Source organism: Canis lupus, chromosome 7 (assembly GCF_003254725.2).
Source record: "Canis lupus dingo isolate Sandy chromosome 7, ASM325472v2, whole genome shotgun sequence".
Classification (NCBI taxonomy): Eukaryota; Metazoa; Chordata; class Mammalia; order Carnivora; family Canidae; genus Canis; species Canis lupus.
In genome coordinates this window covers 13,188,020-13,460,295 of record NC_064249.1, presented here as the reverse complement: position 1 = coordinate 13,460,295, position 272,276 = coordinate 13,188,020, and the positions used below count along the sequence as shown (strand labels likewise).

At 41.8% G+C, this 272,276-nt stretch overlaps 3 protein-coding genes across 9 annotated transcripts; all 3 read right to left on the bottom strand.

Annotated features, from left to right (window-relative positions):
* Window positions 1–30,883: 30,883 nt before the first annotated feature.
* On the bottom strand, window positions 30,884–66,404 carry QSOX1 (quiescin sulfhydryl oxidase 1). The gene is made up of 12 exons (XM_025429949.3): window positions 66,042–66,404; window positions 58,789–58,889; window positions 50,884–50,929; window positions 50,287–50,389; window positions 48,012–48,102; window positions 46,074–46,219; window positions 44,158–44,292; window positions 42,009–42,138; window positions 39,518–39,640; window positions 38,561–38,708; window positions 34,647–34,826; window positions 30,884–32,800 (listed from the first exon to the last, which is right to left on the bottom strand). Exons 1-12 carry the CDS (start codon window positions 66,298–66,300, stop codon window positions 32,040–32,042), a joined length of 2,223 nt encoding a protein of 740 aa, XP_025285734.1. The 5' UTR covers window positions 66,301–66,404; the 3' UTR covers window positions 30,884–32,039.
* Window positions 66,405–108,206: 41,802 nt separating this feature from the next.
* On the bottom strand, window positions 108,207–262,025 carry CEP350 (centrosomal protein 350). Of its 6 annotated transcripts, none has more exons than XM_025429941.3 (39): window positions 261,657–262,025; window positions 232,768–232,853; window positions 231,727–231,773; window positions 229,727–229,841; window positions 228,541–228,700; window positions 224,708–225,321; window positions 219,505–219,618; window positions 216,022–216,135; window positions 212,108–212,254; window positions 209,563–210,221; window positions 208,546–208,667; window positions 203,158–204,215; window positions 201,139–201,277; window positions 199,469–199,641; window positions 192,405–192,591; window positions 189,868–190,088; window positions 189,338–189,501; window positions 185,489–185,599; window positions 184,880–185,020; window positions 183,025–183,161; window positions 182,120–182,242; window positions 178,517–178,686; window positions 172,981–173,177; window positions 172,166–172,350; window positions 171,617–171,704; window positions 162,469–162,615; window positions 159,853–160,010; window positions 152,431–152,553; window positions 151,119–151,318; window positions 146,462–146,673; window positions 143,671–143,815; window positions 138,732–138,892; window positions 136,145–136,281; window positions 133,761–133,843; window positions 130,174–132,164; window positions 128,944–129,351; window positions 128,702–128,848; window positions 125,431–125,553; window positions 108,207–112,100 (listed from the first exon to the last, which is right to left on the bottom strand). In XM_025429941.3, the coding sequence occupies exons 2-39, from the start codon at window positions 232,838–232,840 to the stop codon at window positions 111,936–111,938; spliced, it is 9,459 nt and encodes a 3,152-aa protein (XP_025285726.1). In that variant the 5' UTR covers window positions 232,841–232,853; window positions 261,657–262,025; the 3' UTR covers window positions 108,207–111,935. The 6 variants fall into 6 exon arrangements, with proteins under 6 accessions (XP_025285726.1, XP_048968066.1, XP_025285728.1 ...); XM_049112109.1 differs by having other exon boundaries at window positions 203,158–204,212; XM_025429943.3 differs by having other exon boundaries at window positions 219,505–219,603.
* On the bottom strand, window positions 236,929–239,494 carry LOC112648436 (SREBP regulating gene protein). Of its 2 annotated transcripts, XM_025429946.2 has the most exons (2): window positions 239,170–239,494; window positions 238,659–239,012 (listed from the first exon to the last, which is right to left on the bottom strand). In XM_025429946.2, the coding sequence occupies exons 1-2, from the start codon at window positions 239,341–239,343 to the stop codon at window positions 238,659–238,661; spliced, it is 528 nt and encodes a 175-aa protein (XP_025285731.1). In that variant the 5' UTR covers window positions 239,344–239,494. The 2 variants fall into 2 exon arrangements, with proteins under 2 accessions (XP_025285730.1, XP_025285731.1); XM_025429945.3 differs by having other exon boundaries at window positions 236,929–239,451.
* Window positions 262,026–272,276: the final 10,251 nt, after the last annotated feature.

The following is a 272,276-nucleotide window of genomic DNA, read 5'->3' as shown; positions in this document are numbered from 1 at the left end:
GCCGCCGCCCCAAAGGGGCAGGAACGGGACCCGGCTTGGCCAGTCCCCGCTCGCTCGGGGCCGCTCAGGAAAGCAAGCCGAGACCTGGACCGCGCAAGGTGCACAGAGTCTGGAAGGGGCCGGGGCGCCCGAACGGCGAAGGAGGCGCGCCGTGGACGCAGAGGTCGTCCGTGCCTCGCCCCCTGCGCAGGCACGACCTCGGGGTGCGGGTCGCGGTGTGCAAAAGGCCGGCTCTCCCCCAGATGCGCCGTCCTGTCCGCACCTGCTTCCACCCGCAAGCGCTCAACACCCAGGGCGCGCGTCGAGCCGCGACACGGCACCCGCAGGTGCGCAGCAAACGCCCGCTCCCCGGGCCGCGGGACCCCCAGGTGCCTGCCCGCGGGGCGGCGGAGCTGCGCCCTGGTGGCGTCAGGGTCACGCAGGTCGCGCTCTTGCACCCAAGGACGCCGCTCCCGCCCAGCCCCGCCGGGCCCTGGGTCTCCACGAGCCCGCACCGCGCGCGGCCCAGCGAGAAGACATCACGAGTTAGGTCCTGCTTCCTCTTCTCGGTCCCGACTTTCCATCTTCCCCGGATACTGGGGACCGCTTAGGGCAGACCTCCCTGCTCCCGCGCCCCGCCTGCCCGCTCCGGGTCCGGGTTAAATCCTTAATTCCGCTCCCTGAGCGCCCCGCGGCCGCGCCGCATCAAGGAGGGCTCCCCTCCGCTCCCCTCTTTGATCCAGACAGTGGAACCGGGGAGGCCGGAGCCCGCCAGCCCCTCGGGCGCCCTCGGCCACCGTCTGCACCGCGAGGTGCTGCCTTTGTCACCAGGGTTTCTCCCAGTGTCCCCCCCGGGTAGGGCGAAGCTCGGTCCGAGGCTGGGGTGACATCCTCCAGGTGGGGAAATCTGAATCCCCATTCCAGGAGGCCCAAGTCTGCCGGCCCGGGGACAGCCACCAGTGTGACCTTTAAAAGTTGGCTCCCATCGTGCCTGACAATATTTTTGTGACGCGGGGAAGGAGATTTGTGGTGCCCGGGGCTGCTTTCTGTATCGGTATCTGAATCAATCAATATCTCTCTGTCTCTCTCTCTCCGTATATAAAATATATGGAGGTATATATCATATAATAAATTGTTTCTTGTTTTTCTTTTCAGCACCACCAGAAAAGGCAGGAGTGGAAAGAAGCTCAAATTGCTGCTCCAAAGTTTGAGAGAACTCCTGGCCATTTCACCCCAGAAATAGTCTGCTGCAAGAAGGATGATAGCATCAGGAGTGAGGACGCCCGGGCCGCTGGTGCTGGAAGATTTACCCCACGCACCAGCAGGCACCCCAAAAGAGAAGAAAGGGTAGTGGGCTGTCCTAGAGAAGTTCTTCACACAGATCTTACCACAAACAAAATCAAACACCCTTTACCCACAGCTTCAGAGTTCGCAAGAGCTGCAAGAAGTAGATATTTTAGGAGACAAGGGTGGGATGCAAAATGCCCCGTACATGCTCCCCATTTAGCACTCCCTGCCTGGACCCAGTGGTTGCTCTTTTCTCCCACCTGGGTTGGCTAGCTCTCCAGCTAGCTATGGGAAAGGGGGGCAATCCCTTCCCTTGGTGCCCCAGAAAACTATCGGGGAGATAGGCCAAAACCTACGGCAAGGGGCGGATAAAACGTCCATCCCCCTGTGTGTCCCTCACTGTTCGGATTGTCTTGGCGTGCAAGAGGGGCCAGCAGGGCCGAGATGCATGGGGAAACCAATGAGTTCAGGGAGGAAACAAGTTTGGAGGAGGATTGGGAGGTGATTGTAGAATTCAACGCTGCCCCTAGGTTGGTCAGGAGCTGTGGGAATTTGGACCTGGAGTTTCTACAGCCCAGAGGGAGGTGGTGAGGAAGACTGAGCAGAAGCAGGTTGCGCGCAGAATGAGAGAGAGAGAGAGAGAGAGAGAGACCTGCAACCCGAATCATGGTCAAGTAGCTAGGACCCGCTAGCTTGGAACAAGATCCCTTTCTGAACCTATCTACCTACCCAGAAAAAAAACAAAGCAAAACAAAACCAAAAAAAACCACCCAAGGCCCTGGGCTCATGCTGGACGTGACCTTGAGGGTGCAGCCTCCTATAAACTGCGCTCCCACCACCCAGAGCAAGGAGCCAGGGGTTTTGAGTTCCTTAGAAAACATTGACCAGGTTGGCTGCCCACCAACCTGTAGGAGATTTAAGGGGGTGGGGCTCTGCCTCTCTACCCCAGGTTGCTCTCCCAACCACTCCCAGACTCCTCCCGCCTGCCCGATTTTTCCCAAGCTTCTTGTCCCAGGCCGATGCCCCTCAAACAGATGAAAATCTTCAAGCTTATCTGGAGAAGTCTGAGCAGACCATGGGCCCCATCGGGCTTCCCTGGAGCTGTCCAAGCGGGGAGGGTTTCTTGGGCCCTGTAACCCCTGCACGGGGAAGCAGGAGGAGGGCCACCATGCTGACAAGCCCACCCAGGAGCGAGCAGTGGCAGGAGGTGGGGTTGTCAGAGAGCAAGGAATAAGCCCGTCAAGGGAGAATTTATTACACCACTTGGTAACGCTTTCCTTAAGGGAGGGGACCTCACCTACCCCCAAAAGATATTCTGACTGCCCCTGAAACAAACTGGATTCAAACTCCTGAAATGCCCCTGTGAGGCCAGGGCCCCATAGAGACCCAGGTTGGAGGATCTGTGTATCTATGCCCCGAAGTGCTCCATCTGTGGTGGCTAAGGGTAAAGAAACTGGACATGTGTATGCATGCGTCGGGTGGGAAGTGGGCAACCCAAACCTTTCAGTTGTGGGGTTGGAAGAACCCTTGAGGGAGAGCCTTTCTGTTGTCTCCTCACTCCCAAAGTTTAAACACCCACAGGCCTGAGATTACTCTTCTTCCCCAGGCCCAAGGGCATGTCCCCACCCCGACCCCCACCCCCACAGCAAGTTATTAGGCCAGTGGGCCCGGTATCCCAGAGAAGAGGACGGTACTGTGTATGTGTATGGGGGCACCACACCCACCTATGCCCAGTTCTCTGCACAAACAGCTTGATGGTCAGCAGCCACATCTGCTGGAAGGGAATAAGTATGCTCCATGTGCATCCCAAAATAAAAATTTAAAAGCTGGAGCCCAAAGTCTTCAGGGATTGGGCCCCTCAATTTTGGTCACTGCCTCCTTCAACCCAGGCCACCAACTCAGGGCAAAACAAAAGGAAGGGCAGACCAGCCCCTCCTGGTTCAGCATTGCCTCTGCTGGGTGACCCTAGGATGAGAGTCCCATTCTCTACTTCATTGAGTTTTCCACAGTTGGAACCCAGACTCAAGCCCTGGTGAACTGTAGCTCTGAAGGCAAATTCGAGGCATTTTAGGAAACCGAGTTCCTGATGCCGAAATCAAAGTCATCCCTGAGTAAGGGAAACAAAAAGTGAGACAATCCAAGAGGGTGTGCTGAGCATCCTAAGAAAGGCTGTGACAGCAGAGCCTGCCGCCCTTCTTTGCAGTCCTGATAGGCCACCTACGGACCACAACTATTAAAGCACAGACCGACTGGGTAACAAGGAAGCGAGTCACACACACTCGCCTTCCACCCACTCACACACTCGCCTCCTCAGTCATCCCAAGGACTTGGAGCTCCTTTTGCCAGGGTTTGTGTTTCTGTTTATCGCAGGGGCTGAGAACGCACTCCCTCCTTGCCCGTGGCGGGTGGGGGTGGGGTGGGGGCAGTCAGGGCAGCAGCGAACCCCCAAAGCCTTCTACAGACACACCTAGGTCAGCAGCAAACTTCCCAAGCGCGCTGCAGACGTGGAACTCTTTGCCAACAGCCGATAGGAAAAGGCACAGAGGGTAACTGCAGGATATAGTCAAAGGACAACCTAAATAGACGTAGGTGAAGCTAACTTCCTCTACTTCCTTCTCAAAAACTTCTCAGGGAGGCCTGGGACCTACCTGCCCTTTGAGGTATGGCCCAAGCGGAATCCCTGCCGCGGAGAGCCCGGGCGCAGGAGGGCGCAGGAGGGCGCAGGAGGGCGCAGCCGCGCGCCCTCCTAGTTCGTAGGTAGACACCATTATTTTATTTACTTACGATAAACCTCGAGGATGTAGCCACCGCTCCACCAAAGAAATCGCGGGCGGAGGCACAGCCCTCGGCCCGCCGAGCGAGGGAAGCTTTCCCTCTCGCGGGTGCGCAGGGGTGTTCCGCAGCGCCCCGAGCCTGCAGGGCAGGACTCCCTGGGCGCCCGCCGCGCGCGCGCGATGCCCCGGGACCTGCTCCGGCCTCTGCACAGATTCTCCATCGGGGACTCAGGTTGGGAGTGCGGGACAGAGACAGATTCCCTCCGGGGAAAATGCCTGAGCGCGCACACCCAAACACACACGGAGACCCGGGGTGAACACGCCCCGAGCTCCCGCAGTCTTGCTCATTTCGGGCGCGGGAAAGAAAGTGGGTGGGCGAGCAAAGCGCCCTGGGACCCTAGCCTCTCCCCTGCCGAGTCCAAGCCACCCGGAGCTTAGGTCCTCGCTCGCGCGAAGGCTGTGCCCCGAGTTCACAACTTGGTCCCGGCGCTTCTCCCTCCGCTGCATTCCTCGGCCAGCGGGAGCCCGGCGAGCGGAGCCAGGCAGTCCCCGGCGGCGCAGGCTGCGGGCGCCGCGGGCAGCAGCGGCTGAGGACGCACCGGGCGCGCACGCCCAGCGCGCGGGGACAGAGCGTGTGGCCTGGGCTTCCCAGCCGCCAGCCCCGGGGGCGGGGGACGCGCTCTCCAACTTCCCGCCGGCTGGGGTGAAGTTGCACTAGCCGTACTTCGAGCTCCGACTGTGACCCCAGGAGGGAGGATGATTTACAGGGACACCCCCCCACCCAGCCCTCGGGCCTGGCCTGCAGTTCGTTCCCAGGGTGTCCCCAAACAGCACTCTCCCCACGCTCCTAGAGAAGCCGTGGGCTGGAGATGCGGGGTTCGGTACCCTCGGCTGGCCTGGAGCACGATCGGGGAGGCTTTCACTTTCGGCCCTAAAAGCCAAGAGCCAGGCCTTTTAAAGGTACCCTGGCCAGTGCCCCTGCCCTGTGACCGCCTCTGCGCCGGGGCCGGCGGCCCCTCGCCCCGCCCGGCCCCTTCGGTCCAGGCTGCACGCAGCGTCCGACCCGCCCCGGACCGGCCAAGGCTGCTGGCTGCCTCGTTATCAAATTAAATCAGCGAGAAAAGGGGGGTGTCTTACGTTGCATCGGCACACCAAGCATCTCCGGGAGCCCCTTGACAGCCCCCTCCGCGGGGACAGCTGCGCTCTGCATCATCTCGGAGCGAGAGCCAGGGAGTCGCAGTCTACGGAGATCTCTCGCTCTGTCGCTTAAGCTGGATTCAGAAATTTGAAAATAATAAAAAACCCAACCAGGCCGCCGAAGTCACGGTGGGAGCCGGGCCCTCCGCCTCTCCGGGAGGATTCCACAGGCTGGCTGCCCCCTCCCCCCGCCGGTCCTCAGCCTGTCTCAGATCCCTTTGATCTCGCTCTCCCGGGTAGGTGCACATCCCGGGGAGAGGAGACGCTGTTGCTGCAGCTCTGGCTTTTTCCCCTCCTCCCTCCCCCGCCCGCGCTCTCCCCCTCCCCCTCCCCTCCCCCTCCCCCTCCACCCTTCGCGCGCCGGCCGCCCGGAGGCCGCGGTCACCCAGGCGTTTTGATTCATTCACACTGCAGGGACGGCCGTGACGTCGCTTTCCGCAGGGAGGCCCGCCCTCCAGCCAATCCCCGGACCCGGCAGCTGGCCGCCGACCCCAGCCCGAGTGGGGGTCCCCGCGCCCCAAGTGTGGAGGGCCGCGCGGGGGGCGGGGCCGCAAGAGCGGGGCGGGGCCTCGCGGGCCTCCCCCCCCCCCCCCCCCCCCCGCCCTGCGCCCAGCGGGCCCGGCTCGCGCCCCGGGTATAAATGCGGCGGGCTCGGCCGCGGCGGCAGGTGCTCCTGGACGGCGGAGCCCGGGGCCGCGGCCTTCCCGCGGGTCCTGCCCGCGGCTCGCGTCCCGCAAGGGATGGAGAAGGGCGTGGCCGGCCCCCCGCAGGCCCGGGCCGCACGCAGAGCTCGGTCTCGGGTCTGCCTCCGCCCGGGACTCCATCCTCCATCCTCCATCCTCCATCCTCCATCCTCCATCCTCCATCCTCCATCCTCCTCCTCCTCCTCCTCCCCGGCCGGTGCCCTTCCCGCCGGCGCTCCTCTGCCCCGCGTCCGGCTGAGGCCAGGCCCGCCCGCACGGGGCCGGGAAGCCGAGTCCCGCAGCGGCCGCGCGGGCGGGGAAGTCGGCCCCTCCCTTCCCCGGCCCCGTCGGGTCCCCGCGCTGCCCGCGCCGGCGCGGCCGGGTCCTGCCCTCCGCCCCCGGAGGCCGCTCGGCCTCGCCTGCTGCAGCCGCGGGCGCCCTGAGCAGCTCCCGCCCGGTGCGCGGACGCCGGGGTCCCCAGCGGGAGGGGCCCGCGTTGCCTGCGGTGTTTGCAGGGCACCCAGGCACGCGTCGGTTGTCCACGCCAAGTTCCTGGCGGCAAGAAGACCGAAGGCCCCCTCTGGGGCCGGTCGCCGCCCGGGTCCTCCGGGCCTTCGCGGGACCGCGCGCCGCCCCTCGGCTGCAGGCGCGCGAACCCACCTCCCTGCCCCGGGGGACGCGGAGGCTCTACGGATGCCCCCCTCGCGACGCCCCCATCCTGAATTCGTTCCAGAGACGCTGACATGTGTGCCCTTGCAGCCTGCTCAAGTCCAGCTCGGGTGGGAAATGGGACGGCGTGCCCTCTCCAACCCGACGGAGCGTCCCCTGCCTTTCCTCGTGGCGCTGTCCCCAAACCAGGGACGGCGAGGGACCGCCAGGAAGGTGGGGCAGGAGGGCGTGGCCGTCCGCGCTTGGAATTTGTCTTCGGTGAAGCCACCGTGACTTGTGCGCGTCCCGGTACTGGGTTGGCATCATCTCTTGCCCTGTTGAACTGCAAGGTGATTCCAATATGCAAGAAAAAAAGCAAAAATCCCGGTGACATTTTCAAAATTGACCAATTTTTTCTTTTTTTTTTCTACAAAAGTGTAACTAGAAAACAAACACGAGAAAATGCCACCCTCGTAAGCAATCAATCGATGACACGAAAAACAAATATCAGAGTACATACTTCTGTTTTGTGTGTTAAACGGCCTCTCCTCGAGGGCCGGGGAAATCCTAGAATGTGGGGCTGGTGAAGGTCTTTGAAACTGGTAGTCTCACAGTACTGCTGGTGTGCTAAGAAACTCTTCAATCCGTTAGGAAAGCAACTTGGCGATATGTATCAAACCCCATAACTTTTTCATGCCCCTTAGCTCATAGAATTCCACTTTGAGTGTCTCTTCCACAGAAATGATCTAAAATGTGAAAAAAAGATGTCATACATGAAGATGCTTATTACAGCATTATGGTTTGGAGAAAACAACCCTCTGCTATCCAACAAAAGAAAAGTGGTTCAGTAGAATAGATTAAATTTGCTTGGTAATATGTTATGCAATTATTGAAACTAATCATGAAATCTAGCAACATGGGAATGCTTGTGAAATACAGAAAAATTTAAAAAGCATGATACAATATTATATAAGTTTTCCAAAATGTTAGTCAAAGATAAAAACGGTAATAATACCCATTGTTGGCTAGGGTGTGGGGAAGCCAGAAAACAATTTTTCTGGGGGGGATCAGTGAGGGACAATGTCTTCCGAGGGCACTTTGGCAATATATTTTATAGCCTAAAGATTTGATGGATTTGATTCAATCCGTATAGAAATTTAGCCACAGAAAATAATCAAGAATATTTATAAAGATGTAGGTACAAGGATGTTTATAATATTTTAAAAAGATAATAAGCTACATATCCAGTAATAGGGGATTTTTAAATAAATTAGAGTAAATAAAGTAGAATGTTATATTCTCGTTAGAAAATACAATAGAAAAACATTAATAAAGTAGTCACTTATTAGACAAAAAGTGAATAGGAAGAAGTATCAACTGTAGGACTTTTAAAAAACAGCATAGACAGAAAATATATGGTAAAATATAAAAGTGGTTATCTGTACAGTAGGTATATTTATTTTCTTAGTTTTCCTTTTTTAAGTTTCCTAATTTATTTCATAAAGCAGAAAAAAACTAATAAAATCTCTTTCAAAAGCATTGAGAAAATTGAACACCAATAAAAAATAAATTTATTATTAAAAAACAAAAGCATTGAGAAAACACAGAAAAATATATCAAAATGCTATTCAAAAATCTACTGGGAGAAAATTATATTACGGAGAATGTAGCACAGAATTTCCTTCCTTTTTTCTCTTTTCCAGATTTTCTGTAAATTGGTTACTTTTTTTCAGTAATATTAGTAAGATATAAAATATTTATATTGAGTGAAATGTAGAGCACATGTGGTAGTGACTTTTATAATTAAAAATTGTATTTTTAAAATGCTTTCTGCAGCTCCTGCTCCCCTGGTATGAACCTGCCCAGGTCCTGCCCTCTTTTCATTCACTCTCCTGTCACTGGGTGAGGGGCAGCATTCCTGTGGTGGGGACACTCCAGCACCCAGCGCTGATTCAGCAGCTGTTATTCTCACCTTTATCCAATGGCAGAAGAGCCTGGGAGGTCCACTTGGTTCTCAGTTCTTTAACTTGTGGGCGGCAGCTCCCCAGCACCCCAGTGCATCCCCACTCACACACACACTGCAGCTCAGCCAATAAATGCCCTTTCCACATTCTGAGACTTTTCTAGAAGTATGACCTGGGTTCCATTCTCAACATCTTCCATTAACAGCATTCATTTCCTTTCTGGAGCCTCCCACTTCCCCATCTGTAAATGATGAAACCCCAGTGAAAACCTCTCCTTACGTGGATATTCTAGTGCCCACTGCCGCTGATAGCAACAATGACAACAATACGATAGCACACAGTAGGAATGATAGCCACCCACGTTACTGACAGTTTGAAACCGTGCCAGGCACCCAGGTAAGTGCTTCTACCTACCTGACTCATCTTTTCCTCATAACCAGTCAATAAACAGTATTGTCATACCTATTTGGAGGATGGAAGAGCTGAGGCTAAGAGGGGCTAAGCTAGTCCCTACCCCCAGAGAAGGGGAGAATGGCTGAATGCCACAGGAAGACTCTCTGGTGGATACCCAAACCTCTGAGCCCACTCCGCAGGGGTCTTCTCTGTGAAGGCCACCCAGGGCTGGAGGTGACCCACCAGGAGCGACAGTCCTTAGGTGACCCACCAGGAGCGACAGTCCTTAGCCTCAGACCTGTGGCTTTCAGCTACAATTCAGTCAGAGGGTGGACACCAGAGGCTGGGTCAGTGGTGATGTGGCTTCTGTCAGGGCAGTGAGTGAATAAGAGTATTTGGTGCTTTCTGAACATCTACACGTTACACTTCTTTTCTTTTTTTTTATTTTTTTATTTTACACATTACATTTCTGGGAACCAAACTCAACAAGTCAGTGGATCCAGTTCTGAGGGAAGAATCTCTAGAAATCCAATTTAGGAAAAATGATTATAGCTTGCATTTGTCTAGCACTTTACAATGTATAAAGTTCCTCTACATATTTTATCTCATTTGATCTTCATAATCATGCTGGGCTTGGGTATGATTATCAGGAAACGGAGAGGTTAAGTGGTTTGCCTAAGGTCACACTGCTAATAAGTTGCAGAGCCAACTGGAGATTAAATCCAGCCTCTGACTCCTGCTCGGGTGCTCTTTCCACCCTGCACTGCAGACTCATGTGTCTTCTGACCCTTACATTTTAGGAGCTTCACAGAGTGGGTGGGTTGACCCTCAGGTGCCAGGAATTCGGAACCCCAGCCTCTTTCTTTGCTCCTCACTCCTGCTCCCCATCACCCCATCTCCAGTCACCTCCTCCTTGTCCTCGGGCCTCTCAAACCCTCTTTCATCATTTGCATTTTGAAACTGTTTCCTTAATTATTCCCCTGCTGTTGGAAACCTGCTCTCCCCCTTCTCTGTGGCATCCTTTGATTTATCTCTGTCTGGATAACAGCTCCCCGATTCTCCTTGGGGAATCCAATTTTCATTCATTTTTCTGCTGAGCTAGATTGATATAGACCCTCTGCCCTGGTCCATATTACTCATCCCCACGGAGAAAACCAGAGAGACCAACCCTCAGCCCGGCCCCTGGGGAGCCACTGTCTTGTTCAGGGAGCCACAAGGAGTTCTCCAATAAAAGGACAGGGGCCTTTGCTCTTCCCCATCTGTCCACCCAGTCCTTCCAGTCATTTGTCAAGGGCCCCTTTCGTGAGCCCACCACTTTGTCATTTGTCTCCTTCTCTTCCCAGAACCTTCCAGGGATCTGCCCCCACCTCCAGGATGCTGATCAGAAGGCAGTAGCTGCTCAACCTAACCCTGCCCTGTGTCCTTGACACAGGAAATGAGGGGACATGGAAAAGAGATGGTTCTTTACTTGAGTATCTAACTCTCGAGATAAGATTCTGAGTCAGTAAGTGCCTGAGAAACAGAATAAGATGAAGGCATCGGGATCCTCAGAGGAAGAAGGAGGGTGACAGTAGCTAACACTTACATCACCAGCACTACTCTAAATGTTCCATAAATTTTAACTTATTTAATCCTCATGAACCCTTGAGGCAGGTATTATTATCTCCCTTTTACAGATGAGAAAACTGAGGCACTGAGAAGTCAAGTGATATGCCCAAGGTTGCACAGCAGTAGTCAGGGGAGTCAGATTATGATCACAGGTAGTCTGGATCTAAGTTCGCCAGGACCACCAGCATCATCATAGAACTCTCATTTGAAAGTCTATGGGCATACCCAGAGCCCATGGGTCCACACAGAGCCCATTACCTGGGCAAAGCCAAGTCCTCTGAGATCCATCTGTGTAGCCATCACATCCCATGGCCTGTGTGCATGAGAAGTTGGGGAATGAATCAGGGAATTTGTTCTCATTCTAATTTCAGGGTTTATTCTCTTTATTTCCCGCCAAAAATCTGGAGTATCTTAGATCATTTCTTAATTCATGCACTGACTGGGCATCTATGGTATGCCAGCTCCTTGCTAGACCCTGCAAGACAATGACCTGGAGTGCCAAGTGCAGAGGGTCCATAGCTTGCTTTGCTCCAGAAATCCCAGCATTCTTGTGAGATGGTGTCATCAAAGTTCCTTGGGAGCAATGCCTTCCTGATACTGGGAGGGAGCTGGAGAATGGGTGAGAAACCTTTGGGTTCTGGTCTCAGAGTGTCTGCATTCAAATTCCAACTTGGATATAGCCTAAGTGGGACAACTTTGGCAGCATCCTTCTCATTGACTAATTGGGGTAATAATAGCACTCTCCTCACAGGTGGTCACAGAAAGCACCTAGGAAGCTTTTCCCTAGAAAGGTTGCCTGGCATCATTATTGTACCCCTTTTGTAGTATTTTGTCTGGTTTTCTTTCTTTTATATATTTATGAGAGAAAACAGGGGACAAGAAACTTCACTGAGTGTTTTCTTTTTTAAAATTATTTATTCATGAGGACACACAGAGAGAGGCAGAGACATAGGCAGAGGGAGAAGCAGGCTCCTCTCAAGGAGCCTGATGTGGGACTCGATCCCAGGACCCCGGGATCATAGCCTGAGCCAAAGGCAGAGCCTGAGCCACCCAGGTGCCCCTTCTGGAGTGTTTTCAAGCAAAGACTAGCACTTTGGAGCTCTCCTTTCCTATAAATATTAGTTGGGGAAGAGGAAGACCAATGGTGGGGGGGGGTGTCATTCTTTGGGAGTGAAGGAGACCTGCTCCTACAGTCACAACCTGATGTCCAGATGCCAAATGGCACCTCGGGTGAAATTTTGGCCATCTTATGAAAATCTTCCTGACATCTAGGGCAAGTGATTTTTAACCTTGCCAACTTCACTTGCCTCATTTGCAAAATGGGGGTAAAACCTGCCTACACTGTAAGGTCTAGTTGGATCACAGAGAATGTGTATAAACCCAGGAGCCCAGTGCTCAACCTACAGAAGGCACTCACATGTCCCCATGGTGGTTCAAACGGTGACCCGCAGTATTAACCAGGTGACTCTGCTCCTTCTGCCTGCTTCTGCATGGCACACTGAGATCTTCTTTTCAGAAGCTACTCTGCCCATAATATCCAGATTTATTTAAAGAACCTGGACTCTGGACGCCAAACAACAGAGAACCTTTCTCCCAGTTTTCTCTTCAACCTCCAGGGCTCAGAGGCATCCTGAATCCAACAATGACCTTAGTAACTAACCAGCATCTTCATGGTGCTTTACAGTTTGTGTAGGTCCGCCACATACCTTTTGTCACCCATGCCTCCTAAGATAGGTAGGGCCCCTCATATTAGGACGACGTTCCAGATGAGGACGCTGAGGTATAGGGAGGGAGAGCTGTCTGCATTGCTGGATGAGGGCTCAGACTCACACGGTCCACTTCTCAGCTTCTGAAGAGGAGGCTGTAAGGGGCGGGGCGGGGGGATGGGGGATGTCCAGCTTGGCTCCATTTGAAAATAACTGCAGGTGTCAAGGCTAATCTATAAAACAACCCTGTCATCATCTTGGCGAAAGACTTTTATTGGAGGAGCTTAACTCAGCGGTTTCCTCTCAGGAGCTGACTTACAACCAAAAAATGTAGAAGTGTTAGATGTGGGCAGAGGAGAAAGGAGATGGGCCCAGGAGGTTCGTGGGGAGAAGTGGTGAGGCAGGGTCAGATTCCCGACCCTGGAGCCAGGTGGACTACACTGTCGATGCCTGCTGGAGGGTTGCCCACTCTCAGCCTCCATCTGCTGATTTGTATAATGGGAGAGTAATAGTACCTGCCTGAGAGTATTGTCACAGAGGGCTGTAGCCATTTAGCACAGGACCTGGCACGTAGAGAGTCCCCACTGATGTCAGCTCTCACTAGTATGAAAGGACAAGGAGCTTGACACCTTTTGCATCTCTCACTCTTGGCCTCCTGCCCTGCTCGTAGCCCTGGCTTACCAGGAAGGGGCTTGCCCTTGGTCAAACAAACCTTTCTGATTAAAAACAGGTCCCCAGAGAAGGGTCCGGGATACTATAACTGTGGCCACTTTTGATGGTCAAGGAAGAAATACTGAGAGCTTTGTGGGACAAAGGATTTCTCCAAGACCTCACCCAAGGAAGGTTTTCTGTAGAAAACATAGATCCTGGATGGACTCTACATCTGAGTTTTATGGCTATGAGAAGTTAAACTCTCTGAGCTTCTGTTTTCCTGTGTGAATTGGGGATGATAATACTCAGATCGTTCTTCTGAGAAGGGGTTGTTGGGGGATTGTATGAGATCCAAAATGAAAGGCTCCTGAGGCAAATGCTGCGTGCTCATTCTATTCCCCAGCTCTTGCACACAGAGGTCCTCAGATTTACTATGCACATAAATCACTGGGGCGTTTTGTTTAAATACAGATTCTGATTCAGCAGGTCTGGGGACCTGAGATTCTGCATTTCTAACAAGTTGTCAGGCCATGCTGCTGCTGCTGGCCCGTGGGCCTCACTGTGTGGGAATGCTCTAGGACTCTGCTGTCCATGGCAGTGGCCGCTAGTCACACAGGGCTACTGAGTACTGAAATGTGGCTGGTCAGAAATGAGATGTGCGAAAAAGGCAAATTACAGATTGGATTTCGAAGACTTAATACAAAGAAGAGAATGTAAATATCTCATTAAGATCTTTAAAACTTTTATTACATGTCAAAATGATAATATTTTGGATATATTGAATTAAAATAAATCTATTATTAATTTCCCTTCCTTCTTTTTTTTTTTTTAGCGTGGCCACCAGAAACTTTAAACGTAACAGTGCCTGGCATGGTATTTCTATTGGACAGTGCTATTCTGGGGTGTTTAGACTTGGGTGTGCTGCACACACACACACACACACACACACACACACACACACAGCAGTCCCTTTTCCTCCTAGGACCTAGCACAGTTTCTGGCACCAAGTAAGGGACTAATAAGCATTTGCTGGGTGAATGTGCAGGAAGGATCCCCACAAATGTAGCCCCAGAAGAGGTGGGCCCCACACGCTGATGAAGGGACCTCAGCTGCACGAGAGAGGGGCTGAGCAGGTGGCTGTGCCTGAAGAATGACCATCTCCCCCTTGCAGTTGACCCCGACCTGCCACCCATCCATTCTCCATCATCCTTAGCCCTACCTTCTGCTCTTTTTAAGGCACTGATGGCAAAGAAAAAAGGAATTCTAGTGCTCCCTCCCCAGAGCTTGCCAGATAAAGAGGATAGTCATGGGATTGCCTGGAGTCCAGGAACCAACCATTCTATGCCACACAGGCTTCCTGCCCTCCCCGAGAGCCACCCCAGCTAACCTGTTCCCCTCCCCCAGGTTCTCTTCATGGTCCTTGCCCCATCCCTGCTTGGGGGGTGGGTGGGGGTGGGAAAGCCCAGGACCACAGGGACACAGGCAAGACATGAACTTGCACAGACTTCCCTGAGCCCCTGTCACAGCCTGAGATGCTCTCAGAGAAAGAGATGGAAAGCAGCTTCTGAAGCTGCTCCCCACCTCCACCCTGGAATTAGCAAGGAGGAAGAAAGGACAACTCAGAGTCCAGCTTCCCACATCTTCTACACTCTCAGTGACCAGCGTCAGGTTTCAGGACACTGCAGGCTGAGAGCTGGGAGTGTGGGGTGTCTGGAGGGAAAACCAGCCCCAGGAAAGGCTCTAGCGAGTCAAGAGTGACCTTGGGGTCCTCAGGAGCTGAGCTCTGCCCCCACTACAGGACTCTGAGCTCATTTCTGCCCCCTTTCACGGTGCCCTGAGTGTGTGTACACGAGGCCCATACCATCCCGCTTCCAAATCTCCCATACCCTCCTCCTACTTCCCCTCCAAACCTCTGCCACTGAGCAGGACAAAGAGAATTCTCGAAGCATATGAACTTACCAGAGGTCAGGGGAAGAATCTGCCTTCATGGTGAGGGTTTGGAGGCGGGGAGTGGCTGTTGTCGCTGAAGGTGGGCAGCTCTAGAGGGGAGTCAGAGTCTGGGAGGGGAGCCGCAGCCCCATCTGGGGAAGGGGCTCGGTGGTGGGGCGGGGGCTGTTCCAAAGGAGGAGGCCAAATGGATGGATTTGGACAGAGCCCGGAGGAGGCCCCTCTCGTCTTTTCTCTGAGAGAAGGTGCTCTGCTCCCCCCTGGAAGCTGGGGAAATAAGGGTCTGTCTGGGGGAGGGTAGCAGAGGGGCTGGAGACCGCCTCAGAGAAAATTAAATTGCACTTGAGGGCAAATTCTATTAGGGAATAGAGCCTGTCTCTCAACAGCCTGCGTCCATTTAGGTGATTAGCTCAGCCCTGCACCTCCACCCCAGAGCCTGGTGAGCTCTGTCCCTCCGCTGGAGGAGCCAGGCTTGTGGCCTCTGGGGACCCAGCTGCCCCTGTTCCCCGCTCCCGCCCCCCAGCCAACCCTGGGAGGACCCTTCTCTCACCACTCACAGCCCCCCAAGCTCTTTGAAAGTGGCCAGGATGGCATGAGCACCCCAGTGTCCGCCTAGAACATTCCTGGGTGGTTGGGGTGTCCTGGAGCATACACGGGAACCAAGGGCAGGTGACACCAGAGAGAGAAAGGAGACAGGACTTCCCCTGCTGAAGGAGGACCATTGGGCATAGGGATGGTCAGCTGACTGGAAAGCAGGAAGGATCTGGGTACAAGGAGAAGAGAGAAGAGAGGTGTCTGGGTGAGGGAACGGGCAAAAATAAAAATGGGCAAGAGGCAGAATTCGAATCAGCAGAATTTGAAAGTAGCTACAGAGAAAGATAAGTGACCGACATCTGGAGAATGTCAAACGTAACGATCAGTGAACAGAATATAATGGTAAGTGGTATCATGAATTCATCTGCAAAATGGGCATAATAGTAATAAATTGTACCTTATAGGGCTGTTGTGCCATTTAAATACATATTCTAAGGGTTCCGGAAATGTTGGGGCTTAGTATTAGCTGGTTCCGTGTTCATTCATGCTGGATCCAAGCTTTGGAGGCAGCCGAGCTTCCAAATCCTCACCATGAAGGCAGGATCCAAGCTAGATCCGAGGTGCTGGGCTGGCCCACTTGCCACCCCCTATCTCCTAGCTGCAGTGGCACCGCAGGTCCCTGATTTACAGGCCAGTCTCAGCTGGCTGGACCCTCCCCCAGACCCTCTGGCCATCTGCCCATGGACATTGTCTCTCCTCTCCACATTGACCAGTGAAAGAGTTTGCTTGATTTCTCTCAGTTTCAATAAAATAATTTCATTTGCTTAATAAAACTTTATTAAGCACCTGAAATGTTTCCTGAAGACAACAGTGCCCGGTTTTTCAGAACAAGGAGAAACATACGTGCATACAACATAAAATGAGCTCTGAAACCACATAAAATGAGCTCTGAAACCACATACGGGGGCATAAAGTATTGTGTTTGACCTGTGGCATGAGTTGTTCTAGCAAATGTGACCCTCCTTCCAGGATCTTCTATGGCCCACCCAAGTGCCCTACCCACAGAATTCCAGCCCCAGGTGAGCTTAACCTTTAAACCAAGGGTTAAACAGTGTGTTTATATTGCTGGGGTTGTTGTACTGGACCACATAGCAAGGGATTTATGTTCTGAGGGGTAGGGAGTGTTCGGAAAGCGAAGGCCCTGAGGGAGGGAAAAAAAAAAAGTGTGTGGTGTGCTGGCGACAGGGATGTTCCCAGTGTTGAGGATGCAGGTTCATCATATTGTCTGTTGTGGCCTGAAGAGGGAAGCCCAGGCACCTTCTGCAATGCCCTCCAGCCTGCCAGTGGGACTGCTTCTGCCCAGAGATGGGCTCCAGTGAGCCTCTATCCAAAGTCTGCCCCGCCAAGGTTCTTGGTGTGTCCTGGGAACTAGCTGGTGTTGCAGATAGCCTGGAGGCTGCTTGTCTATCTCCCAGGGTCCGGGCTTCCTGGACTCAGACACCCCAATAGCATTGACAAGGCCACTGATCCCTAAGAACACCCTAACAAGGGACAACTTGCCCCTTAGGATTCCAGCAGTCTTCATGACAAGAATATCCCTGATAACACATTCCTGCCCTTGACTGGACTTGGGTACCCTCACCTGGGTCCAGGCACACAGGACCCTCTTGGGCAGCTCTGAGAACGCATTCAAGGTTCTCATTGGCTTCACCCTCCAAAGGGGATCTTATTGCAAGAGGCTTCAGCGCTGCGGCCCTGAGCACGTTGTTTAACCACAGGAAAATGGAATAACACCCACCTCTCAGGATGACACATGAAAAAATGATGCTCAGTGCCGGGCTCTTGAGATGTGCTCTTTCGATGGGAACAAATGTTGTTATGAAGTTCTTTGCCCCTTTCTTTACACCTCTCTGCTGACAGTAAAGAAACAGTCTTATTTACCATTATGCTTCCAGATCCAAGTACAGGGCCTAGCATATTACAGTTTCTTCCTAAATATTTGTTCTGTGAATGGATGAGGGAGAGAGGGAGGGAGTTTATAAGTCATCCATGGCTACAGCGCAACAGCGGGAGAAGCCTGAGCACATCCTCCCCCGGGCAATGGTGAGGCTCAGAGCAGCTGCTCCCCAGTACTGAGCACCGTTGGTGGCCCTGTCAGGCCTGGTTAGGCTGTCAGACCTGTTATTGGTGCAGTCGCTGGCTGGATACTCACAGTTGCGGCTGTCAGGGCCCCGCGTACCTCTTACCCCTAATGGGCCCTGGCTTTTTATGGACTTCCTGCTCTCCCTCAGCACTCTGTAGACTTTATTACATGGGCCTGGGCTCTGTGATGAGCTAAAGAAGGGAGAAAGGCCTGGGATGGTGATCCGGACACGGAGGCACAGGAAAAGCCACACCAGCCTGGTGTTTCAGCCACAGCTGCTGCAGTGAGGCTGGGGTTCCCTGTGTGAACCCTCAGATGGCTTCCCCAGGTCCAGATGCAAGCTGCTCTTCTCTTCTTTTCTAAATGCTGGTTCTTCCCCAAGCTCACCTCCAGCATTGAGTCCCACACACCTCCAGCATCACAGAACCAGTCTTGAGCCTGGAAACTTCCGAGAGGACTTCCTAGCCCAGTCCCCGCCCCTGCAGAACCACGACTGTGCACCCGTGCAGGACAGGCATGTGGCCTCTGTGTGAACACAGCAGGGGTCTGAGGCTCTCTCTTTTCAAGGCAGCCAGGGCCATTTCCAGGTGGTTCTGCATGGGACTGTTACTATTCCCACAAAGTCCGCCTTTGAATAAGTTTGGTTGAAAGTGTGATTTTGCTGTGTGTGTTTGTGTGTGTGACGTATGCTTTATATATAGTAGCACTTGCATTATTGCAAGGACTTTCAAAAGGGCTTTAGCATCTGGAGTTACTTGCTTTTTAAGATTGATTTTATTTATTTATTTATTTATTTATTTGTTTATTTATTTTTTTAGATTTTATTTATTTATTCATGAGAGACACACAGAGAGAGGCAGAGACATAGGCAAAGAGAGATACAGGCTCCATGCAGGGAGCCTGATGTGGGACTTGATCCTGGGACTCCAGGATCATGCCCTGGGTGGAAGGCAGGCACTCAACCACTGAGCCACCCAGGCGTCCCTGATCTTGGCTTTTTCAAAGGGGCCCACTGATGTCTTGCTGGCTTTCAGATCTGTGACCCTTTCCTGAAAACACAGAAGTGAACTGCTCAAAGATTTAGTTACAATTCAGGTGACCATACTTTTCGAGAACATCCACACCACGCCATACACTCATACACAGAGTCGACCTTTGGTGTTCATAGGAGTCAGAAAAGACCATGCAGCAGTGGGTCCCGCAGGTGACCCCTAATGAACCACATCTCCAGTATTTGTAACCTTGTGGAGTCCCCTCCCCTTGAATCTGGGCTGGGTCTGTGGCTTACTTTAACCCACAGAATGCAGCAGAGGGGACACTGTGTCACTTCCGGCATGAAGCTTTGAGAGGGCATGGCATTGGGCAGAGGGGCTGGTCCCTTGTAAGATGTTTAACTACAGGGCTGGACAGATGCCATGCCAACAAGCTCACCAGAAATGGTCTACCAATGTACAAATCTTACGGTGTTTCTGAGAACCCAAATTAAAAGAAAACATACACAAAACCCACTTTTTAGTATCTTTCCTCTCCCTGGGTGGCTGGATGCATCTGGGGCACAGAAAGCCCAGTCAGCCTGGGGCAGAGGAGGAGCGGGGTCCTAGCAAATTCAGGAAGTGTTTTACATCCTGGTGGGAGAGGAGGGTATGTTTTCACTCACCAGCCACTAATTGAGGAGCCAGGGTGACGGAGACACAGGGATGGAGAGGATGTAGCCCCTTTCTCCCCGAGTTCTCAGAATTCACAGTCTGATGGGGGAGGCCGGGTGGTCAGCACACACCTTCAGCAATGGGAGGGGAGCAGCAAGAGAGGAAAAGGATGGCGCTTACCATGGCCTGCACAGGAGAGGAAGAGCTTGACTGCAGGGTGTGGCTCAAGGAGAGTCAGGAAAGGCTTCTCAGTGGAGGTGACCTCTGAACCCAGGCAGGCACTTGCTGAGGAAGATTTTCGGGTGGGGAGAAGAGCACACACAAAGGCCTGCAGATTGAGAGAGCTTGAGACTCGAGGACGTACAAGTCCTAGGGTCCAGCCTGGGTGGGTTCCCCTGGGGGTGGCCAGAGAGGCAGCTAGACAATGGCACCAGGCTTTTACATGTTATGGGCTGAGAAGAACTTGAACCTCAGGCCTGGACTTCTCACACCGGGGACATCTTGCTAAAAAAAAATCCCTGAGGAGGAGCCTGGGTGGCTCAGTTGGTTAAGTGTCTCTTGGTTCTGGCTCAGGTTGTGATCTCAGGGTCGTGAGATTGAGCCCCGCATCTGGCTTGGTGCTCAGTGCAGAGTCTACTTGTCTTTCTCTGTTCCTCCCCTTGCTCTCTCGCTCTCTCTCTCTTATAAATAAATAAATAATATCTTTTAAAAACGGGGGCATCTGGGTAGCTCAGTTGGTTTAGTGTCTGCCTTCAGCTTAGGTCATGATCCCAGGGTCCTGCTCAGCGAGGAGCCTGCTTCTCCCTCTCCCTCTGCCTGATGCTCCCTTTGCTGTGTTCTCTCTCAAATAAATAAAGAAAATCCCTGGGTATCCCTGCCTTTGACCCAGGGTGTGATCCTGGAGACCCAGGATCGAGTCCCACGTTGGGCTCCCTGCATGGAGCCTGCTTCTCCCCCTGCCTGTGTCTCTGCCTCTCTCTCTCTCTCTCTCTGTCTCTCATGAATAAATAAATAAAATCTTTAAAAAAGAAAGAAAGAAAGAAAATCTTTTTTAAAAATTAAAATAAATACCTGAGGCTATGCCCTCTGAAACACCCTCCCAGCCCCTGTTACCTGCAGAGTCCAATCCAGACTTCCAGGCCGTTCTTTCAGTCCCCTGCTTAGGCCACATCCCGCCCACACATCCTTAGTGCTTTCCGCCCCTCTTTACTTCCCCTGCCCCCCCAGTCTACTTTCCTGGTGAAACCCTGCTCTTCTTGCCTGCCTCCCTCCCCCAAAGCCTCCTGAAGAGGAGGTGAGTCCTAGGGGCCCCACAGCACCCCAGCCATTCTGTGGGGCATCCACCAGGCTGACGTGTAAGGGATCCCTTTACAGGTCGGTGTCCCTTTCTGGACTCCACGGTCCTTAAGGGCAAGGCACCTTAATAAATATTTGTTATGAAAGTTACTGCCCACTCAACGCTTTCCTCTATGAAAAGGACACAATGTCCCTTTCTTCTCTTTCTTCTTCTCCTTCTCCTCCTTCTCCTCCTTCTCCTCCTTCTCCTTCTCCTTCTAGACTTATTTATTTGAGAGAGAGAACAAGTGGAGCGAGGGGCAGAGGGACAAGTATGCTCCCCGCTGAGCCCCTGCTCATGTCAGCGGACATGAGGCTCGATCCCAGGACCCTGAGATGATGACCTGAGCCCAAGGCCATGCTTCACTGACTGAGCCACGCAGGCATCCCAGGAGCAGCACTTCCACACGAGATCATTAGCTCTGTTGTCTGAAGCGTCCGTGACTGTGGCCCCCTGTTGCAAGTCCCCCGACCCCCAAACATATGTACAACATTACTTCTGTCTTGCCAGTCACAGACATAGGACAGCGGTGACAGGAAGCGTGTGGCTCCGGTCACAGGCTGGACCCAGAAAGGAGTTCTCCCACGGAGAAGCAGAATTAGCTGGGCCTGTCTCCCCCAGGCCCAGAGGTGACAGCTTCCTTTAGGCGGGTAATCCACCATGAAGGCTGCATTTCACACTTGCCATTCCCAAGCAGGCCTGCGGGGAATTGCTCCTGCCGAGTGAAAATTGGAACTCGTCAGGGTAATTTGTCCCTTTTACCACACATATTTCAGGGCTGGTGCTCATGATCGGACCTCTGACTGGCCATGAATCAAACTGGTCTCCGGGAGCCCCTCACCCGCAGCTGGCAGAGGGCGTGGGCAGCCGCCCAGCACACCCGTCATCCTCCTGCAGTGCCGGGACTGATCCACCTCCCGCCCCGCACCCCCACCCCGGTGGGGAGACCTGCGCCCCCAACTCAGTGCCCGCACCCCCACCTCAGTCCCTCACCCCCACCTCAGTCCCTCACCCCCACCTCAGTCCCCACACCCCCACCTCAGTCCCTGCACCCCCACCTCAGTCCCCTCACCCCCCACCTCAGGCCCCACACCCCCAACCTCAGTCCCCACACCCCCCACCTCAGTCCCTGCACCCCCACCTCAGTCCCCTCACCCCCCACCTCAGTCCCCTCATCCCCCACCTCAGGCCCCACACCCCCAACCTCAGTCCCTGCACCCCCACCTCAGTCCCTCACCCCCACCTCAGTCCCCACACCCCCACCTCAGTCCCTGCACCCCCACCTCAGTCCCCTCACCCCCCACCTCAGGCCCCACACCCCCAACCTCAGTCCCCACACCCCCCACCTCAGTCCCTGCACCCCCACCTCAGTCCCTCACCCCTCACCTCAGTCCCTCACCCCCACCTCAGTCCCCACACCCCCACCTCAGTCCCCACACCCCCACCTCAGTCCCTGCACCCCCACCTCAGTCCCCTCACCCCCCACCTCAGGCCCCACACCCCCAACCTCAGTCCCCACACCCCCCACCTCAGTCCCTGCACCCCCACCTCAGTCCCTCACCCCTCACCTCAGTCCCTCACCCCCACCTCAGTCCCCACACCCCCCACCTCAGTCCCTGCACCCCCACCTCAGTCCCTCACCCCCCACCTCAGTCCCCGCACCCCCAGCCCAGCGGGTTCCCGCCATAACCTCTGCTCACTCCCGGGTGGGCCTGTGCGGCCTCCCTGGAACAGAAACTTCTCAGTTAGGAGCTAAGAAATCTGCGCTTCACCTCGCGGTTTGTGCTTTTTGGTCCTTAAGCGGCGCTCTTCCAGGCCACGTGGCAACCGTCCGCTCCCGAACCTTCTCTTACTAGCTTAGGAACTTTTCATCGTTCACGGGGAGGTTCTAAATCCGTCTGGGCTCAGCCTCGGCGCAAGGCGGGGCCGCCGTGCCCTGCAGGCCGCGAGCCAGCCTCCGAGCCGGCCTCCCCGCACCCTGGACGGACCGACTTACAAAGGTCCCCTCCTCGTGTGGCACATGTCCATGTGGTCGTGGGTCTTCCTTTGAGCCTTTTATTGGGGTTCCTATGGTTAGCATCACACTTACAAAAAGTCCTCACAGGGCAAGTCCCCTTCTTTACTCTCTTTCCTCCCCCCAAGCTGACTTAGTGATCGCCGGGCCTCCAATTCCCTATATTCACTTTGGAATCAGGTTGCTGAGTCTCCCCCCAACCCCAAAATCCATCTGGACTTTGATCGGTGTTACACCGAACTTCAGGTTAATTTGAAGAGAACTTTTCTCTCTACATTGTTGGTCTGCCCGTCCTCGGCACCGAACGTCACTTCAGTGACACCTTTCCGTCCTCAGCAAGAGCGCCCCGTGTTTCTCCATTGCATTATCGCGGGTGGGATCCTGTTCATGCGCTTCTCTGCAGATTGGAGTCTGTCTCTTCCTGCCACCTCGTCACAAAATGGAACCAGAGACCCTCTTTTACTCCTCCCTGTGTCCCGAGTGCCTAGATGCTCTGACCCCACTTTGCTGCTGAGGAAAACCCCAGAGGTCAGGAAAAGGTGAACCTGCTGCGGCGGCTCAGTGGCCCGGCTGCTGCCGGCCGGGGTTCCGGGGAGGACAAGTGAGGAGAGGCCTCCTCCTCCTGAAACTCCTGCGGCTGCCAAGGCAGGGACCTGGCTTGGAGAGAAAGGCTGGGTCAGCCGGGGGGAGCCCGGGGAGCCGGCGAGCCCAGGGAAGCAGGTGAGGGGTGCCAGACGCTCCAAGTGGAGCTCAAGGCGGCAGGTGCGTCCGAGGCAGGACACTGCGGGTGTGGGCAGTCTGTGTCTGTGACGCCCGGGGGTCCTCGGGATGTAGCATTAAGTGACACACCGGGCGGGGGCGGGGGGGCGGTGCCCCATGGCGTGTGTAGTGTGTGTCTCTCCCTGTTATCTGCAGAGAATGGGTCTGAAAGGACACACGAGAAGCCGGTGGCACTGTGGGCTTCCTGGGAGGGGACCTGCATGCTGGCGGACAGGGCAGGGACAGAGACCTGGCACTCTAGGTCCGCTCCCCTCCTTCTCCTCTTCTTCTTCCTCCTCCTCCTCCTTCTTCCTTTTTAAAGATTTTATTTATTTATTCATGAGAGACACAGAGAGAGAGAGGCAGAGACAGGCAGAGGGAGAAGCAGGCTCCATCGGGAGCCCGATGTGGGACTCCATCCTTGGTCTCCAGGATCATGCCCTAGGCTGTAGGCGGCGCTAAACTGCTGAGCCACCGGGGCTGCCCGCCCCCCCCCCATTTTTTAAAAAGATTTTATTTATTTATTCATGAGAGACACACAGAGAGAGGCAGAGACACAGGCAGAGGGAGAAGCAGGCTCCCCATGGGGAGCCCAACGCAGGACTCGATCCCAGGACCTTGGGATCATGACCTGAGCCCAAGGCAGACTCTCAACCACTGAGCTACCCAGGTTCCAGAACAATGTAATTGGAACATTACAAAAATGTTCCAGTTTTGACACATGCCTTCAGTATCCATATGTATATATGCATCTTCTTTTTCAAAAATGAGATCATACTATATAGAACTGCTCTTGTAGCTTCATGTTTTCACTTAACAAGTGTGGAGGTATTTTCAGCTTTAAAAGTACACATCCAGGGATTGTTGGGTGGCTCAGTGGTTGAGCACCTGCCTTGGGCTCAGAGTGTGATCCTGGGGTTCTGGGATCGAGCCCCTCATTGGGCTCCCCACGGGGAGCCTGCTTCTCCCTCTGCCTGTGTCTCTGCCTCTTTCTCTCTGTCTCTCATGAATAAATAAATAAAATATTTTTTTAAAAAATAAATAAAGGTACACATCCAGATTTTTTCTAGGGATTGAGTTGTATTCCATTGTAATGATGTACCATAACTTAATCACCTCCTATTTTGGACTTTAGATCAAACTTATTTTGATATTATAAATATTCATCATGGAGCAGATCTTAGTGAATATCCTCAATTACTTTCTTAGGACAAATTCCAGAAATAGAATTGCTGGATCAGAAGTTATATATTCTCTTAAGGCTTTTATTTTTTTTTAAGATTTATTTATTATTTATTTATTTATTTATTTATTTATTTATTTATTTATTTATTTATGATAGAGAGAGAGAGAGAGAGGCAGAGACACAGGAGGAGGGAGAAGCAGGCTCCATGCCGGGAGCCCGACGTGGGACTTGATCCCGGGACTCCAGGGTTGCGCCCTGGGCCAAAGGCAGGCGCTAAACCGCTGAGCCACCCAGGGATCCCCTCTCTTAAGGCTTTTAAAACATATTGCCAGTTATGTTATACTACAAATGACACATTTTCCAAAGGTTGTATCTGTTTTTCCTCCTACAAGCAGTGCATGAGGATGCTCCGAGGCAGACTATGCATTTTTAAGGTGGCCTCAACAATCTCTCTGATCTCACATGGTTTTCCAGAAACTGACCTGCCAAAAGGTGGAGTCCAGGACTCCTCCCCTTGAACCGGGGCAGCCCTTTGTATCTGCATCCTGGGGGAGACTTTATGTCTGTTTGTCTGTCTCAATCAATGGAGTTTAGCAACAATAACAGTATGTGTCTTCTGAGGCTCTTACTTGGAAATGCCATACACTTCCGCCTTGTTCTCTTTGGATACTTGCTCCTGGAGCAGAGCCCGCAGGCTATGAGGAGGTCCAGGCAGCCCCAGGAGAGGCCCATGAAGAGAAGACCCGAAGCCCTCTGCCCACAGCCTAGCTGAGCTTCCAGGTGACAGCCAGCATCAGCTCGCCAGACGAACTGCATCCAAGTGTACTGCGCAGAGCAGAGATGAACCATTTTCTGCTAAACTGCTCAAATTGCACATTTGTTGTTGGGTTTTGGCTTTTTTTTTTTTTTTTTTTTTTTAGAGTTTGGTGTGGGTCTTTTTTTTAATATTTTATTTTTCTTAAGTAATTTCTATACTCAAAGTGGGGCTTGAACTTAACAACTCCAAGATTGAGTCACATGTTCCACCAACTGAGTCAGCCAGGTGCCCCCAAAATGCAGATTTGTGAGCAAAATCAAGGACTGGTTTTTTTTTTTTTTAAAGATTTTATTTATTCATAAGAGACACACAGAGAGAGGCAGAGACACGGGCAGAGGGAGAAGCAGGCTCCATGCAGGGAGCCTGATGTGGGACTCGATCCAGGGACTCCAGGATCACGCACTGAGCCGAAGGCAAACGCTTAACCACTGAGCCACCCAGGTGTCCCAAGGACTGTTGTTGTTTGGAAATGCTAAGCTTTGGTGTGGTTTGGTACACAGCAATAGATAACTGATACACCTCATTTTTCCCTCCCTCGAGCTAACACCAGACATTATCTTTTTTTTTTCTTCATTTTCTGCCAATAGGAGAGACAAAAGTGGCACCTCTCCTTTGGTCTTCCTACTTCAGCCCATTATTTTCAACATGGCTTTAATAAATTTCCCTATTTACAATAGAACTTTAAAAATCTTTAATCCTTGTTATCTTCCCTGTTATTCTTTCTTTTCAAAAGAAATGTTATTTATTGCAAAAATTCGAAAAGGTATTTATGTCAGAGCCAGGACTAGGGTGAGGCTATGGAGATACCCAGGACCCCAAGTTGAAGGGGCGCTTGTTCTCAGGGCCCAAACCTGAGGATAAGTGTCTCCTTAAATTTTGTAGCATCCCAGCCCTGATTCCAGGCCACTCTAATCTCGCTTTCTAAATATAACCACTGGTCAGGGTTTGGTATGGATTCTTCCAGACTTTGTAGACAAACATTAACGTTTATATATCTCTATATAACTACATACATTTTAATTTTTTAAAGATTTTATTTTTTAATTATTATTTTTTAAAAGACCTATTTATTTTAGAGAGAGAGAGAGAGCGCGCATGGGTGGTGTGTGTGGAGAGAGAATCTTAAGCAGGCTCCAAGCCCAGACAGGAGCCTGACGTGGGGCCCAGTCCCACAACCCTGAGATCATGACCGGAGCCGAAACCAAGAGTTGGACGCTTAACCGACTGAGCCACTCAGGTGCACAAGATTTAAGTAATCTCTACACCCACCATGGGGTTTATAACCCCCAAATTAAGAGTCGCATGCTCTTCTGAGTGAGCCAGCCAGGTGCCCCACTACATACATTTTAAAATAATATAGTAATAAATAATAGTATTTATGTTTACAAAAATGCATCCTTCTCGGGCATCTTTTTATGCAAACTGATCTCTTCTTACGATTGCATATTTCATAATAGTCATATGCCTTTATCATATTTAAGGTACATATTTTCCCAGTTTTTTAACATGTAGCTTGATTTCATTTTTAGATTTTTTTTTAAGATTTCATTTACTCATGAGAGACACAGGGAGAGAGGCAGAGACATAGGCAGAGGGAGAAGCAGGTTTCCTGTGGGGAGGCTGATGTGGGACTCGATCCCAGGACCCTGGGATCACACCCTGAGCCAAAGGCAGACGCTCAACCACTGAGCCACCCAGGTTCCCCATCTTAAACATATTTTTAAAAAATTGGTGTTGTCAAAAAAAAAATTGGTGTTGTCAAGTAGATCAAATGCTCACCTCAGTTACATTTTCAATTGTTTTTATGCTTACAGGAATAGTATTCAACTATATTTCCCTATGCCTTATTCTCTTTACATCACTGCGTATGGCTTGAAGGTGGGATCCTAGCTGAGTTTTCCTCAAATAATCAATATCCTCAACATCATTTGCCCAAAGGCCCCTCCCTCTTTCCAGGCAGAACTACGTGAACAGCCGATGGTTGAGGACCTGCTGAGGACGGTGCAGAGCAGATCAAGCTAGACAAGGTTCTCTGCGGTGGCAGTGGCTTACAGCTGACGCTGGTGAGAGGCAGGTCATGCTCTCCTGGTGGCGGAGAAAGTGGTTTCACAGGCGGCCCGGAGGCCCATTTTCCTCTGGAAGAGCCTGGCAGCCCCAGGGAAAGGCCTTTTGCTTCTCAGTATAGAGATGGGCAAGTCTTGCCAACGAGATACCTGGAAACTTGCCAACTCAGTCAAATGGATCTCACCCTAAAATCTAAGCAGATGCTCCTTGGGTCTTCCTTGACTCCCCCAAGGTCAGCACCCCTGTGGAGCTCCCCCTTAACTTCATCCCCTCATGTTAACGGAGGGATTCCCCCCATCCCCACCCCCAGCCTTTGCCTTGTGACTTCTAGATCCTTTCCCTCCTGCCTGGGACCCAAGCCCGGCACACACATTCCCCAGGCAGAGGTAAAGCCTAGAGAGAAGGGGCCAGGGAGGGAGAGCAGAGAGACTGGGCCACCAATCTCGTGTACTCCAGCCACGCTCCTGCAGACACTCACTGGGGGTGCTGTCTTCCAGAGCAGAGACGGAGGCTTTGAGAGGGGATCTGCATGCAGTGAACAGAGTCGCTCCAGGAACTGGGATCCTGAGGGCATGAGGCAGGCCACTCATTGTTGAGGAGGTGGCACTGCCAGGGCCCGTCAGGAGGGCTAAGACCCAGGGCAGGAGAGAGACGAATGAGAAGAGCAGTTGTTTTTCCTCCTGGGTGTGAAGGACCCCCTCCACACACTGCCACACAGAGGTGGCAGAGGAAGAGAGGAGGCAAGTGGGAGGCACAGGCTGGACTAGGTTGGAAAAGCCAGAAGCCAGGGCCCCGCACTGCTGTGGGGGCTGCAGAGGCAGGCCTGAGGAGGAGGCAAGCCAGGCACAGGGGATCAGGGTTTTGGTGACTATGTGAAGGGGGGAAATCCTATCAACCTGCCTAAGAAACAGCCTTTGCCTTCCTAGGAGGTGGGGCCTAAAATGAGGCAAAGGGGAAGAAGAGGGACGCTAGGGTGGGGTCCTTAGGCTGGCCCTGGAGCTGGCTCAGGAAGGCAATCTGGGGGAGACTCAGGCAGTGCTGGGGCAGAGGACACCTGTGGGGTGCTAGTATGAGCGCTCCCTTCTCATGGTCATCCTGGGCTTCCAAGAGGGCACAAATCACAGAGGCTGTGATTTCCTTTGGCCAGAAGTCCTTACTGGAAGGCTCTGAAGGGACATGCCCCCTCGCTGAGCTGACAAGAAAGCACTGTAGAGAGGTAAAGGCACCTTAGAGACCATGAAGCTTCATCTGAGGCCTTTATCTTAGAGGTGAGGAGGCTGGCACCCAAGACATGAATGGTTTACCCGTCACATGCAGCTGGTTAGTGGCCAAGCCATAGGAATGAAAGAGATCTCCTCCTCCTTCAACTGCTGGTAACCAAGGGTCAAGGTTGTGTGGGTCCCCTAGAGCCCAGTTCTTACCCCCACACCCAGGGAATGATGTGAAGTGCCTGCCCCCCACCCCTACCCCATGCCAAGGCTGCCCAGGAGGAACCAGGCTTGGATGGCTTCTCATCCTTCAGCTCTCAGGGAAGCCTCCCCCAATCCTCCTGCTGGTCCCTCCTTAAGAGCATTGAGCACATTTTTCTCTCCTGTCTCTTCCCTTTAGAGTGAAGCACCACAACAGTGAGAACCCTATCTTCTGTGTATCCCCAGCTTTAGTTTAGGGCAACACTGAAAACTACCCTTAAAGTTCTTTTTAAAAATTTATTTTGCGAGTGAGCGAGCGAGCAAGCGTGTACGAGTAAGGAGGAGGAGCACAGGGGGAGGGAGAGAGAGAATCTCAAGCTGACTCCCCACTGAGCACAGAGCCCGTGGTGAGGCTGGATCTTAAGACCCTGAGACCATGACCTGAGCCGAAATTAAGATGAAATCAAGAGTCAGATGCACCACTGACTGAGCCACCCAGATGCCCCTTAAATTTTTTTTAATAAAAAAAAATTCTATATTTTTTATTGAGAATTTCCTGTATTCATTATTTTTCTTTGTTGGACTTGGCATGTGCTTTCCCCTTGGTCTGTGATGCATTTTTCCTCATTTTCCTTGCTAACACCCACTCATTTTTCAAAAGCCAGCTCAGCTGCCTCCATTTCTAAGAAATCATTTCTGAATGCTCAGTAGGTCGCATTCCAGGCAGAGGGGAATTTCTCTGTGCAGCCCCAGATCAAGGAGCCTTCGGCTTGCAGGGCTTCCCTGAGGACCCTCTCCTGCGTGGGAGCTCTCCCAGGATGCAGAGAACCACCTAGAATGGCAAGCAGAGAAGCCCGTCCTAGAATGGCAAGTCACAGAAGCCCAGAAGCCTGTCCTCCCAGCCTGGCAGACGGGCTGGGGGAGGGGCCAGGCTGGTGGGCAAGCTCGTTTATCGATGGCATGCCGCAGAGCGTGCCCTGGGGAAATCAAGGTGAAAGGCAGCAGCCCCGCTGAGGAGGGGCCCACCCCTGTTGATCAATCAGAGTGGCTGGGACAGCCCAGGAAAGGCTGGGCTGTGAGGGAGAGGCCCACACCCACAGTCGAGGCCCCCCCAGAGCCTGCCTCACTAGAGCCAGAAGGGCTCACTGATGGAAATCCTCTGCCCATGACACTGTGTCAGGTACCAGGTACCAGAGGAGCAAGGCGAGTGGTCTCGGCCCGGTGTACACTGGCCCTAGGACCTCTTTCTCCTTCTTGCTGGCCTGTCAGCCTCCCAGCCAGACCCCAGTGGGGCAGAGGGGAGAGGGGCAGAGCCAGCCTAGGAGAATAGAGGGGGCAGATGGATGAGTGGAGCCCCGCGGGACACAGACAGGGAACCTGAAGGCAGACAAGAGGCCTGCAGAGAGGCTCCAGGCTGGAATCCATCCAGCTAAAGAGGTAACACAGGGCTGACACAAGCAGGGATGGGGGAGGGGGGGTTGGCCCCTGCCGTGTCCCCCATCCCAGCTGCCCTAGCAGAGTGAGGGTGCTTGGCATCCCACCTGCTCCCCCCTGCCCACCAGTGCCAAGGCCATCTGAGTGAAGATGTCAGAAAGAAAACCCCAAATCCGATTGAGGCCCCTGCTCCCCCTTAATGAGGTTCATTATCAGCCGCTCTGATCCTTGTAAAACCCAGCAGGCCGGATTAGGGGCAGGCTCTCTAATCTGGTAGGCTCCTCCTTGCTGAATAGCCAGTGCAGGCCTGCTCTCACAAACAAACCCTCTCCTTCCTTGAGAGAGAGCCGGAGGTGCAGGAGGGTGGCTGTAGAGCCCTGGGCAGGTGCAGAGGAAGGTTCCTGGAGCAGAACTGGAAGCACCGACGCAGGCACTCCAGAGAGCCTGGGGGGACAGAAGGAGGTGGCCTTAGACCTCCACCAAGGCCTCTCAGCCTCCTGGTGCATGTGGAGGCGGTAGGGGCTCAGAGGGCCCCAACCAGGAGAAAGGGGCTGTGCCAGGCCACCTTGTCCCCTGCGGGGCAAGAGCTACGTGAGCCGACGGAAATCATGGTTGGCTGGATCCCCACTGAGGCTGGATTCTGTGCCTGCTGCCCAGACCTGGGTACTAGGTCTCAAACAGTAAGTTCAAGAACACGCCAGGGCTTGCCTTAACAAAAATAATTTATTCCACAACCCCCCACCTCAAGCAGTGGGGTAGAGTGGGAATCAAGCATGTGTACATATAGTCACCCTCCCCTCTGACCCTTTTAACCTCTACACGATGGGAGGTGGACCCTCAAGAGAAATGATACTCCCCTCTCACTCCAGCACCCTCCACATTCAAAGATTAGCATCTGTTTTGGAGGCCAAGATCAAAAGACAAAAGACCCCACTCCAAGAGGGGTAGAGTCCACTGGGGAGGAGCCAAAGCACATCTGAAGCAACCATCTTTTTCCTGTGGCTTCGCTGTACCCTCACTGCTCAGCCCAGAGCCAAGGCACTAAAGACACCAGTACCCTTCCCTAAATCCCATACTAGCTCTTTTCCAGTCCCACTGAGCCAGCTGCTCACCACCCAGCCCTGTGGCCATCACTCATCCAAGTCCACACCACTTCCAGCGGCAGAGGTCTGGGGAAGGATCCAGAGGCTCTCCTCCCTCCAACCCTGACTCAAGCCTCACCTGGGAGACCAGCAGGACTTTCAGAAGCTTCCAGACACCTCCCCCCGCCACTGCCATCCACACACACAAAACAAACCCCATCCTGGAGATATGAGGGGCTGGAGGATAAACAGGCCACAGAGGGCCAGAGGCAATCCTTCTTTCTCTGGCACGAAGGCCTCTTTATATTCAGAAGAGAGGGGGATGGACAGAGCCTTGGAATATAGCAAAGAGTTCTGCTCTAGCCCACTAGCCCTGGGACCCCTCCTTTGGATGGGGAAACTGGGGAGCTGTGGCCTTGCTTGCCCCAGTTTAGGGCCAAGACCAAGGGGAGACATGGAAGTCTCAGCGAGAACAGGCAGGACTTTGAATAAGATGAAAAAGAGGAATCTGGTGTTGAGGGGCCAGGGACTGAGCCTCCCAACCCCTCTACCGAAGGCTGCCCTCCCGGGTGCTGTCAGCTGAACGCAAACCCTATGCATGCTTTTATGTCTATGGGACATTCCTTCCCAGAAGGCCCAAGGAGTTCACTGGAGCAACTAGTTTCCCTGGATTTCCCTGGACAAGGAACAAGGGGAAAAAGGGGGGAGAGGGGCAGGGGGCTGGAAGAGCACCATGAGTGACAGCTCCCTTTCCTGCCCCGCTCCTAGGCTGAATGGCTCAGGCTGCGGGGTGGCCAGGATGGCCCTTCAGTGCCCTCATCCTGGCCCGGAAGTAGGTGTAGATGGCCAGAAGGCCCATGAAAGACAGGGAGTAGAGTCCCACACAGAGGCTGATGTCCAGGTGGGAGAAGTTCCCTTCCAGCACCTGCAGCCACTGGTCCCGGCCCCCCATGGGCCCAGCCTCCGGCTCCCCCTCGGGAATGCTGGCCAGCTGCTTTGAGCTGCGACCCACTCGCCTCAGCTCTGAAGGGTTTCTGGGGAGGTTCTTCTCAGCCAGGAACTCAGCCAGCAATACTGTTCCTGTGTCTCGCTTGGTCAAGTGTTGCTGCCCTTTTGGCTGCTCCAGCTTATCCATCTGAAGCTCTGCTCTGTGCTCACGAGATCCCCGGTCTGGCTCAGCCGGGGTCACACTGAGACCGAGGAGCATATCCTGGGGGTAAGTGGCACTGAGTCTCTCTGTGGGAACCTCAGGAACAGTGGTTCCGGGGGACTTGGTCCCTGGGCCTACCGCGATCCCAGCCTTCTTGGGGCCCAGAGTAACATTCCCGGCTGCCATCCTCAGGGCACCCATCTGGGGGCCCGGTACAGCCGAAGGCATGTCCAGGACGACATTGCTTGGGGAGAAGTGGGTCTTGAGGAATCTGAGGGTGTTGTCCAGGTCCCACACAGGCGAACCCCAGAGATCGTTGTGGCAGGCAGAACAGAGTCCACGGGGCGGCCACTGCACCTTAGGGAAGTGAGGGTCCTCGCTGGCGGCACCTGGGCAGGGAAGCACACACAGGCTGCTGTCACCACTGCGCCCACCTCAAAGCCCAGAACTCCTTCCTCACTCAGAATGCTAGCTTCCTCGTCTGCAAAAAGGGTTCACCGCTGCCCTTGGAAGTGATGGGCGTGACAGAAGCCAGGGACGAAACTAGCACAGGGTAGTGCTGGTGCGGCTCTGGTCAGGGCCGACTCCTACCCACAGCCCCCCACAGCCCCCAGGGATGGAGAACAGCCCCCTGCTGCCACTTCCTCATCAGCTCTGCTCCTGGGCTGCACCCCACCCCCTCCCAGGCATGGGAAAGGGTTGAAAGACGTCCCATCTTGCAGACTTTGGTTGGCCTGCTGGTCATTTTCTTCTTCACAGTTTTCTGAAATTCCCCAAGTTTTATACAGTGAAGATACATTACTTTTGTAATTTAAAGGGAAAATGTGTTTTAAAACAAGAGTTCGTGGTGGGTGGTCATTCCACAGGTGTCCTCCTTTCTGTCCCAGCAGCCCCTGGGGATAGGTAGGAGTCAGTGGGGTTTCCTTCCCAGGTGGGCTCTGGTGGCTGTGTGTAGGGGTGCCCAGGGGCCTGGATGGGGAAAGGGCACTCGGGAGACTCAGGAAGTTACCCCAATGGCTGAGCCCCCAAGGGCCGCCACTGGCTGCTCCTGGCCCGGGTCGCCCTGGGGACACCCATCAGCCCAGATCGCTTGGAGGCGGCACCTCTCCTAAAGGGTTTAATAGGGGGAAGAGAAAGGTGCGGGTCGGAATGAAGCAGGGGCAAGTGATGTAAAAGTTGGAATAGTTATTTTGGGGAGAGGACATCAGATAGTTCCAAAGATGCCTTGAGAAGCAGTAGAGACCTGCCTTGTAAAGTGAGCACTCAGTTTATACCTGCCTCGAACTGTTCCTAGTTTGAGCCACAAGGACTCTGCCACAGAGGTCAGGGTACTGCCCTCCTTTGGGCCCCTCCAGGAGAAGCCTTGACTGGCCCTCCTGCTGGGTCCCGAGGGAAGCAGGGAGCCTGCCCGGGTCAAGGGGCTGGAGGGTCAAATGGAGCATGTGGCGGCAGGGGCGGGGTGGCAGCGGGGAGGGAAGGGGTGAGAGGAGAGCCTGGCGCGTGCCTTCTCTCCCGAGTCCACCAGGAGGCCCCAGGAGACAGAGCTAGCACAGCAGCCTGCACCACCACCTGCTCCACTCGCTCCTTTAACCCCCCAGCCCTGGGGAGGGGGGCGGTGACCGTGGGCCTCAAGCTTTCCCCCTCCTCACAGATAAGCCCAGGCCCCCGGCAGACCGCAGATGGCTCCCTCCCGACCCGCCAGCTTCTGGTCACCCTGGAGTTTAATGCTTCTGCCTGTTGGGCTCGTCCCACTCCTGTGCGCTGGGAGCAGAAAACACTGTAAGTGGGGAAGACAATCGGTCCACGCGGTCTTTCTCTTCCAGCACATTTCACTGCCAGAGCCCTCCTAGTGGGTGGAACAGCCCGGCTCTCCTCGCTAACGGTCTGAGTCAGGAAGGAGCTGCCAGTCAGAAAGCAGAACAGGGGAGGCCGGACAGGGACCCCAGGCATTCTGAGGAAGGGGCCCTGGTGCAGGGGACAGAGTGAGCAGAGGCATCAGAAGACCACGGTCCTAGAGCGTCTAAGCCTCAGCTTCCTCACTCGGAAAACAGGTCTAAGGACACTGACCTACCTCAGCACAGCAGGCAGAGCATGCGGAAGGGCCCTGCGCGCCGTGAAGCACCATGGAACATGGGGTGTCCCCTGGGGGACGCTGAGTGTCCCTCTCCTACCTCTGGTCCAGGTCCCCCAAACTCCCCCACCTCCCTCTTCCTCTGGGGGTGACTCCTTCCTTACCCGCCAGGCGAGCATTGACCTTGTTGTGGCTAGACCAGAGCCAGAGCACGGCGCTGTTCAGACTATCCACCCGGTTCATGGAGGCCGCCGCCATCTGCTCGAAGTGGTTGGCGCAGTCTCGGCAGCCGAAGAAGAAGCGCACGTAGCTCCGGATGGCCTGGAGGACTTCCTGGGCCTCGGCTACAGGGAGGGGAGATGCTGTTCTGGTCACGGGGTCCTCGGGGGCGGCCTGCGCCCACCAGCCCCTACTCTGTTCCTGACACGGCTCACCTTCTGATGAGGGGCCCGGGGTCTCCTTGCATACCTGTCCGCCCTATAGGGGTCACTCTAGAGCTGACCCCATCTCTTCCCAAACTCCAAATCCCAGTTCCCTTTCTCTGTCACTCACCCAGGTCCCTGTCACTTACTGACAGTTGGGATAAAGTCCAAACTCATCAGCAGGACACGTAGGCTTTTTGAGACCTGTCTGGAGAGTCAGGCAGGGGCCAGCTACCTACCAGCTGTGCCCTGCACCCCTCCTGTGCCCAATCTGCTCTAGGCTTCCTGTTCCCTCAGGCACTGCCTCAGGGGTCCCTCCGATCTGCCTCTCCACATCCCCTGCTTTGTCTCCATCTCCCCCTGCCCCCCACTCCCTTCCACAGGGCCCCCTGGATTGGCATCAGCACACACCTCTGAATACTCCACTTACCTTCCTCCCCTGACACTGGGCTCCCCGATACACGCCCCTGTGAAACCCTCTGGTCTTCCACACTCCTCACACGTCAGGCCTGGGGGTGGCGGAAGGACCCTCCCTGCTGGTGGCTGCTTCCCAAACTCTCTGTCCTGTTCCAAGACCTCAGCCCCTCCAAACCAAACTCTGGGTCCCACACCTGCACCCACTGGGACTTCAGCCCCTGCTCTGTGTCCTGCTCATGACTACTCCGCACATCATCACTCCTGGCACCCTGAGCACCCATGAAAGCCATGCCCCACCTCTGTCCTCCTGAGCCCCCTCTGGGCAGCCTTCTCTGGCCTCCGGCCCAGCCACCCACTGCCACCTGCCCACTGCCACCGCTGGCCATGCAGCTGGGCTCCGCTTTCTCTCCTGCCCTGTGCTCTGGACCTCACCCCTTCTGGCCGTCTCAGGATTTCACACCTGGAAATATATTCCTTTGTTATCACATCATCAATTTCTGCCTTAACACGAGATCATTCTGATCGGTAAAGACAATTGCAATAAAGACATCCCTTCTCTGACCCCAGTTACTGCCCCGTTATCTCCAATTTCTCGCCTCTTATTCTCTCTTCTGCCCAATCTACCCCGGCCTTTCTGCCGTCTGCTCCACCACAACAGCTCTTGCCAGAGAGCTCCTTGTCTGGCAGCGCCTCTGGCAGCACAGCCACCCCACTCGGCTCACTGCACCCTCCTCCTTCCAACACTGTACTTGGAGATGCAGTGGCGGCTCCTTCTCAGTCTCCTTTGCTGGCTCCGGTTCCTCGGCAGAGGCCCAGAGGCTGCACGCCCCAGAGCAGAGGCCTCAGTGTTGTCTCTGCCTGCCCTGTCCTGAGGCTTCAGCTATCGCCCACATGCTAATGCCCACAAGATTTGTATCTCTACCCTGGACCTCCCCCCAGAACCCTAGACTCACCTGTCTACATCTCCATTCAGACAGCTGATGGGCCCAGACTGCAAAGTCCCTCACCGTCTCTAACCTCCCACCCCTGAGCCTTCCCATCTCTCAGCTCATAGAACCATCGTCCGCCTGATCCTCAGGCCCAACGACGCTGGGGTCCACCCTCCACCCTGGGTCATGGCTCCTGCATGTATTCTTCATCCAGCCTGCTACGGGCTCCTATCAGCACTACCTTCAAAATATTCCCAAGCCTGACCACTTCTTCCACGTGCTGCCTACCGCTCTGGTCTGGGCGACCACCACCACCTCTCCTGGATTAGTTCCACCATTTCCTGGGGCAGCCCACCCTCCACCCAGCAGTCTCCCTAAAGATCGATCGCTGGTGACACTCCCCTATGAAACTCTCCAGGAGTGTCTCATAACGCTGAATCAGAAATCCAAACCCCTCCCCAACTGAGACCACCAGACCTGCACCCTCTCCGCCGCCTCCCCTACCCCAGGTTCTGCCACCGGCCTTCTTCTGGTGCTGCAAACGTGCCAGACTTATTTTGGGCACCTGCTAGTCCTTGGCCTGCGTTATGGGCTGTACTGCATCCACTCATATTCACATGTCGAAGTCCTAACCCCCAGCATTTCAGAATGTGACTGTATTTGGACAAAGTGTCTAAAAACATAATTAAGGTAAAATGAGATCATGAGAGCAGGCTCTAAGCTATATGACTGGTGTCCTTATAAGAGGAGGAAATGTGGATATGGCACACACCCAGTGAAGACCACATGAAGACACAGGGAGAAGACGGCCACCTGCAAGCCAAGGAGAGGTCTCAGCAGACACCAACCCTACTGACACACCATGGTCTCGGACTTCCAGCCTCAGGAACTGGGAGAAAATGAGTTTCTGTTGTGCAAGTCCCCTAGTGTGTAGCACTTTCTGGCAGCCCTGGCATAACCAGTGCAGCCTGGAGGCCTCTCTTCCCAGATGTCCCACAGTGCTTCCCTCTCTCCAGTCAGGGGTGAGTACTGGGCCACGTCTTTAGGGAAGCCTCCCCTGGCCACCCTGTCTGAACACAGCAGCCCTCCCCCACCCCTCTTCCACACCACGTAGTCTATCTTCTTCAGAGCATTCAGCACCACACCCGAGATGATCGATCTGTATGGTTACTGTCTCCTGCCCCTGGAATACTGTCCCTCTGAGGAGGGACTTCACATCTCACGCACCACTGTACCCCCTCCTGGAGCAGGGCCTGACCCTTTGACGATGCTTAACCCAGTAAACGCTGGGTGGCTGGCTGCACCCTGGCAGCTCCTCTAATTCCTTCCCTCTGTCGGGGCACTCCTCCCTCCTAGCTCAGCTCCTGTTCACCCATCCATTCTCAGCTTTCCTCCTCTTGTCCCTCCTAGCAGCATGGAGCACTTCCTCCCTCTCACCGCATGCCTTCTCTGCCAGTTCTCGGCCTTGGCACACTGCAGAACAGCTCTCTGCTCACCTGCCCGACTGAGAGCACGGACTCTTTCTTTTCCACATTTACATCCTCCAGGCTGAACCAGTGCCTGAGAGAACCCTCAGTAAATGTGGACTGGATTGGAGGCCTGCCCTCTGGTTGTGAGGCAGAATGGATGATGGCAGGCCACCACGCAGTTTAAGGAGGGAGCAAGGCAGGAGGGAGGTTTCCCCAGCTTCCCTTAAAAAATGATTTTTCAGGCTTGGTTAAGTGTCCGACTCTTGATTTCAGCTCAGGTCACAATCTCAGGGTGATGAGATTGAGCCTCGTGTCGGGTTCTGTGTTGGGCATGGAGTCTGCTTAAGATTCTCTCTCTCCCTCTCTGCCCCTCCCTCCCAAGCTTGTGCACTGCCACTCTCTAAAAAAAAAAGAAAAGAAAAAGAAAATGACTTTTCCATGGGAAACAATAGAATTGTTCAAAGTGCACACTATCAGCCACATGGATTGAAATAGACATAATTTCCTTTATAGGAGTATAAAAAATTGAACCACAAATTTTTCACAAAGTTCTATAAACAAAGCAAGCTCGTGGCTCCAGGAGAGCCAGAAAGACACTCAGGTGTCCCTAAGCCTGCAAGGGGTACCACCCTGAGACAGGGGGCAGGACTGGGGGGCTTCTTCAGGTCCTCCCCATTCTGGTTCTATGCTGAGTGCATGAGGCCAACTGCAAATGCAGAATTTGCTATATCTGGGCAGGCAGTGGGGAGCCTATGGAGGGCAAGGCAGGGTGGGGCTGGGGCACGGGGGCTGGGGCACAGGGCTGGGGGTAGCGGGGGACACGGGCAGGCCTCGGACTCACCTGTTTCTTGTGAGTGGTCTAAATTGTGCCGAGCTGCTTGCACCGTCAGGAAATGAAAGAGGATCCACAAGGAACAGGGAAAGCCCCGGAAATGTGGCTCACTCCCCTGGCAGCCAACCCAGTGCACCTTCTTGGCAATCATAGTGCCCTAAGGAACACGTACTTGCATGAGTGCATATATGGAAAAGAAGAAGAATGGGATGGGTGGTGAGGAAAGAAGCTTTCAGGAGATTTGAAGGTCAGCATATAGCCCTGAGACAAATGAGGTCCCTCTCTCTATCACCTGGAAGATGGCATCTCTCTTTCACTGGCTACACCCATCAAAGGAGCAGCAGATCTGAAAAGCTGTGACACGAACCAAGTCGCATCCTGATTCTAGCCTCAACCTCTCCATCTGTAAAATGAGGGGTTTGGCCTCTGAGGTCCCTTCAAGCTTTGGCATCTTACACATCTGTAAGGTTGTGTGCCTCTGCCAGCTGCAGTGGGCCACTTTGGCAAAGAGTGGCACACACAGGAGCCCAGAAAGGGGTCCCTGGAGAGGGCCAGAAGAGCTATATGAGGAGCTCGATGTGCCTGCAGGCTACGGGGAGAAGCTGCTACAAACTCGCTCACAACTGGAATTTCACACTCGGGTCTTAAATCCCAGCCCAACCACCCACTGGCTCTATGATCTTAGACAAGTTACTTAACCTCTCTTAACCTCAGCTTCCCCATGTGCTAAATGGGGATCAGAGCTACTCCCACCACCGCTGGGAAGGCTACACAAGATGGGCATGCAGACAGCTCCGTGAGTAGTTTATTGATGTAAGGAACTGACCGAGAGAGAGATCGAGAGAGATCGAGGACTCTTTCCTGAATACAAGGGGGTGAAGGAGCACAGAGGCTGCAGGACGAACCCCTCCCACCCCCACAGTTACTGAGGATTCGGAGAAGGTGTTCAGTTTCCGCCAGACTCACCTCCTTCCTGTTGTCCAGGGCAGCTTTAAAGAAACTGTAGGGAATTTTCTTTCTCTGTTGCCTCTTGAGCCAGTCATTTACAGAATGCAGGAAGTTCTGGACTAAGGGCTGGCCCGGGAAGTGCTGTGGGAGGCATAAGGGAAAGCTGGGGAGGGAAAAGCAAGTCCCCATGTGCTCGGCGGCAGTCCCGGAGAGGGTAGGGGACTAAACAGAAGTGGGCGGAGGCAGTTCCCTGAAACTCTCCAAAACCACCAGGAAAACATTCTGCCTCAGACACAAATGCAGGTTCCTACTACCTTTGCTCTGGGGCACCTGGCAACATGAAGGATGGCGTGGGGAGAGGCCCGAGGCTCTGGGTGAGGCTGGACCCTTTGGGCCTCCCTCTCTCAAGGCTGACTCTTGATCCCACACTGCCCCTGGGAAGAAGGCTGAGCACCCGCGTGGCTTCACAAGGCTGCTGGGAACTTGGGCCACACAGTCCTCTCTGCGTGTTATCTTCTGAAGACCAGCTGACTTGCCAACTGACTGACTGCTGGGCGAGGCTGGTGAACAGCCTTCCATCTGTATTCCATGGACTGCTGGTGGGAACAAGACGGCCCGGGGGCTTATAGCCAAGTCCAGACCTTGATGGTAACTCCCAAGAGTCTCCAAGGAACATGAAAAGCTACTCTGACAATAAGTCAACTGAAATCTGATTAGTATCAGCACTTTAAAACCGCAAGGACCCCAGGGAGGAGGACAGATATGTGTGCAGGCGTGTGTGTGCACACACACGCCCAGGGCGGCAGGGGCGGGGGGTCGGGGGGGGGGCCGGCAGGAGAAGAGAGGGATGCCAGGGAAGCAGGGCAGATAAAACCACCAGGCACAGGTCAAGAGGACCAAGACACCAAGAAACTTGCTGGAGGAAAAAGAGCAAAGAATGATCACTGAATAGAAATGCCTGCCAATGGATCCAGGCCTCTGCGAAAGCCATTACATATTCCCCTCAAAGCTCCAGGGCTGGACATAGGCCCCGAGGGAGAAGCAGCCGGAAGAATCTTGTCTTTAACACGCTCCCTCTTGGTCAGCGCACTCAGGCCTCCAGGCCCTCAACATGAATTTACAGCTTCAAGTCAGCGTTTCTCACTGACCTTCGCCGTCATCCTGACTTGGACCCTTCCTCCTTCTCAGGCCCTGGTGTCAGGAGGAAGGATGAATTAAGGGCTCTGGACTTAGAGGGAGCCACCCTCTGCCAGGAGCAGGAAACGCTGGTGACCGCGCGCCACCCAGTGGCCAGGCCCGCCAGCTGCTTTTGAGAGAGAGCAGGGACCCGCGGGAGGGACCAGGGGCTCCAGCCTCAGATGATAACAGCATCACTCAGGCACAAAGATTGAGCCCACTGGGCAGGGAGGCCAGGGCTGGGGGTGAGGTGGGGAATAGGGAGCAGGCTGGCTGGCAGCTCCTGAGTGGGAGGCCCAGATCAGCACCAGAGGTACCCCAGCTGCCGGTGGACCTGCCCCACAGAGGATGGCTCAGACCTGGCACCCAGGGGCTGAGGGTGGCTGAGTCAGCAGGCAGGCTCGGAAGGGGACCAGAGCCCGCATCTGACTCAGCAGTCCTCAGCAGCCCAGAGCCTTGGGCTTTAAGTAGGGCAGCACTGGCAGTGGCTCTGGAGCCAGACAGAAGGATGCAGGGAGGGAGGAGTCAGGTGCAGAGAGGAAAGGGGCCTGCGTCTCACCTTCAAAGATGAGGAAGTAGCGTGGCAAAGAAAGGGGCACCTCAGCTCAGATCCTCGCAGCACCTCCTCCCTGGGAGGCGTAAAGCAAGTCACCTCAACAACCTGGGCCTCTTAAAGGGGGTAACGCCTGCCACTGTGCAGCAAAGGTAAGAGGATTAAACGCCTGACACATGGCAGGTCCTCAACAGGCAAGAGCTACACACTTCATAGAGTAGCCAAGTTGGCAGGAAACTACAAAGGAATAAGGAAGGCATGGCTAGGGCCAAGGACCTAGTCAGACCATGATCAGGGACTGGGAGGGAAGAGAGGAGGTTCGGAAAGGCTTCTTTCCCTTACTTTAGCCTCCATGGGTCCTGCTTCCTAGTGACTATGGCAGGAAGTGGGAGGCCACACTGCAGGTTCAGGTTGTGGTGGAGGCCTCAGGCAGAGCCACAGGTTCACATTGTGGTAGAGGCCTCAGGCAGAGCCACAGTCACTGAACCAGCCAGGCCATCCCCAGGGCATCTGGCCCTGCCCAGCCCAGCCACCTGCACAGGGAGGGGCTGGGAAAGGGTGTCCCTGGCAGTGTGAGCCTGGTGCAAGGTATGACTGAGACTGCAGGGCAGCAGCCCACAGGGGCCCTGGAGAGCCGTGGGTCCGGATGTCCAGCCAGATCATGATCTCCTGAGGGAGAGGCCGGGCTGACCCCTCTGGCCTGGCACAGGGCCTGCTGCAGGGAGGCATACTGATCCGATGTGGAGCTGTGTGGACGAAGAAGACTGGGGCCTTGCTCACCTGGGCCAGCACGGCCATGAACTTTTTCAGGGCCACGAGGCGCTGCCCCTCCAGAACAGAGAACTTGCCTACTTCCACCCGCAGGATGTAGTGCAGTGCAGATTCCAAGTCAGCCATGTAGATCTTGGAGCTGAGGAGGACCCAGAAGGATGCAGAGAGAGAAAGGGGTGTTAACCACAGGGCAGGGGCTGAGGAGGAGCACCCAGAGCAAAGGGGAGAGAAGAGGAGGACCACTGCTGATAGTCGCAGAGTCCTGTAGGCTGGCACTAGGCTCTGCCTCTACCTAGCTCTGTGACCTTGAGTACGTTACTCAACTTCTCTGAGCCTCAATTCCTCATGTATGATAGTAAGTAAATAATAAATTGCTCATGGGCAGGTTGATAAAAAGAATAAATAGAAACCGAAATGTAAACCTGTCAGCAACCCCCAGCACAAACTCCACAGGCTCAGGGCCAGTCCCTCCCATGAATCCTTAAAAGTGCTTAATCAGGCTGCTAGTGGAAGGTTGAGTTTCGTTCCCCGTTCTGAACCAAGACCCCTAAGGACAGACAGACAGGTGCGCCCGAGTAACACGCCTCTGGAAAACCTGGGCCTGCTCTGAAAGACCAGGGCTTTGGCTGCCCACCAAGGGCATGGTGGCAGATGAGGGGAAGTGGGATGTGTTTTTATGTGGGGGCTGATGTCCTTGCAGCTGCCAGACCCTGGGTAGCAGGTAAGGCTCCACATCAAACCTCTCTGGCTGATCCCAGCCCCAGAGGAAAGGCTGCAGGCTCCACGCTTGCTGCTCCACCCTGTGCCCATCATGCTCACTTGGGGTCTGGGCTTGGTGTTCTGAAGCCAAGGGCTTGTCATGTGTTGGCTGCTTCTCTATCCCTGCCTCTTGAGGCCTGGATTCTGGCCTGTTCTGCGAGCCAGCTCTGGGAGGCAACTCAATTTACCTCTCTGGGCCTCAGTCAACTCCCCTGTGAAATGAACTGATGACTCCTGTCACATTTACCTCCTCACGTTGTAGGAAGCCAACAAGGTCTGGAGTGGAGGGAGCACTGTGACCACCTGGGCTTCCCCCTCATGGCAAAGGCCTCTCTCTGTGCCCCACCGTGGCGTCCTGGGTCTCAGTCCCTCTCCGTTCATGTGGTCTGCCTCAAGAGGTGGCCCCGTGACTAATGGAGATAATGTATGGAAGGTGCCTAGCACAGAGTTTGGCACATAAGGCCAGTAAGTGTCAGCTGTTATAATTTGAATGATTTTAATTATCCTAATGTGAATGACCACCAATGACCACCTCTCTGTCTCTCTTTCCTTCTCACCTGATTGACTAAAAAAAATCTCTCCGTTGGTGCTTTCTGCCCTTAAAGTCCTACCTGCTGGCATGCAAAATCCTCTGGAAATCAGATGGTTTTCCCCCAATTCACTTGTAGAGTCTCCTCATGGAGGCCACCCTCCTGATGCAGCTCTGAGCTCCCTGGGCAGCCATTTCTACTTGGTATACTGTCAGGTGCCAGTGCAAGAGGTTTATAGACCCATCTCCTGCCCCACAAGTAGGAATTCTACTGCCAAGCAGAGCCAAGGAGTCTTAGAGAGAAAAGCAGCTTCCTCATAGTTACATCTGTGCACAAAGATACAGTCTACCTCAAAAGGTAGTGAGCTCCCCAGCATCAGAGGCATTCAAATGAGGTCAGTACCTTCCTAGAAGGGATTGTAAACTCTTTGTGGGAAGGGACTACATATCTGTATTATGGTGCCTAGTGTGTAGCAGGTACTCAAAATATTTGCTCAAGAGAGTTGCTTGGAGGTGGAGGGAAGCTGGTTTGAAGGCCACAGATTATCCCTCTAAGCTGACTCTCTACTTATTCTTGAATAGCATTAAGTTTAAGGACTGTGGGCATTGGAAAGTATTTATTCTATCATGAAGGAGACCAGTAAATGCTGTTTGGCTGCTGGTTGACTATGCCGCTCCCACACAACTATGACTCTTCTGTGTATGGTCAGCAGCCAGGGGAGCCCAAAAGCCAAGGCCAGCCCTCAGGGGGTCTGGGGTTGGAAAGGCATGTGCTAAGCTCAAGACAGGGAACAGAGTGTGGTGTGAAGGCAGGGGGTCTGTGATCAGAGGCAAGGCTGGGGGTAGGGAAGAAAGTGGCCATGGCCTTACCGATCCACGACTTTCCACACGGTGGGAGCTATCGTGTGAACAGTGGTTGGCACAACCTTGGTTGGGACAGCCTCCCGGATGAGCTTGGAGAACTTCTTCAGGTAAGTGGTGTAAAAGGGCCTGGATTCCTGAAGCCTGGGAGAGAAGAAACCACAGAGGAGAGGCAGTGAGTATGGAGAAACAAATCCCAGGATGGACTCACGTCAGGAGGAGGCAGGTGGCTCACTTGACAGAAGTGTTTATTTTATTTTTGTTTTTGTTGTTTTAAGATTTATCTATTTTAGAGAGAGAGCACATGAGCGCAAGCACAAGCAGGAGAGGCAGAGGGAGAGAGAATCTTAAGCAGACTCTGTGCTGAGTGTGGAGCCTGACACGGAGCTTGATCTCATGTGTCTGAGATCATGACCTGAACCAAAATCAAGAGTCAGAGGCTTCATCCACTGCGCCATTCAGCGCCCCTTGATGGGAATGTTTATTAAGAAATGTTTGATTCTGATTCGGTCTTATCCTCAGTGGGGTCAAATCAAGGCACCCTTGCCTCACTTTAGCCTTTCTACCCCCCCACTCTCGCTGTGGAAAGCCTCTCTGACACAGTCTGATGTCAGAGTCCCATCTGGAAAAGCAGCCGGACTGAGAATTCTTCGGCCTGCCCTGGAGAGGCTGTGGGATAGAGCTGCTTCTGCCCATGGACAGGATGGCCGGGTCTCACAACCTTCGCCAGGGACAGAAGGAAGCTGCTGGCTCTTGAGCTTGCTCTGAGGTACCACAGGCGACATGACTCCCCATGGGAAGTCAAGGGAGTCGAACACCTGATTTTTAAAAAACAGGTGGTAACAACAGCAACAGGAAATTCTGAAATCCCTGTGGGATCTTTCTGCTTTCTCTCTCCGGATAGTCCTCAGGGGCGGGTGCCACCTCCTGGTCACAGCCGCCTGGAGGGAGGCTATGAGGACCAACAGCAGTGTGACGGGACACCCCGGGGGAGCTGGCATCGGGGAGCACTGCTTTCCACTCCACTGTCCTGGCCCGACGTTTATCGATGAGCAGATGGCTCAGAAGCAGCATCGTCACAAACAATTTTCCCCTCCACCAGCTCCAAGTGAAGAAACAATGCCTCCTCTCCCCACCAGGCCTGGCACTTTCTGTTCCTCCTTGTTCCCCCTGCAGCCGTCAGGCTTCCTTCCCCCAGCAGAATCCTCCGACAAAGCTGGCCCAGGGCTCCTTGGTGCTTGGGGCTGGCAAGGGCACGTGGCCGCCCTGCCCGGCCTCAGGCCAGGAGGGCACTAATGGCCCTGCAGAGCAGCTCATTGGACACCTCAGGCAAGTCTTGATCTCCCTGGCCCTCGAGCTCCTGCCTGCAGGCGCCAGGCTACATCAATCATCTGCCCAGAGAGGGCACCACGGCACCATCTGGCGCCATTTACCGGGCCATTCAGCAGCAGGAGCCTGACAGAGGGACTGCGGCGGGCCTGATTGTTTTCCCTTGGCATTTTGGAACTGGCTATTGTCTAGCTCCTAATGAACTTTTCTGCAATTAGAAAACCAAAGGGAGGGAGGTTCAGGCAAAACTGAGCGCCTGCCAGGCCTGCAGCCTGCCAAGCAGTCTGTGAACGGAGGAGAATGGGGAGTAGGGCCAGCGCTGAGGTGGCCATGGTGCAGAAGCAGTGGTGGTGGGGGCAGCAGGACTCCTACAGCAGGAGTCCTGAGCTGGGGCCCAGGGGCTGTGTTCCCTGCACTGCCCACCCCCAAAGGCCGGCAGCTGCTTCTCCTGCACAGGGGCTCCTCAGAAGAACTGCAGGAGAAAGAACCTGTCAGCCCCTGCAAGAGGCCAGCAGTCATCTCTAGGTGGGCAGACAGGATGGGCCGCAGCAGGGGATGCGGAGAGGAGGGAGGGGTCAGAGAGGCGCTGCACTCACACGTGGACCCGGGAGGTAGAGCCATTCCGAAACAGCAAGTAGCAAGATGGGAAGTCGGTGACCCCAAACTTGCTCACCACATCACCCTCCGTGTTCAGGACCCTGCGCACTGCTATGCCTTGGTGCTGGGACAAGTCCAGAGCCACCTGCAGAGACAGACAGACTTGTTGGAGGTGGGGCAGGGAGGGGCAGCCCCTGGGCAGAGGGAGCTGTGGGCAGGCACCTGGGTGGCAGCTGTGCTCCACAGACTCTAAGCCTTTCAGAGAGTGGACCAGTGTGCTGAGTCTCATGCCACCAGCCACATCTTCCCCCCAGGGGACAAGAGTCACACACTGCCCAGGACAAGGGGCCTTGGAACTGTGCACACCACACTGTGCTGTTCATATACCGCTTCATTTAATCTCCAAAATAATGCTATGAAACAGGAACTCTTATTAGGAGACCAAGCCAGCAGGCACAATATACTATGGCTGCCTGGGTTTGTATTTTGGCCCCATGGGCCTAAACCTCCCTGAGACTCAGTTTCCTCACTTACAAAATTGGAATCATAACAAACATACCAACCTCAGAGGGCTGTTAAGAGGTCTGAAGGGGTTAATTTTATAAAACGTGTAACAGTGACTAAATGTTCATTAAAAAACTAAAATGCCTATTGCAAATGAAAACACTGAGGCTGAGGAGTGAAAGCAATTGTTCAGGTGACACAGTCAGCAAGCACTGGAATTGGGCAGTAAATCCCAATTCAGCCTGACTCCAGAGCCTGGGCTCTTGGCCACATCCCCTCCTGCTTCTCAAACTCACCACCCCTGAGCGCCTTTGCATGGACACAAGGTCCTTGCCTCTGGCTTCTCAGAGGACTAGGGGGACAGTGGGAAGAGGATCTGATTCCAGTGAACATGTATTACTCATTCCTCATGACAGGAATGACCCCAGGCCTGGACTGGGACCCCAGAGGGGTCAGGCAATCCTTCAGCAAAGCTCTGTGCCCCTCCCCATCTCCTTCTTCTGTTTCCCCTCTTGGGGCTCAGAGGCTTGGAGACTGCCCAGAACTCTCTGGGCTGTGCTTGATGAGCCCCAGGACGAAAGCCCCTCAGAGCCAACAGTGGTGTTTAATTTCCTCTCCACTCTCATGCCTCTTCTGTGTCACTACATTGCCTTGCAACCTCACCCATACCCTGGCCCATCTGTGCTCAGCACCTGGGAAAAGCCCACAAAGGATCTAGAGAAGTCTGCAAGCCAGCAGCAGAATGGAGAGCTCTCCGCATGAGGCCAGGGAAATGGATCTTTAAAAAGCACCTACTCTGTGCCAGCTACTACCAATCCAGGCCTTTTACCTAAACAGCCCCACTTGTGCCAGCAATCCTCCAAGGAGGTGATTATCACTGCTTTACAGACAGAGCAGTGGGGATTGGGGAAGCTGGGTAACTTGATCACAGGCATCATCACAGAGCGGATATTCACTGCTTCACAGGTTGGGACCTCACTTGGTTTTGAGGCTCTGCACGAGCTCTGCTGGCCCTCCCTGTGCCCCAGCTTTCCACTCCAATTCTGCAGGGGTAGGGCAGTGTGGAAACAGCCTGGGCTTGCAGGGCTCACAGACCTGGTTCAAAGCCCTGCTCCACCAATTCACTGGCCGTGGGATCTTCAACGTGTCACCTGATTATCAGCCTTAATTGTGGGGATTAACGACCACGTGTGCCAGCACTGTAGTCTGGTGCTCCATGAACGCAGGTGTTACATGGGTGTTTTCAAAGAGGGAGAAAGGACCAGCTCCCACACTTCCCATGTCCCCCAGCAGGGGTCAGGCCAGTGCTGGGCCAAGAAGCACACATGGCCCAGGCCCTACAGTCTGCCTGGACAGCGCTGTCCCTGTACTCATTGGGCTCTCTCCCTCCCGATGGCCACCCCCGAGGTGCCAGGACCCTGTGGGCAGCTCACCTCTCTACCCAGATAGGAGCCTTCCTTTTCAAAGATCAGGGCCAGGTACTCGTCGTCGTTTCTTGCAAAGAATCCATCAATCTCTTCCAGCCTGCAAGAGACCAGGCCGGCAGTGACCCTCCACAGCCGGTGGGGATAAAGCAGAACTGCAGGGGACGCCAGGAGTGGCTGGCAGCCATGCAGGGACAGCCACACAAATCCCTCCTGTGTCCACACGAGGCTCCGTGGAAGTCTCCCACTGCCAGCCCTCCGGGGGGCAGGGAGGCGCAAGGGATGCTGCCTCCACCACCTCAGCTGGTTTTCCATTTGGCCCACCTTGCTGATTTGCTTGTTCACGGTAAGAATCTCGAGTGAGTATGAGCCATCTGGGGGAGGTGGGGTGGGGGCAAGGGCGACTGAGGACGGGGGAGGGGTGCTTTGAGATCAGAGGTCTCTATGTTCTGGGTAAGGTAGTAGCAAGTCACTACTAACTGGGAAGTTTGCTTTTTTCTCTCCCGGAACTGGCATTAAAAGGGAATTAAAGAATCAAAGCCCTGTGTGGAGACCTCAGAAGCTGTCTAACCCAACCTCCTTATCTTGAGATGTAGAAACTGAGGCCCAGAACAAAGGTGGAAATTGATAAGAAGGCAAGTCTTATTATTGCCTCAAATCAGAAAATGAAGCTATAAGCTGTTCTGGGACCTCAAAATTTTGACAGAAAGTAATTGCACAAGAATGGCTTGTTTCCTTATTCCAATTAAAACCAGAACATCGTCAACACATGCTTAAGAGACCAGCCGGTAAGAAGGCACTGGGAGACTGCAACTTCTTTTTATCCCCAACCTGATGGACTATTTCCCTCCCCTGGATCCCATGATGTGGTGTGATCACGTCCAGAGAGAACACAGAGCACAGGGCCAATGCTGGAGCCCAGCCCAGTCTAGTGGCAGTCCAAAAGGATATACCAGAGGCGGGGGCCAGAGTGTACCCCGAGGGGGGGATGGAAAGAGGTGCTGTGGATGCCAACAGCTTCTCAGGCCACTTCACCAGACCTCCTCTCAGCTGGCAGATGAGCAAGGCTACATGGTGGCCTACGCCCCCCACCCCATGCATGCCCACTCAGTCTTCTGGAAGAGGCAGCTCACACTTCATCACACATCACTGCCTCCTCTGTAAAGCTCTTTAGTAGGGTCACCTTGAGGGAGGTTGACACCCTGGGGGATGTGTGTAAGAAAGACATGGACATGGTCATCGAGAAATGTTAAGTAAGGAGCAGGCTGGTGTGAATGTTTCCTGGCGAGAATGGATCTTGTTGTGTAGCCCCAAACCATACCCAGGTGAATGCTGGGCCCTGGGTTTCTGTGGGATCCTCCGGGAGGATGGACATTTGGAGAAGCTGATTAAAAAGTCCTCATGGGTTGGATTCAACCCCAACTGATGCTTAGAAGCACAGTCTCTCCACAGGGCTATGACTTTCGAGAGCATCAGTAAGTCAGTGTGGGAGGACCTGGAGCACCAGGGCCTGCCTTATGAGGCTTCCTCAGGCCCTGGAATCTTCACTGTGCTCTGAGGCTGAGCTCTGCCTGCTGGTACTTGGATTTGTTCCTTCTTGGCAGGAATACCTGAGGTGGACTCTAGCCTATCCTGATTTCTCATCTGGAAGGGCGAGACCCAGTGTTCTCAATGTATTCTTCGTGGGAGAGCCAAAGCGAGACAGCCTGTCCCTTTCTCCCCTAGAAGAGGCAATCCTGGAAGCTTGCCTGGCAGGCAGATACCAGCCACCAGCCACCGGGCCTGATGCTCTGCAGCACAACAGTCACATGTCCCCTCCCCCTAATCACAGCCACTGCTCAGAAAGATAACAACTTCCTTTTACAGACAGGGCTCCCTTCTCTGAGCCTCCCTCCTTCCTCCCCATGTCCACTCTCTCAGGGCCCCCTCTGGGTGAGATCATGTGAAGTCTGCTGTGCCCCCAAAATGTTCCTGAGGACAGGATGTGAAAAGCAGAGGCAGGTATGACCTGGAGAAACCCCCGCCTATCTCTTCCTTCCTACCTGGCAGGACAGGCCCTTGCACCTGTCAGCCCCATGAAGCCAGGGCTCCTCAGGGAGGACCTCCAGCAACAGGGAGTCTTCCACCAGCTGCTCCAGAGTGACTCTGGACTCGAGGCCACAGAGGTGTCTGCTCCAAAGACAAAGGCCTTCATCTTCCCTACGCAGTTGTCCCTACTACCCTCTTGCTGCCAGGCCTGTAATCCCGGGCCACACTGCACCAAGTCTGCTCCAGCCCAGAGTACCTGGCAGGCTCCAGTGGGGGACAGGCGGGGGGCCACGTGTCACTATGGGACTCCAAGGCATCGATGAGCCTCTTCCGCAGTGTCTCCACATCAGCACCAGCTACTGGATGAAGATGGACACGGGGGGGCGTGAACATGAGGAGGGAAGGAGAGTAATCCCACTGCCCTTGTCAGCTTCACTGAAACAAAGGGCCCAGGGCACAGGCTAGTTCTGAGAGATCAGAGCAGTGCGGTTGGGGTCTTCTGTGCCCCTAAGTTACACAAGGAGCCCCATCCCTCAGAGGGCAGGAAAGAGTCCCTTAGACCTGGGGGGATGGCCCTCAGGCCCTCGAAGGCTGTCTGGTCTGTTCCTCTAGATGCCAACCCCATGAAGCATTAGCCCGGGTACCTGGTGACCCTCCCCTCTTCCCAGGACTCCGAATGGACCAAAACAGAAGGCATCTTCCAGGCTGGCTGGGAAGGTCCCAGGAAAACAGACTCTGCTTTCACTTGGGAAACTCCTTACCCTATAGACCTTGCTGGGCTCTCCTCACCTCAGTGGAAATCAAAAGGAAAGAAAAAGAGGAAGATACTGGTAACTGGAACCAGGACACTCACCTGGCAGTGTTGTTCCTGAGCCATTCTTGGAAAAGGCCTTAAAGAACTGGAAGCAAACACACAGGTAAGAGTCAGTAACACACGGAGCTAAGACCACAATGCCGGTGCCAAAGACCATGTCTAAGACCCGGCTGCTTCCTCAAGGGGCTGACTGGGCAAATTAACTTTTATGTGCCTCAGTTTCCTCATGTGTAAAAGGAGAATAAGGAGGTATCTGCTCCTGGAGCTGAATGCTGATTCTGTCCCCATAGTCTCTGCATCCAATCCCCACCCCCGTGGCTCTGACACACCCAGATAAGTGCAGATGGCGCTTACACACTGTACTAGTGCTGGGCGGTCTCTTTCAAGCACCAGCACCTACCACACAGTGCCCAGAAGATATTCATTGCATGAATGAGTGGATGAGGCTGACCCAACTGATAAAACAAATTCGCCTCATATTTCCCCCAGAAAATGTCAGCTGCCCTCTGAGGCAATCTGTTCTTGGAGGCTGGTGTCTGTCCACTGAGAACCCCCAGCCTGGCACAGCAGAACCCCCGTAAAGGGAGGAGTCTCCAGGTCAAGTCCTGTCCAAGGGTGGGCCTGAGCCCCCAAAGGAACAAGTCTTGTTACAGACAGGTCAACTTAACTCACCACTTTGTCTTCTTTCCCCATGTACGTGACACTCCAGGCTCAGTCTGTCACCTCCTTGGGTAGGAGGACAGAGAAAACAAAGGACTACTTATCAGAATCTGGGCTTCTGCCTAAGTAGCAAGCCTGCTGCCAGAGTTCTGGCCTGGGCTCTCTTGAGCTCAGGAGGGAATAAAGTTTAGGTGTCCTGACAGACCGACAGCCATGTAATTGTCTGGCAGAGAGCCTGCTGGCCGGGAAGAGGCCTCCTCCTGAGATCCTCTGGGGCCACCTGTAGCTTCTTTGGACCTCTGCCTGCAACAGCATGGCCATCTGGCCTTATTCCAAGCTCGTGGTTGAGTGCAGGCCCCTGGGTCTACCGGACCTGGGTTCAAGACCTTGCTCTGCTACACTCCTGCTGTGTGACCTTGGACAATCCATTAAACCCTCTGTACCTTCTCATCTTTAAGATGAGGATGACACTATCCACCTTGAAGAATTGCTGTGTGGGTTCAAAGACAATACACTTAAAGTGCTTGTGTCTGGTGCATACAGCAAGGGATCAATAAATGTTAACTGCAGGATTATCATCATCCCCTTCCCTTGTTCCACCTTTTAAACACTAGGAAACACTGATCAGCTAGCATGTGTTTACTCCAGCCATTTGTAGGCAGAAAATTAAAATTGAGGGGCCACCTGCCTACCCCTTCCACAGAGATGGACAGAAGCCACCTATCTCTTCCCACCTGCAACCTTCTCCCATTCCCTCTGACCTTACCTGGCTCCTAACTCCTGCTAACTGCTTTATTCTCTCTCTTTTTTAGACCATCAATATAAACTTTTATTCTGGGTGGAAACCATCCACTGATCTCTGCCACATATATTTATAATAAGCTTCTTTGTGGTGACTGAACAGATTTTGTGTGAAATTATACGTTATCCTAACACTTGTAAAATGCTCACAAATTTCCTGAATTGTGATGAGATCAGGTAGAGAAAGCATGTGAAGGCTTTTATGGACTGACACTGCCACAGTTGTTATTTTCAGGTATGCAAAGCAGCACTTTTCTTCAGCCACCACCAGCTCCCCCATTACTGAAGGCAGCCTCCCCAGCCCCCAGCAAGACAGACCCAGGGGAATGCAAAGACAAAGCCCGTGGAGTGTAGAGCTACGGGAAGGCCTCCCATGTCCCTCCATGTACCCCTGGGCTGCCACACAGCCTTCCCTTCTGTCCTCAGAAGCCTTGCATCTACCTTCCAGAGCAATGACACCACTGGAGCTCTGGCTCCCACACTTCATGCTCTTAGGAACTTTTTCCTATCACTTAATCTTTCTCCTTTTCTGTCAGCAACTGCCCTATGCCTACAAATAGACTCCAATACTCCTAATCTAATTTCTTAAAAAAAAAAAAAAAAGTACAGGAAGTGACGGCAGATGGGAATAGAGAGAGGCCTTCCTTCCTCCTCCAGTTCATGTCCTGTTTCCCTGTGCTGCCAAATTTCCCAAAGTAGTGTCTGCTCTCCCCCTCCGACCACCCCTCTTCACAGCCATGAGCAGCTGGCCGTGTCTCATGGCATCCCCCCACCTCGCACCCCTCCAGCTCAGCTGACTCCCTCTGGCCAATCCAATGGCCTCCCCAGCCCCTCCCTGCTTTCTCTGCAGTGTCTGACATTAGCACTGCCAGCCAGGGGCTGTCATTTTTGCACCACATATTCCTGACACTCTTTCTTGGCCTTCATGTTGCCACCTCCCTCGGTTTGCCTGACACTGACCAGGCCTTCTTGGCCACCTCTACGGCCTTCCCCTCGCCCTTGTTCTAGCCTCTCCTCTGGCTCCTCTCTTGTGTCTGCTGCCCCCACGATCTCTTGCCCCCAGTCTCTCCTCCTGCCATGTATCAGCTCTTGACATTCTTCTGTTTAAAAAGCCCTGAGAGGCGTTGTTACAAATGGGGCAGGGGGTGGGTGGGGGTGGGGGGGTCAATTCATGCTTTTGAATGAAGGGGCAAGTGAATGAGTGAACAAACAAGCCTACTGTTGGTCTTCCTTGCCAATGTCATGTACTTGGTCTAAATGATTTGCGATCCGCAATCTGAACCCTCGTCTCAAGTCCTCACCTTTCCCAGACTTCTGTTTCCTCCTGGTGCCTGTCCCACCTCTACTCTCCAAGACCTGGTCACCCCTCCCCCAACCTGTTTCTCCATCCGTGCTCCGTGTCTCACCCCATGTCCTCCCCCTTGTTAACCAGGCCAGCATCTTCTCTTCCCTTGATCCCCACCAGCCAGTCAGTGGACAAGTTCTGTGAATTTGACCTTTGTGATTCTTCAACAGTGCTCTGGGCCAGCTGCCTTGTCCAGACCAGGGCTTACCACCGATTTCCTGGACTCATGCAACCACCCCTACTTGTCCCTTTGTGAGCTCAGAAATTTTAATCCGCTCAATCTTTTCATTCCCCAACTATGTTCCTCATTGTCACTTGGCTTAGTAGCACAGTTCTGGTCTGATCATGTCACTCCTCCTCAAATCTCTTTCATGACTCCCTATTACCAATGAAAAATATCTAAACTTACTACGTTCAAGGCCTTCCAGGATCTGACCCAAATTCTGAAATTTACCTTCCACTGCTCCTCTTCCCTACCCCTCAGCTTTGTTGGGCCTGAACCCTGAACTTTCTTGAGGACAGGACCACACTTTGGCATCTCTGTAAGCCCCACAGTGTCTAAGATATAGAAGTACTCAGAAGACATCTGTTCAATTGCACAGAGAATCTCTGCCCTTTGATCATCTTAGATTCTCATGTGAAAACCATATTAAAATCTAGTCAGGGCACATTTTTGTCCTCCTATTAAAATGCATCCTTCTTAAGTCAGCTGTTGAAGGCGTGTGCCCTCCCCGGGAATACCACCACAACTCCTTGGCAACAGGTAATTAAGATGTCAGCGGTGAGTTTCTTTTTTCCAGGAGTGGTCAGCACCCGGTCCCTTTCCTTCTATCACTTCACACAGGAGCTTCTGCTCTCCCCAACTTTGGTGCTCCTGGAAGACCTTCATGTCTCCCCAGGGGCAGGAGATGGGTCTCTACCAATCCAGTAAGAAGCAACACCAACATCAAGAAGCAACTGCCTTTCTAGGGGTCAAATGAGGCTGAATGGAAAGCATGCTTTCCAGGAGTGACCATTGATGACGCTGAATCCAAGCTTTTAAAACAAGTTTCAAGGAAAATGAGGCAGTCTCCAAACAGCTTATGGTGAGTCCAGGAGGATCCACAAACCGAACCATTGCTGTGCTGGAACTGATTGTGGCGGAGGCAAGAGGAGAGGAGGCAGCTACTGACAGCGGCAAGGGTGGGGTGGGGGGTGCATATCCTTCTTCCAGAGAGAGGCAGGAGTACCCTCCCTGACATCTCACCCTCTAGCAAGAGCCACATAAAGTAATAGTCTAGCCTCTGAACCTCCACACTCTCAGCCCTGAATTCAGGGACCTGCCCTTACTAGGCCCCACTGCCCTGCCTCAGCCCTGCACTGGAGCCTCTGTTCTAGTCAGACCAGTCTTCTCAACATGTCACACAGTTCTGCCCACACAGGGCCTCTGCTCTTAACTCCTCCTCTGCCTGCATTCCTCCTCTCCTAGGCAAACCCAGGTGTCCTTCAACACCAAGTGGAAGTCTTCTTCCGCCAAGTTTCTCTGATAGGTCAGGGAAAGGGTTCTGTAGCCCAGGTGAGCTCCGCTGGCACCCATGGCATACAGATCATTCACTGCCTGCCAGCCAGCTGCTAAGCCCCATGTGCCCCCCAACAATGGCGAGCACGGGCAGGCCCTAGCAAACACTCGCTCAACAGCTGCTCACAGACGGATTGCCTAAATGCAGTGCCCATGGAGGAGCTAGTGTGACTGAGGGACGATGTAGGACAATGGGAAGGAAGCCAAGTAACATGAACTGAACTCCAAGTAATACCACACAGTGTCCTGGCACTCGTGTTAGATCTCACTTCACGTTTGGCAACAGTCCTATTAGGTATAGATATTATCATGCCATATTTTACAAAGAAAACTAAGGCCTGTTGCTGAGGAACTGTCAAACAACTTTCTGAGTCACACACATTATGTACAGTAAGCACTGGAACCAGGATTTGAACCCACGTCAATTACCTCAGAATCTTGCCCAGGGGAGACTTGTGTCCTTGTCACTGCTGATGCTCTCTGTAATCCTGATCCCAGCTGGGCCGTTGGCTACAGGGGTCCTGATGGATCACCTCCCTGAGGGCACTCCTGTGGCCCATGGCAAAGCCTCTCTCTCCTTGGTCCACTGTCTAGGTTCCCAAGCTCCAGCCAGAACTGTTGCGGAGTAGTCTCTCCCTCCCCGACACCTTTGTTTTCTTCCAGCTGGGCTCCAGCTCCCTGATGGGCACCTGATACAGCCAGCTGGCCCTGCAGGGCCGGTGTTTGCTAAACAGGCTGAGCTAGTGGAAGCTGACTGCTTGCTAATGGTTGACAAGGAGCAGGAGGCAGAGAAAAGGGACAATGATACATGTAACTGGGGGTGGCCCAGACTCATGTGTGGGTCTGTCTCCATCATATCAGCAACACTCTCTCTTCCCCTGCTCACCATGTGTCCTGATCTTAGACTTCCCATAGCTTTACAGGTAGGAGTGAGGACAGGTCCAGCCCTGGGGGGGGGGGGGGGGTGGGCAGCAGACAGGGCAACAGGGTTATCACTGGCAGCCTACCAGCAGCCAGGCCAACCTCCAGGGTCTGCATGGCTCTCAGGGAATCCAGGTGTGATGCCTACAGGCACACCAGACTCTCTGGAGCTCTGCAATCTCCTTGAGCAGCATTTCCCAAACGTTCGAAGCAACTACAGCAAATTCAAGATTAGTTAAAAGAACAGTAATAATTGGGACGCCTGGGTGGCTCAGCGGTTGAGCACCTGCCTTCGGCTCAGGTCATGATCCCAGGATCTGGGATCGAGTCCCGCATCGGGCTCCCGGCGAGGAGCCTGTTTCTCCCTCTGTCTGTGTCTCTCATGAATAAATAAATAAATCTTAAAAAAAAAAAAAGAATAGTAGTAGTAGTAAGCTGTAACGATTTAGAGGTAACAGCTAGTATTTTAAAAAATAAATAAGTGGGAAAAGAAATAGTTTTTAAAAAATATATGAAACAGAAAATAGCAGCATGTACTGCAATGAGGAAGAATAAATATTGTTTGAGGACACTTTTGTTTTAGTGATCACATACAAACCAACTTCTGGATCTCACTGTAAAATGAATATATTGTACCACGAGTCATAGTAAAAATGTCTGAAAGCCAGTTGTGTTGGGCATTAGAGCAGAGACCCAGTGGGAGCTAGGACTACTTGCCCCCTGGGCTAGAGTCCTGAGGACAGCTCACTGAGGGCCTCTCCTTGCTGAAACTAAACTGCGGGGCCCAGCCCGTATGGAGGCTGGGGAAGGTCAAGACGACCAGCTCGGGGCCCTCCCAGCTCCCCTCCCACAGCCAGCTGGGCGGTGCAGGAGATGATTAATCACTTGAGGCATTCAGGCTGCGTGTGCTGCGTGACTTGGGTAGGCACTGGGAGCTTCGGGACCTCCGGACTGCCTGAGCCACCTCCCTCATAACCACCAAGCCCCGGCCACTCCCAGGAAGAAATACAAAGCCTCGGGTGCCAGGTCCCACTGAACCCACCGCCACCATCCCCATCCCCAGGATGTCCTGACCTTGACCTAGCACCAATGCCAATCCCGTTCCCAGGGGCTGAAACCCCATGGCCAGTCATCACTGGCTCTTCCAGGCACGCCAGTCTTCCCACAACTTCCCACACAGGGCTACTCACCCTGGCTCATAAAAGCAACAGAGATCCCTGTCCTCCTCTGGATAGTAATTTTAAATATTTTCAGTTACATGTTTCAGGACGTGGATAAAACCATGGCCCTGCCGGGGACGTCTTTTACTTGAAAGGAATGATTGATAAGCAATCCCACTACTGCCACCTTTAAATGATATAGCAGGAGCTGTTCCCTGGACCAGTCTGGTCTCAGCTAAACTTGGGGTCTGGGCCTGACCCACGTGGCAACAAGAATGTAGGAGGGAGCTCTCTGGGGCTGTGGGAATCTTGAACCCAGCAGGATTTCACTGGGTGTGAGGAACAGAAAGGTCACATGGAGTTCGAGCGGGGCATTCTTGCTGGAGTGTAGAGCCTTGCTTTCCAGAAAAATTCTCTTGGAGTAATTAGGCTGAGATATGGTGCTTTCCAGAAAAATTCTCTTGGAGTAATTAGGCTGAGATATGGCTTGTGGTTCTGCATGGAACCTGAGGCCCCTGAACTCAGATATCTTGTTCAGGGGACGGTGCTTGGCATTTTAGCTTTCAGAGGCCTTTCCTGATCATTCTTCGTGGTTACAGAGGAAATGCTTTTCTAGATGTCATTCTGGTAGAAGGAGGCTAATTGTACCTGGAGGTAAAGAGAGAGATTCTGATTCTTTAATTTGGAAGCAAGCTAATTGGATTACAGCTGGGTTTGAGCCCTGGGGAGGGCACTAAGTATAACTGCACGGTCCTGTTACTCTGGGCTTTCCAGGGCCTCCTACTTGAGAGTCTTGGAAGTTGTTCAGATGTTAATTAAGCTGTTGATGCCCCACAGTGGGCAGGGTGTCAGGCAAGGCCTCACTGGAGAGCTGGGGTGATGGAGCCTTCATGTGCTGGGTGTGATGACTCCTGCGACGGGGATCCCTGCTGCCCGAGGCATCGGCATTTGACCACAGGGTGAGGCTACCCTGACAGGTCACTTCTGAGCTACTTGGTCTCAAGGCACTTGCCTGATGAGGATGAAGCCTGCTGGTATTTTCTGGAAGATCATCAGGCCCCCCTGAATCTGATCCTGACCACGGGTGGCTCAGAGCCTGAAGTGGTTTTATAGGGTTAGAGACCTCTACGGCTGGGAGGTCAGGAGGGAGAGGAATTGGAAAGAGGCCCTTAGGAGCTGGGGTTCTCATGAGCCCAGGTGACAGCCACCTCACAGCTCAAATCAGCCCATCACAACTACCCTCCCCTGCCACAGCCCCTTCCCTTATAAAAGGCAGAACATGCCAGGCCAAATGAACCTCCCAATGCACACCCTCCTTCTGCCTCTACAACAGGTGTCTCATCAAACACAGGGGCAGTGCTCCAGGGGCTGTGATTTAAGCAGATCAAGCCCAGAAACATCAGAGGACCCCATGGAGCTCCGATGCCAGGGAAGCATGGGGCAACTGGCAGCACCACACCTGCCAGCCCCACACCTGCTCTCCTCTCCCTTTCACGTACCCTCACGGTTGGGAAGCCAGGGATGTTGAAGTCCCTGCAGACTGCGTTGTTGGTCTCATCAGCACAGTCCAGGGCAGCAAGGTTCAGTGCCGGCCTCCAGTCTGAAAGGAAAAGAAAAACAATTAGGTAAGTAAGAGGGGCTGGCACCTGTCTGCTCACCTCCCCCCAGGTAATACTCCACCCATACCAGTGCCCCCAAGGTTCTCATGAGAAAGGTCATCCATCCCCTTGCTCAGGAAGGTTCTCTGAGATAGCCTGGTCATTCTGTACTCAGTCCATGCTCAGGACATGGCCAAATAGCACAAGCAGTGCTGTCCTCTAATGGTATCTGTGCTCCTCCATTATTCCACAGTGGGGGAGGCCACAGGGGCTGGAGAGAGATGTGAGATGGGCTTGAACCCCTGGGGAGAAACCCTGACATGGCTTCTGTCCCTGCTGGGCTCCAGAAGAGTGATTAGCATGCCTCAGGATGTTTAGAACTCCCCAGTGGATGCTTGGTGAAGACCTCTGCAGCCAGAGGTCCTGGCAGTCAGCCCAGCTTGCATGGGTGGCGCACAGAGTGCTGAGGACTGGCTCCCCTGCTGGAGATGGAAGCAGGAAGCCCAGCGAAGAAGGCATAGGCACCTGGAATCTAGTAACTGCAGGGAAAGGAGCCCTGAGGCCAGAGTCTGGAAGGAGATGAAAAGCTCCCTGAGCTGCCTGGGCACTCCGCTCCTGCCATAGGCCCCAGGCCTCCCTCTGCTGAAACTCTGGCAGAAGAAATTAATGGCACCATTCTGGGCCATGGCCCAAGATCCGTGAAACAGAAAACAGACTTCCCTACTGCACAGGCCGCCGGGGCTCTGATTCTGGCTCAGGTGCCCCTCTGGTAGCTACGGAAGTTCCACTTTACAGCAAGGCCGCTTCAGCTGGAAGGCCAGCCTCCTGCATGTGAAGCCACACACACCATGAGGTGGTGATGGATAGGTGCCTGCCACGTGGCACAGAGCCCAACCGGGGTGAGGACACGGGGGTGACCAGCCCTGGGGACTGAGCACGAGCTTTGCCAGAAAGGGAGAAACTGAGTGGAAGCTTGTTGGTCAGCTGACGGGGCCCCGTGTGAGCAACAAGCCCAGGGCCCTGCTCGCAGCTCCTCCACAGTTATGAGCCTGTCCACCCCCAAGTGCCTCCTGCATCCTCACTGCCTGGCTTCCCTGCTGTGCAGCACACAATAGGTGCTCAGTGACCACTGACTGCGTCACATGGGCCAGGCCCTGGCTCTCAGCAGCCCCAGTGCCGGTACAGCGACTCTCAGCTCTGCCTTAGCCTGGCAGGCCCAAGCCGGGGGTGAAGGTAATGCCCACGACCAGAGCTGCCCAGGTACAGGGTTTGCCCTGGAACACAGACAAGAGCACCTCAGGCCGCCCTTCTGTGCCCTCCTCCCTGCCCAGGGGAGGCCCAGGGGAGAGAGGGAAGCACAGGTCACCCCCTTCCGCCATTTGACACACTCCAGGCTTTGCTCCTTCTATTACACATCTCGGGCTCTGGTCACTTTGTGTGGTGAGACCCACAGAGGAGACTTGGCTACTCTCAAAAGATTAAATCAATGAGACACAAGCATGGAACAGAGCAATTTCTTTTCCATCCACCAGTGAGGGCTGCTGGCAAGGAGTCTCACAAAGCCACGTGGACTCTCCTCTCCAAGAGTGCAGGAGGCCATCCCTTGGGCTGGAGTCAGTGCCTACTGCCCTTGGCACATAAAGGCTGAAGGGACAGGTAGGGGACAGAAGAGACAGTTGGTGCTCAATGGGGACACCCTAGATGACCTCTCTCCGCTGCTGGCCCTGGAGGGGGACACCATTCCCCCTACTTTACAAAAAGCAACTGAAGCCGCCAAGTTGTTCGAGGGCTACCAGACTCAAACCTACTTCTCTTCCCCCTCTGCCTCACCAGGGGCAGAATTACCCCCTCTATTTTTGCTCTTTGCTCTGATCACCACCTTCCCCATGAAAGAGAGAATGGTAAAAACCATGCTGTTCTCAAACACCATACGATTCTCGAACTCAAGCACCTAGTCACTGCCACAGGCTTGGCTCTTAGATGATGAAATCATGCGTACAGAGAGTTTACAAAGAGTCTGTTGCCCTTAACTTATCTCCTTCAACCTACAACTACCCTCGGAAGAAAGACAGGAATTATTATCTCCAGAACTTTTCCCCACTGTAAAAGAAGGATCCGAGAACCATGCCCAAGGTACACATGAATTAATGGTAAATCTGGGATCTGAACCTAGAATTTGAGTCTCTCCTCTAGTCTTTTTTTTTTTTTTTTTTCTCTCCTCTAGTCTTAAGGGGGCCCAAGACAGAAGACAGAGCTGCTCTGCTGGCTGTCCAACCAGGAAAGCCAGAGACGGTGGGGTGGAGGGGGCCCTTCGTAGACCAGGAGGAAAGGTGGTGGCCAGCCCCTTGCTCCTGGGCAGGTCTTTGACTTCTTTATACCTTATATTTATACCTTGATTCCATGTCCCTCCATGAAATGGAACCACTGCCTCTTCTTACCTGTTCCAGCCCCAGGGGGAGGAGGAGGAGGAGGCTGAGGCCAGTCAGGTGCTAAGAGTCTTGGCTAAGCAATGTTTCTCAGGAGTATCACTGTCAATACCTTAACGAGCCATAATGACATATAAAGATCTGGTTTGATTCTAATCACCACGGGCCTGACCATTCATCATTCTAGTAACCGTAGGAGGAATAAAGAGGACCCTTATCTGGGTGCCCACTGGTAATGCAAAGCTGCATTTAGGTAAAGTGCACTGCTGTCAAAGAAGAGGACTGGGTGAGGGAGGCTTTTTAAGTGTCAGGTGACTTAAAACACCACAATGTGCAGGTGTAACACTTAACATTAGCAGTATCAGTCCAGCCCGACTCTTGGGGAGAACGTCTCCTGGTGCAATTACTGCCCTGGCAAAGTGATTTCTCTACTAACAACGGAGTAAATGAGCAAACAGAAAGGGGAAGGGTGTGGACACAAGCATAACTGGGGTAGCTATGGTCTCTGGGGTGGCGAGTGGAGGCACATGTAGCGAGGGGGGGTCAGGGGCTCCATCTGGAGACACAGGGAGTATCCCCACCCCCACTCACCAGTCCAGGAAGGGACATGGACCCAGAGCAGGTTGTGACTTGCGTATAGCTCTAAGTGCCCAAAGCACCATATGTCTTCTTTCTGGGCCTTGTGGGTCAAACGGGGACCAGGATAGATGCTATCTCCTGACCTTTCCAGTTCGAACAACTGTTCAAGTGCTGGATGGCAAACAACTCTCCACAAGAAAAATGACCATGAGTCCTCTGAATGTTAATCAGGCTCCTATTAAGACAAAGGCCAGGGGGATACTTGGGGTGCTCAGTGGATTAGCGCCTGCCTTTGGCCCAGGGCGCGATCCTGGAGTCCCGGGATCGAGTCCCACATCAGGCTCCCAGCATGGAGCCTGCTTCTCCCTCCTCCTGTGTCTCTGCCTCTCTCTCTCATTCTATCATAAAAAAAAATAAAAAAAAAAGAGGCCAGACTCACCCAAAGCAACAAGAGCCACTCAAGTCGAGTGGTCAGAACCAGACCCCCATCCAAGTCTCCAGGAGACCTCCTGATGGGGAATTAGCCCACCTGTGCCATGCTGTCACCACCACATCCCTTCCTCCTTGTTGCAGACTTCTGGGCAGTGAGGTCACGGGATAGACAAAATGCCATCCCTAGCCTTCACACCTGGCTGACACCCCAGGTCTGAGTCCAGAAGAGCCACAGCACCAGCAAAAGGTTTGGTCACTATATTCTCATTTGGAATCTTGTGAGGCTCATGCCATTGGCCTGCGTGAATATTCAGTGGGATCCTACTCTGTGCCAGGCTCTGCGCTAAGGCATCACAGGGGTACACGAGAGGCGGTCTACACCCGTGCAAAAGAAAAGAAGGCAAACCAACACCAGTCAGTGTCACTCAAACATCCATGCCTTATGTCATCTCTGTGGCTTTGCAGAGACCACTTTGTCACCCAGAGTGTCACCCATCTCTCCACCTGCCTATGGTCTAGAGAGAAAGAGATGGGTTCAGGAACCTCGCCCAGCATCTGTACAATCTTGGGCAAGTTACTTATCTGTTAAAAACAAAGAACAATTGATTCCTCAGATATTTTCTCATAAAGGTTATATATAACATAAATGTGTGTGTGTGTGTGTGTGTGTATATACATATACACACAAGTAACAGGAACCTGTAAAGGCCCTTAGCAAAGTGCATTAAGCAAGTGTGTGATCAATAACTGCTTAAATTAAGGCCTGGTGACCAGCTTAGCCCTCTGTGACTGTCCCCCTTCCCTGAGTTCCTACAAGAAATGGTTGAGCCACTCCTTTGGCCTTTTTCAAACACTGCCTCTTACTGTTGCCAATTTTCCTGCTATGTGTAGCTCATTTCCCAAACTGCAATGTAAACAAGGTTTTGCACACAGAGGTCACTTAACAAATATTTACAGATTGATTAGCCAGTGAAGACTAATGAAGATCTAAAAGGAACACAATCAATTTCCCAAACATATGGCGACACAGTGAGAGCCGTCCTGGAATAGAAAGGGATGAACCAGATCTTTAGAAGCCAGTGCCCTGGCCCATGGCAACAATTGCCCCGGAGAACCCATCCCACAAGTCACTGAATAAATGAGCCCTAGCCAGTCCGATTAAATGCCTGAGGCCAGCTGGGCAGGGTTGCAAAAATTTTTCTCTCCCCTCATGACCTTCTACACTCTCGCTGCTCCTACCCCAGATACAGCATTGGCAGAAGGCAGGAGCCACACTCCCACAGGCCCCAGATGATGTTCAAGCCCTCTGCAGGCCCACAGCCATTTTTGAGCCAAGGAGCCTCGAACCTCAGTAAAACAGAGATGATGTGAGAACAACCCTGGCTTCTCAGCGGGGCCTCATCCTTGGAATGGAGTGGGGGCATTCTTATCACTGCAGGCTGACACCAGATTTGGCCAGCACTCTCCCCCAACACGATCTTGTTAAGGAGACTGACCCATCCCAGTGGCTCATGGGAGACCTCTGCTCCCCACCTAAATTTCCTACTTCCCATTGGCTGTGGTTCATCTCCACAGATTTTGATGCTTCCCCTGTCCTTCCTGAGATGAAGCTTCCATTTGCAGTTTTTAGGGGAAGCCTGTCACCCCATGCACTAGGAAAAGACCCCTTTTGGAAGGGGCAGCCCTCAGCCAGGAGTGAGCTGGGTCAGTGTCTGGCTATGCAACTCTTTGGAAAACTGTGGGTTGCAGAAGGCCAAACACATGAGTCAGCTGGAACCTAAACCTTCCCTCCAGGATTCTTAAGATAGAAGAATCTTCTAGATTGAGCTCATCGGCAGCCCTTCAAGACCTCTCATAGCCTCAAGGTAGAAACTGATCTGGGGATTTTTATGATTTTTCAGGCCCACAAGGTCCCCTGAACACTAATGTCCCCTCAGGTGTTTCTGTTCCATGTTCAGCACTCTCGCTTCCTCTTGCCCTGACTAGATGTGTTGACATCACTGAAACAGTGTGAAGAGCTGCTGAGAAATGGCACATTCAGGTGATGGGACCAGAGAGGCATGCTGACAAGTGCCTACATGTACACTGGAGGTAAAACAGTTTATCGGTTTTGTTAAAAATAACGTTCCAGGACCATATGGCTAACAGATGTACACATCTTTCCATCTGGCCACTTCAGTAAGCACTATGCAAGCTGCTCAGGGGAAGCCTGAGTTTGAAAACCAACAGCTACAAATGCACTACCCTATCACGAATGGTTGAGATGATCAAGAAATACCAGGGGTGCCTGGGTGCCTTAGTAGTTTAGATGTCTGCCTTCTGCTCAGGTCGCGATCCTGGGGTCCCATGATCCTCAGGTCAATATCTGAGCCCCAAGTCAGGTTTCCTGCTTGGCAGGTAGTGTGCTTCTCCCCCTCCCCCTGTAACCCTCCCCTGGTTTGTGCTTTCTCTCTCTCTCAAATGAGTAATTAATAATAATAAAAATAATAATGAAAGCTTTAAAAAATGCCAACAGCACAGCATGGAAACAACAGTTCCAGTTCTCTCTCTAGAGAGAGGCCTGTTCCCTCAGATGCCCACAGTTCTCATTCAGTGATCATTCCCTGTCAGGAGCCGGGCTAGGGCCCTAGCACCACAACCAGGAAGTAGCTCCATTCGGAGGCAGCAAATCAGAAGCAAATCACTACCACCACACCCACCAAACACCCACTATCTGGGCTAGGCAGCCTGTGACACCACAGAGATCCTTAAGTCCTGGAAAGGAAACTCTGGGATAATGGAGTCATGTACTTACCCAGGAAGGTGTCAGGCACAGAGTGCGCGTTTGTAAACACTACTCCTATTACCATATTTTTTCAGTTCAGATCTTAAGTGTTTAAAAAAAGAAAGTTTACCATTTCTGTAATAGAGTACACCTTTAAATCTCAATACATTTAGCGGTCTCGTCCTCTCTTTACCCCTCAGACTGTTAGTAAACGAGTGGCATGTCTCACAACGGAGGGGCTCTTGGAATCAGGGAATATGCTGCTGGCGGTCAGGCCGGTGACCAGGAGCATGGAGCGAGGGCCACACACCAAGAGGCTGCCTTCGGTCGCGCATCTGGGTTCATGGGTTAAAACAGAGGGTCTGACAGGGTGGGTGCCTGGCCAAGGGGAAGGGGGAGCATGTGGCCCAGGAGCTGGAGGCCGCAGGTCAGGAGAGGCCTAGAACCGAGACAGGAGAACCGTCTCCAAAGTGAAGCTGAAGAACGACGTCTGTGTGGTAGCAGCCGGGTCAACCGGCCGAGGGGCGCTGGAGGGCGGCGGAGGGAAGCGCCGCTCCCTTCCTCCCCAGCACCGACCCCAGAGCAGCTGCGGGCCCCGGCAGGAAGGTGACCGCCACAGGCGACAGCAGAGCAGGAGGAGGAACAAAGCAGAGGCCGGCGCAGGGACGGGGCAGGGGGCGGCGGAGGGCGGGCAGGGGGCAGAGCAGGTGTGAGGGCCCGGCCCGGCGGTGCGCAGAAGCGCGCCGCAGCCGCCAAGGGAGGCGACCGCGAGGCGCGGGGCCAAAGCACGGAGCTGAGGGCGAGAAGGCCGGCGTGAGGGGGGGATGCGGGGGGCGGGAAGAGCCGGGCGGAGGCGGCTGACGGGGCGGGCGGCGGACGGCGCGGAGAGGCCCGGTGCGGGCAGGGGGAGGGGGTCGGCCCGGGAGGCGCGGGCGCCCCCGCCCGCCTCTCACCTTTGACGTCCTGGGCCAGCGCCTTCCACGTCGGGGCGAAGGCGATGCAGTGGCCGCACCAGGAGGCGAAGAACTCCACGGCCCAGGCGCTGCGGGAACCCAGCACGGCGCCGCGCACCGTGTCCGCCTGCAGCAGCGCCAGCGGGTCGGAGGACGAGTAGAGCGCGGAGCGCGGGGCCGCGCCGGTCGCCGCCAGCAGCAGCAGCAGCGGCAGCAGCCGCGACGGCGGCGGCCCCGAGCGGCAGCCGCACCAGCCCATCCTGCGCCGCGGCGCCCACCTCCGCGCCCCACGGCCGGACGAGTGGGCGCCCCGCCGCTCCGCCGCTCCGCCGGCGTCCGTCGCGGGGAGGAGCCTCGGGACCCCGCCCCCTCCGCCGCCCGGCCCCGCCCTCGACCCCGACCCCTCCCCCGCCCCGCGGAGCTGCGCCAGCCGGTCCCCGCCCCCTCCGCCGTCCGGCCCCGGCCCCGGCCCCGACCCCGCCTCCGCCCCCTCCGCCTCCAGGCCCCGCCCCCTCCGCCTCGCCCCCCAGGCCCCGCCCCCTCCGCCTCGCCCCCCAGGCCCCGCCCCCTCCGCCTCGCCCCCCCAGGCCCCGCCCCCTCCGCCTCGCCCCCCAGGCCCCGCCCCCTCCGCCTCGCCCCCCAGGCCCCGCCCCCTCCGCCGCCCGCCCCTGCCCCGCGGACCCGCGCCCGCCGGTCCCTGCCTCCCGCTGCGGGGGGTGGGGAGGGGGTGCGAGGAGCGCAGCCCCCGCCCAGGAGCCCCCACCCCCAAATCCGAGGGGCGTTCGCCCGGCCGAGACCCGGACCGGTATTCTCGTGGCTGCTGGGAATTTGGCTTCTCACGAGCCCCGTATCTAACGGAAAAGAAGTGAGTTGGAATAGATTGGACCGGTTCATGCTGCACCAAGAAAGTTCTGGAGACCAGTCCACGCAGTTAGGTGGGAGTTGAGAAACAGGTGAAAGAGAAGAGGGAAGGTCTCCGAGTCTGTGATCCTCCTGACCCCACAGGGATGAGATGTGCCCACACCCCTGAGGCCTGTGACCTCCGAGGAAGCATATTTGAGGGCTTCCTAGTCGTGCACGAGGAGCCCCCCCCCCCCTTACGCTGGGCCAGATTGGCGTGGCCATTGCGCTGGGATCAGGGTTTCCTGGGTGCCCGAGTCTGGCCGCCCTCCTAAGGTTGTGAGGGGATCCCTCCAGTGGGGCTCCCAGCAGCCCGGGTCCCCCACACCTAACTCGAAGCCCTGGGCACTCAGGTGTCCCCTCACAAGGAAGCCCACGACTAATTTTGTGTTCATGCGTACTAAGGTGTTTAATAGTTAATCTTCCCTGGTCACCTTTTGTAGCTCCTAGGCGGAGTCATTTTACAGGCAGAGCTCCTTAGAGCATTGTCACATGTGATGTTTTTCCTGTGTGTTTTCTCTGTTAGCCCACCTCATCTGTAAGCCATCTGAGACTGGACTCATTATTCACTGAATATTTACTGAGCGGTTTCTTTGTGCCAAGCACTGCTCTAGGTAGTACTAAGAATAAGATAGTAGGGCAGCCTGGATGGCTCAGTTGGCTAAACTTCTGCCTTGGCTCAGGTCATGATCTCAGGTCCTGGGATGGGACCCCACTTTGGGCTCCCTGCTCCAGGTGGAGCCTGCTTCTCCCTTCTTCCTCTTCAGCTCCACCTGCTTTCTCTCTCTCTCTCTCTCTCATTCTGTCAAATAAAGTCTTTAAAAAGGGGGGCGGGGATCAGACAGGAAACCAAACCAAGACTCTACAGTCACTGACTTACATTCTAGTGGGGTTAGGGATAGAGAGATGATATACAAATAAATGTAGATTTGATGGTGACAAATGCTACTAAGAACTATACAATAGAGTAACTATTAATAGAGTGACAGAGAAGTGCTATTTTATTTTACACAGTGTGGTCAGGGATGAGTCTACCCCTAATATTTACAGAGCTTTGGTCAACAGTACAAATGGAGGCCCACGTATGTCTACACACTTAAAAATTACAAACTAAGTTAAACTGGTATGTAAAATTCCTATCCTTTCATTGTGACAGTATACCTTCATCATAATCTGGAAGGCCAAATTTAAATTTAGAATTCCTGGGCTCCCCCAAGATGTACACCGGAATGGGGTGGTTTAAGGGGTAACTGGTTCCTGGCCTTCTTCCTATTCTTTGCACTCCAGCTCTTTCCCATACTTCAAGGGGCCATCTGCCCACACCTACAATGTCTGAGTCTGCACATTTGAGCTTCATTCACACCTCCTGCAAATGGCTGTTTCTTGGCTCCTCTAGAAGATGGAAAGGCCAATGAAATCTCTAGAAGCTGGCCTAGTGCTATAGGGACAGAGAATTCTAGGGTCTTGGATACCCACAGTATGATCTAATAAGGGATGAGGAGCAGGAAATTGAGTGGGCCCTTGGCCCATGGGCTCTTGCTCAGTGGAAAAGATTATGGTTAGAAGACGACCAGAGAGCTCAGAGCCCAAGGTGGGAGCTTCTCATGCCCCTAGTCTTAAGGCAGTTCTAATGAGGTAATAGTTGAGCCAAATGAGAGGGAGCCTTGTGGCAATCTGGGATAAAGGCATTCCAGGCAAAGATCTGGAGGTTAGGGCTTTTGCTCCTTTCACGTATTCCCTGCCAGTCCTGTACAGCTTCTGCTACCCTACTTCCCTTATTGCTAGCAGCCATTAGGAGCAGGCTTGGCCCAGTTTTATCAGGATAGAGTCCTAGTAGTCTTTTGATTCCTGGGTTGGAAGTATTCCAGTGGCTGAGTAGGGTGCCAGTAAACATCAAGTGCCTTCAAAGGTTTCTATTGTTAAACAGTGCTGTAGTTATCTTCCCTAGAGGCCTGCGAATTAAGGAGACAATATTTGCTGAACATGCTCAGCACCTGGGAAAGACATCTCAGACAAATACACAAAGATGTGCTTGTTCACATATCTGTTACAGAGCATCAGAAATAGAAAAGAATACAAATTATTTGAATGAAGTAAAGAAAGTTCCTTGGCACTGGAGTCCAAGAAATTAAGACTGAGAGTTGCTAGATCTAGGGCTTCAATATCTCAGAACAGGGATTTCCAACTTTTTAAAGTCCTGGAAGCCTCTGTTCAAACAAAATCTTGAAAGAAAGCTTAAACAGATAAAAGCAAGCTAAAGCATGTGACCTAGAGTGATACCCACTTTCTGTGGTCTGGTGTGTGTGTGTGGGGGGGTGCTTTTTGGGAGCCCTAGGGCTCTCCAGGCCACCATATGAAAACCCCCAGTCTAGAACTGAAAGCAGAACACATAAGGACCACAGCTTGCTCTGGTTGCCCTTCCAGAAGCTTCTTGAGATAGAAAAGATGGTAAAGAAGGAGATCTACTCTGCAATGGGGTATGGAGGGGGAGAGGGAGGGGAAAGCTGAGGAAAACATTGAAAGTGGGGGGACTTGGGAATTCCTACCCAGGTCCCCTGCTTCCCTTCCCACAGACAAGCTCAGGAAAGTGAGCCAAGAGGAACCAGATGAGAGAGTATAATAATAGTACTAGACAATACTTTACACCTGCTGTTCTAAACACTTACAGATGTTACTCATTTAATTCTCACACCAGCTCTGTGAGGTTGACAGTATTATTATCCCGTTTATACAGACGAGGAGACTGAGGTAGAAGAAGCCCTGCTGACTTTCCCATTTGTGAATCATTTGTGTATTATGCATGAATAAAGGAGTGGGAATCTGGAAGTCTGTCAACCAAAAATAAGACAGATGGCCAGAGGAATGCAGCTTACACACAAATACAGATAATTATGGTGAGCAACAGGATTGTGTTTGGTCAAACATGTCACCCGGTAGCCGACCATTAGATGACTTTCCACTCACTCATTTGCACCCAGGATGAGAGAGGGTGTGTGCAGCTGGAAGACAAAGTGCCTGGCAGCAAAGAGATCTTTGCTTTGTCCCTTCGAAACCTGCCTCTTGGTCTTATAGGGGAACCTGTCCCGAGCCAGGGTTGGTTAGAACACCAATTCTGAAAGGTACCAGTAAGAGTCTGCGTCAGATAGGTATGACAGGAAAGAGCCCATTCAGAGGGTTTGGTCATGGAAGGACAGTCTGCAGAGGTGTTTGCAGGGTCAAGGGAACTGATAAGAGGTGTGAGGTCTCCAGTGGCTGACACTGGCTGACAATGGCAAGAAGTCTTTTTAACGCCCGTCCCCTGGAGAGATAAGGTAAAAGGAACTTTGTGATGGAAACCCCTGGGAGCTGGAGTCCAGGAGGAGGGGCCGCCCAACCAGATCTGTATCTGCAAAAGGCTGCCACTGCCAGGAACACAGGGAAATGGAGAGGAGGTGCCAGGAGTCTCACCCCTACCTCTTCCTCTTGTAGTCCTCCATTGGCCAAACCCAATCAAAGCTGGAGGTGAGGGTGCCCTGACTGTAGTCTCTGGAAGTTGGCTTCTGAGACCAAAGGCAGGTCGGAAGAAGGTGGAGAGCAGAGACTACTACTAGTAGAGAATACCCTCGTCCAGGGTCCCGCCACGTGAGCCCCTCGAGGCCTTAGAGATGAGAATGAAAAATGCGAAAACCCCTGACTGTGTTTCTGTAAATCTCTTGGGTGGAGGCAGTCTCTTCCCAGCCTGCTTCACACTGCTCACACTGGGTCCAGTTGGCTTGTTCTCATCTGTAGAGGAGATAGAGGCCCGGAGAAGTCAAGAGACTTGGTCAGGGCCACACAGCAAGTACGGGTTCATAATCCTACCAGAAACTTCCCAGGTGTGATCGGAAACTGGTCTCTGTACTCAGAGGGCAGGGAGAAACAGAAGAGTCAGGCCACTGCAGCTTGGCAGGTGGCAGTTTTAATAAGCCAAGGGAACTTACATATGAGACTTGTCTTGGGCGGCACCAAGACTAATGGATTCCTACACTCGCCTGCCAAGTCTTAAAAGTGTATAAAGAGGCCCTTTAACTGGATTCAGTCACATAAACCATGTAGGTGTTCTTAAAACCACATCACTCCCTCAAGACTCTGTCCTTGGAGCAGTCTCTAGTAGGAGTGGGGAAGGCAAGCAGAACCCACATTCCCAGGACAGGGGAAGGCGTGATGAGCCTCCAAGAGCTGGGGTCCAGCTCACAGGTCAATTAGCAGTCATGTCTTTCTGATGACCTTCCCCAACAGCAAGGCAATGGCAGGGTCCATTGGAGTCAGGCTTTCCAACGTGACGAACTATTGAGAAGAGGACTGTGTGAGTGCGGTACCTAGGACAGAACCCTGTGTTTGCGGAGAGCTTCCCTGGCCCCTAGGTCACTTGATGGCCATTCAGAGGGAACAGCCCCCCCTCCTCCCACCCGCGACACACAGAAGGACAAACTATTTAAAGTGAAATGAAGATAAAAGGCTATAAATGCAAGGCCTTGTTTGTTTGGGCTCTCTGGCTAATATCAGGAGTGAAACCCTTCTGGGAACCCGCAAGTCATCAAATGAGGCCTGAGGTCAAAAGCAAGAAGACCACATGTCTGAGTGCTGGCGTGGAGGCTGCCCAGTGCTACCCATTAGAAGGCTTCTGGGGGGAAAAAAAAAGAAGGCTTCTGGGGACTTGGCCAACTTTGTGATCCTGTGAGATTTATTTGGGGGAACTTCAAGTTTCTGGAGTAGGTGTTTTAATTTAAAATATTTTGTGCCATGGCTTAAGGGTGTGTCCTGTGGTTCCTGGAAATACACATAACTATAAAGTGTAGCACTAGTCCTGAGAAGGGACAGAATTTATAAACTTCTTTGTTTATATACAAAAGCCTTCTCAGGGGGATCCCTGGGTGGCTCAGCGGTTTAGCGCCTGCCTTTGGCCCAGGGCGCGATCCTGGAGTCCAGGGATCGAGTCCCACGTCGGGCTCCTGGCATGGAGCCTGCTTCTCCCTCCTCCTTTGTTTCTGCCTCTCTCTCTCTGTCTGTCTATCATAAATAAGTAAATAAATAAATCTTTAAAAAAAAAAAGCCTTCTCAGAATTCGCCTGGAGAGAAGATGAATACAGTGATATCATACATGTTGGAAGCTGCACATTGCATGTGCATGTGGAGTGCGATGGGAGGAGCAGGTGGGAGTCAGAGAAGTCACCTGAGGCTAGCATGGGGACCCCGTCCTCCTACCTCAAAGCTCCTAGTTTGGGAACTCTTGGAAGATGCTGAGGTGTGGCAGATGAACACTTGGTCTTTGGAGTTAAAGATGCTTGGATTTCAATCCTTGGCAGGTGCCTCCACTTTGCTTCAGTTTCCTTGTCTGTGAAATGAGCACAGGGGCTACATGAGGTGCGGAGTTCTTGTCTTTGAGTGCTGTGGTGATTGTCTTATGCAGTCTCACCTGTCCTCAGATTAGTTTCACCAGTCCAAGAGTTAAGAATGTCTATGTTGAAGTTCTTTTCCAATTTCCTAAGTACCTTTTAAAAAATGAAATTATGGGGCACCTGGGTGGCTCAGTGGTGGAGCATCTGCCTTTGGCTCTGGTCAAGATCTGCGGGGTTCTGGGATCTAGTCCCACATCAGGCTCCCACATCAGGGGTGGGGGGAGCCTCCTTCTCCCTCTGCCTGTGTCTCTGCCTTTCTGTCTGTGTCTCACATGAATAGATAAATAAATCTTTTTTTCTTTTAAAAATGAAATGATAATTGGGGTGCCTGGGTGGCTCAGTTGGTTAAGCTTCTGCCTTTGGCTCAGGTCTTGATCCTGGGGTCCTGGGATCAAGCCCTACATCGGGCTCCCTGCTCAGTGGAGAGTCTGCTTCTTCCTCTCTCCCTCCCCATTCTCTCTCTCTCAAATAAATAAATAAAATCTTAAAAAAAAAAAAAAGGTCAGCAGTAGCCTAATGCTGCATCACAATGCCTACATCATTCCCCTCACTTCATGTCATCTCACAGCATCACGAGAAGGATGATGAGGACAGTACTATAATGGACTACATTTATATAACTTTTATTACAGTGTGTTATTATAATTATTTTATGTTAATGTTGGTTATTGTTAATCTCTCACTGTGCCTAATTTCTGATTAAATTTTATCATAGGTGTGCATGCATGGGAAAAACCTAACATAATATATGTAGGGTTCAATACCACCCGTGGTTTCAGGCATCCACTGGGGGTCTTGAAACAACCCCCTCATAGACGCAGGAGGATTACAGTATTTAGTACTGGGGGTTGCCAGACTTTTTCTCAAAGCAGTTGAGCCATTTTATATTTCTACCTACAACATACTGGGAGTCCAGCTTGCGCCACACCCTTGCCAGTATTTGGTGGTATCCATTTTTTTTTTTAGTGTTAGCTGTTCTGGTAGGTGGTTAGTGGCATCTCATTTTGGGTTAATTTGCATTTCCCTGGTAACTAATGGTTGGATATCTTTTCATGGCTCTTCTTAAATCTTCTTGTGTCTATGAAGTATTGAAATTTTGTGTACCTTTCTATTTTTATTTTTAAAATATTTTATTTATTTATTTAGAGTACGAGTGGTGGGCGGGGCAGGAGGTAAAGGGAGAGGGAGAGAGAGAATTCAAGTAGACTCCACAGTAAGCATGGAGCCCAATGCGGGGCTCAGTCCCATAATGTTGAGATCATGACCTGACCTAAAATCAAGAGTCAGATGCTCAATCAACTGAGCCACCCAGGCATTCCTTTGTGTACCTTTTTAAAGATTGGGTTGATTTATTACTGAGTTGCAAGAGTTCTGCATCTATATATATATGTGTGTATCTGCTAGATGCCAATCCTTGTCAGATATACACTTCGCAAACATTTTCTATCAGCCAATAGCTCGCCTATTCATTTTTGTAACGGTGTCTCTTGCTGAATAGAAGTTTTTCATTTTCATGAAGTCTAATTTATTTTTTTTTCTTTTAAGGTTGTACTTTTGTGCTTACGAAATCCTTGCTTACCCCAGGGTCACAAAAATTTTCTTATATGTTTTCTTCTAGAAGTTTTATAGTTTTAACTTTTACATTTGTTTACATATGTTTCACTTTTTGAGGAATTGCTGTAGTGGTTCTTTAATGAGCAGAAACCTTCCGATTTTGTTTCTCTTTTTCAAACTTGTTTTGGCTATTCTAGTTCTTTACATTTCTATGTGAATTTTAGAATCAGCTTATGAAGTCTAAAATTTAAAAAAAAGCCTACTGGGATTTTGATTGGGATTGCATTGCATCTATAAATCAATTCGGCTTTTTACATTAGCTAATGTTTTAAACAATGCTCTCTATGTGTAGTCAGACTCAGCTAGGAAGCAGGGATCCCAAGCTGGATTGCTAAAACCTTTTGCCACATCTTTAGGGTTAGAATGAAGCAATCTCAGTGTAGCGCATGCAGTAGAATAGGTCAACAGGCCCTGAAGCATGGGCTAGCTGAATTCTTCTGCTCTGTAATCATATCTATTTTGTACATTTCTTACTTCATATTATTTATTTGCTTGCTGTTACCTCAGAATTTTAATGAAGTCTTTGAAGATCCAGCCTATCTTAGTAGTGCTATGAGCTGAAGCCAGAGCTGTGAGCTCTAGCTCTACTGTTCTGGGGTAGCAACTATAAAGGAAGGAAGAGAATTTCAAAAGCATGTCAAAACGCAGAGGAACAGGATCTGAGACTCTAGGTCTGCTGCAGGGGCTGCCTGAGATTCTGGGATTTGTCCAAATAGAGAACACCTTCAGAAGACTCTTGGTTACATTCAGCGAAATCCTAAAACTAAACTAGCTACAGCAGGAAGGGGGAATCAAATGCTTTGAGGAACCAAATCAAGGGGAGGGCCAAGTCATATGTGGCCTCAGAGACAGCTTGGCTCCATCTGTCTCTGTACTTCTAGATTCCACATTTGCTTTATTCTCTCAGCCTGCTGTTTCCAAAAGTCTAGAGCTGTAGTCCTATGCTTTCATCTTTGAGGTCAGAGGTTAAAGACAGAACTTCTCTCCTGACCCTAATTTGAAAAACACTGGGGCAAAAACTCTGGCCAGGCTTGGGTTCCGTGTTCATTCCCAGAACACTCACTATGAACAAAGAGATGGTGTATCACCACTGGCTCATCCCAAGCAATGTATCCATTCCTCTTGGTAGCGGAGTGAGCATAGGAATTGGCAGCCTCCACCAGAACATGTCTGGAGTAAGAAAGGAACAGTTTTCCCAAGAAAAAAGAATTACTGTTATCTGCTAAACAGATCAGATGGGGCTGTGCAGACCAGAGCAGATGATGACCACCACTAGGAAGCATAGGTGTAAGGATCAAATGGGAGAATGTGAGAGTCTAGCACAGTGCCTGGGACAGCGAGGCTCACCTAATAGTTGTTTTTAAAAATAGTAGGGTAGGCTGAGGTCTGAGCACGTCTGGGGGGCACAATACCTATGTTAAGATGTATCATTATTTGCAAGTGTCCAGATAAACTTGACTTAAGCTATTTAGGTACAAAAATGGAGAGAAACATATGTAAAGAAGAAAGAAGAAACATATGTAAAGAAGAAAGCAAGTATTTGCCTAGCCCACGGAAGGCTTTCAGTGCTTGTTGCATGAATTCCCCAAATGACATATTAAGTCTTTTTATGTTCTCAGGTGACCATATCAGAATCCAGATGTTGCATTCTTATTTTATGATGGCCTTGCTATCAGCAAACACCCTGACAGATTTCTTGAGGCTCCACCCTCGTGCTTTATGAAAACTACTTGCTCCATGCTATTGCCTGTGGTTCAACCACACCCCTTCAGCCCTGGTTTCCACCCTCCTGCCCAGCCTCTGGAGAGGAAGCTCTGTTAGACAGTTTGGCTTTCTAGATGGGCTATGTCTGGGCACATAGCCATCACATCTCTCTGAGTGCCAAGCTTTTTAGTGTGGTGGTCCGCCCTGTCTCATCCGCAGCTGGGCGCTATAACTTCTGGTCTAAAATGGAAATTTGGGAGTGCCTGAGTGGCTCAGTCAGTTAAGTGTCTGACCCTTAATCTCAGCTCAGGTCTTGATCTCAGGGTCATGAGTTCAAGCCTTGAGTTGGGCTCCATGCTGGGTATGGAGCCTACTTAAAAAAACTGCTAAAAAAATAAAAAATAAGGGGTGCCTGTGTGGCTCAGTTGGTGAAGCATCTGCCTTTGGCTCAGGTCATGATCTCAGGGTCTGGGATCAAGCCCTGCATCGAGATCCCTGCTCATTGGCAATCTTCTTCTCCCTCTGCCTCTCCCTCCCCTCTGCGTATGCTGTCTCTAATAAATAAAATCTTTTAAGAAATAAAAAACAAAATGGAAGTTTGTGTTAGCTGCTACTGTACTTTCATAAAAACATAAAATGCCCCATCAGCCACATTGTGTGCCTGAATTCTCCTAACTGACCTTCGTGGTCTTCTCTTCCCAACTTTGCTTTGCCATCTGGAAGAAAAGTTACTCAACTTCCTGTCCTTCCTGGTGACATATTAATCTTGTCCTAAAATGTCATCACACTTGTGATTGTGTACCTCACTCATTTACTGGTTGTATGAGTTGAGATGAGACGTCTTCTTCTCCTCTCTTGTCTTTGCATATCCTGGTCGACACTCAGATGTGGGCAAGAAGATAATCGTTACCATTACAGCAGCTGTGAATCATTGAGCATCTCCTGTACAACAGCGCGGTGCTGGGACTATGGTGATGGACAGAGATGGAAGTACTGAGCATCTAATGACGATGAAGCTTCAGGCCCCTCACCTGTCCAGCCCGCGTGAGTGCTGGGAATTGTGGAATTGTGGAATGTTGTAAGTAGGCGGAGGAAGCCTCGTTACCACCAGGAAGCATTTCTCTATATGTCTACTAAATGTCCAAGTGAGCTTCTCAGAAGGGACTTCCAGCTCCTAAGCTCTAGGAGTTTGCGGCAAATCCCATGCTCACTCTAAATGAACATTTATTTGTAGTTAATCTTTTATTTATAATTATATCTTTATTTTCTTTTTTTTAAAGATTTTATTTATTTATGCATGAGACACACACACAGAGAGAGAGAGAGAGAGAGAGAGAGAGAGAGAGAGGCAGAGACACAGGCAGAAGCAGGCTCCCTGCAGGGAGTCCGACGTGGGACTTGAGTCCGACGTGGGACTTGACCCCGGGACTCTAGGACCATGCCCTGGGCCGAAGGCAGGCACCAAACCGCTGAGCCATCCAGAGATCCCCATATCTTTATTTTCTTAAAGAGGCTCTCCCCACCAAATGATCAAATCTTCCACCCCCACAAAACCTTCATCTGCCCCTGGTGGTGAGCACGAGGCATGGTCCTTGCTCTCAAGTTTATACTTCAAAGGAAGAGACATGGATCAAAGAATTGCACAAATATATATATATATATATATATATATATATATATATATATATATATAATTTTAAAGTGTAAAATGGTTATGAAGGAGAGCTATGGAGTATCATGGATAAAACAATACAGAAGGTGTCAAAGAAGCTTCCCTGAGCTGAGAGCTAAAGGGCGAGAAGACTGAATGAGGCAAGGGGAAGGGATTCTTTTTTTTTTTTTAAGAAAGAGAGAGAGAGAGAGAGCGCACAAGCAGGGAGGAGAGGCAGAGGGAGAGGGAGAAGCACATTACCTGCTGAGCAGGGAGCCCGACGTGGGGCTCAATCCCAGGACCCCGGACCATGACCTGAGCTGAAGGCAGATGCTTAACCACCTGAGCCACCCAGGTGCCCCAGGGATTGTTAATGCTGCTGCCACTCTGTCACAGTTCTGTCCCCACAGCCCTGATGGGAAGCAGTGATCCTGGACAGGGCAGAGAGGCAGCTGCAGACTTCTTCCCGGACTCTCTCCTCTGTACCCTTTCCCAGAGCACCTCCTTCCATGCTTGACACCTTCCAATGACTTCTCATCCACTTAAGAGAATCCACATCTGTCATCTGTACCTTGGCCTAAAGGCACTGCCTGTCACTCTGACCCCGTCTCCTGCCCCTGCTGCTCTCCCCCTCACTGGCCATGCCACAAGCCTGTGCTCACTGACACAGTTTACTTTTTTCATTTTAAATCCAGTATAGTTCATATACAGTGTTATATTAGTTTCAGGTGTACCATTTTAGCGATTCAACAATTCTATATAATACTCAGTGCTCATCAAGATAGGTGCTCTCTTCATCCCCTCTCCTTCCCTCCTCTGGTAACCACCACTTTGTTCTCTATTGTGAAGAGTCTGTATTTTGGTTTGTCTCTTTTTTTCTTTGTTCGTGTGTTTCATTTCTTAAATTCCACATATGAGTGAAATCATATGGTATTTGTCTTTCTCTGACTGGCTTTTTCACTTAGCATCATATCCTGTAGGCCCATCCATGCTGTTGCTAATAGCAAGATCTCTCATTCTTTTCATGGCTGAGTAATATTCCATTATGCACATATACCACACCTTCATTATCCATTCATCTACTGATGGACAGTTGGGTTGCTTCCACGTCTTGACTATTGTAAACAATGTGCAATAAACATAGGAGCGCATATATCTTTTCAAATTAGTGTTGTTTTCTTTGGGTAAATACCCAGTAGTGGAATCACTGGATCATATAGTAATTCTATTTTTTATTTTTTAAGGGCTCTCCATATTGTTTTCCATAGTGGCAGCTCCAATTTGCATTCCCATCAACAGTGCACAAGTGTTCCTTTTTTCCCACATCCTTGTCAACACTAGTTATTTCTTGTCTTTTTAAATTTAGCCATTCTGACAGGGTGACTTAACATCTTGTGGTTTTGATTTGCATTTCCCTGATGCTGAGTGATGCTGGGCGTCTTTTCATGTGTCTTTTGGTCATTTTTATGTCTTCTTTGGAAAAAATGTCTATTCAGGTCCTCTGTCCATTTTTTCCTATTGTTTAACTGAGTTGTTTGTTTTTTTTGGTATTGAGTTGTATAAGTTATTTTTTAAAAATTTATTCATGAGACACATAGAGAGAGGTAGAGACATGGGCAGAGGGAGAAGGAGGCTCCATGCGGGGAGCCCAATTGGAGACTCGATCCTATCGACCCCAGGATCATGTCCTGAGCCAAAGGCAGACACTCAACCACTGAGCCTGCCAGGCACCCTGAGTTGTATAAGTTCTTTATATATTTTGGATATTAGCCCCTTATAGGATACATCATTTGCAAGTGTCTCCTCCCATTCAGTAGATTGCCTTGTCATTTGTTGATGGTTCCCTTCACTGTGCAAATACTTTTTATTTTGGCGTAGTCCCAGTAGTTTAGTTTTGCTTTTGTTTCCCTTGTCTGAGGAGACATGTCTAGAAAAATGTTTCTATGGCTAACGTCAAGGAAATTGCTGCCTGTGTTTTCTTCTAGAAGTTTTATGGTTTCAGGTCTCAAATTTAGGTCTTTAATACATTTTATTTTTGCATATGGTGTAAGAAAGTGGTCCAATTTTATTCTTTTCTTTTGTCCAGTTTTCCCAACGCTATTTATTGAAGAGACCGTCTTTTCCCCATTGTATATTCTTGCTTATCTTGTTGTAGATTAATCACATATATTCTGGCTGTCTATCCTATTCTATTGACTTATGTGTCCTTTTTGTGCCAGTACCATACTGTCTTGATTACTAGAGCTTTGCAGTACATCTGGAAATCTGGGATTAGGATATCTCCAGCTTTGTTCTTTCTCAAGATTGCTTTGGCTATTTGGGGTCTTTTGTGGCTCTGTACAAATTTTAGGATTATTTGTTCTCATTCTGTGAAAGATGTTGATATTTTGATAGAAATTGCATTAAATCTGTAGATTGCTTTGGGTGGTATGGACATTTTAACAGTGTTGGTTCTTTCAATCATGAGTATGGAATATCTTTCCATTTGTGTCATCTTTAGTTTCTTTCATCAATATTTTATAGTTCTAGGGGGACAGGTCTTTCATCTTCCTTTTAATTTTTACATTACAAAATATCACTTTTTATCTTATTAATGCCCTTCAACTTTGAATTTGATTTTATTTGTATATCTTTAATATACTCTATAGTTTTCTCTTGCTTACTGTTTGCATAGTATATCTTTTCCTGTTAATTTATGTTCAAGTTATTTATGCCCTCATATTTGAGGCGTGTTTCTTGATACAACATAGAGTTGGGTCTTGCTTTTTATTCGTTTTCACAATATATGCCTTTTAATTGGAGTGTGTAGCCTCCATTAACATACAATGCAGTATTGAGATGGTTGGATTTATATTTATCATCTTATTATTTATTTTCTGTTTTTCCTCCCTTGTTTTTTTCCTTTGAAAGAGAGAGAGACACAAAGGAGGAAACTTTCCTGCCTTCTTTTTTTTCCTGCCTTCTATTTAAATGTTTTCTAGACTTCTATTTAATTTTTTTTAAGGATTTATTTATTTATTTATTTATTTATTTATTTATTTATTTATTTATTTATGTAGCACTACGGGGAAGGGCAAAGGGAGAGGGAGAGAAAGAATCTCAAGCAGGCTTGCACTGAGCATGGGGCCCTCTCCAGGACTCGAACTCACAACCCTGAGATCATGACCTGAGCCAAGATCAAGAGTTGGATGCTTAACTGACTAAGCCACCCAGGTGCCCCCAGACTTCTATTTTAATTTACCTGTTGGATTTTTATCTCTATCTTTTTGTAATTTTTAGTCATTGTGGGGCACCTGGGTGGCTTAGTGGTTAAGCATCTGCCTTTGGCTCAGGTTGTGATCCTGGGGTGCTGGGATCGAGTCCCGCATCAGGGAGCCTGCCTCTCCCTCTGCCTATGTCTCTGCCTCTCTCTGCGTCTCTCATGAATAATATATAAAATCTTTAAAAATGTTAAGTTTTAGTGGTTGCTTTAGGACATTGGTCTTAATGGGGAGGTACTTGCTCCCTGGGGGACAGTTGGCAGTGTTAGGAGATATTTTTGGTTGTCACAACTGGGAAGAGTGGTGCTACTGGCAGTTAGTGGGTTGAAGCCAGGGATGCTACCCAATATCCTACAATGCTTGAGACATCCCCTGCCACAACATACACAGAGCGAAGAATGATCTGACCAAAAAAGGTCAAAATTGCCACCTTTGAGAGACACTGACTTTTTACAGTTCACTTAGAATATTGCAACACTTAATTTAATGGGAGAAACTTTGCCCCTGTATAAGACTTTTTGCCATCCTACTGCCATTTTCTTTTATACTAAGGGTTAACAAACCTGTGATTAGTGAGCCAAATACAGCCTTATGAGATACTTATGTACATGGAGTTTTATTTTATTTTAAAGATTTCATTTATTTATTCATGAGAGAGGCAGAGACATAGGCGGAGGGAGAAGCAGGCCCTCCCACAAGGAGCCCGATGTAGGACTTGATCCTGGACCCCAGGATCACACCCTGAGATGAAGGCTCAACCGCTGAGCCACCCAGGCATCTCTGTACATAGACTTTGGAGCATAGCCAGGCTCCTTCACTTGCATTTGTCTGTGGCTGCTTCACACTCCATTGCAGAGCTGAGTATTTGTGACAAAAGTTCTATGGCCCCCAAATCCACAACATTTACTCTCTTGCCCTTTACAGGAAAAGTGTGCCATCTTGTGCTTTATATTATATTGTCATGTGTATTAATTATAAAACCCACAAGAAAATATTTCTTTGCCTCAAAGTCATACATATCTTAAAGAAATTAAGAGAAAAAAATAGACTTTTCTATTTGTCAAGGTATTTATTATCTCAAGATATTTATTATTATATTTCCAAAACTCTTCATTTCTTCTTGAAGATCTGAATGTCAATCTGATATTGTTTTCTTTAGCATGAAGAATTTTATCATTTCTTGGAGTGGAGCTCTGCTGTCAATGAGTTTTCTTAATTTTATCTTATCTGAAATTGTCTTTGCCTTCATTATTAAAGGATATTTTACTAGCATGAGAATTGACACTTTTCTTTTTCGTTTCATCACTTTAAAGATGTTTCCATGGCTTCTGATGAGAAGTTAGCAGTCAATCATGTCACTGTTCCCCTGTATTAACATGTTGTTTTTCTCTGACTGCTTTCTCTTTCTCTTTGCTTTTCTTTACCTTTTCTTTTCTTTTTTTAAAAGATCTTATTTATTTGAAGGAGAGATAGAAAGAGCCAGAGCACACAAATGGAGGGAATGGCAGAGAGAGAGGGAGAAGTAGACTCTCTGCTGAGCAGGGAGCCTGATGCAGGGCTCGATCCCAGGACCCTTGGGATCATGACCTAAGCTGAAGGCAGACACCTGACTGAGCCACCCAGGTGCCTTTCTCTTTAGTTTTCAATAGTTTGATGTGCCTAGGCATAGTTTTCTTCATATTTATCCTGCCTCTGGTTCACTGAGCTTCTTGAATCTATAAATTTGTCTTTCACCATATTTGAGCAGGGTTCAGCCATTATTTCTTCAAATATTTTTTTCTGCTCCATGCTCTTCTGTGACTCCAATTATAGTTGTGTTAGACACATGTTCCCCGAGTTTCGCTGGTCTCTGAGAGTCTTTTTTGATTTTTAAACAAATTTTTCTTTTTCCTCTCTGTTCTTAAATTAATTTCTGTTGATCACTGAATTTTTCTTCAGTCATTTCCACTCTGCTGTTAAACCCATTCCATAATTTTTAAATTTCAGATATTGTAATCTTTAGTTTATTTCATAGGTTGCAATTTTTTGTTCTGGAATTGCCATTTAGTTATGTTTTAGGATTTCTCTTTTTTTCCTGAGATTCCCTACATTTCTATTCATTGCAAACCTGGTTTTCCTTATATCACGGAACATAGATATATTGCTGCTTCAAAGTCTCGTTTCCTGATTCCAGCTTCTGAGTCATTTGTGGTAGTTTTCTATTGAGAATTGGCTACATTTCCTTGTCTTTCATATGTCAATTTTTGATTATTCCCTAGACATTGTGAGTTACGCTTTGGAGACTCTGGATTTTTTGGAGGAATATAAAGAGTTGATTTTTTTTTTTTTTTAGTTTGTTTTGGTTTTAGCAAGTAATTGACTTGGCTGGACATAAACTATAAACACTTTCCTTGGGAATCAGCTCAACATCCGTGTACTTCCTTCTCTACCATTTGAATGTTTCTGTGAGTTTTAAAGGAGTTCCTTTTAATCTTCACTCCCCTGAAAATTTTCTTTTGTCTGCTGCATCCTACTTTGGAGAAAAAATGGGTCATTTTTATGGCATTAGGGGGCTGGCAGGAGGAGTAGAGGAGGTGGTTGCAGAAAAGAACATGGTGCCCTATTTTTTTCCCCCTGGTTCTTCTGTTTTAGGTGACCAGGACCAAATGTTGAACTCAGCATAGCGTCCATACCAGAGCATACCTGTTTCCCATAGAACTCTGATTGCCAGGGCTTAATCACAAAACAACTTCTGTCTGTGGTTCACTGAGAGGCTCTCAGCCACCTGGAGGTGTGCCTTCTCTCTTTCCCTCCTGCAGAGAGGGCCAGAAGGGAAGCATGACCCCTGGTATGCAAACACTGTAAATGCTGGTGCTTTCCTGGAAGCAGGCAGGCCTGTTGGATCCAGGAAGGCAGTGTTACATGGTGGAGAAAAACATGAGCTTGACATCAAATAGACATTATTTGAACTTACAGTTCCTCAGCTGATCTGTGTCTGACCTTGGACAATGTCCTCTTGCTCTCTGATGCCTGCTTTCCACTGGGAGAAAGCTCGCTCTTTCATCACACTGAGGCTTATCTCATTTTTCAGGAAGAACCCTTCTCCTAACCACCTGCACAACAACTCCTAATCCACCAGGGAGCTTTCACAGGGAACCTAAGTTAGAATACTTCCTGGCACTCAGGGGCAATCCCAGAGAGCAGACATTCAGCAAGTGGCAGGGCAGGTCAGCCAGATGACGGCTGCAGACAGTATAGCTGGAGAAGCTCCCCAAGGAGACCAAGCCCTGACACAGATTAGTACTCCCTTTGTTTCCAGGTACCAGGAGAGCAAACCCAAGCCTGAGTTTTTCTTGGGACTGGGTGGAGGTGGAAGGGATTGCTCATGCTTTGGATGGGAGTGATCTCAGAATGCAGAGGTGCTGCTGGATAGACACCCTTCCCTACAATCATTGCCAGCCTTCGGGGGATCTCCACGTTCAGTGGCCCCGTGTTAGAAGTTGGCCCCACCCATAAAGAAATACAGGGCTTGACAGGCCACGAAGCACTTTGGCACACGGCGTTTCCTTGAAGAAAGTGGGTGGGGCAAGCATGATTAAAGTGCAGAAGCTAAAGAAACTGAGGCCCCAGCAGACTAAGAAAGTTGCTTAGGGTTATGTGTCTAATATGTCACATACCCAAGGCTCCAACTTGGATCCAGCAGACCCCTCACAGTCTCCATGTCAGGGGCAGAAGAGAGACATAGCAAAGACTAGTCCCTTCCTGGAGCAGTACTGCTCCACCTCTGTCATCAGGGGGCTTCCCACAACCCAGGAGAAAGCATATCATGTCTGTTTCTCTCTCCTCAAACCTCCCACACACCTCCCTCTCCCTACACACCCTCACATGAGACCTCACTTCCTTCATGTGTGTGACCAAGTAGAAGCCATCAGACAGGAACTCCTTTCACCCACCATCAAACTACAAAGCATCTTGCACCTGTGCTGGTCTTCTTTTCCTTCCAGCTCTTTCCTCCCTTCATGTGTATTCTGGGCCAGGCTCCTCTTATCACTCAAGGACTTTGCTCTCGATCCCCACCCCCACCTCCTTGCTAACCTAATACTCTCTATGAGATTGGTTCCTTTAGCAAACAAACATTCTCTTTAGCTCCCGTTAAGACCAAGAAAGCAAGACTCCTGGATGAAACACACCCTCCCCCAGATACTGTCCTATCTCCTTACTTCCCTTCACAACTAAACTTCACAACAGAGCTGTGTTCACTACTCCACTTCTCACCCTGCCCTTTATTCCTCAACCCACTCCAGCCTGGTCTCTGACCTCAACACTCTGCTGAAACTGATTATCAAGGTTGACAACAAGCTCTGTGTTGCCCCATCCAAAGCTCACACCTGTCTTCCTCTTACTCAACCTCACACAGCTTTTGACATGGCTGATGCCACCCTCGTCCCCAAAATGACTTCTTCTTTGGTCTTTAAACCGCATGAATTCATTTTCTAGTGCTGCAGTAAGAGATTATCACAAATTTAGTGTCTTAATGCAAATGGATAAAGAATATATGCATACACACACACACTATGGAAGATCACTCAGCTGTCAAAAGTGAAATCCTACCATTTGCAATGATGTGGATGAAACTACAGGTATTATGCTAAGCAAAATAAGTCAATTAGAGAAAGATAATTATCATATGCTCTCACTCATGTGGAATTTAAGAAACAAAACAGGAATCTAGGTGAAGGAAGGGAAAAGTAAGATGAAATCAGAGAGGGAGACAAATCATAAGAGACTTTTAACTCTAGGAAACAAACTGGGGGTCACTGGAGGGGAGGGGGGAAGGGGATGGGGTAAAAAAGTCCCTTTTGCCGCGTAAGGTAATATATTCACAGGTTCCATGGATTAGGGTAGAGCTATCTTTGGGGTCCAACATTAGGCCCACCACACCACTCTTCTCTGCTCCTGCCTCACCAGCCTTTCCTCACTCTCCTTTCCTGGCTCCTCCTCACCCCGTGACCCCTAAATGTTAAAAACCTGCAGGGTCAGCTCTCAGATCTCCTTATTTGCTACACGTTCTCCATAAACAATCTCATCCAATCTTGTGGCTTTAAAATACCATCCACGGGGTGCCTGAGTGGCTCATCGGTTAAGTGTCTGCCTTCAGCTCAGGTCATGATGTCAGGGTCTGGGGATCAAGTCTTACATTGGTGGTGGTGGTGGGGGGGGGTCCCTGCTCAGCAGGAAGTCTGCTTCTCCCTCTCTCTCTGCCCCCCCTTGCTTGTGCTCTTATTCTGTGTCTCTCAAATAAATAAACAAATAAAATCTTTAAAATAAAATACCATCCATAAGCCACTGCTCCTAAATGCTGCAAAAGCCCCAGATTCACTTTTGAGTTCAAGATTCACATGTCTGACTCAACATTTCCGCTTGAATTTGTGATTACCACCTCCAATGGAAGCTCTAGGGGTTTTTTAGTGTGTTTTGTTTTTTTCACAAAACCCTAGCCCTGGCCACACCCAGTGAAGGCATCACACCAGCTTCTAGCTCATGCCCCCAAACCTAACAGGCTGGATTTCTGTTTAACTCACCCCTGTCATGAATTAGCCAGGCTCACTGACTTCTCTGCACTTCGTTCTCTCTAGCTCACAACCCCCAGCCTGATGCATTCCATACCCACCTTCCACCTGGGCCGCTGCAATCGCCTCCTACTAGTGTCCAGCTTTTTCTCTCACCCCTCACCTAGTCTCCAGACGGCAGCCAGGGCAAGCTTTAAAAATATGGCCAGACTGAGTCACATCCCTGCTTAATTAAGGTCACTCAAAGTTTTCTAATATAGTTATGATAGAATCTGTTGCCGGAAGCCCCCCCACTCCGAGTGTGGTCTCAGGCCAGTGGCACTGGCCCAACCTGGGAGCATGTTAGGAATGCAGAATTTCCAGCCCCCACTCCAGACCTTCGGAATCTGACTTTGTGCTTTAACAGGATCCCCAAATGGTGTGTGGGTATATTCAGCTTTGAGAAGTGTGCGATCAGTTCCCTCTCTACCATTCTAACTTCTGTCTCCTGTTTTCCCCCTTGCTTATTACCTGTAAGTGACATAGGTCTTCTCTCTCTTTCCCGTATTTATGTCCAGCACACGACCACCTCAGGGCCCTGGCGCTAGCCAATTTTGTTTCTTGGAATCTCCTTTCCCTGATTCTTTATATAGCTGGTTCCTCCTAATTATTCAGGTCTCAGTTTTGTTTTGTTTTAAGATTTTTATTTATTTATTTGAGAGAGAGAGAATGAGAGCAGGAGCAGAGGGATCGAGAATCTGAAGCAGACCTACCCCAACCCCCTGACCGCTGCTGAGCTTGGAGCCTGACATCAGGCTCCATCTCATGACCCTGAGATCCTGACCTGACCTGAGCCCAAATCAAGAGTCCGAGGCTCCACCAACTGAGCTGCCCAGGTGCCCCCTCAGGTCTCAGTTTTTTTTTTTTTAAAGATTTTATTTATTTATTCATGATAGTCACAGAGGAGAGAGAGAGAGAGAGGCAGAGACACAGGCAGAGGGAGAAGCAGGCTCCATGCACCGGGAGCCTGACGTGGGATTCGATCCCGGGTCTCCAGGATCGCGCCCTGGGCCAAAGGCAGGCGCCAAACCGCTGCACCACCCAGGGATCCCTCAGGTCTCAGTTTTAATTGTCTCTTCCTCCGAGGCCATGAGGGATCAGCCTACTGCATGCAGCTCGCCCTCCCCCATCTCCCATCATTAGCTAGTTCACCCTCAATTTACCTTTTTTATTTCTTTCACTCCCCTTATTTCTGTCTGCAGGGCTCACATTTATTTCATGGCTTTCCTGTTAACTATTCCGTCTATGTGTCTCCACTACCCCAAGGAGGGAGGACCAGTGAAGCTGGGGACCCTGTCTATCTTGCTCACTCCTGTTACCTGGTGCCTAGAACAGTACCGGCCCCAGAAACACTGTCTGAGTGAATTGGCAGCAAATACCACACCTGCTCTTCTAGCCCCTTCCCTTCTGTCCCTTCTTGCCACAGTTTCTGTCCCGGTCACAAGCTCTGACCTGAGGACAGTTCAAGTAGCCCGAATACTTGGTTCTTGGAATTCTCTAGGTCTCCAGAAATCTCTCTTCCTTCTCACCAGTCGAGAAATGAGGATTTTTTTTTTCCACAGCACTCAATCTATTACCGACTTTTGAGGATGCCTGAGTCCAAATAATAATTACACTTAATGGAAAGCACGCACTCACTCTTTGCCCAGCGCTGCTCTCAGCCCTTCACCCATTCAGAAGCAGCTCACGTGTTCCTGTTACTCCTTACTGTCCTTATCTCCGTTGTCCAGATGTGGAAAACAAGGTGCAGAGAGATTAACAAGCAGGTTCAAAGTTTCACAACCCAGACTGGACAGACCTCTTCCCTGGGCCCCATGCTTTGGACGGCCCTGCTCTGGAGCTGTCCCGGCCCCCAGGGCACAGGATCCGTGGGGCCCAGGGGAAAGCCCCACACCCCCTTGCACACCACGCTTGGGCACCCGGGCCTGTGAATTCCCGGCCCAGATGGCCAGGAGTCTGCTTCCAGGGCCTCTTCCCTGGGTTCATCTTCCTGAGGGTGGACGGCGCCCCTTCTCTCCCAGGCCCACACCTTCTCTTCCAGGCCCGTACCTCTTGAGGGGCCTTGCCCAAAGCATGTGGACCCTAGGCCTGCACATTCGAGCTCTGCCCACATCTTTTGCAAAAAGCTGCCGCTTGGCCACCGTCTGAGCTCATGCAGGGGCACCATCCACCCTCAGGGAGATGAGGCCTCTCAGGTGTTTTGTGAAACTTCCCATGTTAAGGTAGGAGAAGAGAGCACATTTTACTTGACAGTTGCACATTTTACTTGTTAGCTGGATTGAAAACTTTAAAATATTTTAAATATTTTGACATATGGTCTCTGGCCTCCATTTGCCTTCCAGCCCTGGCCCCACAAATGTTGGGAGTGGGTCTGAGTGGACCAGGCAGCCTGGCTCAGGACTTCCGGCCCAAGTTGTACCTGGGGAGCCTCTGTGCTCTGAGCTGTACACCTTCCCAGAGGTCTGGACCCTCAGCCCAGTGGCCGCCCAGTCCTACCCTCCAGTTGCTCCTCCCGTGGGAGCTCAAATACCAGTCATCGCCGTATCCAGCCAACCCGGGGATACTATCACGGGTGCCTCCGAGGCTGAGGACACCTGCTCTGGCTGGTTTCCTGGTGCTGCCTCAGCCTTGGGTTCAAATCCCAGCTTCACGGTTTATAAGCTGTGTGACCTTGGGCAAATTACATCCCCCCTTAGCCTAGTCTGTGTTCTACTCTCAAAGATTAACTGGAAAGTACATACTCGGTAATCTTTATCACCATCATCATACCCTCTTTCCCTTTGCTCTGAGGTCTGGGGGCATGGCTCAGCTGCCTGTCTGGGAAACTGCCCCAAACTGACCCCAAGCACAGAGCTAGCAGGAACCAACGTGAAGAGCGGCAGGGACCCCTAATGGTTAAGTCCTGGGGCCTGGGCACAGCTGAGCTGGCAGGGGCGTGGGGCAGGTTTCCCATGCTGTGCCCCAAAGCAGGATTCTGTGGGCTGTCAGGAGCCTCTGCGGTCCTGGAACACCATGGTCCAATTCTACCTTCAGAATTCTTCTTCCCTTTAAAATTCTTTCCCCTGTGAGCTGTGCCGGTCTGTGGCCTTCCCTTTTACTAATGATGATTGCACCACACACACTCAGACACACACACACATGCACCAATCCATAGACATGCAAATTGTTTCAGATGAAGTAATTTTTCGTGGCTAAACATAGATCATTGTTTGACAAGACTTTAATATTCTTATTGGGAAATGAAGGTTGCCTTTTTTTTTTTTTTTTTGAAGGTTGCCTTTTAACTCATTTTGAAACCCTTCTCAAGTGAGATGTTACTAAGGGTGGGGTTGAGAAGGAAAGCACCAGGGATTTCTACAGAATAGGGTGATGAAGCTAGCATTCCTTCCTTTGCCCTATTCAGGCAGATGTGGGGTCCGACTTCATAGGATTTGAACCTTTGTGGTCCTAATCGGGACCCAGAGACTCTCTGAAGGGCCTGGTCAAGGTTCTGGCTGCAGACCCAGGTGGTTTTTCTCTTTTCTCTGGGCCAATATATAGAAGTCAGCCTTCCGCAGCCTGTTTTCAGAAGAAAATAAGCGCCTGCATTCAGGCTCTGAGAGCTAATGCCAGTGGGCGTCTGCAGACAGATGCAGCATAGAGCTCTTGGTTTGATTATTTGGATTCCAAGCCAGCTCCACCACTGGCTGGCTGGCTGAAGTTGGGCAAGTTAATTACCCTCCCTATGCCTCAGTCATATCATCTATTAGATGGATCCTCTATTAGTATCTGCTTTATAGGGTAATTTTCAGATTAAGTGAATTAATACACATTAATACATGTAAACACTTAAAAGCAGAGCGCTTAGAACGGCGGCTGCAAGAGTAAATACTGAGTCATGTTGCTTATCATTATTATTAATCATCCAAAGGGATCAGGCTGGAGCCTTGGGAAATGGGGCCACACGTGACATTTTTAACAACCCCCCCAGTGATACAGATGCTGACCTGAGTGTAGGTGTGCGATGAGGACATGAGCCCAGGCTGTGGGGCTTTGCAGCCTTGCTAGGCGATTTGCTTCTATTTTGAACCAATGGGGAGGTATTTAAAATTTTTAATTTTGGGGTACCTCAGCTCAGTTGGTTAAGCATCTGGCTCTTGGCTTCATGATCTCAGAGTCATGGGATTGAGCCCTCTGCCCACCTCCGCAATCTCTCTCTCTCAAATAAATAAATAAATCCTTAAAAAAGTTTTTTGTTTTTTAAATTTTGCTGTAGGCAGGTCTTGCAGTCTTATCTAGGATGTGGTGACCTGGGGCCTGAGTTCACCCTCCCAGAGTTAACGTGGGAGGAGATGGAATTCATCCTGAGTCCTGAGGAAGGGACAACATCCAGGTGAAGGGACAGTGATCAGAAATAGAGGATAAAAGGCATGGCTTTGGGAACCAGACAGACCCAGGCAAGTCCAGGGTGTGTCACTCACAAGCTCGGTGATTTTAGGCAGGGCCCTTACCCTTTGAAACCTCGGTTTCCTGACCTGTGAATCAGGGCCTGCCTCAGAGGGCGGTTGTGAGGACCAAAGCCAAGGATGTGTGCCAAGTGCTCAGCACATAGTGGGTAAGCTTGTGTTCAGTGATCCCATCCTGTCTATTGTCAGGGCTTTTGTTGGAGAATCTGAGAAGCAAACGGTGGTTGTGAGGGTCAGGGTTGTCCAGGTGGGGGAGAGGCATTCTGAACAGAGACGGGAGCAGCTCAGGCATGAGCGGAAGAGAGAGCATGTTCTGGGCCCACTCTGCCTGGGTGGCATGCGAGAAGTGGTGTAATACACCATGGAATATTACTCAGCCAGAAAAAAGGATGAAATCTTGCCATGTGCAGCAACATGGATGGACTTTGAAGGTATTATGAGATGGGAAATAAGTCAAATAAAGAAAAAAAACACTATGGTTTCACTTATATATGGAATCCAAAAAACAAACGAACAAAACAAAACTCATGGAAGCTGAGAACAGATCTGTGGTCACCAGAGGGGAGGCCGAGTGGGGGGCGGGGCAGATGGGCCAAAAGGACTGAGAGGTTCCAATGTCCAGCTAAGTCATGGGATGGAGTGGACAGCATGGCGACTCCAGTCGATAACCTTGTATTGCAAATCTGAAAGATGCTAAGAAAATCTTAAAAGTTCGCGTTGCAGAATGTGAACTGGTGCAGCCACTCTGGAAAACTGTTTGGAGGTCCCTCAAAGAGTTAAAAATAGACCTGCCCTACGACCCAGCAGTTGCACTGCTGGGGATTTACCCCAAAGATACAGATGCAGTGAAACGCCGGGACACCTGCACCCCGATGTTTATAGCAGCAATGTCCACAGTAGCCAAACTGTGGAAGGAGCCTCAGTGTCCATCGAAAGATGAGTGGATAAAGAAGATGTGGTTTATGTATACGATGGAATATTACTCAGCTATTAGAAAGGATGAATACCCACCATTTGCTTCAACGTGGATGGAACTGGAGGGTATTATGCTGAGTGAAGTAAGTCAATCGGAGAAGGACAAACATTATATGGTCTCATTCATTCAGGGAATATAAAAAATAGTGAAAGGGATTAAAGGGGAAAGGAGAAAAAATGAGAAATATCAGAGAAGGTCACAGATTCTGAGAGACTCCTAACTCTGGGAAATGAACAAGGGGTAGTAGAAGGGGAGGTGGGCGGGGGGGGGGGTGACTGGGTGACGGGCACTGAGGGGGGCACTTGACGGGATGCACTGAGTGTTATTCTATATGTTGGCAAATTGAACACCAATAAAAAAAAATACATATTAAAAAAAGTTCCTATTGCAAAAAAACCAACAACAACACACCCATTTCTGGTAGCTTTGTACGGTGACAGATGGTAACTAGACTCCTTGCCACGGTCATTCCCCGACACACACAGCGGTCGTGTCATTATTCGCACACCTGAAGCTAATGTAATGTATGTCAGTTACGTCCCAGTAAGAGAAACGGGGGATGCAGAAGAGAAAGGGCTGGGTCGGAAGTAGGATCCAAGAGTTTTGTCCGCCACTCATCTAATTTATATCGTGTCTCTCTGTTTTCTCAGTTTCAAAATGAAATGCTTACTTTGTTGGTTTTTGGGACAATTAGATGCGATCGTGTACGTAAAGCCTCTGTGGGGGGAAGAGAAGACTTGGGCTCCTTCACACGTTCACCCACCTTTGCATTAGCGATGGAACTTCTGAGGAGAGAAGGGGGAGCCGGGGACAGAATGGAGGCCCCTGGGTCGTGGGAAAATGATGCCTCCGCTGTCAATTCGTAAGGAGGCTTTCTGGCTTTTTCTTCCAGTTTAGGAGACTGACCCGGCAGGTCCAGCGCACCTGCTCCGCCCCGGGGGAACTGACTTTCCAGTGGCCAGAGCTCTCAGGCTGGGGTTACCCCTGGTGTTCATGCCTCCCCCGACTCACGTTCACACCGGCCCCCCCCAGCTGCCCCCCCCCCCCCCCCGCACGGAGGCTAAGGAACTGACAAGAGGACTCATTTGCTAAATGTTTGCTAGATGAGGTTAAAACCAGCTGCCCTGTGGGCTCCCCGGGCCTCCCCTCCCACGAGAGGCCCGGCCTCCTTTCTGCCTCCATGGAAACACCCTCCCAGATGGCTCTGCCTCAAACCACATGCTCAGGACCCGCCCTGCTGAAAGGTCTCCTGGTGCCACAGACCACAGCTGTCACCCCCCGCCCGGCTCCACCCCTGCTGAACAACCTGAACCTGCAAGTGCCACATGTCCCAGCCCCGCCGGCCCCCTGGGGCAGCGCCCAAGCCCCTCTGTGCCCCCCTAGGGGGCGCAGTCCCGGGGTCCCTCGCCACCCACTCCTCTCATTTCCAGCCCACAGGCTGGTCCAGGTGCCATCATCCCCTGCAGAGGCCCCTGAATGTGCTCTTCCACTTCGCTTCAAATCCATTCTGCACTCAGCAGCCGGAACGGGCTCTGGGTAGACCTGCCCTGTCGCTCCCCTGGGGACCACTCGCCAAGGCGACACACTGTGTCTTGAAGAAATCCCAACCCATCACCCAGGCCTGCGAGGCCCGTTGTCACATAGCCTGATCTCAGCCTCTGTCCCTGTCCTGTGCTCGCTGGGGCCGCACACACCTGTCTTCTTTCTAGTCCTCCTATCGTAGAGCCTTTGAGCTGGCTGTTCCCTCTGCCTGGAACATGCTCCCCTCGGATCTCCTCACGTGTGGCTCCATCTCTCATCATTAGGTCTCAGCTCAAATGTTAGATTCTCAGAAAAAGGCCTTCCCTGACCTTGGATACAGAAGATCCTGCCCACATCCCCTGTCTCACTTCACCTGTTCTAGAGTCTTCCTGCAGACTTCCCAAGGACTACCCTCTTTATGCACTGGTTTATTTATTTGTCTGTCTCCTCACACTAGAATGTAAGCAATTATTTTTTTTTAAGATTTTATTTATTTGAGAGAGAGAGAGAGAGAGAGAGAGAGAGAATGGTGGGGATGGGGGGGCAGAGGGAGAAGCAAAATTCCTGTGGGGCAGGGAGCACCATGCAGGCCTCTATCCCAGGACCCTGAGATCATGACCTGAGCTGAAGGCAGATACTTAACCAGCTGAGTGACTCAGTTGCCCTAGAATATCAGCTATAAGAACAGGGACCTTGAATTCTTGTCTTATGTTGGGATCTGCAGGGTAGAGGACAGTGCCAGAAGATAGTAGATATTTGTGGAATGAATGAATGGAGGATGAACCTAGCCTTGACTACTGCCTATTGGTGCACTTAATTTTTTATAAAGTTTATTTATTTGAGAGAGAACGAGTGTATGCGTGGGGGAGGGGCGGAGGGAGAGGGAGCATCCCAGGAAGACTCTATGCTGAGCATGGAGCCCAACTCGGGGCTCGATCTCCTGACCCTGAGATCGCAACCTGAGTCGAAATCCAGTCAGACTCTTATCTGATCGCATCACCCAGGCATCCCCTGGTGCCCTTTACTTATTAACGTGTGTTTTGTCTCCACACCCTGATTGTATGTCATGCAAGAGAACTTTGAAGACCCTCTGGCTAATGAATGAGATCAAGAATGATGGCTTCTTCTCTAGTGCTTTGAAAGCTAGATAAATTGCTTCATTTGGGGGCTGTTGGGCATATGGCTGTGCCCAAGGGTGGAGGGATGGAGATGAGCACTCAAGGCAGGTCTGGTCGTAATAGAGCACACGGAAGGGTGTTGGCATGATGACTGCAACAGGCCAGCAAGGGCTACCCAGTTACACCTTTATTTAGTCACAGACACATAATTTTTCCAAGAAAGTCAGCAGCTCAGGATATGTACATTTGCAGGCACTGCTGGTTGTGAAATAAGCAGCCACATTACCACTCTTTCTCTTTACCTGTGGGACCTGCCTTCAGAAATGGAAAATTCTAGATACTTGCTTTCTGAGTCTCTTACAATTGGAGGAGGGCATCGTTGTCAGCAAAACATGAAGGGGTGTTTGCTGAGGACTTATGGAAATAATTGAAAGTATTTCTTATTTTTAAAGAGTTTATTATTTATTTATTTATTTATTTATTTATTTATTTATTTATGAGAGATACAGAGACAGAGGCAGAGATATAGGCAGAGGGAGAAGCAGGCTCCCTGCAGGGAGCCCAATGAGGGACTCGATCCTGGGGCCCCGGGATCACGACCTGAGTCAAAGGCAGATGCTTATCCACTGAGCCACCCAGGCGTCCCACAAGTATTTTTTAAATTAACATATTAAAATGTTACATTTTGAGCTTTAGAACAGGGTCCTTGGAGCTGCTGCAGCCACCTGGCCATCATGACCAACAGAGTCAGAGAGGACCAGACACAGAGCGCTGACATTGCAGTCGTCGGCCAACCCTGACCTTGTCTGCCTCCAGATTCCTTGTTGAGTGAGAAGGATAAGCCCCTACTGTTGCACTACCTTTAGTCAGTATTGTGTTCCTTGCAGCCGAATGCACACTAGCTGCTGTGGTTCTTCTCAGTAAGATTTACTTTTCATGTTGGTTATTTCACACACTGAGATTCTTAGCTCTTTTTATACATAAAGACGTAGAAACCAAAATGATCTTTTTTTAAAAAAAAAAGTTAGGTAAGCTACTGTGTAATATTAGTTTCAAGTGTCCAATTTAGTGATTCAACACTTCCCTACAGCACCCGGTGCTCATGACAGCAAGCACCCTCCTTCATCCCCATCACCTGATTCCCCCATCCCCCTCCCGCCTCCCCCCATTACCATTAGTCTGTTCTCTAAAAAGTCTGTTTCTTGGTTTGCCTCCCTCTTTTTTCCACTATGTTCATTTGTTTTGTTTCTTAAATTCCACATACGAGTGAAATCATATGGTGTTTGTCTCTCCTGACTTATTTCACTCAGCGTAATACTCTCTAACTCCATCCATTTGTTGCAAATGGTAAGATTCCATTGGTTTTTACGGCTGAGTAATATTCCATTGTATATGCACACATCACATCTTCTTTGTTTATCAAAATGACCTTGTGTCCATTCACTGACCCCTCTTGGGAAAGCAAAACTCTTTTTTTTTGGGCGGGGGGGTAGTGGAAGCAAAACTCTTAAGTGGTTCTACTTCTTCCCCAGAAACCAGTAGATTCTCCTCTCTCCTATTCTGGGTCTCCAAAATGATAAAAATAGTACAGAAACTTCTTAAGACAAACTCTCTCGTTATGTATATTTTGGGCAACACCACTTCCAGGAAGTAGAATTAACAAGATAATCATGTCAAAGGCCAGATGCAGGGATTATCAATATTGCAATTCCCAAGGAATTGGTGAGTAAATGCCTTTTCTGCCCCTTTTTTTGTGAGGAAACTCAATCTGGAGATTCACAGTAGGAATTTGGAAGTTTAATTCCCTTTTGCTCATCTAATTGTCTGCATTAATTTTCTCAAAATAGTAGCAATCATATGGACAGACCAGTCAGGGAAGTTATTTAGATGATTATTATTTAAAAAAATATTTTGACTGTACTTAAAATGGGTCATCACACATGCCTCTTTGTGCTGTGGAAACTCAGAATCCTGGAATGTGTTTGGAGCTAAAAGAGTGGTTTTGAGTTTCCTGACCTGCATTCTTCGGTGGAGAAGACAAAGTTGCATAAAACGTGTTTTTAAATGGTACTCCAGTTCAAAACAAAAGTGCAAGAAAATTTGATATCTGCTTGGAAAGGTGCCAGGGTCATGACAAAAATAAATTTGAATGGGTCATAGAATTACAACCCTAAGAGAAACTTTGGTGTCCAGAGTGTAGTTCCAGGCAAGTTTATCCCCCAAGGCCACTAGTTAGTGATACAACGCGGTGATTCCTTTCCTACACTATCTACCTACCATCAAAGGCACCTCTTTAACCCTTTCTAATATGCAGAAGTACTAAAATATTTTTAATTATGTTAAATGCACCACTTAAATTATGCCTGGCAGCAACACATTTTAATTATTGCGAGTTAAGTTCTTACTTGAAATAGAAAAATATTTAGGTTGAAAAGCTGTAACCCAAATTTAGCTTCTACAGACAAAAGTATTGGAATAGTTTTGAAGTTATAAGAGGAAGGTGCGTATAATCTCATCTAAATATGCCCTCTTGGGCAGCCCGGGTGGCTCAGCGGTTTAGCACCTGCCTTCAGCCCAGGGCCTGATCCTGGAGCCTCAGGATCAAGTCCCATGTCGGACTCCCGGCATGGAGTCTGCTTCTCCCTCTGCCTGTGTCTCTGCCTCTGTGTGTGTGTGTGTGTTTCATGAATAAATGAATAAAATATAATAAATAAATAAATAAATAAGCCCTCTTCACATTTAGCAGGAAGTAAATGAAGAGATACTAAATTTGTCCTTTTTGGGGAGGCTTTACTTCTTGGTGGAAGGATGATTCATTTTTATTGTCAAGGTGATACTTGTACATAGCAAAAAAAAAAAAAAGGTCATTAGTTAAACACACACGTACACACACTTGGAACACACAAGTCATCTTTAGCCCCACCTCTCGTCCTCTTCATCCAGAGGCACCCATTGTTAATCACTTCATTTCAGCATTTTTGCTCTGGCCTTTACCTCTGTATCCAAGAAAATAGGTTATATCTTGAATCACTAGATTTATACTTTAATAGCTGTTGACTTCCTGTATTCCTCAGACTCTCCAGAGAAACAGAACCAATGAATTGTGTATGGAGGGAACAAGGGAGAGAGGGTGTGCCCAGGGGGGTGGTGAGAGATTGAGAGAGAGAGAGAAGGAATTGGCTCTTGGGATTGTAGAGGCTGGCAAGCACAAAATGTGCAGAGCAGACTGGTAGGCTGGGGGCCAAGGGAAGAGCTGAGGTTGCAGCTCAAGTCCAAAAGCAGTCTAGAGGTAGAATTTTCTCTTCCTTGTGGGACCTTGGTCTTATTAAGACCTTCACCTGATTGGATGAGGCCCACCACATCATGGAGGGCCCGGCTAGGTTGACATATAAAACGAATCGTTACACTTCCTTACATGGTAGACGTAGATTTAGCTCTCTTGATACCTCCCTTCCCTTTCCTCATCCTCTCATTTAGTGATATCACAGTATTTACATTATTGTAACTATAAATGTTGTTCATAGGTGAGCCAGGAAGTGCTATTATAATTGTTTCTTACACAATGCTTTGCTTTTCTTTGTTTTTTTTTTCATTACTCACCCTTTGAACCTCTTACTCAGTCTTTCCTCGCTCTCCAGCAGCTTCTCAATAAAAATTTCATGTTGTTAAAAACATACGTTATGTATTCCTGTCTCTTCCCCCTCCGTGCCTCCTGGAGACGTTCCTTCTGGAGTTCTCTGTCCCCCTTGCTCCAGTCTGAGACCGATGGCCTTCTGGGTGCGTCAGAGAGCCCTCATCCTGGGAGTGCCTTCCAAGTCATCCTGGGGATTCCCTTCACAGTCTGCTGGGTGGATCCTCTATTTCTGGATCTCAAGGCTTCATCTTTCAGGGTTTATGCCCCCTGCGAAAGGATGCTTGAGAAGTGAGGACTTTCCCAAGCACATCCATATTCTACTCTAATGCTTGATGCATGATTTGGCCAAGTGTAGACTTCTGCATGAGAATGATTTCCAGCTAGTTTTTGAAAATTCTGCTGTGCTTTCTTCCGAACTCCAATGTTTCTGTTCAGGAGAGTGATGACATTTTTATTACTATGCTTTTCTTTTCCCACAGAGTCCTGGTATCTCACCATGATATGCCTTGCTGGGGGGGCTATTTCTCATGTGGGGCACTCATTGGACCATTTCCAATGGCAAACTCAAATAGGTGAATTCTGAGTTCTTTTTTTTTTTAGTAATTTTTAAAAAAGATTTTATTTACTCATGAGAGACACAGGGGGAGAGAGAGAGAGAGAGAGAGAGAGAGAGAGAGAGAGAGAGGCAGAGGGAGAAGCAGGCTCCACACAGGGAGCCCAATGTGGGACTCGATCCTGGGTCACCAGGATCACGCCCTGGGCTGAAGGCGGCGCTAAACTGCTGAGCCACCGGGGCTGCCCTCTGAGTTCTTTTCTTATCTAATTTCCTCCTGTTTTCTCAGTTTTTGCTAGATTCCAATTGATTAGATGTTGGATTTCCTGGGTTGGTTCTCTGACTCAATCTGTTTCTCTCCTATTTTTATGTACCTTTTTGTCTTTCTAGGAGAATTTCTCAACTTTGCCTTCTAACGTTCTACTGAATTTTAAATTATGGCTCCTATACATTCACTTTTCAAGAGTTTCATCTTGTTCTCTGATTCATCACTCTTTTAGAGCATCCTGTTCCTATTTCATGGACACAGTATTGTGGCAGCTGAGGGTTTTCATGGTAATTGTGTCTTTTTGTGTCTTGTGATGTTTCCTTCTGAGCCATGCATTGTTTCACCAGAATTCCTCTTTGTTTCTTCATTTTTTTTTTCTTTTTGGTTTGGTCTAGTTCATACTGGTGGCTCTCCTCAAAAGTCTGGAGATGGCTTGTTGTTTGTTCACATCTGGGTGATGTGGCAAAATGTGATGAGTAATTTGCTAGGCGTGTGTGGGGCTTTTGACTGGTCAGCTTTCCTGAAAGGAGATCAGTTAACCAACTTTTTCTCTAGAGAAATCTCCAAATGGCAGTACCTGAAGGGCTTTCCTCCAAAGCCATTCCATTTTTTCAGAGATGGTCCTCCAGTCTTCCTGGAGGAGGGGTCCTGGATAAGCCTGACTAGATCTTCTCATTCAACCCACAGACTTTAACTTAATTTTTATTTTCAGTTTTTTGCCTCATGTTTGTGTTTTGTTGTGCCTGGAGTCCTCAAGTTCAGGGACTCTCTGGTTCAGTTTCTCCAGGGAACAAAGGGCATTAGAGAGGGGATTGGCAGAGACCTGCATCCACTGCGCAGGTATGGGTACCAAAGGGGTCCAGCTGTTCCTTTCAGAATTCAAGTTCTCTCTTTTCATTCCTGTTGGGAAAGGCAGTCATACAGCTTCTCACCTCCTAGAGGGTCATATAAGATTGGGCCTTGGACCTGGCACACTTCCTAAACCAAGAGCTAGAGTCCTACAACCTGTGCTGGGCGGCTTCTTCTTCTTCTTCTCCTTCTCCTTCTCCTTCTCCTTCTCCCTTCTCTTTTCTTCCCTTCTCCTTCTTTTCTTTCTTCCTTCCCTTCTCCTTCTTTTCTTCCCTTCTCCTTCTTCTTCTTCTTCTTCTTCTCCTTTCTTCTTTCTTCTCCTTCTCCTCCTCCTCCTTCTCCTTCTCTTCCTTCTCCTTCTTCTCCTCTCCTTCTCCTTCTCCTCCTTCTCCTTCCTCCTTCTCATTCCTCCTTCCTCCTTCTCCTTCCTCCTTCTCCTCCTCCTTCCTCCTTCTCCTCCTCCTCTTCCTTCTCCTTCCTCCTTCTCCTTCCTCCTCCTTCTTCTCCTTCCTCCTCCTTCTTCTCCTTCCTCCTCCTTCTCCTTCCTCCTTCTTCTTCTCCTTCCTCCTCCTTCTTCCTCTTCCTCCTCCTTTTCCTTCCTCCTCCTTCTTCTCCTTCCTCCTCCTTCTTCTTCTCCTTCCTCCTCCTTCTTCTCCTTCCTCCTCCTTCTTCTCCTTCCTCCTCCTTCTTCTCCTTCCTCCTCCTTCTTCTCCTTCCTCCTCCTTCTTCTTCTTCCTCCTTCTTCTTCTTTCTTCTTCTTTCTTCTTTCTTTCTTTCTTCTTCTTCTTCTTCTTCTTCTTCTTCTTCTTCTTCTTCTTCTTCTTCTTCTTCTTCTTCTAAGATTTTATTTATTTATTCATGAGAGACGAGAGAGAAAGAGAGAGAGAGAGAGAGGCAGAGACATAGGCAGAGGGAGAAGCAGGCTCCATGCAGGGAGCCCGACGTGGGACTCAATCCTGGGACTCTAGGATTATGCCCTGAGCCAAAGGCAGATGTTCGTTCGCTGAGCCACCTGGGCGTCCCTGTGCTGGGCTGCTCATCACCTTGTGTGGGGATACCTGTCCCGGCTTCACACCTGTGCTCCTTTGTTCTGCTGAAGCGCCTGCGTCCATGGCCCTCAGGCACAGCCCCAGCTTTCTGTATTTCAGACCCCACGGGGTGGGTCCTGGTCCGTCCACCGTGGCACAACATGGGGTGCGTGCAGCCACACCTCCCACTCCTCTGCAGAGTGGACCTGCTGGCCCTGGGGGCCCTGGGCATCACCAGGGGCTGGATCCTGTGCACTTCCTCTCTGGCAGTAAGGAAACGCTGTACCGCGTGGGCCGGGGGTGCGTGGTGTCTGGGCTCAGTGAGCTCCTCTTGTGTCCTGGTCTCTTCCCCGGATGCCACTCATCTGCCTTTTAACCTTGGCCACACGTAGCCTGGCCACCCAGTGAACAGTGAAACAGATTCGATGCTCTGAGCAGGGTTGTAAGAATACCTCCCCCCACGTGACACAGTAGGGATGTAAAAGCGTGTTCCCCAAGCCACCATCCCAGGGCGATGCTGGCTCCCCTGGGGGTGCTGAGGCTCTCGAGGAGGGTTAGGAACACTTTAGCCTGCCAACAGAGGCAGATGCAGCACCAGAATCTCCCTGTGAACCCTGATGACTTGCCAAGCTGGATGGGTGTGGAGGTACATGAAAGGAGTCCTAGAAGGAGTAGGAAAACCGAGCCTGGGCTCAACTCCCCAGCCTCCCAGGGGCACAGACCATGTCCCAGGGAATTCTGGGGCCCCTGTGCAGGGAGCTGTGCCGGGTCTGGGTCACTTACAGGTCTCGAGGAAGACCTACTTTCTCTCAACACAAAAAATCATGGTATTGCTTAACATGAGGTCCTTCTCTGAACATAGAATACAAAAACCAAAACACAGATATGGACAAGAGCCAGGGGAGTCCCATGCAGCCTGGTTAGTATGTCTGTTTGGTAAAGGAGCATTGACACCCAAATGCCCCAGGTCCAGTGGCACCATTAAGGATGGGCCTAAGTCTCTGTGTCCCTACCAGGGTCCCGCAGGCCTATACCTCTGTCAGGATATAAAAGAGAAAAGGATTCAGGCTTTTATGGAGCTTTCAGATACTGGCACTCAAAGGACAGCAGCAGTGACAGGTTCTCGTAGGGATAATGGTTAACTGATGACACCGAGGAGTTTGTGGACAGACTTGGTGATCCGTGGCAGACGGATTCACATGTGCTTATGGGTGGGACCTTTGGGCCATTTTGGGTGCCAGTGATCATGGGTCCCATCACTGAGTGTTATAGACATTGACGTCTGGGCCACATTTGACGTGCTGAGGGTGGATGTCCCGTCATGACAAAGAATTCAAGCCCTAACAGTGGGACCGCCACTCCAGCCTGCCACCTGAGTCACCCAAACCCCAACGGAATATCCAATAAAAGCAGTGCCATATACCAAGTGAAAAAACCCAACAATCCATTATTTTTTTTAAAGATTTATTTATTCATTCATGAGAGACACAGACTGGGAGAGAGAGGAAGAGACATAGGCAGAGGGAGAAGCAGGCTCCTCGCAGGGAGCCCCATGTGGGACTTGATCCTGGATCCTGGGATCACGACCTGAGCCAAAGGCAGGTGCGCAGCTGGGGAGCCACCCAGGCATCCCCCAACAATCCATTATTAATTCAGGTCCTACTGTAGGCAGGAACGTTACCTACCACTTTGTTGCAACTGAACAACTCAATGTGGCCCCTTAAAATGCCTCAGGAGCTTGAGGCCACCAGCGGGTCCCCACAAAGTAAATGCTGAGGTGCCTCAGAACTTAGTCCCTCAGAACCTGATGTCATCGTTGTCACCTGGGTGGTGATGGTGCACCTGTGAGACTGGTATGCTCTTATTGATCTGGCCAATTTCTTCTTCTCAATCCCTTAGCAGGATAAGACTCGGGACCCATTGGCACTCACAGGGAACGGCCTCTAGTGTACTTCCGCCACAGCTCTGCAGGGAAACCTCCACTCCCCCCCGCCATCTGCCAGCAGTGGGTAGGGCGAGACCTGTGACAAGCCAGCCCAGTTGCTCCCAGGAGTGCTTGTCATCACCAGATTGAGGACAGCCTCTCTGCCTGCCTAACTCAGAAACAAGCTGACCCGGCCCCATGTAAGGTCATGGCAACAATGACACACGTAGGCCGGGCTGTCCACCCTGGTTAAGGTCTGGGACCTGCTCGACAACTGCAGCTCTGGGGGGCCACATGGCCCAGGCATCAGAAACACATTCCTGACAGGAGCAAGCAGAGGTTACTGTCCTAGACAGTTCCTAGTGACAAAAAAAAGAGACTCCCCGACTGGCAGGCCTAAGTGGCTACTAAGAACTGTGCATCACACTATTCTTTTGTTCCCTTTTGTCAAGGAGACCTGCACTGTGGCTCCTTTGTTTTTTTTTTGTTGTTGTTGTTTTTAATTTTTATTTATTTATGATAGTCACAGAGAGAGAGAGAGAGAGAGGCAGAGACACAGGCAGAGGGAGAAGCAGGCTCCATGCACCGGGAGCCCGACGTGGGATTTGATCCCGGGTCTCCAGGATCGCACCCTGGGCCAAAGGCAGGCACTAAACCGCTGCGCCACCCAGGGATCCCTGTGGCTCCTTTGAATGGGGCCTCTGACAGCAGGTCCTGGGGGCCACACAGCGCATGAGGCCCTGCCATGGGGCCAGAGGAGCCCAGCAGCTTTATGAACCTGCGGGTCTCATCCACTCCTACCCTAACGAGAGACTGCCGTCGAGGTGCCTTGGTCCCTTGGGTCTTGGGCACATAAATCACTTGAGGCAGCTGCTGGGCATCCTCCCCTCACATGGCAGCTTCTAGCGTGATGTTGGGCCTCACTGAAAACAGGCTGCCTGACACTGAGCCTGACAACCTGTGTGACTGTAAGGCCTCAGCGGCTCACCCCCATGTGAGCACCCACTAATCCCACTACTAAAACAGGGCAGGTTCAACAAAGCTACTCCATTAAGGAAAAGCAGTACAAGCAAGGTCAAGCCCAGTGGGCCCCAGGGGCCAGGCGACTCCATAACCGAGTAGCTGTTCTGACAGCGGAGGCTTCACTGCTGCAGGGGCCGCTCCTGTGTCTCCTTTTGCAAAGTGGGGCCACAGTTCAAGGATGTCCCAGCTGCAAAACTCGAACCTGGCAAAGTCATCTGGGCCACCGTAGCCGCCTTCTCCAAGGATGACCTTCTCCAAGGAGGACCACCTCTTAACTGAGACCAGATGAGGACATCCTGCCCAACGGGCCAAATTGTGTACCATGGATAATGATGGCTGCACAGTGCTCCCTGGGTAGGTCTGCGACTTATTTACAGATTCATGGGCCTTTACGAACCGCCTAGCTGTATGTGAGGGCTCCCCCTGCATAGGGACAGGACCGTGCAACAGCTTGCGGACTGGGAAAAAAAACCCAACCCAACCCTAGTCATCACTCATATCAATGCCTATAGTAAAAAACCATTAAAAGAAAAGAGCCATTAACAAAAACACAAATGGAACTTGTGAGCCAACTCAACGTGTGCTTGGCAAACCACCATGATCACCCGTCGGATCCACTGCACCAAATCACAGTGGCCAAAACCAGAAGGCTAAAGATAAGGCTAAAGATAACCAGATACAGTCGTGTGACTCCCGCACTGAACGCACCCATGCAACATAGTGAACAGAGCCATGGCAAGCGGGCTTAGGCCTCACACAAATATGGCACACTGGCCACGTTGGGCCACTAGTCCCCAGACCTGGATTCCAGCGGTGCTCACCGTGTGGTGCCATATAGACACAGAGATCACTATTGTGGCTTTAAAAAAAAATCCAACAAAATTCCCATCTAATCAAGACACTGAAGTCATAGCCCCCTACCCCAATACAGTGACAGACATGTTCCTGTGACATAAGCAGAGCTTTCATGTCCCCTATAACCCCCAGACAGACTGGGGGAAATGCCCCACAGTGAGCAGCTTACACAGCAACTGTACAAACGTCATTAAAAAAAGAACCCCAACTTACCAGACGGCATCTCTGCTTGAGAAAAGTCATTGAGCAGGGGGCGCCTGGGTGGCTCAGTTGGTTCAGCGGCTGACTCTTGATTTCAGCTCAGGTCGTGATCTCAGGGTCTTGAGATCCAGCCTTGCGTCGGGCTCCATGCTCACTGGGGAGTCTGCTTGCGATTCTGTCCCTCTCTCGATCTCTCCCTCTCTCAACTAAATAAATCCTTAAAAAAAGAAAAAAGGAAAGTCACTGAACATTTGACAGCAGGTCTGACCCGTGGTGGCCGATACTCGGAGGAGAAGGCCAGGCAGGCACCTGAGGAGGCTGCCCCAGCAGAATCCCGGCCTCAGGATGCGCAACAATTCTTCTCTCCCACTGGGACACACCCCCGTGCTGTGACGTGTCGCCGGGGCCACAGTGGTGTCACCGTGGGGCCTCCTGGTCCAAACGTGGAGGCAACAGTACCCTCAGGTGCCTCACTCTGGGGGGGGCACCAGGGAAATGGGGGAAGGGGCAAAAGAGCCTCAGGGCCCCAGGCTTCTCCGGTCGCTCTGGGACCTGCGACTCGAGCCGCTGACGTTAGAAGATCAAGTTCGTGCGGACTGTGGCTTCCCTCCCCAGGTTGGGTGATGGGGCCAGAAGATTTGGGTTAAGCAATGGACAGTGGGTCCCAAGGAGGCAGTAACAAGAGCATCTCGGGCCGCGGGAGGCCCACGGTGGGGGAGCGAGGTGGGAACTTGAACCTGTCTTCTCTTCCCTCCTACAGGAGCCTCTGCTGCGCCTGGCACGACGACACAACACTCACACGAGCCAGCCCAGCCGTGGGGAGAGGAGGCGAGCTCCAACAATGCCGGATTTGTCATCCCGGAATAAAGTTCCTTTTGTCTCACTTTCCCATTTTAATGGCTTGGCTGGTACACAACGACTTGGACTTCCCTCTAGACCAAAAGCAGCACGGAACTCCCTAGCCAAGCTAGTGATGGACACCCGAGTGGCCTTCAGTTACCTGCTGGCAGGACGGGGGCTTGTGTGCCCTGCCGGCGCCTCTCGCTGCGGACCTATCCACAATGCAGGGGAAGGAGAAGCCTGTGCTCAGGTGGGATGGTTATCACTCATTTTTTTAATCTTTTTGGTTGGCCTTAGCCAGGCTCTGGAGGTTTCTGGTTGAGGACCGTCCCCCAGAGAGGCCTGATCATCGTCTGGGGTCTGGTTCTCCTGGAGACTCTGGTAAATGTCTCAGAATGACGGAAGGTTCTGGGAATGCATTCGTGTGCATTGCTCAGGGGCTCGGGGGCTCAGGGACCCAGCTCCACCTCCACCGTTGGGGCAAACGATGGTCCTCCCGGATGTGATGTGCCTTATCTGCTGTCAGTGGCTGAGCAGGCTTCATGGGGTGGACTGCTGGGAAAGGCAGTCGTACAGCCTCTTGCTCCCTGCACAGGCTCATAAAATTAGCCTTGGGCCTGGCACACTCCCTAAACCAAGAGCTAGAGGCCGACAGCCTGTGCTGGGCGGCGGCTGCTTCTTCTTCTTTCTTCTTCTTCTTCTTCTTCTTCTTCTTCTTCTTCTTCTTCTTCTTCTTCTTCTTCTTCTTCTTCTTTTCTTCTTCTTCTTCTTCTTCTTCTTCTTCTTCTTCTTTCTCTTCTTTCTTCTCTTCTTCTTCTTCTTCTTCTTCTTCTTCTTCTTCTTCTTCTTCTTCTTCTCTTCTTCTTCTTCTTCTCTCCTTCTTCTTCTGTTCTTCTTCTTCCTCCTCCTCCTCCTCCTCCTCCTTCTTCTTCTTCTTCTTCTTTTCTTCTTCTTCCTTCTTCTTCTTCCTTCTTCCTCTTCCTCTTCTCTTTCTTCTTCTTCTTCTTCTTCTTCTTCTCCTCCTCCTCCTCCTCCTCCTTCTTCTTCTTCTTTTCTTCTTCTTTCTTCTTCTTTCTTCTTTCTTCTTCTTCCTTCTTCTTCTTCTTCTTCTTCTTCTTCTTCTTCTTCTTCTTCTTTCTTTCTTTTTCTTCTTCTTCTTCTTCTTCTTCTTCTTCTTCTTCTCTTCTTCTTCTTCTTCTTCTTCTTCTTCTTCTCTTCTTCTTCTTCTTCTTCTTCTTCTTCTTTCTTCTTCTTCTTCTCTTCTTCTTCTTCTTCTTCTTCTTCTTCTTCTTCTTCTTTTTTCTTCTTCTTCTTCCTTCTTCTTCCTTCTTCCTCTTCCTCTTCTTTCTTCTTCTTCTTCTTCTTCTTCTTCTTCTTCTTCTTCTTCTTCTTCTTCTTCTTCTTCTCCTCCTCCTCCGCCTCCTCCTCCTCCTCTCCTCCTCCTCCTCTTCTTCTTCTTTCTTCTTCTTTCTTCTCTTCTTCTTCTTCTTCTTCTTCTCTTCTTCTTCTTCTTCTTCTTCTTCTTCTTCGTCTTCTTCTTCTTCTTCTTCTCCTCCTCCTCCTCCTCCTCCTCCTCCTCCTCCTCCTCCTCCTCCTCCTCCTTCTTCTTCTTCTTTCTTCATTTCTTCTTCTTCTTCTCCTTCTTCTTCTCCTTCTCCTTCTTCTTTAAAAATTTTATTTATTTATTCATGAGAGACACACACACACACACAGAGGCAGAGACATAGGCAGAGGGAGAAGCAGGCTCCATGCAGGGAGCCCGACGTGGGACTCGATCCTGGAACTCTAGGATTATGCCCTGAGCCAAAGGCAGATGCTCGTTCGCTGAGCCACCCGGGCGTCCCTGTGCTGGGCTGCTCATCACCTTGTGTGGGGATACCTGTCCCTGCTTCACACCTGTGCTCCTTTGTTCTGAAGTGTCTGCGTCTGTAGCCCTCAGGCACAGCCCCAGCTTTCTGTATTTCAGACCCCACGGGGCGGGTCCTGGTCCGTCCACCGTGGCACAACATGGCACAACATGGGGTGCGTGCAGCCACACCTCCCACTCCTCTGCAGAGGGGACCTGCTGTCCCTGGGGGCCCTGGGCGTCATTACCCTGAATGCCATACATTTCCATCTTGGAAATTCTTTTATTATTCTAGATATCTAGCTCCATTCTTCTCCAAGCTTGTGTTTCTAGAAATAAATTATAGCCTCCACACCTAGTCATCAGATGGTTGCGCTCTTTTGTGGCCCACTTAATTGTGACTTTTCTGTATGTTATCTTGCAAGGGTGCTCAGAATTCAAGTCATCTGGGAGAAAAGATGTTTGCCATGAATTACAGGGAAGAAGCCCATAGAACACCAAGTTCTAATTTACCAGGGAGCCCTTCTCTAACCCATCCCCACCCGTTGGGTTATTATCATATAGCCTCAAACCCTGTGTGTCCTTCATTTGCAGAACTTAACTGAGATTTGTTATGTATTGTTTTTGAAATTCTTTTCTGATGACTCTTTCATTAGACTTCCAGCTCCATGAGCTCAGGGACCATCTGTCGCCTCTGCCCCAGCACTCGACACAGTGCTCAGAACATGCAGGTGTGCTCGAGGATGGTACACACGAGTGATGAATATTAGAGCCCAGGCTGCTCAGACGTATGCGGCGATGGCGTTTAGAAACCAAGGGAACAGCTCCTACGCACAGCGCGCCTTCCCCCGCGGCCCGAGCACACATGCTCTATCCAATACGCAACTTCACAGGGACTGGCTCTCTGATCTCAGCTCAAAAGGTGAAAAAACAGACAACGTGACACAAAATTAATTTATAAATCAGTTTATTTACAGATTTTATCTTTTCTTAAAGTACATTTCAGTTAACAAATCTATTTACACAGGTATACATGGGAATTCATCCCACTTATTTTACAGATCATACTTACAAACCACACCCCAAGTCTTCTGTGCAAAGCTGCACTGGATGTGACTATTGGCTGAAAATGGCCTGAAGCCCAGGCTATTTACACGTACACAGTAAACGGGTTTGTTTTTCATGTCTGCACAGTACAGTACACACACGGAGGCCAGGCCTCCCAGAGAATGCTTTGCAATGTGTTTCCCAAGAAGGCTTTGCAAAGTCCGGAAGGAAAAGCTATTAAACATAGGTTAATTAAAATGACAGTACCTCCTTTACATCAGTTTACATTGTTTTCTTCACATTTTATAATACAAAGATATTTTATTGAATTGCTGCACAACCAGTTCAAGATGATTTGTAAACATGTAAATTCCTACAATTTGCATTAAACATCATTGTAGTTTCTATCATTTGCTCTTTGAATTAATTTTCTTCACTAGTATTCTTAAGGTAGTAAAAGAAGATGTAAGTTTGAACTTCTTGCAGAAAAGTTATGAGTCTCTAATGCTGTGCGAGGACACACTTTATTCAAGTATTGCAAAAAGCTAAGGCCACTTTTTTTCAAGACAAGAAAGTGAACAAAATTGTTTTTATCAATAGGCCACAACACTCTTATGAGCAATGAAATCTCTTTTGAAAGATAATTTCTCAGAGACCTGTAGTCACAGAAGGAATTTTCTTTTCTTTTGGGTAAAAGAAAAACCAATTACCTTCCTTATTAACTACTTTTGAGCTCTTCCCACTTTTCCCTAGAATAAAAATTCCTGTTTAGACCTGAAGAGGGAATCTATACCCTGTACTTGTAACCCAGAGTTCAGAACCCTGGATAGCACAAATTATTTTGGACTCAGAACTAAATCTGAAGCCTCTATGTTGGTTTACTACTAAATTCTGATAGTGCTATTCTAAAAGATATTACTGCTGATGCAAAGATCTTTTTCTTAGAGGAATTATGAATAAAGAGTGAAAGAGGATGGGAGCATGGGGAGAAGGAACAAAGATTATAAAGAGGGAATATTTAGATTCTTGATTAAGAGGCAGAGCTTGATTAAAAAGATCCCAATATGGAACGAGTGGCTGGGTATCCATAGTCACCAATTCTAATGCTAACAATAAACACCTTTCAATTATATCCAATAGTTAAAATAATAAGAAATCTGCTACTTATAGATTCCTCTGTTTTCTGCTACCAAACTACGGACAACCATTTCTAACAAGGAGTAAGACGGATTGATTGCTGCCTCTCATCTGGAGCCTGGGATTCTGAAGACAGTGGAGACAGCGGGAGTGCACGAGGGGGGCCAACACATGGTCCCGGCCGCATCCTCACCACAGAACCCCAAGTCCGGATAGCTGACTCCACACACTTATCTATTTTTTTCCTTTTCTGGAATCATAATGTCATAAAGAGTAAAGATTAACTTTCTTATTAAAAATTGATTTAGGTCCAAATAATGAGAATGTAGAAAAACAACCTATATTCCTATTATATTATTTTCATATTCACTTATAAAAAATTTATAGCAGCTGTAAAGTTTCAGTATCATAAGGACAATGTAATCCTACAAACAGCCAAAGGGTGTAGACAAGATGTTTTTCTGTCTTCCAAATAACACAAACTAAAAAGAAAGGCCTTTGCTTTTCCTTGGCCAGCGTGAAAACACTATCTCCACACTACTGGTTAATAACCTCAAGAAACCCTAGCTTCTCTTAGTGGATCTGCTCATATGGCTACAAGACTAGAGCTCAACATCAAAAGCCCAGAAGAAATGCTGGCGATACATCAATCTGCGCATTTCCCGAGACCCAATCACCACATTTCAGTGCTTTCCTTATTTGTCAAGAGCTATCATACCAGTCATTGTGCAAAATGCAAATATTCCAATGATTATTTCGCTAAGTTTCTCATGATGGCAAGATGAAACCAAGGAGGGATGGAAGTGTGCATAGTGAAACATCTGAGACGCAAAGGCAGGTTGGGAGGAAAGATGCAGAAATGAACGAATGTGCACACTTAAAAGATTATACCATCTTTGGGGTTTTTCTAACATATTTTGAAGCTATTAACATTCCGGGATATTTGTAAATATGAATCCAGTGGATGTCTTATATCATGCTTCTAATCAGGACCTTCAATATTAAGGCATTTACATTCACGCCTAAGATTATCCACATTCTTCTGGATTACTTGAAGAAGGACAGGACTGATCAAGAGAAACCAGTCAAGAAGGCAGGGTACTGAGGTCCTGGAGAGCATCACATATGCTCTAATGTAGCAGCTGGCGTCTATATATTTTTTTTTTCAGGTACAGGTAATAGTTGTGAGAAGCAATGCTGCAAGAGAGGCAGAACTGAATTTTACAGTGTCTTTAATCATCTTATTCCATTCCTGCTATTGCAGGTGATCTTGGAAAAGCTCATCTTCTTTTCATTGAATTAAATTGCCTTCTTCGATATGTGTATGGGTTTCTTAAAACCGTAGATTTCCTGTGCAAAGACTATGAACCACAGAAACTTCAAGACAGAAGTTTAACTATTACAAGAAGAATCTCTCACTTCTGAATGGGGACACACATTTTCAACTTAATAATTTATCTCAGAATAAATTAAAAAATGTTCCATAGCGCAAAACAAGCACATGAACGATAGACAATATCTTTTTGTCTTTGGTGCACACACTCATTTCCTAAATCATTCAAGTAACAGCGTCTCTGACTTCTTGGGGGAGAGATGGGAGTTGAAAGTTTGAAGGCCAAAATGAATTATTTCCACTTTTGCCATGCCTGGATGCCTGAGATGGTCCTGAGGATCTGTGATTCTAGGAGCAGCTGGTAGAGGTTCAGAAGGAGTAAGAAAAGTGCAGGGAGAGAAGAAGGGAGAGAAGACCCAGCCCTGCATCAGTCCTTTGAGCCCCGTCTTCAGTGGGGGCATTCTTTGTTTTCATGCCCACACAGAGAAAACTCAAAATAATGCAAAGGTTTAAAATTCTTTAGATGGTGCTCAGAAAGCAAGGCTACCATGGATTTCTGTGAACTGGACAGTCCACTTGGTGCTGCTCAACTGCAATAATGGAAGAAAATGATCTTCAAAAAGAAATGAAATGAATTCCAGAATGTGAAATAGGCACACGTTATTAGACTTGCCTATGTAGAAGTGGTTAGGGGTTTAATACTGTTTAGAGACTATAATGTCCATTTGACTTTCACGGTGTAAGACCAGGATTACATTTCAAAATTGGTAAGATGCAGAATTCTATATACCTCTCCTGCCTGACTTCAGCCTCAACAAAGTAATAGCCTAGTCTAAGCTCAGAGGTCAGTCTGGTGTTTTCAGCCCACAGCTGAGACCCAGTAGGGGTGTTAACAAAAGGTGTAGGATTATACTGTGTGTCAACATCAGGAGTGCAACCCTGCCCACTGAAAATAACCAACTAATCCAGTGGACAGTCTCTAAAGGCAAAGGCTGTCATACCAGATATATCGCATTGTCCCATGAACTCCAAACCAGTAGTCTTTAAGAAAAGGTAACAAGTCCGGAAGCGCTCTTGCTATGATGGAGATGGGGTGTGTATCAGGAGGCAGAAAGGCCCAGGACTCATGTTAGCACTCAGTGTTCGATTTATTTGCAAGATGTCACACAAGTAGCATTCTCCCCTGTTTTTCACTGATCTGATTCAGAACATCAATAGTATCTCTGATCAAGGTCTCAAAGATCCCATCAGCTAGCTGCATCTTCACACACAACTCATCCTCATCATAGTTCACCCACTGTGCCTCCTCTTCGTGGAGCTCCTGGACCTAGAATTTAGAGAACAGAAAGGTTAAAAAGTCACTGTCACATAAAAGCTAGAAAGTTAATTGTACTGCTATTATATATTCATATTAATTATATTCCCATCCATGAGAATACAGCCCAAGGAAGTTAGTCAGAGAAAAAGTTGTTTATATGATGATATCAATACTCCTTTAAAAGTTGTAAGTTTGAAAAACCTCAACTGCCAAATAAAAGTGCCTTCAAAACTGTCGAAATGGCTTCAAATCTGTCAAAATGGAATTTGACAGTATTCCAGGATTTTATAGATATTAAGAATTACAAGTATGTTTTCTATGACAACATAAGTGAATGTGTATAAGGATTTAAGGGGAAGAGAAGAATGTAAATTATTATATATATGGATTTACACTTATAAAATACATATATCCAAAGAAAATACTGAATGTGATTCTAGAGTATTATAAATAAGTGAAGTTTAATATTATTTTTAAAATATATTATTGCTTAAGTTTATTTTTTTATTTTTTATTTTTTAAACTATTTATTTATTTATGATAGTCACACAGAGAGAGAGAGAGAGAGAGAGAGGCAGAGGGAGAAGCAGGCTCCATGCACCGGGAGCCTGGGCCAAAGGCAGGCGCTAAACCGCTGTGCCACCCAGGGATCCCTGCTTAAGTTTATTTTAAAAATCAGTCATGTGGGGTGCCTGGGTGGCTCAGTTGGTTGACTGACTGGCTCTTGATTTTGGCTTGGGTCATGATCTCAGAGTCATGGGATGGAGCCCTGTGTCAGGTTCCACACTCAGCAGGAGGTCTGCTTGGGATTCTCTCTCAACTTCTCCCTCTGTCCCCTTTCTCTCACTCTAAAATAAATCATTTTGAAAAGTATCAGTTATGTAATACTTGCTTTTTTAAAAATTTGAAGCATAGTTGACACACAATGTTATATTTGTTTCAAGTGTACAACATAATGATTCAACAACTCCATATATTATGTTGTGCTCGCATTTGTCCCCATACAATGTTATTATAATATTAATTACATTTTACGGTTTTGAAATTCCTAAGGTAAACCCAAACTAATCAAATTAGAACTAAATGTCCAAGATTTTTTGCTTGTTTATAATTTTTAAAGACTTCTCATGGGCAGTTGGGTGGCTCAGCTCGTTAAGCGGTTGCCTTCAGCTCAGGTCATGATACCAGGGTGCTGGGATCAAGTCCCACATCGGCCTCTCTGTTCTGCTGGGAGCCTGCTTCTCTCTCCCTCTGTCATCCACTCCCCCTCCTTGTGTTCTCTCTCTCTGTCAAATAAACAAAATCTTAAAAAAAAAATACTCAGAAAAGAAACATATGAGACTTAATAGTATGCAATGATACTGTGTGTGGCATGGAGGCCAGGTGGAGAAAGTGGACTGTAAACCCCAATCTAGTGAGGAATTCAGTGAAGTCAACCGCAGTGATGGGGTTCTCTAACCAGAAGTCTTAACTTGGTGAAAAAGTCATGCGACCACAAACGCCTGACTTGCCATGATAACTTCATCTCGAAAAAGGTAGAGGACGTGAAAACAGGAACTTGTACTCTGGTTCCTGTTATGAGCAAACAAGAAGACTCTCAGGAGAGAGAGACCATATCGTCCTGTAGTTTGAGAGCACAGGAAGGAAGAAGAGCCTTTCCCAATCTATGACCTTGGTCAGGGCTGACAAATATATGACACAGCGGCTGTCATGTTCTCTCTCTTTGAGGAGGGTGTTTGACGGATTTGCAAAATAACCATTTCATCTGTTCCCTAATTTATGATCCATGAACAGATCTGCCACCAAAAAGTCAAATAAGTTTTAGAAAACTCCCTCTGGGAGGTTCACATTGTACATTAGCTTATTAAAAGGAAGTCCAGGGATCCCTGGGTGGCGCAGCGGTTTAGCGCCTGCCTTTGGCCCAGGGCGCGATCCTGGAGACCCAGGATCAAATCCCACGTCGGGCTCCCGGTGCATGGAGCCTGCTTCTCCCTCTGCCTGTGTCTCTGCCCCTCTCTCTCTCACTGTGTGCCTACCATAAATAAATAAAAATTAAAAAAAAAATTAAAAAAAAACCCTTTAAAAAATAAAATAAAATAAAAAAATAAAAAGAAGTCCATCAGTAAAGAAACTTGTTTAATTCAGAGTTTCCTATATTTATTTCATCAAAGCATCATTTTGCATTGATGTGTAAGAAATATTATTCACATACCAAGGAGCTGGTATTCTTCTCATGAAGGATGCTGTAAAAACAACAGCCTGAGGCAACACTTCTCAAACCAGTGTTGAGGGAAAACCATGTTCTGGGAGAGCTAACAGGTGTGCCCCCACAAAAGACTTCCTATCTCCCATGAATTTTGTCCAAACAAAGTTGCACAGCTTTCTTTTTTCTAAGTTTTTCAGCCTTTTAATATTAAACCTTTTCTTTGAGCAATTTCCTCCCTGGTGACAAAATTTAGGAGGCACGGTCCTGATGAAATCATCTGTGGCCTTACAGTAGAATATATGCTCAGGACATGATCTGCTATCTCAGCACAGAGACGATAAGCCCCCACAGCATTCTGTCAGATTTAGCAAAAGCTTTGCTCCTCCTCAGAGCAAGAACCACTTCCCTTTCAGATGGTGACGACCAACATCATGCTTTCCATTTTCCTGTGGCCATCCAAAAGCACAAAGCACAACTTCGAACTTCAACATGGCAACCAAGGGATCTCAGAGCCTGCAGATCTGCCTCCATTTTTTTCCTTCTGGAAAGAGGCTCTCTTTTAGAGCCTCTTCTATTTTATTACACATTTCCCCTCCTCCTACACATGTATCAGGCATATATGGCAAGTTAATATATACTATATAAGTTAATTAAATTACATTAAAAAGTCAGTCTAATAACTCCATTTTCTTTTATTTTGACAGGGTATAAGGCTGGTGGAAAAGAGAAAGGTGGGAAATAAAATATGGCCAGACTTCAGCAAGCATATGGCAGGGTCTTTCACTATATCCTTGTGAATAAGATGAGGAAACAGAAACAGGTCAATTAAATGGATTTGTGCCTTTTTGATTAAAGGACAAAACAACTACCAACCTGCAAGGATGTTTCCACCTGAACAACTCAGGAGCTTTTTCCTCTGCGCCCTCATCTATCTTGCTCATATTTCATTATTTGGCGAAATTGTACTCTCCTACTAGGCTATGAGCTCCTCAAGATTTTTCATTTTTAATTTCCCAGTGACAAGGACAGTGCAAATAGAATGTTAAATAAATATCTGGCATGTGGGTTTTTTAGTGAGTGCTAAAAGGCTGTCTTTGGATTGTGTCCAGTTCATCATTTTTGGTAATGGTGTGGATGAATTTTAGAGGTGACATGAGGTCGAAAAACAGAACTACATTGGAAGAATGTACTTGAAAATGTATTGGTAGCTTGGAACAAAGGGCCAAATTCAACAAGATGATGGAATAAGAGAATAAAATCCTGTATTTGGGCCTCCAGAATAACTACAAAGGCACAGGTTGAACCTTTGGTTTTGGGGTTTTCCTAAGTTTTTGTGAGTCTCATGAGAATGATGTTAAAAATAAATGTGATTATAAACTGGATTAATAGAAAAAGGAGATTATATGACTGTACTAATTAATCAATACACAAAATATTATATGGCTAATTGCGAGTATGGTGTCTAAAGAGGGAAACTGAAAAAGAGGTAAAGCTGAAAATGTTAAAGGAACTTTAAAAACACTATCAGACAAGGGGAGAGGATACCCACATTTAACAGGGAGGGACTCAGGTACAACATGACAGCTGTCTCAAAGGCATGCAGGAAGAATGAAAATTGTCATATAAAACCCTAACGCGAGTGAAGTAAATTATAATTCATTATATGAAAAACTTTTCAGGCTTACTAGGAGAAAGCACTCATCAACAGTAAGTGAAACTCAGGAGCTATCTAGCTAGTATTTCATCAGATTTTAAGCTGTGAAGGAGATTCAATCATTAGCTAGGGGCTTTCACTACAGGATTTGTCATTTTAAGTGCAATTCTACCTACAGTAGAGAGATTCTCCAAGCCTACTGTGTATAAAGGACATACAAAAGTTGGTCTAATTTGTCATTCATTCCACATCACATCTACTTTGAGAATGCATTGCTAAAAATAGCTCATCATATTTCTAGCTAACCTAAGATACAAATTCATCGATGTCCTTGTGAAGTGGTAAAGGGACAGTGAATGCGAACTGCAGCTGAAAGAAAGATTTCTTTTTTTGGCTAATGGAGGCCTTTCTGCCTAAAAAAACATTCTTTGTGTTTTACTCACCTCAAATAATGCCACAGACAGATGTACAGTTAGACTGATTAGGGACCTTCCTGGTCTGAGCAATGACAGCTAAATTATACACTTTCTTTCTTTTTTTAAGTAGACTACACACCCAATGCAGAGCCCAATGCAGGGCTTGAACTCACGACCCTGAGATCAAGACCTGAGCTAAGATCAGTCAGATGTTTAACCGACTGAGCCACTCAGGCGCCCCTAAATTATACATTTTTGTATGGAGGAAGCAACTGTTTATTATGAAATGTTTAATACAATAGTTTCTCAAATTATAAGCGCTAAAGTTCCATTTGAGGGCACCTCTCCACAGTGTGGATGCCGCATGTGCCATCGCAGGGACCCTGCTCCTACAGCCCCTCCTTGCTCCTCTGCATCATCACATTTTCTCTAGTGAACTTTTCCTCTCAGCATTATTTCTTTCAAGCTACAAGAACCCTCTCTTGTCACCATGCCCCTCTCCATCTTTCACTTTACTAGAAAAACTCCTTTGAAATGTCCACTTTTGCTCTCACTAATCTCTTATTCTCTTTTGAAACTTACTGAAATCCAGTGCTGACCTCAGGCATGCCACCCGGATTATTTATATTAATGTAAGATAGTAAAGACCTCCACATTGCTAAATCCCATGGTAAATCCTCAGTTCTTATTTTACTTGACCAATTAGCTGTATTCCATGCAGTTGATTCCTCCCTCCTCCTGGAAGCACTTTCACCTGGCTTCCAGGACCCCATACTCTCTTGGGTTTCTCCTACTTCTTTGGCTGCTCCTTTCTAGTCTCCTTTGTTGGTTCTTCCTCATCTTCTGAATGCTTGAAACATTGGAGTGTGTCCAGAATCAGTTGTTGCACCTCCGCTCCCTATTAGTTTGCACTCTCTTGGCCTCATGGCTCTGCCTGCCATCGCTATGTCCAGGACTCCCAAATTCCTATCTCCAGCCTAAGTCTCTTGCCTGAGCTGCAGACAGATATATCCAGTTGCCTATTCAGTATCTCCATCTGAATGTTTATCAGATACCTCAAATTTAGCATGTTCAAAACAGAATTCCTGATATTCCTTCCCAACCCGCTCCTCTCAATCTTTCTCAAATAAGCAAATGGCAATTCTATCCTTCCAGTTGCTCCCAGCAATCCAATGGAATTATTCTTAATATCATTCTTTCTTTTATATGCCATATCCAATATATCAGCAGTTCTGCTGTTCTATTTTGAAAATATGTCTAGAATCTGACCACTTCTCACCACCTCAATCTGGCCATTATTATCACTTGCCTGGATTATCACAATATCCTACTGGTCTCCTTGCTCCCATTCCTTCAATCTATCCTCAACACAGCAGCCATAGTGATCCTGTTAAAATGTACATCACATCACTCTTCCTCTCAATTGTTAAATGTCTGCTGATCTTATTCAGAGTAAAACCTAAAGTCTTTATAAGGGCCTATTAGACCCTACATGATCTGGCTGTCTGTACACACACACACACACACACACACACACACACACAACGCGCGCACGCCAATACCTCTGGAACATCATCTCCTACTATTTCTGACCCCTCTCACTCTGCTCCACACCCAGTGACCTTCCCCTAGTAATCAAGGCCCAATGTATCTTTTCCAGAATGTTCTTCCCCTGGGTGAGTGCTTGGCTGTCTTTCCCTCAGTCCTTTAAGCAAATGTCATCTCTCAGCAAGACCTTCCCCAGACATCCTATCTAAAACTGCAACCCCCAATATTCCCTTATTGCATATATATTTACCTTATATTTATTGTATCTGTCTCCCTCACTAGAATGAAAGCTCCTTGCATTTCGTCTGATTTGTTCATTAATGCATTCCCAGGGTCTAGAGTACTATGCTTAGTACATAGCAGGTGTATAAGAAATAACTGATTGATTGGGTTAATTTGAACTGGCCAAAGGTGCCCCTGGGAGTTCAGTGGATCCTTTTCAATAATTCAATAGGCAAATAGGTGAATAGTTTTGTCTAGTTCTTTCTTAACTGTTGTGAAGCACAGTGTTTATGCATACACACATCAGAGTCCCTTTTCTAATTAAACTGTTTTCACATGATTTAATTCTGTGCTAATAATAATCTTTTTTTTTTTTTAATCACACTGGACTGCGTGGTGACAAACCAGCATGATGAAAGAAAATACTGAACTGGCAGAAAATTGTACTGAAAAACCTGACAATATGGCTGACACATTATATGATTTAATATAGAAAGATGGAGCCAAACATTCTGGGAATTAAATCTACTAGTATTGTTAGGATCTTTAGGCAAAGGTGACAGCATGTGCTTGTTCTGAGTCAAAATATCTTTATCCTCAAGAATCAAGCATAGGTGGCAGATTTAAACCACCATGGCTGAAGGGCATGTACATTTTTTTTAAAGGATTTTATTTATTTATGAGAGGCACAGAGAGACAGGCAGAAACATAGAGGGAGGAGCAGGCTCCCCACAAGGAACCCAATGTGGGACTTGATCCTGGATCCCAGGATCATGCCCTGAGCCGAAGGTGGTCGCTCAACCACTGCACTCCCCAGGCGTACCAGGGCATGTACATTTTTAATAAAAAGATGGAAAAGCCAAAAATCTTCAAGTTCTGTATCTCATAGCACTATGTCAAATTTCTGACCCATATTCTAATTGACATAATTTAGACTCTGCTGTTTGCAGACAGGAAGGGTGGGGATCAAGTAAGAAAATGATTATAAATCAATAAAAATTATTATATTAATAACTTCATACTTTTGAGAGCTTCTTATATGCCACTTAGCACATAGAGTCTCTCATTTGGTCATTACAACAACTCTATGAGGCTGCCACTCTACAAATGGGGAGACTGAGATGCACAGAGGTAACTTACCCAAAGTCACATTGTTAGTAAGTGGTAGAGACAAGTTTGGAACCTTATAAGAGGTCTGATTCCACAGATCTTGCTCTTAACTGCTAAGCCATATTTTCTCACTAACATCCATGGAAGTATTTGGGGGTTCATTATATCCAAAAATATTAAATGAGGCTCAGGAAGTTTCAGGACCTTTAAAAACTAAAGATCCTAAGCAAAATTACCAATAGTCAAAATTCTAGAAAAACAATAATACCCATCAATTTTATAAGAACAGATGGCTTCATTTTATCTATAGTGTTGGGCTGACCAAAATATTAACCATTGTCTTCTCCTGCTCTTTTAAATTATAATATCCAGGGACACCTGAGCGGCTCAGTCAGTTAAGCATCTGCCTTCAGCTCAAGTCATGATCCCAGGGTCCTGGGATCAAGTCCCGCATATGGCTCCTTGCTCGGTGGGGAGCCTGCTTCTCCCTCTGTCTGCTGCTCCCCCTGCTAGTGCTCTCTCTCTCTGACAAATAAATCTTTTAAAAAATTATAATATCCAAATCTTATTTAGAAATAAAATTTGAAAAACTCCTGGAGTGCGCATTAAAACACACCACCACCACCACTAGATGGCAAGACTGGCAGAGTAAAAACAGGAGAGTAAGATAATGCAAAAAAGTTCTCATATAAACACAGATATACTGGATAAAATGTAACAAAACTACTTGCAATGCACAAAGAAATCTTGAGAAAAGAGGAAAATCTTAAGTACTAGAACAAATAGGAATTTAAAAGAGCAGCAAGTGTTGCATCTAATTAGGGGAAGAATTAAGAGCCATGAAAGAGAACTTGTCCAGAGAAGTGCCACAGGGAAATGGAGACTTGAGGAGAAGCAATATTCTAAGAGACAATAGCTGAGAATTTTCCAGAATTGGGTAAAGATATGAATCCACAGATTTATTTTTTTTAAAGATTTATTTATTTATGATAGACAGAGAGAGAGACACACACACACAGGCAGAGGGAGAAGCAGGCTCCATGCCAGGAGCCCGATGTGGGACTTGATCCTGGGACTCCAGGACCACGCCCTGGGCCAAAGGCAGGCGCCAAACCGCCAAGCCACCCAGGGATCCCCCCTGAATCCACAGATTTAATAAGCACAGTGAGTCCAAAGCAGGAAAAATAAAATGAAATCCACATCTAGACATATCCAGAGAAATTATAAAATGAACACACAAACACCACACACATAACCTTCAATAGAAACTAACAAGAAAAGACAGATTCCCCATAAAGGACTGTCAGCAGATTTCTCAAGACCAACAAGAGAGGTCAGATTACAATAAAAGAATACCTTAAAATTGCTGAAGTAAAAGAACTATCATCTTAGAATTCAATACTTAAGTAAACTATAATTCAAGAATAAGAGCTGAAATAGACATTTGCAGACAAAGACAGAGCTTACATTAACTTACAGAGTTCATATTTTAGGATGGTGGAAACTGGCCTCAGTGGAAGAGGAGGAAGGGGTTCTATACCATTATCTGTTCTTTTTTGTAATTTTGGAATATTTAAGAATGTTAATAATATATAATACATTATATACTATTAATAATATTAATATTTAATAATTAAACATGCAAAATATTTAGAATAGCTAATAAACAGGTAAAAATTAATCACATTTAATAATAAAATTATAAAGAGCAAAATGAGCTAATTCTTTTGATAAAGATTTAAAAATTGGTAACAGTTATTGGCAAAGGTGAGAAACCACTCTTGTATCTTGCTGGTGAGTATGTATAATTGGTACACAACCTTTTTGGAGAACACTTTGATAACACATACGAAAGCCTTAACATTCTGCATATACTTTTAATCAGTAATTCTATTTTAGGAGTTTACTCTAAGGAAATTATTGACAATAAGTACAAAAATCTCATACTGCAAGATATTTATCACAACACTGTTGTTTAAAAAAGCAAAAAAATTATTGATTGGTTAAAATAAGGGTACATCCATTTAGTGGATTACTTATTTCCAGGAAAATAAAATGGCATAAAGTTATTAAAAGTGATATAAAATAGAGGAACATTTAGTGAAAATAAAAAATGTTCATTTTATTAAGTAAAAAGAATCAGATCACAAGAAAAGAGACAATGATCTCATTTGTTTATTTTATTTTATTATTTTTTTGATCTCATTTGTTTAAAAAAATTCTTTGTATAAAAGGACTCCAAGTCTATATACATCACAATATTAGGAGTTATCTAGATGTTGAGATTATCATGATTTTCTTTTATCAATATTTTGTAAATTCTCTAAAATGAGCATGATTATTTTATACTAAACATGATTTTTCTTTTGTACTAAGGGAAGAACTTTTGGTTCATGTGAGTGTTATAAAAAGTTGCTTTGAGGGGCACCTGTGTGGCACAGTCAGTTAAATGGCTCCTGGTTTTGGCTCAGGGTCATGAGATCTAGTCTTGAGATGGGCTCTACACTCATCATGGAGTCTGCTTAAATTTCTCTCTCCCTCTGCCTGTGGCCCTCCCCCATTCTTGCCCCCCCACCAAAATAAATAAATATATCTTTAAAAAAATACTGAGTGCAAAAACATTAGAATCTCCAAATGCCAGGTTGGCTAAATAATTGTGGGAGAGGAGTTTATTAAGCATCTCTTAATAATTAATTCAAGAAGCTAGCAGTACCATTTAGCTACACATTCAGAAGAGTGGGAGAAAAAAAGAGTGAACTCATGAAACAAATTACATCTCTCTGTAGGAAAGTTAAAAGTATTTTATGACCAGGAAAGGGGACATACACATAATATATATTGTTACTGTTTCCCAACTCCTAAATCTCTTGAATTGTTATACACAGATGTCACCTTCACCAAAGCTATAATAATCTTATACTAGCTAAAGAAATTTTTGTTTGCTATTTGAGACTTTTCTGAGAACTGCTGGAGAGACAGATGTTTCTATGTAAGTGATCCTATATGGCACTGTTGAAAGCCTTTGCTGTCCAAGGACAGTTTCTTGTTTTTTGGTACATCTAATAAAGGGCCACAAACCAATCTGCTTACTCTTCACTTGTGAGATATATTACTTGTCATTTCGGATTAATAATTCAAGTCTGAGGATGCTTCCAAATTGTTGCCTCTCCCTCCAATATATTTAATCATTGGACTATTAAGATGACATTTTTATATACTTGTGAAGTAAAAGCTGTAACTAGCTGGAAGCTGGATATAGTAAGTCTTCACTTTCTGTGTCCTTTTGAACTGGTACACTATGCTAGTTTCCTCATTTGCTTTGACATGTGCTCAAGATAAACTTATCTAAGAAGTTTTGCTTTTTTAATAAACAACAGCCACCTGTGCTGTATAGGCTAATATCCTTCTACCTGGTTTTTCTGCCTCCACACACTTGGTTCTTTTTAAGAATTCTCCCAGTATATACATACATACACATAAATATATATGTATTTAGAATAATACACAACTAAAAGATAGATTTATTTTTATTTTTAGGGGGGGCAAAGGGAGAGGGAGAGAGAATCTTAAGCAGACTGTCTGCTGAGTGGGGAGCTCAATCCTACAACTCTGAGATCATGACCTGAACTGAAATCAAGAGTCAGATGCTTAACCCAGGTATCCCACTCACCTAGCATTTTTAAAACTGCCAATCTGGTCTTATAGTTTCTCTAGCTTAAGCTTGTTTTCATCATAAAATCCAAAAGCCTTAATGTGGCTTACGAAGTACTGGAGGATGCAGATCCTACCCCTCCAGTTTTATCTTATGCCACTTCCAACCACTAACATTTCAGATTAAATCCATGCTCCTCCTCATTTCAGGTCTTGGCAAATGTGGTTTGCTCCCCCTGAAATGCTCTTCTATCTTAGAACTCAGGTAATGCTTACTCATCCTTAAGATCTCAGCTCAAATGTCACCTCCTCAGGGAAGCTTGCCTTGACCATCCTCATTAGATCAGTTTCCTTTGGTTTATGCTTTTACAATAGCTCTGTATTCCTTTATTTTTATTGTTTAATTTAGAATTACACACTTGTGTAAATTATATATCAAATGGCTAGTTTTTGACAGCAAACTGTAAATCCACAAAGATCTATACCTGTCTTGCTTACTACTGTCACATCAGCCCTTAATTAGTACAGTTCTTGATTCAAATGTTTACACTGAGATGATGGTAGAGGATGTTATCAAGTTAACTGATAGAAGGATTAATGAATGTTTCTTGACATGCTTTCTTCTTCTTCTTCTTTTTTTTTTTTTTTTTAAGATTTTATTTATTTGAGGGGCACCTGGGTGGCTCAGTTGAAGCCTCTGCTTTCAGCTCAGGTCATGATCCTGGGGTCCTGGGATGGAGACCTGGGCTGGGATCCATGCTCAGCGGAGAATCTGCTACTCCTTCTCCCTCTGCCCCTCCTCACCCCCGCTTGTGCTCTTGATGTCAAATAAATAAAATCTTTTTTAAAAAATTATTTATTTGAGAGAGTGACAGAGAGCATGAGCAGGGAGCATCATGCAGGGCTCCAACTCAGGACCCCAAGATCGTGATCTGGGCTGAAAGCAGATGCTTAAGCGACCAAACTACCCAGGCGCCCCTGACATGCTTTCTTCTTTAATTACTACAGAAGTGCTGGAAGCAACATCTTGGAAATTAACAATAACTCAAACTTTAAGCCACTATTGAAATATGAGAACAAGTTCACATTCTTGAGATGCAAAGATCTATGAACAACTAGTTGGTTAAAATCTTGGCTCTCATTTGCTGGGCAAGTCACTTAATATCTTTGAGTTTAAACTTCCTCATTTATAAAACAGAATAACATGACTCCTTCCTACCTCATATAATTACTGTGTTTTATAGTGTGTTCTTTTCATGCATGAAAAAAGGCATGAAAAAGAATGGCAAGCTATTAAATAAATGTTTATCTAGTATAGTTGTTACTGAGCAAATGAAACAATGGGAAGACATATACTTGGGGAAAACTGATTAATTTAAGGATTAAACTTGTTTTTCATCATATGAATATAAATATAAACAAGACTGAAAGTTCAGAATTAAAATGTTTAGAGATAAACCTGAATCAAGTAATGCATTTCCTAAAGTTTGCTACTACTTAACATTCTTTTAGGGAAGAAAGAAAAGAATAAAAGACCTTTTTTTTCTTTCCTTTTTCTTTCTTTTTTGGTGTGATAAACATTCTTTTTTTTTAAAGTAGGCTCCCTGCCCAGCATGGAGCCCAATGTGGGGCTTGAACTCATGATTCTGAGATCAAGACCTAAGCTGAGATCAAAGTCAGATGCTTAACCAACTGAGTACCCAGGCACCTTGATAAACATTTTTCTAGTGCTAGAGAAATATACTGCAAAATGGAATAAATCTTATCCAGCTAAAGCTCTGGATAATAATAATAATGGCAAAATAGTAACAACTAGTTTTTATTGAGTTATATACAGGGAATTCTTCTATACACACATATATAAATACTCATTTAATTCTCTTAATAACTGTATTGGTAGGCTGCAGACAGGGAAATGAGACATAAAAGGTTAGACAATTTGTCCAAGATTACACATCAGGTAAGTGGCAGAACAAGTATTTAAACTCAGGCCATCAAAAAAAATAAAAATAAACAAACAAACAAACAAACTCAGGCCATCTGGCCCCAGAATCTTTATTGGTCTCTATTTTTAATTTAGTACCTTAAACTTTGCATCCACTCAACTTCTTCTCAAATTCTCCACACCCACAAAATACTGTTAAGTTAAATATTCATCTATCAAGTTCAAAAGAAAGCAAGTCCTAAAACTGAGGGGCAGAAATGCAGCAAATGAAAGATTTAAGGCTTTACTATCATAGACTTAAAAGCAATTATATTTCCCCTCTTTTAAAAGACTTCATTTATCTATCTGAGAGACACAGAGAGAACGTGAAGAACAGAGATTCTGAAGCAGATTTTGCACGGAGCACAGAGCCTGATGTGGGTGGGCTCGATCCTACAATTGTGAGATTATGACCTGAGTTGAAACCAGGAGGAGGATACTTAACTGAGCCACCCAGCCACCTCTTCTCTTTCTTTTTAGAATCTAATCACATTCTGATTTTAGAAGAGACAGTCAAAATAAAAAATATTTCAGTTATATACACTGACCAGGATATGATCCACTCGGTCTCTTTTCTTTCTTCCAAATTTCATCATTTTCTGCCAATCTGTTTTGTGGTTTGGCTCCTTTTTAAGACTAAACAACTTGAGTACTTCTGTGGCTATGAAGTTCTGTGAAAATAAGAGGGAATGAAACAAAAACAACAAAGTTCCTGAGATTTAGTGCTTATGATGCAGATTTGTGCTAAGAATATAGTATTTATAATAAAAGATCATACGAATTTCTCCCACTTACAGTTCCACTTAGCAATTTGAAGACACAAGCATTCCAAATGCTCAGACTTATTCACTAAAGAATTTTTTGTTTTTACACAACATATAAAAGTAAAACTCATTGATGAATCTGCAAAGAAAAATCACTTGAGAGTCCCCTCTACCCAAGAACTACTACCACTGGCTAACTTCAAGCTGGCAAAACTACTAACAGAAGCATAAAATAATCTCTGCATCTGGAAAATTCCATATAAATGTTGGAGGCAATGCCATGTGAGCAAAGTACAGGCTTTGGCTAGGATAGTTTATTCTAAAGCACCATGACTGAATTTGTTGAATTAAAAAAATATTAATCAACATTTCAGTATAAAAAACATGATAGTTTTACTAACAATATTTAAACTATCACCCTTAGAAAAAACTTTACAAAACGCTATTTCAGTATGAATATTGGTGGGTAGCATCACTGTGTGTTATATTGACATATGCATTCTGATGATGGTTGATATATATTATGTGCCGTGCCTTCTTTCAACTTATTTGTTCTTTGTTATTAATAAATTTGGGTTTTTACTACTTTTTACAGTTCTGTTAAAAAACAAACAATGTCCTTAATGGAGGAAAAGATAACATTTATGAATCAGAATAATTTGAGAAGATTCTCAAACCAATGTGTCTCTGAACTCTACCACTATACACATACACTCTCTTACTAATGGATGTATTAACTTTGGAGGGCTGAAAGAAATGGAGTACACCTGTGTTTAAAAAACTCTCCAGGTGGTTCTGATATTCTATTTCTATTTCTTAAAGTTGAAAATCATTTTAGTTTTTTTTTTTTAATCTAATTAATCTTTGCAGGATCCCTGGGTGGCTCAGCGGTTTAGCGCCTGCCTTTGATCCTGGAGTCCTGGCATCGAGTCCCATGTCGGGCTCCCGGCATGGAGCCTGCTTCTCCCTCTGCCTGTGTCTCTGCCTCTCACTCTCTCTCATGAATAAAGAAATCTTTAAAAAAATTAATCTTTGCAAACTTTTTTTTTTTTTTTTTTGGTGCTACTTACTTCAATTTAAGCAGAGGTCAGCAAGCTTTGGTAAAGAGCCGAACTATAAAAATTTTAGGCTTTATGGGCCATAGGGTCTCTGTCACAACTACTCAATTCTGCTCTTATAGCAGGAAGGCAGCCATAGACAATATTTAAACAAATGGGTGTGGCTGTGGTCCAATAAAACTTCATTTATAAAAACAGGTGGTAGGCTGGAATTGGCCTATGGGCCATAGTTTGCCTAACTTCAATGTAAGCATATATTGCATCTCATAAACATCTACTGGTGTTCTACGAGTACAAAATATTTTCAAAAGCTTTCTATAGTTAATGCTGTGTTACTGTATATTTGGAAGTTGCTAAGAGAATAGATCTTAACACTTTTCATCACACAAAAAAATTTGTAACTATATGTGATGATGGATGTTAACTAGACTTGTGGTGATCTTTTCACAATATATACAAATACTGAATCATTATGTTGTACATCTGAAACTAATGATATATGGTAATTACATTTTAATAAAAAAAGACTAAATTGTTTAGGCAATGCCTCCACATTATACACCAGAATATTGTATATGTTCTTTACTGTATTTTACTCTTTGATGATTTTAAGAAAAATATACCAGTAAGATGAGTACAGTTGACTCTTAAACTCTTGTGGGTCCATTTAGTTACACATGGATTTTTTTTCAATTGAGTACATTACAGTACCATAAATGTAGTTTCTCTTGAGATTTTCTTAATAACATTTTTTTTTCTCTAGCTTACTTTATTGTAAGAATACAGTATATAATACATATACAAAGTATGTGTTAACTGTTACTTGTAAGCTTTCTGGTAGACTATCCATAAAGATTTTCAATTGAGTAGGGGGTTGGCATCCCTAACTGCCAACAATGTTCAAGGATCAACTATAGTTGGAGGTACACTATCTGTAGGGAAAAATCAGCTTTCCATGATCAAATAAGGTCTGGAAAATACAACTCCAGACCCTTGCTACTTGGAGTGGTTCTAGGGTCAAGAGAAGCTACATCACTAAGGAGCTTGTTAGAAATGCAGAATCTCAGGTCCTACTCCAGACCTGCTGCATAAGAATCTCCATTTTAACAAAATCTCCAGATGCTTCATACTCACATTACAGTTTGAGAGGCACTATACTGGAAATATAACCTTTGTTTGTTATATGACCTGTGTGTGTGTGTATACACACACGCATACTCACACACACACACACGTATTATAGATATAGATATATATTAGGTATTTTATCTTATTTCAGCTTATTCATTGTTATTAATAAATAAAATAAATTTACATTATAAAATATAGTATTTGTCAGTATGAATATATAAATATATTTATATATATATTTGTACATGTGAACAGGCAGAGAATTGCTATCATTGTGACTCTAAAGTTTTGTTGGGAGTTACTGTAGCTTTAGGGTACTTAATCTTTTCAGAGGTTTCTTAGATAATATATTTTATATATCATGTTACTATCCCACATATTTCAAAACCACATTACTAATCTGAAACCTCCAAAATCAAAGATGAAAAGGTAACACCTGTCTAGGGCTGGCCTGTTTGATATATGACATCTTTTCACGTGTAATTCTAGAATATCTATCTCTAAATCACCAAAAATTTACCTAAAACTCCAATGAATCACAATAATTTATTTCCCTATTTCCTAATTTTTTCTTAAATGTTATAACTTAAATGTTATAAATTACACACACACACACACACACACACACAAGAAATGACTGTTAAAACTATGCTTTGTAAAAACTTGAGAATTCAGGATTCCCTCTCACCCATTCCTCCACTGCTCATGGATTCAATGAATCAACATTTATTCAATACCCACTATGCGACAGGCCTTGAGGACAGAGGGTGACTAACACAGAAGAGTATCTGTTTTCATGGCATTTATATATCTGCATAAATGAATAGCAAGTCAAAAAAGGAGATACTCTCTAGTTTGCAGTTTACCTTGATTTCATCAAGGTTATTTGGATTTTTCACTCGTCGGAAATAACTAGAGTTGATTCTACATGGCTTCATCCAGACAGGTTGATTCAAGTTGGGATCCTCTGCGAATATTTCCTCAAAAATCTCTTTTGTTAAATCAAAAACCGCCTTGAAAGAGAAAAGTAAAACAAAATGGCTGAGAATCCAAAGTTCAGACAACGGAAATAAATTCAAAGATTAAATTATCGTTCCATGTTACATACCTGTTTGTAGACCCTTTTACTAGTGCTTTCTATATCTAGACCCTTACTGGCACAGCCAAGCAGTTTTGTAGGAATGCTGATGCTATGAAGATCATGACCTAATTCTTTCCATTTCCAGAGTTCTTCTGCTGCATTATGTACCAGAATTTCTACTTCCTCTGTAGTATGTGGGACTGCCAATAGTGTTTCACATGGCTTCTGGGGAGCTCTTTTAGGTTCTGCCATTAGAGGTACAATTGTTTCTTCTGCTTTATTTTTGGGGATCTTGTGAGAAGAGCTCAAACCAAAGTCTTCATCAAACCAATCTTGATCATCTCCTAACACACTCAGGAACTCCCGGCTGATCTCAAGTTCAGCAAGTCTCTTCGCAAGTTCTTCCTGCCCACTGGCACCAAATACTGGACTCTCCTACAGAATTGGAACCATTCAGATAGACCACCATTTAGTGACCTCAGATCACTCATTTGGTTTTTTTTTTCTTAAAGACAAAGCAAATATATTATTTGTATATTTATTACTTCTCTATAAGCAAAATAAAAACAATATGGTGGCTGCCAATTAACAAGTTAAGAAAAAAACTACCTGGTTTCCCATAACTGTGCTTACATAAGCCTTATACTTGAATTTTTATACAATGTTTATTGATTAGTTGTTTTTTTCTTTTTGATTTATCATTGTTTTCTGAGGGACTTTCTTGTCTCTGGGGTATGTTAATGGTATACAAAATTTCTCACCTTTGGTGATTATCTGGCTCAAGTTACTCAAAATCATTACTTTTGTTCAAATGTCCATGGGCACCTAAGTAAGCTGATGGTCTGAGTATATGTCATAGTGGATATATTTCAGTTTTATCAGAATCAACATCACAACTGCTAATATCTGCAGGGTAACTATGACTGAGTAGCTAGGTGGACAAATTATTTCATAGGCAAATGAACTGGATTGAGAACCACTGGAAAGCTCCAGGAAATAAATCTGTTCAGTGAATCCTGGAAGGGACTCTAAGCTGCGGACAGCAAACAAGGGTCATCAATCCAGCATAAAGCTGCTAGTGTCTGTGACAACCCTATAGTAACCACTCATGACATAACAGAGGACAATTATACTTCAGACAGGAAAATAGCGATGAGGCCTTTAAAAACTAGTACAAGTGATTTTTATCAAATAACACATCACCAAAAAAACTCTCAAGAGCTGTTAATTGACATTCTGTCTAGATAAAATACTTACAGGTCTGGGGCATATATCTGGTGAAGAAATCTCTTCTTTTTCATCTTCCAATTCAGACCTTAAGAAGCAACCTGGAACAGTTGATGACTGTTCCTCAAGATCTGGGGATAGGGCTTGGGGTAGAACTTTCTTTTGATCATCATCAAGAAGCTCTTGATTGCTAAGCTGGATTTTTTCATTCCTAGATTTTTTGATTTCTTGTAGTTGATTGACTGTGTCCTTCACAAAGACTGTTAGTAAACTGTCTGTCAGTAAAGAGACTCTTTCTAGCTGTTGCTCTGACTTTTTTTCCTCACTTTGAGTTGACCTCAGTTGGGCTTCCAATTGGTTCTTTTCTCTTGTTAAAAGATCCAGAAGTGGAGTAGAAAGCTTCTCTGACACCTCAGGATATAGGTTCTCTTCCCTTTCTGTAAACTGTTGTTGCTTCTTTAATTCTTCAGAAAAGGTATTATCTAAAGTATCGTCTTCTACAGCAATGGAGATCTTTTCTGTGGCACTAGAAACAAGGTTTTTGTTTTCCTGTGAACAGATCAGTGAATCCACTGAAGACTGCTGGTGAACATGGGCTTCAAGTACCCCGGAAATGTCCTGAATGTTGTCTGTTTCTATTTTAAGGCTTCTACCAAGTGAGGCTTCTATATTGTGCATACTAGATGGAGAATTCTCATAAAAATAATCAACTGCATCCTTTTCTTTATCCTTGGAATCCACTGTATCTTTTTGTTCTTGATTATAGTATTGATACTGTCCATCTGAGTAAGACTCTTCATCTTCATTTATGTCTACATAGTCATCAAAGTTTTCTGGAATGTGAGATATTTTTTGAGGAGGAGCAAAAATACCATGTTTCTCTTTGCACACAAAGTATACAATGCCATCATATGTTCCATTGTTATTTCCTTCAGCTTTATCCAACTCTACTCCAGCCCAAAATCCTTTTGCAAAACTAGTCACACCTTTGAATCGAAGAGTTCCTGGCTGAACATTGCCAATCAACACCCTATCACCAATGTGGAAATCATGTAACTCATCTGCCACAGAAACTGAAACCAAGGAAGGGGTTTCTGTAACTCTCTGTTCATGCTCTACATCACTGCGCTCCTTACTTTTCATAAGTTCAGTAGGGGACTTGAGTTCTAACAGCCTCTCAGAGTGGATACTGCTCTGAACAGAAAGGCTTTTCTCACTGAGGCACTCACTGATTTCATCATCACTGCCAAAGCTAATGGCTCTACTTGTAGAGTTCCTGGTTGGCTGTGACTTGTCTCTGCAGGACTGAGAGTCTTTCCTGAGTGACAACAAAGATGACACCTCAAAGTCATCTTTGTACAATTCAGCTGAAATGTCTTTCTTGAAGGAAGACATTTCGAAATCTACAGAGTATGGAATCTCTTTAGGAGCAAAAAGATTTTCTAACAAAGACAAGTCCCTTTCCTTTATGTTCTTTTGTTCCTGAATGTCTCTTTCTGATTGGATGTTTGGACTATGATCCATATCTTGATCTGACTCTTTCAACTCCTTTCTATGAAGATTTTCAATGGCTAATCTAACTAAGTCTTTCTGAACATTTATAGAATCTAAAGAAAGATCTTTCCTTGAAAGAATTTCAGATGAGTCTCCCTGTTCTAGGTCTAGTTTCAGTAAGACATCAGACTTCCTAGATTGTTTCGAATAGGCCTCTTCGATCACACTTTCTTCCAATTTTGTATAGTCTACTTCTTGTATTTCTGATTTTTGACTAGAGTCTTCCTCAACCTTGGCATCTGACACATCCAGAATTCTATTAGAGACATTCAATTCTTTGAGAAGAGGTAAGGAAGGTACGTTTTCCAGAGAATCTCCAGATTCTGCTCTAGTTCTTGATGATCTAAGAATTGGAGACGAAGTCTGGAAATGCTCTTCTGTTTGTCTATCCAATTCAATCACTCTCTTTGCATATGCAGACAGTGACCTTTCTGGTACTGATCTCTCAGAACCTGCCAATGCAGCATCTTAAAGGAAAAGAAAAAATCATATCAAAATTATTTAACCACAATCTTTTAACTTCGGGAATGAAAGGTTAAATAAAAGCTAAATCTTCATTAGGAAAAACTCTGCTCAATAAATATAACCTGTTTTGGTTACTGTATAAGGTAAGTTTTTCCTTTAAAAGAATATATTAAACCAACAATATCCAGAACAGTAGAATGACTGAAAATTTAAAGTCTGAAATAATTTCATAAGTGTTGTCTTAACTTATAAAGTGTAGAAAAATGTCTCTCAGTTTATGGAGACATTGATTTGCATGATCATCCTCAACCATGCAAAATCAGAACTGTACAATGGATATTATATACATATTTCATATAGAAAAACAATGAAGGAAGGAAGGGAAGTATTCTATATGTACTTCAAAAAGAATGAATTTTCCTGAGGAATTCAATTAAGCTCTCAAATGTAAAAAAACACAAGAAAAAAGAGAATTATTTCTGCAAATATAGCATTTTTTTAAAAAAAGATTTGAGAGAGAAAGAGCTCGAGTCTAGGGGGAGGGGCAGAGAGAGAGAGACAATCTTCAAGCAGACTCCCCACTGAGCGCAGAGCTTGATGTGGGGCTCCACTCCAGGACCCTAACCTGAGCTGAAATCAAGAGTTGGCTGTTTAACCAACTGAACCACCCAGGTACCTCAAATAAAGCACTTTAAGAGTTAAAATGAAGGAAAAAAAAGATTTGATGAGCTAACAAATCAAGAATTAAAAGTTTTGAATTCAAATCTGTTTTGTCATTGCTATTTGTGTAGGCTATTTTATGTCTCAGCTTTATTTCCTCATTGAATTATACTTTATTTTCAATAATTCTTATATTTCTTTGGATTAAATTGAAAAAATATATATGTCCACTTAATTCTGAACAACAGTATAGGCTAAAAAATATATAATCAGTTATAAAATCTGATTAATGAAACCAATGATACATTCAGCCATTTTAGAGTAATGCCTTTATGCTTCAGTTTTTATCATGAATTTGAGACAACAAAGACTTATTAACAAAATTTATATATAACCAAATCACTTTAAAATATCAAAGTAACTTAAAATCCCAATAATTACTATCTTTAAGAAATTCATTTTTTTTTAAGATTTTATTTCTTTATTCATGAGAGACACAGAGAGACAGAGAGAGGCAGAGAAATAGGCAGAGGGAGAAGCAGGCTCCATGCAGGGAACCCGATGTGGGACTCGATCCCGGGACTCCAGAATCACGCCCTGGGCCAAAAGCAGAGCTAAACCGCTGGGCCACCGGGGCTGCCCTGTAGAGAATTTTTTTAAAAACATTTTATTTATTTATTCATGAGAGAGAAAGAGAGAGGCAGAGACACAGGCAGAGGAAGAAGCAGGCTCCATGCAGGGAGCCCGACGTGGGATTCGATCCCAGGACCCCAGGATCACGCCCCGGGCCAAAGGCAGGCGCTAAACTGCTGAGCCACCCAGGGATCCCCAAGAAATTCATTTTTTAATAAAAAAAACTACAGAGGTAGAATTGTGTAGGCATTTGCATAAATCCATAGTCTTTGTAGATACAGAATTATTTTTTTCTAGTTACATACCAACGTGTTCAGCAATGGACTCCAACGATCCTCTGGAGCGTTCTGATTCTGTTAGTGATTTCCAGTTCTTTGTTGTTTCAGATCTGAAACAGAAAAATTAATGAGCAGAAACAAATGTATTGCTGACATTACAATAACTAGTAACAAAAAGCCGTCAAATCTTAGACAACTACTTCTGCTTCACGGGAGGTGTCCCATCCTGTCACTTTCATCAAGCCTATTTCTGGCCCTCATCACTCTCAGTAGATGATCTTGCTTCTTTAATGAGAAAAACAGAGTCCACCAGCATGAACTTTCTTACTGTCAAATTTTCCATCTACAAATATATCTATATTCATAGCTATCCCAATTGCCTTTCCTTGTCTGCAGGAAAGAAAAAAGGGGGTCCTTCACCCTTATTCAAAGTTGACTATTTGAACCTCTTTCTGCCTAAAATCTCACACAGTTCCACCGATCAATTATATGTATATTCTCTTTCCTATCATCTTTAGTCCTTCAACTAATTTTTTCCTCTTAGCTTGTAATTATGCCATAAGCCTCAAAATTTTGCCCCTCTCTTATTCTTTAACAGGAAAAATTACACTTCATTTTCTTGCCTTCTCTTTATTTGTGAAGTTATAGTATTTGTCTTCTACTCTCTCTATAATGCCTTTAAATGCTATTTTATCCTATTTAGTACTTGGCTCCCTTTTATTCTCTCTGAATGTGTATCTTCTTTGGGTGATGTTGTTATATGTATGGTTTCAACCACCATCTTTATGCTGATCATCCCCATATATCTCACCCTGACCTCTTTCCTGTATAATTCCCCTTAAGTGAACTATGGGCACAATTAGTCTAAAATGAAAATTATACACTTCCCACAAAAGAATATCTCTGGTTTTCCATTTAGGTTAATGGAACTTTGACTCAAGCAACTACTTAAGACAAATCTGTAAGTCATTCTAGATTTCTCCTGCTTCACTATCTAGAACTTTAATTAGTCGAGTCTACTTAAATATTTTTTTAAGTGTTTTTAAGGATAAATTCTTTTTGTTTAAAAATAAACTCTACTCCCAACATGGGGCTCAAACTTATGACCCTAAGATCAAGAGTTGCATGCTTCACTGAGCTAGCTAGATGCCCCTATTTCTTAAATATTTCTAAATTTATCTCCTCTGTTCTTATTATCACTGATTATTTGAGGTCTGGTTTAGACTCCTATTCTCCCTGCTTCCAAGCTTACTCTTTTCTATCTTTCCCTCATAGAATAGTCAGAAAAATCTCTCTGAACACAAATGTGATTGTATCATTCCCTGGTTAAAATCCTCCAATAGCCTAGAAAATAAAACTATAAAACCATTCAATAGTATATTATGTAGAAATCTAAAAACAAAATGTACAGTTTATAACAATGAAAAAATACACATAAAAATCTAAGCATAGAAGTCCTAAAAGGAAATACTGTTGCCATTTGCAATTTTGAGGTAGTCGGGTATATAATTTAAACCTTTCTTCTTTTTACTGCTTCCTTCAGTATTCTAATAAAAATAATAATAGTAATTAATACATAGTGCTAACTGTATGCTAAGATCTGTTCTAAGTTGTCTTTTAACCCTCATAACAAGTTAATTAGCCAGGTGTTATTATAGGGATATAAATCTCTACTAAAAAAAAAAAAACAAAGCATAGAGGGATTAAATAACTTTCCTGACAAAGTTAAATAGCTAAGTGGTATTGAAGCCATGATTCAAACTCAGGTAATGTGAAACTAATTATAATGAGTATACATTACTTTTGTAACAGACAAAAAAATTCCTAAATATTTTCTTTAAAAACCTTCAAAGGCTTCACCTCTTCTGAAAAGTAAAGTGGATACTACTAAGAATGACTGAGTTCAATGTTTTCACAATTTAGTTTTTATTTTTCCAGTCTATTCTAACTTTAGCAACATCCTATTATGCTTGGTTTCAATGATATACCAAGCTCCAATGTGTTATATTGATAAAGGATGTTAGATAACACAGATTTTTGGTAGCCCATATTTTCTCAAGGTAGGTTTCAAGAAGTGGAATTACTGAGTCAAAAGTCACAGATTGTTTTTTACTTTTGAAACACTGACAAACTGCTTTTCAAAAGGTCTATAACAACTTACAATGCTACTATTTTCATTGCAACCACCAGATTTCAGAATTCAAAATATATTTTTAAATCTGTACCTTATACCATTTGATCTGATTATATCATACATAACAATTTTACTTTAGTGAAAATAAAAATATTAACCATTATTTTTACTTCTACAATTTCACAGTTACTTAAAAGCTCTACTAAAAAAGTCTTATGCTTTTCACAAACTTTTCTCAAAGAAGGCAGAATATAGATAAGTTATCACAAATTTCTACCTGTGTAATGGGAGGGGCTTGATCTTGGGTTTTTCAGAAGCTGAGGAGAGTGTTTTAATCTGAGGCTTGGCTGTTGGTGATGTTTCCAAATCTCGGCTAAGTTCTGCTTCAGTTTTCTTAATGAATTCATCATATGACTAAGTTTAGAAAAATCAGAGGAGTCACTATACAGAATTTTAAAAAACTATTTTAAATTAGAAAATAGTATATTTTATGATAAAATATTCAAATAGTGAAGATATAATGTAAAAAATCTTTCTCCCAATATCATATCATTCCCTAGAGTGCTATCAATAGTTACTCATAGATCCTTCTTAAAATAGTCTATGTATAATAAGCAAAATGTGTGGCTATAATCCTAAATCAATTAGGAAATGACAAAGTCTCCACTCTACAGACATTTAATACCTATGAAGCAATAATTCATCTACTATATTTCTTAGTTTTCTGGGTTAAAATTCCTACTTTTACATCACTATTTGAGACTACATCTGTTCTGTTCAATGCTGTATGTTCAATACCTACTCAGTGTCTGGTCCCAAACAGGCTATCACTAAATATTAAGAATAATGAATGAATATACACATGCTACTCAATTGCTATAGATCCCTAAAACTTGGGCTAAAATCCCTACTTTTACAACTTTCACTATTCATATTATCTTCCTCTGAATTCTGATCTAAGAGCTATACTTACATGAATGTAGTTGATTACATTTGTGATTATATAAAATCCAAATGATTTTGTATATGAAATGCTATATATTATGTATTTCTCCAACATATTCTGTAATTCTAAAACCTAAATACAGAACTTTCTCTTGTCTGTAAACCACTTAATAAAATGCTGAATGACATGGATTCTAGGGCACTTTTCTAGAGATCTTTCTGGTTGGCATATCCATTAATGAACATTTTTGTGCAAGGCTTTTCAATCTAAGCATTTAATTTTCAATGGTACCTCATTACCTACACTAGTGCTTTTAAATCCTAGGCCCCATCCTAGACTAATTAATACTTCTGGGAGTGAGCCTGGATATTCATATTTTTCAAAAAGCTCCTCAGTTAATTCTAACGTGTGCTCAGGTTGAAGACTGCTGACCTGAAGTCCAAACTCATTTGATTCTAAAGTCCTGAACATGATCTTTATTTTTAAATTGTGTTTCCCACTACTTTCCAACATGATCTTGCTAGCATGGCCATTCTACCTTAGTCACTTTTCTTACTTTTAATCATCTGTGCAAGTTACAATCCCTGTTCCCTTCTCTGTGTCGTGTACCTGTGTAAATGTCTATTTTCTCCACATCTGTTAACAGCCTTATTTTCCATGTGGAAGACAGTGTAGCATAATGGTAAGGGTACAAAATTCAGAATTAGAGATATATTAAAATCCTAGCTTTACCACTTAAGAGTTGTGTTCCTGAATACCACTAATGTCCTTGAAACTCAGTTTCTTCATCTGTAAGAAGGGATAGTAAAGCCATACCTTGTTGCTTGAGGATAAATGAGGAATATGTGTGACGTTATTAGCTAAGTTCCTAGTATACAAATAGGCACTTAAATATCTGATGATTAAACTAATATAGGTAAGAGGAACACATATTTGGTGTGACCACAACAAGGACCATTACAGGGACAGAAATACTGGCTAAACATAACAAAAGCTTTCTAACATTTGGAGAACCTAAAGTCCAACAATGATATCAATTGCCTTCAAAATTTGAAATTTCTGATTACGGAAAGTGTTCATATAGAAGCTGAATGGTCTTCCCTGGTAACGCCATGAGAAGGAAATCTTGTGAGGAGCAGGAAGTTTAAATTGATTCTATGATGAATGTGGCATTTAAGGAACACTAGGCTGGCAGAAGGTATACAAGCAACAGGGAAGCAACCAGAGACAAGGACATTCAAGAGGCTATGCAGAGAGGTCATGAGGCTCCAAACAGTGTGATGGCAGTTGGAATGGAAAATGACAAGCAAGAAGATTTATAAAGAAAAGAATTAATGGGACCCAGTGATCAAATGGATAGGAGAAAATAGAATAAGGAACTTATCAAAACCAGGTTTCCAGCCTGGGATAGAATCAGGAAAGGCTGCTAAAACTTGGGAGAAGAGTCAAGTTTATAATCATCATTTTGGAGCCATTCAAGTAGTACAGAATCACTTTAATAAAGTGCTTAAAAAACACTCTGCTTAAAAAACAAATTGTTTTTAAAAAGGCAGTAATAATTTCAATAGCTAGAATTATTAATCTTTTTTTTAAATGGAATTATTTATCTAATGATTCTTTGCTTCAGAGGGCATGGATATAAATCTTTCATAGGCCTAATAACCTTTCTTATTCAGGAAAAAAATCTTTAATACTTGATTTTAATATTTACTTACTACTTCATAAGATTATTTTAATGTTTAATATTTTAAGCAAGAGTTTAGATAGCCAGCCTCAGATTTTTTAAAAAGAGGTTAAAATATGTACCAAACTAATACTGAAAACTTCTAATCCGTTACTTTATTAACAATATTAAAAACATTTAGACTTTACATATACATTAGCCTTGATATTAAACCCTCTTCCTACTATGTCTAACCTCTAATTGTTTGATCAGACTGGCTTCTTGGGCTTTCAATCTTTCCTTCTGCCGTTTTCTCTGTTCCTTCTTCAGCTGGTCCACAACTGATTTCCTTTTCCGCAACTCATCCTTTAGGGCTCTGATTCTACCTTCAATGTCACTTTGGTCAGATGTTGTTTCTGAAAGAGATACAAAATCTTTTATTTAGCTTTAACTCAGAATAGTTTTTTTTTTTTTTTGAGATTTTATTTATTTATTCATGAGAGACACAGAGAGAGAGAGAGGCAGAGACACAGGCAGAGGGAGAAGCAGGCTCCATGCAGGGAGCCCGACGTGGGACTCGATCCGGGTCTCCAGGATCATGCCCTGGGCCAAAGGCAGGCGCCAAACCGCTGAGCCACCCAGGGATCCCTAACTCAGAATAGTTTATTTGGGGTACCTGGGTGGCTTAGTTGGTTAAGTGACTGACTCTTCATTTTGGACCATGTCATGAACTTGTGATCCTGGGACTGAGCTCTAATTCAGGCTCCCGGATCAGCAGGAAGTCTGCTTGAGATTCACTCTCTCTCTCTCTCTCTCTCTCTCTCTCTCTCCCCCCTTCTGCCCCTAGTCCCCCTCGCTCCCTCTCTCTCTCGAGTAAATAAATCTTTTTAAAAATAGTTAATTCAATAACTATTAATGAAAAGCAGCAGTGCAAATAATACACTTAAATAAAGTCAATCTATCATTTAAAATTAAAGAATTTATTAGTGATTTGCATCCCCCCACTTTTCCCTTAAATCTCTGTTGGGTGAGGAGGGGAGTCTCCTCCTATTTATCTTCACTTTCTAATTGTACTATTTGAAATTGCAAATAAATCTCTCAAGGTATCCTGTCTTGGTGAGACAAGCAACTGGAAGTTGAAAAACTTTTAGGTTAGAGAAATTTGGAAATTGTAAGGAATTATTCCCTAATGATAAGATAATTAATATTTACCTGTCCCTCCCCTTAGTTGTTTTTAAGTCATATTAAAATCAAATTGAAATTCTTTTTTTTTTTTCTTAATGTAGGCTCTATGCCCAGCATGAAGCCCAACATTGGGCCTGAACTCACAACCCTAATATTAAGACCTGAGCTTAGATCAGGAGTTGGATACTTAACTGAGACACCGAGATTTTGTAATTTTTATTGTTTTTTTAAAGATTTATTTATCTGAAAGAAAGAGAGAGGGAGTGTGCAAGCAGAGTAAGGGGGAAAGGGAGAGAGAATCATAAGCAGACTTTCCACTGAGTGTTGAGCCCAACTTCAGGACTCGATCTCACAACCCTGAAATCATGACCTGAGTCAAAACCAAGAATCAGACTCTCAACCAACAGAGACACCCTGGCGCCCTGAAATTCCGTCATTTTAAACTGATTGTGAATCATCAGATGTCTTAATACCACATAAAAGGAAAGAGAGAAATTACAAAGAAATATACTCTGCTGTAACCTTTCTTTAGAAGCTCTTAAAATATTTAAAATAACTGAAATGAAGCTAGTTAAATCTTATTTTCTTCCCAATAGTTCCCTACACACACACATACACAAAGTAGATGTCCAGTCATAACAAAATCATGAAAAAGGCATTTCATTATAATAAGTGCCACTTGATATGAAAATAGTATTATTTAAAGATGCTGCTTATTTCATTTCACCTGGAAATTACATAGAATAAAAATGACTATTCCTCACACCTTTTCCTAAAGTCACACAATGGTGTCACTTCCAGACACTAATGTTGAGTGAGACATTTAACAGCAATAGAAGTACTATTAAAATAGAAATACTATGTATACATATCTGAAGACTCAGATGTATACTACAACATTATGCTGTAAATAACCAGGTGTTTATCAGGTACTTCAGATTAAATTGCACAAGAACTAGTTATGGAACTTATTTAAGTGCAAAAGGAGGATAGTCTTTTTTGATAATGTGATCTCAGTATCTGGATTAGAAATAATGAAATCCAAGTTCCTGTCACTTCTATGTTGCGGACCTAAGGTATCTCAAGAAAGTTATACCCATCTTATACCATGGTGGCATCATACCAAGCCCTTCATATGGGCAAAGCTCACTATTTACTGATCAACACTCACAAAACAATGTAGTAGTAAAAGCCATTTTCAATTCTGGATCTACTACTGGTAGTCCATAAGGTGGTTGACCCCTACCAATTTCTAGAATTGATATGAAGATTAAGTAAGGTGGATAAAGTATACAGCACAGCACCACGACTACCATAAAAGCTCAATAAACAGTGGTAGGGTTCATTCTCACTTAAGACAAACATTTTATGCAGCTACATTTTAGGTAATATAGTTTTTGGGTGGGAAAGAGCAACTATCTCCCTTGTTTGTTTGTTTTTTTTTTTTTTAATTTCTGAAAAAAAAAAAATTAATCAATTGGTTTCAGAGTTAAAAGACCCTGAATCCTTAGTGACAGGCTTTGTAGAGATTCAATTGATGATTCTAGTATAATGATTAGGAACAGGACTGCAGGATGACCTAAAAATTAAAACCTTTCTAAAATGAAGTATAAACCCATACCTTTGCATCTTTTAAAACTGTGTTCCTTTTAGCTTGATAAACTTTTATGTGCTTCCAAAACTTGAGACATTACTTTGATAAAATTGTAAACAGGACCACTATACTCCCACAGATTTAGTTTCAACTTTGTCCCCCTTACAAAATGATTATTTTAAATATATTTTTAAAATTGCATATGCCAGCAGTGATTTTAAGGTTTTATTTATTTGACAGAAAGCACAAGCAGGGAAAGGGGCAGGCAGAGGGACAGGGAGAAGCATGGCAGGGAGCACAATGCGGGGCTCAATTCCAGGACCTTGAGATCATGACCCAACCCAAAGGCAGACAGACACTTAACCAACTGAGCCACCCAAGCGCCCCCCAGCAGTGATTTTTCTAATAAAAATATTTATCATCTATGGTTGTGAAGATTTAACAGTGGTTGATGAAAAACTTGGAGCTTTTAGATGAAAGACCTTGGAGAATGTTCCTACTTTTAAGTACTAAAGAAACCAAAAGTATACAAATGAAAGGTAGAAATTAAATAAAGTCTATGAGAGCAAATGGGAATATATTATATATCTGCCTTAATATAGTATTACTGCATAGTACATCATTAGTAGCATCTAAGAGAATCTTTAGAAATTTTTTTTTTACCCAAGCAACTCTAATTTATTGCCTTTATGGAATTCTCCCCCACAGGGTTTTTTTTGGGTAGTGGGGGAGAAAGGAGGAGACAAGTAAATGATATTTTGATTTGTTTAAACACGTCAAGGCAGAATAACCTGATGGACAGAATAATCTAATTGAAAAAATTAAGTTCCTGATTATTTGACACACGCAGCCAATAGGTACTTGGCTAGTAACAAACTCTCCATCACTCAAGTGAGAAAAGCATTATATAATTCCAATACACTAAAACTGACCACAAACACTGCCTATAATGATATCATCATTAATAGGTAGATGGGATCTATAGTTTAAAAATCTCAGAGCTATTTCTCTAAAACCATTCTTACTTGAATTACATTTTACCAATAAAATAATATCTTACTAACATGAGCATTAATTGTTGGTCCATAACTCATGCAAGGATGGTTATGATGCCTAATATGGAAAAGAAACTTGGAGAAAGTCACCAGTGATTAATAAAGCCAAGAAAAGAATCCATGTTTCCAAGTATCAAGTTTATGTCTACTGACATGTTATTCCACTGGCACTAACTCTTCACCAGAGCACATGAAAACAAATATATAAAATAATAATAATAATTTTCAACAGATAAATATGGTAGACAACATTCTTCAACTGGTTTGACCTAAGTAATTCCATTTCTAAGAATGTATTCTTACTGAAATATTCAACAATATACAGAAGATGTTCATTATAGCATTATTGGCAATTTTGAGAAAATCTAAATGATCACTAGGGAAACGGTTAACTAAGTTGCAAAATATCTATTATTTGAAATACTATGCAGTTATTCAAAGAAAAAGAGTAGTTTATAAATACGAATGTGAGAATATCCCATGATTTACTATCATTTGAAACACTGAAAACAGGGGGCACAGAATAGAATCACAGACCAAAACAAGAATAGTATTTTCATTTTTCTTTTATTAAATGTCTACTCTCAAATGCAAACTAAAAATGAGCTCAAAAGGCATACACTCAATACAGTATTAATCTTCCAAGGAAGATTGGGATATAAACTATATAAACTGAACACTGCCTATATAGATATGCTTCCCAAGATTAAGTCTTATAGATAGAGGTTGTTCATTCTTCCAAATCTAACACCATAGAGATTATAGTAGAATAGAGGTTACAGGAAAATAGACAATGTTCCCCACTGCCCTTTGCAATCTATTCTCTACCTTTTCTCCTTTAAAACTTAAACTATCCTGCACTACCTCCTGCTATCTCTCCTCATGGTCATCATTAATTCATTCAAAAAACATTTAATAAATACCAGGCATGTGCAATGTAAAGTATCTGCTAGGTCTGGTGCCACACCTGTTAACAAGATATGGACTCTCCTTTCCAGGAGTTTCTATGCTAGTTAGGAAGACCCACTGGGTAAAGTCTGATTACAGTAATATGCTGTCTGGTTTCACAGGTTATGCACAGAGCAGTAGGGAACACTTAAGCAGTATCTGGCACATTGAAAAAAAATCCAACAATGTCTGATGAATAAATGACTGCCTATTAACAACCCAAGAATATAACAGTGTATCGTTTTTTATGTAGTTAGGGAAATGATTATCACTGAAAAGCCATGAAATTATGTGATTTAATCTTGGCAAGCAAAAAGCCTTTACAAATGCAATGAGGGATAACATGATACTAACATATGGATAAACAAAGCGTATTATACAAAGAACACTAACTCCTTGTTATCAGTCTTACCTGACTGTGTCATAGATAATGACTCATCTGACCAACTGTAACAGTGTTGCTGGGACTTGACAGGTAGACGATACTGTCCTCCAGTCCTATGACTTCCTTTGCTAGACTCTTGCTTTGACACAGATGTGCAGCTCTTAGGAGGTGACTGTTCAAACAGAAAACCAAGTGGGAACTGTTTTGTGATACATTTGTAAAATATATTTAATATTCGAGATACCAAACAGTTAAAGATAATATTTACCAAGAGTTTTAATTTTAAATAACTCTATGGTATAAAAAGTCTACAAATTACACAAAGGATAAAACCTCAATTCTTTTAAAATTACAGAAAAAAGTTATAAAGAAGCACACTTTTTAAAAAAGTTTGTAATAATGTAGGAGTGGTTACTGTTTAAGTGATATTTACCCTCTTAATTTTTAATTAAAAGAATTCTAAACATGGTGCAGGCATCTTTTTGACATAGTAATTTCTTTCAGATATATACCCAGAAGTGGAGTTGCTTGATCATATGGTAGTTCTCCACTGATAGATAAATGGATAAAGAAAATGTGGTGCATTTATGTGCACTTGCACACACACACATGTGCACGTGCATGCGCGCGCGCGCGCGCACACACACACACACACACAGAGGCATACTCTTCAGCCATAAAGAAAGAAGGAAATCCTGCCATTTGCAAGATGGATAGACCTGGAGGGCACTGTGCTAAGAGAAATAAGTCAGAGAAAGACAAATACTGTATGATCTCACTTATATGTAGAATCTAAAAAAACTCAAACTCACAGAAGAGATCAGGTTTGTGGTTATCTGAGGTGGGGGGAATTGGGTGAAGGTAGGCAAAGATACAAACTTCCAGTCATAAGATACACAAGTCCTAGGGATATAATATACAATGTGATGACTATACTTAATATTGTTGCATGGTATTATGTGGAAGTTGCTAAGAGAAGAACATAAGTATTCTCATTATAATGAAAAAGGCATTATTTTGTTACTATATGAGGTGACGGATATTAACTAAACTTAATGTAATAATCATTTCACAATATATGTACGTCGAGCCATTATGTTGTACACAAAACTTATACAATGATGTGTCTCAATTTTATCTCAATAAAACTGAAAAATAAATCTTAAAAACACTAAATATGTACTGGTTTTGTGGAAAGAAGGGAAAAAGAGAAGAAAGGAGGAATGAAAGAAAAGAGGACATAAGAAGATTGTCCACAAGAGATTATTATGAAGGACATAATTTCTACCCTGAGAACACCTACTTTGATTCCTAGCTATCATCACTTCCTGTATCTGTGAATTTGGGAAAGCTTCCTAGCCTGCTGAGCTTCAGAAAGGGGCTTAAAACAGTATTTACAGAATTGTTGTGAAGATAATCCACATAAGACATTTAGCATATTAGCTGGCATTTGGTAATAAGCAATCAATAAATATTGGTTTTTATTTTAAAAATCACTCTAAGGCACACTAGTTTTATTTGACTTTTTTTGTGAGGAAAAAAGCTAATTTTTAGTGTTTGATCAGGTGGTGGCTATTTTGAATCTCAATAACAATGCTAGGTAGGATCTAATCAATTCACAGGAAATAAGATTGTGGCAAAAAACATAGTTTGCTTTGTAAATTCCACATACAATTATATACAAGCCTATTTTCACATAATAACTAAGAATTTGCTAACATGAGAATTTAAATAGAAGCCTTTTATAATCTAAAACCTCTGTTTTCAGGTTTGTGCCCAAGGCACGGGAGTCTTTTCCAACATAGCGTGGAACAGGTTCTTTATTGGATTACTGGATAAAAAATGTTTTTTTCCCCAAATCTTTTAGGTGTCATAATACACATGAATCTGATTTTTCAACAGGGGAAATGCAATTCATTCTTTAAACCCACAATAAAATGAAGACTCTACCAAAGAATATTCCCTTCTGAATTTAAGTGTATTTTTTAGACAAAGAGAGACTTTAACAAAGTTTGTATTCACTTCATATTTAATATTATGCTAATTCCTTTATATACCTTATAAAATCAAATTTAAAAAAATTAAGCTTCTAGCTTAAGCTTTTATCAGGTTTTTTTTTAAATGAAGTATAGCATTAAAGAAATGTGGAAAACCTTATTCTAACAGTGACCATTACTTTAATTTAGAGTCAATAACCATTTCAGATCTGTTTTAAAGAGATGAAACCACTACTTTTATTCTGATTTATAAGGGCAGTTATTAGCTAAATTATAGAAAAGGCACATTGCTGTTTAAGATCTCATTGTTTCTATTACATAATAGAATACAGATTTTAATAAGAACTTGTATTGTTCCTATACATTATCTTTAAATTAAAATTAAACTTAAATTATCTTTTTAAAAAAGTTTTATTTATTTAAGTAATTTCCACATACATGTGGGGCTCGAACTCACGACCGTGGGATCAAGAGTCACGTGCTCTACTGGGTGAGCCAGCCAGGTGCCCCAATCTTAAATTATCTTTTAAAGATTTTAGAAGTTTCTATCCTTTCAACATTAATAGACCTAATAATATAAAATTTAAAACTGCCACTAAAGCTAAAATTCATATATTTATAAATATTTACAAGTCAATAAAAAGCTTTACTCCTGTTCAAATATCACATACTGCATGTTGCAGGTATGGGTAGATAGTCAACACTGTCATGAATTGCAAGAATATAACTGTTAAGAAAAAAGAAAACAACTGTTAATAATATACCTTTTAGATAGGCTTTTGTCTAAAGAAGTTTTGAGGAATAAATATATATTAACTTACATGTTTACTAGGAGAGGTAGAAGATTCCAGTTCTTGTGAAAAAACCATTTCTTCAGTAAGTACACTATGATCTGGACTCCCTGGCTGCTCCTGAACTACAGACTCAGACTGTATATATCCAACAGCAGGGCTGCCCAATTCTTCTGGAATAGAGCTTTCACTGTGTAGGTGAGAGTAGGAAGGTACTGGAGATTCTGCTTCACTTGCTATTTCTAGAGAGAGTAAAAACAAGAAAAAGTCCACCATCTGGGTCAAAAGAAATGTTTAACTGTTACGATTTACATTTGCTTTTATATAATTTCACTTGTTGCATTTAGATACAATTTTTAATCTCATGACTTAGTGAATCACATTACTATAAAGTCTGTTAGTTTAAGTAAGAATTTTGGCTGATGCAAACAGAGAAGGGCTTAGTGGAAAGGAGAGGAATTGTTTTTACATTTTTAAAAATATCTTTAATGACTTAACAGAAGACGGTTGGATTCTCATATCTCCTTCTGTCTGCAGTATGTGGCTGTATGTTGTTTTGGTTGAAGCATATGCAGAAAATCTGGCCTCACAAAGAATATATGTAATTAGAAAGGGAAAGGTATTCTAATAGTCTTTATGGATAATGGTGCATATTCTTTTTTGATGTCACACCAAAACTTGACAATTGGTAGTTTCTCCCATGTTAGCTGTCACGTGGAATCTGAAATCATATCAATAAACTTTCTGTGATCTGTTACATTACATCCTTCAGTCAATTTTGTACTTTCAATGGATATTTTTACTCATGAATGATTTTCTAAACCATCACGGGTCACTTGGAAAGCATTGGTTCACCGAGTTATGAAGATCTTCCCAGTGTTGACGTATTTCATCATACAATATGAAAAGATGGCTGATTAATATCATCACCCATTATAACAGGAAAGTCTTTTAAGTACTGGAAAGTGGTCCAGCTCACAATAGGGAAAAGAGCATTTCTAAAATTCCAAACTTTCACTTGAAAGCTTATATTTTATCACTGGCAATAAAAACTCACTTGTTTTCCTTGAAGTGTCAGAGGTGCTTTATCTATTTCTGAGAAACTGTTTGCCAAATACCCAAGTATAAATAACCATGGTTTTTAACCATTTAAGTGAAAATGGTACTCCATGGAAAAGAAAGGCTTCAGCTTGCAATTCAAATCATTGCATTAAGCGCTTCTCTTTAAGACCATCATCTTTTGGCACATGCAAATGTTATATGCATTTCCTATTTTGTCACACAAAATATTAAAAATATATGTACTCAGGGGCACTTGGATGGCTCAGTCAGTTAAGCGTCTGCCTTCAGCTCAGGTCCTGATCCCAGGGTCCTGGGATAGAGCCCTGCATTGGGGTAACTGCTTAGGAGGGGAGTCAGCTTCTTCCTCTCCTTCCCCCAGCTCATGCTCTCTCTGTGCTCACTGGCTTTCAAATAAATAAATAAAATCTTTAAAAAAAAAAGGTACTCAAAGGTTGAAACTCAACAAAATTAGTATTTGCAAATGCTTATTTAAGAACATTTTAATATAAAACTGGCATGCTATCATTAGTGCAAAGTGGTGAAGAATACAATGACTACTAACAATTTGGTGCCACTCTGCCTTGATTCATGCTAAGGCATCAGCAAATTTACCCACCATTATATTTGCTACATCAGTATAATGTCAACACAGTGAAAAAGGCAAATGACATATTAGGATTATAAAAATAATTTTAACCTCCCAGGCCCTCTGAAAGGATCTCAGAGATTCCCTCAGAGTTTCATGGGCCATACTTTAAGAACCACTGCTCTAGGATTCATACCTGGGAATGGAACAACTGAATTGTAGGATATTTGTAGCTCACTTTTATTCTTTTATCAATTGTTTTTATGTTTATTTATTTGAAAGCGAGCATGTGCACAAGAGGCAGGAGGGGCAGAGAGAGAATCTTAAGCAGGCTACACAGCCAGTCGAGCCCGACGAAGGGCTTGATCTCATGGCCCTAAGATCATGACCTGAACCATAATCAATAGTCGGAGTCCCAAATGACTGTGCCATCTAAGTGCCCCTTGATTATTTTTAATGCCTCTTTTTTCAACCTATTTTTCAAAATAGGTTTAATAATACCAGTAGAGCAGTTCCTTGTTCTACCTAAACACCAACAGGTTTAATGGGTATTTGAACGGGTTGAAATAATGGCCCTCAAAAAGATATGTCTATGTCTTAACCCCCAGAACCTATGAATGTAATCTTATTTCAAAAAAAGGTCCTTGTAGATGTAATTAAGGTTCTCATGATGAGTTGGCTCAGTTGGTTTGGTGACCAACTCTTGATTTCAGCTCAGGTCATGATCTCAGGATTATGGGACTGAGCCCCACATTGGGCTCTGTGCTTAGCTCAGAGTCTGCGTGGATTCTCCCTCTGCCCCTGCCCCTGCTCACAACCCTGTGTGTTCTCTCTCTCTGAAAAAAGTAAGTAAAATCTTTTTAAAACAATGGAGGTATCTCATAATGAGATCATCCTGGATTATCTGGGTAGGCCCTAAATCCACTGATAAGTTGTCTTAATTGACAAGAGAGGAACAGACAGACATGGAGGAGAGACAATGTGAGACTGCAGTTATCCAGACACAAGGAATGCCTACAGCACAGCCACCACAAGCTCAAAGAAGGAAGGAAAGATTGTTCTCTGGAATCTTCAGAGGAAGCACAGTGCTACCAACACCTTGCTTTTGTACTTCTGGCCTCCAGAAGGGAGAGAATAAAACATTTTTTTAAGCTACCAAATTTGTGATAATTTGTTATAGCAGCCCTAGGAAATGAATACAGGTATGAAATAGTATTTCTTTATGGTTTTAATATCCTAATTACTAATAAAGTTGAACATCTTTTCAGATGTTTACTGATGATTTGGAATTCTTCATTTATGAATTACCTGCTCTTCCGCCCATTTTTTTAGAATGTGGTTGTCATTTTATTTTTGATTCACAGGAGTTTCTTGCATATTCTCATACTATTCCTTTGCCAGTTATATGTTATGAATACTCTTATTTTGTTGCCTTTTTTATGGTGTATTAATGAACAGAAATTCTTAATTTATTAAAGTCAAATTTACTGATCTTTCCCTTCATGGTTTTGCTTTGTATTACCACGTTAAAGAAATCTTCCCATTCCTTGATGTCAGACAGATATTCTCTTATATGTCCTCTAAAAGTTCTATAGTTCTAATTTTTACCCCCACCCCCCGCTTTTTAACCCTTCAGCTGGATCTTTCTAGATTGTCAATGTAGGGATCTGATTTCGTATTTTCCTGTCCCCAAAATTTCTTGGGAGAGTCTCTCCTTTCTTCACTGCTCTGTAAAGTTACCTATGTCAGAAGTCAATTTGCCATATATACATGGGTATTTTTCCTGGCTGTTTCATAGTCTATTTGTCTATCTCTGTACAAATAATCCTGTTTTAATTACTATACTTTTATAAATTTTGGTATCTAGTAAAGTAAGTTCTCCGTTTTGTGGTTCTTCTTTAGCAGTGTCTTGGTTTTCTGGTCCTTTGTTCTTTCATACAAGTTTTAAAATAAGCTTGTCAAATCCTACAAAGAAATCTTGCTGGGTTTCTTTCTTTTTATTTTTATTATTATTATTTTTTTTACATTCTTTTAATTCAAATTCAATTTGCCAACATATAGTATAATACCTAGTGTCTTGCTGGGTTTCTGATTTAAATTGTCTTGAATCTGTAAATAAGTTCAGGCAGAATGAACATCTTCATGACACTGAATCTGTGAATATGGAAAAGCTTTCTGTATGTTTTGATCTTTTCTAATGTCTCCTAATAAAATTCTAAAGTTTTTGCCAGAAAGATCTTGGTTATTTTTAAATTTATTCCTAGTACTTCATATTTTTTTTCTATAAGTGGTATCTCTTTTAAATATTAGATTTTCTAACCAATTTCTGCTGCTCTATAGACATGTCATTGAGTTTTGTTTATAAATTTTATATCTAGCAACCATGCTAAACTCACTTAATTCTAAGAACTGACCTGTAAATGCTGGATTTAACATGTGCACAACTTTATCATCTGTAATAATGAGTTTTGGTTCTTCTTTTTACTCCTTACATGAAAATCTTTGTCTTATTTCCAAATTCAAAGGGAAAGTTTTCTTTTTTATCATTAAGTATGGTACTTTGTTGTACGTTTGCTTTTTCATTTTTGTTAGCAAATCCTAGATTAGATAAAGAAAGCTCCCTTCTATTGCTACTTTATCTGAAATTCGTTTTATCACAAATGCTCTTAGGATTTTATCCAGTACCTTTTCTAAACCCATGAAGATGTCATATAATTTTTCTCCTTTAATCTGTTTAAGTAATTTGCCACATTACTGGTATTTTTGAATGTGTTAAACCCTACTTGGTCATGGAAAAACCCATTTCCATTTCATAGAATTTACCCCTTTCTTCTACGTTTTCAAGTATACTAGCATAAAGATTATTCACAATATTCTCATATTTCCAATATTTGTGGCACTTGCAATTGCAATTTACTAGAGTAAAATAAATTCTGCCTTCTTCACACTTAATCATTCACCTTTTTAAAAATAATGAAGTAAACCTTCCAGTTATGTTAGGCTTTGGTTTATAGTCTGAACAGGGGTAGTATTTATTACCTTTCTGTTCTGTTCTTTGGTCCTCAAGTTCTTTCTTAGGAGTTTTAGGTTTTATTAATTCTTTGTCCCAAGCAGCCAAAGCTTGTTTTTCCATTTGACGGATTTCTGCTTCCTCTGCATCCAAACGTCGCTTCCACTCTAGCAGCTCCTCTGCATGTTGTCGTCGTTGCATTAGTTTTTGCTCTCGCTTTGTCAGAAACCTATGGTCACACCATGAAGAACAGTCAGAATGAATCTACAGGCAGAAATTACTCAGAGCTCTACCATTCATTGCCTTATCAACAAGCTGTGTAAAAACATGACATTCCTACTACTTCTTTGAAAAACTTTGAAATAACAGAAGCTGTGATGAGTCAACTCATTCAGAAAATGAAAATTTATGTTTTACTTGTAATCGTTTGTAAAGATTAGCAAAGAAAAAACAGTGGCAAATTCAGAAAAGAAAATCTTTAGAATAGCTGGACAATGATGACTGATTAATACTTACATATTCACTTCTCTTAGGTGATTCTTTTTCACATAACAGAAGATACAAGAAATTTATTCTGAAGGTTCAGACCAGAAAACACACAAACCCAAACCCAAAACAATAACGACCAAAACAACAACAAAAACAAAGTTCAAAGTCCCCAAACAAGCAAGCAAACATAAAAACATATCCATGTCCCTTTTTGACTTTTACTTTCAAATTCAGTCTGGTTTTATTTCAGGTATCACTATACCACTTTTTGGTTCCCATTGCCTAAGAGACACAATGTGAGGTGGTAATTATGGAGAGAAAACTGAGTACCACAGTCAGATGCCTTTTGCATATAAACATGACTATTTACTTATGGAAATGAATGCACCAAATGCCTCAAATTTCTCAATTTAACCCAATCTCTGAAATTAAATAGCCCAATGTATCTTAGCTCCGAAGGGTTAAGAGAAATTACAGCTTTAGGAAAAGTTATCTGAGTAGTTAAAAAGTTACTATTAAATTCTCCTTATATGTAGATGCCAAAGTTAAGTAAAGGGTGGGCTGCTCATTTATTGATGTTAGATCTGTATTGGTGACTAATCAACAAAAATGCATTCACACATCCAACAAACACTTAATGAAAAACACAAAAACTGTCATTCCACTTTGTAAACAATCAGCATATCAAATTAACGTGGAAACAAAAAGGTACAATCTATGGGACATTTGACAAGAAGCCTCCAGGCTGTTAAAAAAAAAAAAAAAAAAAAAGAAAGAAAGAAAAAAGCAAACCAAACAAAAAGAACAGAGCATGCTCTATCAAAGAGTGCACTGAAAAAGGTGCAAAGTTACCTGACCAACTGGTTGTAGATATACAGCTGGAATTTGGGATGAAGGTTGGGAAAACAGACACTGAGAGAGGCCCAGTGGTGAGACGTAAAGACAGAGAAGAAGTAGTGAACAGGAGAGCAGTGTCTACAAAATAAGGAGGAAGATTTTAAAACCAAGAGATCAAGAGGCAGCAAGAATGAGAAAGGGAAAGCAAAAGAGCTGAGTGGAGAACTTTTAATAAGCTTCCTGAATAACATTAAAAGCTACTCACTTAAAGCAAGCGTTATACTCTGTGTGACATATAAAACATGTACTATTATAGATCTTACCAATGATTTCTGAATAAACATGTCTTTCTCCTCAGATGTTGCTTAATCATCATCTATAGTTTCAGGTAAACTTATTTGTTTGTAAGTAAAGTTATGAGAACTACAGTATGGAGCTAAATAAGTTTTCCCATAAGCTTTTTTTTTTTTTTAATTTTTTTTTTTTTTCCCATAAGCTTTAACATAGAGAACAACAATTATGGCTGTGAACCTAGGACATTAGCAATTCTACATACATATATAATCCTGAGCAAATGATTTTTATATCTGCATCTTATCCTCTATTTTAAGCTTGAAATTAAATAAAAAGCACTGTGTTTGCCTTATTTAACCTAAGGCAATGTTAACATTGTGATCTGGCTTGAAAATAATAATTTAGAAAACAAATTTAGAGTAAAAATACCTTGTTCACCTCTACACAACATAAAATTTACTGCCCATAGGACCTACTGGAGGTATTTTGCTTTATATTTAACAAAGGCCCACTTTAACAAGATTGAAATACAATATCCATTCTATAAAATATTAGAATTTATAATTAAGAATAAACTAAGCTAGTTGCAATAAATATTCCTGGTTAAAAAAAAAATCATACTATGGATAGCTCATTCATAAGCTTAAAAATAAGAAAATTTCATATGTTACAGTTATAAAAGTAGGAAATTCTCCTTTTTATATAGTAAGTAGATCATTTATTTATTTAAATATAAAAATATATATATATTTAAGAGTATAAGTCAGTCTAGTAATAGTTTGAAAGGTTATTTCTCTTTGACAGAGCATGCTCCTGTTCACATGCACACCAACAATCATCTTTAGAGCAAGGCAACATTTTTTGCCTTGGAAGGGCAAGGAATAATGTATGTCACAGAAGTGAGAAAATCTAGGTATAAATCCAGCTATTCACTTGGATTTTAAAAAGTATGTACAATCTTGCCTATACATGTATTTTCAGATACACAAACTATTTCAATGTCTGTTTCCCCACAACTTAATATTTCACCTCCCCTTCATTTACTTATATGCACACATACATACATATACATTCATATCTGGATTGCCTTGATTTTCTGCACTGAAGTTCAAGGGAAAACAATTTTGCCAAATTTTAGTAAGACACTGCAATCTTCCTTGCCATTCTTTATGAATGTATAATAAACTTATTTTGATGCTAATTATCAAAATAGTACGCAAAAACAAATGTACTCGACAAAAGGTCCTAAAAATCTATTCATAATATTCAAATATCACCCACCCTCTTAAGCATATAACTGCTAAATGCATGCATGACCTAGTACAAAAAGTAAATATTGGAACATATAAAACAAACTGTAAAAAAATTACAATTTAAATTTGTCCAGTCTGATATACAGAATAATAATTTTCTCTACTAGAACAAGTACTGACCATTTATTTTTCATTTATAAGGATTAAGCATATTCAAAAGCCATAGGTTAGAAATGAACAACAAGATATAGCTAACAGAAAAAGGAAAGAAAGGTTTATTAGTGTGAGAAAAGTTTAAAGTTAAAACTTCTTCCCAGAAATATATGCTCCTTATTTATATATAATCTAGAAATAGTGTCCTTTAAAAGCTAAGCCAAATAAAGTTGAAATTAAAGAAGTAGTACTTCACTTTAGAGTTAATAATCCTTCAAGATGCTGCACAAATAAGAAGTAAAATTTGTGAAATATAGAGGCGAATGCCTACTAACAGAAAGTGCCTACCAACATGCTTTATGGTTGGTATCAAGACATCCTCCAGCAAGGCTTCTGAGGGTAACAGAACACTGGACTGAGTAGGATGAAACATAAAATAGATCTAATCTTGTAAAAAAATCATTGTGTTCTTATATAATGTTTTATCTTAAGAAATTCATGAGTAGTTAGTTCCTTTTAAAATTTATTTATGATAGAGAGACAGAGACAGAGAGAGAGCAGAGGGAGGAGGACAAGAAAACTTCACGCTGAGCACAGAGCTCGACACAGGGCTCGATTTCATCACCCTGAGATCATGACCTGAACCAAAACCAAGAGTCAGATGCTTAACTGACTGAGCCCCCCAGGAACCCCTAAGTCCCTTTTAAAGTCACACTTCATACTGTAAACTTGAACTGTGCAGCTATTCAAGCCTAGTAATCAGCCACTGAATACTCTTCCAATTTAAACAAATCCAATTTACGAGAGTCAATTTCTACTGCGATAACTTTAAGTCATCACTGTAGTTTTGTTTGAAAAAATTATGACGTTGAAAGCAGATATGCTAACTTGACTCAACTTGACGTCCAGAGAGCAGGGTCCTAGTTCTAGCTCTGCCACTATGTGGTATGTGTGATCTGGAACCAGTAACTTATTTCCATGGCTTCAATTTCTTCCTGTGAAACCAGGGGACTACATAAATGACTTCTCTAAGAGTCCTTCTAGTTCCAGCAGTTTATAATGCTTTCCTTCTCCATTTAAGTACCTCCTCACACTTTAAAAAAAATCTCAACACACTGCTAGACCATGTAACATAAATGAAAACATTTTTTTCCCACTGAGCTAATATAATTGTAAACTATGTTGCAACATATTATAAAACCATGCTATCATTTGAAAGAGCAAAATTATGATGTACATTTTTTTATTTTATGATGTACATTTTAAATGAAATTCTCAGTTGTATAATCCTTTGACTCTGAAAGATACTAAACAAAACAAACAAAAACCTAGTATTTTAAAATTCTTTCTGGACCAAAAACTAATTCTATATTGTGATAAGAAAAAATAAAACAGTGTTTTAAATTTTAAAATGAATAAAATTCTTCAAGTCCTTAAGCATTTTTAACGACATTCAAAAAGGAATATGAAGACATGGATACTACTACCATAAATGAAACTCTGGTCTTCGGGTACCTGGGTAGCTCAGTTGGTTGACTCTTGTTTTCGTCTCAAGTCATGATCTCAGGGTCATGAGATTGAGCCCCACATCCAGCTCCACGCTCAGCAGGGAGTCTGCTTGAGATTCTCTCCCTCTGCCCCTCCCCCTGCTCACACACGCCCATGCAAGCATGCACATTCTCTCTCTCTTTCTCAAAAATAAATCCTTTTTTTTAAATAAATCTTAAGAAAGAAAAAAGAAAATGCAGCCTTGTATTTTTAAGCAAAATTTATTCTATTATTTAAAATTGTCCAATAATTTGCATATATACTTAGACAAAATGTAGGTATATTATTCTTAACTTAGGAAGTAAAGAAAATAAAAACCATTATCAGGCTATCTGGATTTATTCAGTTACCTGAATAGATAGACTAGAACCTTGTCTAAGAAAATTATATTTCTAATTTAAGGCAGAAGTGTCTGGGTGGCTCAGTCAGTTAAGTGTCTGACTCTTGATCTCAGCTCAAGTCTTGAGCTAGAGGTATGAATTCAAACCCCATTTTGGGCTCCATGCTGGGGGTAGAGCCTACTTTAAAAAATATTGGCAAATTCTAATTTAAGTTAATGATATTTAATATATTTTTTAGACTTCTAATGAAAATATCTTTTTTAATGGAATAGCTAAAGTCTCCCCTGCAAATTCATAACTTTTTAAACTCAGCAGATTAATGAAGATTTTAATATTGACCAGACAATACCACAAATATTGTTAGGGCTATGTCATACAGTATCTGTTTAACTTTATGATTTAAAACCAAGTAAGTTAATTTGCTCTTTTAGCAGTTTCTAAGCTAACTGGGAATATTTTTAAATATTTAAATTTTAAGTAAAAAAGTATTTCAATATTTAAAATGAACATTTGAGGGGATCCCTGGGTAGCTCAGCGGTTTAGCGCCTGCCTTTGGCCCAGGGCGTGGTCCTGGAGTCCTGGGATCAAGTCCCACATCAGGCTCCCTGCAGGGAGCCTCTGTCTCCCTCTGCCTGTGTCTCTGCCTCTCTCTCTTTCATGAATAAATAAATAAAATCTTTAAAAAATAATAATAATAAAATGAACGTTTGAGAAGTTTTGTGACTTCATTTTTCCGTGCTAACATGGTTTGCAATGATCAAACCAAAATATAACTTGTCTGTAGGATTCTTTTTTGCTTTTTCTTATACTATAAAGTACTTACTAATTCAGAAGTATATTAAACTCAGAACACTCATCCACTGAAAATTGCCTTCATATATTCTTTTCAATAAAATTTTTTTCCTCCCCTGAACTTCCTTACAAGTCAATTTGTATCTATTTCTCTATAGGAATTGATACTTGCTCTTTTCCACCTAGACTATCTGTTCTTTAAGGGCACCATTTATGTTTGATTGACCTTTATATCTCTCAGAGCCTCACACATTCACACAATTCCCAATAATTTATTACTAAGAATAAGTATATATTTAATAAATAATATGAAAGAACAGCTGCTATTAAATGAAAAAAAAAATGCCGTGTCCTATTTTAAACTTGAAGATATATATCCTCATCCTTTTTATGTTTTATTTGCTCAGTAAAAAAATTTTCCTGAGATGAAATTGGCAAATTAACAGAAAAAGTCCACTGCATGGTGTTTTCTTCATGAACATGTTTCAGGATTCCAGGCAATGTACCTGTATTGTAAATAATGCCCCTCACAGTAATAAACAAAACTCAGATCTCATTTAGCAACAGTATCAAAAAGACAGAGGGCTATGCAGTCTGTGGCTTTTGCAAACATAGGTTTATTGTAACTAATCTTTTTCACAACTTAAATTTCTTTTGCTTTTCACTACACTGAGAAATAGAAAGTATGTATATAATGTCAGATCAATAAAAAGGTCAGGAAAAGCCACAGATTAGAAATATAAATTTTAACAAAAGCTTTGTTGTCTTAATGAAACATTAAAGAAGGAAATCCTTTACTGTAGCCAATAGTTTAACAGTTTAAGAAAAATATTTGTCACACAATCAGAATTCAGAAGGTTAACAATAAGCAATGACATATAATGAAAAAGTTCCCAAAAGTTAGCTAAACTTAGTGAGGGAGGATTGCTTTTTGACAGGTATTTTATATCAATAAAATAGTAATCTCTTGGAAGACTGCCTTTGTAAATCTACCAAACAAATATTAGTGTCTAGTACCAAAGTCTCAAATTATTTTGTTATTAAGTGTCTACTGTAGCAAATGACAATAAAATTAACTCACTCTATTTACTGACATTTACTTACTGACATTACAATATTGTTAAAGGAAATCTAATTGTAAAGTTCTGGTGACCTGAATGGTATTTAAAAACCAGTTTTCACATAATTTTGTTCTAGACATAAAAAAAAAAAAATCACATAATAATCTTCCTTTATAGTGCATTGCTAATTTTGAAAAATATTCCAAGTCATCCTCAAATTTCAGCATCATCATAAATATTAAAACTAATTCCTTTGCTACTGCTGTCCTTACATCCCTACCACAAAAACAATTGCATTGCTTCAAACAAATCAAGTCACTTCCTTCCAATAGGTCAAAAGATCTATTTCTTTGATAAATTTCTCAAATGGTTCCTGTAGTAGTTGATAAAGGAAGGCAGAACAATAATACAAAAATTCCATGTGTTTAATATTTTGGATTCTGAGAAAATAATTAATAAAACTTGGAACAAAATCAGTAAGTGTGACCTTCAATTTATTATTTAGAATTTTTAAAGCTTTGACCAAATCTGAAATAAGCACCACATAAACAGACTCATCTCATAGACTTAGGATTAGCCATTTCTTCTACAAGTGTGATTAAAATGATTAGAATACTATTTATAAAGATTAGCAATGAAGACCTTACTAATATAGATGAGCAAGGGATCAATGAAGAAATTACCCCTGGAGTTGTCTTTCCTCCAACATTTACCATTCAAGGATAATGGGGGCATGTATAAAATGTCAAGACAGTCAGAAATTCACAAGAGAGATTACTCTAAATTCAAACATCCATGAAGCAAAATAGTATGCCTATACAGACTATTGTGAAATATCAGGAAAGGAAGAAAGCATCTTAGTCTACATTTCAATGAAAAAGTCTTACTTTAGTCTATCACATGGAATCATCCAAAAAGGAATATTGACATGTTTATAAATATTTGGTTTAACCTCACTGTATTTTTAAAATTTGTGTTGATTTTTTAAAACTTATTTTCATAACCAATTCAGGTATTTTAAAGTTATGCAACGCAATTTAACTAAGCAAAGAAGAGCAAATGTATAACATCATTATCTACAGTAAGTAAGGTTTGATTTACAACTATTTGACTATTCAGAAACTAATTAAATCACAGGTTGATGTCCATAAATATAGACCATTATTAAATTTGGTAATGTGTGGTACACTGACAAAGGATATCAAGATACACCTTAAGTTCAATCTGTGGTTCAAACCATTAACAAAATAAAATAGCAGTCAATCAAATATTTTAACGAGTCTCTCATATTTAAAGGTAGAGGTTATAAAGTCAAGGACAGGGTCCACAAGCAGCTACTTTACAAGCCTATTTAATGAAATGTACACCCACAAGTATAATCGCTCACATAAATGTAACTTTATATAGTCAATGCTGACATACAATTGAGCTACATTTAAATAGAAGTAGCTTTTTTTAAAAAGAGCCTCTAAAAAAATAATACTTAGAAATGTTTTAGAAGAATGGTAGACTGCCAAATCACTCAGGAAAATTTCAGTTTTTCTGGTTTCAACTGAGCAATCCACACTTCCTCACAGGTTAAAATTTCTATTTGACATAAGCCTGAGAATTGTCAAAGAGCCACAGGATGAGATCTCAGGATATATCATTAATGCTTCCCTAAGTCAATAGACATCCTCAGATTTCAGAGAAGATATAAATTTCACACTTACTTTTAACTTTTAATAAAGAAAGATGGACACATTGTCATGGGTATATGTGCAATTACTATGTTGGTTTTTAAAATAAGAAACCTGACTGTATTAAAAACAAGAAAATTTGTTTTATAAGAAGATCTATAGTTAACTGACCTCTAGGTTTATTTAATAATTCTGCTAAAATGCTCCTGAATTTATAAAATATTATTTGCATCAATCTAATCTAATGAAATACATTAAAAATATTTGTTGCTATCATTTGCAATGTGAACAGGAGATATTTATAAAAATAAATTACTTTTCATCCATGCGGCTTCTCATTTTTTTTAGTTTCTGCATAATGCTGCTAGTTTCACTGCTGGAGATTGAAATAGGGGAAGGACTACGGGTCTCCAAGTCAGTTGGACCAGGACTGGTTGCCTTATTATCCTTTGTATCATCATCACTATGAGAGTCCTGCAAACAAAAGAGGGCAAAAGTTTTACAATTTTACTGGAATTTAAGATCTCAAGATGACCCTAAACATTCTTGTTTTAAAATTAAGTTTATCCTCAAAACTTTATTTATAAAAATAGCTGTAATTAAGATAATTACTTAAAAGACAAAATTGTATCACATTTAAAAGTGGCTACAGATTTTGTTACATTTGTCTTACATATGTTTATATATAATCACAAAGTATAATAATAAAAAACTTTAAAAATATTCTGCTACTGTCAGTCTAGTATTTGTCCTAATTTCTTTTAAATTGAACCACTCAAAAGGAATACAAACACTATATATAGATAGATATAAGAATGAAGAGAATACATAAACATTAATAATATTGAGCGATGGATCTTTTTTGCCAATTCTAGTGGGAAACACAGTATTTTCCCCAATTAAAAAGTTTACAATGAAAACATTTAGAACTGTTGGTTTAATTGATATTTCTCATGGCCAAAAAGTAATTTAAATGCTTAAATAAGTCTTTCCCACAGTCATTTATTCTCATAACTTTTCAGGATGATGAGTAGAAACAGTTGTGACCATTTTTATTTTGTGAACAATACACACAGCAGAGGTCTTCTCCTTCCTTTTCTGCTTCCTAAATGATTCAGTCCTGAAGCCATTAGATGGAACAGAGCAAGGTAGGGTCCATGCAAAGGTAGAGATAGACAAGAAGACAAAGACTGGGATGTCCCAACTGGAGTGAGATGAAGAAGGCATCTAACACGGGTATTAACTCAAGCAGGGATGTCCACGGGGGAATAGCTTGACTTGGGAGTCAGAATCCAGGGGTGGTGAGGATACCCACATGGGGAAAGGGGTAGCAGTGGTTATGGGAGAGATGGGTTACATAGAAGAATGGTCAAATCACTAATCTATATTAAGGAAAATGTTAATCAGTTGTCTGTCAGAAAAGGAAGATTCAAACAAGAAAAAACTAGAATGGAATATTATGGTGCAGGATTGGAACTGGAAGAATCAGTATGAACTCATAATACATACATACCATATGTATATGTACATATAGAAATAAACATACACGTAAAATGTATTTTTTACTACTTCTACATAAACTTATATATTCTCTAGATTGGTTGCTTTTAGGAGGACCAAAACCTGAATAGTAATGAGCTTGCCTAGCACCAGATCTTGGTTTCTGAGTAACTTTCCTCCTTGGAGAAACAGCCGTTTCCAAGTCTGGGGCAGGGAAGGTACAAGATGACCCTAGGACATCTTGTTGCAGAGAACATGGAAGTGCTCAAAGATTGATGCAGACATGTCAAAAGGGAACAGAAATTTGAAAAGACTTTTAATGGTCTGACTTGGGACAAAGCAAACATCAAAACAAATGATAGTAACAGATTTAATCTGTAAGTTCACACTAGTATAAATAAAAGAATAAATTTAATGAAGAACAGACATTTATGTAGTCTCAAAATAATTCATGCAAAGTACTTATTATTCACAAAGGGGCAGAAAGTAACTTCACAGTGAAGTTTGATAGCCACCACCTTAATCAAGTGATCAAGTCAACATCTTCAGCTGGGATAAATCAAAATCAGGCCCCACCTGATTAAATGCAGTGAGAACATCACATCACTTCCATGATATTCCAACCAAAGATACATAACGTGAATCTAATTATGAGGAAATATCAGATGAATCCAAGTTGAGAAACACTCTACCAAATAACTGGCATGCAATCTCCCAAAGTGTCAAGGTCATGAGAGTCAAGTAACTTTTCCAGACTGAAGGGACTAGAGACATGAGAACTAAATGCAATATGTGATTCTGAACTTACCTTTTGATATAAAGCACATTATTTTGACAATTAGAGAACTGTCATACTCCCAACTCAGGAAGACAGAGTCCTTTTTATCATGTTTGAAATTTTCTATAAATTTGAGATCGTTTCAAAATATAAACTGAATTTTAAAAATCAAAGGCAGAAAATGCCAAGATTTATTTCATTACAGAGCTATCCAGTGTGGGTTCTCCAACACTACACTGACACTTTACAGAATCTCAGAATAGATCCAAATTTTGCTTTTGTCTGAATACCTTCTTTGACTTTTTTATGGTTATATTAACACTGGATAACTAAAATAAGTATCAAGAGCAAAAATAGTCCAATTTGAGGAACATATCTGGATTGATAAGCAAGAACAAGGTTCTCTGTCCCAAGTGAGTTTATATATGGAAAACATTTTCAACTATTATTTGAACCATGTATCTCCTTTTGAAACTTGACTATTCCATGAGGAAAAAAAATTAAAAATCTCACTATACATAAAGTCACAAACGTAGAACTTTCTTCTAGTTCATCTATCAACTATCACAGTCCATCCTATGAGAAAGTGAGGCAGGATTAGATATTAGGAAGCAACATGAGGCAGAAAACAAACAGTAATTTCGTGTAACTTACCAATTTATTCTCCCCTGCTGACTTTAACTTCTCCTGTAACTTTATGGTGGTCTGTCGTATCCTTTCTATCTCCTCCTGCTGCTTTAGAATTAGCTGTCTTTCCTTCCGAGCTGCCTTATTGGCTTCTTGAAGACGTTTAATTTCTGCCTAAGGTTTAAAGAGAAGAGTGATGGGAGATTTAGAGGCTACAAGTCCAAAGGAGTATTTTAAGAAAGCCCAATCATCACATATATCAAGAAAAAAAACATAGAGTTGTCAAGATAAAAATAGTAATATTGAAAATTTTTAAAGTAGTGAAGGAAAAGAGTCATATAAACCCATCATGCTAAAATAATGTAACATGAACCCTTAATTTAAACAACTATAATTACAATAGACTGAGAAGTTCCTATCCTCCTTTTAAACTTACATCCTTCATATTTTTCCATACTGCTACTTGGTCTTTACTCTTATTTGTTTAATAGATGCATAACAAGTAAAGTAGTTAATATAACTAACAATTATTCTACTGCTAAATTCTTAGGCCCCTTGTAATTTTTTACCAACCCAAATAATGCTTTGATGCCTATAACTGTCTCAAACTATGGGTTTGTTCTTTAGGAGAGATTCCAAAATGTAGGACAAACAAGTCAAAGAGGCCAAATCATATTATGGCCCTTAAAATCATTTAAAGATTGCTTTCAAAAAAGAATAGTCTCCGCTTAAAATGCCACAAGACTACATTGCACCAAACTCTCTCCACACAGGGTATTTTTAAGTTTTTTTGTTACTAATGAAGTGGGCAAAAGATAATACACTTCACTGTTAATAACCGTTAAAATTTAAGACTGTCCTTTTCCCCCCTATAAATTTGTTTTAACCTGTTTCTGTCAATAATGTAAGCATAATAAAGACAGTAATAATCTGCAACTTATAACTTCTTTTAATCATGTTTGATTTTTGGAAACTATCTGAAAATGCAGAAAAGTGAAACAAAACATTTAATTTCTAAAATCTCATACTAACAATTGTTAATATTCTGTCATATTTTATCCTAGTTCTTATTTTGTGAAGAAATAAAACACTACAGATAAAATCAGTATGCAATTCCAAGTCATTAGAGGTAATCACTACCATGGTGTATATATATATCCTTTTTGCGCATTCTTTTAAAATTCTTCTACAGATATTTGTACTTATCTACAAAAAACATATTTGTATGTTTTAAAATATTTTATAAAGAATATCACACATACATATTTTCAATCTTGCTTTACTAGACATTGCTTTTGATACTTCTCTGCATTGACTTAACCCCTACATACTATGTAACACTGGAGGCATATAATATTTCATGTGATCCATTACCCCTACCTTTGGATAAAGTTGTTCACTACTATAAACAATGCTACAATAAACAGCCTTATACTTTTTGTCTTTGGCAGAAGTATGAATTTCTCTGGAACAGTAGTTCTTTAAGTGTGGTCCCTGGCCCGTATAGGATTCCCAAGGTTCTTTCAGAGGACTCTCAGGGTCAAACTATCTTCATAATACTAAGACATTATTTGCCCTTGTTCATTCTTACTCTCTCATAAGTATCATATGGCACTGTATGCATTTTAAAGAAAATAACTATATCCTCCAAAACAAAAAAAAATAATCAGTATTTAGATTTTTACAAATCTCTTTCTGTCTGGCTTAATTTTTTGAAACATCATGTATTGGACATTTGGACAATGTCAGTTCACTGAGTTATGCAGATCTTCCAAATGTTTACACATTTCATTTTACAGTATTTTAAAAATCGCATTCTTTCACATCACCACAGATCTCAAAAGAAAAGTTCTGGTGGAGGGGATCCCTGGGTGGCGCAGCGGTTTGGCGCCTGCCTTTGGCCCAGGGTGCGATCCTGGAGACCCGGGATCGAATCCCACGTCGGGCTCCCGGTGCATGGAGCCTGCTTCTCCCTCTGCCTATGTCTCTGCCCACCCCCCCTCTCTCTCTGTGACTATCATAAAAATTAAAAAAAAAAAAAAAGTTCTGGTGGACAGAAATTTTCCAAAATTCTGATTTGAAAGGCCAAATTTCATCATTGGCAACAAATACTTTTACAGCTATTTTCTATGAAGTGACAGGCACACTTCATTCATTTTTGAGAAAATGACGGTCACATATCTAAATCTGTATAAACATAGTTGGTCTCTAATTTGTTCAAGGAAAAATGGTATTCCATTTAAAAAAAAAAAAGGCTAGTTCAGCTTGCAACTCAAACACTTGCACAAATGCCTTTCCTTGAGTTAATCACTGTCCTCTGGTTATCTGGCAAAAGTGCTTACTTGTGGGTTTCCTATTTTTTTCATGCAGAATATGAAGATGAAAGTACTCAAAGGTCAACACTCAGCAAAACTGATAATTGTCACTACTTAATCAAGATATTCTTCAGAGAAATTAATTTTGGTTTTTTGTTTTTGTTTTTCTTTTTTAGCTGTATGTGGCACTGAAAAATATGATGACTGCTAATACAGTTTGGTGCCACTACCCTGATTTGTGCTAAGGCATCAGCAGTTTTACTCACCATTGTTTTTGCACCACTTAGTACAAATGTCAAACCATGAAAAGGGCAAATTCATATCCCACTATTAGAAAAAAAGTTTAGACCTCCCTGACCCATGAAAGGGTATCAGGGACCTCCGAGCTCCACACAGCACATTTTGAAAAACTGCTATTAGCTTAGGCCTGAGCTTCTAACCAATTAATGTATAAATTTACCCAATCTAAGACCAGAAGGGTAAAGAAACTGTTTCAAGGGGATTCTGGGGGAAGACGTTTGCTTTTGTTTTCACAGAGTAAGCCGTAACATTGTACAAGCAAATGGTTCACTTTAAAAGGGTTAATAGTATAAGTGAATTACACTTTCAAATGGTTATTTTATGTTAGGTGAATTTTATCTCAAAAAAAAAAAAGAAGACGACGACAACATAGGAAAATATGCTCTTCTTTTGGATACAGGTGTGCAAGGATATGTAGCCCAATTGGTTATAGCTATCTATCCCCACCACCAGTCAAAATAATTCTTTTCCTTTTTTTAAATTTTTTTTTATTTATTCATGATAGAGACAGAGAGAGAGAGGCAGAGACACAGGCAGAGGGAGAAGCAGGCTCCATGCCAGGAGCCTGACGCGGGACTCGATCCCAGGACCCCAGGATCGCGCCTTGGGCCAAAGGCAGTCGCCAAACCACTGAGCCACCCAGGGATCCCCTCAAAATAATTCTTATGATACAACTGCAATAAATATAACCTTCCACACTGGTGCTTTTATTTCTGTAGGGCAGCTTTCCAGGGGTAGACAGAGTGTTTTTTGCACATTTACTTAAACATTCTGAAGTACTACAGGAACGACTGAGTGGTTTAGTCAGTTGTGTGGCCCACTCTTGATTTTGGCTCAGGTCATGGGATCAAGCCCCATGTCAGGCTCCATACTCAGTCGGGAGTCTCCCTAAAGATTCTCTTTCCCTCTCCCTATGACCCTCCCCCCCCAGATTGCATACTCCTTCTCTCTCTCTCAAATAAATAATCGTTTAAAAAATTTACAAGAATGGGATGCCTGGGTGGCTCAATGATGAGCATCTGCCTTCGGCTCAGGGCGTGATCCTGGGATCCGGGATCAAGTCCCACATCTGCTCCTTGTGCGGAGCCTGCTTCTCCCTCTGCCTGTGTCTCTGCTTCTCTTTGTGTCTCTCATGAATAAATAAATTAAAAATCTTAAAAAAATTTTTTACAAGAATGGTACCATACTATATATATATTTTTTGCATCCTGCTTCTCCATAAAAACCAATATTATGATTTTTTATAAAGATCTACTGCTATAACTGTTCAATATGGTAGTCAGTTACATGTAGCTATTTAAATTAAAAGTAAATAAAATTAAAATTTCAGTTTCTCAGTTGCACTAGCCACATTTTAAAGAGTCAAAAACTATATGTGACTAGTAGCTACTGTATTAGCACAAACACAGAATGTTAATATCATTCCAGAAATCTCTATTAAATAGTGCTGACATGTAATGTATTCATTTCTGCAGCATTGTACTTTCTTCCAGGAAGATGCTTTGCTTCATCTATTCTCTTAATTAAAGAATTAAGCTGTTTCCAATTCCCCTGTACATGTGTGAACACTTCACTAGTATATATACCAAGACAAAGAACTGCTAAGTCACAGATTAAATGTGTTGTCAACATAACTAGATAAAGTCAAACTGCTCTCAAAGGGGTTATACATGTCACCACTCTCACAGGTACATAGATCTCAAGTTGACAAAACCTAAGAGGCTTCCAACTCAGTGCCTCCCTCAAAGCATTTGATTCTTAAGCAGTACAGACAGAAGGCTAAGGAGCTACACAAAAGAAACCTCTCAACAGCACAGTAGAAATCGCCAGTCTCTTGTGCTGGTAAAAAAGGTGTACCTGGCTTTCAACTGAAATTCCTAGGTTACAACCTAGGGTCAATGCAAAGCAGAAGTAGTCTGAGGCCTACCAACTCTGCCATCTAACACTAACCGAGCTCAGTCCTTGAACGAATTAAAGTGAATAGCGAAGCACTTTAACTGAATAGCAGAGGGAAAAATAAGTCCTCTCTGGGAGGAGATAACATCATCTGGAGCCTTTGCAGTTATTTACCCAGTGTCCAGCATTTAATGAAAAATTACTATAAGAGAGTCTCAATGATAGAGAACAAACAAACTGATGGTTGATGGAGGGAGGTGGGTGGGGGTGGGCTAGATGAGTGAGGAGTATGAAGAAGGGCACTTGTTGTGATGAGCACTGGATATTTTAAGTGATGAATCACTGTACTACCGAAACCAATATGGCACTATACATTACTAACCAGAATGTAAATAAAAATTTGAAGAAAAAACTACTACACACACAAAGAATCGCATAATAGAAAATATAAAGAAAAAAACAGTAGCAGACACACACATGTCCAACTATCTAGTTAACAGACAAGAAATCTAAAATGACAATGAATAAGGTGTTCAAAAAAAATGGGAAAAAATGGAAAAATTGATGGAAAGGTAAACAAAGAAAATCTATTTAAAAAAAAAAAAGATGGGATGCCTGGGTGGCTCAGTCATTTAACAGTCCAACTCTTGGTTTCAGCTCAGGTCATGAGCTCAGGTAATCAAGGTCAAGCTCCACATTGGGCTCCATGCTCAGTGCAGTCTGCTTGAGATTCTCTCTCTTTCCCTTTGCCCCTTCCCCTACTCTCATTCTCTCTCTAAAAATACATGAAATCTGTAATTTTTAAAAAATCTATAGAGAAAAGAAAATAGATATTATAGAACTAAAAAATAATCACATTATGAACTCATTGAATGACAGGACACATGACAGTGAAGAATATGTAACTAATGAATTTGAAGACAGATCAGTAGAAACTTTCCAAATTGAAGCACAGTGGTTTGTTTTCATTGTTTCTAAAGAGTGAGATAAAAACAAAACAGAGCAGAAGGCAGATGTGCTAAATGGCCAGAAGGTCTAACATATTTCTATTTAGAGTCTCTGAAGAAAAGGAGAAAGAGTGGGACAGAAGCAACACATGAAGAGATAGTTTTCGGAAACCGAAATCTAACAAACAACGGATTCAAGCTTAGCAAATCCTGAGCAATATGAATAGAAAAGAAACCATACCTAAGCACATCTTAGTAAAACTACTGAAAAAAATCTAAGACAAATTTTTTTAAATCTTAAAAGCAGCCTTCAAAAAAACATTAAGACAATTGCCCTCTCCATAAAAACAGTAGAAACTAGTAGACATGGAAAATATCTTTTAAAATGCTGAAATATAAATCTCTGCCCAGTAAAAATATCTTTCAAAAATGAAGGTGAAAAAAATGAAGATGAAGCAAGTAAATTTTCAAAATAATAAAAACTGAATGGGCTATCAGCAATCATGCAGTAAAATATTAGATTGATCAAAATCCAAATGTTTGTGCCTCAAAGCACACTATTAAGAAAGTGAAAACAGGGTACCTGGGTGGCTCAGTCGATTAAGTGTTTCCCTTCAGCTCAGGTCATGATTTCAGGGTCCTGGAATCAAGCCCCACATTGGGCTCCCTGTTCAACGGGGAACCTGCTTCTCCCTCTGTCCCTACCCCTACTTGTGCTTTCTCTCTCTCTGTCTCAAATAAATAAAATCTTAAAAAAAAAAAAAAAAAAAGGTGAAAAGATGGGATGCCTGGATGGTGATGCTTGGTTAAGCATCAGAGTCCCGATTTGGGCTCAGGTTCATAATCTCAGGGTTATGAAATCAAGCCCCATAACAAGCTCCACACTGGGCACGGAGGCTGTATAAATTTTTCTCCATCACTACCCCCAATCCCTGCTTACTCTCTCTCTTTAAATAAATATATAAAGTGAAAACACAACCCCACAGAATGAGAAAATATTGGTAAATCTAGCTTTTATTCTACTTTATAAACAGAAAGCTACTATAACATTCTAAAAAGTTATTTACTTATTTTAACTAAAAGATAATTTTAGGTGATTCTGAAAACCAATTTTTCTGGATTAAAAAGACATAATTTCTTTTTTTAAAAAATTCCAAAGTTTTTTTTTTAAAGATGTATTTATTTATTTTATTTGAGAGAGAAAGAGAGAATGCGCGAGGGGGTGGAGGGGCAGGGGAAGGGTGAGACAATCTCAAGCAGACACCACACTGTGCAAAGAGCCTGGGGGGAGGGGCAAGATGGCGGAAGAGTAAGGTCCCCAAATCACCTGTCCCCACCAAATTACCTAGAAAACCTTCAAATTATCCTGAAAATCTATGAATTCGGCCTGAGATTTAGAGAGAACACCTGGAATGCTACAGTGAGAAGAGTTCGCGCTTCTATCAAGGTAGGAAGACGGGGGGGGGGGGGGGGGGGGGGAAAGAAAGACACAAAAGGCATCCAAGGGGGAGGGGCCCCGCGAGGAGCTGGGCTAAGGCCTGGGCGAGTGTCCCCGGGACAGGAAAGCTCCGTCCCGGAGAAGCAGGAGCTGCACCGACCTTCCCTGGCGGAAAGGGGCTCGCAGGGAGTTGGAGCAGGACCCAGGAGGGCGGGGATGCCCTCGGGCTCCCTGGGACACTAACAGACACCTGTGCCCCGGGAGAGTGCGCCATACCCCGCGGCCGAGCTCCCTAAAAGACTGCAGCTCGCAGGGCGGGACCGGAGCAGCTTGGAGGGGCTCGGGCAGAGGAAGAGGCTCCGCGGTGGGGGCTGCGCGGCTCTGGGAGCAGCTCGGAGGGGCTTGAGCGGCGGCTCCGCAGAGGGGGCTGCGTGGCCGGGAGCGCGAATCCAACAGCGCAGGCCCTGGGAGCACAGGGCGCCGGGACACAGCCCAGGATCCGGCCTCCCCCCGGGACAGGCAGAGGCCGGGAGGGCCCAGGACAGCAAGGACGCTCCTGCCCCGAGCTGAGCAGATCAGCGGCCCCGCCCCGGAGCCTCCAGGCCCTGCAGACAGAGAGCTCCGGAGCTACTGTGGGAGCTGAATCCAGGGCTCCAAGGGCTGGCTCCGCCACTGCGGTGGTTCCTCCAGGGGCCTCACGGGGTAAACAACCCCCACTGAGCCCTGCACCAGGCAGGGGCAGAGCAGCTCCCCAAAGTGCTAACACCTGAAAATCAGCACAACAGGCCCCTCCCCCAGAAGACCACCTAGACGGACGAGTTCCAGGGGAAGTCAAGGGACTTAAAGTATACAGAAGCAGAAGATACTCCCCCGTGGGTTTTTTGTTTTTTGTTTGTTTGTTTTTTGTTTTGCTTTTTGATTTGTTTGCTTCCCCACCCTTTTTTTCCCTTTCTTTCTTTTTCTTTCTCTTTTTCTTCTTTTTTTCTTCCTTTTTTTTCTCTTTTTCTTTTCTTTCCTTCTTTCTCTCCTCTCTTTTTCTCCTTTTCCCAATACAACTTGCTTTTTGGCCACTCTGCACTGAGCAAAATGACTAGAAGGAAAACCTCACCTCAAAAGAAAGAATCAGAAACAGTCCTCTCTCCCAGTTACAAAATCTGTGCAAAGAGCCTGATGCAGGGCTCAATCTCACGATCCTGAGATCATGACCTGAGCCAAAACCTAGAGTCAGAAGCTTAATCGACTGAGCCACCCAGGCAGCCCCAAAATTCCAAATTTTTAAAGTTCATACAGTAAGTGATGTTTTCTTAGGGCAAATTTAAGAAAGAAAAAAAAAAAAAAAAACCTAGTTGAGTAATAATCCAATCTATAACCTAACTGATTAAATTCACACAGATTACCCAACATAATAGCTAGTACCTAGCAACAGGACAATAAGGGAAACAAAAACTAGAATCCACTGAATACTTACCAGGCACTGTGAAATACATTTTATACATGTTACCTCATTTTAATCATCACAACCACCATATGAAGCATAATCTTAGTATAATCTTACTCTTATAGATGAAATTAAGTCTCAGAGAGTTACTTAAACTTGACCATTATTACACAGCTGCAAGTGGCAAAGCTGGAATTCAGATAATAGCAGCTGTGCCAAGATTATATGTATTAATTAACTCATTCTTCTCAACAACCCTACAAAGTCTGTTACCATTATCCTCAGTTTAGAGATAAGGAAACAGGCACAGAGAAATTAGGTAACTTGTCCAGGATTATAAAACTAATAACTGGTAGATTTGGAATTTTAACCCAGGAAATCTGACTCTGAAACTTGAATTCTTAACCACTATACCATGTTACTTCTCCAGGACTCAAATTCCAGGTGTTTCTGAGCTCAATAAGCCAAAATATTAGTCAATTTGTAACAAGTGTGTCTTGAAAGTCTATTTGGGAAAATAGTGACTAAAAAATTAATTCAAATGGACTCTTTTCACAAATATCTTAATTTTTAAAATATGCTTTTCAAATACTATTTTATTTAACAAATGAAGGGAGGTTTGACTCTATATTGTATTAAGTTAGCAGTGACACAAAATTAGAAATATAGAAGACTACCAAGCAATTTCTGTAGTTATAACTATCAGCAAAAACAGTAGTAAATATCAACTAAATCTCATTTAAGCTGATAGCAAGTAAAAGAGATCAAGTAAAATAATATATTCTACCATCTAACTTGCCTTAGGAGAAATTCTCTTAAAGAGTGATTTTTCTTAACATACCTTCTCTTGCTGCAACCTTAAAAGTAAACCACGCTGTTTTTTCCGAAGAGGGGGCATTTTATCATCTTCTCCTTTGTCTCGTAGATGTCTGCAAAGATTGCACATTGAGACAAAGAGATTAAATTTCTATGATAATGACAAGGATTCTCAACCACTAAAAAGTCTCTAAAAACAATTTAATTATTTTCAAACGTGGAAAACATGCAGCAATGTCTACCCCACCAAATATTTTATTGCACATATACTATATACAACCCCTAGACTGTGTCCTTTAAAGATAAAATTGCTTAGAGAGAGTTCCAACACAGTAAAGGAATTAAGTATTAAATAACAACATGAGAGTCAGTTAGGTGATAAAAGAGAAATGGGAAAAAAAATGTTACGAGTTGATAACAGGATTCAAAGAAGACTGCCATATTTCTAGTCAAGAAACTGAATTGATCAAAACAAATTAAATTAGGAAACAAAAGTATCTTTAAAAACAAAGCATTTCCTTTCAGTGAAAGAAGAAACTGGAAAGAGAAAACTACATTCACTGAAACATTTTACTTTTTCTGATGCTCTAGCCAGGCTAATTCAGCCTTTGTTTTCTCCTTCAAGGCCTTCTCACGAAGACGCAGAAGTGATGACTGGTGAGCTGCCCTCATTTCCTCTTCTTTCATATACTGTCGAACCATCTCCATAGTAAATTTAGAAAAACTATCTTGTCCTCCAGAGAATGGCATACTCAGCTCCTAAAATGGAGATTTTATTTCAAGTTTATTATTATCTAAGCCTTTGGAACTTAATTAACATTGTTAAGGCATGCACTTATAAAAATAAGCTATATATATAAAAAGACTGCTGACCATATCACAGAACACTCTTCAAAAAAGGCAGATGAGAGAGAGTAACATTCATTCCACTAATTTATTCAGCTAACGAAATTGTAACAAATGACTGCATATTTATTTAGCTAACTAACAAATGACTGCATAATCCAGGTACTTTCCCAGCAGTATAAAGCAGGGTAAGAACAGTCCCTGTTGTCCAAAAGGCTAACAATTTAGCAAGAATGATATAAACTTTTAAAATAGAATAAAGTGTTATAAGAGTGAAGCAAATGAAACACTAGAGACATTACACTAGCTCTAATCCTCAATGGCCCTCTGAATCATTCCAAGGAGTAAGTCTGTGTTCTTTTCTGTAAGGAAAGCAAAGCCACACTCTACAGCAAAAATATAATATAAAATTACTATCTTAGGAAAATCATTCTAGTAGATGATATCTGAGTTAAAGCACAAAACATATGGCCATATCTTTGAGAAAGAGAACACATCCACAACTATTTATGAAGTAATCTCCACAGGTAAATTGAAGCACACCTTGGTAGAAGAAAGTGTTGTCTTTTCTGGAGAGGTTTCATCGTCAGAGTCATCATGATGGCCTCTTTTCTTTTCCATGTTAAATCTGCGATGACTCTCAGAAGGTAATAAAGATCGAAATGATTTTTCTTCTATTTCATCTTCTGTCATAGATTCATCAAATTTCAGGGAATATTCTGTTGCAACAGAAGTGGAATCTAAAAGAATTTGGAACAAGTAGATTTTTTCATTATAACAGTTTTCAGTAGGTATTCAATTAGTAGCCCTTGCTGCCTCTTTATGGGACAATCTAACATACACTCATAGAATTGATTGCTAACAGTTAATAGGCATAGAATAATAAAAATTCACTTAATTATCTAAAAATACTAGTACAGGAAATATGGCAAAAGTGTAATATATATAAAGAGCTCTTACAAACCATTAGAAAACTAATACTCCTATAGAAAAATGAGAAACAGTCTTGATCAAATGCTTCATGAAGAAAATATAAATGGCCAAAATAAAGTTCAAAAAAAGTTTAACATTACTAGCAAAGAAATGCAAATTAAAATTTTTTTAAGAACTCATCATTTCCATGGTAATTAAAACACGATGGCTCTTTTAGGTTGGTTCTTGTGTGCCTCTGACATGCACTCCTCTCTCCCAATTCTTTTATTTTATTTTATTTTATTTTTCCAATTCTTTTATTTAGCCAACCTTACGTTCTAGTACTACAAGATGCTCTAGGTTCATTTTGTATATTCCCTGCCCAGTCTTAGAATCAGTCATTTCTCCAAAGAGCTCTAACTGCTTTCATTGGAGAATATTTAGAAACTACAATTATGGGCACCATAGGGTTCACTCTAGTCTTCCTTTCTTGTGTATCTAACACAAGAGAAACCTGAGAAACCTGGCTCCTACCATCGAACATCCATTTACTTACTTGTTCAACCCCAACACATATGTAAGCACCATTTACCTGTAATCCTGTGAAAAGCTCATTTACCAATTAGAATACAGTGTTTATATACTGTTCTTTTTATATTTAGGCTTACAATTTCCACTCAAAAATGCTATCTTCCAAATTTACTTAGGTCAGCAACTTTTCCTTCCACTCTCTTTAAATGTGGTTATGCCACACACTGGTAATAAAGATAGATTCATCTGTCACAGACTGTATTCCATTCTAGGATCCCCCAACATCCTGGTTGATGTGTGTGTGCATTTAGTTTGCACATGTTTACTCTTTGTGATGTACAGCTCTAGGGTTCTGATAAATGCACAGCACCAGCATCAGTACACAAAGAATCATACAGGACATCTCTTACATAACAGTTGTTTCACAGTAAAAGTTTTCCTTTGTGTCCACTTTGTAGTAAACCACTTTCTCTTCTACCTAACACCTGGAACCACTAACCTGTTTTCCTTCCCTAAAGTTTTGACTATTCCAGAATATCATATAAACAGAACCATACAATATGTTGCCTTTTGGGGCAACTTGCTGCCCCAAAGAACTTCTTTCACTTAGTAAAATTCATTTAAAATTCATCCATTACGTTGCATGAATCAATAATAGCTTGTTCCTTTTAATCACTGAAGAGTATTCCAATGTACAGATTTACCAGTTGGCTTATCCATTCTCTTAATAAGATAAATGTCTTATGGGTGGCTTCCGGTTTTTAGCAAAATGAAAAATGGTTCTATGAACAGTAGTGTATAGGCTTTTATGAGGACCTTAGTCTTCAATTCGTTTGGCCAGGCATGTGACTGCTGGATCATTTTAAGATACTGTGAAAATGTCTTACAAAATAGCTATACCATTTTGCATTCTCATCAGCAATGAATTCAAAGTCCTGCTGCTCTGCATCCTTCCTGCCACCACACTGCTGCCAGATTTTTGGATTTTAGCCATTCTAATAGGCATATTGTAGCACCTCATTGCGATTTCAATTTTCATTTCCCTAATAACACATGATATTAAACACCTTTCCTAAGTCTATTTGCCATTTGTATAGTTTCTTCAATGAAGTATCTGGTCAGATCTTATGCACATTTTTAAATAGTGTTGTTGGTTTTCTTGCTGTTGAGTTTTAAGAGTCCTTTATATAATTCTGGATATAAATCTTTTATCCAATATGTGATTTACAATATTTTAACAGTCTGTGGGTTATTTTTTCAATTCTCTTAACAGTATCTTTCACAGAGAGGTTTTTGATTGTACTTCTAGTGTTGGATCTAAGAAGTCACTGCTAAACAAAATGTGACCTGAATTTTCTCCTCTTTTCTTCTACATACAAATTTTTAAAATGGTGTTGTTTCTTTGGATCTTGGTCGTCCTATGAATTTCAGTCACCTTCATCTCTCTGGACTCCTAACTCCCCTTCCTCAACTTGGGAAGACTGCTGGGCTCCATGCTGTACAGCCTGGAGACTACCTTCAGGCAGTAAACTGGAACAGTCATAGTGCTCACCTCATCTGCTTTTCATCTCATGAATCAATAGCATTCACTGCCTGATGTTCAATGTCTTGAAAATGGTTATTTCATATTATTTTGTCTGATATTTGTTTGGCGGGGATGACAAATCTGGTCCTGTTCTTCCATTGTGACCAGAAGTAGAAGTTCAAGTAATTTAATTTTATATTGCTTAAAGAAGTTAAATATATCAAAAAGTCATGGCTCATGATATTTCAGATTAGTCACTAGAAAATTAGAAATTTGCAGTTATTGGAGCCAGGTACCATGGCAAACACTTGAGAACATCATTAAACAAGTCACAGATGGTTACTATCTATTCCTTCTGAGACCTACACTTTCAATAAATAAATTTGCCTTCACTATTTTTTTTTAAGATTTTATTTATTAATTCATGAGAGACACAGAGAATGAGAGACACAGACACAGGCAGAGGGAGAAGCAGGCTCCATGCAGGGAGCCCAACATGGGACTTGATCCCGGATCTCCAGGATCACGCCCTGGGCTGAAGGCAGAGCTAAACTGCTGAGCCACCCAGGCTAACCAATGCCTTCACTATTTTAATTACAAGTACTATTATTAAGGTAAGATTTTGTAGAGATTAAATTCATCCTGTAGGAGAAACTTAACGGATAATTTCTTTGTTTTCCTATGTCCTTTTATTTCTCTCTTTACATAGAAGTTGTCTTTATGAAGTCTGATCCTAGAATGAATTTCATTAGTTTTTAATCCAGCAATCCATAAAACATTTTTGAAAACAATCTGAAAAACATTCATCGATCAGTATAAAAATATGAGCATGCCTTTCAATATTTATTACTATTGTATTAGTTTGCTTGGGCTAGCATTAACCACAACCTATTGACTTAAACAATCCCCTCAATTTTGAGGGGATATAATTAAGTCCACAACATTTCACCCTTTAGCTCCCCAAAATTAATTCCTTCTTGCAGGCAAAACACATTCACCTCATCCTAATAGTCCCAAAAGTTTTAACCCATTCCAGCACCAACTATGAGTTGAAAGTCTCATCTTAGTATCATCTAAATCAGGGATCAGTGAGACTTGAGGTATGATTCATCCTGAGGCAAAATTCCTTTTTTAGTTGCAATCGTGTGAAACAAGACCAGTTATGTGCTTCCAAAACATAATGGTGTGGGAAAAGCATAAAACAAAAAATCCCATTTTAAAAGGAATAAATCAAAAAGAAGGGGTGATGGGTGTCAAGCTAGTCCAAGACTAGCAGGGCAAATTCCATTAGGTCTTAAGGCTCAAGAATGATCCTCTGGCAGGGTGGTCTGCCCTCAGGCCCAATGGGGTGACCTTGCTTTCTCAGTTTTGTGTGTCAGCAGCATCCCCTCAGCCACTGGCAGTGCTTTGCTCCTGAGGCTGTAAGCAAAATCAACGTGAACAAATGAAACCAAGGAGGTGGCCATATGCTCTGAAACCAATGAGAGGACAGCCCTGTCCCCTGGGCCACTATGCCTGGGCCTATGGTGGCAGTGGCTGCCCTGCTGATCTCTGAATCACCCTCAGGGCCATTTTTCCCTTTATTTGAAGGATAAGGCATATTTGCAGCTTAGCTCTACTGTCTCATCTGGTGAAATCCCACAAGTCTGAAAGCCTTCCCATATTTCATCCCATCTCTATGCTCTTTTATCCAAACTGGCAGTGTCTCTGCTAGCATAATCCCATCTCTATTCCTGGCTTCAGCTGAGATGGCTGCTTAGATTCACGGATAATCTCTTTATGGAGTGAGTGTCCAGTCATATCTTTGGTGTTCTGTTCAGAACATACTTTCTCATTTTTCACAACAAGGATAGCCTGAGGATTTTTCAAATCTTTAAGTTCTCTTTCCTATTTAACAATTTCTTTATCTCTCTTCTCACATTTTACTAAAAGTAATAAGGAGAGAAACCAAGGCCATGCCTTCAACACTTTGCTCAGAAATTCCCTTGGCTAACTATTCATGTTCACTACTTTTAACTTCTACTTTCCACAAAACACTAGAACATAGTTCAGCCAAATTCTTTGTCAATTTATAAAAAGGACTGCCATTCTTCCAGTTTCCAAAAATATATTCCTAGTTTCTATCTTCATGAGACTTCATCAGAATCATTTTTAACCATATTTTAATCATCAATATTCCTGCCAACAGTCTCTAGTCTCTGCAAGGCAATGTGGATTTTCTCTAGCATGTACCACAATACTCTTCTAGTCTCTATTCATTACCCAGTTCTAAAGCCACTTCCACATATTTGGCATCTGTTATAGCAAGACCCGACTTCTAGGTAACAGGATCTATATTCATTAGTTAGACTGTATTAATTAATTACTTCTGGGTAACAAGATCCATATTAATTGTTAATTCTTCATTAACTACAGACTGCTACATCCATGAATTACATTCATTATAAATTTACAAAAACATTTAAAAAATGAGAAAAATCTAAATTTAAACATCTTCTTATACTCTAAAGACTATCTTGCCCATCCTGCTCTGAAAACTATGGTTCCAGGCCATTGATCAAATACACTGCTTAAGAGCCAGTCATTTAAAAAAAATTCTTAAAAGTGTCATTTGTTGCCAAACTCTGTTTTCTTCATTATGTTATTTACTACCCATAATTTGATAGAGATACAGCTTTTGTTTATGATCTAGGAAGAGGTAACTAACGAATTTTAATCGAATTACTACATCAGATGTTATCATTATTTTTAAGAAACTGTATCCTTATTATATTGTTTATAATTTATTCTTTTTTACTATTATGCTGTATATCGATAATAGGATTAAAGTAATTTTTTTGAACATCTAATTTCCATTCACATACATGCTCTCCTCGGTTTAGCTTTGCCTTCCCTTAGGATCAAGACACACAATCATGTTTAAAATACTAGCAAGAGTTACTGGCATAGTATATAGCCTTGAAATAATTTCACTGGGACACAATATCAGATTCAGATACACATAGAGTTACTACCATGTTCCAATTATACTAACTAGCTCAGTCACAAATATCTCAAAGGGTTCTGGAAGCCTCCCTAAACAAATATACATACACGTGCAAGGAATGTTACCTTTCTCATCAGGAAGAGATGGTACACTGTCACTTCGTAGAGAATCATCTGCAGCAGTTTGAATTTGTTCATCAATAGAACTCTCCGTCTTTTCACCATGAAGTTTCCTCTCATTTTCCTTAAAAGATGGTACTGAGGGACTTTCTTGACGGCTGCTACCACTGCTACTTCTATTTATAGGTATTATAGAAACAAATCCAAATAAATAAATAAATATATAAAGTGATAAAATAAGGTCATAAATCCAAAGTAAATTTATTTGGCTAGGGGAAATGTGCCTTAAGATCAAGATATAAAATGATGAAATATGTAACATAAAACATAAAATGCTAAACATAGAAGTCTGAAAGGAAACTGTTCTAGAAAAGAGGAAGGTTTCACTCTTAAAAAGTCATGCTAGGTCACCATTATTCTCAGGCTATCACTCTCTTATCTCCTTTCATTTTAAAGTCAAGTTACCAGGAAAAGGGGCTTCTATCTGGCTGTTTCAACCTCCTTATTTTTCATCAACATTACAATTTATCACAATCTGCTTCAATCCCACCTACTCTATGGAATTGTTCTTAAAACCTCTACCTAAACTTGAATTGCCAAATCTGACAGATAATTTTTCTGCAACATTATATGGTGTTGGTCTCTATCTCCTTTAAAAGCTCCACTTGCTAAAGCAAATTGTAGTAAAATGCTAACATCAGTATAATGTGGATAAAAGATATTCAGGAACTTTATAATATTCTTACATCTCTGTAAGCTTGATATTACATCAAAATTAAATGTTAAGAAAAAGATTCTCCTTCCTTACATTCTCTGGTTCTACTCTCACCTGCTTTTCTATCTCCCAAATTCGTTTTTCTCTTTCTTTCACATCCTTTGAATTTTCCTGGCCTCCTTAAAATGATGGTGATTCCCAGTGTTTTGTTTTTGGTTCCTTTCTCATTTGTGCTACATACTCTCCTTTTGGCAATCTTATGCATCTCTCTAATTTTAACTACTATCATTTAGATTGAGTCTCAAATCTGATCAGCTAGCTCTGCCCTTATCCTGACTTTAAGCCTCAAGTTTCCAAATGCTTAGTGAACTTGTTTTCAAGGTCAATGTTCTTCTTCCTTCCTCTTTGCTTTCCTTAGTTTATTCATTCATGTAAACATACATAGAGAGAGAGAGAGCCAATCACAAGCCATGTTTTGACATCTTCTCCATAAGCCATCTCCTTTTCTGAAATGCCCTCCCTTCCCTGCCTAAGGAACTATTAGTTTAAGACTCAATTCAAGTATCATTTCTGCAAAGTGCTCGAGGATACCTTCTCCCACTCCTAAGGAAGGCTTGTTCACCTGTTTCTGGGTTTATACTGTTTTTTTAGTATGTTTCTCTAATAGTATTTATCAGGATATTGTACAATTATTTGTCTGGTTTAACAGATGTTTTTGAAAGCATAAACCATATAATATAGCTATAATGTAAAAGATATAATGCAGGAGACAGCAAGTGCTTTGGAGTCATAAGGATAAGGGATTAAACTCAATTATTCCACTTAGCGGTTATGTGCCTATCATTCATTAGTAAACATGTAGTAGACTGCCTACTGTGTGCTAGGCATTTTACTAAGTTCTGGGGATAGCAGTATAGCATGGTCCTCACTAGGATGGCTCTAACAAAAAAGAGAGACAATAACAAATGTTGATGAGGATGTGAAAAGAAATTTGTATTTTTACTGGGAGCAGCTGTTTTGGAAAAGTTTGGCAGCTCTTCAAAAAATTAAAGACCCAGCAACATCTCTTTTAAGTGTATACCCGAAAGAAATGAAAACCTATGTTCACATAAAAACTTGCACATAAATGTATGTAGCAGCACTATTCGTAATAGTCAAAAAGCAGAAGCAATCCAAAGTCTATCAACTGATGAAGTAAAATGTGGCATATCCATGCAACAGAGTATTACTTGGCCATATAAAGGAACAGCATACTAATATGTGATAGATGAACCTTGAAAACATTATGCTAAGTCAAAGAAGCCAGTCACAAGGACTCACGTTGTATGATGCCATTTATATGAAATGTCCAAAACAGATAGATCCACAGAGAACAGAAATACAAAGCAGATTAATGGTTGCCAGAAGCTGGAGAAGAGACAACATAAGTGACTGCTAAGGGTATGGGGCTTCTTTTTGGGGCGATGAAAATGAAACCTCAAAAGAACTTCTAGTCTAGTCCATAACTAACAAGTAAAGGAAAAGGATATAGAAGGTGGTAAAAGCTATAACAGTTATATTTGGCGTGGTATGGGAGAACACAGAAGGGACATGTAAAGCAGACTAGGGTAACACTGACTCATGGAGGGGAAATAAAAGTAAGGTAAGAGTAAGATCTAGAAAGAAGGTATATCATGTATAATGGCACAAAAGACACAGAGAGCTTGGCTCGTTTAGAGAGTTGTATTAGAATAGTTACAATTAGTGGAATATGACAAGAGTAGAAATGCCAAGAGAAGATGACCAAAAGCCTCAATAATTAAGGAACTTTCATGACCTACTGAATGGCTCTATAGGAATACTGAAGGTTTCAAACAGGTGAATAAAAACTTGGTTGCAAATTTTAGAAAAATCCCTCTAGTTACCATGTGGCTAGTGAAGAGATTGGGAAATGGTTTGGGAAGAGACTGGGAAACCTATTAGGAATTCCCTGCAGTGACCCAGCTAACAGTCTCAATGAACTAAGGGTCACTGAAGATTAAATCAAAGTCATATAGTTCCAGAGATGTGGTAGGTACTTAATACCCCACATTAATGTTTTTTAGGTTCATGATTTAATTTTTTTTCAAATATTTTATTTATTTATTCATGAGAGACACAGAGAGAGAGGTAGAGACATAGGCAGAGGGAGAACCAGGCTCCATACGGGGAACCCGATGCAGACTCAATCCCAGATCCTGGGATCATGCCCTGAGCCAAAGGCAGATGGTCAATCGCTGAGCCACCTAGGCATCCCTCATGATGTAATTTTTTACTTATTTATTTTGATTTAATTTTTTAAAATGAGGTTTTACTTTGACAATGTAGTTATCCCACCTCTAAGAATGCTGGAAAGTAGCTTCAAAAATCTTCTAATCCAAGGACAGAACCATAATTGAAAACTATAGATGTTAATATCAGGCAAGAACCAATGACAAAGTATTCAATCTTCTTTTATAATGATAAAAATTATACATATAATTTCTATACATGTCAAGAAATATGGATGTTAGTAAAGCAATGTATAATAAACATAGGCCTTAGAGCCAGATAAGCCAAGGCTCAGTTCCTTGGGGTGACCTTGGGTGAATTTCTTGGCAACTCCATGAGGCTCTGTTCCCTACTATAAAATGATAACAATATCTGTTTTAGAAAGTTGTGAAAATTAAATGTAGGAAAAACAACCGACACAGTGTGAGCACAAGGCAGGGTCTCAAGGAATAGAACAATTTTACAAATCAGATAATCAAATGGGGGAAGTCAGAACACTGAAGGGGAAGATTCTATTTCACTTAAAGAAATGACATTAAGAAGTTAAAAAAAAAAAGCAGTGTCTAAGACATTTATCAGACTTTACCAAATCAAAGTGTTTTTACCTTCGATCATGATTCTTGTATCTTGAAGACTCAGAGTAACTCTCATATGAAGGGGAATACTTTTGATGCTTTGAGTCAAGAGTCCCTTCTTTACTCTGAGATAGTGAAATGGATTGACTTTTTCTGCAAGTACAATAAAAAATGATTAAACTTTTAAAGTCTAAGAGAATACCACTTAACATTAATATGAGATAAAATCTTAAATAAACAGAAATTATGAAATAGCCATGACAAAGTATTTAAGAAAGGCATTCACTCATAGAAAAGAATATTTTTTGCTTTATGAAAAATAAACACAAATCCCCCCAAGTATAAATAAATATGAATGAGGACTTAAAATCTATGAATGAGAGAGGATCAAAGATGATGTAAAAAAATACATACAAACTATGATCACATCCACCCAGGTTGCCTAAAAAACTCTAATAACTTTTCATTGTTCCTAGAATAAACTCCAAAGTCCTTAAGGTCTGCCATGTCCTACCATGACATGATCCCACATCATCTCCTACCATTCTCCTCTTGGTTCTCTGCCTCCAATCACATCAATCTTCCTTCATTTTCTTTTTCTACCTCTGTATGCACTGACTGGCCTCACCTGCTTTATACCACTGATCACTTTTGAACTAGATCTCAACATTAAGCTTTACTACCTTGGAAAACCTCTGACATCACTGTATCCCCAGGCTATCCAAATTCCTTTGCTACATATCGATACCATGGATATATGTTCTTTGCTCCTCACACTTATCTCAGTTTGTAAGTGTTCATTCACTAAGGTAAATATTTGCTTACAATACCTATCTCTCTCACTCCACCGTATGCCCATAACTATATTCTAGTACCCTTAACAGTGCCTGGGACATAGTAGATATTCATTGCATATTTGCTGAATAACTATTAACCTATCCGTTTCAGCTCTGGTCCTCAGCTGTTTCACAAAGTCTGGAGCATGTTGTCGCTGGTGGTCATACAGTGTGGCGAGGGGAGCTCCTGAAGCAGTAATAGCATCTGAGATATGAGTTCGAGTCAACTCTGCCATCTAAATAAGAACACACACAAGGCAAAAATAGTTATGAAAAAAAATTACAAAAAAACTGAGAAGGAGCACAGTGTCTTTGAAAGATCACTGGATCTACCATAATAGATAAAATACTGTGGGCAAGTCATTTACATTAAGTTCTTAATAGCTTCCTTATAAAAATAAAGAGTTGGATGGACCACATGATTTCTAAGGTTTCATCTAGCTATAGCAATCGACAAATTAAAACAAAATCTTCAAGTCATATAATAAGCCATAAAAAAACAAAAATAGGGATCCCTGGGTGGCTCAGTGGTTTAGCGCCTGTCTTTGGTCCAGGGCGCGATCCTGGAGCCCCAGGATCGAGTCCCACGTCGGGCTCCTGGCATGGAGCCTGTCTCTCCCTCTGCCTGTGTCTTTGCCTCTCTCTATGTCTATCATAAATAAATAAAATATTTTAAAAAATCAAAAATAAATCTTCTTTAAGAATCAATTCAATTACTACTTCCTATCTGCCTATCTGCTTTCTGACCTACAATGTGAGGTATTTTCCCTACTCTTAGCCACTACTGCAACTGCTGCATGTATTACTTATTTGGTGTTCATTCAATCACCAAGTTAACAACTTAAAGTGTTTTTGAAATCTTTGTTAATGCTGCCTAAAATTTTCTTAAAAGAATCTATATTTATTTGCACAATCCCACAGTATCTAACACAGTAGGTTCCTGGCTTTTTAATATTAATAACAAAATCATTTCACAAACAATCCTAAATTGTACCTGCTAAAATAAACTGAAACTATATCTACAGATTATCATATCCTATATACAGACAATAGTAAATCTATTTCTGGCTTTATCCTTAGTACAGTAAAAGACAAGACACTACATCACTCTAGGTGAAAAGGAACCATTTTCATACAATGCAGATCAATGGCTTCCTGAGACCAAAGACAGGGGTACAAAGACACTTTTTAGTGTCGGAAAAACAGTTGACCTTTGAACAACATGAGGGTTGGGGTGCTAATCCACAAGCAGTCGAAATCCATGGACAACTTCTGACTAAACTACTAAATAGCCTACTGTTGACTGGAAGGAAGTCTTACCCATAACATAAACAGGTGAGTAACACAGATCTTCTCCACTATATATATATATTTCATACCATATTATTATTATAATAAAGTAGGCTGAAGAAAAAATATTATTAAGAAAATCCTAAGAAAAATTACACAGAGCACTGTATTTCAAAAAATTTTGCACATGAATAGACCTTCATAGTTCAAATCTATGTTGTTCAAGAATCAACTGTATTCTATTTCTTGATTATGGTGGTGTTTATAGGGATAGACAGGTAAGAAAAGACACAGAAATATGTAGATAGAGATACCTATATCTGATTAGATACCTGTATCTATATATTTGTCAAAATTCATCAAACAATATACTTACAGTGGATATATTTTATTATTTGTAAATTATACATCAATAAAATCAATATATTTTTTAAGAAGTTTACTCAAGGGCAGACATTTAGAGTTCTTCTCCATCTTTCTTTCTGCTGCCATATCACTCGTATGTACAACATACTGCAATGAATGATGCCTCTTAATTCAATACTGTATGGCTCCCACTGAAAGTCACTACGTACATATTTGCTAGACATTAGAAGCTCATTACTGCTAAGACCAAATCTACTCAAACTGACTAAAAAGAAAAGGGCTTCTCAATGGCTCTTACTTCACAGATTTGGCGAGCTGCATCTGTGGTGAGACGAGCAGTCTCTGTTTGCTGAGCAGCTATTTTACAAGTTGCTTCCTGCAGGACTTCGGTTACTTCCCTTTGTGATTTGACCACCTGCTGTAAGGATTCTGCATGGACCTGAAAATAAAAGGGAGTAAACAGAGAACTTATGTTATGTCTCAGTCTCTTCCCACCCCAAATTAGCTTTAATTTTAAAACTGTTTCATGGATCAAATGCCTTGTAAAACAAAACACTTGACTATTATCTGGATTTCCTGCCTTAAAATCTATAGTTTAGAGTCTTAAAATTACTGCTGGAGTTTAATTTTTAACTCCATCGTTCATGAGTCGATATTTCTTTAGACAAGTAACTACTATGTACCTCAGCTTCCATTTCTCTAAATTGGGGATAAATCTTGACTAACTTGACTCACAGAATTTGCTACAAGAGTCAAATGACATGAAATGAACCCATATGGCATAATGTACTAAAACATTATTGTATCTTTTCTTTTTTACTTCTATGTAAGTACAAAAATACTAAAGTGATTTCAAAGAGAACAAATTTAGATTTAAAGAACCAGTGCCTGCTGCAAAAAGAAGTACCTGAGCTGCTTTGTTTCGGGTTTCTTCTAACTGCCTCTGACACTCCAAAGCCTCTTGTTCAGCCTTCAATTTCAAAAGAGCCAAGTCTCTTTCATGGCGTTGCTGCTGTGCCTTCAAAATAAAAAAAAATGATCAACTATTAATTCTAAGACACTACACCATTTTAATACAGTGACTATATTACATGTAATAACTACTTTTCTAATATAATTTTTGAAGCAATCAATTAGAGCTTAAAGGAAAGACAGTAAGCAGGTAGCCCTAAATCATTTATTAAAATATTAATCACCACCTATTATGAATCAAATAATGTAGTAACATAAAACTTTTTCAAGACATATGGGGCTAAGAACTCATACCAAAAAGCTGGTTTTAAAGCAAAAGCTATAGTACCTAACTCTTTAAAAGAGATAAAATGTTCTACGTATAAAAATTCTTCACACCTCAGCATTTTATGATTCCTTTATTTTGGCTTTAAACAAGTGGTTTCATAAAAATGTTGCCCCAGAAAAGGTCTCCTTCTCACCAGGACCCTTTCTTTCCACTCTTCCATATAATATTATCTATCAATTTATATTTTGTCATTTCTTCTGGAATAGTGCTAAATACAGGCTTTCTAAAGGTGCAAAATCTGTATACAAAGTTGCATAATGCCCTGTACAAATCTGGAAGCCCAGAATTGTAATGTATTCCTAAAATGGTAGAAAATCTCAGTGCTCTTTTGGATTTCAAGGTAAGTATGGCCACTGCAATGGGACCATTTCCCCCATCCAGTGATTTTTAACCAAGTGGTTATCAGTCCCTCCTCAGTCTCCATCGGGAGTACTTGGAAATGTTGGGGAGTTTTTGCTGTCATGACTAGACGGGCACTACTGTTATTTATTGGGAGAGGTGCAGAAATGCTGAACTCCTTGCAAAGTATGGGACAGTTCCACACAAAGAACGGTCTTTAGATATTTTGGGAGAAACAAATGAAAAATAAAATAAAAAAAAATATTTACAACAACATCAAGACACATAAAATACTTCGGAATAAAATTTTAAATGTGTAAGATCTCTACACTGAAAATTACACTGCTGAGAGAAATATTTTTAAAACCCAAACAGAAAAAGGTATCATGCTCACCAATTAGAAAATGCCATTGTAAAGATATAAATTCTCTCCCGAAACTGATCTATGATTCAATGCCAGTCATATTAAAACCAATAAAAATTAAAACTAGGCCTTTTTTTTTTGTAGAAGCTGATAAACTAATTCTAAAAATTATGCAGAAATGCAATAATCTAGAATAGCTAAAACTGCCTTAAGAAAGAACAAAGTTGAAATAATTACACCCTGATTTCATGACTCACTCTAAAGACATGGTAAAACAGTATGGTATGGGCATTAAAGATAGAACATAGATCAATGGAAAATAAGAGAGTGCAGAAATAGAGCTCTATATAAATGACTATTTAATTGTTGATAAAAGTGTCAAGGTAATTTAAGTCTTTTTAAGAAAATGGTGACGGAACAACTGAAAATCCAGGTGGGGAAAAGATGAACTTTGGTTCCTTCACACTCCATAACTAACTGGAGATGGTCAAACACTTAAATATAAAAGTCAAAACTATAAAGCTTTTTAGGAAAACATAAAAGAATATCTTTGTTAAAGTATCTTAAAATCTTAGAGTAGGCAAAGATTTCTTAGAAAGCAAAAGGCACTACCATAAAAGAAAAAAATTTAAAACTTCATTACAATAAAAGAAAAAAATGAAATCTTCATTACAATGAAAATATTCTGCACTTAAAAGGATACAGTTTAAAAATGAAAAAACAAAATAAATTTCTTTAAATTAAAAGGTAAGCTAAAGACTAGGAAAGTATTTGAAATATATCTGAAAGGGACTTGTTTCTAGGATATTTAAAGAACTTCTACAACTCAATAATTAAAAGATATACAACCCTATTATTAAATAGGCAAAAAATCTGAACAGACCTTCACAAAAGATGATGTAATAAATTTTATAATAAATACACAAAAAGACTATCAATCTCATCAGTCATAAAAGAAATGCAAATCAAAACCACAATGAGGGGCAGCCCAGGTGGCTCAGCGGTTTAGTGCCGCCTTCAGCCCAGGGTGTGATCCTGGAGACCCGGGATCAAGTCCCACATCAGGCTCCCTGCATGGAGCCTGCTTCTCCCTCTGCCTGTGTCTCTGCCTCCCTCTCTCTCTCTGTGTGTCTCTCATGAATAAATAAATAAAATCTTTAAAAAAAAAAAACAAAACACAATGAGATACTACTTCACACTCACTACAATGCCTGGAATATCAAATGACAGCAAGAATGTAGAGCAACTAGGACTCTCAGATTGTCATATGAGTGTAAGATAATACAACCACTTTTATTTATTTATTTTAATATTTTATTTATTTATTCCAGAGAGAGAAAGGGGGGGGGGTGCAGAGACACAGGCAGAGGGAGAAGCAGGCTCCATGCAGTGAGCCTCATGTGGGACTCGATCCCCAGTCTCCAGGATCAGGCCCTGGGCTGAAGACGGCGCTAAACCGCTGAGCCACCAGGGCTGCCCTACAACCACTTTTAAAAATAACAGGATCCCTGGGTGGCACAGCGGTTTGGCGCCTGCCTTTGGCCCAGAGTGCGATCCTGGAGACCCGGGATCGAATCCCATTTCGGGCTCCCGGTGCATGGAGCCTGCTTCTCCTTCTGCCTGTGTCTCTGCCTCTCTCTCTCTCTCTCTCTTTCTGTGACTCTAATAAATAAATAAATTTTTAAAAATTAAAAAAAAAATAATTTAACAGTTTCATAAAAGTTAAGCATATACTTTTACTTGACCCAAGCAATTACACTCCTGGGTATTAAAGCAAGAAAAATGAAAACATGTTGAATACAGAGTTGCAAAAAACATTCATAACAAGAATATTTATAATTGCCAAAAACTGGAAACAATACAAATGTATATCAACAGGAGAAGTGATAAACACATTGTGTTATACTGATCAATGGAACCATGAACAAAACAATGTATACAACATGGATGAATCTTAAAAACACTGTGACACATTAAATAAGCTAAATATGACAAAGTACAAAATATATGTCCATTTATATGAAGTTGCAGAACAAGCAAAAATAAACAATGGCGATTAGGAATCAGAATAGTTAACTGCCTCTGGGAGAGGAGATTAACTGAAAAGGTCTATGGGTGAATCATCTGAAGTGACATAAGTGTTCTACATTTTGATTAGGATTGATCAAAACTCATTAGATTTAAATCTGTATGTTTTGATACATGTAAATACTAATTTGTTGTTTTTTTTTTTAAAAGACAGCAACAGCAACTCCACGTAAGAACACTGCTTAGACCTTTACTGGATTTTTGTTAGCTAAGGAAACGTCTACATTATGCCGACTTTATCAGATACCTGGATCTCAGAAACTTTTCTTTTCGGTACAAATAAAGTGTTAAAAAGAAAACAATAAATACAATGAATTATCTATCTCTGGTTTGTCAGTGAAAAGAGAAAAAATTGTGAATTGCTTGATTAGCCTCTTTTCAGAGACATTTAAAAAAAGAGAGACTGAGAAAAATGAAATACTTGAGAGTGAATGACTGAATTATTGTTCTGCTGCCAAATATTCTATGTGTAACTTTTTTAGTGCTCTTTATGACACTTTTCTGCAGGGTTATTTATAGGTGCTATTTGGCAGACTTTTTTCTATCTGGCAGGTTAAAGTTGTGTGTTTTCCTTTGTTTTTTTGACCTCATCATTGAAACGACTTTAAGTAGCAAAGAAAAGAGAAAAAAATACAGAATGCTAAAGAAGAAAACTCCACAAATACCTTTATGATCTGAGCTAGAGACACACTCTCCTGCTGAGCAAGTGATACGCCTCTAACTCTTTCCACATCGGACAGTTGGCGCACCGACTCCTCAATGGCACTCAAGTAGCTGAGTTCTGCTGCCATGCGATGCTGGAGACCAGCAGGAGAAAGGCGCTTAGAACCTGGAAGGCATAAGTGACTGTCAAATGTAAAAGTTCTCATGAAGCAACCTCTCAGATTTCTGAAATTCATTTTTCATTTTAAGAACCAAAAAGTGTTTGCTTTCCATTGCAGGAAAGACAGTGACTTATTATTAGCACAGTATATATTTTTCAGGTGTGTTTTGACTCATGCTGGCTAAACAGGAAAAATCACCACTGTTGAACCTGTCAGGCTTTTCAGTATTTCCTTTCCTACAAAATCTTTAATACTTCAAAAAGTAATCACATTCACTTGATGGATAACATTTCCCTACAATTTGACTAAAAGAAAGGGGATTTAAGGAACAAAAGTAGTATCTTAAATTACAATTGTATGGATCTACTTGCCTGGTGTTGAGGCCATCTCTGTAGTTGTTCGACTGGCAGCAAGGTTCATATCAGTAAAAGGTGCATTAGGCTTAAATCCTGTTATAGATGGAGGCATTATTACCGAGGATTTAGATCTTTCTAATGAAGTTCCTGGAGGGTCAAACTGCGACAATTTCTGGGAACTTGGAGACAGGGGAGAAGTTGGAGTTTTCTGAGATCTTCCCTTGTCTGATGAGACACTAGAAGTTTTGTTTCAAAGACATTAGAGAAAGGAAAACTACTACAAGAGCCAGCTAAACAACTCATAAGAACAGCATGCATTACATTCTTCACTGACATTTTACAAGGCTGTGATTCAGGCATTTAATTATTCAACATAGTCGCCATCCTGAATGAATGAATGAGTATGTCCCTCTCTCATTGCTAGATTTACAGTGGTGAATGAGCTAGGCAGAAACCCTGACCAAAATTATGAAATAGAAAAGGAGTCTCAATTAAATTGGCATTTAACTCCTTCTTCTAAAATGTACATATATAACGAATCACTTATTACAGTATAAGGCAAAACCTAAGTTACATAGACCTCATATAGCAATAAAACTACAGCCACATATAAAAGGTAAGGTCAAGCCTATCACATAAAAAAAATCTTAAAATATATCTCTGAAAGAGAATAAAGTATCATTTTGTATTAAAAATTAAGAAATGACAAAAAACACTCTTTTGTTATTCCTCCTAACCCAAAGAGTCACAGCAAAAAATTGTTTTTTCCTACTAATCACCTCTCAGTACTCATTTGTATGAACTCATTTGTTTCCATCTACTTTTTAATGTTAGAGTTCTTTCTCGAACTAGGGAAGTAACCTCTCAAAAGCAGTCTGACTGGAATAATTCTAATGGTATTTATTTCAATACAAAGCACATGTCTAGCCCTTCTGAGAAATTAGGCTCATTAAAGTTACTGTTTCTCAGAACAAAAGGATGTTACCATGCACTAAACATTTATTTACTGAATAAATTACTTAAAGATACTCCATAAAGCATGTTAGCACGTTAACATATTTCTGACATAGTAAAACAAGCTTATTTTTAGCTCCAGTAAAACCAGGAAATAGTTTTCAAAAGAAGACATTTATTTCTCTTAAAGCCAGTATATAAATATTTGAATAAAAGCAGTCTTGAGAGGCTCTCACTTGTTTACAGTGACCTTTAATTTACTATTGGTGGTTTAGAGAAATACTATTTTCTAATAGTCTGACAACTTCATTTATGGAATACAAAAAGAATTTTATTACTTCTGTCTCTTAATAGATCTCCAAGAAAGAATTCCAACACAATATCAAAACCAAGTACCATGCCTGAATCTTACCTTGCGGTTTTTACAAGCTATATTTGTATCTGCTCTGCAAGGAAGACTGACCTAGACTAGCATTTCCAAAACTAAGCTTCCAACAATGTTAATCAATTTTCCAAAGGACAGAGAGGTAAAGAAAGTGACGACAGCCAAATAAGCAAACAAAAAAAAGGGTTAAATAATTTTTTTAAATCTGAGCACCTCTTCATCAAAACCTCAAATCAAAGGGGGGGCAGGGGGTGTCTATTCTATAGAAAGGAGCATTTATCAAACTTATTTGGCTATGGATTCTGTTTTAGAAATGTTTAACTTTGTAGATTTTGTTAAATAAATCATCAGAATATCTCTAAAGAAAGGTAAAATTCTCTGAATTCCAAAATCATTGACAAATTAAACTTCAATTTTAAATATAGCAATGATGGTATTAACGATGTAAGATTTGAAAGCATTAAAAATGATTATCTGTATGTGACACTGCACTAGAAAAAGCAAGCAGCTTCAAAAGAAAAAAAATAAATCCATGTCTTCTCAGAGCTTAAATTTCCAGAAGGACAAAACAAGTGCAACAGATAAAAGCCATGTGGATAATCACAGAAGCAACAGGCTCAGTGTATACTGTATTATTAAAAACAAGGAAACAAAGTATGCAAGCTATCTGCAATCAAAATAAGAGAGTGAGATTTCAAAATCTATTTGAGTCATCAAATAAGTTGAGCAGGAGAGAAACATTCACAGGAAGAAATAATGAGACAAAAGGATGCTAAGTAGTTGTACTGTAAGAGGGGATGAACACAGGTAAGAAGAAATGTATAGAGAAAGGAAATGAGATAGTCTGTGAGCACCTAGTGAAAACACTGCAAATAAAGTTACATTCTTGGGAGTTCATTTACAGAGTTCTTAACTCCCAAGGTACCCTAAGGAGAACAATGCTTGGTCAAAGGACTGATTCAAGATAACAACAGTGGCAATGGCATTTAGAATAGAGAGGTGGCTTGTGCTAGAGGCAGAGTATTCCTGAGAGAGGCTGTAATAGTTTAGGCGAGAGACAACTATATTTTAAATATGAAGACCCAAACTATGAGCAAAACTACAAAATCTCTTCAGAAAATACAGCAATTTATTGAATTGATTCCCTGAACACCAATGATATTATAATTTTAATTAAATATGAATTACAGTTATAAAACATATATTACTTTACCTCACAGAATGCCCAGAAAGATCCTCCAAAATGCTATCACTGTCAAGGGTCTGCTCATAATCTTTAACAGAAAGTTTGCTACTGGTCCCAGATTTCTTTCCTTGATGAGAGCCACGTTCTGAGCCAGAATGTACTTTCTCCTCATCAAGAAGTGAGTTCTGAACATTTCCAGTGAGTGAATCCAGCCCTATAAAGAAAATCTCTTATAAAGCTGATTCCCAATGTCAAAGGCTACTGAAAAATCATTGATACTTATATTTCAATAAAGTAATAAAATGTACAGATCAGATTTTTTAAAGTTATTTTTCATATGTAAAATAAAGTAGCAAATCCTTCTGTTTCCATTTAAGGAGAATAAACTTTCTTCCATTAACATCCCCCCATTTGCTGTTAAAAAATAAATTATTCTTGGGGCACCTAGGTGGCTCAGTGGCTGAGCATCTGCCATTGGCTCAGGTCGTGATCCCAGGTCCTGGGATCAACTCCCTAATCAAGCTCCTGGCTCAGCAGGGACCCTGCCTCTCCCTCTGCTAGGTCTTTACCTCTCTCTGTGTCTCTCATGAATAAATACATAAAATCTTTAAAAAAAAATAAATACATATTTTAATTTTAAAAATAAATTGTTCTTAAATCATATGGTAAAAAAAAGACAAGCATGTTAAGAATGAAGTACTATTCTATTCCTATGAAAAAGTAGCCAAAAAGAAGATTTTTAAGGATAAAATCAAGAGCTGGGAGAAAACCAGTATCAAATGCCAAATGAACTACAGAATCATTTTGAAAAACTTTATGATAAGCACTATGTTGCCAGATTCATTAAACTGCTCATATTCTCTGACTCAGAATAATCTTACTTCTAGGAGTATCCTAAAAAGATTATTGAAATAAATAAAAATTATGCATGATATTCAATATATAATTTTATTTTTAAAAAATATTTTATTTATTTGACAGAATGAAAGAGAGTACAAGCAGGGGGAGCAGCAGGCAGGAGAGGGAGATGTAGGCTCCTTCTCTGCAGGAAGCCCAATGCAGGGCTTGATCTCAGGACCCCGGAATCATGACCTAAGCAGAAGGCAGATATTTAACCAGCTGAGCCATGGTGCCCCCAGTGTATGATTTTATAATGTAAAAAATTACCTAAATCTCAACAACTGAAGAGTTGTCTAAATTACATAGTTAATAGTAACCTGAACATTAACTAACACTTTGTATTTAAAAATACACTCCACATATATTATCTTATTGCTCTTAAATCTTATGAATTGAATACCATATGCTCAATTTACTGATGGGGTAACTAGAAATCTATGAAGCCACATAACTTGCTAGAGGATACATGGTCACAGAGGAGAAATAAAACATAAACACAGCCCTCATGACTCTATCCTGATGGTATGTTTCAACAGCAACATGGGAATATATTTGTTACATTAAAAAAAGCAGAAAAAAGAACTGCATATGAAATGGCAGCAAATGGCAGCAAAAAGTTTTCTAATGTAGATATATGATTAAAGATTAAAAAAAATGAAAAAGGAAACAATTATGCTGTACACCCATGTTCATAGCAGCATTATTCACAGTGGCCAAAAGATGGAAGCAACCCAAGTATCCTTCAATAAAAAAATGAATAAACAAAATGTGGTATTTACATACAATGATATATTATTCAGTCTTAAAAAGGAAGAACATTCTTTTTATTTTTTGTAAGAGAGAGTGTATGTGAGATGTGAGGGAGGGAGGGGCAGAAGGAGAGACTCCCAAGCTGAAGTGCTGAGCATGGAGCCTGTAGCTGAGCTCCATCTCACGACCCTGAGGATCTCAACTGGAGCTGAAATCAAGAGTCCAATGCTTAACTGACTGAGCCACCCAGACATCCAAAAGGAAGGACACTCTGACACACATTACAACATGGATGAATCTTAAAGCACATTAAGCTAAAATAAGCCAATCACAAAAGGACTGAATTATATGATCATACACTTATATGAAGTCCCTAGAGTAGGCAAATTCATAGGGATACAAAGTAGACACTTATTACCAAAGGCAAGGGGGAGAGGAAAATGAGAGTTATTATCTAAGAGGAATGAAGTTTCAGCTTGGGATGAGGAAAGAGTTCTGGAGATGGACAATGGTGACAGCTGCACATGAATGAACTTCATACCACCAAACTGTACACTTAGCAAAATGGTAGTTTTGTGTATTGGCTGCTCTACTGTCCTCTGCCAGTCTACAGGAGGAAAAGCAAGAATTACAAAAGGATGCTCCTTCAGACAGGAGCAGCAATAAAAGCACCTTGAATCAAGATGAGTGGGATACTAGCCCAATGAACACATTTTGGATTAAAAACTTTAAAAAGGCGGGAATCCCTGGGTGGCTCAGTGGTTTAACGCCTGCCTTCGGCCCACGGCATGATCCCGGAGTCCCAGGATCGAGTCCCACATCGGGCTCTGTGCATGGAGCCTGCTTCTCCCTCTGCCTGTGTCTCTGCCTCTCTGCGTGTGTGTCTCTCATGAATAAATAAATAAAATCTTAAAAAAAAAAAAAAACTTTAAAAAGCAGAAAATGAAATACAGAAAATAATATTTAAGATGGCAAATTTTATGTTAGGTATATTTTACCACATAAAAAATAAATTAACGGGATCCCTGGGTGGTGCAGCGGTTTGGCGCCTGCCTTTGGCCCAGGGCGTGATCCCGGAGACCCGGGATGGAGTCCCACGTCAGGCTCCCGGTGCATGGAGCCTGCTTCTCCCTCTCTCTGCCTGTGTCTCTGCCTCTCTCTCTCTCTGTAACTATCATAAATAAATAAAAAATTAAAAAAAATTAACAAATAAGTATTCTACACTATACTTTGCTGTAGTGATAGTAATAGGAGAACAACTTTTCATTAAAATTTAGTTTATTTTTTTTTTTTAAGTTTAAAAAGCGGGGAGGGGGTGTGTGCCTGGGTGGCTCAGTCGGTTGCGTGTCTGCCTTCGGCTTGGGTCAGTATCCTAGAGTCCTGGGACTGAGTCCCGTGTTAGGCTCCCTGCTCAGTGAGGTGTCCTTCTTCCTCTCCCACTTCCCCTGCTTATATACTCTGTCAAATAAATAAATAAATAAAACTTTTAAAAACTTTAGTTTAAAAAAGGCAAAATGAAAACATAGCATATGAAAAATATAAACAAAGAAATGAAAACCACCTCAAATAAGATACACCATTTTTCATTACTAGATTAGCAAATATTTTTAAAATAATAAAGCCTTGAGTGTTATTCAGTACACACAGAAAAAGATACTCATACATTGTTTTCATGGGAGTGCAAACTGATATAGTCTTCCTGTAAAACAACTTAAAATATGCATAAAAATAATTTTTGATCCCCTTGCCACAGAAATTTCACCTCATTCATAGTAATTCATCCTAGGAAGCTATGTAAAGATGTGTATCATGAATTAGATATACTGACTGCATTACCACGATGGGGAGGAGCAGGGAACATACAAATAATCTAAAGGATTATCAATCAGTTTGAATGGACTCTATAATCTAAAATCTATTTATAATCCCTAGACTAAAAGCAAGTGGTTAATACTGGCTATCTCTATTTTTTTCATAATAAAAATGCATTTCTCTACACATTTAACATTAGTCTTTAAAAATAAATACACAACTTAAAAATTGTTCTTGATTTCAAAGAAATAGAAATTGTAGACAATACAAAGGTCTACGCCAGAACAAAGTAAACTCCAGCCAAGAGACCCATACACAAAGAAAACATTCTCCCCTACTTTTCATTTGGCAATTGAAAGTATATTTATAGGTTATAAATTAAGATAAAATTTTTTTTTTCTTCTGCTTGCCACTTTAATCTACCAACTACTTTCAATCACATTGAGAAGTTTCTGTACAGAGCAAGCAGACACTATTTGTCACCACCAGATGGAGCATATACAACCAAAATTACACTAGTTTTAGAACTTGGGGATAAAGGAGAAACTAAGTTTTAGATAACACTGTATTGAGTACAATACATAGAGGTTTTTTTTTTTTTTTTTTTTTTTTTTTTACATAGAGGTTTTTAAAGGCACTGCGAGAGGGGATCAGAGAAATGGAAAGCCACAAAATACTACCTATACTTTATCTAATAATGTTTTATTTTTTTATTTTTATTTTTTTAAAGATTTTATCCATTTATTTATGAGAGACACAGAGAGAGAGTAAGAGAAAGAGAGAGAGAGAAGCAGAGACACAGGCAGAGGGAGAAGCAGGCTCCATGCAGGGAGTCCGACATGGGACTGGATCCCAGGACTCCAGGATCACGCCCTGGGCTCAAGGCAGCACTAAATCACTGAGCCACCCGGGCTGCCCTATCTAATTATGTTTTAAATAATCATTTTTAAAAACCTGTATTGAATCATATTGCTTATACTCCTATATTCAATATATAATATTTTAAGTTATACAGTATATTATAGTAGAAGGTAAACTGGATTTGGGAGTCAGAAGTCATAATCCAGGCTTTTCCAATAAATAGGTGAGATACTAATAAAACAAAGCAAAACAATTGCAAAATAAAAGAACTAAGTTCAGCATTTCCCAAAATATGTTCAGTTGTATTCAAATGTATTAACATGCCAATGGAAGAAATGATTCTGTGGTCAAATAAATTTAGAAAATACTTCAAACTGCAGCCTCATCTTTATCCTAAAATAAATAATGCATGTTAGCATATTAAAAGTGTTGCTTAATCTTGTACAAAAGAAGCTTGTTTCACTCTAAAAGCATTTCCCAAATTTATGGAACCATGGAGCTCTTTTATACTCAGAACACTTATGAAACAGCTTATCCAACTGAAACAGTATTTATAAGAAAAGGCAGACATTAGGAAGTGCTAGTAAAATGATGTCTAATGTTCCCACCAAAAAGTTGCGGAACAATCTGGAATAGAGTTATACTAGGTTAATGATTAAGCAATAATTTCTCCTACCATTCTCTACTGGGTGTATCAAGTGGCATTAGCTTTCTGAGGGGCTATTTAGCAAAATGTATCCAAATTCTAAACATACTCTTTGCTCCATTATGTCACTTCTAGAATTTTACCTTAAAGGAAAGAACTAGATTAATGTATAAAGACACATTTATAAGGATATTCAATATAGCAGTGTTCATAACAGAAAAAAACAGAGTGACCTAAACGTCCAGCAATTTGCTAAACAAACTACAATATGTTAAAATAATAAAACACTAGATAGTCATTACAAGGGTGATCCATATTTACTGACAAAGATATCTGTAACACATTGACAGAACAAAAGAACATTAAAAAATCGTGGTCCCTTACATGTAACATTTCCTATTTACATATACCTACAAATTATGTGGAAGAATTCTTACTAAAAATCTTAACATTTCATACCCATCAGAATATCTATTACTTATAAAAAAAATAGAAAAAGAAAACAAGCGTTGGCATGGATGTGGATATGAAGAAGCTGGAGCCCTTGTGCATTACTGGTGTTAATGTAAAATGTCACAGTTACCAAAGGAAACAATATGGCAGTTCCTCAACAAGTTAAACACAGATATACCATCTGATTCAACAAATGCATACCTGAGTATATATACAAAAAAGCAGGGACTCAAACAGTTATTTGTATACCAAATGTTTGGCTATTATTCACAATAGCCAAAAGGTGGAAATAACCAAAATGCCCATCAAATGATAAATGGATAAATGAAATGTGGTATACATATGCTGGTATGAATATTATCCAGCCTCAAAAAGGACGGACATTCTCATGCGTGCTACCATACAGATGAAACTTGAAAACATTATGCTACTAAGCCAAACACTAAAAAGACAAATATATGATGCCACTATGTGAAGTACCTAGAGTAGTCAAATTCACAGACTCAAGGTAGAACAATAGTTTGCAGGGGCTGGGGAATGGCAGGAAGGAAGAATTATTGTTTAATGGATACAGAGTTTCAGTATGGGATGATGAAAAGGTTCTGGAGATGGATGGCATGGTTGCACAACAGTGTGAATGTTTTTTAACAGCACTGAACTGAAAAAAAAAAAAAAAGAAAAAAAACAGCACTGAACTGTACACTTGAAAATGGTTAAGATGTTAAGTCTATGTTATGTCTATTTCACCAAAATTGTTAAAACAAAGTTTAAAAAAAACATTAGCATTGGTTATCTTCAGGTAGAGGGATTATAGGCAATTTTAATTTTTAAATAGTTTTCTATTTTTTACTGACTTCTCTCCCTCTGGTTTGTTTTTAAGTCAATCAGCAATTTTTACAATTAGAAAAAAAAATTTGGGGAGCAAAATCATTCCCTAGCAGCCATCCAGTGAGTCTAAGAGGCTTTGCCTAATTACTGTATCTTCTTACCTCTAGGCTTACAGTGCAAATTATACCCACAAGTAGAACTGAAGGAAATGATAGTTGTTCTCCTCAATCACTCAAAAACACTTTCAGTGCCAAAGGACACCTACTGTGGCCACATACGGGGATGTATATATTATATGTTAATTTCACATATGCATCAAAAATTATCATATGAAGCATCTACTGATATAATTTATTGATATCTTTCTTTTACAGACAAGAAAATTTAAGTATTTTTAATTATACTCAAGATGTACAGGATATACTTTACAGCTTTTCAAAAAGCAGTTGCAAAACTAAATGATTTCATTTCTATTTTTTAAATAAAGAGGTGTGTGTGCATGGTTTTATGTATACACTGGAAAAATAGGCACCAAAAATGTTAACATTTTTATTAACAGTAGTTATCTCTGAGCAGAGGGATTAATGGGGACTTACACTTCTTTTATAATTGTTTATCTATAATCCTTAATTTCTTATCATTGCAAATGTATTCATTCTGTATTAAGCAAATGATTTATAATGTTATATAGCAAATGGTAATGTTGCAATGATTAATAAACATGAAAACTAATTACATTTTATAAAGAAATTCATCTAACATCTTATGAAATCAAATTGTAACTTTAGATTACTACCACAAAATGGTAAGAGAAAAAGTCATCACGTAGAATTCCACTTACATTCTATCTTTTCTTTTTTTCCTTTCTTCCCTTTAGAAGAAGTAGATGAACGAGATGATGTAGCAGACTGGGCCCCTGATGAATGCTGGGAGGTAACTTCCACAGAGGACAGATCATAGGCAGACTTCCTGCTAGAATGATCCTCCTGAATGCCCAAATTGCTACCACTGATACTGTCAAAGAACAAGCAATAGTGGTTAGAGAATGAAATAAAAAGTCTTAAGATATAGCTAAAACTATGGATATTTTTAAATCTATTTAATCACAAGGAGAATATAACTATAATCGAAGATGCCTTCCACTTTCTTTTTTTGTTTTCTTACTACCATAAGCTTGGATTGTTCCCTTTGGCTCAATTTATTACTAAGAAAATTTTAAGGGAGTTGTCTACTGAAGCAAAACCAGTAAAAATGGATAATTCAGACACATAAAAGAAAAAATATAATGTTGGATACTGGAAAATGTGGCCTCAATTTCTATTGAAATTCATCATTTAATATAATTATTTTCCTCCTGATAATATGTTCTTCAACCTAGAAATAAAATGCAATAAATTATCCTTATTGGTGATATTATTAAATATCATCACAATTAAATCTTTGTAAGTTTTGATTTAAAAATTTAATCTTTTCTTTAGAGTTCAAAATTTAAAACTATAATACTTTGCCTACTTTAATTTTAATAGTTCTTATTTTCATAGGTCTAACAAGATAGAATTTTCAAAAGATCACCTAATAATTTTATGTGGATTAAAATTTGTAATTTGTGAAGAAAATTATATTGAATATGAGTAATTACAGATTATTTTATATGGTAACAAAATTTAGGGAGGAAATTCTCTCTGGCAAAATCTGATTCACCTACTGTATGGCTTTGTACAAGCAACATAACCTGGATGCTTCAGTTTCCTCCCTCAAGCAGTAACAGTACAAAAATACTTATCATATCAGGCTATTTTAAGAATGAGTTAATATAAAACTAAATAAAATTAATTAATTAATTAAAAAAGAATGAGTTAATACAAGCAAAGCCCCCTCAGTCCTCTCAGTTCCTTGCACCTTGTGTCTAATAAATATTAATATTGTAATATTGTTCTTTATCAAAGCCTTCCTTGCAAATGCTTAGATATGCTCCCAATTAGAAAAAAAAAAACAATGTACTTATTTACTAGCATCATGCAGTTAATGATCTATCTGGTCATCCTTCCTCAATTCTATCACAAAAAATCATTACTTAATTAATCTTTAACTTATATTAGTTATACCATGAAAGAGTTTCCCAATACCATCCTCTACTAGGGATTCACAGATCAACTTAACAATGTATATTGTGCTTATTGTGTGCCGAGCCCTGTTCTAAGTGTAGTTTGTATTTCACTGAATATTTACAACACTCTATGAAGCAGTACAGTTATTTTCCCCATTTTACACAGAAGGAAACTGAAGTACAGGGAGTTAAGTAATATGCCCAAAGACGAACAACTAATATCAGGAGAGCCAGGATTTAAACCCAGACAGTCTGGATCCAGAGCCCATGTTCTTAATAAGCTCTGTGCTATGAAGCCTCTACATGTATCTTTAAACCAACAAAATTGACTCATAATCACATCACAGTTCTCATTGTAAAATTTTCTCTGTGGATTTTATCCCATATTACCAACATATTCTTACTTAGGTTCGAGAGCTGATTTTCTTTCTGTCAAAGTCCCACTCCCTGGAGAGGAGACAAAATCATCTTCATATGAAACACTGCTTAGAGGTGTTGTGATGGCATTTAAAGGCCGTGATGCTGAGGTTCCTCTTTCAAACCCTGTTAAAAGTAGTCATTGAAATGTGCTTTAAAACAAAAACAAACTACAAACAAAGCATTCCATGACATATGGATTAACAACATGGATTGAGAAACATTTTAGTTCGCTTTATTAGTGTTTCTTTCCAATCCATCTTTATAACTAACAATATATTTATAACTTTTAATTAGGGAAATTTTCAAACATACAAGAAAGTAGAGAAAATGGCATAGTGAAACTAACGTATCCATCACCCCCCAATTTAACAATTATCGATATATGACCAATCTAGTCTCAACTAAACTTCCTATTCTCCCCATTTCTCACTCTCCTCTGAGACTATTTTGAAGCAAATCCTAGAACACATACCATTTCAATGTAAGTATTTCAATATAACGGTAAAATTTTAATGAAAATCTAATAGGATTTAAGAAAAAACACAATTCTCTTGCCAAAAAAAAAATGAGAATGTTGATTTAAAAGCACCTCGCTTTCATAAAAAAAAATAAACCTTCAAAATTACCACCTACAGGAATAAATTAATGTTAATAAAAGATCAATGGCATACAGAGGTCTGCACAAGATCATAACCAGTAGCTAAATATGAAATCTAGGAAAATGCAATGTGATATCCAGTTCAGCATATGATGAACAGATGAAATCAACTCATTTATCAAGTAAGTTGTTCACTATGTAGAATGGAAATAAAAACCCACAGTGTACTGACATCTGACTTAAAGCTCAGCCTCATTCTCTAACCTGGAAATTCTAAAGTTATATTAGCATAAGATGGGTAGAATCTACCTATAGTGTAGGAAAAAAAGAAAGAGGGACTTGAAGGAATTGAGTTCATCATAGAAAAGGAAAATTGTGTTGCAGGATTTCAAAGATAAGAAACAAACTCAGAAGTCAATTGCTTCATGAGCCAAATATATGTAGCTACATTTCTGTTCAAAGTCCATTTTTTAAAATTTATTTAAGTAATCTCTAAAACCACCATTAGGCTCAAACTCACAACCCTGAGATCAAGAGCAAAGTCAATTTTTATTATTATTTTTTTTAAAGATTTTATATCCATGAGAGACACAGAGAGAGGCAGAGATATAGGCTGAGGGAGAAGCAGGCTCCTCATGGGAACCCAAAGAGGGACTCGATCCCAGGACCCTGGGATCATGCCCTGAGCCAAAGGCAGATGCTCAATCACTGAGCCACCCAGGCATTCCAAAGTCTGACTATTTTTAAAATTAGTTTTGACAAGCAGTAATGGTTTACATATCAGAAATGTTACCACAGTTCCCCTTCTCAATTCTTGACCACTACATTCCCAAAGACTCACAAATCATGGTATTAAAGAAATACACGGGCAACCCCAGTGGCTCAGTGGTTTAGTACCGTCTTCAGCCCAGGGCCTGATCCTAGAGACCTGGGATCGAGTCCCATGTCAGGCTCCCTGCATGGAGGGATTCTGTGTCTCTGCCTCTCTCTCTCTGTGTGTGTGTCTCTCATGAATAAATAAATAAAATCTTTAAAAAAAAAAAAAAGAAAGAAAGAAATACACGTTATTTACTATCTAAATACATACCGACAGTCACAGAAAATCTAGCATACACTTGGTACATACCAATTTTGAACACCAGAAATGAATATCTCTAAATTAGACCAAAATTTCTACACCTACCAACTACTGGTTCATGACAATAACAACTAAAAAATGAAATTTTAAAGATGAAACTGTAATACTTTAGTTGAAATCTGCAGATAACTTAGATTAATTTAGATAAGTCTCTATCATCCTCATAATGAACAATGAAAATTTGTACTTAAGTATTATCTTGTACAGAATTATTAAATGATTTATCTTAACCTAACATACAACTAGCACAAAGCTTATTTTTCTCACCTTTTCCATACAGCTGATATGACTTTGTAAAAATATTAATGACACTATGTGGACTTCCCTTTGCCAATTCTTCCCATGGTCCTTTGCTTTCTGTACTACTTATGTGCCCAAAAAGTGGCAAAAATTTTTCAGCTTCCTTCTGAAACTCTTTGATGGGTTCATAACCATTTCTTTCTCCAGCACAAAATTCCTTTTCCTTTAAGATTTCTGCTACCTTCAACGGAGGCTGTACATCTTGTCCTCCTTCTTCTTCAGAGAGACTCCCTTCACTAAGAAGAGGCCCTTCACTAACTGAATCTGTGCTGGAACCAAGAGACAATTTAGCTTTGTCTTGAGAAGCTTGTATATCAGAGCTGGAAGAGTCAGTCTGCCTCTTACACAACTGTGCCAGGAGCCCTTCTGGTTTAGGACCAGGGGATCTGATTCTGAACCTTGATATGGCACTATGAGGTCTTATCATCTCAGGAAGCTTTTTAAATTCACTGAGGTTGCCTACACCAGGAAGATCATCATCAAAAGTTGCATGAGATACACAGGTTCCCATCATCTTTTGAATTCGGGCAGAGAAAACATCTTCAGTATCCTCTTTCACAGGTGGACTTATAGCCTTGGTCCAAGGTTCATCTTCTTGGGGTGTTTTCTGTACATCATACTCAGTGTTCCATGCTGACCCATAGTTTATGTTAGCCCCAGCTAATTTCTTGGCTTCACTTTCAATCCTGCTGGACAAAGAAGCAGCTGTTGCTTTCAAGGCTTCAATACGATCCAGTTTACTCTTATACTGGCTGGCACTAGGTTTTAACAAGGCATCTGGATGAGCAGCTGGTGAGGTCAGGTATGGTTGAGGTGTAAAAGTTAATGGCCCTGAGGCCACAGTATGATTCTTCCTGGTTGGTAAAATAGATTCAAGATCCTTATGCAAAATTCCTGCATGTTCTAGACTCAAGAGATGGGAAAGTAAATTTCCAGCTGTTCCAATAAGAGGCTGTGGTTGAGTATTCTGGACTCGTGGGCTCAATCTGTCAGGCTGCATCCATGTAGGTTCCATCAAGTCCCTTCTGGAAATGAAAGTCATAGTATGTTAGTTAACACAGTAACTCATGATCAGGTTTTTTTTTTTTTTTTTTTTTACTTTTTTCTCTTATCACACTTACCACCAAAACAAAAAAACAAACAAACAAAAAAGACAAAGAGGATAAAAAAGATGAAGATCACTCATAGCTAAACAATGAGAAAGAGACACTATTAATATTTCATTTAGAATTATAACTTTCCAAATATTTTTCTACATGTGATGAGTTTTTTGATGTCATTTTCATAAAAATGGACCGTTATCATTCAAACTTTCTTCAACACATATTTTTAAACTATTATTAAAGAGAAGGCTTCATAACCTATAAAACTCTGTGAACAAAATTCTTTACAACATTGGTTCTACTGTTTCCCTTAAAAATAATGTTATATAGGGGTGCCTAGGTGGCTCAGTATGTTAAGTGTCTGCCTTTGGCTCATGTCATGATCCCAGGGTCCTGGGGTAGAGACTTGTGTCAGACACCCTGCTCAGCAGGAGCCTGATCCTCCCTCCCCTACTATCACTCCTCCCGCCTCCCATTTGTGCTCTCTCACTCATGCTCTCTCTCTCAAATAAATAAAAATCTTTAAAAAATATTCTTAAAATTCTTAAGAAAAATGTTATATAAAAGAGAAATGCTTAAGATTGTTAAATACTAACATAGGCATGATATTATTCTAATCAACAGATATTTAATAAACGTTTAACACTGTACATATTGAAGAAATAAGGAGATTATTATCTCAGGTTTAAAAACTTAATGAATATCAATGAGTATCAATGCAAAACTATGAATACCAATTATAAATACAGAATACAGAGTAGGGAGTCCATAAAGTCTAAAAACAGAATAAAGATGTCTCAGATGACATTATTATTCATCTATGTTTCCAGACCATGGACACTGTATATTAAGGGATATTATAAAAAAATTAAAGGTCAATGTTAACTATTAAGTAGATGCTTATAGAAAAATAACATGGGGATCCCTGGGTGGCGCAGCGGTTTGGCTCCTGCCTTTGGCCCAGGGCGCGATCCTGGAGACCCGGGATCGAATCCCACATCGGGCTCCCAGTGCATGGAGCCTGCTTCTCCCTCTGCCTGTGTTTCTGTGCCTCTCTCTCTCTGTGACTATCATAAATAAATAAAAATTAAAAAAAAAAAAAGAAAGAAAAATAACATGAAATTCTGTCCTTGGTCTTGTCCATAATTTTTGGATGATGACTAAAGATATGCTTACCAAATTTGCAGATGACAGAAAGCTAGGAGGCATGGCTAACCCAAAAAATTATCAAATTATGATTCAAAGTTATTTAGACAGGCTGCAAACTAGTATGGATAAATGTGAGGTCTACCAATTAAATTCAAAAGAATCATCTGGAGGAGGGTAACCAGAGTAATAAGAGAACAGAAAAGCATGTCATGCAAGGTCTGGTTGGAAGTTACTTTGTACAGTCTTTCATTTTGAGGGACTGCTATGAAAATGGAATGAAGGAAAACCAATGCATATATTCTATGCCACGAAATATCAGGACTCAAACTAAGCTGGTAGTAATGGGAACACAAAGGAAGTTATAAATATAAAAGATACTGCTGAGAAAAATCCAAGATTTTTTAAAATTTTATTTATTTATTTAAGAGTTTATTTATTTATTCATGAGAGATACGCAGAGAGAGGCAGATACAAAGGCAGAGGGAGAAGCAGCTCCCCACAGGGAGCCCAATGTGGGACTCGATCCTGGATCCTGGGATCACAACCTGAGCCGAAGGCAGATGCTCAACCACTGAGCCATCCAGGTGCCCCAAAATCCAAGATTTTTAAATTTAAGTATTTAGAACGCCAGTTATGTGCCAAGCCTTATGCTGATGCTAGAGGAACAGGAGAGACAAAAATTCAGTCAAAAATTTAGTAAAAAATTCAGTCAAAATTTTCTTTCAGACAAAAATTTAATCCAGTTAAAACTTATTCTTTACTCTTTAGTTTCTCAAGATCTAGCAGGGATAAGAGACTAATAAAGAATTTAAAAAAAGAATTAAAATACAATGTCATACATACTAATATAATATATATAAAGTTCAACAGAGTGTGGATAGAAAACAATAAAGTCTGCTAGCCAAGGAAAATGGCTTTTGAGCTAGATCTTCAAGGTCTTCAAGATCAGATATGTAATTTGGAGTTTCCCAGGTACCTAAGGAAGAATAGGGGTCATGAAGGGCAAGGAAAAGAAATGTCATGCTTCCAAGCATAAAGTAACTGAGATATGCTGAAACTACTAACAGAAATGGGGAACCTAAGAAATGGATAGAGGGGAAGTGGAGGCAACAGATTATATATCACAAGTTGTTGCAGAAACCTGATGGTAAAAAAAAAAAAAAAAAAAAGGAAAGGAACATGTGGTGTAAGGTAGTAATAATAGATCTGTCTTACATTCGGTTTGTTTTTAACACTGGATAATTTATTTAGAATTAGAAGGAAATTCAGGGAAAGGTAAAACGAAAGACAGGAAGCCAGCAGAGTATGTCTGACAATAATAATGGGACTGAGATGAACTACAGAGTATACCTACCTAAAGGTATTCAAGTTCAAAAAATTTTTTAAGTTTATTTATGCTTGAAATTTGAAAGGTATTTACAACCTTAAATAAATCATATGAAACTTATTGGGAGGCACTGTGTAGAGTGATTAAAAGCACAGGTTTCTGGAATCAGACTGCTTAAGTTCAAATCCCTCTCCACCACTAATGTTTGGACATTTGAGAAAGTTAAATTCTAGGCCTCAATTGTCTTTTCTGTAAAATGGGAATGACTGGAGCACCTAACTCAAGAAATTACAAGAATTAAATAAGATACAAATGCAAAGTACTTCGATCAGTGCCTGGAAACTACAAGTACTCAATAAATGTTAGCTAACTTTATCAGTATTCCTATTCTTTCGAAGGAGGAAGAATGGGGTGAAAGGACCATGTGTATTAACCCATAATTGGGAAGTGATTTTTTATTTGTGTGTTCTCAAAGAAGGGTTTCAAAATCTTTCTCTTTCTAAAATGGTTAAAGTATTTAAAACCATATCATCTCAAAACCACCTCAAATTCCATGCATAATTTACTTTTACTTCATTGCAAACAATATATTACAGCAAGAAAAAGATTTTCTTAAGAAAACTTAAAAGTATGGGGTGCTTTGGTGGCTCAGTCAGTTGAGTGTCTGTCTTCAGCTCAGGTCGTGATCCCAGGAGCCCCACATTGGGCTCCCTGCTCAGTGGTCAGCCTGCTTCTCCCGCTCCCTCTGCCTACTGGTCTGCCTACTTGTGTTCTCTTCCACTCTCTCTCAAAGGAAAAGGAAAAGGAAAAGGAAAAGGAAAAGGAAAAGGAAAAGGAAAAGGAAAAGGAAAGGAAAAGGAAAGGAAAGGAAAGGAAAGGAAAGGGAAAGGAAAAGGAAAGGAAAACGAAAGGGAAAGGAAAGGGAAAGGAAAAAGAAAGGAAAAGGAAAAGGAAAGGAAAAGGAAAGGAAAGGACAGAACTTAAGGTAAAAAAGTCCCCAATCAGCAATCTAGCCCTTGTTCATACGTTCACACGCATATCCAAATATCAAAGTTACAATAATAAACTGGAATGAGTCACATGAAGAAATTCGGATTAGTAATACAGATATACCTTTTGAAAATTATTCACCACAAATACTTTAAAATATTAATTTCACTGTGATTTTCAACCAATAAAGTTTTATTGTGTGTTTAGTTCAGAGAAAGTAACAGTGCTTCCAACTGTAGGATCTCTGCAAGGACTTACATTTACACTGGATATAAAAAGACAGGTAAAAGGGTATGCAATAAGTATAGATGTACACCATGCTTAAATATCCACCAGAAGATATTAACCAATTTCTAAATAAACTTCTTGCTCAGTGAAGTAAGTCAGTCGGAGAAGGACAAACATTATATGTTCTCATTCATTTGGGGAATATAAATAATAGTGAAAGGGAATATAAGGGAAGGGAGAAGAAATGTGTGGGAAATATCAGAAAGGGAGACAGAACGTAAAGACTGCTAACTCTGGGAAACGAACTAGGGGTGGTAGAAGGGGAGGAGGGTGGGGGGTGGGAGTGAATGGGTGACGGGCACTGGGGGTTATTCTGTATGTTGGTAAATTGAACACCAATAAAAAATAAATAAAAAAAAATAAACTTCTTGCTCATGTACAAGGTCAACAAAATTCATTAAGCATGAACCACTATAGTAAATTTCACGGGAAAAGAGAACCTTTTTTTTTGGGGGGGGGGAAGAGAACCTTAATCATCTTTCATTCTCCCCTTCTTACCTTGCAAGAGGCTGTGGAGGCTCTGACAGAGACATGTCACTACTGGAAGATGCACTTAGGGGACGTTCCTGTACTTTGTTTTCTTTGTCAGATTCTCCAGAAGGCTGATACCCGGGTTTAGTCTAAGAGAAAAGGATATCAAAATTACGTGACTCCAATCACAAACATATACTCAGGGAGTACATAAGACAAATATTAAGTGAAATGTGGGGGCTTTTTCTCTTAAATAAAATCAGTTCATATTTAGTTTGTCTTACGCAGCCACTACAATTAACAGCAAAATTACATCTGATATTCAGGAAAGGCACCTAATACTAACTGCATAATCTAAAGGAAATAATACTCTTCTAAACCTCAGTTTTTTCACCTAGAAATACTAGTAGCATTTACCTTCTCAGGGCCATGAGGACTTTTTTTTTTTTTTTTTTTTTTTAATTTATGAGAGAGAGAGAGAGAGAGGCAGAGACCCAGGCAGAGGGAGAAGCAGGCTCCACCCAGGGAGCCCAATGCGGGACTCAATCCCAGGTGTCCAGGATCATGCCCTGGACTGAGGGCAGCGCTAAACCGCTGAGCCACCCGGGCTGCCCCAGGCCATGTGGATTTATTGAAAATTTAAAGCCTTTAAAACAGTCTGTGGTACACTCAATGTTATTTTTAAAAACAGCAGCAATACTCAAAAAATTACCAATAACATTAGGATCTCTAATTTCAGCACAGATCACAAAACTAGGCTTTTATTAACAATCTTTTTGCTTAGTAATACAGTGAAAACTAGGCAAGGATATAACAATAGCAATGATGAGAGGAACAGAGATCAGTAACAGTCATTCTGGGAAATGCTGAGCACTTGTTTTCAATTATGTTTATCAAAGTATTCTCCACATACAATAAATTTCATGAAAAGGTCAACATTATTACAAATATTGTCTGAACATCAGGAATGAGGGTAATGAAATGGCAAATAAGCCTTTTCTAATCACAAATGACTTCCCTCTGCATCTCTGACACTACTGTTACCTGTGTTTCCTGGGTAGCTTGGTGATGTGGCGGCTCTTCGAGCAAGGTCTTTTCTAGGAGCAGTTTGGAGTAAGTGTCTTGCAGTCGCCTAGTTACTGATGGCTCAGAGGGAGGCACATTTTTTACTTTAGTAAAGGCTTCTTTCTGTTTCCGATAGAGCTCCTGTAATCGTTTGTTCTTCTGCTCAGTGGCCTCCTTTTGAGCCTTTTTCTCTTCATTTTGCTTCCTCTTCCTTTCCTCCTGCTGTCTAACGATGTACTGCCGTACCTCATCTGTGTCATAGTGGCGCTTTTTGGAAATAACAGGTGGATCTTCATTAGCTGTTATTTTGTCAGGTTTTCTTTTTACTGGGCTATGACTCCTAGCAGCTTGCCCTGGTGCTGATGACTTCTGATTCTGTAACTCTCCTGTCTCTTGCCTTGCAGCCTGAACTGCAGAATCCAACTGTAGGTCATCAAGAATTCCACGAATTTCAAGAGGTAAAAAGTCCTTATTTAAGGCAGTATTTTCCTCCTGTTTATTGTCTGGAAGAGATGGAGCTAATTTCTTTGTGTTATTTTCAGACCGAGCTCTACTTCTTGAACGTTCTGAGTTTCGTGGAAGATGTCTATGTAAAACATCCAATCTAGGATCAGATTCTGCTCTTCCAATATGACAGCCTGCAAAGTATGAACTATTAGTGATATATTAAAATCCTATATTCATTCCTAAGATTTATTGCAGTGAGGAGAAAATTAGAGAATTTCACTTTATTTTAAACTCAAATTCAAATATCCTATGAAGTTGTTTAAAGAATATTTTTTTTTAATATTTTTTTTCAATTTTTATTTATTTATGATAGTCATAGAGAGAGAGAGAGAGAGGCAGAGACATAGGCCGAGGGAGAAGCAGGCTCCATGCACCGGGAGCCCGACGTGGGATTCGATCCCGGGTCTCCAGGATCGCACCCTGGGCCAAAGGCAGGCGCCAAACCGCTGCGCCACCCAGGGATCCCGTTTAAAGAATATTATAGAAGAAAAGAAAAATACTTTTTTTATAGAAGAGAACAATTTTAATCTTTATAAAAACTATACTTACTTGGTATTTTAAAAATGCACTTTTAATATTTCTGAAATACAGATCTTATTGTTGACATGAATATTTAACTATTAATATTAATAGAGAAATACTATTTCTTTCCCATGTGCATATTTAATGTTACCATCTCTCTCCATTCCCAAGCCCTAAAACAGGTGTTTAAAAATCAACAATGTTGGGGAGCCTGGGTGGCTCAGCAGTTTAGCGCCACCTTCAGCCCAGGGTATGATCCTAGAGACCTGGGATCGAGTCCCACATCGGGCTCCCTGCATGGAGCCTGCTTCTCCCATCTGCCTATATGTCTCTGCCTCTCTGTGTGTCTCTCATGAATAAATAAAATCTTTAAAGAAAATAAATAAATAAAAATAAAAATAAAAATAAAAATCAACAATGTTAAAGGGCCACAACTCTCCAACAAATAACGAAAAAAAAATCAAACATATATATGAAACTTGTTTTATAATCTAAGTGTTTGTTGATATGGTTAATTTTAAACTAAGAATGTATGTGAGTTTATTTACAAGCTAGAGGAGAGTGAAGAGGAGTAAATGCAAAGTATATATATATATATTGACTTCTACGTACCAAATTATAGTTGTCATTGCATTTCTTACTAAATCCATTCTAGAAGTTCAAATTAGTCAAAGCAAATTTTGTTACTGAAAAGGAAAGCTGACCTATAGGTACTTATATTTCATTTCCCAAAATTAGTGTTCATGAAAAAAATAATTATTTCAAAGAGCATTTAAGAGATTTCAAAAAGAGAAAAGCAATGGACTTGAGGGTCAAACCAAAGAGTTATAGAACCTAGATCAAATTTTGCCACTCACTTATTGTATATACCCTTGAAGAAAATCACTTCTCTCTTGGGGCCTGTGTCCTAATCTGTCAAATAAACCCAATATTGTGAATGTGTGCCTGTGTTTTTGTATACGGGGATAAGACAGATTGGACTTAATTCCCTTAAGTCTAATAAAATCTAATTAAATGATGCTTTTCTAGTCACATGGCAGCTAAATGTAATTAATGTAACAAATAGAATTCTTAATAAAAGTCACCATAACATCTATATGTGGAAATTATCCACAGAACAGAGAAGCCCAATAGAAAATTTCTTAAGAGCTACATTCACAATTATAAACCAAATTCTTTTTTTTTTTTTTTTTTTTTTAAGATTTATTTGTTCATGAGAGACCAGAGAGAGACAGGGAGAGACACAGGCAGAGGGAGCAGCAGGCTCCCCATGGGGAGCCTAATACAGGACTTGATCCTGGGACCCCGGGATCATGACCTGAGCCAAAAGCAGACACTCAACCAATGAGCCACCCAGGTGCCCCATAAACCAAATTCTTAAAGCATTCTCAAAAGAGTACTTTCACCTCTTCTAAGTACTTACACAAGCAAATTTTAATTGCTCTTCTCAACAATTTTAATTATTGAAAAACAATTTAATAATTTAATTACTCACCAGATTTAGTAGTTCTTTCTCTTCCACTTCTGTCACTTGACACTGTTCTTCGCTCTTTTTGCTCCATTCTGGGTGCAGGCCCCAGAATCTTCTTTACTAATTTTTGTCCATCTCGCCAAGAGGATGTACTTATCAGGCGACTACTACCTAAAAGAAAACAAACAAACAAACAAACAAACAAAAAAATATATATATACTGGGTTGAATTTAAAGCTTCATGTTTATCTCTAACAAGTATATCTAGACAACCATACAGATTTTCTAACTAATCTTATGCTTATCTTATGCCAAAGTCAAAAGGTTTACAATCTGATTTTTAACATAATGTCCCCAAATATCAGTTTGTTTAAATCTTGATTTATCCATACATTTCACTCAAATAAGTATAAAATGCTTTGAAAGTTAAGTACCAAATATTGACAATTCCCAAAATCTCAAGAAGTAGAGCACCAAATCCAAAAGTGTGGGCACAGAACAAAAATATGTCTTAACTACAATAAATGTTTGGTTTACCAACAGTACCTAGCACATAGTAAAATATATGTTTGTTGAATGAACAAATGACTTAATTTAAGCATAGGAAAAAAATCTGAAGAAACATATCACAGTTAACAGTGACTACCTTTGAAGGGGATGGTATCATAGGGAATTTCACGTTGTATTTTTTTTTTTTTTTTTTTTTTAATGATAGTCACAGAGAGAGAGAGAGAGGCAGAGACACAGGCAGAGGGAGAAGCAGGCTCCATGCACCGGGAGCCCAACATGGGATTCGATCCCAGGTCTCCAGGATCGCGCCCTGGGCCAAAGGCAGGCGCCAAACCGCTGCGCCACCCAGGGATCCCTCACGTTATATTTTGTAGATACATTATTACATATTATCTTTTTAAGCATAAAACAATGATACTCAAAAAGCAAATATCATTTTAAATTGCCCTCATTATAAAAGTTCATAAAAATAAAAGTATGGTCCATGACTAAGAGAAAAACTTTTCATTTACTACTTTCAGATTGTAAATAAATTAAAATCAGACCATCATACTCCAACACAGGTGCAGTACTGCATATCTTTTTTTTTAATTATAATTTACATAAGAAATATGAGAAACATTCTTGCGGTAAGAGAAAAAGATAAAATTTTATGAATACAATGATAACAATCATTTATTATGATTTTAAAACTGCTGTAAGGAAATAAAATACTGGTACTTTAAATGATGGTGGTTTTCTTCTATTTTTAAGCTATGATGCTATTTTAATAAATTTATAATACAAGACAGCCTATTTAGAGTTGCTTTTTTTTTTAAGATTTATTTATTTGACAGAGAGAGAGAATATAAGCAAGGGGAGTGGCAGGCAGGGGGAGAGAGAGAAGCAGACTCCCTGCTGAGCAGGGAGCCCAAAGTGGGGCTCGATCCCAGGACCCTGAGATCATGACCAGAGCTGAAGGCAGATGCTCTACCAACTGAACCACCCAGGCGCCCCTAAGCTTTTTTAAAAAGGTTTCAATTTAAAAGTTTAAGCAAGGGGATCCCTAGGTAGCTCAACGGTTGAGCGCCTGTCTTCTGCCCAAGGCGTGATCCTGGAGACCCGGGATTGAGTCCCACATCGGGCTCCCAGCATGGAGCCTGCTTCTCCCTCTGCCTGTGTCTCTGCCTTTCTCTCTCTCTGTGTGTCTCTCATGAATAAATAAAATCTTAAAAAAATAAATAAAAAAGTTAAAAAAAGGTTTAAGTGAAAGTGCAGTTTAATGAAAATATCCAGTATGAAAAACATGAATTATAAATCTGTGTGTGTTTATGTTTTTGCATCTTGTTATTAACCTTAAATGATCCGAAATATTTAAATGGCTTTAAGTTTATTGCTCAATCTATTTATAAGAAACTTTATGTTCTTAAGCAAAATGAGAGAACAGGCTTCTCTTCAATTTCAGCTTAATTTTCCAAATCAAAAGCAAGCAACCATGAACATACTGGATAGTTATTTATAAATGCTGGCTTCTGAATATGCCGTGCAGTTATTTCTAAATTCTGGCTTTCTCAAATAGTCTCAAACAGTCATTGGTAGAAAAAGAGGATTTTCACTATAGATAAACTATTAATACAGCTTTAGCACATTTAATGACTCTGTCTCTGGGTCACCGCACAGTGCATACATAGGAATTAGCCTACCACAAAGCTGAATAAATACAATCCAAGATGGGTATTTGTAAGTTGGTAGTTTTCCCAAAGCTTCATTTCAAACTATGCCCCTAGCAAGAGTATCACATAATGCTACATGAAAAATAACACTTTGTCATATTTTTTTCATGTAAAAATTAGTTTATATTCTGATCATTCATGTTCTTATAAAATTTTATTTTTTTACTCGGTAGCTCAGTCAGTTAAGTATCTGCCTTCAGTTCAGGTCATAATCTCAGGGTCTTGGGACCAAGACCCACACTGGGCTCCTTGCTCAGCCATGAGTCTGCTTCTCCTTCTCTCTCTCTGCCCTTCCCCCCATCCAGGCTTGTGCTCTTTCTCCTCTTCTCTCAAATAAAGAAATAAAATCTTTTTTAAAAAGTTGTTTTTTATTTTTATACAGCCAGGTCATTCTGACATCTAGAATTAATGAGTGTCACAAAATACGTTATTTGACATTCTATTGATTAGCCTATGACCAGAAAAGCAAGCGCTTGGTTAAAATCCCATGTCCTATCACTCCTGCTCCATATTCCCATAAGACCTTGTAAAGTCCCTATGATACATTCTTCACATTTTATTGTAACTATGTATCTACTATTTTCCTGACAAGATTATAAGACCCCAGAGGGCAGGGGCCATGTGTATCCTGCTTACTGTATTGCCCAATTTGGAATAGCACAGTGCCTCACATACAGCAAGTGCTCACAAGCATCTGCATAGTGAATGAATGTAAGAGTGATTGGTTCTGAATGTCTCCAAACTGAGTGACAAATTCCCAACTTCCTCTACTCTCTAGCCCAAATTACCAAGTAACATGAATAGGACAGCTAAATAGCTATTTTCAGGACAGCCAGAAATAATTACTATTAATGGAATCATACCTAACATTTGAGTGCTTACTATGTGTCAAATACTGAATGCTTTTAGGTTTTAACTATTTTAGTTTTCACAAGAACCCTGTGAGAGAAGTACTACTGCTTTCCCATTTTACATATGGGGAAACCAAGGGACACTAAAATTAACTTACTCACCAAAGGAACAAAGCTAGACATGACAAAACTAGGTTATAAATCCAAGCAACTTGACTTGAGCCTGAAGTGTTAACTGGCACGGGCTGCCAGGCTTTCTCCTGCAACATTTATTCTCTTATGAGAATAAGTGAAGGGACTTAGTGACAATTATAAGCAGTCATTTTATATATAAAAGTTCAATACATAATATACAGATTACCTTTAATCTGATTTTTAAAAATATTTTATTTATAAATAAATTTATTTATGCAGAACTCTATATGTATTTTCAAATTTACACTTTAGATCTGTAATTGAGGTTGATTTTCAAATTCATGTGTATAGCTAGCATATTCCCCCAGATTGGAACTTAAAAAGGCAGACGCTCAACTACTGAACCACCTAGGTGCCCCTAATCTGATTAATTTCCATTAAAAATAATGATATAAAAATGGGAGAGAATGTGTTCAGTATTATGGTGAACATAAGATTTCGTGGGTATATACAGATGTGAAAACTTATCATACTAACATTCTAAATATATATTATACAACTTATTCTAATGTTAATTATACCTCAATAAAACACATATGCAAAATAATGATATGTAAAAATGTACTGACTTTTTCTATGTGCCATTTGGTTAACAAACATTTATTTCCATATAGAATGACATTTCAGCATTGTGTAATTTTAGGGTGGACATGACATTGAGAAAACTAACCTGTTTTGCCTTCTGGACTTGACAACTGTGTTACCTTTTGGACTTTTCTTACTGGCTTGACCACTTTCTTCTCTTTACTTTTTTCAGCAGGTTTCTCTTTCATAGAGATATCATCTGGAAAGCAGAAATATTTATAGTAAATATTATAATAATTTCTACCCATTCATCCTCTCCCCAGTATGAAAAAATCAGTATAAAGTATATGATTCGGCAAGGAGGAAAAAACCCTTCACTGAGGCTACTTCTGCGAACCATAAGCTACGAATGTCAACTCCTCATACAGAAAGGTCTAAAGATGATCACTACCCCCCACTGTTAGATTCAAACTCTTTATTTTTTTGTTTGATTGTTGTTGGTTTTTGTTTGTTTGTTTTCAGAAAACTCTTGAGAAATTTACCTCATTTTCACAAACTGGAAGAAGTTACAAAAGTAATGCTTTCCAAGCCAGGGTCATATCATTTATAGAATGTCATAGGTAAGCACTTTCATAGACTCCTATTTCACTTATGTAACTGAAGATATTCATGAACTTCTAGAATAAAACTTTATAAAATACTCAATATTCTCAAATTATGTCAAAGTATTTCACACATAAATTACTAATCACTAATTTTTTAAATTCCAATCTGGGGGAACACGCTAGCTATACATATAAATTTGAAAATCAACCTCAATTACAGATCTAAAGTGCAAATTTGAAAATACATATAGAGTTCTGCATTCTGGGTAAAGTGGAAGTGTGAGTCAAAGGCCATAAAGCAGGAGCATACCTGAGAAACAGCAAGCTGGTCGGTGTGAGTGAAATGAACAAAGAGAAAAGTAGAAAGAACTAGAGTCCAAGACATAACTGAGGGCCAGATAGTGCTGGGTTTTACACGTCATTTTAAGAACTTCAGGTTTTACTTAAGAATGAGATTGAGAGGTTTTTGGAAGTTTGGGGGCAAACAAATGGTATGATCTAAATTGAATTTTAACAAGCTTACTCTAGCAGCTGTGATCAGAACAGATTAATTAAAGGACAGAAGTAGGATACCAGTGAGAAGGCTACTGCAAAAATCACGCAAGAGACACATAGTGGCTTGGAGCCAGGGAGTAGTGGTGACAGAGGTGGAGAAAGTGGTTATACTTTAGAAATATTTTAGACAATATGAAAAATAAGGTCCAAGAAAAATAGGAGAGTCAAGGACAACTCAAGATTTGGGGCCTGAACAAGTAGAAAGATAGGATTAGTTTAAGGGATATACCATGACCCCGTTTAGTTAGCTCCATTTTGGATATATTAAGTTTGAGAAACCCATTACATATCCAAAGGGAGATGTGGAGTTAGCAACTAGATATGAGTTTGAGTTCAGAGAAGTCTGGGTCAGAGACATAAATTTGGGAATCATCAGCAACAGAAAATATGTAAAGCCCTGAGACTACGTGAGCTTACCTAGTGTGTATATAAATAAACAGTAGTAGTAGTAATAGTAGAAGAAGGAGGAGGAGAAAGAGAGAGAGAGGAAGAGAAAAAAAAAGTGGGGTAAAAAAAAAGGATAAATCCAAGTACTGAGACCAGGGTATGACTATGGTTAGGTATCAATCAGGGAGTTCATTAGGAAAAAAAAAAAAAAAACTACCACCACCCACTGAAAAGGACACCTAAACTCAGGAGGAAAATCAAACATTTAAGATATACTAGATGTCAAGTGAGAACTTTCAAAAAAGAAGTGACTGATTATGCCTAATGTTGCAAAGAGATAAAGAAAAAACTGAGAATTAAACCTTGGATTTAGCAATGCAGAAGTCACTAATGACCTTAATATTAGCAGTCCACAGAGATGCTGGGGCAAAAACCAAATAGAAAGGATTCAAAAGTGAAACGGGGGAGAAAAACTGGAGACAGGGAGTATAAGGCAACTTTCTGATTGTGCTGAAAAAAGAGAAACAAGGCAGTAACTGAAGAGAGCAGGGCCAAAAGAGAGGCCCTTTATGACGGCTGAGATAATATCAAGTGATCAAAAAAATATCATGTGATCACTGTGTTAATGGGCATGACCCTGTAGAGAGGGAAAACTACATGAAGCAAAAAAAAGGAAATAAGGACAAAGTAATGCCCTTAAATACACAAGAGTAAATGGAATCTGAAACACAAGTAGATGGGTCAGTCCTAGCTAGAAGAACAGAGTTCAACCATCGTGAGAGAGAAGGCTGTTTTTTTTTTTTTTTTAAGCAGGCTCCACACCCCAAGAAGGCAGTCTTTTTTTTTTTTTTTTTTTTTTTTTTTTTTTTTAAATTTTATTTATTTATGATAGTCACATAGAGAGAGAGAGAGAGGCAGAGACACAGGCAGAGGGAGAAGCAGGCTCCATGCACCGGGAGCCCGATGTGGGATTCGATCCCGGGTCTCCAGGATCGCGCCCTGGGCCAAAGGCAGGCGCCAAACCGCTGCGCCACCCAGGGATCCCCCAAGAAGGCAGTCTTAATAGACCTCTTGAAGAATTCTTTGACATATACCATTATTCTAGTCTGTAAAGATACTGCTGTATTAAAGTATACTGTTATTATCCCTATCTCACAGATGAGAAAACCAAGGAAGAGGGGTTACATAACACTGGTAGTATATATAGGTAGTAAGAGGCAGAGCCAGAATTTGATTCTTTTTACGCTGATTCCAAAATCTTTGCCCTTAACTATTATATTATATACTTCCTTTCCACAGAGGAAAAAAAATTCTGAATATAGTGTTCCAATAATAATAGTAGGAAAACTGGACACTTAATACTGTAAAATTTACTAGTAAAATCTCTACAGGGGCTTAGTAGAAAAATCTCGGGCTTTAGAGTCAGCCAGAGTTGGCTTTGAATCTTGGCTTCGATTCTCAACTACCCTATGCAACCTTGGGAAAATTACTCTGTGAGCCTCCATTTCCACAACTGTAAAAAGAAAAACAAACAAAAAACCCTAGAAGTCTAAGAATGCAGCATCTTGCCCCAAATTGTACCAAGTGTTCAATAACTAATGACGTTCTTTTATAACCTTCCTATTTCCTTCTTCCAATCTTCCAGAAGTCCCTCCTATTTCCAGTCCTGTAAATGTATTCCCTTCCTAGAATGCTTTTTCATTCTGCATCTTACCCTCATGTTAGTATCATCTTATCTGTATCTGCCAAATTACTGACCAGAAAGATCTCAGAGGTCTAGTAGAGGTAAACTTCAATTAGACTCAGCTATGTTTCCTTCAAATCAGACAGGCCTGACTTTAAAGTCCCTCAGATTAAAAATAGCCTAGTTTCTGTCTCATCAGCCATGTATGCTAATTTTAATTCTGGAACAGAGCCTAGAGGCTAAGAAAGCCTTATGACTGAAACCACAATTACTTTTGTATACCATGCAGTTAAAAAAGAGAAATATCTTTAGTTTGGTGACAATTTTATGTTTAAAAACTGACGTTAGATAGCATACATGATAAAATACACAAAATCTAAGAAAGTTTTACTCTCACCTGCAAAGTGAAGTGCTAAGTCTCGATACAGTTCTCTACTCATGCTTTGAAATTCAGCTTCCTGCCACACTTTCCCATCAGGTGTTCGAATCTTGGTCTCTGAAGGATTGAAGCCTAATTTACACCAACAATACAAAACTTTATCAAAGCTGCTTTATAAATTGTTATACTTTTTTAAGTGAGATATAATTAACATACTATAAAATTCACTTTTATTAAAGTACACAGTTCAATGGTTTTTAGTATATTCACAAAGTTAGGGACCTACCTCCACTATCTAATTTCCTGTACCCATTAATAGCCACTCCTCTATCACTCCCTCTATTCCCTGGCAACCACTAATCTACCTGCCATCTTCACGGATTTGCCTATTCTGGACATGTCACAAATAGAATCACACAATATATGGCCTTTTGTGTCTGCCTTCTTTCACTTAACATAATGTTTTCATTGACTGTATCACACGTATCAAAGCTTTATTCCTTTTTATATTGAATAATATTCCATTGTAATAACATACCAACATTGTTTATCCACTCATCAGCTGATGACACTTGTGATGCTTCTACTTTTAGGCTAGTATTAACACTGCTATGAACCCTCACATACAAGTTATCCAGTAGACATATGTTTTCAATTCTCCTGGGTATTATGCCTAGGAGTGGAATTGCTAAGTCATCTTGTAACTCCATGTTTAACTTTTTGAGAACTGCCAAACTATTTTCTAGAGGAGCTGCACCATTTGACATTCTCATCAGCAACGTATGAGGGTTCCAATTTCTCCACTTCCTCATCAACACTTGTTATTGTCTCTTGTTTTTGTAAGAACCAACACTTGTTATTGTCTCTTGTTTTTGTAAGAACCAGTGGTTGTGAATGGTATCTCACTATGGTTTTAATCTGTGTTTCTCTGATAACAAATGGTGTTTAGCAGCTTTATAAAAGCTTTTAAAAGAAGGATGCATAATTAGCAACCACATAATGTGTTGACAAATACTGTTTGGAAAAAGTAAGCTTCAGTGAGATAAAGTAATATACATTTGTTTAAAAAGACTAGAAAGGGAGAAGCAAGCACTAAACTAAATGATAAGAGAATGTCAATCATAAATTATGGATTTCAGAGACAGAACTATTCTTCTCAGGACTAAGAAAGAAACAACACTAATTCTTCTATCTTTGAAGACAGACATTAATTGCCACCATCTGTCTGATTTTGCCTATGGCTGAACAAACGGACAAGTTGCTATCTACACAAACAAAATGCACCCAAAGTGTGGAAAACAGGTCTTTAAAACATAGTTGTTCAATTTCTCAACAAACATTATATACATGTGCTATTTCCTAGGGATTAGTATTCTTACTTTGAATTTATCTGTGCTCTTTAAGAAATACACTGAACTTGGAATGTTATTTTACAAAATAATAAAATAATGAATATGGATGATAACCATAGTAGTATAAAGATTTATATCTTCAGATAGGCTCAACTTACCAAAGAATTGGTAGCCAATAAATATTTGTAAAATTAAATCGAGAACACTAGAGTCAAAAATTGGTAAAAGCACTTAGAAGTGTTAAATATACTAAAATGATCACATATCTAATAGAAATTAATCTATTCAGCTCTTCAGTACAATAGCATAAACTTAATTTCACCAGATATTTGTGACAAGGGACATGTGATCATGCCTATTCAAGTAAAAAATTTATAAATGTAGTGTCATCTGTTGCAAGTTATAGTATGTAATAAGAAAGTATGGTAATCCCATGACAATCTCTCTCTCTTTCAACTTTTCATCACAATCACCTCCAATTCATGTCTCTACATTCAACTCTTATTATTTTTTCTCCTCTTGAGGAAACATTTATCTCTATAGAAGCCTTTTTTTCTTGTTGCATCTTTACTTATAAGTTAACTTTAAGAAGCTTTCAATATCTACAATAGTTTCCAATAGTTTCTTTTTCTGTCCCCCAATTTTACAGTAGCTCCCCCTTTACACTTTGCACAGTTTCTGTTACCCACTGCCAACCATGGTGAAGGATCAGATGATCCTCACATCATCAAGAGTAGTAGCCTAATGCTACACCACAGTGCCCACATCAGTCACTTCATCTCCTCACACCGCAAGCCATCATTTCACAGCATCACAAGAAGGATGAGGACAGTACGTAACTTTTATTACAGTGTATTGTTATAATTGCTCTATTTTATTATTAGCTATTGTTGTTAACATATTACTGTATTTCATTCATAAATTAAACTTTATTATAGGCACATATGTATAGGGAAAAATAGTATTTATAGGGTTCAGTACTGTCCAGTTTCAGGCATCTACTATGGGGGTCTTCAAATGTATCCCCAAGGATAGGGGGAACTACTGTATTTTCATTCTTTGTCCCTCTTTTTTTCTTATTAATTCAACTTACCAAATAGAATTTAAAAATTACTGCATTTATGCTCAAGACACTGTACTAGGCTCTGAAATAAAATAAGGATGACCAATATAAGATCTTAAACTTCAAGGCATTTATACCAGGAAGAAAGATGTATGCAAACAACTGTGTGAGACAAAAATCACACACACACTGTTTGTGTTTACTTCTTCAGATTTTGAAGTAGAATCATAGAACATTTCCCACATCTTTAAAGAAAAAAAAACATAAACGAAAAACCAAGGTTTGGATGAGCTTAGTATACTAACAACTGTATAAAAAGAGAAAATAAACACACACACACTCTGTGTATGTAAAAATTATTTCTGGAAAGATATACAAATTGTTAACACAAGTAATCAGAAAAGGAACCAAGTAGTTGGAACACAGGAGCTTTTCAAGGTACACCCTTTTCATCTTTTGAATTGTGAACCAAGTGAATTATTATGTATTTGAACAAATGAAATTAAAATGTCACTTTAAAATATAGTATATTAAAAAATATATATATAGCATATTAAGATCCTTTTGATTTACACTGCCAAAAAGTTGACAAAAAAGTTTTTCACTACTGGGAAAAATAAATCCATTGTTCAGGACATTGGAAACCATATTATGATTTCTCAAATGCATGCTATGTTTCATAAAATAGTCCCCAAGCATTCAAATTTAAAATATTTTAATACAAAAACTAACAGGTTAAAGTCAAAGGCATATGGGAAATCCAGTCACCAGCTCAAAGGAAGTTAAGATTTGAAGATTTTTATTCAGTTCTTTAGAGCTGTGTTTTGTTTTTCTATTTTTAATTTTTAGATTTTTATAAATTATTAAATAAAATATGGATCTAAGTTGGCCATCTTAACTTTCCCTTATTGGAATAACTTTCAGAACTTTGATTTCTCGAATAAATTTCTAGACAACCTTAAACTTACAATCTTCATTTAATGGATCTGACATTAATATAGCAAATAACAACAACCTTAAACGTACAATCTTCATTTAATGGATCTGACATTAGTATAGCAAAAGTTCTGGATAATCACTATCTCAAAACCAACAAGAACATTCTGACCCCACCATTTGCTATTTGTTCTGTTAAAAGCATGGATAACTACATGGTACACAAATGACTAGAAGGATATGAAATAATTTAATTAATATTACATTAGACCAATCCTGGATAATAGAGCAAGTTTTCAGTATTCTCAAGGGAAATGCTCATAATTTTATCACAAATTAGCAAGGATAAAATTGTTGCTAATATCCATCCAATAATTGTCATAAATTACCCATCTTTTATTTAATTGACAATGAATATCACTATTAACACATAATAACACAAAACTGAAAATTGCTCTAACTCTACATCTAAAATTTATTCTGGAGAAAAAGATTAAAACACCTTAGGACTACAAAGAACTGCAAAGCTGGTCAGAGAAAAGTTAGTACTTGGTAGAAAATTACAAAACAAAATTAACTATGCCAAAACTGTCCTAGTTTTTTAACAACTTAAAATTCACAGAAAAAAAAAAGAATCTTTACAATATTTTGATCTTTAGACACTTATCTAGAAAAGTTGAATTTTTTTTTTTTAAATTCAAGAGAGACACAGAGAGAGGCAGAGACACAGGCAGAGGGAGAAGCAGACTCCCTGTGGGAAGCCTGATGCAGGACTTGATCCCCGGACCGTGGGATCACAACCTGAGCCAAAGGCAGATGCTCAACCACTGAGCCACCCAGGTGCCCTGAAAAACTGAACTTTAAAAAGTATCCACAAAAGAAAGGCTACAGTAGCAGAAAGTTTAATGACAAAAGACTAACAGAGAGTAATCTGAGCAATGAAATTAACTCTTTATATTAAACACTTAATACGAATAAACCTGAAAACAAGTTCAGGAACAAAAAAATACAAATTCTTAAACCACCATATATAAAAACTTGAGTTGCCTACAAAACAGAAATTCTCGGGGATCCCTGGGTGGTGCAGCGATTTGGCGCCTGCTTTTGGCCCAGGGCGTGATCCTGGGAACCCGGGATCGAGTCCCACGTCGGGCTCCCGGTGCATGGAGCCTGCTTCTCCCTCTGCCTGTGTCTCTGCCTCTCTCTCTCTCTCTGTGACCATCATAAATAAATTAAAAAAAAAAAAAAAAAACAAAACAGAAATTCTCTTGTAAAAGTATTTTCCCAATGAAAATCTATCTATATTGGTATAAATCTGATTTAACTTTTTTTAGGGTATAAATCTGATTTAAATATTTGTATTCTCAAACATAGGGGAGAAACAGTTACTGTCAAAACTCAAAGCTTAAAATAGTAACAGGATTATCAGTGCCAAAATATTCTGTAACTAAATGTAACAGGAATTGACTAAATTAGCTTTTAAATATTTACTTCTGAAAGACTTCCTAACAGCAATTCAAATACAATGCCAGAATAAGGGTAATATTCTTTCAGTTCTCTGAAAATAGTACTAATTCTTTTATTTTCTCTTTGTTCACCTTATTAACTGTTCAGATAGGGGTTCTTAAACCGTAAGAATCCCCTAAGTGACTTGTTAAAAATTCTAATTCTGGGCTTTATACCCAGAATTCTGATTTAGGTACAGTGTAGCATCCAGGAATCTGCATTTTTAACCTGCACTTTGAATTAATTTCTTAAGCATTTGATTTGAGAATCACACCCTGTTATAAAGATGAGCCTTTCCACTCAAATACATCCTAGGGAGAAAGGGGGACAAGAAAACAGAAAGATACAAAGACTGATTACAAACCTTTATATGATGGAGCAGGTGGTGCTGTTGCCACTTTCCTGACTTTTGCTGTCACTGAGTTATCAACATTAACAACCATTACTGGATGGTCAATATGACCCAGATTCTGGCCCCGGCCATTTGTTTCTTCTGAGTGTTCCCACTGTTTCCTAATTCGCTCCTTGAGTTTTTCCAGTTTGACATCATGTTGTCGATGCTTTAAGATATCTAACCTTTGGGAATTAGAAGTACTAGTAGAGGATGGAGAAGAGTCAGTTATCCGTAACACTTTTGGATCAACATCATGGCCCATGTTACTTACAGAAGTCTTCTCATTTCCTTTTGCTCTATTAGAATTTTCTTCCTCAGTTCTCACAGGAGCTGCCATCTTAACTAAACATTCAGAATTTTGTAATGCATCAATTGCTGGTCGATCGTTTAAAAACCTAACCACCGTATCATTGATGACAGAGGATTGGGAGCTCTCAAAATCACAGCAATGTATATTCCGTTCTTCTCGATTATATATCATCCGGTTCCTGCTCTCAGGCTTTTCTTCATTAATATCCACACAGTAAACATGCTTTGACTCTAGATGGTTAGGACTTATATTGGAAGGTGTACCATGGATCTCCCTATTATTAAAAAATAATAAGTTTTGAATCAAGATTTCAAACACCTAATTGAAACCAGTCATGCTAAGCTAACATCAGAGATCCCAAAAAAGTTTAGGAATTCCAGTAGGTTAGTAACAAAATAACCACTACTAATATTGAGATTTAAAGCTCAATGCCCCCTCTCTATCAAGTTAGATGGCAAATAACCTAAATCATTAATCTGCATATTACAAAATAAGAAATATGCAAAAGATGTATAGAGAAATTTCCTTAAGAAATCCCAGAAAATAGGATTACAATCTGACTTTGGATATTCACTTGACATCTATTACCAAAAAGTATATTTTATTTCTCTATGAAATCTTAAATATAGGGAAAAAAGTTCTCAAATTCTGTATTTGTAACTTCTAAATAATGTACCAAATTAACAAACAGATTGGGAGTAGAAATAAAATAGAGGTATAATAAATATTTTCCTCCAAATAAATGTAGTTAGTAAAGCTGAATTTGTCTGAACCACAGACTACTTTTTTTTGGTAGCTTCAAACTCTGTAAAGCACATCTAGAAATCGTGGAGTAAGCAAAGATTAGGCATTGCCAAAGTACATATCACAAAGTCCATATTCCCTATTCATAAAAACATTAGCAAAAATCTTCCTCCTGAGATTTTTATTTTATTTTATTTAACTATTTAATACTTGTTTTATATTATCATTCTAATAAGTTATATTTTAGGAAAAGAAACAGTTTATTAAAAGGGAAGTAAATGAAGACAAGCCTCAGCAGTAAGAGCACATGATTTATGAAAAAATACTCAACAAAATTATAAAAGTGAACATTACAATCTGGATCTGCAATGTCTGAAAGAGTAGACATTAGCCACATGTGGCTACTGAGCACTTGAAATGTGGTTAGTCCAAATGTAAGATGTGCTACAATGTAAATTACATACCAGATTCTAAAGACTTAGAATGACAACAAAAAAAGAATATAAAACATCCTCATGTGTCTAGATATGTGACTATTAAAAAAGTTTAAATTATATGTTTGGTTCACATTTACAACTCTATTATATAGCATGGATCTAGATGTTTCATGTAAGGGCATAAAACTCTAAATACCACAAAAATTCTTAAAGCCATAACTCTGTTACAGCATAATATGGCAATTATATCTATTGTAAGATGATGTATGAGCATGTGGGTTTTTCTTGGAGATAGTCTACGGTTTTTATCAAATTCTCATTGGAAACTATGACCCAAAAAATATTAGATCCTGTTCTGAATGGTTGATTATTAAACAAGACGGTGGCTGAAAAAAAATAAAAAATAAAAAAATAAAAATAAATAAATAAAAAAAGACGGTGGCTAAGAACTGACTCATGTAGCTTCTACTAGAGATCAAGACTAAATTCAGTTATTTTGCACTACCTTTACCAGACCGTAATAATTAATAGTTAAAATGATTTAGGTATAAAATTAACACGTGTAAAGAATAAAATAAAGCACAAAAAGGTAGTTTACAGATTATGTCACAATCTGTGCCACCAAAAAAGGAAAAAAGTAATTTCACAGTCTTTCATTAACTCATTCATTAAATATTTACTGAATATATATGCGTGTTTATTATACAATTCTTTCATCTTTGCTATAAATATGAAATTTTTCATAATAAATGTTAGGAAAAAATATTTACGGAATATTTAGTAAATGACAGTCATTAAGCTAATGTTTGAGAATAAGACAGTTTTACAGCCCTAAACTAATGTAATGGGTAGATAATGAATCAAAATATAAAGTAAGATGAATATACTTTAGCAGAGGATGTTACACAGTATTATAAGAGCATACAGGAAGGGCTAAATAGGTTGCAAGAATAGAGTGGGATAGAAACAGATCTGGCAAGGTTTCATAAAAAAGGTGCTAAAAGATGAGTCTTACATGATGGAATCAGCTAGATGTTCTATTCACAGCTATCCTATGGGTATTTTTTTTTACCTTAAAAGATACATTATTTACAAAATTTTAAATATCAAGCAGTATTCTTTGCAGAAAGAATACTAGAATATGAAAAGAGTAATTTAGTTTCAATTCCAATTGTGATATGTTTATAGGCAAGTTGCTGAATAGTTGTGTGGTTAAAGATTTCTGAACTCTGATTATTTTTCTTATTTTTTCTTTCTCCTTTTACTAAACTATAAACTTTTACCCAGATTAATTCCCTGGCCTTCTCTCTATATCTTCTTCACCATTTTTATCACTTCAAAACTAGTATAAACTCCCAAATTTATATTCCCAGCCCTGACCTTTCCACACACATTCCTGCTCAAATTTTCAAATGTCTACTGAATATTTTCACCTAAATATTTCAAAATTGCATCAAATCAAACATTGATATTATGAACTGATACGAACTCATGATCTACTTCCATCTCCCAAATTCTTTTTCTCAAATTTAAGAGTACAAACATATACCCAGTAGTGTCTAGCACCATCATGAAATTCCTGGACTTACTGACATTTTATAACACTAAAAAAGTTAATAAATGAAACAAAGAAATATAAGGACCAATGTTTATTACCTATTACTATTTGCTATACTGAGACCATTAACACATATTTTATATATTTAGTAAAATGTTCCTCAAATAAAACATTCTATAACTTTAATGAATATCCTAAATTATCGGCTAATAAAAATACACATTACTTGATATTATCCATACTATCAGAATTCATATATTAGTCCTGAACATCTATCTGAAAGTTTAAGTTGCTGAAAGGAGCCACGAACAACAAAGTGAAAAACAATAAACCAACTCACATTCTCAACAGGGAAGAAACTTTAGGTAACTGATTAATACCACCAAAAAAAAAAAAAAAAGATGAAAACTAAGCTATACAATGTTCATTATGCACAACACCTAATCTGAGACATTAAGAAAGAAAAAATCCATACTTTCAGAGACTGAGTAATCTATCTACAGAAAACATATTACAATATTGGTAGCCTGGGGCCACTAATTCTTCCTCCTCCCTTCCCCCCCCCGCCAGATATTTAATCTGTTAAAGAGTAGAAAGTCAGTATTTCATAATATAAAAGATTATTGCTTTATCTTTTTGGAAAATGAAAAAGTAATAATACTAGAATCAGAGTACTACGAAAAACTCAGAAAATAAACTATAATCTTAACAGGCTAATCCTATATGATAATTTAATTTATTTTTAAACACAAACCTGTAAGAAACCAAAGGTTCGCGAAACTCCACACGGTTATTTTTCTTTACATTACTCTCCAGGGTGGTAACTCTGAGAGGACTCCGAGATTTCTCTTTCCGTGATTTAGAAGATTTGGAGGTTGGAGCATTAACCCAAGAATCATCCAGGTATCTACCATCTAAAGAAAAAGAAAATCTGTAAGAACATATTATTGCCTCTGAGTTTGACTATTATTTATGAAAATAACTTAGGTGTCTCTTATTTCTGGCATCTCTAGTTGGATATTATATAAATAGATGGAAAAATTCAGGTTAAATTATTATAATAACTCTATACAGAAAAAACTATTCTGAACAAAAAAAGAAAAACTCTACATATAAAATTCTTTTTTGCAGAAGGCTCTCACCCACTTAAAAAAAGAATTTTCAACTAAAACCCAAGAGACACATAGGCTAAAAAAAAAAAAAGAAAAAAAATGGTTTTAATGGAAAGTACTAACCCCCAGGTTTTAGCCCACTAATTAAGAAACCACAGAATTACATATATGAAGGTAACCAAAGAAAGTATTTGCATTTTGTCAATTTATGACAGTATCTGTTAGCTATTCCAATTATGATTTAATCCCCCTTAAAAATACATCCATCTCATGAAGCTAACTAAATTTCAAAGTTGATAGATCTACGAATTTTTTTTTAAAGACTTCTATAATCCCAAAGGCTTAAAATCAAATTCTCATCACTAAAAAGCAATGAAGACCCATTGCCAAAGGTGAAAACATGGGGCACCTGGTAGCTCAGTGGGTTAAGCATCTGACTTTTGATTTCGGCTCAGGTCATGATCTCAGGGTGTGAGATCGAGCACCATAATGGGCTCCATGCTCAACAGACAGTCTGATTGAGATCCAATCTCTCCCCTCCTTTTTCTGCCCTTCCCCTCTCTTGCCCTTGCTCATTAGCTCTCTAAAATAAGTAAATCTTAAAAAAAAACGAGACAGAGATGGTGAAAACATCATCTCCAGTCACTGAATGTGAGGCTGCTTCATAATTACTTAGTACCAAACACAAAAAACCCTAAATGTTGATGAGGTGTTGTCTCTGACAAGAGCTAGCAAATATATGAGATGGTGAAATTAAAGTGAAACCAAACTAACATCAAAAATTTATATTTAATATATTTGTATCTTTGGAAGTAACTTTATACATACCTTTTCTACTTATTTTTCTGGTAGCACTTGCAGAAGATTTCTTGGTATCCATGACAGAATCAAACACAGCTGTACTTGTAGGGGCTACTTCTAATTTGTTTTCAATGTGTCTCAGCTAAAGTTTAAACAGCATCACAACAAACGGGTTAATTCCGTAAATAAACACCATCATTTACCTACCACTGATTTACATAGTTAATTTTTTATTTACCTTTTTTTAAATGTAAGCTTTGTGTCCAATGTGATGCTTGAACTCATGACCCTAAGATCAAGAGTTGCATACTCTGCTGACTGAGCCAGGCAAACACCCCAATTTACAACGTTATTTAACCTATGTTGTCCAATACCTTTCTCCAAAGTCAAAACAACTCAGGGATGATTTTTTGCAATATTAGTTTTTTAATTACTTATTACTTCAGCTATAGTAACAAGTGATACAACGCTGCCCATTTTTGGACAAGAAAACCAAAAACGATTCTGAAGAATATCAAAACGTTTCTGTTTGTCTTGTTAACTTACATTTTTATTGTTGAGTTTTTTTAAAGCAGTACATTTTCTGACATTATATGTCACATATCATTATGTCACACATCCTATGCATTTTACGTGGGAAATTAGGAAAGAACAATTCAGATGGACTAAAATTTAGAACTGTTCAAACAAGCACAACTTTTTAATAGTCTTATGCCTATAAAATAAGTTTCACAATAAAGATAAAATTCAGAAGATAGAAAACTCAGGTTTCCATACACTTTACAATATAAGTCAACTTCTGTTAAGACCACCAATGTTCTCAATTATTTAAAAAGCATTTTCCCCTAATTATATGCTTACAAGAGTAAACTTGGAAAACACAGAAAAGGCATAAAAAATGAAACTAAAATCATCAAAATTCTACCACAGAGAGGTAAATACTTTGTAAAATTCTGATTTATCTTCTCTCAGATTTTTGTGGCACTATGTACTCACAAATTGGAATAAACCTCTATAATCTGTATCAAGCTTTTTCTCGTATTTATATTACAAGCCCCTTATCATCCTTAAAAGTTATTTCTAAAAACACAATAGTTTTTGAAAAAATGACTATTAACAGTCCAGCTCTAAATTATATTAACTTTTGAAAAAATAAATAAATAAATTACATTAACTTTAAATTAAACTGGAAATAAAAATTATTCCTACACTGTAGATATATAATACTCATGTAGGAGAGAAAATATATAATGTTGTACTTGGCCTTACATTATGACTACATCTAGGTTATAGCACCTTTTCCAGATGCATTTTCAAACTAGTTCAAAAGATTAGGGGACAGAAAATACCATATTCACAGAGTAAAGAAATAGGTGACTCACATTCAAGTAAGATACAAAAGAAAACAAAAGAAGGACATATAGAAGAGTAATTTTCCTGGAGAGCAAATGAAAAAGCAAAGAATTTCCCTTTGAAGGGACTAGGTATCACTTGTCAAATTTGGATTCCTAAACTCCAGACAAGCCTGGACAGAACACAAATGAAAACAAGTTGCCCACAGTCAGTCTTCAGCAGTACTGAGAGAAAACAGTGCCACAAAAGAGGTAACTCCTAGTCCATTAAAGAAACTGTTCCTGTCATTTCCTCTCTGACTCTGAGCCTTCTACATAGACATAGTCCCACATTCCCAAGTTCATTTTGTTCTAAATCTTCAATATACCAAATGAATAAATTTATTATAGGAGAATAATAGCACAAGTCACTTCAATATTTTATATGCCATAGCATTAATGTTCTTGACACCTAAGAAGTACCTTGATTATCCCTCTACTATTTAATAGTCATCATTAATGTTCATTTTGTAATATATAACTTATTTTTAAATTTTTTGTAATATATGGTACTTCTCACCAAAATCTTTATTTCCCTATGAAAAAAGTACTACAGAAAAAAATGTCATCTCTTCAATCGTAACAGGAAATCAATTTTAAACCATAAAGAAATAAATAGAAGCTCTAACTACTTACAGCAGCCTTAGTCTGAGAAAGTGCATCCCACGATGTGGTTATATCTGCTGGGGAACATTGATATTTACTGAATCAGAATCTCTGAAATAGTTCTCAAAATCTGTATTTTAATAAGCTCCTAAATGCACTCAAAAGTGTGAGAACCATTTTCTTAGGCAGAACTATTTCTCAGCAATACTTTATCATATCGAACCAAAACATGGTTCTTTCCCATTCTGTAAAGCCACGCTTCCTAATATATGGTTTAGAGTTGTACTAGACACTGATCCTATTAGTTCTTATGACAACCTCCCTCCTCAAAGCCACATAGGACATCTCCAACAATAAGCAGTATCCTCAGTTTTCCCCAATGATCTAAACACAAAATTTTGTATTGGAGTGTATTTCACATTATGATGTTGAAAAGATTAGAAAATTACTCCAGACTTCAATCTACCAATAGAAACAAAGGTAAAATCTAGTCACCTAACGGCTCTTCAAATAGTACAAAACCACCTAGATCCTTGAATCATCCTTCTCTAGAATAAACAATTTCATTGCCTCCAAATGTCCTCATGTGACACGATTTCCAGATCCCTCATAAACCAAATAATCTTCCTCCTGATGTACTACAGGTTGTCAATGCACCTCAAAATATATCATGTTGTAAATTAAAGTAACCTCCAATGCATCAAAAAAAAAAAAAAAGAGTTCAATGAGATTTTTCCTTTTCTTATCTGTGTACTATAGGTCTAAAACTATATTAGAAGCTATATTATACCATTTGTTGACAATCAGAATTTCCACAAAACTGTGTAAAGTAATTTTACATACACTGGTTCCTTCTTAAAATAGATGTTTTCCTTTATAAGACAGTTTACCATAGGACACTTTTGAGGGTAAGGTAACTTGTATATTTAAAACAAATTGAATTTTAAAAATTATCCACTTTTTATAAATCAAAGTATACATATAGGTTTCATTTATTAATTAGCCCAGAATTTTATACACATGACCTAAACAAGGCATTAAGTTCTAAACTTTAAAGAAAACAAATCATACCTTGAACAGTATCCTTGCTTTGAGAGTTCCTTGGATTTGGTAAAGGCACCTCTTTTGATTTGCTGCTCTTCATCCTGCCAATTTACCTACAATCATACCATCAGCATTCATTGAACATCAATATTATAATATTAGAAAATACTCTCATTTATCTTAACTTTCATAAAAGTCAGAAAAGGACTTTGTCAACTCTAAAAGTTATCTTTATGCCCTGATAATCTAATAACTTTTTCCTCCCCCATTGGAAAACTAAACCATTAAGAAATCTATTACGACCACCTTACACCAATTAGGATGGTTATTATCAAAAAGAAACAAAAACAACAACAGAAAATAACAAGTGGTGTGGAGAAATTGGATCTCTTTTGAACGGTTTGTAGGAATGTAAAACGATACAGCCTCTATAGAAAATGGTATGTCAGTTCCTCAAAAAAATAAAAATAGAATTAACCATATGATACAGCACAAAAGAATTGAAAATAGGGTCTCAAAGAGACATTTGTACATCCATGTTCATAGCAGCATATTCACAATAGTCAAAAAGTGAAAGGAACCAAAATGTCCATCAACAGATGAAAAGGTAAGCAAAATGTGGTATATACATACAATGGAATATTATTCAGCATTATGAGTGAATTTTTGACATATTCTATAATACAGATGAACTTTTGAGGACATTGGCTAAGTGAAATAAACCAGTTACAAAGACAAATACTATATGATTCCATTGTATATAAGGCACCTAGCTAGCATAGTCAAAGTCATAGGGACAAAAAGTAAAATAATGGTTGCCAGGAGATAGAAAGGGGGGGAATAGGAGGTTTTATTTAATGGGTACAGAATTTCAGCTTTGTAAGATGGAAAGTAATGCAAGATGGATGGTGATAATAGTTGCACAATGCTATAAATGTATTTAGCATCACTAAATTATACACTGAAAATGATTAAGGTGGTCCATTTTATATTATGTATTTTATCACAATAAAAAAAGAAAAAATATATCATGAATCAGAACGATCATAATCTGCTTATGCTGACTAGACAGTTGATAATAGTCATATTTTCCTATATAGAGAGAATTATTGTTATAAAACTCACATAACACTGAAAGTTTAGAAAACACAGGAGGGTAAAACGCATTCCTACTCACCAAACCTTAAAATGATCATTAAGTTATTTTGCATAGTGCCTTCTATTCTTTATAATTTTCTTTTTTTACTCTAATTTGTATAAAATGTAAAAATTTTTCATTTTTGTGTCTTACTTAACTGCTGGATGTTTGTGGTAGTTTTTAAATATATTCATAAATTCTCTCATACTCCTTTCTTCAAGAAGCAGAGTTTAATTTTTCTAACATTAAAGGTAGGCTGGGCTTAGCAATATACTTTTAACAAATCCAATGTGGTGGAAGTGAGTGACTTTTAAGTCTAGGTCACAAAAGGCATTGCTTTTTCTCTGGAGTTACATAGCAAAAGACTACCAGTACAATATTATGTCTCATTTTTTCTATTACAGATAACACTGAAATGAACATATTTGTGTATCTGTGAATTTTTGCTTATTTGGATTATTTATCTAGAACAAGATCTACAAAGTATAATATTAACTGAACTAAAGAATGTGAAGAACATGCTGCTCTTGACATGCAATGTTAAACTGTCTTCCAACTTAAAATTTACAACTGTTTTTTTTTTTTTGGATACAACTGTTTTCATTTACAATGAGCCTACTAGTTTTCATTAACATCTTTAATATTGAGCATATATCTATTCTGTTTACTTTTGCTGATAGAATGGGAATAAAATGGTTGTTTTAGCTTGAATTCAATAGATTGCTAGCAGGACTAAACATTCTACCATAGATCTTAACCTTAGTTCTTCATGCGTGAACTATTTTTGCATGTCCTTTGCCCATCTACCTACCAGGATCATGTTTTTCTTATCAATTTGTTGAGTTCTTTACATTATGAATATATGACCTTTGTCACATTTGATAAAAATAATATTCTTCAACCAGTGTTTGCAAAGGCAGTTTAGTCTGTTGTATATTAAAGAATCCAATTTAAATTTAAGGAAAAGAGGGGATGCCTGGGTGGCTCAGTCAGTTAAACCACCGACTCCTGTTTTCAGTTAGGGTCATGATCTCAGGGTATTGTGGGATCAAGCCCCATTGTGAGCTATTGTGTGCTCAGCACAGTCTGCTTGAGATGCTCTTTCTCCCTCTGCTCTTCCACATGCTTGTGCTCTCTCTCTCTCTCTTTTTCTCTCTAAAATAAATAAAATCTTGGGCAGCCTGGGTGGCTCAGCAGTTTAGAGCTGCCTTCAGCCCAGGGCGTGATCCTGGAGACCCAGATTGAGTCCCACATCAGGCTCCCTGCATGGAGCCTGCTTCTCCCTCTGCCTGTGTCTCTGCCTCCCTCTGTCTCTCTCTGTGTCTCTCATAAATAAAAAAAATAAAATCTTTAAAAAAATAAAAATAAAATAAAATAAATAAAATCTTGAAAAAAATTATAAAGAAAAACCTACCTACTAAAATAGAAACATATAAAACTGAAGGCATAATTAATTTTTAGGGGAATTAATTTCACCTACAGTAAATAATCCTTGCTTTATTTTTTTCTTGCTTAAAAATCCTTTTTAAAAATTCAAAAATGTTCTAAAAATAAAATTTGTTATAAATTATACATCTCTAGGAAATGCCAATCTAAGTTTTTAAAAATATACAGGGATGATAGAAAAACTAAGATCACTATATTTGCCAATAGTTTAAAATTCGTCCAACTATAAAAACTTCTATCAGTGATACCAACAATAGTTCAAAAAATTAACTCACTTTACTTTCCTTCTCATAAAAATACTTTTGGTGTAGCTAACTATCAAAACGGTAACAAACATAAGTTATTCTATATTACTAAATGATTTGCCAACAATTTGACAAAACTTTTCTTTGGACAGACTTCCCTTTGCTTTAAAACTAAAATGCTAAAATATATAGTAATTATCAATTTTCCAAAGAGAAGGAGAAATAGATTAAAAAATCAAAAATTATATATATGTCCATAATTTAAAGACTTATGCTGATAAGGCTAAAACAAAGTAGATGTAAAAAGAAATGCATTTCTATCTACTTCAAAATAAAAACTCTCTTAATGGCTAATCATCGTCAAATGCAAATAATCCAATTATCAGGAGTGTGACATATATGTAAAGTTTCATCTTATAAATAGAGTATATTCACTATCTAACAATAAAAATGAACTAATTACAAGTGCTTGTAACAAGATAGTTGAACACAAACATGTTAAGTAAAGAATGCCAGAAACAAGTGTACATGCTGTATATTTCTATTTATAAAGTATCAAACAGGCAAAAGTAATCTATGGCATTAGAAGCGAGGATAGTGGTGAGGAGGGTGGGTGACTGGAATTGGGACAGGGAGGACTTCTGAAGTACTGGTAATATTATTGATATAGGTGTTAATTACATGAGTGCGTTCAGATTGAGACTTCCACCAAGCTGTGCACTTACATGCTTTTTCAATCATCAATTCAAAGTATTTTCTGGTAACATGCCTGGTTTAGGTTTATAATTTCAGTTTTAATTCAGTTCCATAATATGTCTAGTCTCATAAATGTCAGTTTTTCAATAATTCACCTTTCAAAATCCCTGGTTAGCCCATATCTAATAAGTATTATTAATAGAATCTATTTAAGTAGGACAGTTCTTTATGTAAGAATATATATGTAAAATATCACTATTTTCTACAGAAATAGAAAAAATTGAGGAAAAAGTACACTGAAAAAAAATCTCCTTATAGAAAGAAGAGAATCTGTCAAAACTCTTATCTTTAAACTATAAATCCCAATCTCCAAAATGTATTTTCCAACCACTTTAAGATGACCAAGTCAAACAGTAAAACTTATTCAAGATCATTTATTAGGGAATAATGAAACTACCTTCCTAGTTAAATGTTTTATAGGCAACATGACTTTATTCTATAGCCATACAGGAATTTTGGGATTATTTATTGAACATTTGTGTATTCTCTTTTGCCTACTTAATCTGTCAAGAATTAAAGAGAGGCGGACAAAAGCTACCAAAACTACTTTTGTCTCCTCTTCTTCGTGTTTCTTTTTTTTTTTTTTTTGTAAAGAGGCAGGGGTTAGTCTTTGATATAAAGCCATTTTCACATTAAATCTGTTACATTGCTCAAAAGTTCAAATAAGCTCCAAGGAGAGGCTGATACCAGTGACAACTCACATGAGACAAACACATACCAGACTCGAATTACCAAAAAAGAATGAGATGGTAAAACATCCAGACACGGACATTTCTTTCACATACAAAGTTTGATTTAGCACCATGAATGCACATAGAATCCAAAAAGTCCAATGCAAACTACATAGATTTTTTGGGGAAAAAATAGTAAAAAAAACAACTGCCACAAAGCCCTCGGAGATGGCTTATTTAAGGAGGACAAACCCCTTTGGGAAGAAAGGTTTAACAAGTAATAGGAGAAAATCATGGGGAATTACTGCTACATACTGCAGAAACATACTGGAAGGCAAACATGGTCCAAAGAAAAACCCTACTGAAAAAAAATGTCAAAAGTGGATTGTAAAACTGGTACCTGGCTCCAAGGTCAACAGCTTGAACAATCAAAAAATGAAAAAGACCTGGCCTGATCCCAGGATTAGTAAGGGGCTTGCTCCAGAAAAGAGCTGTGTGTCCATGTCTCCTGAGAGCAAAGAGCCATAGTACTTGAGGGGCAGAATGTCTTGATCAGAGGACCAAATACTCTTGACCTTGAGCCTGAGAGATTCGATGTTGAGCACGTGGACCCAACAACTGGCATGCCCAGTGTTCACGGGCTCGCCCCACTGAGGGTAGGAGTGACTCACTTACAGCAGCACCTTGACAGAAACTTGGGCCTTCTTCTTCAAAGGTCGTAAGGAAACTGAAGGTCTGAACCTGTTATATGTCCCAATGCTGAAAGCAATGAAGGATGACTGCCTACAGCCAGTTATTAGGTGTCTCTTCACCTAGGAATTGCCATAACAGCAGGTTTCCATGACAGGAGAAGGGAGGAGGCTCCCAGGTACCATGGCTGAGCAGACCACAATCATTTCAACAGTGGCATTGGAAATGAGAAAATCCTCCGGAACAGGGAGTTGGAATTTCTGGTTCAGAGGATGCGCACATGCAGGTAATGCAAACACATTCAAAACCATGATGAGAAAACCTGTGGGCAGCTGGTGCCACCTGCAAGGGGGCTGGTAGAGGGCCGGAACGGAATAGTATCTTTGAGTTGTTGACAATTTTAGATGTCAGAATATAGTGTCCAGGGCCCACTCCTGAAGGAGCTTTTAAAACAAAACCCAAACAACTACCTTGGGAGAACATGCATGTTCAAAGAGGCCAAACATTTTATCAGGGTAAAGGGATGACTTCACTCAGGAAACCCAGGGACACAAGAAAACAACAACAACTTCCTTGAATATATTTGACTATTAAGGCAAGATATCTTCCTATATAAACCATTATCATGTTCCCACTACTCCAAAGAAGTCCAATAAATAAATTTACAGTGAAGGGCTCGAGGAGTCTGCAACAGTAGAAGTGCCCCAGAGCACCAGCACCTCCGCAGGCTCGCCTGTAGTTTATTCTTGAATGTGATGCACTGGTGTTTTCAAGCTGCTTCACAGAATAGTTCCACAGGGTAGAGCCCAGTGGTGACTGAGGCCAAAGAGTATAGCACAAGAGGCGGTCAAAACCAAGGCTTCCATGCGATGCCTCTCTTCTTCTACGCGGACTAGAGAACGCTGGAGGGTAGCTTCAGGCCACAAGTTCTCCTGTGGCACCTGGTGGCTCGTGTGTTGTCTGCTGTGCCTGTCACGCGGGGAAGAGCTCAGGAGGGCTTTCTCCATAGCAGTACTTGGCTATGGGGTCCCTATAGGTGTTCTCATGCTGCACGCTCTGGGATGAGGTCCTGCATTTGGCCAGACACAATTCAAAGTGATCTTCGACGGCCATGAAGAGGTTCTGGAATGCCACGGCTGCGCGGTTGAGGAAGCGCTCCAGGAGAAGTTGCTTGCTGGGCTGCAGGCAGCAGGACACACAGTACTCATAGGCACCACAGCAGCCATGGGGCAAGCAGCCATCACAGCGGTACTGCTTCGTGCCGGGGACGTTGACATTACAGCAGCCGTTCACCAGCAAATCCTTCCTTTCACAAATGTATCCTAGCTCATCCGTGATGAGGTGCTTCCCTTGAATGGAGTTCCGGCACTGGTTGCCAGGCCGACTGCTGTTCCCCAGGTGAAATTGCACCTTCCACGGAATGGGCTGGTCGTGGTCTTGAACCTGGAGGAGATTCCGATCTCTCACTGCTCTTTCCTCCTGCTTGAAGGTGCTGCTGAGGAAGTAGACGAGCGACAGCCCGAAGACCAGGGCGAGCACCCACCTCTTCCGGAGGAGCCGGCGCCACACCATGGCCGCCAGGTTCACCATGCCGGCGCGGACGCGGGGCGCGGCGGCCGGGGCGCGGAGCGGGGCAGGCCCGGAGCCCGGGCGGCATGGCCCCTAGGCGGCCCGCAGCCCCATCCCCCCGGCGGGCGCCGGCCCCCCGGCCTCCAGCCCAGCCAGCTCCCGGCAGCCTCCCCGCGCCGCCCCACGTGACCTCTTCTTCGTGTTTCTATAAATTCATGTTTATATAGTTTGATAATATTATTTAACACATAAAGGTTCATGGCTATTACATTGTCATGTGGATTTTATATTTCTTCAATAAAAAATGACCATCACTGTCCCTAGAAAACTATGTTTTAATATTCAATTCTATTTTGTATGCTATTAATATAAAGCAAGAATTGCTTTATTCTATTGCACTTGCCCTACCCTTTCAATTCTCAGCTTTCTGGGACATTTTATTTAAGATGTATACTGTATACAGAAAATAGTTAGAACTTTTTAGTCCAATGTAATAAGTCTTTGTTAAGACTAAGAACAGGGAAAATAAACTTGCATATCAATAACCTTGTGATAACATTTTTTGAGTACCTACATTTTTGAGTACCTACTGCAAAGTATTGTGTATTATAGAAAAGGAAGATGAAATGACCTGATCTATCTCACCATCTAGTATAAGTATTCTTAAACTAGGGATCCATGAGTGATATTCAAGGAATATATAAACTCTCTGAAATTGTACGCAAAATTTTCTATCATCTCTGTACATTTTTTCCAGAGAGGGAAGTCCTGGCCTTAATGACATTCTGAAAGGAATCCAGTAAACTAGTAGGTGAAGTAAACACATATATAACTGAGAAATATAACAATCTGGACAATACCATAATACATGTACATATACATGTACATATATCACAAAAGGAAACATTAATCCTACTGGCAGAGACCTGTTAAAGTTTCTTGGGAGTATATCCTTAAAGATACCACATTAGTTAGGACATGCCTACAATATGTTTGATAGAAAGGAGAAAGAAGAGACAGAGGCAATTTTTGCATCAGGAGCCCTAATGGCATCAGCATACCATGTTCATACAAGTATTCTGTTATCTAGTAATAAGTTTGTCACCATCTTTCACTACTACAATGGCAGATAGCCATGGTTTTCTTACAAATGCTTCTAAGAGTTAGATTCAATCATCTCATTAAGCTGATATTTTAAAAGTTATTTTATGAATTGTATTAGTGTCATACTGTTAATATCTCTGACATTCAGGAAAGGGTTAACAGATCTGCAACATCCTGTCAGATTGCTTTATTTTCTGAGACTTGTCATCTGTCAAAGTCTAAATTTAAATGACCATTAGTCATCCACTAAGTAGATTTTCTTCTTTACTGTGTTTTAATATAAGGCATATATTTAAGAAATAATAATACACAGCTATGTACTCACCTCTCAGTTTAAGAAATAAACTACTGAAATTCGGCTGAAGTCCCGTGTACCTCTACTCATATCCATTTCCCCCTATTCAGAAGTAAGAATCACTATCCCAAACTCAATGCTTATCATATATGTCCTCTTTGGACTCTGAATATTTTCCAAAATACAAATAGCAATCCTTCCTATTCAGCACAAAACACTGATCGCAAATTATACCTTTAAAATGTTCCTTTAAAATCACTATGTTGTACACCTGAAACTAATATAACATTGTGTGGCAACTACATATACATACATACATATATATGTAATGTTCCCAAAAGATTTATTAAATAAAATTGTGTATGAATGTATTACAGACGTCAATCAGTGTGTCTGCCCACTCACAGCTCCTCTCTGAAGAACATCCCCACTGTCATCCACAACCCCTCACCCCCACTATAGCTGATTGGAGGAGTGCCTCATCCAGTCCCTGGCAAGAAAAGAGCTAAGAATTTTGAAATGGAATGTTAAGCAACTGAGTCAATGAGCTGTGAGGAGCCAAGATGAAAGATCATGATGAAAAGCAAGATGAAGATCAAAGAAAAACAAAGGAGAGATCACATAGCCTCTGAAAAAAAAAGGGGAAAAGTGGCCTTGTTCTTAACAATTTTCCAGTTCCCATAATACCACTACCTCATTTTCTGTCCCTGAATTCCTTGAGGCCTCTGTGAAGTCTTACAACAAACTTCCTTTTATTTCTCTTTATTTAACGGGAAAAAAGGACAAAACCCTACAGAAAAAGAGGATCCTATGAAATCATTCATTTCAAACCTCTAACTCATAGACTTGGAGGAAGTAAGTTATTAAGAGAAATATATGTGAAATATATTTCAAATATATGACAGGAAAAAAATGTGTCAAATATATTGTTTTTAAAAAGAACAACAAAATACAGAAAATTTCTAGGACAGTTTTTTGAGAGGTTATCTCTGGCCACCAGAAAACATTTTTTTAATCCAGTGAGAAAATTTCCCTTTATCCTTCAAATTCATTTTCTCATAAACAGCCCTTCAACTAAAAAGTCCATAGTTTTGTTTTGTTTTGTTTTTAAGAGAGAAAAAGAGCATGAGCAGGGAGGGAAGGGGCACAGGGAAACAGAAAATCTCAAGCAGACTCCACATTGCGTATGGAGACTGCAGGGCTTGACCTCACAATGCCAGATTCATGACCTGAGCCAAAAATCAAGAGTCTGATGCTTAATCGACTGAGCCACCCAGGCACCCCAAAAAGCCCATACTTTCTAAAGTCTAAAAAACTATTTTTCCTGATTTATGTTTGTTTTTATGAAGATCTTAAAACTAAGTTTAAACATTATATACATGGATATAGATGTAGATACAGATATACAGACAGTCCATCTGTCCAGAAAATCTAATATACACCTTTGTAGTAACACAATTTTCCAGTTGGGTATTATAAAATTATTACATTTGGGGTTTTAAGCTTTCATTCTGAAATACTCATTACTCTTGGGATTAGTAAAACATATTTGTCCTATTTCCCTTACCCTCTTGATTTTTTTTTCCTTAACTGATGGCTTCCCTACTTTTGTCCAATTCATCAACAGTAACATTTTCAAAGGTTCCATTGTTAGGCCCATCTTCTACAGCTCCTTCTTCCCAGGCAATCGCACACACTTTCCTGGTTTCAAATCACTTCTTAAAAGTCATCCTATTTCTGCCCTAGGTCTTTCTCTGAACTCTGGACCCAAGTTTTCAGTCTATTAGATAGTCTACCTTCAAAGCCTGCTACAATTCTAATTTATCAAGTTCAGAACCAAATTCAGTATTGTCTATCTTCAAAATTGTTCCTTCTTTTTCTCTTAGCAAATGGGGTTGTCATGCATCCAGTTCATCTTTGCCATTTCTGCCTCTTCCTCACCACCATTTACTGAGTTAACAAGTCAATACTATCCTAAAGACGTTTCTTTGTTATGATACATAAAATAGCCTCCATAAAGATGTTGAAAAAAAATTTTAAGATATTTTTAACTTCTCTCTTCCCCTCTCTCTTCCTCTTACCTCTGTTCAGAGCATTATTTTTAGCCTAAATTGTGGTAAAAGCTTCCAAAATTATTCTGCTCCTAATCTATTCTCCATACTACAATCACAATTATCTTTCTAAAAACAGAACCCAGCAATTCTGCTTTTATAGCTCTCCAAAGACTATTACCTATGGGATAAAATTCCAAATTCCTTAGCATGACAGAACTTGGAAACCTTCACAACCTTAATTTACAGTGTTGGCCTCTTTGTTATCTTCACTGTATACCAGTTGTTCTTGTCAAAAAAGCCATAGCTAGAGTGCATTCCCTAAACATGCAGAAATTTTCATTACCCTCCATATCTTCTTTTCCTAAATTTTCTCTGGCAATAATATTCTTCAAGTCCAAATGTTAATGCCATCTACTATAAATCTTTTCCCACTGTTCCTTAACAGAATTACCACATCATATATTTCCCCAATAGCACTGTTAACTTTTTAGAGCCCTTACCATTAGACACACACAAACATCATTCATTCATTTCTTCAATGAACATTCCTTGAGCATTTAATGCTCACAATGTAGTGACACGCATATCAACAAATAGTATACAATGTGGTAAAATTATAAAGTTACAAATACCACATGTCTATCAGTCTCTCCACAATGCTGTATGGTCCTTAAGGACTATATCTTATTTATCCTCCCATCAAAAGAGACCTTCTATGAACAGAAAAACAAATGGCAACGTTGAAAGCTTGTTATAATTTTAACTTAAACAGAAAAGAATAGAGGAATCAAAGGCAAAGCTGCCAGTAAAAGGACAACCAGAGAAAGGAGTGGGTTAAATCAACCGAAATAACAAGAAACATGATCAGAGAAGCAGAAGAGATGGTTTAAAAAGCCAGGCTGGAAAACTACTCACAAGAAAGAAAAAGTAACACGATTAACAAACATCACTAGACAAGGAAACCAGGAAAAAAAGAAAAAAAAAAAAAAGAAATGTAAAACAAGGGAACAAAATCCATATACTATTTTGCAAGTAGCCTACAAGAATATATGGTAAAATAAACTACAAGCCACACAAGCATAATTGCCCTTGCTGATAATAACAGTGTAAAGAAGAGGGCTACAGGTGACCATATAATAAACTAAATACATGATATGTAAACAGTGGGAGTCATTTGCTAAAAGCATATCATTAATATGGAATCAATCAGATGATGGAAGCAAAACATAATGCTTTTGCTTTGTCTATAAAACCAAGTAAAAGCCTTACTATGATTAGGTTAAAAAAAAAAGTACAAGAATTATGTAAACCGTATTGGAAGTGCATTTATTCACTCTGGACATGAACAAAGTAAGGAGCAGTTAAAGTGGAGCAGTTATACATTACCCTGTAGAGCCCATGAAAAGCAGAAACTACTCAGAAAGGGAAGACATTTCTCCCAGCTACTCACCCAGTGCAAAGATTAATCACTAGACCCATGGCTTCAACCTCATATAAAGTCTTAGTGTTTCTCAGAGGGGGAATGAGATGGCCCCATCTGAACAATCTTTGTGGGAATGAACAGAGGGGTACCATTAACTACCAGGCTACAACTTGACAAACACATCTACTTTATTAAGAATACTTTGTTAGTGGGACACCTGGGTGACTCAGCGGTTGAGCGTCTGCCTTTGGCTCAGGGCATGATCCCGAGGTCCTGGGATCGAGTCCTGTATCAGACTCTCCTGCCCGAAGGGAGCCTGCCTCTCCTTCTGCCTGTCTCTGCCTCTCTCTCTATGTCTCTCATGAATGAATAAATAATTAAAAAAAAAAAAAAAAGAATACTTTGTTAGCAATCACATTCCCTGATTCTGGAAATATTGTGATATTGCTGAGTGCTATCTTCAACACACCTGAACTCTGACTTATAGTAAAATCTAGTGACCAAAGATTCCAAGATGTCAAGAGTCTCTAATGGACAGTAAGAAGCCAGAATCCTAACACAGAAATTGAATGAAATGGAATTAGAAATCTAGGCACAGTGTCCTAAATCATATTTGATTAATTCAATCAGTAAACAACATATTCTTTCTCTTAAAACCCATACTATAACATTCCTTTTAAAATCTAAAGTGAGCTGAAAGGGAAAAATGGGCTTCCTAATACTTTTCTCTATTATCATATCTGGTTCTTTCACTCACTAGTAGAGTGTTAAAATCTGCTTAAAATTAGAGAAACATCTATATTCATTCACTAAAAAACAAATCTGTTATATTCTCTTCAAATATTAGTAGTATATTTTCCCTTTTCCCCATTTATCTCCCATTTTCTTCTATATTTTTCCATCTTACTCCTTTCCTGTTTTCCATATTAATCTCTTATCTGACTTCCTCTCCTCCCTTTCTCACCTTGGTTTCCCTATTTTTATATCTACTATTCATATTTATACTAAACGTACTTACGATTAATTTCTCTAAATCTGAAAAAAGGTATGAATAAACCTACAACATAATCTCTCAAAACTCAAAAAGACCATTACTGAAATGAATGAGATACACAACACACATACACACAAATACACATTTATTTAAACATATGATGATAATATATTTGGTTTCTTTTTTAAAAATGTAGGCACATAATGCGAATGACTATTAAAGATAATGTACAAAATATTGGTCTTAACATGTCAGTGTAATATGTACCTTTACTCATAAAGTCATCATCACTGTTTAATCCATAGCAAACAGAGGCACTCGGAAAACATTCTTTGTATTTAAACAGCTTTTAAATACAATATTTTAAAATCATTACTCCCTCTACTTATCCTCTGTAGCTAGTCTTCAAGCCTATAAAAATAATTCTTTCCCAAATCACCCAGATATACATTCCCAATCATTCCCACTGCAAATGACTTTGAGAGTAGCTACTTAATGCCCTCCTCCAAGCAGCTACAGAGTTCTTGTCTCCTGAGCTACTTTCTCAACCAACTCTAGGAGGAGAATCACCTGGATAACGTTAAAAACTGAAACGCTGAGGCTCCACCCCCAAGACAGTCAATCAGTAGGTTTGAGGAGAGGCCCAAAACCTGTATTTTTTTTTTCCAAAACCTGTATTTTTAAAGGTCTACAGGGATCCCAGTATAATGCCAGCTTTCAGAACTGCAGCTCTAGAGATTATTTTCAATTCTACTCTTTGAGGCCTGAAACTTCCAAAAACATTTTATGATTCCATAAAGATGAGCATCAATGGAAAGAACTAATCCTATTCCCCAACCACCTAAGACCATCTCTTTTCTGAAGTTCCAGAACACTTGAGAGCAAAAAAAAAAAAAATATCTTTAAGCCAGAAGCTTAAGTTACAGACCTCTATGGTGACCATGAAGGCAGTTAATAGTTAATCATCCTACCTACCATTTTCTGTGTTCCTTCTCTGTGGACCAAGAACTGTATTGTTTTCCACCTTATTTTCAGTCTCCATCACAACCCAGAATCCTCTTCCTTATTTGCCTTTTACTCCTCCCCTTAGCCTAAAGCTCTGTTCAATGCAAATGGAAATCTTTACTCTTCTTTGCCACCCTTCACTTATATGTTGAGGCTATAGGGTAGGAGAAAAGTCCATAATACACCACCCCCTACCCTTTCCCCTATGCACGGAAATCCTTATTTACCCTCTTCCCCCCCTCCTATTTCTTCCCACTGCTTTTCTGGCAAAAAAAAGAGTATTTTCCTCTCTGTGACTTCTAAGAGCATATTGCTCAGGAAAATTGCCCTCATCTGGACCTGGCTCCACTCTTGGGTTTCTCTTGTCCACTTCTGCTCTTTTCCTGGTGCTCTTTTTCTCAGTGGGGTGTATGTAACAGAACAGCCATGGGCTTTTGGGGGCCTTTAACAATTTTTTCCTTTGTTTATAAAAACACTAAACATTCAATTGCATAGAACCAAAAATACTACCTCCCCACCAAACACTCTGCTCCGTATCTTTTTCTACTTTTCTTTCTCTCTTGTTAATGTTCTTAAAAACAAATGAGTTTTTTATGTGAAGTATTTTAAATGTGTGTGTGTGGGGGGGTATTTATATAGCTATTTTAGTGATGAAGAAACAGTATCAGAAAGACTATGGACATAGTCCAAAGTCATTCAGTGACAGATGCAGAAATTAAATCTAGATCTCTCAATACTCTGTAAGCTTCTAAAAGGCATCCATATGATGCCTCTCTTTCAAACTCAGCCCCCATCATTATCCCCTATTCTCTTTCATAATTTCATCACCAGGCACTAGGCTTTCTCACCTCAATTCTATCATCTTTAGAACCTCTGTTCCATTAACTTCAATCCACTTTAACTTTAGAGAATACTCATTTAACCCACACGTTGACTGTTTTTCAAACTCTCCAGAAAGGACAGTGCTTCCTCACAAATGTCTACAGATACAGCATTTTATTCCACCTTCCATTCTAAACAGGGCAGGTAAGATGTTGCATCAACTTCCTTGGTGTTGCACCAGACGGTATTCTTCCACACTCATGAAAAACCTTTCCCTCAATCTGCTGAGTGCCATGTATGTTGTAGGAATGAAAACCAGGGATAGAGCAGTGAAGAGAAACATGGCCCCCACTCTAAAGAAATCTAAAGGTTTATTCAAAAGGTTGATATTCAACAAATATTACAAATGGGATGAAAATAATTAAGGGGGAAAAATGGAAATGCCATAGAGGCATGCAATAAAAGGAAATTCATCTAATCTGGAAGGTGTCATTAAATCAAGATCTAAAGGATAAACACGAATAGTCAAGAAAGAACTTTCCAGGCAGTAGGAACAATATGTGGAACAATCCTGAGACAAAAAAGACATGACACATTTTAAGAAACCAAAAAGTCCCATGTGTTGGAAAGAAAAAAAATGTCAAGAGATGAAGCTGGAGAAGGAAAGGAACAACATCATGGGAGTTCTCCAACCTTATTTGTTTTTAAAGGATCAATTATTGGCCACTCCTCTCTTATGACCACAGTTTTGAGAAACCAATAACAGAATCTATGTCATTCCATTTCATTTTGTCTCCTTACTATACTGCAACCTTCTTAAATTTCAGAAAAATTAAGAACACTTTTTTTTAATTGGACAGAAGGCAGGGGGAGGAGGGGAGGGAGAGAAAGAATCCCAAGCAGGCTCATGCCCAGCACAGGTTCTGACACAGGGCTTGATCTCACAACCCCGAGGAACACGACCTGAGCCAAAGTCAAGGGTCAGACATTTAACCAACTGAGCCACCCAGGCGCCCCAAACTTAAGACTACTTTTATTACTCATTTAAGTGACTCAATTCATTCTAGTGTCCATTTTACAGTGAGTTTAACTAGCATCTTGTAGAGAAACAAGTTGTTTCATGCAAAAGTCAAAGCATAAATGAACAATGCTGCTTTGTTCAGACCAAAGTCAAATATCACAAGGACTAAAAAAGAAATTATATTTGACATGGTTCTATTTACATCACACAAATTATGAAAAACTCAAAACAATAATCAACTTCCAAAAGTTAGCTAAGGATGACTCTATCTTGCCAAAAGAAAACAGAAACAGAATTTCAATAAAGCTATAAAAATGACATAAAAGAATCTGATTAAGATGAAACATATAAAAAGCAGACGCACCTTCTACCAAATAAGTATGCAACTTAAAAAAAAAAAAACTATTTACTTGATAGCAAAAACTATTTACTTGAAGCCCACACTTCAAAGTATCATGCAAATACCTCATGGGAACCACAAAGTCTCAGAGGAAAATAACGATAGTCAAGAAATTTAAAAGAACTATATTTACCATTTAACTTCCCTACTTACGCAGGCTAAGAGTTCATCAAGAGGGAGCATGCGGAAAAAAACACAAAAAGTAACTTTTAGAGGAAAGGAGCCATACGAACACTTCATCTATTTTAAGATCTCCCCACCTCCAAGTTCTTTCAAGAAACTTCAATTATCAATTACATTTTCCTTAATGTGATCTCTAGCCTCCACCTCTCACCAAGATTCTTCCTATCAGCATTTACACTTAATCTTCTTACTTAAACAACACCAAAGTCCCGTAACCCAGCACCCTTCTCCACTACTGCTCTTTTTTTCCTTTACAAAGTTCTCAAAAAAGTTGACTAAATACACTCAGTCTCTTTTTGGTGATACTTTTCACTCACTCTTCAAGCAATTCCAGTGTGGCTGGCATCCCCATCTCTCCACAACAGCTCTCACTAAAATCACCAAAGATTTCTTCATCTCTCAAGCTAATGGGCAATTGCATTTTTTTTCTCCTAACACAGGGCTTGAACTCATGACCCTAAGATCAAGACCTGAGCTGAGATCAAGAGCTGGATGCTTAGCCTGGACTGAGCCACCCAGGTGCCCCCAGGCATTTCCAAATAAAAAGTCCTCATCTTGCTTGGCCTCTTGGCAGCATTCATCACAGTTAACTACTCTCTTAAACACTCATTTCCCTTGACTTCCATATACTACACTCTAGGTTTTCCATCTTCTCTCTAGTTCTCTTATTAGTCTTCTCTGCTAGCTAGTCCTTCTCTCTTAAATCTAGAGGTTCAAGCAGGTTTGACCATGGGCTCTTTTCTAACACTCTACTCTGGGGGATGTCACTATGCCCAAGGCTTCAAATACCATGTATATGCCAAAGACTGCCAAACTCTGGCCCATATCTCTAACATGCTAACCCACACATCAAGCTGCTTATTCAGAACCTCAAAGGCACATCTTATTCAACATCTCCAAAAGCCAACTGATGATTATTCCCAAAAAACAAACTTGAGGTATTCCCTATCACAGTTCAGATGTACAAGCCAGAAATATCCATGAGAGGTGATTATAACTATATGTCTTCTAAAGTCTTATTCTACTCTAAATTTATAATCTATACCACCAATCCCAACCATGCTCCAGGGATCTCTGATGGCCTACCTTTCAGGAGGAGTCTTTGAAATCAAAACTATTTCCATAACATTAAGACATAATTCCTCTTTTTCATTTTCATTCTGAGAACATACACTATAGTCTCAGTTTCATTCTGAGAACGTATACGTATACTACATGACATGTAATACCACAACAGATTGAATACAGAAGGAGATATGAGAACCCAGATGTCTTTTATTAAGCTAGACATTAAAAAGATGTGAAAAATGTCAAACAATGTCACTCCTTTCACTAAACCTTTTTATTTTGGAAAATATAATTATCTTTCGTTAAAAAATATTATTTATTTATTTTAGTATGGATTTGTTATTTTAAGTAAATAAATAAATAGATTTAAATCTTCCAAAAAAAAAAAAAAAAAGATTTAAATCTTCCATATCATGCATCTTTTCCAACCACAATGTTAGGAAACTAGAAATCAACCACAAGAAAAAATCTGGAAAAAACACAAATACATGGAAGTTAAATAACATGCTACTAAAAACTAAATGACTCAGCCAAGAAATCAAAGAGGAAATTTAAAAATGCATAAAAAAACACAATGGTCCAAAATCTTTGGGATGCAACAAAACGTATTCTAAGAAGGAAGTACAAAGCAACAGAGGCCTATTGCAAGAATCAAGAATTTCAAACAACCTAACCTGGCACCTAAAGGAGATATAAAAAGAACAACAAACACAATCTGAAATCAATTGAATGAAGGCAATAAAAGAGAAGAGAGCAGAAATAAACGAAATAGAAACCAAAAATGGCAATAGGGCAGATCAATAAAGCTAGGAGCTGGTTCTTTGAAAAGATCAACGAAACTGATAAACCTTTAGCCAGACTTATTTAAAAAAAAAAAAGAGAGAGGACTCAAATAAAATCACAAATGAAAGAGGAGAAATACCAACCAACCCCAGAACTATAAAGGATTCTAAGAGAATGTTATGCCAACAAATCAGACAACCTAGAAGGTATAAATTCCTAGAACCTATAACTTCTCAAAACTGAATCAGGAAGAAACAGAAAATTTGAACAGATCGATTACCAGCAATGAAATTGTTACCAGTTATCAAAAAAAAAAAAAAAAATTCCCAACAAACAAATGTCCAGAACCACATGGCTTCACAGCTGAATTCTACCAATCATTCAAAGAAGAGTTAATACCTATTCTTCTCAACTATTCCAAAAAATAAAAGAGGAAGGAAAACTTCCAAATTCATTCTATGAGGCTACCATTACATTTGATGCCAAAACCAGATAAAGATACTACAAAAAGAGAGAGAACTACAAGGTCAATATCTCTGATGAACACAGAGGCAAAAATCCTCAACAAAATACTGACAAACTGGATCCAACAATACATTAAAAAAAATCATTCACCATAACCAAGCAGGATTTATTCCTGGGATGCAAGGGTGGTTCAATATTCACAAATCAATGTGGTACAGCACATCAACAAGAGAAAGGATAAAAGCCATGATTATTTCAAGAAATGCAGAAAAAGCATTAGACAAAGTACAATATCCATTCATCAGAAATATCCATGTTATCAAAACCCTCAATTAAGTAGGTTTACAGGGAACATACCTCAATATAATAAAGGCCACATATGAAAAAAATCACAGCTAATATCATACTCAATGAGACAAACCAAGAGCTCTTCCTCTAAGATCAGGAACAAAACAAGGAACTCTCACCTTCTCACTGGACTAGGACCGGACTTCTCACTCGAAGTCCTAGCCACAGCAATTATACAAGAAAAAGAAATAAAAGGCACCCAAGTTGGTAAGGAAGAAATAAAACTTTCACTATTTGCAGACGACATTATACCATATATAGAAAACGCTAAGGATACCACCAAAAAACTATTAGAACTGATAAATGAATTCAGTAAGGTCACATGATATAAAATCTGTTGTACAGAAATCTGTTGCATTCCTATGCAATAATAATGAAGCAGCAGAAAAGAAATTAAGAAAACAATCCCATTTAAAATTGCAACAAAAATAATAAAACACCTAGGAATGAAATTAAGGTGAAAGACCTGTCCTCTAAAAACTATAAAACACTGATGAAAGAAACTGAAGATGACACAAACAAATGGAAAGATATTCCATGTTCATGGATTGGAAGGACAAACACTGTTAGAATGCCTATGCACCAGAAGCAATCTACAGATTGAATGAAATCTCCATCAAAATACCAGCAGTATTTTTCAAAACTAGAACAAATAATGCTAAAATTTGTATGAAACCACAAAAAAACCCAAATGGGCAAAGCAATCTCAAAAAAGAACAAAAGTAGAGTTATCACAATCCCAGATTTCAAGATATATTAGAGAGCTGTAGTAATCAAAACAGTTTGGTACTAGCACAAAAACTGACACACAGATCAATAGAACAGAATAGAAAACCTAAAAAAAAACAAACAAAAAAACCCAACACTTCAACTGCACGGTCAATTAATCTTCAACAAGGATATGCAATATGCAAAAACTGACACACAGATCAATAGAACGGAATAGAAAACCTAAAAAAACAAACAAAAAAACCCAACACTTCAACTGCACGGTCAGTTAATCTTCAACAAGGATATGCAATATCTTTTGGCTCTTCAAAAAATGGCAGTGGGAAAACTAGACAGCTACATGCAAAAGAAAAAAAAAAACTGGATCACTCTCTTATACTATACACAAAAATAAAAACTCAAAATGCATTAAGGCCTAAACATGAGACCTGAAACCATAAAAATCCTAGAAGAGAGCACAAGGAGTAATCAGCCATAGCAATATTTTAGTAGGTAGGTCTTCTAAGGCAAGAGAAACAAAAACAAACTATTGGGACTCACCAAAATAAAAAGCTTCTGCACAGCTAAGGAAACAACCATCAAAACTAAAAGACAACTTACTGAATGAGAGAAGGTATTTGCAAATGATATATTCAAAAAAAGGGTCAGCATCCAAAATATAAAAAGAACTTATACAACTCAATACACACAAGAAACAAATAATTTAAAAATGGGCAGAAGAAGGGACTCCTGGGTGGCTCAGTCCACTGAGTGTCCAACTCTTAATTTCTGCTCAGGTCATGACCCCCAGGTTGTAAGACTGAGCCCAGCATCAGACTCCAACTGGGTATAGAGCCTGCTTAAGATTCTCTCTCTCCCTCTGTTTCTGCCCCCTTTTCCTTCCTCTCTTTCTAAAAAAAAATTATTAAAAAATTAAAATAAAGAATGAGAAGACATGAACCAGATATTTCTACAAAGAAGACACACAGATGGCCAACAGACACATAAAAAGATGCACTCATCATCAGGAAAATGCAAACCAAAACCACAAGGAGATATCACTTCATACCTGTCAGAATGGCAAAAATTAAAACAAGACACAAGTGTTGGTGAGGATGTGGAAAAAAAGAACCCTCACTGTACTGTTGGTGGGAATGCAAACTGGTACAGCTACTGTGGAAAACAGTATGGAGGTTCCTCCAAAAATTAAAAGTAGAACTACCATATGATCCATCCAATAATTCCACTACTGGTTATTTACCCAAAGAATACAAAAACACTAATCTGAAAGATATATGCACTCCTATGTTTATAGTAGCATTATTTACAATCACCAAAACATGGAAGCAGCCCAAATTTCTACTGATAGATGAATGGATAAAAAAGATATGGGTGTGGGGGGGAGAGGTGTGCGCACACACATTCGCCCACAATAGAACATTAGTCAGCCATGAAAAAGAATGAAATCTTGCCACCTGCAACAACTTGGATGGAACTAGAGAGTATAATGCTAAGTGATGTCAGAGAAAGATGAATACCATATGATTTCACTCATATGTGGAATTTAAGAAACAACATCAAACGAACAAAGAAAAAAGGAGACAAACCAAAAAACAGACTCAACTATGGAGAACAAATGGATGGGTGAAGTAGGTGAAGGGGATTATTTTTTTAAAAGATTTTATTTATTTATTCATGAGAGACACACACAGAGAGAGATGCAGAGACACAGGCAGAGGGAGAAGCAGTCTCCATGCAGGGAGCCTGACATGGGACTCGATCCCGGGTCTCCAGGATCACACCCTGGGCTGAAGGCGGTGCTAAACCGCTGAGCCACCCAGGCTACCCAGGTGAAGGGGATTAAAAGTAAACTTATCATGATGAACACTGAGTATAGAATTACTATATCCCTATATTGTACACTTGATACCAATATAACACTTAACTACACTGGAATTAAAATTTTTAAGAATATATACATTTAAAACTTCTAATGCGGTAAATATCAACAGATATAGCCCACATAAACAAAAGCTCTTTAAGTTTTTAATAACTGAAGGAGTATGCAGTGGTCTGGATACCAGAAGGATTGAGGAATGCTGATCTATACTTATGGTATATACACAAATAAGATACAAGATGATATTTTATAAAATAGACAATTTTCAAGTATCTTCTAGCTGCAAATTTGCCCTTTACATTTTATTGACAAGACTCTCAAGTCACATAGATTTGGCTCCATTATTTACTGGGCTGGTACTATGTGCCTGGCCCTAGGGATAAAGATTAAAGAAATTACTTTGTTTTGGCTCTCACAAAGGATATTTTCCATACCGTTGCTACATTTCAGTTCTCTCATCTCTATTGGATCCCATGTAACAACCACTGCCTGAAAGAATGAGAAAAAAACAACCCTGCAATAGTCATAATATCTCACCTAAATATAAAATGGACGAATTTAGTAGGGACCAAGCTAGAAAAAAGGAGAAAACATTCCAGCTCTAGGTCAGATCTACTACACTGTTCCAAGTAAATTCTCAGAATAACCAACACTCTCACAATATAATACACAAACACAAATAACCTGAGAACTTAGCCTCACCTCTTTTCACATTTAAAATACAAAAACCCCAACAACTACTTTTACAAATACAAGGCTGATCTACTGTCATCTAGGAAATCCAGAAGACAACTTTGTGACATTTGGTACCAGTTTGGCCTTTGGAACATAAGTAGCAGGGAGAGGCTCACAAAGAACATATCTCCCCACTGACAAGAAATGAGCTAAACTAGAGATTGACTACAGGTGTCCCTAGTCTTTTACATAAGGAGAAGACAATGAACAAGATCAAGAATAATGGGGGGGAAAAGTCCTACAAATACGAGTCTAGACTTTGCTTATCTTGAATGCTTACTCTCTCAAATTAATTTCAAGGAGTATATGTCCATAAAAGTGTCTCCCAGTTTGCAAGTCAGGATTATTTTTTGCCCTATAGTATAAAATTTTTATGACAAAACCTCTCTGATACCTAAGAAACTGTTATCACTGATGAACTCTGAGAAGAGAGAATAAGGGTCCAGGAGAGAAAGCAGATTTTTCCATGGATATGTTTTTGAATGTTTTAAAAGCATATGTGCTTGTCACTATTTGAGGGAGAAAAATTTTTTTGAGAAGTTTCCTTCCACATTCAATAACTTAGCTAACTTAAGCTACGGCTGTAAAAGAAACAAAGACAACTACTTTTCTTTCACTGGAAAACTAAATTGACTCCTTAATGCAGTGTCCGTTGATCCCACTCTGTGTATCCACAGTACTTTATCATTCCTCTCACCAACTTGTACTATTACTTATATATGTCTCTTACATGGAACTCTAGTTTTACATGTTTTAGTCCCCTACATATCCCTAGTCCATGCACCATACACAGCACACACCAGACCTGTTTGCTGACTGATGGTCCCATTGATAAGTCTCAGAATCCAATTCTTAAATGCAAATAGGAAAAAGGATACAGCTGTTTCATATACTATGAAGAGGTTAACCATTCCTAAGCAGAAAATGTATTTTATGGCAACAATAAGATAAATAATTACATGTATACATATGCATTTTATAATTTAAAACAAGCCCAGAAATTCTTTAACTTTTACTTTATAGATTTAGATATGGAAATCATGAAAATGAAGCTTATTTATTATACCTAGTACTCTTACTCGTGAATGATTGTTAAATCTAGTTTTAAAAAGGGGTTCCATAAGCAGCTTTCAAAAGTCCACTTAGAACAAAAACTTAAAGTGGTTAACTTAAAAAAATCATCAAATCCCAAACTTATCATATTCTTCTGTCTGAAAAAATATCCTTCTCTTTGTAAAAACATCTCCTTTACTTCGTTATTTCTCTATAGCATTTAAAATAATTCATCATACAAAAATGTAGTACCTATACAAATTTTCAGAAACACACCTATTAAGTGTAGTCCAACTTCATTTGTAACTAATCAGAAAACAAAACATATTAAAGCTAAAAATTAGAGGTCATCCAGTCACATGTTCTTCAAATATGTAATAATAGTAGGTTAAAAAAAAAAAAAAAACAATTGGGGGGTGGGGTGGGGTGGGGTGGTGCCTGGGTGGCCTAGTAAGTTGAGCATCTGACTCTTGGTTTCTGTTTGGATGGTGGTCTCAGGGTTGTGGGATTGAACCCCACAGCAGGTTCTGAGCTCTGTGCAGAGTCTGCTTGGGATTCTCTCTCCCTCTGCCCCTCCCAATCATGTGCGCTCTTTCCATCTCTCTCTCTCTCTTAAATAAATCGTTTTTAAAAACCCAATCTGGTGGGTTGAAGCTAGCATTTTTTTAATGAAACCAAATGGAGTTGTAATGGAAGTAGTTAAGGGTATTAGCTTAGTGCAACTTACATTTTATTTATAACAGATATATACATAAATGTATATATTATATCCATATGAAAAATATATTTCTTACTGTGAGTGTCCTAGTCAAAAGAGTTGGAGAGGTTCCCAAGCTTTTTCAGTTAAGAGAACTCTCAACGTTTTGGTAATTTTTTCATGGTGCCCCCAGGCACCAAAAAAATACCTACCAGTTACATTTATTAGATTCATACAATCTAATAAGTATTTGTGTCCTAACAACTTAGCAGTTTGAAAAATACATATATATTAAAAGAAATATTTTATTACTATATAACCACAATTACTTATTAATGGGAAGTGTGCAACTACTATACATTATACAACTTCTCAAACCTTGAAATCACTTTGGACACTGCCACTATCCTTTACATTCATACTGATTTTTGCACAGTACTTGCTTTTTATCACAGCAGCACCCCCAAACCCAGCTTTTTGAAGACATCCAGTCTTCCAAAGTAATGTAACACAATCTCACAGACACTACCTCAAACTAATAGTTGGAGCAGTGTCCCACAGATGTCAAATATCACACAGATATTCCACAGCTGTCAAATATTATGGTGTTTCCCTCGAAAACTTTAAAATATTCCACAGTGCCTATGTGAGATCACTACAGTGCCCCAAGGCACCTCCTGGCACAGTCTGGTAATCCTGAGTTTAAGAAACACTGATTGAGCTATGTATGTACTTACTTTGTAAATTAAGAAATGACACCTAAGGTCACTAAGCTAGTGGAAAATAAATACACTTTTAAATTTAATCTTCCATCAACAAAAGTTTTGAAATATAATCTCACTGTGATATATTGATGAAATCTACAGATCTCTGAAAAACTAAATTAAAAAATACATTTATATGACTGTATAATAGAAAAAATTGTTTCGATATTTTTTAGAAAAAAAAGTGTTTCAAAAACTATAAAAGTGGGACTTATAATAAACAAAAGTATCTAAAGTAAAAAAAAAAAAAAAGGAAAGTCACCCACTCCCCCAAGGACAACATAGCTAATAGTTTAACATCTATCCTTACAGACTCTTTCCTATGCCCATACAAAATCATAATAAAATCAAATTTCTTTCTTTGCCCATGTGTTTTTTCAAAACTGAATATTCCACAGTGTTATGCAACTTATTTTTCTCACTCAATATTATATCATGAACGTTCTTTAATGTCAGTATATAATAGTAATTGCAAACACTTAAACATTTATTAGTGCTTACTATGCTTACTTGCAGCTTAAATAGCAACTCATTTAATTCTCACAACAGCCCTGTCAAATGAGAACTATAATTATATCCACTTTATAGATGAGTTTAAGTAATTTGCTAATGGCTACATCTAGCAAATGATCCAGTTGGGATTTGAACCCAGAAAGTTAGCTGCATGGTCCTTGCACTTGATGATACACTCAGCTGCTTCTCATGAAGTAAATGGAGGTATCCCTCAACCTGTTAACAAGTGCATAGTATTTCACAGCATAAATATACTATAATTTCAACTATTCCTCTACCAATGGGGGCATTTAGGATATTTTTTTAAATTTTTTTTTAATTTATTTATGATAGTCATACAGAGAGAGAGAGAGAGAGAGAGAAAGGCAGAGACATAGGCAGAGGGAGAAGCAGGCTCCATGCACCGGGAGCCCGACGTGCGATTCGATCCCGGGTCTCCAGGATCGTGCCCTGGGCCAAAGGCAGGCGCCAAACCGCTGTGCCACCCAGGGATCCCTAGGATATTTTTTATTTATAAATACTACCAGCATTTACTTATAATAATGTTAAAATGAACATCCTTGTAGATTTGTTCTTGTGCTTTTATGCCAAAATTTCTGGAAGCTAAACTCCTAAAAACAAAATGACTATCAAATTCATGCACTCCTAATTTCGATAAGTAACAACAAATTTCCTTCCAGAATATTGTCCTGGTTGTACCAATTTATAGTCCCAATGGCAGAGGGGAAGGTTGAGGTTCATCTTTAAGTTAACAAATATTTTTGATTCAGGGAGAGATCTATTTTGAGTTTTTAACTTACCCTGATGTAGAATGAATAGATTGCCCAGTTGGTCACAATCATCGTCTGATTTGATAATTATCTGTCATTAAACAGTGAAGACTTAGCAACTGTATAATGAATTCTTCATCCAGTTATAAAACCACTTTGCATAAGATATTTCCCCTATATGATACTGTTCACTTATGTGCAAAACGTGGGAATTGGACTAGCTGGCCTTTAAGATTTAAAACTCCCAATGCTGTAATTAAGAAGTGACTTAAGGTTATTAAGAGCCTATAATTATAGTACTAATTAGGTCAGGGTCTTAAACCTTCTATTTTCTTTAAATTATAATAACTATTGCCAGAACACCTAAGCAAATCATTAAGATATCCAATAAAGTTTTCAGGATCCACCTGTGGCTTATTCTCAGTGGTTTTTTAATCCCAGGCTGTCATTCCCTGCTACCTAACAAACTTGAACATATCTCTGGAGTATATTCTTAATTAGAGTTGACGTGTGCCTAGGAACATGAACTAGTGTTTGTTTTGTTTTCTATACATTATGCCAAAACCACTGTTTAGTCAATTTATTCAATTAATATTTACTGATTAGTTTACTATATGCTAGGCATTGGGGGTACAATAGTTAACAGAGGATCTCTGCCATCATGGAACTTAGATTAAATGAGAAAGGCAAATAACCAACCAAAATAACCACTAGTAAATGTAAAATCATACTTGTGATAATAATAAACAAAAAGCCATAAGTGCAGGAAAAAAAACACACTATACAATCTTTTGATTGTGTTTTTGGACTATTTGCGACACTCGAAATTGTTTGACATGGGAAGACAATGTCAATAAAGAAAATTATTTCACAACTTGTCCCATGCTGCAAAAAGAGCTATCACAAGTATAGATGGCAAGTTAACATTTTAAATCATCAGTTCTACAATAAAATCACCAAGATGTTACTACTTTCCAGTTATGCTACTATGTGGCCCAAATACTGGTTTTCATAACCAAGAGTATTAATCATTTGAATTATCAAAGACGACAGAACTGTGAGTATCCAAACAAAATGAGAGAGGACCAGTCAACTACAATTTCTGAAGAACACTGTTCAAGAAAAAAGTACACACAGAAGTGAAGCCATCTATTATAATAATTCATGACTTGCTCATTATTAACAAAAATTATTGAACGTACTGTTTTTAAAGAATGACAACCAAAAAAAAAAAAAAAAGAACGACAACCATCAGCATAAAGGAATTAACAGTATGTCAAAAGGAGCAAAAACAATTTTTTTAGATTTTAAAAAACTAAGGTCCAGAAGTATCTATATATTCAATTTAAAAATAAAAATAATTCTACGATGTTAACTAGACTTGTGATCATTTCACAATACATACAGAACCATTACGCTGTACACCTGAAACTAATGTCAATTATACCTCAATAAAAATAAACAATTCTAGATCTGCAGAAATAAGACCATCATTCATATAAATAAACTCCCTTGTGTATCAATTTCCACAACTGCAAAACAAAAATATTTGCCAAACCTACCTCGTACAGCTATAAAGACTAAATAAAATATGTGGAGATACACCAAAAAAAAATGATGTAAATTATTTTAAACAGCTGCTTCTTTTTTGCTGCCTTTATAACAAAGTAATTCAACAAATAAAAATTGGTTAGATAGGGACTCCATCTCCTTTCTACTGTCCATGATATGACAGAAGTATTATTAAATGGGCAAAAGACTGGCAATCAAAAGCATAAGGAAAAAATTCTAAACTTCATAATCCATAAATTGATTTCCCCACAGGAGGTTGGTTAAGTAGTAACACCCTTACACAATATCAGAGAGTCAGAGAAATTATCTCACACATGTATGAAATTGTTTAGTTACTGGACTTCACCATCGTTACAAACCCAAGCCCTGCTACCGTGAAAAAATGAGATACATACTATTTATTCACACATACAATGTATTTTGGCTTGATGTTTATTTTCTGATTAAAGCACCTCAAATTCAATGCAATGACGCTTCAACGCTTCAGATTTACTTTATTACACTAGGTGGAGTTCCTCAATTTTGCACACCGAAATTAATTCATGTTACACATCCATGGGTTTGAAGCAACTTGTACCATTGGCCTAACAACCAATCCCCCAAAGTCACAATCTCATGTTATAAGCAACACACTCCCTTGTTTAAAAGCAGTATTTTAAACTAAGAAGTGTTTAAAGTGGAGAGCAGCTTTCCGTATTTTATCATCGCTTTTACAAACCGTTTCGCACTGTTGCTAGGTCTGCCTAAGATAGCCTTTTCCTTTAAAACCTTTAAACACAAGACAGGCGGAGGCATCGCTAACATGGCAACATTAACGACTTTTCCAAATTCAAAACAAACAACAACAACAACAACAACAAACAATCAGATGGGAGTGCATGGATACCGATTACCACTCCTGACAACCTGTCCTATAAGAAGGATCTTTTCCTTTAGGAAAGATTTGCTACTACACTAAAAACCATGTTAAAATCTTATACCTATGTACAACCTCCTATCTGAAAACTAAAAACCCAGCGAAATTCCAAATCGTATTTGTGAAACCGGTTAAATATTATTTACCATGTTGGGCCACATTTAAAAAGAGGGCGGGGAGGGGAGGGGGAGAAATACTGACAAACTTTCAAAGCGTAAAGCTTAAGAAATCCCCCCCCCGCCCTCCCCACACACACACACTAAATCATCTGTGAAATAAATCGGTAGACTACGTTCAGCAGCTGCTTGACTGGAGCAGATCAAAGTTTTCCCCTATACTTGAGAATGTTTATCCCCACCAAAAAGGAACAGAAACCCAGTCATCCTTGCCACTGGAGCCAGTTGCCCGGAATTTCCTAAAATACGCCTGATCTGCAAGTGAAGGAGGAGCAGTTCTCCGGAGACCAAAGGCGAGAGGTATCCTACATCTTTTGCAGAGGAGAGGAGGGGCGGGGGAGCAGGGCGGGGGGGGGGGGGGGGGTGGGAGGGAGGGGGGCGCACTGGCAGGTAAGGAAGGAAATTCGTCTTGGGCAGGCACCGGTGGGACCTGAAATCGAGGTCTCAGGATAGCCCTCCCCGCAGAAGCGGGGGGCCCAGGGAGGGTCCCCGAGGGGGGCGCCAGGCCGGGCCAGGGCTCCCGGCGCCCCGCCCCGCCTCTCTCGCCGCCACCCGGGACCCGGGACCGCGGACAGAGGCAGCAGAAGCTAAGCGAGCGTCTGCGGTCCCAGCCACGTCCTCCCGCAGCTCACCTGAGAGTGTCGCCTCCGCCCTCGGCTCCCACGGTGCATCCCGCGGGGCCTGGCGGAGGGAGCAGCGATGCCGCCCCGACCGGCCCCAGGGCTGCCGGGCCTGGCCTCCCCGCTCCGGGGACGCACCGGGTGCCCGCCTCGCACCGGCTCCCCGGATCCGCCGGGCTGCAGAGAAGGAAGGAGAGGCGGAAAGGCTGCCTCCCCTCCCCCACAGCAAGCCTCCCCCTGAGCTGCGGCTCTCTGCAGTTCCCTCTGGCGCAGGTCCGGCCCCGCTCCCCCGCCCGGGAGTCACTTCGGCGGCGGCGGCCCAGTCGCCATTACAGCCCAACAACTGACACGGAGGAGGAGCGGCGCCGGCGGCAGTGGCGGTGGCGGCCGCGCGAGGCAGGGCGGGAGCGGTCGAGGTCGGGGGGGTGGGGGGGGCGGGGGCAGGCAAACCTCGCGAGAACTGTCCCGAGTCGGCTCCACAGGAATACAGCCTTTAGTTGGGGCCATGTTGAGTGTGGCTAAGATGTGCGGGCAGGGATAAGACGAAGAAAGGACGCTCGAGAGCGCCATGTTTGGCGTGGCGGGTTGGTGCCCAGCGGGACTCGGGAGGAGCCAGAGCAGATCCGCAGCGGAGACCTCCCCCGCCCTCCTTCTTGGACGCTAATTGGGCCTTCTGGCTGCGCATTTCACCCCGGCCAAAAAACAAGGTGGGGGGGGGGCAGTGGGGGGAGTTGACCAGGGTGAACTCAGAATGTGCAGCTTCTCAGAATTTACGGTGTTCCCACCAGTTGTCGTCCAAGTAAATCTTCTTTACCCGCGTCAGTTTCAGAGTCTTTGCAGCTCTGCGGCTGCTGCAGTTCCCCCCGCTGCTGTCACTGGCGGTTTTATTCTGGAGACTTACAGTGGTGCTCAGCCTGCAGCCTGACGGCTAATCCAGAGCGAGTGAAACGGTGTTTCCTCCCGTTGGGTATAGGCATCGATGATGAACGGTGCAGTCTGTGATCAGCAGGTCTTCTGATACCTTTATCCTCCTTCCCCAGTGTCCGTATGGTGAATTCTAACATGTGTCAGGACTTAGCTTAAATGACACCTCTTCTGCAAATAATGCCACCTTCCGTTAGGTGCTCACTTCACACAAGCTCTCTGCCCATCACTTTTTCTCCACCTTCTGAACTCCGATAGCTGTTTATCCAGAGACTGTTTCTCATCTTTAAGTATCTTGAAGACCCTTTGTCGCTCTGTACCCCAATAGGGCCTAGGTCGGTAACTGGGACGTTTTAGGGGCTCGATCCCTGTTTGTTGGGTAGATCTCAACAGTAGAAGCAGGAGGCAGTAACTGCTCCCTCTTTGCAGGGCCTTTGGCTGTGCCTGGATAAGACAAGACCTACGTGGATGTATAAAATCCTGTATGTAAAGTATGCATTGTGTCTCTAGGAAACTGCTGGAGAGAACAGGAAATGTGGGTATCCCAGTGGTGCCAGCGGTAGCACGAAAAACAACATAAGGAAAGAGTTATTTAGCTATTTCCCCCATCCATTATACAACCACCTTGTTTAGTATTTATAAAACTTTTTTTAGAAGAGGAAATGGGTTGTGAAAAGCTAAGTAATTTGCCCAATATTATACCATAAGCAAAAGGAAATGTAAGATTTGAGGTCTCGCTAAACCCTATCTATGCTTCTCCACCCCCATGCTGCCTCCTGGGTAACAGAAAACACCAAAAGTTCCCGTCACTGTGTGGAGAGCGATGTTATCCTCATGCCAGCCTATGCGCGATTTCCACTAGTCCTACCTTGTGCAGATCCCTGCCTCTCCTTCACCCGCCTAATACCTCAAACACAGCCACCTCTCTCCATTTTGACATGCCATAACTGTTGTTTGTACCCTACACATTGACTCTTGCAGCGTTTCATCATATTTTACTATAATGAATATTAAATTGCAATTTTTTGAGTGAGAGCTTAAGACAAATGGATAGCAGCAAGTAAATTATAGGACAGGAGTCCAAGTAGCCAATTTGCAGAGGTAATATGACACCAGTTATGTAATTCTTGGCCCCTTTCTCAAGACTCTACAACCTGGTCAGTGATATAGAAAGGCTTGAGAGACTGTAGATTCACAGAATTTGAGAGGAAGATTTCTGAAGGGAATAGACAGAGGGGTGAGAAGGGCTTTAAGGAGACAACATGTAAAGCTTGATGTGTGCATCAGAATCTGGAAGCCAGAGGAACCAGACACTGGATTCAGCCTGAAAAACATACAGGAGCCTTACCAGCCAAGTGAGAATGGTAGCCATCACGTTAAGTGTTCCCACTCCAAAGAGGAGTCAGAGGTAACTGAACCCATGTAGATAGTACTCTACTATTTGAGTTAAGAAAAAGTGGAGAGATATATAATATTTGCTTGTACATGTATGAGCCATCTCTACATTAATGCAGAAGACGCTGCTAACACTGGCTGCATGGAAGGAAATTGAACAAGAATAAGAAGGAGATTTATCAGTTGTACTCTTTTGTACTTTAAGAATTTTGAACCATGTGAAAATACTAGCCATTTAAAAATATAAGTATTTTTAAATAAAGATTAGGTCATTTTCCTTTAAAAAAGAGAGAGGGAGAGAAAGAGAGAGAGAGAGCGAGCACCTGAGTGGCTCAGTGGTTGAGCGGTTTGCCTTTGGCTCAGGTTATGATCCTGGGTCCTGGGATCGAGTCCTACATCAGGCTAACTGGTGGAAGCCTGCTTCTCCCTCTGCCTATGTCTCTGCCTCTCTCTCTGTGTCTTTCATGAATAAATAAAATCTTTAAAAATAAATAATTAAAAAAATAATAATAGAAATTAATTAAAATTGAAGGAATCCTCCTTTGAATTGAGGGGTAGCCTGCCAGGGTGAGTGGAACACAGAAAAAGAAGAGTATTTGGCTGGGGGCAAAAGATGAGGGGACATTGGGAACAGCCAAGCTGAAGGAGGGGCAGTCACAGGAACATCAATAACATTCCACAGGAAAGAATGGAATGGTCAAAAATGGGGAGAGAGGGAGGGAAGGAGGAGGGGATTTTTAAAAACCATAAGGAAACCAGTACTGTAGTAAAGAGTAAAAAATGAAAAAAGAGAATTACCATATGATCTAGTAGTTCTACTCCTGGTATTTACTCTAAAAATACAGAAACACTAATTTGAGAGATACATGCACCTCTATGTTTACTGCAGAATTACATACAATAGGGATCCCTGGGTGGCACAGAGGTTTGGCGCCTGCCTTTGGCCCAGGGCGCGATCCTGGAGACCCGGGATTGAATCCCACATTGGGCTCCCTGTGCATGGAGCCTGCTTCTCCCTCTGCCTATGTCTCTGCCTCTCTCTCTCTCTCTCTGTGACTATCATAAATAAATAAAAATTAAAAAAAAGAATTACATACAATAGCCAAAATATGGAAGAAACCCAAGTGTCCATTGATAGATGTATGGATAAGAAGATGTGGGGTACATACAATGCAGTATTACCCAGCCATAAAAAAGAGTGAAATCTTGCCATTTGCAACAACATGGATGGATCTAGACTTTAAAGCTAAGTGAAATAAGTCAGAGAAAGATAACTACCATATAATTTCACTCATATGTGGAATTTAGGAAACAAAACAAAGAGGGAAAAAAAAGACAAACCAAACAAACAAACAAACAAACAAACAAAACCCTTAACTATGGAGAACAAAGAGATGGTTCCCAGAGGGGAGGTGCGTGAGGGGGCCAATGGATGAAATAGGTGGAGGGGATTAAGAGTACATATATCTTTTTTTTTTTTTTTATGATAGGCACACAGTGAGAGAGAGAGAGGCAGAGACACAGGCAGAGGGAGAAGCAGGCTCCATGCACCGGGAGCCCGATGTGGGATTCGATCCCGGATCTCCGGGATCGCGCCCTGGGCCAAAGGCAGGCGCCAAACCGCTGCGCCACCCAGGGATCCAAGAGTACATATATCTTGATGAGCATGTAGTAATGTATAGAATTACTGAATCACTTATTGTACACCTGAAACTAATATAACACTATGTTAACTATACTGGGTTTAAAATAAATAAATATAAAAATACCACCAAAAAAAAATAATAACAATAATAATAAAGAAAAAGCCGTAAGGCCACATGGTCCACCTATGGAAAATTGAATTTTTTAAAAAAATTAACAAATGCAGAAAAAATTGAAGTTAGTATCAACAATTCAGAAAAGTTCAGTGATTAAAAAACCAAACTGGGGTGCCTGGCTGGGTCAGTCAGTAGAGTGTGTGACTCTTGATCTCGGGGTTGTAAGTTCAAGCTCCATAAGTAGAGATTATTTAAAAATGAAATCTTTTAAGAAAAACTAAAAACCAATTTTTAAAAATGGCAATAATTTGGCACAACATGGATGAAACTTAAGGACATTGTGCTAAGTGAAATAAGTCAGACAGAGAAAGACAAATACTGTATGATTAAAATATACACATATATCAAATCACTATGCTGTACACCTAAAATTAATATGTTTATGTCAGTTATATCCCAATAAAAAATAATTTAAAAAAATTTTAATTGTAAGATGTTCTATATCACTAGCAATCAGGGAAAGAAAATAAAACCATAATGAGAAATCATCTCACTCCCACCAGATTAGCAAAAATTTAAAGGTCTGATAATATCACATGTTGGCAATGACATGAAGCAATGGGAATTTTTATGCACTTCTGATAGCTGTGTAAATTGGTATAATGATTTGGGAAACAGTTTGGAAATATGTAGTAGTGTGGAATGACCCAACAATTCACTGAAAGCGGTCCACATTCTCAAACTCATCGTTACTGGACCATAATAAGATGAAGAGCTTGCTCAAGCATATAAATCAAATGTACCACTAAGCACACTTTAAGTGAGCTGACATTTTTATTTATTATTTATTTATTTATTTATTTATATTTATTTATTTATGATAGTCACACAGAGAGAGAGAGGCAGAGACATAGGCAGAGGGAGAAGCAGGCTCCATGCACCGGGAGCCTGATGTGGGATTCGATCCCGGGTCTCCAGGATCGTGCCCTGGGCCAAAGGCAGGCACTAAACCATTGTGCCACCCAGGGATCCCTACATTCTTATTTTTGAGGTAAGATTTTCTTGATGAAGGAGATGGTATATTGATGTATATTCTGACCCAAGCTCCTTGTCCCATCTCAGATTTGTATCTAATAGCTAACTAACATAAGAAACCCAGGTACAAAAGGAGACAAATACAAAAATTTTTACAGAAGCATTATTTATGATAGAAAAAATAGAAAATAATATGTCCATCAGTAAGAGAATGGGTAAATAAGCAGAGGAAAATTCACACAATGAAACACTAAGCAGCAATGAAAATAAAGAATAAATCTCACAAATATTTTTGTGAAAAATTGCCTTTAAAAAGCAAATTACAAAAGGATATATATGGTATAATGCCACTTCCATAAAGTTTAAAAACATGTGCCATACTGATAAATGTTATTTAGGAATACATAAAAATGTAGCAAATTCTTTTTTATTTATAAAATATTTTTATTTATTTATTCATGAGAGACACAGAGAGAGGGGCAGAGACATAGGCAGAGGGAGAAGCAGGCTTCATGCAGGGAGTCCGACATGAGACTCGATCTGGGGACTCCAGGATCACACCCTGGGCTGAAGGCAGACACTCAACCACTGAGCCACCCAGGCATTCCTGTAGCAAAATATTTTTAAATGCCAAAGAATAAAAAGGAGTAAACTCAGAAATATGATTACATCTGAGGGAGCAGAAGGGGAATTAATATGTGGTATGAGTGAACGTGAGAAGCTTCAATGGCATTGGTGGTAATGTTTTATTTCTCAAGCTAGTTATGGATGCTTCTATTGGTATTCTTCATAGCTTTTATATTTCCAAAATATTTAATAATATATCTTATACATAAAAAATAAATGAGAATTTTTAAAACATGGAAGAATGGCTGAGATGGAAGGGTAAAAGAACACAAGAGTGTAATTTTATTTAGTAGAAAGGATATCCTACTGATTTGGGGCTCAAGAAACTTTTCAACTTTGTAACACTGAACAGAAAAGTATTCTCTTTTTACTGGAGTTTAAGCCAAGACAAGAGTTTATATCCAAGAAAAAGCTGCAGCAACTTCCTTGGGAGTAAATCAGCCACAGATCACATAAGGAACAAACCACTATTGAGCAGAGTCAAGTCCAACTTGTCTTTGCCTCCAAGTCACTGTTCCAGACCAGCAAAGAGAGGTCATCTCCTCCCTTCAACCCAGCCTTCCTCTACCCACATTCCTAGGAGAGGAAGATAGGTCAGTGGAAAAGTAGTATGGCTGGTTCTAAATAAAAAGAAACCCAAAGCTAATACTAACATTGTCCAAATTTTGATTAACTCAAGCCAATTTAATTATCTTCTATCACACTTATTAATTGCATTCCTATTACATGTTCTTTCGTCAAAAGCGTTCTGGGCCTAAAGGTCACATACAAATTCTTAGTTACACTTGAGACTTATTTTATGTAACTTTAAAAGAAAATCAAGAAACTAAAACTGGAAGTAAAGCTTTCATGTATGCATTTCTCTGATAATAGCTATCTCAAGTCAAGAAAGTAAAAGAACGGGGCAGCCCCCGTGACTTAGCAGTTTAGCACTGCCCTCATCCTAGGCGGTGATCCTGGAGCCCTGGGATCCAGTCCCACGCCAGGCTCCCTGCATGGAGCCTGCTTCTCCCTCTGCCTGTGTCTCTGCCTCTCTCTCTCTCTCTCTCTCTGTCTCTAATAAATAAATAAAATCTTAAAAAAAAAAAGAAGAGAAAATAAAAGAACGGTCAAAAAGTGGACCCATCTGAAAAGTAGAGCATCAAGTATTAGTAATTCTAAATAAATAGAAAATGTATTTCACTGCAATTTTAGTATAGGTGCTGCTGAAATGAGCACTAGAAAATATATTTCAGAAGTTGAAATGTTAATGTGGCAGATAGTTTTCTCCAGAGTGGGAGCACCAATATACTTCATCCCACATGCCCTTCTTATAACATGATATAAATATTCTTTTATTGAGACATGGGGTCTGTGTCTTCTCTTCTTGAGTTTGGATGAACTTTTATAACTGCCTCAAGAGAATACAACAGGTGTGATAAAATGTAATTTCAGAGTTTAGGTTATAAAAAGCAATATAATTCTGCTTGGTGTTCCGTCTCTAGGGACACTTGCCTTGAGAGAATCCTGTCTGACATGAAGCTGCCATGCTGGAAGACCACATACAGATGAAAATGCCCAAAGAACCCCAGCTATTCCTCTTCCAAACTGTTTAAGTCTTTCCAGACACATGAAGGAGAGATAATTCCAGATAATTCTGGTTCCCATCTGTATTAGTCAAGGTCTAATAGAACGAGTAGGATGAAAAAAAAAAAAAGAACCAGTAGGATGTGTAAGCATGTATATATGTATACATCAAAATACATAATGAAATATATACCTATGTAATATTATAATTTGTGCAATTTAATATGTAATATAATGTTACATATACACTGTAACAAATATATCATATTTTATGAGTATATATGCTTCTAAAAAATATTAAAAAGTCTATTTTGAAAAAAATCTTAAAATTCCCACTCTAAATAATCTCTAAATACAATTAACATTGGGTTATTTTGCATAACCCAGTTGCTAAGAATGAAAACCTTGTGAGAAGACAGAAAAGAAACTTTGATATTTGAGTAGCAGAGATCGTTGATCCAACCTACATCTTCTCTCTGTGGCTCTTTCTTTGTACATGTATACACACACATGCTTGTTATGTCACACACACACTTGTTACGTCATTCAATTTTATTTCCACATTTGTTTTAGGCAAGAGTGATACTAAAACTTTACAACCAGTAAGTTTGGGAGCCAATCCGAATGTAGCAGGGGTAAAGACTTCCCTTTTTGGCCAGAATAAATGCCTTAGTTGTTAGATCTTCGGAATCAGTTTGCTGAGGGATAGCAGCTATTTAGCAACCAGGGCAGAACTATTTTCTTTAAGTTTTTATTTAAATTCCAGTTAGTTAACATACAGTATAATATTAGTTTCAAGTGTACAATTTAATGATTCAACACTTCCATACAACACCCGGTGCTTATCACACATGCACTCCTTAGTTCCCATCACCTATTTTGCTCATCCCTCCTGTCCACCTCTCTCCTGGTAAACATGAGCTTGTTCTCTGTAGTTAAGAGACTGTTTCTTGGTTTGCCTCTCTCTCTTTCTCTATGATCATCCGTCTTGTTTCTTAAATTCCACATATGTGTGAAATTATATGCTGTTTGTCTTTCTCTGACTTATTCCACAGTTCTCTCTAGCTCCATCCATGTTGCAAATGGCAAGATGTCATTCTTTTTGATGGCTCAGTAATATTCCATTGTATATATACACTACATCTTCTTTATCCATTCATCAATCAATGAACATGTGGGCTGTTTCCATAATTTGGCTACTGTAGATAATGCTGCTATAAACATTGGGGTGCATATATCCCTTTGAATTAGTATTTCTGTATTCTTTAGGTAAATACTTAGTAGTGCAATTGCTGGATCATAGGATAGTTCTATTTCAACTTTTTGAGGAACCTCCATACTGTTTCCAGAGTGGCTACACCAGTCTGCATTCCCACCAGCAGTGCAGGAGTGTTCCCCTTTATCCACATCCTTGCCAACACCCGTTCTTTCTTGTGTGGTTGATTTCAGTCATTCTGACAGGTGTGAAGTGCTATCTCATTGTACTTTTGATTTGTATATCCTTGATGATGAGTGATGTTGAGGACCTTTTCATGTGTCTGTTAGCCATCTGGATGTCTTCTTTGGAAAAATGTCTATTCATGTCTTCTGTGCATTTTTTTTCTTCTGTGCATTTTTAATTGGGTTATCTGTTACTGTGTTTGGATGTTGAGTTTTATAAACTCTTTATATATTTTGGCTACTAACCCTTTAGCAGATATGTCATTTAATGCAGAACTCTTTCAACATTTTAACAAACAACCAGTACAGACTGGATGTCAGCTGAGAATGTTATGATATTATTGCAAGTGTTGGGCCCACTGGTTTAATCATCCTTAGAGCACTAGATGAAAAACATGGCAAAAATTTGTCTTTGGTAAGAACACACTGGACCATCTCAGCAGTCTATTTTTTACTGGACAAACCTGTAGGTATAAGTCTATGCTTTAACAACATTGTGCTTCTCATGCTTGATGCCGTTGGGTCCTGAGACCATGACTCAGTTCAGCAGAATTGCCCTGAGATTTTGAGATTGTGTAAGATGGTGCATGATGAAGCCTATTGCTGCCAGAAATACATAATGTGGAATGCACCTAAAAGTTCTTTGAGGATTCAGTCATTCATAGTCACAGATAAAATATACCAATAAGGCATCAAGTAGTGTTTGTCTACCTCACTGAAAAAGAGGAACTTGGGATGTGAGCTCATTAGTGGCTCAGAATCTCATTCTTCTTCAATGTAAAAAGTTACCTGACCATTGCAAAATGCCATAGCTTGGAAGAAAAGAAATTATAACAAAATGAGGTCTAGTAAAACTAAAACAGAACCCTTTACTCCACTTAACTTACTTACAAACTCCTGAGTAAATATTAAAGCAGATTGGTTCTGCTTTATTGCTAGGCAAAGGTTTATCCTTATCTGGGAAAGCCAAGATATCACTCTTAAGAGATCAGAGAGATTTTCAATCAAAAAAGCCTAAGTAAGCACAAACTTATATTTAGATGGCCTGGGAATTTATTTTCTAACATTAAAAAAGATCTTAAAACTCCACACCAGGGGTGACTGAGAGGCTCAGTTGGTTAAGCGTCTGATTCTTGATTTTGGCTCAGGTCATAATCTCAGGGTTGTGAGACTGAACCTCATGTCCAGCTCTGAACTGAGTGTGGAGCCTGCTCAAGATTCTTTCTCTCTCCAAAAGAAGGAAAAAAAAGATTCTCTCTCCCTCTACCCCTCCTTCCTACTCCCGCATGTGCACGTTCTCTGTCTCTAAAATAAAATAAAATGTAAAATAAAATAAAAACCCACTCAAAATAATCTATAAATACAATTAATATTGATTTTACTACACAAACCAATTGCTGAAAATGAAATCCTTTTTAAATTTTTTTCTATTTTATTTTAATTCAATTAATTAACATATAATGTATTATTGGTTTCAGAGGTAGAGGGCACTGATTCATCGGTCTCATATAACACCCAGTGCTCATTGCATCACGTGCCCTCCAATGCCCCTCCCCCCCATGACCCATAGTTTGTTTCCTAGGATTAAGAGTCTCTTACAGTTTGTCTCCCTCTCTGATTTCATCTTGCTTTATTTTTTTCCTCTCCTCCCCTGTGATTATCTGTTTTTTTCTTAAACTCCACATGATTGAGATCATATAACTGTCTTTCTTTGATTAACTTATTTCTCTTAGCATAATATCCTCTAGTTCCATCCACGTCCTTGCAAATGGCAAGATTTCATTTTTTTGATGGCCGAGTAGTGAGAATGAGATCCTTATGATAAAACATCTCAGGGGAATCCCTGGGTGGCTCAGCGGTTGAGCACCTGCCTTCAGCCCAGGGC

Bases quoted from the DNA above. Each gene is read 5' to 3' on its own strand.
- QSOX1 (XM_025429949.3), bottom strand. From the start codon at position 66,300: ATGGGCTGGTGCGGCTGCCGCTCGGGGCCGCCGCCGTCGCGGCTGCTG. The intron at 50,930-58,788 runs GTACGTGAAAGG...GTTTGCTTCCAG, and splicing joins CTGGCTTCCCAACCGTGAGG to TTCTTTAAGGCCTTTTCCAA. The intron at 32,801-34,646 runs GTAAGGAAGGAG...TTCCCTGCCCAG, and splicing joins GGTCAATGCTCGCCTGGCGG to GTGCCGCCAGCGAGGACCCT.
- CEP350 (XM_025429941.3), bottom strand. From the start codon at position 232,840: ATGAAGAGCAGCAAATCAAAAGAGGTGCCTTTACCAAATCCAAGGAAC. The intron at 146,674-151,118 runs GTAATAAATACT...TACTCTCTCTAG, and splicing joins CCAAAGAACAGAACAGAAAG to AAATAGCAAGTGAAGCAGAA. The intron at 136,282-138,731 runs GTTAGACATAGT...TTCTAAACTTAG, and splicing joins GTCTGATCAAACAATTAGAG to TCATATGATGAATTCATTAA.
- LOC112648436 (XM_025429945.3), bottom strand. From the start codon at position 239,276: ATGGTGAACCTGGCGGCCATGGTGTGGCGCCGGCTCCTCCGGAAGAGG.